Source organism: Rhea pennata, chromosome Z, assembly GCF_028389875.1.
Source record: "Rhea pennata isolate bPtePen1 chromosome Z, bPtePen1.pri, whole genome shotgun sequence".
NCBI lineage: Eukaryota > Metazoa > Chordata > Aves > Rheiformes > Rheidae > Rhea > Rhea pennata.
In genome coordinates, this window is record NC_084702.1 from 20591900 (window position 1) to 20880257 (window position 288358).

The 288358-nt window shown below is 37.1% G+C and overlaps 2 protein-coding genes across 9 annotated transcripts; one reads left to right on the forward strand and one right to left on the reverse strand.

Moving 5' to 3' along the window:
* Nucleotides 1-3189: 3189 nt before the first annotated feature.
* Nucleotides 3190-35458, reverse strand: PSIP1 (PC4 and SRSF1 interacting protein 1). Of its 3 annotated transcripts, XM_062599246.1 has the most exons (16): nt 35242-35446; nt 34078-34154; nt 29523-29661; nt 25102-25218; nt 22969-23076; nt 22332-22394; nt 20916-21036; nt 19151-19226; nt 17194-17419; nt 16381-16499; nt 13881-13936; nt 12586-12656; nt 9653-9754; nt 9238-9451; nt 6824-6935; nt 3190-3984 (listed from the first exon to the last, which is right to left on the reverse strand). In XM_062599246.1, the coding sequence occupies exons 1-16, from the start codon at nt 35311-35313 to the stop codon at nt 3921-3923; spliced, it is 1737 nt and encodes a 578-aa protein (XP_062455230.1). In that variant the 5' UTR covers nt 35314-35446; the 3' UTR covers nt 3190-3920. The 3 variants fall into 3 exon arrangements, with proteins under 3 accessions (XP_062455230.1, XP_062455231.1, XP_062455232.1); XM_062599247.1 differs by lacking the exons at nt 3190-3984; nt 6824-6935; nt 9238-9451; nt 13881-13936 and having other exon boundaries at nt 9664-9754; nt 35242-35457; XM_062599248.1 differs by lacking the exons at nt 3190-3984; nt 6824-6935; nt 9238-9451; ... (1 more) ...; nt 12586-12656; nt 13881-13936 and adding an exon at nt 15641-15935 and having other exon boundaries at nt 35242-35458.
* Nucleotides 35459-39716: 4258 nt separating this feature from the next.
* Nucleotides 39717-191826, forward strand: CCDC171 (coiled-coil domain containing 171). 6 transcript variants are annotated; one of them, XM_062600271.1, is made up of 26 exons: nt 39737-39788; nt 41050-41185; nt 42766-42944; nt 49926-50064; nt 51792-51966; nt 54470-54660; nt 59895-60041; nt 71886-71978; nt 73371-73531; nt 80085-80223; nt 85667-85769; nt 90541-90647; nt 93445-93534; nt 95381-95581; nt 97510-97677; nt 99656-99844; nt 106066-106570; nt 107324-107440; nt 112853-113079; nt 113727-113909; nt 116041-116226; nt 134019-134164; nt 137341-137395; nt 148251-148382; nt 169481-169633; nt 191536-191826. In XM_062600271.1, exons 3-26 carry the CDS (start codon nt 42898-42900, stop codon nt 191575-191577), a joined length of 3696 nt encoding a protein of 1231 aa, XP_062456255.1. In that variant the 5' UTR covers nt 39737-39788; nt 41050-41185; nt 42766-42897; the 3' UTR covers nt 191578-191826. The 6 variants fall into 6 exon arrangements, with proteins under 6 accessions (XP_062456254.1, XP_062456256.1, XP_062456259.1 ...); XM_062600270.1 differs by lacking the exon at nt 41050-41185 and having other exon boundaries at nt 39717-39788; XM_062600272.1 differs by lacking the exon at nt 41050-41185 and having other exon boundaries at nt 39717-39788; nt 59901-60041.
* Nucleotides 191827-288358: the final 96532 nt, after the last annotated feature.

Consider the following 288358-nt stretch of genomic DNA (forward strand, 5'->3'; position numbering starts at 1 on the left):
TATAGAAAGACTTTTGTGGGAGAAACATGTTCTTTTACTTTCCCAGTGTCTAAAACACGTGTGACTAGCTGTGTGAAGAAGTATGCAAATTCTATTCTGTGATAACCACATGTATTTGGAAGCTGAGAGAGATTCCTGTTGTCTGTTAATTTAGCTGTGCAGGGATGTTTGTCCCCTTAACAGAGTAGTCTGTTGTAAAACACTGCAGATGATTGCTCCACCTTAAGATTTGTGGAAGCTAAACATCACGACTGCCTGCCAAGAACTTCAGACTTGAACTGTCATTGCTGTCCTTATTCCAGGTTTGACTCAAGGTACAGTCTTCAAGAGCAGTAAGCTATTGAATTTTATTATGCTAGCACTTTCCATTTTGTTATACAAATATATATTCGTTATACCTGTGAAGAGCCTTGCCAATGATTTTAGGGTTTTGTTTTTAACTACTTGCATGTTCTTCTCCTGGGAAAGGGGGGAGAGGGAGTGCAAGGAGCTTCCTATATGCAAAATCTATCTATATTGATACAAACTAAAATTTTTTTCCATCCTGTGGTTTAACTTCCAGTAATCACATAAGTGGATTCTGCTCTGTAAATAAAGGCTTCAATATTTAAATCATTAACCTTTTTAAAGACCTGAAGCTTGAGACTTTAGTTTCTCAAGGCAGCTAGCCTTTCTCTGAAGTGCTACTATAGTTCAAGTGTATTGCTTTCATTAGTAAGGCCTGCAAGTTTATGTTTGAAAGCTTGTACAAAATAATTAGCAGAATAAAGACATGTATAGAATATTCTGCATTAACGAGTATGACATGGTGTTTCAACTCTTAGTGTTTTCTTAAGCTTAAAAACCAAATTGGTTTTACTGAGTGGTAACTGGATCAAGGTGTATGTATAGAAATAGATCAGTCCATCCTTCAATCCAACTGCCTGCTGGGATTTTCATAGTTTGTAGCACAGAAGAACTCTTTTTAAAAGCTGTTTGGATGACTGGCTATGGATATCATTAAAATTAGACTATCTAATATAGTTGTAATTTACATATCATCTTCTGTATCTGAGCCTCTTCACCCCCAAGTTGTTTTCAGGCTAAGCTTATAGAATCCATGAAACATATTAAAGAAAAGATGTTATCAGGGGCCTTGTATTTAATATGTGAGAGCATCTGCCTTTCTTGGAATATGCAAATCAGTATATGAAAACAGCAAAATGTTGCATGAGGTGTGTTTTTTATTTTTTTTATGCCACTGTATGTTTTGTACAAAAAGTAATTTATGAGCACACTTCTCTGAGCAACATGGAAACCTTCCTTGGACACTTCACAGCTCTTTCCTGCTTTGGCTAAGACAGCAGTAAATATAGAATACAGACTTTGCAATTTACGGCAGCAAGGTGTTAACAGTCAGTACAGACATACATACATGTATATATCGCCCGATACAGAACAAACAATTAAAAAGCTGTCAGTGGAGTACTATGAAAGAATAGGGATAAAAATATCTTTGCATACATGAAACCTAAACTACACAGTGTAGTGAATTAGTCTTTAGAAGGCATGCAGAGTATTGCTAATATTAAGAAAGTTGGTGTGTAAATGTGGTAAAACAGGCATCTAAATTCAACTGCTGGCAAGTAGTGCTGTTTAATGTGTAATGTAATCACCGAATGATAATCTTTCCTAATCTTAATAGTGCAGCCAGTTTACAGATTAATGAAACTTAAATGTTACAGGTTCTGGTAAGGACAACATATAAGCAATAACAGCATTCAGGTGTACCACTACACAAGTGGTTAGTTAAGAGTCAGTGAAACTACTTCAAACAGGCATTAGCAGTAATCTATTATAACTTCATGTTGCATACATGGTCACAGGAAGACTGGCATATTTAGCAGAAAAAAACTCTCACCTTCACAGATTCTGGCAAAGTTAAATGCAATAGGTTGTGCAAACTAGCAAAGGTTACTGAGTAACTAGTCTTTGTCAAAGAACAGTATTTTTAAACAGAATAAACTTAGGACTGATTGTACAGTAAATAAAAGATACTAGAGTTCTGGATTGCGGCGTTTTTATCCTTCTGTGTCTCTGGTCACTAGCGAGGGCTACTTTTGGTTGTTGTTTTGAACATTTTCTGAAGAGAAGGGGAAGTTGAATTATGACCCTGAAGTAGGATCTGTATGCAGTTTGCTTTTCTGGCTTATTATTAGAAAGAATAGCACACAGTGTTACAAAGATGTCTTCTTGTTCCTTCAGAAGTGGTAGAAAGAGAACAAGAAATTACTTTAGAATACATAGTGCTGGATTTCAGTGCTGACCTGCCTCCCCTCACTACTCCCCCCCCCCCCCCAAAAAAAAAAAAAAAAAAAAAAAAAACAAAAAATTAATCTCAAAGTAAATGTCATCTTCAGCTTCTGGAAAACAGGAAAGTTAAAGAACAGTACTGAAGGAATTAAACTTCACCTGGCCTAGTTCGTGAGATATGTAGGATTAAAACTACTTGTTTCCTATTACTGAATAGCTAATTATTGCTAACTGGCAAGTTCAGCGCTACTGTAAAAGCAGAACTACAAAAATGTAAGGATTGTACAAATATATTGTAATGGAAAAAGAAAAGAAGTATTTGATATCATCCACAGCAGTCTGTATGTCTTCTTTTATGTGTAGGTAGAAGTCCTCCTTCCTCATAATGCCATGGTAAAAAGCAGGCAGGCTTCCCGAAGAGGCTGTGGCAGTCTTAAAAGGCTTGTAAACAAAAAATAATCTCACTTTCCATTAATCTCACTTTCCATTACTTGATACCATGTTTTGCTTGTTCTAGCATACAAAAAATTGTTGTTTAGTTGGTGTGAATTAAACCATCACAAGCACCAGGGGAAGGTATAATCCTGTTTTTCCCGCTGCTACCTTGAACGTGCTATCTGTCAAATGCTCTTTTCTAATCCCATACAAATGTCTTCTAGGTCTGATGTTAAGGCAAGGTACCTGTTTTATAAGAAACTTTTCAGTATAGCTCATGCATATTTCATACTTCCCATGCCTTTTAGAAACTTCCCTAAAAATTCTTCACTACTGTTTCTGTAAAATTAACTTGGGGAACTGTAACTTCAATGTCATTGCCATGCTCTTTCAAAACTGAAGCTAAAAACAGGTAGTTACAGTCCATATGAATGTTAATTTATACAACTTATTAAGAGCCAATTTATTTACATCAGTTTAAATTCTTTAATTTTAGAAACTGTTCAAGACAGAGTTTTCCAACCAATGTGTATCAACAGGTTCAGTGAAAATACCAGAGTTCTTTCTAGTATACTTACACAAAAAGCAAACCATGAAAAGTCACATAGCAGTAATTGGCACAATGAGTTTTGCAAGAACAGAACTAAACTTCTTTAAAAAAGTATACTCATACATTAACATTTTAACAGCTATAAAAATGCTGCTTCCAACTCCTACAAACCACAATGAAAAGACATCCTGACAAGTTTTGAAAAACTATGCACAAACAGGTCAGTATTACAGAATGGGTGGAAGTTTTAAACAAATGAAGCAGTTAGGCAGTTCAAAGTATTTACACTTTTTCCTGCTGTTAACTAGACAAACATACAGTAGTCAGATAAAAATATACTACAACTCTAATTCATGTAACATATAAACATTTGTTTTCTAAATGTTTAGAAAACATTTGTTTTCTAAATGGAATTTTTTCTTCATGTTTTGAAATGTGTTACCTGTTAATACTGGATGAAACTATTGGCTACAGTGTTTAAGTACTTTTGAAACCAAGATTAAAGAGGCTTTTATTCCACAAAATTTAACATTAAAATACTATGCTTATAAAATTATTTAAAACTTTCAGCAGTCTATATATTTCAAATGCAAAACTTAACAATCTTCTTTAATCTTATTTTAAAAAAAACACTCCAGTTGTGTCATTTGTTTTCAAAGGCAGATTCTTTTGACGGTTTTTCAAGCTCTCTCTCTTCACCAGAAGTCCTAGAAACATAGTAAAGCAACATTAATAAGCATGTAAAAAAAAAAAAAAAAAAAAAAAGCTGAGAGCGAGTCTTATTGTAGTAAACTCACGTCATCTACACTAAGTGATACATTCATCAGTAGCTGAAGCAGTCAGCAATGCCAGCTGTCTACCTTTTCTCTTAAGATGACTTCCCTAAGCATTAAGGTAAGCCAGCAGTAATTGATACTGCATTAATATAACACCAACCTGTGAATGGCAGTCATTCAGAGGTTGATTTGTTTTCCATTTCAGTGTTTCTCTTCAGGCTGCTGCCAAATGTACGTTAGCTCATGTGAAAAAGCACCCTGGCTTTTTTTCATGTGAGATATGCACATTTAACATACATTACCAATTGTGACTTTTCTTAGAACCATGGGAAAATTCAGCATGTGCCCCAAACTTCTAAGAAAGTAACCCAAGGAAGCAGCATGTACCCCTATCAACACAGAACAGAAAGCAGTTCTTAAGCATCAATCACTCTGGACATACCAAGTTACACAATTCCATCATCTTTCAAAATTTCTAAATTATTACATCTTCAGAAAGGCATGAAAGTGTCTCCTCTTTATTAGAGAGGGTAAAGGTACAGTGCTGCTTATAGTTCTGAACTGAGACAGCTATGTGATTTGAGAAGAAATTTGCAAATCATTTGCTTAGGTGCAATGGGGAAACTGTTGTAATGTTTTGCATGTTCATGATGTGCTCACATTTATTTTGCCTACCACTATCTCTCCTTTGAGCAACTTAATACTGCAAATAAAAGTTTATGAAAAACAATGAATGTAAGCTTGTATGATGGACACAGATACCAGACTGGGCTTGTCTGAATTTAGAATACATATGTAGATGAGTTTCTCAACATACAAGATATTTATTAAGAGGAAGTACAAATGACTTGGCCTGAGCAAGACAGCTCTGTTTTATGTGTATTGTTTGCTAACAAATGTAAGCTAAGCCTAAAGAAACTGCTCTCAAGTAGTCATACAGAAGTCAGTATAAACTGGAGTGTTTTATGCTTAGGTAAGTCAAAGAATACGTTAGGACAGTAAGAGTTCAAGCCAGTGCAAACACCACACCCATTTAAAGAAGTAGGTGTTTATTAGCAGAACTTGACATCCCCACTAGCTCATTGAAGAAGATACACCTGCAAGTTTTTCAGATATAAGTGCAATTACTGAAATATTAGAACTATCAATTGACTTGCCTGTAAGTTGCTTTTTTGAGACACTATTAAACAACCTGTTCCATGTATGATGTGTAACTATCAGAAGTGTCTGTCTTTAGTTTGTTTTGACCACTGTCAACTGGAGTATCATGTATGCACCCAAATATCCTTATTCTTTTAACTGCAAACATAAAAGACAAACTGACTATGTCTCTTTGCCACTGCAAAATCCAACTGTTGTCAGGTTCTGCAGGAACAAAGAAAGGAGCAGGCCATAAAAAGTTTTACTTTGGAGAACCAGTTTTTAAGCAGTCATTTATTTTCAAATGTGTGACCAAATATTCTACTACTGAACTGCTCAGTTACTGATTTCAAGTAACTCAAGTGTTGTACTGCAGTAATACCGTATTGTATTTTAGCCAAGTCAGCTATTTATACGATGTTCTATATTGCCTAACTTGGGTTGAGGACCTATGCTTATCCCTTAATTATATGCCTTTAACATGCCACGCATTCAGGCAGAATGAGAATCTGACATTCTTATCACCAGCTGAAGACTCCCAGGTATCACTTCTGAAAGCTGTGTAATCAGAAAGCAGTAATTCCAAGGCTACCTCTAAGCAAAAATCAAATTTATATTCCTCTAAAACAGCAAAAAAGTAACTTGACTTTAATTGGCTCTTATTTACAAGCACCAATATTCCACTGATCTGTAGTTTTAACTTGGCAGACAGCCAAAAGAATGCTGTGCAACTGCAGGTTCTTCTGGCCTGGTTTCAGAAGCATAAGAACAGTGATGAAAGGAAAGCTTTCTTCAGCAGATACTGCTGGACGGAAAGAATCCATGATCACAAAGTGCAGAAGTGCTCAGAAGAAATGAATTAGCACTGCAACAAAACAATTCAGCTTAAGGTTGATTTTAGGTTTTTCCTTCATTTTTCACAAAAAATCTGTTCAGTATTCATTATGTTCCATATGAGAGATTGGTTTGTCTTTCTTGTTTACAAAGTACTAGCTTGTAAGGTAGAAGAGAGGGACACAGAATTGCTTCTGCAGTGGGGCTAGGTTTAAATATTTACCTCTACAAAAATCTAAAAGTTCTTATGGCTCTTTGTATGAAAACAGAAAGGTTAAACACAACAGTTCTGAAATTTCACAGGCATAAGTTCTAGCATGCCCTTTACCTGCATTTCAGCAATTCTACAACATTTCAACAATTTTATAGCTACATTACAGAAAACTAATCAGAGTTTGGCTTTGCCACTGATATGAATAAATGATTTTGCAAGACCTTCATAAATCCTGTTAGCTTAGTTAGTACAGTTTGGTTCAGATATCCTTTGCTTTCAACTTAACATCAAGTAGACTAAAATACAGAAAGTGTATACTTTGTCTCATTCCAAGCTGTTTTTCCTCCTAACAGGCCATCTCTTAAAATATCCTCTAGGTACACTATAGAAGTGAGTGCAATTTTTAAAGTTTTCATTCAAAATTTGAGCAAAATTAATATGCTGTCATTATTCTGTAAAGGTGAGAGGAAACCTTGTAAAGAAAACAGTAACTAAATGTGATTAAATAATTTAAATCTATGGATGTTTTTTTTGTATTGTTTTGCTATAGCAGAACAAGTTCTTGTTTATTAGTTAACTCACTTTTTTTTACTGCCAACTTCATGCTTATCTTTCTTTTCCTCAATGTTCTCTCCATTGTGTTGTGATTGGCTGTTGTCTTGAGTTTCAGACCCTCCGTTCAGTACCTTGGAACCTTTAAAATTAAAGAGGAGGGAAAAAATAGTACTGCAGAAAGCAAAACAGTGCTAGAAGACCAAAAGAATTTCTCTTACCATTTAAGAACTCCAACACTACAAATGTTTTTCTCTGATTTTGATACCTAGCTGCTGAAACAATATAAAAAGAACTGATACGATTTCAACTTCTGAAAATTCCTTCTGCCTAGCCTCTTCCCATGATTTTTCTTACATAAAATGAAGCAATCAGCGTATGTATTTCAGAAAATTCCTAGTTCTTTCTGTGTTTTGCCAGACTACAGATAGTAAGACTGATGCTTACTTATATGACAAGCGCTGAGAAAATAGCTCCTAGGCAGCAGTAAGTCACTCAGTAGCCCAGTCAGACATCTTTTGGAAATTCCTCATACTTTAACTGGGAGAAGTTATTAGTTGTATCTTCACTTGTTTATCTATAAAGTAGTTAAAGATTAGCATTCAACAGTAACTATGATAGCTCTCTGTAAACTAAACACATCCATCATGCAGTTGCCATAAGCATGAGAACAATATATTAGTAGCTGTATTTTGTTAACTCAAAGCAGGAATATTTATCTTTTTCTTAGGTACTGTGAGTAAGTGTTTTGCTCTGCTATTGGAAGTGAGTGAATTTTGAGTAAATTATTGTGGAATGGCATTCTAGGTTTAAATCAGAATTGACACTTCATTTTATTCAAAATTACAGGTTTACAAAAAGAAATCTCTATTAAACTACTGTGCTACTTCAGGAAATGTACAAAACACAATTTATCTCAATATTTACAGGCTAAAAAATAATAAAAAGCAGAAAGATGATGCTGTAGCAGTTGGATCTGCTTAGACTTGCTCTAAATCAGTTTAAACTTAATTGCCATGAGAAGAATTCAATGGAATAATAATAAGACTATAATCACCTTGTAACAGAGTAGAGAGATGAAGCATTAGGAATTAAAGTAGCAAATGAATTGCTATTACTTTTATTATTTTATTGTAATTGTGGTACTTGATAAGGTTAGTAAAAGTTCAGTAGAATGCAGCAATTCAATTTTTAAAAGGGCAGAGGAAGTACCAACATAAGGAACTAGGATTTCTCTTTGTAGCAAATAGAAAAATCCACTTCCATGAAATGCCCAGCTTCTCTGAATCAGCTCATTATCCCTCCATTTTACTGATAGAAAAAGTTCTATTCTAGTGTTTTCTGCTTTACTACATACAAAACACCTTCAGTAGCTCCATTAATAGATAATTCAGCTTGCAGCAAGTCTTTCAGTGCAGATTCTTCACTCAAATACCTAAACTATGTCTAGCACAGGGGTTGGGAAAAGTCTTACATGTGGAAGTTTCACTATATCATTACATTGCTTTTATCTCATCATAAAATATGGTAAATTTTAAGACCTTCTTTGTTTCCTTAGGAGTTACAAACACCACTGCAGTTAAGATGAATCCTTAACATCCTCAGTCACCTCAATTACAGCAGCTTGTTTATTCCAGCTCAAGGTCTTTAATCAATTTCACTGAATTCTTGTCTCAGGATTCAAGTTCAAAGTAAATCTAACTTCTGTCTAATGCTTGTGGAGATAAAGGATCTCAAGGATTTTAACAGAAGAGTCCAACTCCTTCAAGATCCTTCAATATTTTTACAGTACAGCTTGCCAGTGTGACCTCCTGTTCGTTCCTCTATCCGAGAGTATCTTGGTACTATGTTCCCTTCATAAAGGTGGGGTTATTTTTAACTTGTTAAAAATAGTGTTTTTACTAGAAAAGCTTTCAATATTGTGCTGCACTTTATTTCATGACAAGAGCTCATGATTAATCTTGCACAGTACTGCCAAGAGCGTGCAGACATTTTCTTCCCAGTGAGAAATATTCCTTTACTGATAGACTGCATCACTGTTATGGAGTACCTGACTATACTATTGATCACCCATCATGAAAGTGCTATGCAGATGGTTAAAAGCTACCGCTACATATAGTAGCGTGCATGATATAGAAAGAGGCTAGTAGAAGAAATTAAGCAAATAAAAGGTGGAAACATAAGCATCAAAAAGTAACTTGAAGGACAGGAGGTAGTATGTTGTTCTACTTAATATTTAATTCTTTTTTCCCCCCACAAAGTAGTGAGGTCAGAAATTACAGAATGAAGTAAAAAGTGCAACATTCTCACTTTTTACAAAAGTCCTTCCCTTGAAGCAATAAAAACAATTCATAAATTTTAATCTCTGAACTTGAAGCTTATTGTTAGCTCAACATGAACAGAGACCGACTGACAAGAAACAAAAACAACACGTAAAGACTTACCTGTTTGGTCCTTTTCCATTTTTTTGTTTGTTCCTTTCTTCCACTGTTCTTTGGTTTTGTTGGCTTCCTCATGCTGCTTCTGCTCAGCCAGTGACTTATTTAGCACTTGGGAGAGAACGGAATCTCCTTCTCCAACTAGAAACATGGTCTTGAACTTGTTATATAGCATTGTAGATTTTTCCATGATAACCTGACTAACTTTGAATTTCCGTATCTAAAACCAAAGTAGTAAAACAATCAGTTCCATTTATGTACCTATGTACTTCCATGAAGTGCTAGATGAAATTCTTATTTTACTTAAAACTGAAATGAGATTATGGACTTTTAAATACTGTACAGTAATAAATAAATAAAATTTCATTTAAGAAAATACATGTTTACTTTTTGAAATTATATTTAATATTGTAGATCTCACCTTCTTTAGAGTCAAAATCATTTCTGTATGTTTTTGAGCTTGCTGCATTGTGACTTGAAGGGATGCAAGCTCATCAAGAGCCTCGATACATCTGTTCACATCCTGTGTATAAATAAGTTGTTGATTTGAAGGGTTAGCTTAAATACTAATAATGCTTAATTGGCCACTCTAAATGCGTTTCCAAAAAACTTACTGGTACTTTCCAAGAATATCCTTAATTTGACTACGTACTTAAGTTTAGAACAACCAAACTTGCAAACAGATTACCACTGGGTGCACTTCATCTATTACCACACCAAAGATGCATGCTATTTGAATAACTATAATTAAAAAATATATATACATATATACTTTCATTATATAGCCTCAAGCTTCATGCTGCTTTTGCAGTTTCAGTACTTCAGTACCTGAATTTGATTCTCTAAATATTCAACCCTTTCTGTATGTATTTTTTCCCAACTGATCAGCCACTCATAAGCTAGCAAAGCATTTTAAGTGTACTGCAACTAGTATATATATATTTTTTAACCCGAAAGACTAGGAAGTTATAAGTGATGCACTACACAAGAAGTTAAGAAGTAACAATGTGATCTTTTGATCCATTTCTAAAAACCACTGCACTAAAGTCTTCTTAGGAGAATCTCTAACTCCTAACTATTAGTTGCCTTTTCTTCAGCTCCTCTTGCTTGTTTCATTTTCTGTTTAGAACTAAGAACAACCATTTCCAGCACAGGTCATGACAATATTCTGCATATTTATACAAAGTTTTAGCTTCTGTTCTCAAGGAATATATGAAAAGAAAAAACCCACATTAGAGCTATTCAAAAGAGAATTATTATTATTATAGTTACTAATAAATATGATTATAAATTGTTACTGCTCTAGCTCTACAACCAGTTTTCCACTTGTCCATGTTTTAAGATGTTTGTTCTATTATATCTCTGAATTTAAGTTCTCTTTTGTTCTGTTTTTAGAAATTTTTTTAAAAAATTCAGAGAAATACAGTATCTGTATCAGTCCAATAGAGTGATACACATAAGCCAAAACATTAAGTTGTGATGTAAAATTTAAATTCTAAGGTAAATTATTTCAAGTCAAAATATTTGCATTGCCTTAAATAAAATAGCTGAAGAACAGGCCATACTTAACGTTTCATGTCTAATTCTGATAGCACAACTTCCTGAATTGAGACAGCTTTCTGCTGCTTATGCTACAGTGCTTCTCTACTTAAATGGCTTTCAAGAAACGAAGATTCAGGAAATCAAAGGCTGAACCCCTTTTAATACTTTCCATGCAACTGTATTCTGAGGATATAGCCTCAGTCAAAGAGAGTGAGTATATGGAAAGAAGAAGGGAGTGGGAAGCGTACATTCTTCTACTTGTTTTATTCAGTTGTGTAAATATAAGGGGTCTTCAAAGATTTGCATCCCCTGAAAGATCTCAAATCAGGAAAGAAACTAATTAAGTATTTATAGTCTGGTCCCATGATTTGCGCTTTTAATTGCTGGAAAAAAGCAAACTAGAACAAAGATATTGATCCCTTTGAAATTTAATTACACCTTTGAACTCTAATTACACTTTCTAAAGCATCCGAAGATCTAGAAATTAAAATAGGCTTAAAAAGAAAAGGTTAGGAGGAGAAGCTATATTCCTGCCCCCTCTGCTTCCACTGTCCAAGGTTAATAACAGACTTAAGATTCCATTAAGAACTTAATATGAAATACAGAAGAGAAATTACAATGCCTATTTGCAGAATCACATAACAGTTGAAACCAGCAGGCAGCTCTGGAGATCATCTAGTCCAACATCCTTGCTCAGAGCAGGGTCAGCTATGGCAGGTTGCCAAAGACTGAGTCCATTTGGGTTTTGAAGTCTCCAATGATGGAGACTTCACAACCTTGGATCTCCAGAGGTCCACTCCAACCTTACTAATTCTATGATTCTATGAGCAACATGTTCTAGTGTTCAAAAATACTATCTCCTCTCAGTCTTCTGCTCTCCAGGCTGAAGAGCCCCAGCTCTTTCACCCTTTCCTTGTATGAGAGATGCTACAAGCCCTTAATTAATCTTCATGGCCCTTTACTGGTCTCAGCTATGTCCGCATCTCTCTTGCGGTGCAAAGCCTAGAACAAGACACAGTGCTTCAGATGTGGCCTCACCAGTGTCAAATAGAGGGGAATGACACCTCCTTCCACCTGCTGGCAACACTCTTCCTAATGAAGCTGAGGCTGCCGTTAGACTTCTCTGCCGCAAGGGCCCACTGCTAGTTCACAGTCACTTCTGTGTTCTCCAGGACACCCAAGGACTTTTCTGCAAGGTTTGTTTCTAGCCAGTTAACTCTAGCCTGTCCTGGTGCATAGGGTTATTCCTCCCCAGGTGCAGGGCTTTGCCATTCCCTTCAACGAACTTCATGATGTTCCCATTTCTCTAGCCTTTTGAGGTATCCGTGAATGGCAGTACAGCTGTCAGGTCTATCAGCTCCCAGGTTTCTACTGTCCACAGTCTTGCTGAGAATGCACTCTGTCCCATCACCCAGATCATTCATGATTTTAATTAAACAGTATTTGCCCAAGTATCAAAACTTGCTCTCTAGGTGGACTTCACAGCACTGCTCGTAACCCTCAGAGTCTGGTGCTTCAGACAGTTTTCACTCCACCTCACTGTCCACTTTTCTAGCCCATGGTTCTTCAGTTTGTTTAGGAGAATTTACAGGACACTATACATGTTTCTGGGAAGTAACTTATTATGAAGTATTTTTAAACAAAAACAAATTTCAACAATCTATCTTTTAGTATTTACAGTACCCTCATTTGAGCAGTATAGTTATCTTTCAAGCTGAAGAAATTCTTTTGCTTCTCAATGTTAAGAGAAACATTCATGCCAGCATTGCTTCCTGCCAGAATTGAATATATACAGTTAAAAAAAATACTTACAAGATTATCAATTTTCAGGGAGTTTTTAATTTCTGCATGTATCCTCTGAAGCCGAGAATCCATTGATGTTTCTAAGATTAAAAATAGTATGCATGAATATTTGTTAATCATATCACATTTGTTTTTGCAGAGCTCGTTCTACAAATCTTAACTTGACAGAGAATGAAAAAAAGATATGGACAGGCAAACCACATCAGATAACCACAACAGGTACACCGATAAATACACTGTAGGGCTTACAATCAGAATTTTTAAATGGACACTAGTAGCAATCTATATAATCTTCTCTTTAGGAGCTAGAAGTTGAAAAATCTTTTCTATTACAATATCCAGCTGTCACCCTTTATTTGTCAATCAGGTTAAAGAAGTTTCACTAAATACTAAGAGTTAAGCTGAAAAGCCTTTGATCAAAGGGTTTCTGGATATTGACACTTTTCTTTTTTCAGTAAGCTGGACAAAATCATTTAAGTCACTGTCCAACTCCATCCAATAAAATGCTTTGCAAGACATGATCTAACACTTGTGAGACAAATATGAAGATGACATCTGTAATTCAGTTGTGCTGAATTCCTATGTTGATTTTTGCCATATGCAAGTGACTAGGATCCTGAACAACACAGGCAAACGGTTTTTTTTTAATATAAGTAATCTGTCTTGGATGCTTTTAAACAGAACTGCTTCCTATGCCAACAGTAAAACTTGTTGGAATCTATGCCACTGGATCTTCATTATGTAACAGTTCACAGCCAGTGGTAGTTTGGACTGCTCTTAAAGAAAAAGATAGTTAAGTAGGGAGTATTAGAAAGGCAAAAGACTTATTCTTATGAAGATCAGGTTGTAAATTTGAGCTAGAGGACAAGACCACAGTAACCATCCTGCATCTAAGCTTCTTGTTTAGGAAAAGGTAATTTCTAAATACTTAGAAGAAGCCCTTCAGATTATTCTGCTATGAGACAACAGAAAGGAAAAAGTGAGAATGAAGAACTAAAGCGATTCAGTTCAAAGAATCAGAACTTTTGCTTCTTGTTCACCAACAGAAGTTATCATCTGGAAAGGCTTAAAAGCTCGAATGACAATAAAATGGGACTTGTGAAGACCTGTTCTAACACACTGAAGAAATAACATTGAACAAGAAGGTGCAGTTTTAGAGACCTGAAGGAAGCAGTCAGGGATCAAACATATGGGACTTGAGATCTCAACCCCCACCCTTAACAGTAAGTTGTCTTATCTAAATAGTTTATAGAAGCTAAACAGATATTTTTGGTCATCTTAAATTTTGAACAGAAATATCTAACCTCTCTTCTTCTCCATCTTCTTAACTTCTGGTTTCTTGCCTTCTTCTTTACTCTGCCTATCAAAAATGTTAAAGTGTTTTACAATGTTGTCTTTTAAAGTCTGTTCCTCAGTCTTTTTTTTTTTTTTTTTTTTTTTTTTTTTAAGAGACACAATGTTTTAGGTACTGTCTCAGCCATTAGCATGTTTAGTAAAACTAAAGCCAAACTCTGGTTTTCAAAGACTGGAATAAATTAGTGAAATTTAGTGCAATTTATTTATTCATCTAAGATACTGCAGATAATAAATCCTCCATCCTGACAGATAGTTTTTCCTACAAGCAGCAAATTATAGTATTTAAAAAACAAGGCATATCTGTAAATTGTATTATCTGTTTAGGTTGCATGTAAAGTTTGTAAAACTACATTGTATGAAACAGATCTCTTTGTCATTCTATTCAAAATATTTTAAATAAATTTAAAACTATCATTTAAATTTACACAGGGAATTACAGAAAAAGATTGATCTTTCTTGAATCAGTTCTATGTGACTTATATTTTCTCATGTAATCAACAGTTAAGCATTCTACAACTGACTAAGATATCAAGGATAATTTAAATATTCCTGAAGCAAATAATAAAGGAAAAAGGTTTAGAACATATTCAATAAACTCTTCTGGCTGTTTCTCTAATTACCTCACTAAAATAAAACCAGGATTCAGGAAAATACAAGGCTTGCTTCCATCTTAATTATAGGAGGAACATAGACATAAAAGCCTTTCAAACAAGCTTTTTAACTCTTTACTCAGAAAAGATCATGAACGCCTGTTTAGCAGCTCCTCAGTCTTGATTTACCGGGCAGTTTCAAAGCCTCGCTTTGTAATTTGTATATTTCAGCATGTTGTGATTAAATATATTGTAACTGATTTTCTTCTCATCATAAAAATATGCATCCAGAAAAGATTCAGTCCTGCATGTCTGACATCTTCCATGTTCCTTCCATTTTCCATCCAATTATAGAATCAAATATTTTCCAATACCTAAGATTTTACTTCAGTTGGCAACTGCACAGACTCATGCAAAAAAGTGAGACTTCCATGGCTTCTGCATAAAGCATCATTAGGCTTGTATAAATAAATATTAATGCTAATGAAGTAGTCACAAAGACTAGAAATGGAGATTAAATGATGAAAAAAGTAACTAAGAAAAAAAAAACAGTCTATATTCAGTATATTAATTCAGGAACTTGAAGGCAGACAGCACAAAAGGAAAAGAAGTCTTTTCTCTTTTAATTAGTATTAAGTTTTGTGCTTAATTTTAGTCATCAGCTATAATTGAAGCTGTTCCATCACTAAGATAAGCAGCTGCTTTTATTTTACTGAAACAAAGCTACCTGCTCTCCAATGCATGAAATACGAAAACCATTTAAAAGTGAAAGATTTAACTAGTATAATCAAATCAATATATGACAGTTTACTGCAGAAATCCATCACCATGTGTCAGATTTAAATAATGATACATTAAAAGCAGTGAAAAGATTAAGGACAATTTAGTCTTCAGCATTTCCTTTAACTGGAAATGCTTAGATTTGCTACAGGCAAAAAAGGGAAGTATAGTAGGTTTCCAGGGAAGGAATGAATGACAGGAGATAAGGAGAAAGGCTAGAGGATAAAAAGCCCCAAACAAACTAGATTTTTGTTAATATATGGGAAGAAGTTAGAATTTTGTTGTTACAAGTAAAGGGAACCATTATCCTCCTCCTGTTTCTCAGGACTTTTACCTTGTTCTCCCTTTCTTCTGCCCTCCCACCAACTGGAGATGGGAACATCATGCTCTCGCGCGGTGGCAGCTTCTTCACCCATTTGCAGAATAGCTCTTGAGAATGGGTCAGATTTCTTCCTATCGTCCCACCCCCCAAGTTTCTGGAAGGATCTTCTTTCCATGCTCATGCTTGATTCATTTGTGATAAATTATCTTCTGAATGCAGACTGCTCTTGATATCACTCAACTGGCCTTGCAGAGCCAGAGTAGCATAAGTCTTAATTTTTTCCTTGTTCTGTCTGACGGTGTGTGGTCCAGCTGCCAGACAGAGAAGGAAATGTTTTCCAGGGAACCCTAGGCATTCCACATCTGATCAAAAATCCATAGCTATGGACTAATAGATTCAACCAGTCTCTCTAATGTATTCCAGACTTAAGGTAAAATACATGGCTGTGCTGAAAAAATGATGCTTCTAAAGAGAACCCACCAGCTGTTTTAGTGCTAGAAACTCTAAGTCACTGAAAGACGGACATTGCTTAATTTCTAGGTTTAATTCTTCACATCCTCCCATAACAGTACATATTAAGAGGAGCTTTTTACTCTCCACTTAAAAGCAAGTCAATAGTGCTAGACCAAAAAGGGTGGGGGGAGAGAACAACAGAACAGTGCAAACTAGACAGAATTTTTTTCAGATTTTGTTTCCTTCTTTTAGTTTCAAAGTATTCTTGTAAATTGCAGACATCACATATTAAAACATACTCACGGCTCAGATTCCATCTGTTCCTCTTGCTTACGTTTTCTTTCTGCTACTTCCCTCTCATGTTGGCCTCTTATAATGTTTCTTCTGTGAGCTGCCTGAAAGCTTCTTCCTCCTTTTTTCTTCTGTTTTTATGTAGGATTTCAGGATTGAAGAGCAAAGAGAGAAGGACTTTTTAGACTACTGAAAAACAAGGCTATTAAATCATTGTCTACATAAACAGGTAAATCTATCTGTTCTAAATGTCTTTGTAGCAACTCTGGTCCATGGAACAACCTCATAAGAGTTGGCTTTCCCTGCAACTAAATACAAGACCTCTATATATACTGATAAATTCTGAATGATATTGCTACTTTCTTTCTTTTTCCTTCTCCCATGAATAAAAAAACACCCTAAACAACTGAAACACCACAAAAATCAAGAAAATCAAAGTGATTTTGATCATTTTGCTGCAGCTCTATGCAGCATTCACGGGAGGAAAAAGAAAAAAGGTCTATGCATTCAAAGAAGTGTATGTGTAAAAAAGCTTTCTGACAAAATAAATGACTCTTACATTTATATCTCTCTTACAAAAAAAGTGTCTTAGAAGAGATGTTTATCTTGGAAAATACCAAAAAAAAAAGTTACAGCGAGAACTATTTGACAGACATGAGTTCTGTAATTTTTTACTCTACACATCTGTACTAGCCATCCATAGCACTCCAGGCTGTACTACACAGAATTGAAGACCTGGCATTAGCTTCAAGAAATATCTTCAGTGAACTACTTTCCTCTAATTGATCAGTAAAAGAAAATATTGATCAGTAAAGCAAAATATACCTTGTCACCTTCTTGGTCTTCTCCATCATCTTCTGAATCAGAAGCTGACACAGAACCAACTTTCCCAGCATTTTTCCTTTTTGCTTCAGCCTCTTTCTTTCCTTCTTTTTTGTCAAATTCCTTCTTTGGTTTTTCTTCTTCCTTCTGATTCTCCTCATCTTTTTTCCCTTGCTTCTTGGGCTTTTCTTCTGGTCCTTTTTTCTTCACTTTTTCCTCCTCATTAACACTAAAGCATAAGCAGTATTTATCAATGATCACATTCTTTTAAATCAGGACTTTTTAAAAAGCCATAGAGTAGTAAGTTACAAAGTTAGTTAACCCTTAGTTTTTTAATCTATAGATTTTTCAAAAAAATTGTCTTTTTCTAAAACTATAGCCTGCTGCCATACAGAGAGACCTGGACAGGTTGGAGAGATGGACGGAGAAGAGCCTCCTGAGGTTCAACAAAGACAAGTGCAGAGTCCTGCACCTAGGGAAGAACAACCCTAGGCACCAGTACAGGTTGGGGGCTGACCTTCTGGAGAGCAGCTCTGCAGAGAAGGATCTGGGAGTGCTCGTGGATGACAAGTTGACCATGAGCCAGCAATGTGCCTTTTTGGCCAAGAAAGCCAATGGTATCCTGGGGTGCATTAGGAAGAGCATTGCCAGCAGGTCGAGGGAGGTGATCCTGCACCTCTACTCAGCCCTGGGGAGGCCTCATCTCGAGCACTGTGTCCAGTTCTGGGCTCCCCAGTCCAACAGAGACATGGAGCTACTGGAGAGAGTCCAGTGTAGGGGTACGAGGATGATCAGAGGGCTGGAGCACCTGCCCTACGAGGAACAGCTGCGAGAGCTGGGCCTCTTCAGCCTGGGGAAGAGAAGCCTGAGGGGGGATCTTATCAATGTGTATAAGTACCTGAAGGGAGGGTGTCAAGGGGACAGGGACAAACTCTTTTCAGTTGTCCCATGTGACAGGACAAGAGGCAATGGGCAGAAACTGAAGCACAGGCAGTTCTGCCTGACCGTGAGGGGGAATTTCTTCCCTGTGAGAGTGACAGAGCACTGGCACAGGTTGCCCAGAGAGGTTGTGGAGTCTCCTTCTCTGGAGGTCTTCAAGGCCCGCCTGGATGCAACCCTGTCTAACATGCTCTCGGTGACCCTGGTTGAGCAGGGAGGCTGGACTAAATGATCTCCAGAGGTCCCTTCCAACCTTACTGATTCTATGATTCTATGAAAAGAGAACTACAGTAATTACAGTATGGAGGTTCCAATGAAACAAGCATTGAGAGATATGCATAAAATCAAAGCCCCCATAGGAAGTTAATGTTCAGTTGTTCTTCACATGCTAATTGTCTGTATGACCAAGGACTATTCAGCAATGCGAGGACCATAAACTAGGTTTATGAAGTGTATTTAAGATTTATATATAGTGAAACTGCACATTTGCTAGCCTATAGAAAATGCCAATGCTCTGCTTCAGTTACTACAAACAGTAAGAACTTGTCATGAGAAGTAAATAACATAAAGACAAAATTTAGGTAGCAGATCAGTAAAAGAGCTGGAATTCACTTGGAAGAGACTTTTAAAACAAGGATTCAAGACAACTTAATAGTTTAGTTTACCATGATCTTTTCTTTCCTCTTTACAAATACTAACTTCACAGACACCTCGCTTTTATACAAATAACATAGCACTAGAGATACCTAAGGACTTTCACACATATTTTAAAAATTAGAAGGGTTAAGATCTTCCATCTCTTGTTCCAAAACTGTACTAACTTGACACTATCTACTATCCATTAGTTGCTGGAGCTATAAATAAAAATATTAAAGCAAACAGTAACTCATATTGAATACTACAAGGCAAATACATGTCAACAAATCAGGACTTATCATGCAAGCTTGCAAAAGCAATTATTTGGTTTACAATGAAGAAATTTTACATCAAAAACAAACAGACCAAAAAGCCAACAACTCACAGGTCGCCCTCTGAAGCACAAGATGGTTTCACCAATTTGGGTCTCCCTCTTGGTTTTGGAATCTTTACTTCAGAAGCTAGTATTTATATAGAAATAAGAGGTTAGTCTAAAGCCACCATTTGTTCCTTGTCCATGAGTACTGATTCTTACTCAGAAGATAAAAAAGCAATACTTGAATTTCAGTAGCTACTGTGTTACTGTAAAAAAAAATTCAAGCGTTACAACTGTGTATCAAAGTTTGAAAAATTACACTGTTATTCCATGTTTTAGTAGCTGTTAAGCCACATGCTTAAACTACTTATTCCTGTGTTTTTTTTCCTGCATCTCTGTGCATTCAGTATCATTTCAAATGCTGCATAGCCAATAAAAACAAGTTTGAAATTGGAGAACCAGAAACAAATGGAAAAAAAATAATTTATTGTGCATATTAATACTCAGCTTGTTTACTGCCAGTATTTTTAGAAATATTGTGGGGCTTCCACCACTCTTCTTCAGAGAAGTGTATGTTGCCACAGTATGGTATACAACAAAACTCTGCATGTTTTAAGCTTCATCAGTATTAAAGCAAGATAAATACTGTATCTGTCTTCTTGATATTTATACCTTTCAATTCTGTAAAATAAGAATATCAACTACACTACTTTTACAGATTCAAAATTCAAGAAAGTGCTTGTCTGATACCAGAGTGAATATTTGGTTAGGAAACATAATACAGTGTCTAAATTCCTGTTAGTGGTAGTATATAGCACTACTAAGCAAGAGATGTATCCATCATGGCAGCACTAGATAATGCTCCATCTTCCAAAAACATGTTTTATACAGAGGGAGAAAGCATTTCTTCTCATCCCTTCTTGATCTTATAGCCGGTAGTTAAGTGAATCTTGATTATGCTATAAGACATATAAAATATAAAAAATATACAATCAGTAAGTGTAGCGAAATTGTGTGGAGAACTAAACCAGTACCAATTTCCTCGCAGCTTCCAAGACAAATGTAATTAAGTAAATGTAACTATGGTTGCCCTTTCTGTAAGTTATTATACTCTGTATCTGTTGACACTGAAAAAGTAAAGTATAAATTATTTGTTTCGCAGACTAGATATTTATACAGTGCACTTAACTGCTAAAACAACCGTCTTCCCCTGCAGTAGTTAATGACCAATTCAAACATATCCACAAGCTTACCACAAAAATGCCAATAAAACAGAACACTGCAGATTAGTAAATGGTTCAAATTACATTGTTTTAAAAGATAGTTGCATTCTCTTCTCATTTGTCCAATCCACATAGACTGTTTTTTTAAAAAGAGGTTTAAATAAGCCTCTCAAACTCTTTTCTTGTTTTTCTTGTTCTCTGAGCTCCACCTACAGGAACAGTCTTCCTCAGCTCATTTTCTTATATTTTATATATATTCAAACATAATTTAACTATTTATTTCCTAGCCCATTGTTGGGTATAAACTCTAACAGAGCAACAGTGCAAAAAGACTCTTATTGCATACTCTGTAATCAGAGGCATTCTACAAAGGTTCTTCTAAAGGTGAGGTATACACAAATACAATGTATCTTACTCAGACAGCTGAGCATAAATGGCTTTAAATCTTCACTTTTATCTTAGATTCCTCAGTTTAAGATGCCAGATGTTTTATCATACAAGCAATTATCACAAAATTACTAGTAGTGTTACAAAATATTCTGTAGTAATTTAGGGTAAGTAAGGTATCTTCATGGTGAAAAAATTGTATCAATTTATACTTGCAAAGTTACCTGCTGGCCTTCCTCTTTTGGGGCTTACTTTTGGAGCCACTGCTACAGCCCCTGCTGCTGCTGCCACTGCTGCTGCTGCCGCCACTGCTGCTGCTTCCTCAGCTTCAGCTTGTTTCTCAGCCTAATTTAAAGAACGCATTTCACAGGTGAAAAACACAGGGCACTTATTTCTCAATTGCTTCCTGAAATAGCAGTTAAAACTGCTATCGAAAAGTATTATCATATTATTTTTCCAAATAATTTCCAGATTTAATAACATCATACTTAAATCTCACTCACTTCACCCTTTCATATCAACTCATACAGTAATATTTTTGTAACATTTTTAACCAGCACATTCAACTTCAGAACAATAGACTATCATGCTACAAAGCAGAACAATGGTTTATAAGCATTTTTAACATCACCCTAATAGCATGCCAAAAACATTTTTACGTATGTAAATTCACTTCTCCTATATACAAAGATTCTTCTTTCAGATGCTATTATCTCCCTATAGCTTCACTATATCATTACCAGTAGATGGAGCCATTCAAAAAAAAAAAAAAAAAAAATTCTAGCTTTATACCCAGCCATCCACAATGAAAAATTGCTATATTAATTCTAAAAAAAATCAGAATCTGCCAAACTGCACTAACTGGACAAAGTAAACTTCAAACACTCAAACACACTGTCAACTACTACACACAACATAAGAAACCTTCTGAATGCCCTTCTAATGCTAAGAATCAGAACACTTGAGTGCTGTAGAAAAATAAAAAGAGCTCTTTTCGGGAGCGTCTGAGAGGTTCTTGTCTCATTTATGAGGTGAAGTCACACACATGCACACTCACACAAATTCTTTCAATGCCTCACTGACACAGACTGGACTTTTTTTTCTTAATTTTAGGTTTATTTTTTATAGAGATTTGATTATTTTTCATAAGATATTCTTTAAGTTATAGTTTTTAAAAGTTTCTAACAATTTGGGTCATTTTTTGTTTAAAAAAAAGAGAAAGAAGCAATTACTGTGCATTTCATTTTCCTGAAACAAATAATATTCAGCATACTCTGATCTACAGCACAATGCACTACGGTTACACTTTGTCATTCATGCCTGCCATCAGCAGTAACGTACAAGTTAAAGTAGGAAATGGTTCCAAATTAAAATTATACTTTGCCCCACTTCAGTCTAGTTTTCAGTTGGATCAGTGCCCTGATGTGCCATGTGTGACCACAAGAATATTAACGTTGGAACAAGCTGAGTAAGCAATTGGGACCTCTTCTTTCATTTTGAAAAATTATGTATTATATAAATTTATAGCAGGTTGAAGAGGTCACAAAAGTGCAACCTCATGAAAAGTAAGATTATTTTAAGTGCTGGATTTAGGGCAAAGGAGATATTAATAAAGATAAAGTAATTAAGCACATTGTTACCTTTCTTTTTCTTCCTCTTCTAGCAACTTTAGGAAGAGATGTATCATTTGTTTTCATCACATCCTGTGAAGATAAAAAATAACAACAAAAAAGCTGCTAAAAATCTTAGAGTACCAAAGATATATTTTAAACAACTACTTTATTCTGGGCAATCACATAACTGATGCTTCTAGAATATATTTTAGCAAAAATTTCCTAACATTCATGAAGACACTTTCTACTAAATATCATCATTTTTAGAGAGAAATTTGATTACCAGTTAAGAAATAATACTGCTTCTTTAAAAAAGGTATGTAGTCATTTTTTAGTGAATTTGAATTTTTTAAATCCTTTGAAAAAATACATTTGCTGTACAGAATAAGTAATAAAAAAAACACTTTGCCTCACCTCTTTTAACTTAACTTACAGAGAATCCAGACTAAATTTTCCTTTCTAATGAAAGCTTTAACTCCTGTTAACTTCAATGAGATGTATAAATGTAACAATGCATATGAGAGCTTTCATTTTAAACTGCTCCTGAAACAGTCACCCTAGTAGTAACTGCAGTTTCTCAGTATTCAGAGATTAAAATTTTAATTCAACTGACATAGCATTAAAGTGTTTTTCTTTATGTGAAAGAAGATAAGCTTTCACATACTTCACTACTTGTTTTTTCTGAAGGCACATCATCTTCTTTTGTTGAATCTAACTCTTTTTCTTCTGTTTCAGCTTCCATAGGTAAGTTGTTATCCTCTTTAGGAGGAAACTGCAAATTGAAAAATCAACACAGAGTAACTAAAAAAAAAAAAGTGTAAGAAGAAAAAAAAAACTTTTTAGGGAATAAAAGTGGAAAGAGAACAAACTAATAATCATCAGCCTGTTGCCTCCTACTACTAGTCTGCTTTGCTCAAACAATTTAAGTCCAGATTTACACAGCTTTTTCAAGAACACATTAAAAGCCTAAGCCAGGACACCTTCATTCCAATATATATAATTGCAGCTGGCAGTCAGAATAGGTCAAAACACAACAGCGTGTCATGATGAAATTTCAGTTCCAATTTGTATTCATGGTAATGTAACTACGCTTTTTCTTTTTAACACCATATCACTATTTCATCAGTACTTCTAAATATTCATATTAACATTCAAGATTCATTTGGACTACTGTTTGTCCTCACATACATATGGCTAAGAGTCATGGAGCCTATTTATCAAAGAACATCACTCTACTGAACATGGACCTCATGCAGTAGATAGACCACAAACAAGATGTTTAATCATTTGTGAGCTAGGATTACATGATACCAATTAATAGTGACTAATTACTGTGCCTTTTTTCATGTTTGAGAGCATTTCAATTTGAGAATCAAGCCATATGAACATATATCAAGCTTTATGAACTATAATATCGCTCAGAAATGAACTATAATAGTTCATTTGGAGATAATCATCACAGCCTTGCAGCCAATATATGTGCATGCTTTTTAGCTACTCAGTGCATCCTTCCAGCTTTCAATACTACAGCCTTGTCCCTCTTGCAAGCACCTTCTACAAAATTCCCTTTTCAAAGTACAGTTACTGAACAAGCAATTCAGGCAGAAGGCTATCATGCAATATTCATAATTATTTGAAGATATGTAGCACCACTTTTTTTTTCTTTACAGATTATAATTAAGAGAAAATAATCACTGGTATGCTAAAACCCTGGGCAACTAGAGAGTACAATGATCAGTTTAAACGAATGTTGTAATGACATTATCATCAAAACAAAGGGAATGAGAGATTACCACTTAAATTAAGGACACTGACATCCTGTAAGGTAGTTATTTCCAGAATTGATATAGAAATAACTGAGATGCTAGAAAGGAATTAATACCATCTGTATCAAAAGCTTTGTGATTTTAGGATTCTTCTCCTTAATAAATCTGAAAAGAAATCCCAATCTTTTGCATATCATATGAAAAAAAAAAAAAGGGAAAAAAAAATCAAGGATGTAGAAAGTACAAAGATATTTTCCACACTCTGTAGTATCATCAAGTGCATAAGCTGGAAGGTTCCCTTCTCATAGTAGGAACTACATACAGCAGCAGCAAACGCAAAGACATTTCAGACAGAAATACATTTTCTTAGTGTGACTATAATATATTAAGAACAGAATCTTGTTTCAGAAGGATTTTAAAACACACATACATTTATGCAGCAAAAAAGGAAAACTTTGTCTAAATGAATTATTATATACCAATTACTGACAAAACACTTTCCTGATTTGGAGTTTGATTGAAACAACAGTGAAATCTTTTATGTGCATTCATAGTACAGACTGTGCAGTAATTCCAACCGACTCATGAAATCTGCTTAGTCAAATACACCAAAGTGCTCTTTCAGCCTAGACAGAACCTAATGAACTGTTAGGCTCTTAAGCCAAAAGGTGTTAACAATTAAAGAGAGCCACCTGTGTAGGCCGTTAAACAGCATTCAGAAAGAGAAAGGAAGTCTTAACTGTAAACCTTGGAAATCATTTCTACTTTCATCTAGTCAAGAAATACTGTATGAATTTTGTTCAAGTGTATACTGATTTAGAAAGATGTATCTGTAAAGAAATTCATTTTCAGAAGTATCTATATCACCTTTAAGAGAAACGGAGGACAAAATTACAGTGTATATGACTGAAAACAAGCAAAGAATACAATAACAAAACACCATCACTTTAAAACATTTAAATAAGGATTGTCAATACAATTTTTGCTTTAAAAAAAATCTGATAAAACAAAACATGAATTTAGTTACTTACTTTAGGGATGGTAGGTTTTCTTCTTTTAATTCCTGCTTTTTCTTCAGTCCCCTCAGCAGGCTCTGGACTAGTTTCTTGAACAGTTTCTTTGATAGGACTGTTAACAGCTGGATGAGACTTCAATATAAAAACATCACAGTTGAGATCTAAATCCCTTTCTGAACTACAGAGTAATGATAGAGAGATGTTTTGTCATCTGTAAGTTACTGAAGAAAAAAGTCTTCCTAGAGAAATCCTTTACTAGAACTGCAATATTAAAAAAAAAATCCTATTTTATTAATTGATATCTTTTGTTTTAAATTGTATTTTCATTACTTAACTTTCAAGCTCTCATGCAATAACAGTAATTTATTTTCACACTACAAATACTGCAAGATAACATTCACCCAAAGTATAAATCAAAAATAACTAAATAAATAAATTTGAGCTATGGGTCACATACAGTTTGTGAGGCTCCTTGCCCAACCCAAGAGATAAAGTCACACTAGAAATCAATTTCAGCATAAGGTACTGTCTTTAATGCAGTGAACATAAGGCAAACTTCACGTGTGTTTTTTGTTTACGCACCTACAAGAGTAATAAAGCCAATTAACAATTGTTCACCAAAAAAAATGTAAGAAACTAAAAACCAAATCCACTACTCAGAACTTTCCAGGCATTGTAGAAGGAAAAAAAGGACTGGGGGAGAGCAAACCAAAAACACCCTCACCACACTGGATTAAAAAAAAGGCAAGTCTGAGCTCCCTCCTTGCCAAGAAGTGCATTTTTAAATTAGCTATCAGTCCTAACTGAATAAGGAGAGCAACTAACTGTTCCTCAAAACATGAGCAGAATAACATAATAAAGAATTAAAGACATGGAAATAGAGGAGGGAAAGGAAAAAATACTATTTTTAATTCCATTACTTTGTAGACAGAATTTTCACTCGTAAACATTAGCTCTGTTGAACAAAGCAGGAAGAACTCCCTTGACTCTTTAACCTAAGCCACAAGCTTCCTTCTACCCTCTACCTCCTTTACTAACAGTTATAAGCAATATCTGCAAATAATAAATACTGCTTTCAAAACATTCCAGATAGTTCTGTCACTCAAACAAAATGCAGCTCTCATGATTTATCAGGACAAAATACACCCAGTAAAGAGACAGGGAAAAAAAAAAACTTTTTTTTTAAAAAAAGAAAAGTTATGAACAAATTAATCTCTTTTCATGGATGACCGACAAATTTGTCCCTGTAATACTATCTGAGTCCACCTAAAAATTCAATTTTGCCAGTATCTCAATATAATTTTCCTACTTTAACCTTGTTCTCTGTGCCCAAACACTAAGTTCTCTACTCATCCTTAGTTTGTAAGCTCTAACACCTATATTGTCTTTCTACTGTACTGTAATTATGCTTCATGTAACTTTGGAAATTTTATTTGAAAAATTTGCATGTAGATCAAATATAAAGATCAAGCAGCATCTTAAGATACATCCATTTGTGTCCAACAGTACAACAAGAAGCTTGTCAGTCTCCCCAAACCTTATTTAACAACTCCTGCAACATACTGTTTGGCTGTAATATGTTGTCCAACTTTAGCATTACTGGAAAAAAATGTTTTTCTCAATTTATTAGTTTAATTATGTTACCTTCCCTCTGAGTCTTCATTCTTCATCACCAAGTATTTGTATGGTACCACCAATATATTCTCTTTACACCAGTATCTTCACTTTCAAGATCACTCACTGCTTATGTTGACCTTCTTTTACACCCCTCTTCAGCTTTTGAGGTCCCAACTTGTCTTTGCCAATTTCAACCATTCTGCTACCCTTAAAATGGGCATAAACTTCCACATGAACTCCCATATAACTGCAACACTATATAAAAACACTCTTAAATCTTTCCTTTCCCAACTAAAGTATCTAGAAGCCTCTATCCCTCAAAAAAACCCTAACATTAATTACAACAGAAGCAGAAATTATTTCATTTCAGGCAGATGTGCATTATTTTCCTTACTGCTGGAAGGAGGAATCTGTACTCATTTCTCCAGCTTAGAGAATAAGACGCTTAGTAGCATCCTCACAAAGACAGTTACAACACCAAGGGAACTACAGAACATGCAGGTAATTCTACAGTTTTATCATTGTGAACTGAGTATTATCCTGCAAAGCATGTACAGAAATAAACTTGTTTCAGCACATAAGCTGAAAACAAGTAAAAATGCAGTAAAACAAATCTCAGTCCTTCCCCTGCCTTAGATAAAGCAGCACCTGCCTTCATCCTATCTGTGGTTTTTGAAGTTATGTAATATTCGAGGCTGAGAATTAAGCCCCAAAAATAGTGCTCCGTGAGAAAAACATGGAAGATCACACAACTGACTTGAAAACTACCAAAGTTTATCAGAGTATAGTATCCCTGAAATAGTTGATCTGAAATAAAAACTGCCAATAGGACCTAAGTTTTAACTTGTCTGTTTTATAACCTGATCCATTTTACAAAATGTCAAGTTTAGTTAGCTATTTGGAGATGTTCTCCTTCAGCACCAAGAAGAACTGCCCACAAACAAGAAGAACAGCTGGCTAACTCCTAAAGGCTTGATTTGCTGCAAGTAAATCCTTCTTTTAACAGTGCAAAGCACAGGATACAAGGAGAGGACAAGCAAAGCAAAAAGGTTTCAGCAGTTAAAGTGAAGATTTAGAAGTAAGTCTACTGTATTACTTCATTCATTCAATAAAACTGACAAACAACAGTGAATTAGGCATCAGGGCCCCATAGTCTAGTTGCTCTAACTGCTAAGCAATCACTACTAAGTAACATTCCTTCCTTCAATAAGCTTAAGGCTCACTCACAAGAGGAAAATTTTAAATATGACTTGTGGAAAGAAGCAGCTTTTTTTGGTTTTAAATGAAGAAATAGAAGGAGACTAATGACAAAGAATAACCTAATGGCTCTAGACAGAACCCAATGTGTTCACAGAAGTCTGAAAGAGCTGTCCAAGAACCTGAAGGTGTTTGAATGGAACTCAAGAGGTGGAAAACACTGTCCCCCCCACAAAAGCTGATGGACTAGAAAAACAGTATGTATCTGTTGATGGCATGTTTTATGTATTTCCCTTTGGAAATGTAAGCTATTTAGGAACGTCTGAGTTGCTATGAAAGCAACTCAAAGCACCGTTTAATTGAAATCACTGATCCTTGCTATGAGACAAAATATTAGAAGGTCTCTTTCCTATGGATTATTTAAACCCAGATTTTCAAACTGTTTGGAATGACTGGTAACACAAAACTCAGTTATGGTTCTCAACTGCCTCAGCCACCCATACAGCATCTCTCCTAAACCCTGTCACAAATAAAATAGTGAAAAGGTATGTCCTTGTATTTTTCAGTAGTAGGAGGAACTTGTCCCTTTATTAATAAAATCCTTCTGCACTGACAATGGGCTGAACATCTTCTCATATAAATAAGCAGAAAAAGATATTCCTTCAGAATAAAATATCTTATCTGCTGATTCTACTTCAGAAACACTAACCCTATACAGGGTTCTCCTTTAAACTAGGCACATAGAAACTTGAGATGTTTAACGAAGCGAGGATTAACTGGTGCAAAAATAGCACTCTGGAATTTCAGGCAAGAGCAACAAATAACATTTAGAGCAGTTTTTGTTGTTTTTGCTGCAGTGTTGTCTAGAGAGCCTAGTATGTGATCAGGCTACATTATGCATTGCAAAAAGATAACACGCTATAGGATGTTCACAGCAGGTAGGCAAAGACAAAATGAGCAGAACAATTTCTTGGACTTCAGAGTAAATTTAGGGATTCTTATGGATAGCTAGATACAGAGCTCCAGTTTAAGCCTGGAATACTTACCAAGAGGACAAGAAATGTGGAATCACTGATAGACAAAAACTGAACTGAATATGTTAAGTTATAGTTTGGGGGCAAGAGGGAAGCACTGCATTGCTTCCAAACACTAGAAGAAAAATACAGCACACAACATAATCACAGAATTAAATGTTACATAGGTATTTGTGGAGAAAAACACTTGGGCTTAGAGAATAGAATTATAGTGACTGAGGTTCCACAAAGTCATTGCTTTTGAAATATATTTGTACAGCACCTATGACATTTATAACTTGATATGTATTATTATTGAATGGGATTTTAAAAAACACATTCATTTTTTAATAATGTTAGCCCTGTACTCCAAAACAGTCAGCAATTCTTCCTGAACTTACTATAATAAACTAACATCTCCAATTGTATCAAAGAACCATCTACGTTACAAAAACATGAGAACAATTGTTAAAAAAAAAATGCCCTCCAACACAAATCCAACCTAGAATTGAATGACAGAACAATACATTGCTCTATAGCAGGGAAATCCTCACTGCTTTTTTCTGCAACAATATAGTAACAAAGATATGCAAACTCCAGTTAACTCACCTGCTGATGAGAGAACTTCACTTTGGGATTGTTGTCAATTTCCCATAACCCTTCATTGAAACCTTTTCTTTTATTTGGTTTGCCATATTTATCTTTATTTTCAGAATAAGGAAATATATCCTTTGGTCCCAAAAAAGCCCTTCAGGACAGAGAAAGGGAGAGAGAAAAGTTACCTCAAAATATGTTTTAATGGTTAGTGTTTTCATAGGAAGATAAGCACCAAACGTTAGTAAGATACAAAACTAATCACTGAGTCAATTGATTCTACTACAGAAGCATTTTAATTTTCCTAAACTTCTGCCTTCAGCAGCCTAGTCTTCCACTGCTGCTACCACCCAGGGCTCTACTCTTTCCTAGGATATTAAGTGTCTGCGCAAGAAACTGCCAACAGTATGTACCATTAGGATCGCAGCTGATAAAGCAATCAACTACTGGGAACCAGAACAATTAAAAACTAAGCAGCTCATTTATGGGCAGAAACAGTAGCTGCTTCCTTAGGAAAATAAGGCTAAAATTTGAAGAAGAATCCTTAAATTCTGACAATGGATTTTGAATTGCAAGGAAGTAATTAAAAACAGAAGATATGGCTTCAAGCCAACAAAGAAAAATCTTTCAAAGTTATTTAATCAAAAGCTCTATACTTACAAGACAAAATTAACAAAAATCTTTAGAGTATCTGAAATGAAAAAGCAATGTCAGAATACACTCAATGCCCAGGTTGTAAGAATTCTACATAATTCAGTATTATCCTGTAGTTTTTCAGTATGTGAAGGTAGGACCTTGATCATTTGATTTCCTTATTTAAGTTGCAAAATCTTTGACAATAAACATTAAAAATTGATTTTTGTTTACTCTCTTAGCAGAGGACTTGAGACTGTTTTTATATCTTTGTCTTCATCCACAGAAGCTGCCTTCCCCTAAAACAGCCACCCCCCCGCAACACAGTAATAGCCCTAGTGCTAGCTGTACAACTAAAGTTATTAGCCTTGTAGTTCTCTGTGTCAAAGCCACAGTATCCACATTATTACTTTCTCTAAGGTGCACTTCTGAAAATAAGATAGAATACTGAAGACCAGTATTCTAGTGTGCGCTCAAAAACATCAAGGCATATTTAGTTTCTGTTGTACTCCTACTTGGATTTCACAGAAGTAATCCAAATGATATTAACAGAAAAAGATGACATTTCAGTGGTTCATTCTCATTTTCACTCTGACTATACCCGGTTCTATCTGATTTTGTATAGGCTAGACTCAACTACTTGAAAAGTTGTAGCTACTTCTTTCTGTAGTGCTTCCTGGAAAAGTTAAATAGGTACCACTAAGCTCTATTTTTGTATTTTCTCCATCATCTTTACAAAGAGCTACTTGAGACTGCAAGGAAGATACAAATCATTTAGAAAGCTTAAGCATTTCCTATCCCAGCAGTAAAACAGCTTACCTATGTGCACAAAATATTAAGTAAGCCACTGTGACAGATTAGGCTGCAAATCACCCACCTCCTTGCAAGAGGTAGTTAGAAAGGATTCAGTCAGCATGGGGACCTAGCACCTGCAACATCTATCTAACCAGACCAAAAAGCTGGGGATGAAGACAAACAGAAACAGGAAGAGGCAAGGAAGGAAGGGGGGAAGGGAGAAAGAAAGAAAAAGAAAGCTATCACTATTCAGCTATCTGCTGAAGGGACGCATTTTTCCAAGGTTTGTATTTTGTAAGGCTCTGCCCACACTGTCACACTGTTCAGGCTTCAAAAAACATCGGAAATTGGCTAACCTGAAAAGGTCATGTAGCTTTTTAGGTTGATAAAGTTAACCCTACTATGCATGGAAAAGAAAAAGGACCACGAAAACTTGAAAAGGAGAGACATGACCCTAATGCATAGTCCAAGGACTACAGTTCGGAGTGTAACCTTCTGCTTGCCTCTGACTAGCTAAAATTTGCTAATTAGTGGTACAACAGATCCAAACAAAACTTACTAAAATACAAGTATCTTCTTTATTACTGATCTTCAGAAAAGGGTACTACTCCTATGTTAAGACAGCATGAAAACGAACAAAATTAACTTCAATCAAATCCCCAAAGCCTACTTCAAGAAGTATATCTATACACTGTACAGCAAGCAATGACACACTTAGTTGGGTTTGGTAAAATTTGCAGAAAGTTCAGTAATGGCAATCAATGAAAGCAAACTACAATCAACAATGTCAAACTACAAGTTTATAGTAACTTGCAGGAATGAATTAATATTTCTTCCTAGAAGTCAGGTACGAATCATTCTGGAGCAAGAGTCTGAGTTTTCTTTTCCTTCTTCAGCTCCTCTCTTTTTTTAAAAACCTTCCATACATCTGGAAAATATCATCCAGCTCACAAATGAGCTTTTTATCATGATTAAGCTCATAATCTTAATTTTCAGAATTACCTTTACTTGAAGAAAGATACGCTGCTTATGTGCAGATTAATAAAAACCTGAACATACACTGTGACTAACTTTGCCCAAGTGTATAATTCTAACTACAAAAAGTACACTGCAGAACAAGTTTACTGAATTTAACTCCTGTTAAAAAGTATGGAAAATGGTTGCCTCTACTTAATTCCAGACAGACTACACTACTCTATCACTCACCGCTACAAAGCTAAACAAAATTAACTGCCATTAAACAGCATCCTCTTTTCATTTGGTCTGCTCCTTCCTGTTGTTACACACAGCCATCTGCCTATACATGTAGCTATGCATAGAAAGCACAAGTACTACAAGATCAAGGAATATGGGAGTTTCACCTACTACCACTCTAAGGATCACAACATAAATGAGACACTTAAGAACAAAGACTACAAGACAGCTGGCTCACAGAAACATCCCCTAGTTTGTAATGTACAGGAAAAACAAGAAACAGAACTTTCTCTTATATTCTAAAGAAAATCTCCTGAAGACTCCAAAATACAGTAATCCTGAATCTACAGTCTCACCGAAACTAGATTCCAGTAAAACTTCGCTTTGTAAGAGCATTACAGTGAGGAATAGATATGTCAAATTTACCCATGTACAATTAGCCAAAAAAAAAAAAATCATGATCAAGCATGACTTAGGAACCTAAGTCATATTTAAACTGGTCATGATGCTTCCCAATCTTTTATGAAATTAAAGCTTTATATCAAGAATTATTTCTTTTTCTCTGTATTTTCCCATGTCCCTGAACTTATTTTCAGAATCTATCAAAAACAAAGTAGTGCAATCCAGAATAACATATATTACCAAAGGAAGAAACAAAACAGTATTGTGTTTTTAACTGCTAAAACATCCTGGAAAAAAGAAAAGTAACCTACTATGTACTGCTTAAAATTAGCACAAAAAAAGAAACAGGATTCAAACCCAGCAAGCTTGAATCAAATTCTAGAAGCCCCTTTTTGCCCACAAAACTACATACACAAAAAAACCTCAAGCTACTGAACAGCTCCACTGAAAGATAGGAACAATTAAAAAATGCCTAGTAAACCGTGCCAGGTACATGGTTACTATTTGACAGAGAAGTTACTTCTTACAAAAGTAGAAAGTAGAAGCATCTTCTTCTACCATGACTTACTTTTACAGATAGGTGGGAAGTACTAGATTAAAGAAATTTCAATGGCCTTTCTAGAAACTTCAAGAAACAGAGCACCTGTATAGAAAATTTCCGTTTTTGTGACTTGTCTATCTACAATTTGTTATTTCATTACGAAAAGAATCAAGAACCAAGAACTACACTGTAAGTTAAAAAAAAATCAGGTAGTAAAAGTGCACTGAATTTGAGGTCTTCACAAACTACCCTAGAACAATGAGTTGTATCATAAAAGTAGTATGATGATTTTTCACGAAACAGAGAATAGCATAAAAAGCAGCATATTTGGAAGCATGTTTAGGAGTGGAAGAAAGGTTATCTACAACAGAAACATTGTCCCTTTAAAGCAGATTTTGTATTTTATTGCAACATGCTAGCATCCAACAAGGATAAGGATTTTGCAGGATGGCAGGTACAAAACTAGCTAGGACCTGGAGCATCAATTGCACCTCCATAACTTCAGAAGAAACAAAGATGACACCTTCAAAAACCCTCAGGAAGAAAAAAGCCAAAGAAGAACTTGGTCTATTTCTCAAGTTTTGCTTATTTCATTATTTTCAGCTTACCTCAATGTATTTTTGAGAATATATTTTTGAGAATTTGGGGAATACAGAAGACTAAAATTACAAAAGAAAGAAACCTACCCATCATATCTTCAGGCAGGATTTTTCTTCTGATTAGCAAAGAGTACACAATACAGTTATAATCTATTATTCCTCTGAATAGCTTACATCAAGTGTTAAAAGAAAGCTGACTGTCTTGCTTTCAAACAAGATCAGTTTAGGAAGAGATGGTCTGCTATTGAATGCTCTAAATTCTAAGATATACTACATTCAGGCAAGCCATTACGTTACTGTAGAAGTGTTCTGCAAGGGAGAGAGGTTAAGAAAAAAAAAAGAAAAAAAGAAAGAAAAAAAGGAAAAAAAGGAAAAAAAAGCATGCCCTCTAATGTGAATGACTTACGTCTCATGGGTGCCAAAAAAGAAAATAGGCATTTTATTTGTAGGAGGTTTTACTGCTCCATCAGGAACTTCATCCACCTAGGGAAAGAAAAACTGTAATTAAAATTGAGTAACAGATAAAAACAGTCTAAAGATGAAATGTTAAAAGTGTTAAGTGTGAAAAAAAAAAGATGCTACAGAAAAACAAGAGGTTAAACAAAGCATGTCTCAAGGATTACATGCTTAAAAATGCAACCAAACCAAGGACAGTATTAGCAACAATAGGAAATGACAACTCCTTCTCTATTACAACAGCGCTTATGTTACCATTTACAACAACAAAAAGAACCCGAAGATGGGCTCACGAGTAAAAGCAGAATTCAATCTGATCCAAATATCATCTCTCCTTCATCATAAACTATAGAAACACTTATCTTTATACTGGACTGATGACTTGTCCAAGCTCAAAATGTCAAACGTTATGAAAATTAAAAGGTCATTGAACTTGTTTTTAGAAAATTCTTAACAGAAATTTAGTTAAACCTCTGGTAATGAGTCTTCTGTCTACATTTTCATAAAAATTCGGCATCACTTTTCCAACTGAGCTGGGAGAACAAAAAAGAGGACACAACAACTATCACATTATACTCTCAATTTAGGGAAAGGCTAGAGGATTGGCTCACCTCACTATTAAAAAGTAACCCTTCCATAACTTTAGGTTTCTTTTTTGTGTGAAAAAGGTACAATTACTCGGGAACAGCATCTTTTTTGTTTTTTAGGTTCTTCCTGTAGGGTTCCAGAGCTTGTTACGCTACTAAATAGTGCTCATTTCTCAAAATTGAGTTAAATGGTGCAATAATTCAAACGTTTTAGATTTTTTACCCTCAAAACACAGCTCCATCTGCAGAGAACCACGTCTTTAACGCAGAGGCATACAGAACGTTTTAAATAGATCGCATAAGCGCTTTTTCTCACCTCGAAACTCCGCCCAGAAGTTCACCTAAAACCTTTCTAAGGTTCACCAGAGAGCACTGCTCGAGATAAAACCGCCATGTACACTCCTTGTACCACACGGGGAGGCCGACGGCAGAGGCGATTCCCCCGCGCTTCCCCCCACGGGGTCTGCCCGCCCGCCGGCCCCGGCGGAGAGGAGGCGGCGGTGGCCCGCCGGGGCAGGGCGCCTTACCCGGGCCGGCCAGTGCGGGTATCCTTTCATCTTGGCGAAGATTAGGTCTCCGGGTTTGAAATCGCGGCTCATGTTTTCTCACCGGGCCGCCGCCAGGCCAGGCCAGGAGGGCCGAGGGGAGGGGGGGGCACCTCAGCCGCCGCCGCCGAGGTCCCGCTGCGGAGGGAAGCGCGCCGCGCCGGGGGAAGGGCGACGCGGGAGGCCCGTCAAGGCCGGGCGCCGCCGCCGGGCGCCCCGCGGCCGCCCCCCAACCGCGCCCGCGCGCCCGTCACGCGCTCGCGCCGCCACGCGCCCGCCCGCGGCCCGCCCGCGCCCGCCGCCGCCACCGCCCCGGCCCCCGCCGCACGGCCGCGCCGCGCCGCGCCGCCCCCCGCGCGCAGCGCGCGCCGCAGCGGAAGCAGCGCGGGCGGGCAGGAAGGCCCGGCCCGGCCCGCTATGGCGCCCCGGAGGCGCCGCCGCGGCCGGCCGGCCGGCCCGCCCGCAGCCCACCTCGGCCCGCGCCGCCGCCGCCGCGGGAGGCGCCGCCGCCGCGCTGCCTGCTCCCGCCAGGCGGGGCGATACCAAACGGCGCGCGGCCGCCGGGGGGAGGCGGCTCCGCTCGCGCGCACGGCGCTGGCGGCGCAGCGCGGGCAGGGGGCGCGCCGCCCCCCCCCCGCCCCGGGCCGAAGTGGCTCGTTCCGCGGGGCGGGGGCGGCTCCGGCGCGTCCCGCGGCGCTGCCCGCTGCCCCCCGCCCGCCCCGGCGGAGCGGCGCGGAGCGGAGCGGCGCGGCTCCCGCGGGCCGGGCGGCCCTGCCGCCCCGTTCGCCCCCCGAGGAGCCGTGAGCGGTGTTCAAGGCGCTTGGCCTGTGCAGGCTCTTCGCAGGGGCGAATTTTTCAGTCATTCACGAATTAGAAATAGCCAGATGGTCACCAGCTGCGTCTGGGGGGTGGGAGCGTGTGCCTGTCCCCACTGTTACCCTGCTCTGAGCTGTTTTTCTCTCACCCTTTAAAACCCGTCCATGACTCCCCCCTTTCTTAAACTTTTCCTCTCCATACTGCTGCATGTGCCAAAGCTGTTGATTCTCCCCAAGTACTCCTTTTCTGTCGTTTTTTAAAATTCTTTTCTCTTGATTTCTTCCTACATCCAGAAATCCCTGCACTATCTAAACTCTCTAAAACTAGTGTTCTTACCCGCCACTCAGTCGTCAGAGTTCCTTTCCTTTCCCGCGATTGCCGCTAGTTCGGACTGCCTTACTCTCCTTGCCCGATCCGCATCCCCTCTCTTTCAACCTGTGAAGCTCACTCTTCATCTAATTTCAGCGCCTGCAGCCTCCCTCTTTCTCTGCCTATCTCCCTATCGCCTTGTTGAATGCATCAGGCACCCTCAGCCTCCCCCTGCTTTCTCATGCAAATACCTTTTCCAGACAGAAGATTAAAGGTGCAGATTTTCACGCGACAGTTTCTTTGTCCCTGTCTTTGTCACTGTCAGATCCTGTTGGGTTTGGTTCTTTTTTTTCCTACACCCAAAATTAGCAGGCAATAAGCTCTCCCTGCCTGATGCTCCCACACTGCACCACTTGGAAATCACAGAACTGCATCTGCAGCGTGCCAAACCAGGAAAAAGAGCCGTGGAAAGCAGTAATGGCTCAAAATGTTATGTCTTACATCTCATTAGCTAATACTGGCATATTTAACCATTTCGTGGTTGAAGACTCACTCTCTGCACATGGCCTGATGCACGAGATTTACAGGCCACATTTCTGCCAGCAGCCTCCCTCCATGCTACCTGGGCCCAGAAGTGGAGTCCTTTGGAGATTAACAACCATACTGCTGTCAGGTTTGGATACTGAAACAGAGTCAGGCACAAAACACCCACTTGTGCAGAGAATCACCTGTTGGTGCAAAGAAAGTTCTGCTTTGTTCTAGATTCCCTTCTTCTTCATGCAAAAAGGCCATTTATAAATGTCAGCAGCTAAAATTTAAAGAGTAAAAAGTGCTCTCTGAACAAGTTGCAGTTTCTGCATGATTAGGCTCATTTATACATTAAGTAAAGGTAAGACCAAAGACAGTCATTGCTCAAGTAAAAATTAACACAGAATGGAAAAACTGTGCATTCTGAAAAGCAAGTATCATGCTTGAAAGAGAGTAAAATGCCATAATGATGCTATTTTGAGCAGTACTGTATCGCTGTTTTTTATCAAATGATTTTTGTTTTAGATGATAGAATCTTGGAGCTTCAGGTAGACCTGCCACTTGATGCAAAAGTGAAAGGTCAGTCCACTGATAAACAGAGAGTTACAAGCCCTGTTCCCACTGTTACCCTGCTCTGAGCTGTTTTTCTCTCACCCTTTAAAACCCATCCATGACTCCCCCCTTTCTTAAACTTTTCCTCTGTATACTGCTGCCATGAATGGCTGACTCTGTGGAGCTTGTCTGCTTGAAACAGTAGTTTCAACTGATTTCCTGCAGGTGTGGGTTATGTTGTGTTGCAAAGAAGCAAGCTGGTATCCTGTCTGAAAATGAAGCAGTTACTCTGCTCTGCTAAGTCAGAGCCAGACTGAGGTATCATAGTATCGTGTTCTCACTCCTTCTGTCTGAACATCAAGCACTACTTTTAGGCACATTATAAGCACGTCTCTTTGCAGAATCTACTCCATGGAGTTAGTAATAAGTTAATGTTATTGCAATGTGTAATACGGTTTTGATTTGTTTCTACTTTCTAAATATATATTTGTATATATAACATAAACATGTACATATATATGTATATGTGATATCTGTACATATATATATATATGCATATTCAGACCGAAATATTCCTTAAACTGTGCAGAACAGTCTAAGACCTTGTATACATGAGATGTACCTTTTTAATAAAGGAGGAAGTTTGATGGTTTGTTTTGAAGCATGGGTGCAGCAACGTTTTTCTGTAACTTTTGTAAATCAAAGCAAAGAAGATAGGCATGCTATTTTGGGCAGATAAACTGATCTGCTAATACAGTCAGTAGTTAGCAAGCTGTTATGATACTGAAACCTATTAGAATTTGGACATGGTGTTAAACTACGATTCCTGATTGCTTTCACATTATGCCATAACTTGTCTGACTTCAATAGCTAGTGCCATTTTCCATCTGGTTTGGTTCAATTTCTAACTACTTTTCAGACAACAGAAGTGAAGGAGACCTCTTGACTACTGTATTTTTCATCAGCAAGAAAATTTTGTGTTACTTCTAAGAGCAGTAACATGATAAAATCTTTCAATTTTGTGCACCTAGACAAAGCACTTATTGATCTGGTATACAATAAAACACTTAAAATGCCTACATTATGTACAAGTAGCAGAAACACAGATAAAAAACAATTGTACAGATGAAGTCACAAAATAAAGATTTGATACTTATTTTGGAGGTTTGAAATATTATGAAACTTTTTTGTCTCTCGCAATTAAAATTTTATCTGAATCCTGAAAAAATATCATCAGGTTATCCTTCACGTCACAGTTCTGAAAATTTCAGCCTGAAGTGACATTTTGGCAGTTACTAGTAACAGGAAACAACTTTGGTATGGAAAGCACTTGTAGACCTTTGCTGCTATGACAGAACTTGCAATCCTGAAGTATCTCATGCTGACTTAAAATCTAAAGCAAGTAGCTATACTTCAAATTCAGTATGAGTATACTGTTTTCTCAAATGTGGTTAAGCTAAGCGAATTCTAACTTCAGAAATAACTACCTTTAGTGAGCGTTATTTTTGCTCCTGTGGGGAATTCCAGCTGGAAAAAAAATGTTGATTATTATGGGGGTTGATTTTTTTAAATGTCAATTATGAACAGTAGAAATATTTCTCACTAAGTTTTCTGATGGGATATTATTGAGAGCTTCAGTTTTAAAAGTCTGAAATAAAGGTTTAGCTTTGATTCAATTCTGTTTACTTCCGAGTTGTTGCATTCAGATTTAATGCTCAGACTGAATTTGAAAAGTGGGTTACCAGCCCAAATACAGTCTCTAGGAGACTGCCTTCTCTGCTTTTCCCAGTCGTTTCAGGGAGGATTTCGCTCAGCCTCCCTCGGTGCCCGGCGCCGCACCCGTTTAGCCGTGTGGCGGGCAGCACGACGGCCCCAGAGCCCGCTCGCGGGAGATGACCCCGGCGGGGCCTCCCGCTCCTGCGCACCCGCAGCAGCTCGCCAGGCGCCCGCCATTTCGCGCCGCGCCACCCGAGCCCCGCCCGGAAGCGCAGTCCCCTCCCCCCCAGGCATTTCCGGGAGGTGACGCCCCGCCTTCCCTCCCTCCTTCCCGCCCTCCCGTCGCGCAGGCGCCCTCCGCGCCTGTGACAGGCCGAGGCGCCCGCGCCGCCGCCCAGCAGGGCGCAGGAGCAGGAGCCGCGGCTGCGCATGCGCGGCGACGCGACGCGACGCGGCGCGGCGGTCGCCGGGGCGCTTTGTGGCCGCGCGCGTTCCGGTCCCGGAAGTCGCCGTTGGAGTCTCCTCCCCGCGCGGGGCGGGGCCTGTTCGCGTCCGCGTCCCCCGGGCCCTAGCGACGGCGCGGCCTCGCGGGCGGCGGCGAGGGCGAGGTGGGCCTCTCTCGGTTGGCGGCGGCGGCCCCGGCCCCGGCCCCGGCCCCGGCCCCGGCCCCGGTCCCTGCCGTGCGGCCTGCGCGCTGCGCCGGCTCCTGGCGGCGGCGGCGGCCTCGGCAACTGTAACGGCCGGAGGCGCAGGGCTGCTGCTGGCGGTGAAGTCCCCCCAAGCAGGGAGCGGGAGTGTCGTGGGTTTTGAGACGCGAGGGTTTTCAGATGGCTTTTTGTTTGCTTGCTTCTCCCCCCGCTTTATTTTATTTTTTTTTTTTTTTTGGTGATGGCGCTCGGGTGTGGATGGTGCGGTGCTCTGAGCGTTCATTCAGCCTGACAGCTCTGCGGGCTCTTCCCTTTAGCCACAAGCGTGCCGTCGTGTTAAACTTTGCTTAGGCTCCGGATATACCCTCTGAACCGTTAATAACAACACCGGCTTAAACAAAAGATACTTCTCATGTCCTCTGTAACTGTACTGAAAGGACAGTATAACTTTGATTATAGCTTGCGTAAAAGTTAAGGTTTGCATTTGTAAAAATCCTGTGATATTTTGGGGAAAAATAACACTGGCTGTACATTTTATAACTGCTAGTGTGAAAGTGTTACTTATACTTGATTTTTACCACAGTTCAAAGCGGTGAGTTTTAAGACCATGATTAGGTTTATTTTATATTGGGAAGTCTCGCTGGTTTTAGTAAAGTATGTTAAGAACCTCATGGAAAGAGTATGTCACACCCTTTGTAGGAAGCCCAGATTAAATACCTAGTTACTTAGCAAGTGAAGACTTCTGTTACCGTTTATTTTAATTTTATAGGATTTTCACAAGCTGTTCCTTGGCATCTGAAAACCTCGTTTTCCAACAGTGGAATAGGACTCTTGTTTTGAGTGTTTGTTGCTAATAAGATAGTTATTATTACCCATTTGACAAGGAAATGTTGCAGATTGAAGACCCATTCAAAAGTAGTATTCCCACAGAATTTTCTTTAGATTTTTTTTTCTTTGCATGACTTAAGAGCAATTTCAGAAACTTTTCAAACTGTACAGTGGTGTGAATGTGAGAGTATGTTTTGGTTATGTTTTCATAAACATTTCATTTCAAAATTTTTCACTCAAGGTATTCATTGTTAGACAGAGTCAGTGGATTCTGTTCTTGAGGGGAGGCTTTCTGACCAAGGAAGTCTTACTTATAGCTATATATAGATGTACATGTATGTATGTGTGTGTGTATATATATATATATATATATATATTTTTTTTTCCCCCACAGTTCGTTATGGGTGTTGAAGTAGGATGCCGTGATTTGTGTTAGAGCCCAGTAATCAGCCTGCTTATCTTTCAGTGAACACTGATGAGCAGTTTAGGAGGGCTCCATTCACAGGGCAGTCATAGTCAACCACTTGAAGGTAACTGGTTAATGATTATAAGGCCTATCACAAATATAGTACAGAATTACCTGTAGTTGTTTGAGTTGTTTATCTAGATTGATAAAATTTCTGAACTAGTTTCCTAAGGAATATGGAGACTATGGGAAGAAGGACTATGTATTCATTAAGTATCCTTGAGAGATGCTCTATATTTCCCAGCTAAAGCTTAAAAAGTTGGTGTGTCAGGATTGTATTTCAGTCTCCGTATCTTCTAAAGCTGGATTTGTTTTCTCATTACTAAGGATTTAACAGACCTTAACATGTCTGGTAGTTGTGCCACAAACATGTCTGTACTTCCAAAATGAGATCTTTTCTCAGGTGAGATGGAAACTATGTAGCTTTTCTTTAGAACAGGAGTAATTTTGTCAGTGACAGTTGTATGGTAGTTGCATGTTTTGGGACTTACAAACATATGTATCAAGGTGAATTCTGATTGTGATTAAAATCAGAAATTTTGCATTTAGATATCCTGGGGGAACTGGAGGAAACTATTCCACTGTGCTTTTGTTCTTGTGTTACTCCACTTGATTTTGCCAATGCTTGGAGTAACTTTGAGTATTCGAGAATAAAACAGTATGATAAAAATATTTAATATAAAGCAGTATGAGAAAGAAAAGATGGACATACTTTATTATGCTTTTGTATGAAGAAAAGTTACAGAATTATTCTGGCTGCATGTTCTCAAGCATAAATGCACTTTCTGATGGGGAGCTTTTTTAAAAAAACTCTAGAATTAACAGTTTCACCTTATAGATAATATACTACACCAAGCAATTCAATGTTCAGTCAGACAGAAATAAATTTTGGCAAATGTGTAACGGCAATCTTGAGATAATAAAGATGGCCTCCAGGCTAAGTTCTTGTTTTGCTCCTTAGACTGGAAGTCCATCTGATGTGAAGTTTAAAAGCAGGGCTTCATAATTTGTTAATCTCACTGCTGAATATAATCTACTCTTCATGAGGCCTTTTTAAGGCAAATACGCTATTCATATTTATCTCTTTTTTTCAGTGATACTGAATGAGCGATTTTTTTTCTGAAAGTTCAGTTTAATACTGCTGTATATCCCCAAATATACTAAATATGGCATAAAAATATTTTCAAATAGAAGATGCCAGGTTTGTGCAACAGTCAGGAGACTTGGTATGTTAAAGGATATCATGCAGGAAGGCTTGAATATTGACCTGCTTTTTTTTAAAAAAAAATAAAAAACATAGTACATGCATATATCTCCACTTAAAATTATGGAATTTATGGAATCTATTCTCTTAGGATGGGAGTGATTTACATAGTATAATATTTTGTATTTACATTCTTCTGAAGACTCTGGCAGTGGATATTTTCAAGTTGTATTTTTTCTGTTTTCACCTACGTTGTTCAAGCCTAGAGGACTGAACCCATAAGAGCAGATTCTCTCTGTCAACTAAGACTGACACTGAATTACAGTTGATGGTCATTGTCCACATGACTTCCTAGTAACACTGTTTAGTGACTGTGAGTATTAACAGATGATTCTTTTACTTTGTTGCCAAGTAAACTAAAGCATGTCTCTGTATTGCAGGTTTCAATATGTTTTTATGATATGGAAAAGAAAAATTTTTGAAGCTTCCCAATTCCCATAAAAGTATTTATAGTAGAAGATTATGTTCATTTTCCTGAGTTTATAAACTTGAAAAGCTGCATATTGGACATCATGAGTTTGTCCTCTCCAGAGATCTACACTACCCCTGAAGTTAAATGGTGAGCTCCAATTTCTTCTTTAAAAGTCTAATAACTTGGTTAATCTTTTTCTATTTTGTTTGAGAGAGCTCTGAAATAATGTAATTCAGAATGAAGAAGAGCCAGAGAAGTAATAAATGCATAAAAGCTGTATCATGTTAGCATGATTATTTAAGAATAGCGCAGCTAACAGAGGCAGCCAACAGACGCAGCAGTTTGTGCAGCACTGTCTTGGCTCTGCCTTGAACTTATGGGGCCCGTGTTGGACAGGGTCTGCTGACCCTTGTGGAACGAGGGGACTAGAGTGTGACTCTGCTAACAGGTAAGGGGAGCTGGACAAGGACAATTGCAGGTAGCCTTAGGCTCTCCTGAAAGAAGCCTCAGCAATTATCCCCCACTGTAGCTGGGTGCAGCTACTGCTAACGAGCAGTCTGCCTTGCCCCTGAATAGAGGGAGCTGGGGTTTTTGACACAGGTAGCCCTCCTTTAGGGTGGATCAAGTACCCTCTGGGTTGGTAGTAAAATCGCCTGCTGGAGGCGAGATGTGTCTGAAAGGCTGCCAAGGCTTCTCCGTTCCTCAGACTACTACCCTCTGCTGCTCTTTCACGTGGCTGCTGACGATGCAGAGAGCAAACTAGAGACAGTCAGGGAAGACTTCAAGGCTTTTGGCGCAGTGGTCAAGGGTCTGGGAGCCCAGGTGGTCTTCTCATTGTTCCTGCCCATTAGGGAGAGGAATGGGAGGAGGAGTAGGAAGATTTTCCAAATCAACGCCTGGCTACACCACTGGTGTTGGCAACAGGGTTTTGGATTCTATGACCATGGAACATGGTTTGAAGACCAACAACTAGTGGGGAGAGATGGGATTCACCTCACAAAGTGGGGTACGTTTGCCTTTGCAAATAGGTTGTCCAGCCTAGTAAAGAGGGCTTTAAACTAGGTAGGAGGAGGGGGGGGTGTCATACAGGCAGGGTAGACAACAAAATACAAGTTGGATTGGGGGGCCTCCGACGGGTGCATGCAGCTGGGGGTATGCGTTTGGGACATGGCTATGGGCGACCCCTGTACACCCTTTCTGGGAAACCTGCAGGCATGACCACCTCTCTGAAATGCCTGTGCACCAATGCATGCGGCATGGGGAACAAACAGGAGGAGCTGGAGATCTATATGCGATCACAGGGCCATGATCTCATTGCAATCACAGAGACATGGTGTGATAGCTCACATGACTGGAACGCTGCCATGGATGGCTATGCGCTTTTTAGGAAAGACAGGCCAGGAAGGAGAGGCAGTGGAGTTGCTCTTTATGTGAGAGAGCAGCTGGAATGCATCGAGCTCTGCCTAGGTGGGGAGGAGGAGGAAGCAGTTGAGAGCTTATGGGTAAAGATCAAAAGGCAGGCTAGCATGGGGGACACTTGTGGGTGTCTACTACAGGCCACCTGACCAGGAAGAGAAAGTTGATGAGGCCTTCTATAGACAGCTGGGGGTAGCCTCACGATCACAGGTCCTGGTTCTCATGGGGGACTTCAACCACCCTGACATCTGCTGGAGGGACAACACAGCAAGGCACAAACAGTCCAGGAGGATCCTGCAATGCATTGAGGCTAACTTCTTGTCGCGGATGGTGGAGGAGCCTACAAGGAAGGGTGTCCTGCTGAACCTTGTCCTTACCAACAGAGAGGGACCAGTTAGAGATGTGAAGGTTGGGGGCAGCCTTGGCTGCAGTGATCACGAGATGGTGGAGTTGAGGAGGATAGGATTAGAGACCTTCTGGGCAGGCTAGACATCCACAAATCCATGGGTCCGGATGAGATGCTCCCTCAGTACCCGTGGGTGCTGGTGGATATTATTACCAGGCTGCTCTCCATCATCTTTGAAAGGTCCTGGAGACCTGGAGAGGTGCCTGAGGACTGGAAGAAAGCCAATATCACTCCAGTCTTCAAGAAGGGCAAGAAGGAGGACCCAGGCATCTATACGCCAGTCAGCCTCACCTCCATCCCTGGAAAGGTGATGGAACAGCTCATTCTGGATGTCATCTGCAGACATATGGAGAAAAGCAGGTGATCAAGAGTAGCCAGCGTGGATTCACCAAGAGGAAATCCTGCTTAACCAACCTGATAGCCTTCTGTGATGGAGTGACTGGCTGGGTAGATGAGGAGAGAGCAGTGGACATTGTATACCTTGACTTCAACAAGGCTTTTGACACTGTCTCCCAGAACATCCTCCTAGAGAAGCTCAGGAAGTGTGGGTTAGACGAGTGGAGAGTGAGGTGGATTGAGAACTGGCTGAAAGGCAGAGCTCAGAGGGTTGTCGTCAGTAGTGTGGAGTCTAGCTGGAGGCCTGTGGCTGGTGGAGTCCCCCAAGGACTCAGTACTGGGTCCCATCTTGTTCAACTTCTTCATCAATGACCTGAATGAGGGGACAGAGTGCCTTCTCAGCAAGTTTGCTGATGCTACCAAGCTGGGAGGAGTGGCTGATACAGCTGAGGGCTGTGCTGCCATACAGAGAGACCTGGACAGGCTGGAGAGTTGGGCGGAGAGGAACCTCCTGAGGTTCAACAAGGGCAAGTGCAGAGTCCTGCACCTAGGGAAAAATGACCCTAGGTACCAGTACAGGCTGGGAGCTGACCTTCTGGAGAGCAACTCTGCAGAGAAGGATCTGGGAGTGCTGGTGGATGACAAATTGACCATGAGCCAGCAATGTGCCTTTTTGGCCAGGAAGGCCGATGGTCTCCTGGGGTGCCTTAGGAAGAGTGTTGCCAGCAGGTCGAGGGAGGTGATTCTGCACCTCTCCTCAGCCCTGGAGAGGCCTCATCTCGAGGACTGTGTCCAGTTCTGGGCTCCCCAGTCCAACAGAGACATGGAGCTACTGGAGAGAGTCCACTGTGGGGCTACGAGAATGATCAGAGGGCTGGAGCACCTGCCCTATGAGGAACAGCTGCGAGAGCTGGGCCTCTTCAGCCTGGGGAAGAGAAGCCTGAGGTGGGATCTTGTCAATGTGTACAAGTATCTGAAGGGAGGGTGTCAAGGGGACAGGGACAAACTCTTTTCAGTTGTCCCATGTGACAGGACAAGAGGCAATGGGCAGAAATTGAAGCACAGGAAGTTCTGCCTGACCATGAGGGGGAATTTCTTCCCTGTGAGAGTGACGGAGCACTGGACCAGGTTGCCCAGAGAGGTTGTGGAGTCTCCTTCTCTGGAGATCTTCAAGGCCCACCTGGATGCAACCCTGTCTACCATGCTCTAGATGACCCTGGTTGAGCAGAGAGGTTGGACTACATAATCTCCAGAGGTCCTTTCCAACCTCACTGATTCTATGATTCTCTGATTTAAGAAGATTTACTAGAAGGCATACATAATGGCCATCAGATGTACAAGTATTCTCATATAATTGTGAAAGGCAATTGTTAAAAGATATAGTCTAGAGATAAAGGGAGTGGCTGTATACAATTAGGAAACTTACCTTGAGTTCCGGAGAGTTTTCCTACCTAAGTTGGGATGTAGAAGTCAGCTTCTCTGTATACACACATATGCACACACAGAGAATAAGTTTCTGTAGTTGTTAGAGCAAAGAAATATATACTAAAGGACTTGGAAAATATTTTCAGTGGATATTGCATGTCGAATATATGAGTGTGGAAGGGGAAGTTCAGCTCTTTTCCTCTTTTGATTTACTGCAATATACTTGTATTTCTTTTGGAACACGTAATTTAAATGAAATGCCCTGTCCCATCAGATTTGCTAATGTAGTCCAAGGAAGGTAGGATGGAAAGCTTCAGTTAAGTTTTTCTAGTCTTGCATGTGTGTTTTATTTTGTACAATTAATATGCATCAGATCTTTGGCACAATTTAAATAGACTAATTCATTCTGCTTGCCTTGTTGTGAGAGCTGTTTTTTGCTATTTAAGACTAATTATATAAAGCTCCCAGTTACTTAGGAAGGAACAGCAAAATTTCATAAATGTAAACTTTGGTTAGGACATCTCACTGCAGGCCATTTCCTCAGCTGTGGAAGTTTAGAAAACCTCACTGACAGATAATAAACAAAAGTATTACAAAATTACTTTACTTTTTCTCTCAGGTCTGGGAAAAAAAGCTGGTAAAAGCCTTTTTCTTTAATGTTCTATATCCAGTGTAATTAACCGACTTGTGAAGTAAATGCCAGTTTAAGTTTTTTGACTTACAAAATATTCATTCTGCAGCGTAGAACTTACTGGCTGTTTCACCTGCTTTTATGTTTTCCTGGACAATCTTAAAAATGCTATGAAAGATAGTTCCTTAGATAAAAGCTGTAGTAAATAAAAGATGTATATTAAAAAAAAAAAAAAAAAAAAAAAAAGATTATCGATTATTAATGTGGAAGAGCAGAAATACAAAGCTTTCTCTGAATTCCTCTTAGAGTGCAGATCATAGGTACTATGAAACTTTCCAGGGACTGTATGTAGTTTTGTATTTCAGTTATGTTTCTGTTAGCTTCAGTTATGCCTATAACACTCTTACATGTGAATATCATATGAATGCGAATGTGGAGGGAATAAGCTCCTTCAACAGGTAGTATGAAGTTTTCATAAGGTACTATATGTGCTCAAGGCCCTGCAGAGATTGAAGAAAATGTTCTCACAGAGGTAAGAAATCATAAGGCCAATCTGCACTTTAATTAAAAATATTTGAGTAGATATTTAAGTAAGTTAGATAATTTAATGGTTAATATTGAGGGATACTAATGGTTTAATATAAGGCTATGCTAAGAATAAATGTAGGTTTATTTTGTTTTACAGTTTAAATTATTAAGTAATATGAGTTCAGAAGTTTGGCAGAAAATACTATTTTAAAAAGGAGCTTTAAAAAGGAGACAGTTTTATTGTGTAGATGTCTAAATTGTGCTAGGCTTTTTTCTTTGATAATTAATAAAATGGTTGCATGGAATAGTCTTCTTCAAAGCTGTTCAATGTACGAATTCTTAATTTACCTGAAGATTTAAAAGTAACTTTATTTACTATACAAGAAGTGTTAATTTCCTGGCTTACATGCAGTGTGCTTTGCATGAAAGAAGTCTTAAATATCAGATTTACAGGAAGAATTAATAAAACCATTATTCTTTCTGTAAACCTCATTTCTTTGTCCTATCCTTCTCCCTGAAGACTTACAGTTGTTTCATTTTGTGTTCTCTCTCTCTCTCTCTCTCTTTTTTTTTTTTTTATTTTTTTTTTTTTATTATTTTTTTGCTTTAATAATATGTGCCTTGCCAACTTTGGTGCTATCTGACTTTCTTTCATTTCTTTTTAGTTGAGACAGGTTCTTCTTGCATTATATCTGAATAAGATGACTTGCCTTTCTTTCACCTCTGTTTCCTCAGACATTTTTAAAAAAAGAAGAAAGGCCTTTTATGTAGTGTCCACAAATGAGCTTTTACACAGTTCCAGCAGCTCTGGCTGTTCTGATCTTTCTTATTTCTCACTTGACCTGCCTCCCTGTCTTCTTAGTGCTTTAGTGAAGAAGTGTATAAATTAATGGTATTCAGCTTGCTTGGAAATCTTGTTGCTATTCTTTTGCCCTTAAAATCGTGATGGTTTCCTTTGGCTGTGGCTCTCACAGTAACCCTGAAAGCTAGTGATGTGGCTGTGGTTTTCTTGTGGTTCATGCAAATTTTAATGTTCATTGGCTACTACAATTAAATAAAAATAAATATGTGTTAAGTACATGACAATCTGTGGAACAATTATCAATGACATACAGTTATTCTGATCTCATATGGTGAAATTTGTCTTGTTTTTAAACTAGACAATATTTAATACATCATAATATTTTGGGACGACTACCAAAAACTTAATTTCTTCTATTGTTACTAGTAATGTCTTTAAAGGCAATACTTAAAAATGTAAATTATTATTCCCCTTCTCACAACATTCTTACCTCCCCCCCTTTTCTTTTTGCTAGTCAACTTGTATGAGAAAAATATATCATTAAGTAGAGCTCTCAATCATGGAAAAATACTAATGATGTCTGTCCACTAACCTAAGGATGAAGTCATCACTTTTGATTTATAAAAAACAAACCATTAAATCCAAATAGATTTGGTTGCTTTTCTAATTAATATTTACGGCTTCTTGTAGACCAAGATGAGCTATTAGCATTTTTAGCTTTGTATGCAATGGTGCCAATTTTATGATTAATTTAATCATGCTTCTCTTTCAAATGTATTTTTTATTTTGTTGTCCTGGCAACTTATTTTTTGTGTGGAGCAGGTAACTATTACAGCCAGCCTTTCTTATGTAAGATGCCACAAAAACTGATTTTTAGGTCTGAAAGATATAAGTTTGTTGAACTCATTTGTTTTATAGTAGTTGAATATGTATCATTTTGCATTGTGTATAAAAGTTTGTTATGAGTATTGTAATAGTTTGTAGAACTCAAGGGCTCATCCATCTAAATACTGAGTAGTATCAATTTTAAATGAAATTCTCAAGGAAATGAAGTTCTTAAGTATTTAGAGGATTAGACCTTTATTGTGCTTGTAAGCAACTGCTTCTGTTTAATTTACATGTATGTGTCTTTGGAAGAAGAAAAATTGGAAAGGTGAGGCTATTTCCAAATATATATATTTATTGCAAGACAGAGGAGGTTTTGAGATAGTAGTACATTGTAAAGTCCTACTGTAGGAGACAGTTAACAGATTTGTTTGTCCTTTTCACTTATGTCATTGGAATGATTTTTGCAGCATTCCAAAAGTTTATTGAATTAATAATAAAGACAATGGGCAGGTGGGAGGAAGACCATGATGTATTTAAGTTAACTGTGTATCTGTTTCAAGTGTATGGTGCTATGTATCTTGCACGATATGCAATTCTATAAAACCTCTTTTAAAAACAATAGTGTGATGACTGCATGGAACAATTTTACTTAAGTGAATGTTTGAATTTTTGGCTCATAATTTGAGCATTGAAATAAATGAGCATTAAACTATATAAGGAATATTTATGTTGTTTGAAAACATTTATATTTTGCAGCTTACACAGTACCAAGAGTGAGTCACGATTATTACAAAGTAGCAATGAATCAGAATTGGACATTGCTGAAGATCTGAGAAGGAAACTCCATCAAGCTAAAAAAGAAAAATTAGACATAACCATTAAACACAATCAGGACGTAAGTAGTTTTTTTGTTCTCTATAATTATTCTTGGAATAAATGTAATTTTTGTCTCATTAAAGTAATGTTTTCAGGTGGTACATTAAATATAGTTTAATGGTCTTGCGAATTCTCAACTTGGGCAAATTTGCAAATTTTCAAAATCTTATTTTTTGACTAAAATATATAGAATACAAAAATGATGATTTATTTGTTGGTAAATTTGTACTTCTAATGAGAACGTCCCTTGCAGGGAGACATAACTTGTACTTTTCCTGCATTACAAGATTTTTCTTGGTGATACAGCAACAAACTAGTACTGAATTGTGGTAATAAAAAACTAGTTTATTAATTTTTTCTTTAACAGGAATATCAGCTTTTCACTAGTGCATATATAGGGAAAGGTGGGCACTGAATAGAGAAGAAGGGGTAATCAACTTTGAATTTGTTGCTACTAGGAACACTTTCCACAACTGTTCATTACAATCTGACAGCTGATGTTCTAATTTGAACTGCATTGATGTGAAAGAATTATTACTACTAATCTGCTCCTGACAGTCTGCTGGGGGGCAGTTGATGCAAGTGCTCCTTCATCTGTTTTGGGCAAAATCGGCAAATAAACTAAGATTGTTGTTCCAAGCCCATTTATTTTTAGGGAGAAAGTCCACATTAAGATATTCCTTCGTTTACTTTTGCATTTTCATGCTGCAGTTAATTCCTTTCTCTGGTCCTGGTCAACTACCAGGCTCTTCTACAAAAAAGATACATGGAATTATCTGTATTTAAAGAAACTCTTAAATTGAGAATTTGTAAGCACAGTATGTACAGCAAAGATCACTTGCAGTGCCATGTAGGTATAGTGATTTGCACCACAAAATTAAGTTACATTTTAAGTAGCTGAATTACTTGCTACTCTGTTCCTTTCCCTCTGCACTTACTGTATAGTTCCTGATTATAGGATGTGCTCAAGTTATCAACGCTCAGTGCTATCAAAGTTAAGGGGGTACTCTGTAGTATATTGCATTCTCAAGAAATTTGTATTTTTTTATCCACCTTCCTTCTTGAAGTAACTTGAAATTGATTTTCTGGACCCATGTTGTTTTTTTTTTTTGCTGGCAGTGATGAGGCTGTTACCCTTCATTTAATCAAAGTCATTCTACAGAGCATTTTCATTATAATTTGTCTATTTTTGCCTGTAAAATTTAGTTCCATTCTGTTTATTTCCAGAATGCCTTTATTAGAGTTGTTTTTATGTTCAGTTATATGTTGGTCAGTTATTGGTCGGTTATTATGCTGGTCTGATAGTGTAGCTTCCTGACATGACTATTTTTTTTAGTGTTCAGTTTAAATAAAGCTAACAGAAAAATGCTTGTTGGACACGATGATTGAGTCACTACAGTTTTTACTTTGACATGCAAAAGAGAACAATATTATGACTATTCATATTTTTGTAAGGCAGTATGTTTTTGGAAAAAGAAGATGATTTTTAGATGAACTTGATCTAAAAATATGACTAGCTGACAAAAACAACAATAAATCACTCAGAACACACATAGATATGCATTGTCACTTTCAGGGCTCTAAATATTTTAAGTTCAAATGGAAGAAGATGACACAAAATTCAGAGTAACTTTTGAAAATATTCTGTAGTTGTATTTCTGTAATGTTACGTTTTCTTAAGGACTTTTGTTGCCGGTTCTGTGGAACAATTTCTTTTTTTTTTTTTTTTTTTTTTTTTTTTTGCAGCTGTCCAGCTATGAAAGCCAGATTGCCAAATTACGGTCTGAAGTTGAGAAAGGAGAGGCTGTTCGACAAAGCCTGGAGTATGAACTGGCGATTGCCAGAAAAGATGCTGGTCTGAAAAGATACGCTGCAGAAGAAAAATTAAGTGATGCAAACAAACGACTTCAGCAACTGCAAGGTATGTTTCCAAAGAGCGAACATGAAACAATGGCTGAGTCTATTCCAAGTCAGGAAGACAGCAGAGATACAGTGACTTAATTAAATTTTCTAGTTATTGCTGTTTTTCTTGTATTTCATTAGTCTTTCCCATGTCTGATCCATCTGTTTTGGTAAACTATTATCCGTACTGTCCCATGTGATAATTAAATTAAGCTGCTAAACCTATCAGCCTGTTTTTGTTTTGCTCCTTCCCTTTCACTGCTACTCAGCTCTTCTTTTGTACCCCCCTTCATTTTATCAAGTTTCACTCCTGTCTTTGTACAGGATGAAATCATAGTGATTGTCTCTGCATCCTGGTCATTGCTCTTTCTAGTAGTTCTTTTTACTTTTTTTTATGCCAAGAAAAAAAAATCCATTTCTGTTGATTTTGACCTGTCTGTTATTTGTTTGCACTCTAACAACTTTTTCCAGCAATTCTGATCATGCTGCTTCTCTCTCTCGTCTTTTCAAAGTTTCAAGCACCTTTCAGTGCTCATGTCCAGTTCACTTCCTTCTCATCCTCCTCCTTGTTCCTTTTCTTAAAGGTAATGGAATATTTATGTTTTGGTAACTCCACAACACACACACTCTGTGAAAGGAAACATGATGGTAGTATGTGTAAGGAGAGGTTTTTACCTAACCATCTTTTTTTCCCGAATTCAGACTTCCTTGATCCTCAACACAGAATGGACAGATTTCTGGTCCTTACAAGGAAGTGATAGGTATTCTTAATTATCTAAGCAAGTGTAATCCCTTTTTAATCCAATATAGAAAATAAATTTATGAATTTACTGACCTTCTATGTTCCATGAACATTTTAGTTATGTATACAGATCTCATTCTTTCAAGGAGAACTTGGAAGCTTTAAAATAATTAAAGTACCAGGTGTTTCTAAGATAATTAGAAAGTTGAACATTTAACTGCTTGGGAAAACTCAAAAGTGAAGTAAAACATTCTTACAAATGGCAGAAGAAAAAAAAAGATTTTTTTCCTTTGGAAATTCCTTTACTATTGCAAGTTGAAGACTTTAACTGTTCATTTAGAGGAAAGCTGTCTTTTTTGTTTGTGCATGATCATTCTGTTTGCTTGCCAGTTTCTAAATGTTCTTTGAGAGTGTCTACTTTAGAAGTGAATAGTGCCTGTTTGTGTATTTGAAAATGCCAGATACTTAAAATCTTGCTTTGTGGTTTACTTTATGATTTAGAAAACTAATTGACTGCTGAAAGTCAAATCGTTATGACATTGCTTCTTGTTTTTTGCAGTTAGTGACTTCCTGCTTTTTTTTTCTTTTTTCTTTTTATTTTTCTTTTCTCCTGGTTGTTTGGAGCCTCTTCAGCTTGTTTGGTGCTTGAATGTGACCAGTATTTGACTGCTTGGACAGAAAGGCCCATTTGTGGCTTGCTGTCCTCTTCTGTATTTCCTGTATATTTTTCTGCTCAGCTCAGCGGGGGTTGATGTTCTGCCATGTGATAGTCTTTTCCTGTTGTTCTGTCCATTGATTATCTATCACATTTTGATGTGTCTCTTGTTTTACCCTTCTTAGATTGAGATGAAATTACAGAAAGCTGCAAGAAATTGAAATAAGAGTACATTAGGAAGTGGTGATTATTTAAATATTAGTGTAGCTTGTTGTATACAGCAAAATGAGAAATATATACAGAGTAGCTTCATCTGAAAGCCAGTTTGTAGAATGAAATTACTCAGTCAATGTACATTACATAATGGCCACATATAATCAAGATTTCAGCAGTATTTGTGGCTTTCACGAAAGACTACACACTGTCTTCCCTAGCTCAGGACATTTGCTGTACTGAAGTTTTAATTTCTTTAAGCAGCAGTAATTTAACTTAGAAAAGCTCAGACTTTGCATACTAGCATAAGCTGTCTTATGATCTCCTGTAGTTCTTCTAATTGCACAGGCTACCTGTACCGTAATTTAAAACGAACTCATTGCTGTAATACATGTGAAATGTCCACACATGCTTGCAGATCTGCATGCTTATGCTTGGAAAACCTGAACTTCCTTGTTCTCCCCCAAAGTTTTGAATAGGCCAGGGTGTTTTGTTCTAAAAGTTATAATAAGAGTTTAGGGTATCTTGTGGTAGTGATCTTATTTCCTTCAGAAATCTGTATGAATGTTTTCAGGAGTTCAAATTTTAGGATGTAAGAGAATGTTTACTCACTTGACATACAGAACTTTAGAGAGCTGTGAAATACCAGGGATAGTAACAGGAGCAGAAGACAGTATGAACTGCAGTTTTAAGGAAGAACAATGGAAAATTTGGTAGAGATTTTACAATCCAGATGCATTCAGTTCAGTTCTTTCTTTTGAACAGTAAGTAACTTTCTTAATGTTAAGAAATCTTGATGTTCTATTGTACCATAGAATATCACAAAATACAGAAGAACTAACACTCACTATGCAATTTTTTGAAAAAATTGGCAGTGATGTTTGTTTCTTTCTCTTCTTCCTTAAATAATAGTATTGAATGAAAATCTTCAGCAGAAAGTGGCAGAGACTGAGAAAATGTTTCATGTTGCTCAGCAGAAATGGAAAGAACAGCAGCAAAGACTTGCAAGTGACTTAGATGAGAAGGATGATATTCTCAAGACCTGTAATAATGAATATGAATTACTGCTTAAGGAAAGAGTCAAACTAGAAGGTGTTTTGCAGGTATGATACCTTATAATTGGGAAGATGAATTGCATGAGATGATGTCTGGAACATTTTTGGTGAGAAGTATGGTGGACGGGATTTTTCTTGGTCTGAGGAAAAAATCCCCAAAATAGAGAAATGTTGCAGAATGTCTGTAAAGAGTATACTTTCATGAAGTTGTACTATTTCAGTCTTTCTTGCTTTGATGGAATGTTTTTTTGCTGTTTTTCATGATAGCAAGTTCCCAATGCACATTGGTGATGAGTTGCGTTTGCACTGCTGTGCAAAGCTGAGTTAGTAAGATCAGACAAGCAGAAAACCTAGCCTCTAAATTGCTTTTCCTCTCTTCTCCCCACTCTAACATGCTGTAGCTTCTGAAACTGAAAATCATTTATGTAATATCACATCTGTCAGGCAACCCAAACTGAGGTAATGGAATTTCCATCAATGTTGTGAGTGTTACCCACTCCATGTTCCATGTGAAAGATATAATGGCTTAAAACTTCATTGATTTCTGTTCTTTCGGTAGACTTAGTGCAGATGGAAAGAATGACTGTTACTGGAATTTCTGTTATTTAATTAGAAAAGAAACATGCTCCCTGTTAAGAGGAGACTATATAATCTATTCTATAGTTTGGGTTGTATCGCTCGCTCGCTCTCTTTCGCTCGCTTGCTCTCTTTTCCCTTTGCCCTCTCCCTTTGCCTCTTTCCTGATATTTCAGCCAGACAGAACTTCTGGGATTATGACAGTAGACTTTACTATTTTAGATGAGTTGGGGGTTACTGTTGTCTTCCTTCTAAACAGCTGTCTTCTCAGAGGCAGGGAAGGCCTAGTAGTCATGCTGATGCGGTCCTGGAAATATGCTCATTCAACAGTCATTCTGCATTCTGCCTACTTCTTAAATATTTAATTTTGGTTGCTGTTGATCTCAGCTGGATTTGAATTAACTGCTAATAGATTAATTAATTTGCACATTCAAGTTTAGTTCTAGGCTGAACAAATGAAAACTCAAGTTACTCTGTCAGTTTTACCCTCCTCCCTCTGCCCTGAACCTTGGATAATCTGGAATCCCTTTTGGGAGTGTGTAGTTCTTTTTTGTTTGTTTGTTTTTAACAGTACCAAACTGTATTTACCTAGCAAATATTTCATAAATTCACGATGTAAATACATATTTTAGTATATTTTTTTTATCTACTCGCCTTTTAAGATATGTTGAGGATGCTTGTGGGGTATTGTTTTCAGAAAATAGGATAGCTACAAAGTTGATGTGAAGAATTAATGAACAATTCTTTTTTTTAAAGAAACACCCAATATTACATAGTCCCTGTATTACATAGTCCCCTGATTTTTTTAATTAGTTATGTTGAATCTTGCCTAGATTTTTAAAACATAACAATTCTTGAAGAGGCATTTTTGTGTTTTGTACTGTGTATATACTCCCAATTCTTTTATGTTTTTGTTTGTCCAAAACAAATTGCTTTCAACTTGAATCTTGGTTAAATTCTGTGCTGTATCTTTAGCAGAATCTCTTAGAGAATAAGATCAGAGAGGGTTCCCTACTTGTCTGTATTTCCAGAGTACTCTCTCTTCAACTATTTGAAGGTAGCACCTGAAAAAAAGGTGGAATAATGAGACATAAGGTAGAAATTAGATAGCATGCTAGATACCCACATGCTTATGCTTGTACTGCAAAAGGAATTGCACTGTATTGTTATCTCCATGCCTAGGAGTCCTGGTGGTAGAGCTAGGACCCTGCTGTGCTGGGTTTTCTTCAAATCATGGGCAAAAGGGAAATCTATGTGGCAAAGGCAATCCACCTCCAAAAAAACCTCTAACCAATAAATATGAGAAAACGGGAGGATAGCCAGTAGTTTGTGTTCAGGCAAGAGTTACAAAAGAAGAAAGAATGACTTGAGATGGAGGTGCAGACTTGAGGTAAGGTTTCCTAGAATAAAGTATGTAGTGTGGTCTGTCCCTGCCAGGACTTCTTGGGGAACAAAGGTGAAATGCTATAGAAGCTCTCCCTCTGAAAGTTCATGATTATTGGCAGATACTTTGAAGGAACAGTTCTGAGAAGCATAAAAGAATAGTTTAACAAAGAAAGCAAGCCAAGGAGAATGAGAAGATTTTAAGGAAAAACTTGAGTTGATTGACAGATGACCCTCCAAAATCTTTCTCAGACTGACAGATATATGATTCAGTTTTTTTCAGTCTTATGTTCACAAAAGGTGTATTAGTTACAGGCTGTGAAGAAACCTAGCTTTAGATATGTTCTTTTTTTTTCTTCCTTTCTTTCTTTTTTCTTTTTTTTTTCTTTTTAAGGAAAGCATTGCCAGGTAATGAAGAGTGAAGTGTTGGCTCTGAGACCTGTCTAAAAGCAGACTGGGTTGGACTGAAGAGGGTTTCAAGTGGACTTACCGTCAGTTCTGTTCAGTGTTTTGAAGAAGCCATGTTCAGTGACTTTTAATGCTAGAAAGAGAGGTAGAAAAGATCAATATTAGGGAGGTACATTGTCTCAAGTGAAGTTTAGCATAAGATCATGACTAGAGGATTGTTTGAGACATTGTATTCTCTACCAGTGGGTGTATATGCAGAAGTAAAGGTCATCTGCAGACACAAATGTGAAATACATATTAAATCTTAATCTGGTTTCAGCAGGAAAAAGATTCTCTTCCCCACTTTGCTTTATTTTGTATCTGTTCCCATGCCAGTCAGTCCAGTTATAAATTATGAATGTAGCTAAAAAAAAAATCAGCAAATGCAGAATATGTAAATGTTAAAAATGCCCTTACATGCCTTAGTTGCTACTTGGAAGTTGGGTATGATAAAATTTTAAATTTTACTTGATTTAAGTTGGGCAGATAAATACCTGAAAGGTCTGTGTTTGTAAAAGACTGGAACATGTAAGTGTTCCAGTCTTTTGAGTTGTGTATTTACAGGCCTCTTTTAAATACTTTTACAGCTATTCTGACTATGAAAAGAAAGCTACATACAGTTGATTTAATTTGGTCTTAATATGTACACAAAAATGAGATTCTAAGCAAGTATGCAAATCTTAGTTAGAAAAGCTGCATTTCAGGAACTGTAATTCTGAACTTGGCTATGACAGTCCTGAATTGCATACAGAAACGAAATCAGCTTAATTTACAGTCTCTGGGAGAGAAGAAAGTAATCCTCTCAGCTTTCCAACAGGTTCTGTAGTGTGCTGTCTTGCGTGTACTTAGCATGGCATCTGCTTCATAAGCGAAGAAAGTATGAGTATAGTAAGAGCAACAGCGTCACCTTGTGGTTGGCCAAAAGATAATATTCCTTCCCAGAAATAATCCAGATCTCTTTCTTAAACTACTTGTGAAGTTCTTGTTTATGCACTTTGAAAAAAATCAGTTGTCTTTTTCATAAAGAGACATAAGGAATGAGTGTGCTTTGTGACATGCAAGTATATAACTTTTTTTGTCTTTTGCAAAGTGAAAAGTGTTTTTCTTTGTATCTTTTAAGTGCGGGTGATCACTGGAATAATACGCAGTTTTGTGTTGGATAGGAATCTGAAAAGTTCTGAGTCTCCTGTTAGATTCTGAAATTGTACAATTCCAATTGAGTTTCGTAACAAACTTGATGTGTTTAGGTCAATTTTAGTCTAGCTAATGTTATCTACATTTCCACTATAAAATATTTTTAAGTCTTGGCGAAGTGTTTTCCATCCACCTGAGTATTATTTCATCAATAAAGCTTTTTCTCACTGTACTTTTGTTAATGTCAGGAAAATGCACCCAAAGAGATAAATATCTCTGTGTTTTTAGTGTAGTGTGAATTGTTATATATTTCTGTATGAATAGTTAAATTATTTTTTTTTAGCATGATAGTGGGAAGAAACCTGAGTATTGATATTACTGGAGCAGATATTAGGGGATTAGTGTACGTTATTTTTGAAGTATTGGAATTAGCTTCAGATTCCGGTTTTTCCTTCATGTGTTTTTCACACATATCGCTTGCTTTTATTTCAGAAGATATGAATAAAATCATGCCATAATGCCTCTTTGAAAGAAAAGAGAAAATAGACTTAGATTTCTTTGATCTTCATTTATCAATATGGTACTGCTAGACTTCAGTCTTCCAAAGAATCATTCTGTATGAATAATTCATTTTCTTTTCTTCCTCCTTCCTGCTCTAGCTATGCCTAATGATTCATAATTTTGAGGAGCAAGAACATGTGACATAAGATTAATAGCAGAATTTGTAGACCAACTGAATAGTTCTGGTTTATTTTCTTGCAGTGATGGTGAATAAGAATAACTGAACAGGAGGACTTAGTGTAATCTTTCTCTTTTTTTGCACAGAAAGCCATTTTATCAAATTAGGTTTTTGAAGGTCCTTGAAATAAATCACTGGATTTATAGCTTGTTTCTGGAGCTAGTTATAGAAAAACTTATTCATGTCCACTAAACCAAAGCTATTTTTGGCACCTCTGGGATCTTCCCACTTAAGTATGTGCAAGGCTGCTGGGGATTCATTATGTGGCTACTTCCCTCTCAGTCCAGGATGGTGTTCTTATGTGTGAGCTTGTATAACTGTAACTCCACAGAACTGCTGAGTATAGCAGTGTTAACAATTATCCCAGTTGTAGCTTGGTTCAGATTTCAAACATGGAAATTGGAGATAGGGAACAGCTTCATTATTTTATGGTACTGACTTCTTCATATTTTACCTATATAATTTTCTAAAATTGGTTTCTAGACAGAATAAAGTTTATCTTAGAACAACAAAAATGAGGATTATTTAGTTTACAGCAATAACCATTTATAAAAAAGTCTGACTCAATTCCAAGTTCCAATAATTAAAACCAAAATCAAATAGAACATCCTGTCCATATTTATTCTTTCATCAGATTTACTCAACACTTTCCCTTTACATCATCGTTATTTAGCTGGGAGGAAAAAAGAGATGGGTAGAGCAGCCTGCTCTAAACTGTACAGGGGTAACAGGGTAAAGTTTTTTTGGAGAATTGACTGTTTTTTAGAAAGACTGCAGAAGATTATACTCATGGTGATTTTAAGCAAGCATATTTTATTTGATGGCAGATGAAGAGCGTGTGCGCTGTTGGGTAAATGGTTTTGGTAACAAGTGCCAGCTTGTTAGGTTCTAGTAACCTCTTCTCATGCAGTTTCTATTCAAATTGTATTCCTCATTTAATCTCCTTTAGTATAATACTCTATCTCAGTACAAATATTCTCTTCAATCTTTTTTTTTTTCCTAGGAGCAGAATAACACACTGCAAAATATGCACAAGAAAATGAAAGATATGGAACTGAAACATAATGACTGCTCTGAACTCCTGAGACGACAGGCCAGTGAGCTTGAATACTGCACTGAAAGAGAGGAACGACTTAAAAAAGAAATTGAAGTAAGATTTTTTTTTTAATAAGCTCTGAAATTCTGTGTTTGAGCAATTTCATTTCTGAAGGAAAAAGAAAAGCCTCATAGGCTGCAAGTTTGATTTACTGTATTCACTGATATTGAACATCCATTTTGTAGAATAGGCTGAGGAGGTCAATGACATTAACTTTGTGTATCTGATTTGAGGCTGGGATTTGAACAGTAAATGGGAAGAGGCTTGTGAGAGCACAAAGACAAGGCTAACCTCAGTACAACTTTTTCATTAAGAAATCCACAAATTCTTTGTAACCACTTAATTTTTCTATCTTGCTAGATTTTTGGCTTAAGAGAACATCTGAACATAACTCCGTTTTGAGCAGGTTTCTAAAATTAAAAAATTTGTCGAAGAAAATCTTTTGGAGCTGAGAAGGGTACCAAGTAGTGTGCTAGGAGGCAGAAATTAAATACTGGAAGACCACAATGGAGTTTTGCAGTCTATTCCAACCTAGACTTAAATGTTAAAGGTGGTTTTATTTTGCTTGTCTGTTAAGTGACACATGTTGTTGAGAAGTCTCAGATTTTGCAGATTAGCATCTTGTACCGAATGAATATCTTTTACAAAACTAATACATACAGTTCTCTTCTCTGTTTCAACATTTTGCTTACCTGCTAGGTAGATTTATAGTGGGATTTGTAGTAATTTTGTTACCTGAACATACAGTTTGGACTGAGGCTTTCTTGGTAGAGTATTTGTCACTGTGGGAAAGCCCAGTGACTGGATGGTTTTATCCTGATGTAACTTTTCTACCAGCAGAATCTTTAAATGTTTTCTGTAACCAATTTTGAAGAATGAGCATATGCAGGGTGTTCAGAGTCTTTAGAGGAATAAGAGACATACAATCTTCAGCTGTGTCTGCTCTCTATTGTTTTTCCTTTAAAGACAAAAAAGTGTTTAAAGCATTGATTGCTAGACTACATTAAAGGCAAGGTAGAAAAGAAAACTCCTACAGGGAAGATCAAAGCTTATCATCTGAAAAGTACCCATTTATTGACCAACAAGATAGATCTCTTTGAGGACACAAATGTCTACAGGAAATCTATTCTCAGATACTGTGAGCTGGACATACTGGCCTAGACAGAATTGCCCTCAGTTAGGAAGTACTGTGTACTGTTAAGTTCCAATAATCCTTTTAAAAACAAAGATTTTTGCTTCCAAATATTTACAAAGAGACTTTTCTTTGGGCTCCCTGGCTTTACAGATATCAACATCCATCTCTAGACTTAGAAGGGAAGAGATCGTTTCCTCAGAAACAAAAGAAACTGTTTGCCCAGGCCATGGTTTTAATCAGAGAATACTACCTTACTAAGCACAATCAGCTAAGATATTTTCATTGTTGCTTAATTTTTATTGGATTTTTTTAAAATGCTTATGGTAGTCTAGTGAGAAAACAACACACTCAAACTGCATAAAAAGGCCTTATGCTACTTGTAAATGTATCTGCTTAGGTAATGATTAAAGAAAGTTTGTAATAAAAAGCTTTGCATACAAAGTTTATACAAGTTAGCAAAAGTCCCTGTGATTTTTAAAAAAACAAAACAAGCAAGTCATCTTAAATCAAACTAGCATATGCTTTAGTCAGCTAGCATCATGCTGTACCATTGCAAAGGTTAATTGAATGCACGTAATGCCTGAAAGGGCCTTCAATGCTCACTCCTTTTGTACTTGAAGTCAGAGAAATTAATGAGCCTCTAAGAATTCCACTGTTCTTTAAGAAGCACAGGCACTAGATATTTTGAGCTTTTAGTGTTGCTTGCTCTATATTTTGGATTGAAAGTGTGAAGTGTTGTCACAGGGTTTGTAACAACAGCATTATCTGCCTGGTACAAGATACTGCTACTCTGCATGCCCATTTGTAGAGCAAAGTTTTTCTGTCTTTTCTGTGGTTATGAAAGGCTGCCCCTTCAGAATGACGTGGGTTCTGAAGTCCAAAATTCAAGTTCATAACATGCATTTTAAGCTAGGTTCTCTTGCCGGTAATCCTTACCCCAAACCCTTATTCCAAAACTTACATAGGCAGGAGCAACTTAGTATTATTAGAACTTGAAATCTAGATCACTTCCAAAACCTATCTGGGGATTAATAAATTTGTCATTTTCTTAGTATTAACAGAGCTTGAAATCTAGATCACTTCCAAAACCTATCTGGGGATTAATAAACTTGTCATTTTCTTCCTCTCTTATCTTCTGGAATTTGATCATAAAAAGGTATTGTCTGTTCTTCCTGCTAAAATGAAGTAGAAAGACCTGAAAAAGAGAGACTAGGTAACTTATTCTTCACCTCCATAGCCTGGTTGTTGAAGCTTTCTCTTGGAGACTGGAGAGGAAGGAATTGAACGCGTATGTGAGAACAGATTGATTGGATAAAGGAGAGAGTCTAATAAGTCTTCTCTTCTGGCTGTGTTTTAAAGAAAGGATTATGCGCTCAGTTTTCCAAGGGGCCTGCTGCATCCCAAGAAGACAGAAGTGCTTCTGTGAAGCCTGGAGATGGTTAGGATTTAGACACATTGTCATCAACAGAATTTCCTCCCCTCTACCTTAAGCAGTTGCCTCCTTAGCATACTAGCTTCCCCAGATCATATTCTTAGTTGCCAGATGCTTCCCACACATTGTGGAAGGAACAGTAAAGGAGGACACTAAAATCTGGGCGGTAGTTTTCAGTGTGTGGCAAGATACTGAAGTCTTCTGTGGTTCTGTCCGTACTGGGTTAGTCTCACTTAGTTCTGTGCTGTTCCAGAAAACTCTAAATGTAAAGGAACAACTATTACGAGTGTAAGAAAAGAATTATGTAAAATTCTTACAGCAACTCGGGTGTTGTAAGATGTTATGCCCATGACGTCAGATTTTGAGACAGATTTCAGATATCAGGCATCAGATTTGGAGTTATATTTCCATCCAGATATAGAAGACTTAAATTAGTAGACTCCAGAAGGAAGATGTGAGTTCATTTTTTATGAGTTAGCCCTATATTTCTTTATCATTCTTCATGGAGTATTTAGTGTATAGAATGAAATTCTTTTTTCCTAGAAAAAGGATTACATTCATTGAATGAATTAATCACAAGAGAACAACTGGTGTTAATACAAGAGTAATTTCTTATTTCAGTATCTATGTAGACTGCCTGCTTTAGGGAACTTTTAGTTAGATAGTGTGTAAGTTCTTTATGATGACAGTGATCTTCTTAAGGTGATTTGTGGGGAATGTATATAATTTTAACTAAAAAAGCAGTTACATCTTTTGCTTTATTGACAGACAATGTAGGTGAAGTTTTTTGGAGTTCACAAAGCCATTCCTTTGCTACCCTCTGCTGGACATAAGGGAGAAGTTCATGAGAAAATACTGGCATTTTAGTGATGAATAGCAAAAATAAATTTAGAATCTTTTTCTTTAGTACTTTAGCACTTCTACTATAAATTAAAGAGTTACATATAATAGATCATATTGTAAAGATATAAAGGAGGGAAAAGTCTCTTTTTTTAAATAACACTTGTTTTATACTTCAATCATTATTCTGAATGTGATTCAAAACACTCTTCTTTGTAAGGCATGGCAGAGTACGTTTTTAGTCTCTTGTATTAGAAATGAAGAGAGAATAATAGCAAGTTTGTGTACGTTCTTCAGTTGAAAGAGAACTATTGCTATAGTAACTACTCTGTTAGTTTTCTACCTTGCAGTAATGTCAGTGTGACATACCTTTACATGGGCATGGAACCCTTTTGAAGTAGAATACACTGGTAACAGAAAAAATTAAAATGGAAACCTTTTCCCTATTCTGCTTCTTTTGTGTAAGACTCAGTAGTCATACAAGTTCCTAGTATTTTTGTTTAGTAATAAACTCACTGTATGCTTTTACTTACAAACGTCATTATTTCCTGGAACTACTGTCTCTTATTTTAGTCCTGTGCTTCATTGCTGTGTAAAGATGATTTCTTGGGAAACACGAAATAGTTTGTATATTGAATTAATGTTTCTTGTGATGTGTCTGGATGCCAAAAGGCTGGATGGGAAAGCTGTTGGATGAACAGAGGAGGAGGGGGGAATGTGTTTTTAACATGAGAAACAGAATTACTAGTTCATAAATTTCAAATTCTTTGTCTTGTTTACAGATAGATGTAGTGATTTTCTATTGTTTGTTTTATGTGGTTGAGGCTGCCAAGTCTTCATAAACTGAAGCTCAAAGTCTCTGAAGATTTTTAAACCCTTCTCATAATACCTGGAAAATGTCCCCAAACTTATTCCATTATATTTCTGAGACTTTGAGCAGATTGCCATTTAAAGACCATTTCCTTAGCTTTCATGATGTTCTTTTTCTCCTCACCATTGCCTCTGAGGTACTTTTCTTGGCCTGCTAAATGTATCATCTTGCATTAACTTTGTAATGCTGCTTTCATGTGAAGAAAACTTACTGTCTTTGAATGATGGCTCGTGTCTGTGTTTAGGTTAGGTGTACGTACGTGAAATAAATTAAGGCTGTGTGTGTAATAAATTTCTCACTATATGTACATGGCAGTACATAAGGTAATGTAAATCAAAAAATTGTCAGTCCCAGACCAAAAAAAAAAAAAAAAAAAAAAAAAGAAAGAAAGAAAAAAGAAAAAAAAAAGAAAAAAAAAAAGAAAGAAAAAGAAAGGAAAAGTGACTTTCTTTTTACTTTCTTACTATTAACCTCACTACTAATTGCAGCTTCAGGTAGGTTACAACAGAAGAGTCTTATTAGAAGGGTTTGAAAAAGCGCAGAAAAGTTATGAGAGGACACATCCCTCAGCTAGCTAACAATTTCACTTGTGAAATGTTAAGCTTCTTTTTTGTCTTCTGTGAGCGCATATTCTTTGGCTTACTCTTATTTGATCCTCTGCTCTCTAGAGTCTACACCTAGGCATCACAGTTTTCTTAATGAGATCTCTAGTGACTCCAAAGTTAATGTTTCTCCAGTGACATGCTTACCAACATAAGGGATGTCATTTAGAGCCCTTTTTTCTTTATCATCTCATGTACATCATATTATTCAAGTCCAGGTTGAAGGCTGTTTACTTACTCAGTAGCAGACCAGAGTTGTTTGAATGCTGTCCCTGTAACCCTTACCAGCATATAGACAAGAATGACATGTTTTGTTACTATGTGCTTGTATAAAGTAACATTGTAAGTTCCTGCACTTAGATGGGGTTTACTAGCTATCAAACATAAGCAGAAGAGATGACCTTTTTCTCTTGGGGTACTATAGAAAGGAAGAGCTGCTCAGGTGCATTCATCAGAAGCAAGCACATTCCTCAACTTGGTTGCAAATTGGAACAGCTTTATTTCAAGGCAATCAACGTATTTCAGTTTAGCAGTCCTAGCTTTTTACTTTTTTCCTTAGGCCAAGCATATGGGTTATCTTGTAGCCCACACACCATCATATTTGCTGATCCAGTGTTGTACCCTGAGCAGGTCAAGACTGACTCCCTTGCCAAGGAGTCATGTTTTTGAAGACTCAAATATATGTGGAATGTTTGTACTGAGGATTTAGTCCACTTTGTTGAGTGGAAAGAATGTTTACATAATTGGTTAAGAATTATTTCTAGTTTAGTACCTGTATTGTTATTAACAAGTTGTTTATTATCTGGACAGGAGATGGCTCCACCTTACTGTGATCAAGAGGCATCAGTATTTCTAACACTAGGTGGAAGTGGTCAGCACATCTCCCAAAGAAGGCTCAGACCTGACATCCTGATTTAGGTTAAGAATTATAGAGATATGCTTTTATGCAGGAAAAAAAAATTAATATGAATATAGAAGCAGAGAAATAGGGTGGATGGATTATGATCCTGATGTGAGGTGAATGTGTATTTTTTTTTCAGTGTATATTTTATTTTGGCCAAATGTTTCCTGGCAGGATTGGGCCTCAGTCATGGGGAAGGGCAAGTATCCTGGCAACTTTTTGGTAGGGTAAGACTGAATCTTGCTGAACTGCTAAATACAAGCAGGGAAGAGAAAAATCACTTCTATTACTGTGTTTAAGCTTGGAAGCTTTTGTAAATATACTTTTTCTGTTTTTTTTTTTCTATTTTCTTTTTAATTTATCTGATGATGAAAAGGATTTTGATGTAGTTGCAAGTACCAGAGCATTGCATTTTCTTGGATGTGATGTTTCACAAATGCAGGACACTGAATTACACATTCAGTATTCAATGTCCTTCCAATTCAATTCCCATTTGCAGTATATGAAGAAGGGGTGAGGGGACTGAGAAAGATGGAAGCCACACAGTCTGGTTTGGAAAATGGTACTACAAAATATTAGCATACAAAAAATGTATCCTGGAAACCACATTAGCATTAGCATGCAACTGGACAGTGGAAAAAGTGACTGAATCTTAAGAGTTTAAAGTAAACATAGCATGGTTGTCCACAAGTTCTGGGGCTGTGGTGACATTTTCTTAGCAACTTTATTCACTAAAGTATTGTATGATGTTTCACAGAAGTCGTTTTTTTCTGTGCTTTAATGGAAACAGAGATCTTCATTATTTAAATTACAGCTGAAATTGATTCAGCTTGAATATCAAAGGAAACAGATTCTGTGAGTGTGTGTGGTACCTTACTTCAGGTGTCTGTCGTCAGACACCCTGCTTGTGCATATGGAAGTAATAGAGAAACATTTCGGCTACTGAATGTTGTTGGGATAACCAATGTTACACATGTTAGATAACCAAACACTTCATAACCATGGGAGAAACATAATTTTTGGATCTGTCTTTGAGATGTTTCTCTCTGACTTGGACCCAACAAGAAGTATTCCAAGTTAGAGAGGAAAGTATTCCCATGTGATGCCCAGCTGGGAGATTGTGGCCATGATATCTAGGACTCGCAACCTCTCTCTGTAACTTGTTTTCCCATGGCTTCTTCTTTCTAGGCAGATGTTGTGTAAAGCTGTTGGACACATAACATGGTTCTGTAACAAGATAAAATGATGCTTGTCTTTGGTCAGATTCAGAGAGGTTTGCTTGGCTAAAGTAATTCTGCTACTAAAGACTTTGTTTCTCAGAGAGAAGTCCAGAACTCTTCTCCCTGTTCCCACACTCTTTATGGAGTTACTAACATGTATTACAGACTAGAATCAACCCTGACTTTTCTTTTGTGTCACAGGATAGATAACGGATCATTCTTGTTGGTACAGCATGCAGCTTCTTACCATGAAGGGAAGTCCCTAAAAGTGTCAGTATAGCGTCTGTGACACATGATGAATAAAATGAATCACAGGATTGGTAAGGTTGGAAGAGACCTCAGGAGATCATCTAGTCCAACCCCCCTGCTCAAGCAAGGTCACCTACAGCATGTTAGACAGGGTTGCATCCAGGCTGGCCTTGAAGATCTCCAGAGAAGGAGACTTCACAACCTCTTTGAGCAATCTGGTCCCCTGCTCTGTCACTCTCACAGGGAAGAAATTCCCCCTCACAGTCAGGCAGAAATTCCTGCAGTTCAGTTTTTGCCCATTGCTTCTCGTCCTTTTGCATGGGGCAGCTGAAAAGAGTTTGTCTCTGTCCCCTTGACACCCTCCCTTCAGGTACTTGTACACATTGATAAGATCCCCCCTCAGTCTTCTCTTCTCCAGGCTGAAGAGGCCCAACTCTCACAGCCGTTCCTCATGGGGCAGATGCTCCAGCCCTCTGATCATCTCTGTAGCCCTACGCTGCACTCCTTATAGTGGTTCCATGTCTCTGTTGGACTGGGGAGCCTAGAACTGGACACAGTGCTCAAGGTGAGGCCTCCCCAGGGCTGAGTAGAGGCGCAGGATCACCTCCCTCGACCTGTTGGCAACACTCTTCCTACAGCATCATATCCCTCTTAAAGCTTCCCTCTTCCCCTCCAGGAATTTTCTATTTGCTTCTATCAGACTTTATTTGAATTTGCTAGATGTATGGCTGTCCATAATCTACAGCAATCAAATTGTAGAACCCAAAAAAAAAGAAAATTCATTACTCTGCCAGATACAAACAGCATCTATATTACTTTCCCAGTTCGCATACATAATTTTTATGGAAGCTTTTTTAAACATCTGAATCCCTTTCGAGTAAGACAGCCGTTCATACTAGTAAGCTAATGCTTAGGTTTACATGACTAATCTTCTGAGACATTTGAGGAAAGTGTAGTTCACTTGTCATCTTTGGCTTCTAGCAGTATAGAAAACTAGCGGTAGTTTCCATCACATCCCTAACAGTGACCTATCTTGAATGAAACTATGTCTTCATTCTCTCCCTAATTCTTTGCTTGAACTTACTTAAAAAAAAAGTTTAAAGCAAAAGCATACAAACTACTGATATGAGGCAAGGCTTTAAAGAATCAAGCTGTAGAGTTAGATGAAGGTTAGAAGCAAGAATAGGGGTTGGGACCCTAACCTTGCTACGAAATCTTGATGTTGAACAAGTCACTTACCTTGCCTGTTATTTAGGGAGACTGTTTGTAGGATGATATTTATCAGGCCCACAGATATTTTGACTACTAGTGATAATTTATTTTTCCATATGTGTATTCTATGTGTCTTGAACCTATTTGAACTGAACCTGTTTGAATGCTTTCTTTGGATACCTGTCTGGTCTATCTAGTTGTTCTTTGGTAAGAGCCTGGGCTTTATACCTCTTTGGCTGTACTGTAGACGTGGCATCTTTTCTTCCTGCTTGTAACTGGGAGCTTGTTTTTCACATTCTAGAGATCATCAGGAATCTCAACTGAAGCACTCATTTTCCCAGTTCTTTCCTTTTATAGGTGTGATAGTTCTACTGCTGAACTATTCAGTCACTTATGATAACTCAAACAAATGAACCTTCTGCAAATACATGTATATTAGAATGAAATTGTCCTACTTCAGACAGCAAGAGTGATGTGTTGACACTTCCTACAGGTATCTGCTTTTTTTTCCTACATCCTTTTTCTCGTTGTTCCAGGATTTTTTTTTTAGGACTGAAACTCGGGGGCAGATTTAGCTCAGCTGGTTAGACCATGGTACTGCCAATGCTAAGGTTGCAGGTTCAATCCCCATATGGGCTATGCTGAGGGTTGGACTAGATGATCTCTAGAGGTCCCTTCCAACCTTACCATTCTAGGATTCTATGTTTCTGGGTGTTTGGGTGTCCTTTGAACCAGTTAGCACTTGCCCGTGCAGTTAGTGTACATCAGTATTGGCAGTCGGGAAGGGTTGTGTTTGCTTGAAGGGAATAATTCCCTTTGAAATGTATTCTATTTTTAAAGTTTTATTTGTTTTCAATTTTGGAGAACGTGATTGCCCCACTTTTTTTGTTCTTGCAGATACAAAGAAGCAGGTTTTTTTTCCTTTTTTTTTTTTTTTTTTTTTCTTCCCAAGAGTAATGAAATTGATTTTTTTGGGGGCGGGGGGGAGGGGAGAATGGCACCTTATTTGAGAAGGCGCTTGAGAGGATAACCATTGTTATCCATTCTCTTGCATCAAGTAGAATTTTCCTTATGTTTACATATTCCCTTGTTTCAGCTAAATGGAGATTGAGATGAAAGTGCAGAGCAGAGTTCTCCTTTGGAGTGGTGCTCAGAAAATAAAATAAGATTTAGTAGTCAAATGCAATATATGTCATGAATTAGTTAGATGAACCTAAAAGCTTTATTTACAGAATCACTTTTTTTAATACTTTTTCAATTTCCAAGATTCACTGTGAAAACAGACAGTGGTCTGATTTGAGCAAGCCAGCCAAAAACTTTTCCCAGTCTAAAAGTTGTGATAGGTATCTTCCTTACTTTTCCCTCCATTCTTTTAATCAAACTTAAGTTGAATTATATTCAGATTTATACTTTAAACACTCTCAAAGAAACAAAATCCAAATAATTTATTTTTATAGTTCTCTTACTACTTTTACCTGACTAGGAAGGAGTATTGCTTTGTAAAACCATCATGTTAATAGACGTTGATCTGTTGGAGAATACTAAAGAAGTTCTTCTAACTTGCTGTTGTAGGTAACTCAGTAGTTCTACACTAAGGGTAAAGGGGAATGGGAGCTCTCTTAGTAGGTTATTTGGAAGAATTGAACTGTTAGAATCTTAATCAAGGTATTTTTGAGGATAGATCCTGGAAGCATGAAAGTACAAGGAGAATACTTGTGCACTCCTCTTTTTTTTTTTTTTTTTTTTTTTTTTTTTTTTTTTTTTAAAGTTTAAGTAGATAAAACTCCTGGAAACAGGTAAATTTTAAACCTCTCAACAGTTCTTTCCGTGGAGTAGGTTTGGTAAGTGCCCTAATATTGCTCGTTTTCTCTTAAAGTCACCCTTGTATGGATATCAGTTTCAAAATTACTTCCTTTGGTTCACCCCTTCCCCTTCAGCTCCCTCCAATTCTCTAATCTACAGAAACAAAAAAAGGTTAACATTTATTGCTAAGAACTCTTTTTATAATGTCTGTTAATGTTTCTTTCTCTTCACTTAATTATTCAGAATCAAGGTGCAGCCCCACATACTTGCTACTTTGTTACACGTTCCCAGAATGGATAGCTTTGAGCGTATTTATGTAATCTTGCATGTTACATAAATGTAACTGACTTTTTTATATTAATTTCTTTCTCTTGATCTTCTTGATTTAACTTGAACAGTTTAGGATATATTTTTCATTTCAATTCAGTCATCAGACAAAGTGAAAGAATGTTTGTGGTTGAAAATTATTTCGTTAAAATTGTATATGAGGTTTCCATTATCTTTAGTTACTGCTCTTGGTAAAATTATTTGTCCAGATGAAATTTTGTGTCCAGACATTTATATAGACATGCATGTCTGGTGATTTATTTTTGTGTTTAATGTAGCTTGGAATGATTTTTTTCAAATTTGAATCATTACAAACAAAAGGCGTGTTAAGTTCTTACTTAACTTTTTATTTTTTTTTTTTGGCCTGTCCACATTTCAGTGCAGACTGTTAGCATAGTTGGTGTGTGGTGTTTTTTTTGGGGGGGGTGGGGGTTATGTGTGTTTTGGGTTTTTTGTTTTTGTTTTTTCCTGAATGTTGAAAGAGTGAGACAGTCTAATTCAGACCATTTTGTATTATGTAAATGATGCATGCATGTACACATGTTCTGTTGCCTAATGAAATGAGAAAAGCAATAAAAATCAGTTAGGACGTCCTGCACATCTTGATATTTTCTAGATAAAACCACAAAAACGTAGCAGAATGGCTACAGGTCAGAGAATACGGCCATAAAATATTATCTTAGTGCTTTTAATCATTTCATTTGAATCATTTATTTGAATCAGAGGTTACAGATTTTCAATACAGTAAAACTATGACTTGTCTAGGGCTGCAGAGCAATCTATTCTTGTTACCTTACCTGTGAAAAAAAAACTAAATCCTTTCACCAAACAGCATATTTTTATCAAATCCTGTGTCTTCTTTTTTGAGCTATCTCATTACTGAAATTATAGGTACTATATTGGTATCTCAGTTGTATTTTGGAACATACAGGGTGGAGTTGTGTTGCATCTGGTGACTGTTTTGATGATAAAGTAAATAATAAGTTAATGTGCAGAATAGTCTCTTTGCTTTCTTACTCCAGGCATTGTTTCTTAATTTTAAAAATGTAGTAATAACATAATGCTGCATGTATTTCTTTAGCTAAATATAAAATAATAATACTCTAGGTCTGTAAACACTGTAAAATTTATAAACTATATATATATTTCTTGGTATGAATTCTCATGATCTTGAAGTACAAGCAGTTCAGATGCCAAAGCAGGTTTCAGTATGGAGTCCTAACAAACTGAATAGAATAACCAGCATAATCTTTTTCATATTTACCATCTTTTTCTGGACCTAAGTTTCTTCAAAATGTATTTTCAGGCAGCTACCATGAGAATAAAGAAGCTGGAAGAAAACATTGAAGCAGAGAGAGCAGCGCATTTGGAATCCAAATTCAATTCAGAAATCATTCAGGTAAACGATTGCAAAATATTTTGTGGAAGTTTACAGTGAAGCAGCCGTTGAAGTTCTAAAGATGCAATTTTCCAAAAATATGAAGACTGTTTAGTTCAGGTGAAGACACTAAATTGTTTTTGTTTGTTTGTTTGTTTTTTGTGATGAAAGCCTTGAAGTTGTAATAACTAGTACTTAAGGGAATAGAATAATAGGAGAGAGAAACAAAGTACAAAAAGCTGTTTTTTGGTGGACTTAAAAATTATTTGAATTAATATTAAAAATAAAATAAATTAATTTCCCAGCTGTCAGTTTGAGGAAGGAATTTCCTTCAGTATTTAAACACTGTGAGGAAAGGAAATTTCCACAGTAGCTAAACACTATAGAATTATTTAAATATCCTGCACTATATTTTTGAAAAGGCACTTATTAGAACTATTTAGATACTTAGTATATACATCTGACTTTTCTGGGAATGGGAGCTTAATCAATGCTCCATGAAACTGCTGCTGCAAATATGATTATTCAGAGTAGATTTCAACTTTGAACAGAATTATCATATCAGCAGTTACCAGTAAAAATTGATTATATGAAAAAACATAGCAGATATGGTTGAGTAGTAATTCTTTGAATTATTGAACTATCACATAGAGTCTCAACAGGTAAGGTGAACATGGTTTATTTTAAAAAGCAATTGCTTAGTGATCATACATTAAGTATCAGGTCTTGCGCATTTGACTTACTGGAAACTAAATTAAAAAATAAATTTTGGTATTTTTCTTTTATTTTCTGGGTAACCAAACTAATTGCTGCCATTCTTCAATTAGTAATTTTCTTGTTTGCATGATCTTCTCTATTTACAAGCATTTAGGGTTTTTTAAGTGACCATTACACTAGTAGAAAGGAAAGCTTCTGTTATTTTCATTTCCTCCTCCTTTTACGACATACCAAGGAACTGGGTGAGCAACATTCTTAGAAGTTAAAGACCTGTCTTCTATGGATGAATGACTGATAAGTTTTTCTTCCTTGTTTGATACACATGGATTTTTCAAGCTTGCCTTTTGCTAAGGAGAAGTATAGTCTTTACCGTGAATTGCACTCTTTCGTGAGTACTCTTAAAATACAGAATTCCCTTGGTAAATCATTCCCCTCACTAATAATTAAAACAAAAGAACAAACCCAGAGACCATCAAAGGAGAATAAGAGGTGCTTTTGGTCAGTGTTATTTCATCATTTGTCTCCGTTCTGTACTGACTGTGTTCATACACTTTGCATGTGTTCAGCACTCTCTCTATATATAATTTTATTGTCCTAGAATATAATTATCTTTGAAATAGAACTGAACATTGGATAACATTGAAGATCATGATATTTTTTCTAACTTATTTTAATTGCTTTCTTATCACTTGGTAGTTAAGAATTCGAGACCTTGAAGGAGCTTTGCAGGTGGAAAAAGCCAGCCAAGCAGAAGCTCTTTCGAATTTGGAAATGATCAAGAAAGAGTTCAAAGAGGTAGAAAATGCATATGAGAGAGAAAAATGTAATGCCCAAGAGAACCTGGAAAAACTCAATATGTAAGTTATCTGTTAAATTTATTGTAAGATGGCAGTAGACAGCTTATGTTCTACTTACAGTTTAAAGTCTCCATGGCTTTCAGTTTCTAGAAAATAACACAACTGTGCACTTCGCCATCCCTAGCCAAAATCTTGCACTCCATCAGTGACAGGTCCCTACCGGTAGGCATTTAGGTAGGTAAAGAAAATGGCTCATGTATTTTATTTTTTGCCAAAACAAAAATATTAAGAGGTCTAGCTGTCAGTGTCCTGTCTCCAGTAGTGTCTAGTGCCTGGGAGGGGAGTAGGAAGACATGTGGAATAGATAAAAACATTTTTTTTTCGATATACATTTGCATTATTATGAAAACATTACTACTTACCTCAGCAAGCTAGATAGGCCTCTAAGATTGCTGTTTGGAAGTGATGGATTCTTTATGGTGAATAATCTTAGTTTTGAGATTCTGGATGAATATGGAAAGTTTCTTAACTGGTAGGGAGAAGCTAGGGAAAAGTTTGAAGTGTGTGAGTTTAGACAAAATTACTTGGGCTTCTGCCTTACTCGGCCCAACCTAATATGTCTATGATAGCAGAGAAGTTTGGAAGAATGACTTTGTTTTATTTCCCAGGCAGATGAGAGGATGCATGATACTAAGCAATAAATGAAGGAGTCTTCTACTCTGGCTGAACCAAGTAGGTTCTGTGGAAAGAAAATTTCAAGGAGAAGAATAGTACTGGAAGATGGAGAACTAAGTTGTAGGTGAAGTGAAGGACAGTAGTAGATAAAGTCTAGGGGAAGAACAGCTTAAAGATTTTAGAAAGGAGGTGGTGCAGAGTTGGGGATTGAGAAGAGATTTAACCTAAGAGAATGACTTGGAAAAAGGAGTGGTATCTCCTTCAGTCTAGGATTAGGTGGATTTATTTGCACATAAACATTTGTGTTGACTTCCTCATGCAGGTACTAACATAAAGCAGTGGGAATCAATTTTCCTGCAAGTTAGGTGAGTTTGTGTGCCTTTCTGAGAGTGCTGAATTTAGCTTCCCTCTATCTGTCGTGGTAGAGATACTCTTAGTAACGTATTTGAAGCATCATAGCCTATGTTATAAACCTATTGGAGCTTTTCATGAAAATAGTACCAAAGGAGCTCTGAATGTAAGATTGTGCATTTTGGCAAACCAGAGTCACATAAAAATCTTTTTCTCTAAAGAAAATAAAATGTGTTTTTAAAAAATGTAGAAATGCATGAAATATAGCAGATGACTATCATGATATGAATGTTCACAATGATAAGTCTTCACACCTGAGAAGCTGGCTGAGTATATTTTGAGACTATCTGTGGTCCTAAAAGAACAGTAGTTAATTGATTGGTATTCTTATCTTTTCTAGTTGTTTTGAGCTTGAATTCTTTATACATCATTAAAATGATGTTTTTACGTCATTAAAATAATACCAAGTTTTTTGTCTTTGCTTGAAATGGAGAAGACGTGTATCAATGATTTGACATTTTATTTGTTTCAATAAAAAATAGCAACACCTTTGTGTTTGAAACAACCTTATCTGGAGAAATGATAGTTGGGTCAGTAGTTCTTAACAAGCAGCTTTACATTTATTTTTCTCCTGTATGTAACTTACTCTTAACTAGAATGTGGTCCTTCCCCTCTCCTCCCACCCAGGTAGTTTTCTAATTTCAGGTGATCCAGAAAAATGATTCTACAGATAAAATCTTTCTCTTCCCTTCACACCTAAGAGTTTTCTTGAACTAATGTTCTTCCAGTGCTTGTTTCTGGACTGTTTTTTCAGTTGTAATGAGGTCTATTATTCTGAAATTCAGCTTTATATTTGAGGCTCCACCAGCCAAATTCAACATAATCAAAGAGAACACAGGACTTTTTGTTTTTACTTGGCTAATGTCTATTGAATTGAAGTCTAGCACTTTCTAGTCTTTCTTGTCAACATTGCAACCATAGCATGGCTTTTGGTGATCAGTTAGGGAGCTGTTAACTTCCAAGAATCTGCACCATTTACTCTTTTTTTTTCTGGAAGTTTCTGACATTGTTCTTCAGTTGTTTTTGCTGAAGTTCAAGAACTGGCCCTTGAATCATATGTGCATTTCATGGCTGTCTTCTATCTGTTTTAATATCTCTTGCTCTTTGAAAGAAAAAAAATGCATTTGCCCTGTTGTTTTTTTTTTCTTTGAAGTACAGGGTAGTAAGATTCATGAACTGGAGATTGTGCAGACTTAAGAGTGCAGTCAGTCCATTCTGGGAATTACTAGGGTCATAGAAATTGTATTGATGACTTTTGAAAGGTTGTAACTTTTGAAGTGCAGAAATACTTTTTTTTTTTTTTTTTTTTAATCTCTATAGCTGTTTAGAAAATGAATGTGAATATAGACATGTGGTTCATATTCAGCTGTGATTTAGTCGCATAGAAACAGTTAAAGTTACTGAAGATTGCCTGTTCTGATTTTATAATTTGATGTGGCATGGAGTCATGAATTCTGTATAAGTTGATTAAAAAAAATCATATATTGCATATACACCAGAAGTGTAAAATACACATTATGTAAACATACTATGTCCTGAAAAGTGCTGTTAGAAGTGCTGTGTTTTACACTAGGACGGTAACACAATTTGAGGCACATGATTTCTACTGCACTTGATATTTTAATGCTCTTCATTGTCTATTTTCAAATTTTTTCTTTTTAACTTTCATCACAACTGTCTTCTCAGGTTGGCTTTTATCTCTGTTCAACTAGGACTTCCATTTACACTAGATAATCATTATTGTTGCAGCAAAAATTTGGAAACAACTTCAAAATTTCTATACTACTAGTTTCTCCACCCTATCCTACTTATGGGCTCTTGCTGTTAGCATGTACCGAAGTTCTCTGGTTTCTTGGAGCAGATGTCAGCAAATATATCTAGAAGATTAACCTGAAGAAGACATTGTCTGATTCTCTCAAAAACCTGAATCTTGAGAAATTCTGTGCAGATCATCAAGTAGCTTTACTTATGCATGTTTATTAAATCTATTGTATACTGTACTCCTCATTCCTTTCTTATTTTCATGTTTTTAAAAGGTGTTTTATCTTAAATGTCTGTGCTTAGTAAGTTCTTCCATTTAGACTCTTCTTGCTTTCGCAGAGAAGTTATAAAATGTGTCTGTCTCAGAGCATCTCATTTTACATTTCAACATTTATTTTAGAAGAGAAGTGAATGTTTGGTTTCAAAAGTAGACTCCCATTTCCTATTCCCCTAAACTGCATGTGCACTTATAAGAAATAAAAGTTGTCAGAGCATTCCATTTATGTTAATTGTATTATTTTCTCAGCTGATCAAAGAGCTTTTATCTCAAGAAGTGGTCTTGTATAGCCAGTAGAGCAGTGGCTATGCAAGAAATAATACTGTCCAATTGTTACCAGGTGGAGTGCAAGTATCATTTTACATGTTACTTGCTTCCTTCAACCATTATATATTTCTTCTAGATACTTCTAAAACACAAATTATATTTTCTAAGTAACTCAGTGTCAGAGTGTTAAGACTTGAATTTTTGTTATTAGTATGATATATTTTGAGAATCAAGCAATAATAAAGATAAAAACTAAAACTATTAGAATTAGAAGCATTTTTGATGGTGGCTTAAGCCTTGATTTAGGAACTTTGAAAACCATTAAAACTTTACAAGTTTTACCACAAGATCTGTTTTTATTCTTCTAATACCAAATTTGAAATTAGTAATGCTAGTTAAAAATTTTTAAAATCTACATTAAAGCATTCAAATCAATTTATAAATATTAAATTATTTTGAACTGTGTGACATTCAATAAAATTTAGTTCTATGTGAGAATCTTCATCTAGATGTACAAAACTGCTTTTGAGAAACAAAAGTTTTTTGTGTTTTTAATAATTATGGATTGAAACATTATGGACATCTTAGAAAAATGAGGAGAACTGCAAACAAACAAAAATTCAAACCTCAAAAAAGGTGTATGTTGTTTATGGAATGTAAAGTAATTCCAGATAAAGAATTTATAAAATATCTGACCATATTTTTATTGTGGCTAAGTATGTTAATTTAACACTAGGAAATATAGTTCTTACAGTTATGCTCTGCAGTTGTATTAGAGATTTTGGTGTTAGTGCTTAAAGAGAAGTAATTACTCATCTTGTTAAAATGCAACAAGACCTTTAAACAGCTGTTCCTCTACATTGTATAATTCTATCCAACGCTTCTTCCCCTGGAAAGTAGATTCACCCTATCTTTATTTTAGATTTGGTACAACAGAGAATTCATATCTACTTAAAACACCCATTCATTGGTTTTGTGTGTTAAATTGGATACCAGAATAATCTTTGTCTAATATTCAAACAGTGTTTTTCACTACTTCAAATAATCTGTTGATTTGGGCAATTACTTGTAGCAGCTTGCTTTTTGCCAACTGAATATTTTGAAAATTCTGTGCTCTCAGAGAAGGCAAATCTTCTGATTTAACTTAACAAAAACAGTTGGTCTTCTTAACAGAACTTAAAGAAACAGAAAGAGCCTATCCAAAGAACTTTGTCTATCCAAATCCTGAATTTCCAGAGCTCCATAAAGATAGGTAATGAAGGTCAGACTTCATCTCAGATGGGCCATCAGTATGCTCAGTTCCCTTGAGATGCTTTTATGTGGTGGGGCATGCACTGCCCATTTTGTTTCTTCTGTCCTTTTTATGCTTTGAAATACACAAGTACCAGTAATAGCTTTCCCAAGACCCCTTCAGAGAGAAAACCAAGAACCTTTGATCCACTTGTGTTTTAAGGCTGTGGTCCCAGGTTCCGGATGGTGTCTTTTTCTTTTAAGGCAAGGTTTGGCAGTAAAGCATATTTTCCTTCTCCTGTAGGAGTCCTAAAAGTTTATCTTTATGTTCTGCCTTGGAAACTTCCATTTGTTGGGTTAGAACACTTCTTTATCATATTAACTAGACTTGATGTAGCATAAGCGATGGCAAAGGCAGAAACTTTATAAAGCTGTAAGAATTTATTTTCTCAGAAAAAAAATAGCTGGCACCAAACAAACTGACTTTTCTGGGTTGCATAATTTATTAATTAGCTCCAAATTCAGTAGCACTATGTAAATTGGAAGCAACTGGGAATTTGGCTCTCTATATGAATTTACTTTACTTGAAGAGAGAGAGCATGCTATAAAATAAATTGGAACTCCATTCACTGTATTTCTTAGAGCTGTGAGCAACTTTTGAGGCCACGGACAAGTTTATTTTGAGGAACAGACAAATTATTTCTTTAAGAATAAGAAGTAAATGTACTACAGCTGAAATAAACTATTTTAGAGAGGTTGAAGAAGCAGCACATAGATGTTGGAAGAAGCAGCATGTAGGTATGTATTTTGAAAACTGATGAAGTACTACTTAAACTAAAAGGTATATTGAACTATAAGAAATAATCAAGATTACAACATTTGATCTTTGGCTTAAAAAGTGTAAACGTTAGAACTTCAAACACATTGGATTACTTTCAATTCTAGGGAGACAACAGTTACAGAAGAGACAAGAGAAACCTCCTATTGTTAAGAATTATGTCGTAGAGTAATTCAAGTCAGAAAGAGCTGTAGGAGGTCTGTAGTCCAATCTTTTGCTCTAGTCCAATCTTTTGACCAGAATTAGTCATGAGATCAGGTTCCTCAGGAGATGGCACAGCCTCTGTGGGATGCTGTTCCATTGCTTATCTGTTTTCATATTGAAAAAAAAAAAGCCTTATCTCTAGTCTGAACCTCTCCAGTTTCAGTTTGTAACCACTAGCTTGTAACCACTTGTCCTTTCTCCATGAAGACTGTTGCTCCATCTTCTTGGTGCAGCTTCCTCTTGGGTATTGGAGGCTGTGTTAGGTCCCTCTGAAGCCATCTCTTCACTAGGCTTGAATATGGCCTTTTTCTCAGCCTCTTCTCATATGGCCTGCACTCCAGCCCCCAACCATCTTTGTGACTCTCCCCTAGAATCACTCCAGTTTATCAAAATTTTTATCATATAAGGGTCTCAAAGCTGGCCACTATTCCAGAAGTGGTACAGTGAACAGAGGATGTTGATCACTTCCCTGGATCTACTGGCTATGCTGCCATTAATGCAGCCTAGGATGCTATTAGCCTTCTCTGCAGCTCACTTTTAGTTTGTTGTCCACCCTGATCTGAAGGTTCTTCTGAGAACCTCTCCAGCCATATTATTGTAGAAGACTCTTCCTTCCTAAATGCAAGACTTCGCGTTTTCCTTGTTGCATTTCGTAGGGTGCACATTGGCCCATTCCTCCTGCCTTTCTAGGTCCTCTATGGCAGTGACCTTTCCTTAGAGTGTATAGTCTGTTCCCCCAGTTACCAGCACTGGTAACTAAAAAAGAAAACACCACTTCTTCACAGACCTTTCTTAGAAGGAATGTAGAACTCTTTTCGTTTAAGAAATACAGCTTCCAAAGCCTTATGACATGCAAACATCACGGGTGTTGTTGATTATATTTAAAAGTATGTAGCACACTTGACAGAAGTATTTTTGATAAAAAGTGTTCTAATGCTGACATTTTTCAGATTAGAGAGAGAGCATTTTTCCACGAATAAGCAACTGAATGAGGAGATTGAGGAAAACAAGAAGGTAATTACAGACCTCTCTGAGAGACTATGGGATAATGAGAAAAGTTCCAGAGAATTACAGAATGAACTTGCAATGGTAAGACAGAAGCTCTATGGCACTTATTCTTTAGGTTTTTTTAAACACAGTGTGATTGTAAAATAAGTTTGTTGCACTGAGCAATCAAAAACCACTGCCATTGTGTTACTCTGACTATAGTCATGTTATTTTACTTCCCTGTTTTAGTTTTGATAAAAATGAATAAATAAGAAGCTGATTTGAAATAGTATACTGTGTTTTTGCCTTAATAGTTATCTGCAGAAAACAATTATTTTCAAACAATGGCTATGAGTGAGAAAGTAATTAATCTTTATGTTCCCAGAGAAGAAGGCAATGGATATAAACATGGATTTTGATTCCTTTCAGAGAATTTTTGTTTTTCCTTTTTGTACTCTGTCTTTTTCCTTCTCCAAATTTTGTTAGCTACCACTGTAGATTTATTTTAATTTCACATAACATTTTGTGTTTAATTATAAATATTTGGCTATACAGATTGCTTAAAAATTGCGTTTTTGAAAGTGATAAAGCAGATGGGTTTTTTGTTTTGGTTGGATGTATTCAATTTTACTAGATTATTTTTTGAAATCTTCTTCTTTTGCAATACAATCAGTTGGGATTGTCTATCTCTTCTCACCCCTGGTTGGAATAAGAGTTTCCTTATACTGATGCAGATCAAAAGGGATGAAACAAAGACCTTACGCATTATCTAGAAAACCTTCAAAAACCTTCTGTCCATTTGTTGTGTGGGATCAAGAATTTCAATGCTTCTGTACTTAGCCAATGTAAACTTAGCCTTGCAAAATTTTTCCTCTTTCTGTTCTCCTTTTCCACTCTCCTCATGTGCTATCTCTTGTGATACGGATTTTCCTTTTTATTTTGTGTTGCTTAGTAAAGTGTGTGTTATATCTTGACATAAAAATTTCAGGAGAAAATTCTGATTTTGGCTAAGGGTTTTGATAATGGCAGCGTCATTAAATGGGGGATACTTAGTATGAGCAGGATGTTGCTGAAGAGGACAAAAGCAGAATATATTGTCACAATTAAGAAAACAGTCTTGTTTATACAGGACTGGTAGTTTTAAGTGTTACATTGGAATGATTTTGAACCACAAGACCATCTTGAACAGGTGAAAAAAAAATACTTATTTGTTGGGCAGTTATATTATTTGTCCCTGTGGAATTAGATTTTTATCGCCTTGGATGGCTTCAGGATTTTTCCTGAAGACTTTCATGTTTACTTGGAAAGTGATAGTGACTGTGTGTGGTCTTGTTTACTCAGTCTGGAAAGCTTCTTGCTGTTTTTCTTCCCCAAATGAAAAAAGCAGAAGGCTCTAACAAAAACTAAATGTAGATAACAATATGTTATCAGGCTTCCCTACACTCACACTGAAACTATGTGAAAAATGTCAGTACCTTCTCTTCCTTTAATCTCTCCATCCTACTTTGTTGGTCTATTCATTACTTTCTTATATTTTATATTAATGTTAGCTATACTGAATTTGTCCTTGGCTCGGCAGACTGATAACCTCATGTTCAGTGGTTTCTCACTGTGCTGCAGTGATACAAGATATGTGTTTTGTTTGTAAGGTGTTACAGGGATTATTACCAAATCAGTAAAGGCTGTTTGTTTCTGGAGAAGCAGACTTACATGGGGACCAAATACATTCTTGCAAACTTCTTATACCAGAAAGAACATTTTTCATTATGGCTCTGTTCAGTATATAGTGAAGTAGTTATGCTGCTTTTAATCTTAAATATCAGCATGTTGCAGAAGTTTGCCAGAAATTTGCATGAATCAAATGTGATAGGATCTTTTAGTATCAAACACAACTGCTTATGAATATTCAGCATGGCAAGACCTCAAGATTTCCATTGTGCTTTTACTAAGGAAATTGGTCTCAGGCTTGTTGGATGATGTTTGCTAGTGGTCAATTAGGTTTCTTTTTAGTATTGATACTTGGCTGTTTAGCATTTTGCTACTTTTCTGTTACACAGAACATCTTTCGAGTAAAATGTGTTTTTTGTTAACTGTGGAACAGCCTCTTGGAGCTTATTTCTGTAAATGCTTTGTTTCCTTAAAGATCGTGCATAGTAAACATTCTGGCTCTTTTGTGAAGTACTTATTCAAGCAGTAGCTGAGCATAATGTTTTTTGGTGGCTTTGTGGCTATTTCTAACTTTGGCACTTTCTCTGGCATCTCCATAGAGGGCTTGTACTACCAACCAAGTAAGTGAAGTAGTCCAAGTGCAAAGAGAGCCATAGGAAAATAAAGAAAGAAGAAAACCCCTGTAACTGTTTCCAACGGGGCAGGCAATGCTCCTGAGAAAATTCCTCTTGCAGCTTCAGACTGCAGGACTATAACTCAGATTCACTGGGCTAGTAGGGTGGTTCACATCCATGCAGGCCTCCTGCTACCTTTGCTTCCAGCTTATCAGAGTGGCCTATTGTTGAGCTTGGAGGTGATCCTTGAAAATCATAAATAGTCCATCCCAATGAGAACAGCAATGGAAATCGAGAATAGTCAGCAAAGAGGCTGGCTTTACCAGTGTACCTTCACACCTTTCTGCTAGAATGGGCTGCTAAAGGTGCTCCCTTTAAGTAAGGACTTTAGAGCTCTGTCACCCTATTTCCCTTTTGAAGCTATCTGGGGAACACTCCCACAAGTAAATTTACAGTTGTTCTACAGGAATGGTATCCCCTAACACAACTGTAAAATTGTGAAGGAGTGCTAGAATGAAGATGATCTTGTCTCCTGGAATAGCTGATTCTGAAAGAAGACCTCTTTCAGCAGCTGCAGTTAATTATCTGATTGACTTCTACACTCCTGTGGAATCAGTTTTCCTTTTGAAAGCAGAGTTGTTATCAATAGTGTTTCTTCAGCCCGAAGAGAAGAAAGCCAAGGGAAATCTGACTACTGTTATCAACTACCAAATAAGTACTTGGAGATGAAAGAGCCACACCCTTATTAGAAGTGCACAGCAAAGGATGAGAGGAAACATAAAAGTTTTAGAAAGGGAAATTCTAGTTAACTATGTGGGGAAAAAAGATCACAGTGAGAATGGTGAGGTACTGGAATAGGTTGCCTAGAGGGACTGTAGAATTTGTGTCCATGAAGATACTAAAAACTTGACTGCACAAGGCCATGAGCAATCTAATCTGACTTTAAAGTTGTCCATGCTGTGAGTGGGGAGTGGGACTAGATGATTTCTAGAGATTGCTTAAATTATTTTGTGATTCTATGACATTATACATTCTTACTAAATACTTCTTAGTTGGAAGTATTTGTTTTAATTATATATTTTTTTTGTTTTTTTGGATTTGTAGCTGTGCTTAGATTTCCTGCACTGTAGTTTATACAATTTTTCTTAAATTTGTAACAACAGAAGAGATTGATTCAAAACAGGAGTTAGAAAGAAAGGATACTAAATTGTTTGCAGCCAAAGTGTAGAACAACTGGCTAGTCTAAGGAATTTCCTTTTGATCTTTAAAACTGTTGAGAAACATGCCCTAAGCCAATTTCAGTCTAGATACAGTCAGCAAATAGAGCACAGAGAAGTGGTAAAGACTAAATAAACTGGAATATACTGACTTAGTGGTGGTAAATTAACTAAACTGAATAAAAAAATTTGTATGGGGAGATAGAAAAATTCTCATATTTGATTTTTTTTTCTTTTTTTTTTTCTTTTTGTTTTCTTCCATGGGAGAAAGGAAAAGATTTTTCTGGGAAGACGTAGTCTGACCTTGTCTGCAATGAAGTGTTCTAAAAAATTCTATTAAAAAGGAGAGTATGTAATTTATTGTGATACTGATCATGTTATATTTTCTAATTTGTAATATGTGCATTCTTTGAGATGATATTAGACATTAGGGCAAATGTTTTTAACGTATTTGCATCCTACAAAATGTTGTTATCTGGAATTCAGGAAATACAATCTCTAGTTATATAGACAATTCTATTTAGAGAAAAAGTTATTTATTTTGGGATATATACAGAAATAGTTTCAAAATTCTTTATGAAGTGTATTGGAAATTCTCACACAAGGAAAGATGTGTAAATGCTACAGGGGACCTAACATTAAAATACACATATGAATAATATATTAGTCGATATACAGTACATATAATTAAAATTGAAAGAGTAAAGCAAATTTATAAAATATTTAAGCTGAACAGTGAAGAACACTGCAGAGAATTAGCTTTCCAGTTATATTCTACCATATTTAGCAGTTTTCTTGGGGAGAATGTTTCCCACACTTGAGAAATTGACCAGATCCTACATACACAAAGAAGCATAGTTGAAACAATAGCTTATAGGTATTATAGAAAACAGAGCAGGATACTTCCCAGTGCAAAGAGAGTAAACTTCCATAATAAAATAAAAGTGATAATGATTCAAATAGATGTTATAATTTAGAACAGAATAAAATAGAATGTATCAATAGAATTATTCTATTAATAGAATAAAATGAATTTAGAATAAAACTGAGTAATTAAGAAGAGTAATGAAACACCTTTAAACATGACCTTTGATAGAAGAAAATTATGAGGCAGTTCTTAAATTTGATTTCTGCTTGACCTTCACTTTTTTTCTTGTAGCTGCCTAGTTCTATCACTTTGTCAGTGGACTGCTAAAATTACAGGTTTCATGAACAGTGGAATCTACATATGTCATTCCACAGAAGTACTATAGCAACTTTGTTCTGCCTGGAGTCAGGGATGTATCTGTAATATAAGTCTGTAAAAGTTGCAAGTTTTAGTGTCAGGTGTAAATTGAAGTTTGATATTATGTTTTTATTTCAGTGATGAATCTCTACTCTAAGCCTTTCTGCCTTCAAAACAAAACAAATATCTTAATTTGAACTATAGGCTGCAGTCAGTGAAGTTCTTACTTTAAGAAAATCTAATTTTAGGAGCCAGAGGTCTCTGCTGCTTCAGATTCCATCTATCAAGAGAAGTTTTTGAAGCTGGAGAAATCACTACCAAGTATGGAAGACATTAACAATTGAAGTAGGCAGGTTTGCAAAGAGAATAGGTGTGGGATTTGACTGAGTGCCAAATCATGGATTTCCAGCCTGTGTGCCAGTAGTTTGGTGTCTTTTTGGATGCCCTTGTAGGATGTAACAATAGATTTCATTACTTGCATATGTAGGTAGAAATTAATTAGCATTCAAAATGGTATTTTTAAAGTAGAAGATTAAGACAACCAAAAATATTATTTATTTTGACTATTGGAAGCCTTTAATTTTATTTTAAATGTGTTTCAGGGTTCCATGAAATCTTGCATTACTTATCTGTGATGTTATGTTAGCTCTCTTGATTCAGGAAAAAGGACTGATCAGAAACCTAGCATGAGTTATTTAAAGGGGAACAAAAATATCACTGATCTGTATTTCTTCGGTTTACTATTTTAATGGGTTTCTTTTTTTTTCTTTCTTTTTTTTTTCCCCTTGTCTTGTCTTGTCTGTATCTCCTGTCAAATAAAGGCCAAGAAACACCAGGCCTTTCTAACAGAGACGTGTGAGAACAACATGAGAGAGCTGGAGTTACTCTTGGACAGCTTTGCTATGTCAGGCCAGCGGACAGCAGGTTAGTTGAAGGTATAAAATGACAGATGCATCTGTCAATGTTCCAAAGTCACTACATTGTGGGAATTCTGCAGATGCCTCTTGCATTCCCTCTTCTCAACATGCTTTGATTTGATGACATGATAAGAGCAGTTCTCACAGCAGTCAAATGGCCCTGCTAGCTGAGAAGGGGTGACGGAATGTGGACCTGCTGTTGTCAGCCCAGAGCTTGATTTACAAATGCTGAGGTCTATATGATCGGTCAGAAAAGGGCTCACTTGCTGTGCTCTAAATCCAACTGAGAAAAAAGTCCTTACAGTATACCTGCAAAGGGAACAGATGTTTTGCCTGAACTGAGCCAAATTCTGAGGCAACCTTCAGCAACTTAAAGGTCATATATTCAAAAAGGTTGTGTAGGACATATGATATAACACACTACTTTTTACTGTTGTCTGTGGAATAGTATTTTATTGTATTCATTTGATCTAAAATAGTACAAATATTTCTTTGCTCACGATTAAGTAAAACAAGTTAGTGGTTGTCACTCTGTTTTCTAGCTTTATGTGTAATTGTGGTATCAAACTCAACAAGCTGCTGTGTGCTTAAACATTTGAGATGTTGGCTGACATAAACAGACTGAATTTTAATATAAAAGCTAGTAATTTCTTTCAAGATTAAGGTAGAATATTTTTCACTGAAAATCTTCATTTAAAACTGCAAAGAAAGTTTTTTTTCTTAGAAAGTCACAAATTAGATGCAGGGTGCTTCCAACTAACTGTGAATAAACCAGAAAAAAAGTATGCTATGTAAAGCAGGTAAAAAATAGCTTAATGAACAAATGCTTTTTTTTTATGTAGGCTGTGATAATACGTTTCTACTATTTCTGTTTAACCACAGTAGACATAAGTATATGCTATAACATCTTTTAATGGACATATATGTATGTATTTTAAGATGTTTTTAGGGCCTGGTAATGTCAACATTGAATAAAGAAACTTCCTAGGTTTCCAATTCACCATAAAAGCCTAAGCTTTAGTTTAAATCTGTAATGCACTGACTTCCTCACCTGGGTTATATAGATTTTTATTTAGGAAATAGAATCAGTTTTGTTCTGCAATTATAGGTATAATTCCTGAAAGTAGGAATTGTAGGTTTACTGAAGACACATCAGCTCTTTCAAACCGTATGTTTTTCTCAATCTTGTGAAGTTTCCCATACCCAGAGGGGCTTCTGCAAGTCTGGAGGGAGCAGGATGCTGCTGCCAAAGTGCAGTTCCAAAGCAGTAATTGCCTTTTTGGTAGGTTTTCTGTTCTTCTTGGTGGTAAGCCTTTCAGAGAATAATTGTGAGCTTTTCCTATTTTATAAGGGATTCAGTAATATGTGTGTGAATTTGCTTTGTTATTCAAGGTAAGATTTGAAAGAACTTATTTAAACAGATATATTTTAAGCCTCAGCGACTCTCTAGTAGTTCAGTTGACATGTAATGTCAAAATTCTGTGTCATGTGAATGGAGTCTTCATAGCTAATGTTAAAGTAGACATTGACTAAAACATTTATTCTACATGTTCACCATGGTTCTAAGCGTGAAACTTTATTTTTTAGGCGATTGTCTTACTGTGTTGTACTTAGAGTTTTGTTAGGTAATATTATTTCTTACATGTTTACCAAATTCAGTAGTATTTGAAGTACGAAAAGCTGGGAGCAAATAAAAATCAAAACTTTTAATAAATCTTCTTAGTCAAACTAGCAGCAGAGGGAAATTGGGTTGACATGAACTGTAGTTGACTGAGCAGTTATTCCTTCTTGTTTTAATGTTTTTAACTTTTATCTAAAATGTTGAAATGTTTCACTTAGTGTTAAAGATCCTGTCCCGTCACTTAAGGGATAGTTCCTATGCTTGTTGGGCCATGCAGAAAAAAGAAAAGCTTTTATATTTGAAAAACTAAAAAATACACGTATTTAACAATTTTTTTAAATATCTCTTCTAAAATAAGAAGCACAAACCTTTATCTTCTCTCTTTTCAAGTGACCTTTAAATGTTCCTGAGCATTGTTTTTCTTGTGGGGCAATATGCATAATGTTCAGTTTGTCATATTTTATAGTTATTCAGCTGCAAGGTTTGTGCTCAAAATTAGTCTTCATTTAAGGCAAAATATTTTTATGATTGCAGAAACATGAGAAAAGTGAACTGAGTAAGTGGAACTGAATATAAACTGATAACGATACACACTTGAACTCAGCATTTCGCTGAAATTCAGCCAAAAAACTCACTTAGGTGATGCTGACAAAACACTCCATTTTATTTATTTATTTATTTATTCTTTCTCATTGCTAGAGTACACCTAGTAAGACAGCACTGTTTGGATTATTTTGCATATCTCGTGCATTGTTGTTTGGAAACAGATGGTGGCTGGGCAAAATTAGAGCAATAGGCTTAGCTGAAAACAACTTCAGATAGTGCAGGAGAATAGAATCTGGTATTTTGTTGGCAAACTGGGCTGTCTAGAAAACAACATTGCAGCCAACAAATACCAAGATGGTAAGTTTACTGGCATAGCGTGTTCTTGGCGAACTTGATAAAGATAGTTCAGAATCATGTTTCAGGGAGAGCATTTTCTCTTAAGGCTTCAGAAATTGAGATACATTATTTAACATAAGGAAGAAAGAAGGGTGGAAAGGGTGGAAAGTAACCCCTCAATTTACTTGAGGTATTATTTTAAGCTGAGTTATAGCTGAGAGTCATCACTACTTTAGATCTGGAGGAAGTAAGAAAGAAAAGTGCAGTAAGATGGCTGTGAAATATTTTTAATTGGTTAATTGATAAGTTGCTAATGTTTTGAGGAAACAGGGCTGGAGATATCTATCTTTAGCTCTGCTTAAGTGATAAAATCAGTAGTGTTGTAAGATGTTATCTTAAATCTAAATGAAATCTAGCCTTTTCTCACAGGGTCAAACTCTTAACTTTTCTCAGATTGTTTTTAGGTGTAACGTATTGTTAAATTGGACAGCTCTAGCACTCACAGGTTTGGTTTGATGTACTGGACTCGCATTAAGAAGAGGATTCTGCTACTCCTTAACTCTTGTAGGCTTTTGAATACTGTGGTAAATACTTGTTAACCAGAGAACCTCAAGTGACAGAGTGAAATTCTATCCTTAGGGCGTACATTGGTTTTAAATTGACTTGCATGTTGTACAGCAATTCTGCTCCTGTAACTGAAAACAGTCTCACAAACAGCATTGGTTTGACTCTGACTTTGACACTAACAGCTGACTGACAAGTCAAAGTGAAAAACTTGTGTTCAGTACTGAGTATTATTTGGCCATATTCTTTGCTTTCTGGTATTATCAAAATAGCTGGGAGATAAGATGGTGGTTAATTTAAAACTTAAATTTTCAGAATGGCTATTGGCAATACTTTCTGACTTGCACACTGTGAATTTTCTATTAACTGCCATTGGTACCCTTTATGGGTAGCCTATAGAGCAATCTTATTGTTTATGTATAATGCTTTGAATAGAATATCATACTTCTTAAATAACTATAGAATTCTTAAAATAGCCAGCTTGCAAGTTTGTAAGGGCATCTTTTCTAGCAGACAAAAGTTTATGGGTGGCTGTGGCTGCCCAATGAAAAGGCCTAGAGTTCAATATCTGATTTGACTTTATGAGACACCCTAGGTAAACAGCTTTGAGACATTGGCTTTTCAGAGGTGGCAAACACCTGTACACACATTTAGTTCTACTGAGAGTTATGATTGCTTAGTATCTCTGGAAATAAGATGCCTCTGATTTCACGCTTCTTCTTTTGTAAAATAAATCTGATGTTAGAATCGGTAAAGTTAATTCTGTTTGCAAAATTTATTCAAGGTAATAATAATAATCTGATACAAAATAAGTCTATAGATATTGCATAGTTTTATAAACATTGCTGAGAAGGGAGAATCTGTCAATAACCTGCTATTTTGCTCTAACACCAGAAAAAATGAAGAGGTTGCTCTTAGAAATTTAATATTAGCTGACATCTTTTGACCTCTTGATCAGTTTAGTATTGTTTTGCTTTCTTAGCACATTGTACTATTGGCTCTGGAATGCTCAAACTTGTGTTCATATGTCCCTAATTAAGTCGACTAGATCAGAAGTCTCATCTAAAGGTTTAATAAATAAGTGTAGTGTATATATAATGGACATATCAGCTTTAGGATTTATTGAAACATTAGTAGGACTCTTCAGACAGATAATAAAATTCTTTTAATTATTTCTTTTGGAGTGAAATTCAAGATCACTTAAAAGGTTTTTAAGCTCTCTCCAAGCATAACATAGTCTTGTGATCTTTGGCTCAGTAAAGCTCTGAATAAATGGAGTACTACATTATAATATGCATAGTTAGTCACAACAGCTAAATAATGGCAGGAAAAATGTAACATACTTAACTTTTAGGCAGCATGTTTTTCAAAGTGCATTTTGTGTGGTTTTAATGTTGACTGGTCAGACTGAATGATACAGACTTGACCACAGTTGAAATTATATGCAAGACTAAATATTGAATACCTTAGGTAGAAATGTATTACAAGAACTGCAAATTTTAGTTTGAAGCTTTTAAAAAAAATGTCTATTGGTTGTATTTATTATAAAAATATGGCTGTTCAGATGCATATCTTGTGGAAAATAAGGATGCTGTTCAATGTTCTTTAGTGTCACTGTAGCCCTACCTAATTTTAATACCTTTCTTCCAGTGTGAATAGTTTTCTCTCTGCAGCTTTGAGGGCTTAATTTTCATTCTGCGTTTTTCTTCAGGCACTTGTAAGGACAAAGATAAACCTCCAAGCCCCTCTGTTGTCCTTGAGACTTTGAGGTGTACCTTGACAGATTACCAGAACAAGCTGGAAGATGCATCTAATGAGGTAACACTTGCACTGTTTGGCTCTGTATGTATTGCCTTCGGCCTGCAGCAGTACATGCCTTTGCTTGTAACAAAGGTCAGAAGAGTGGGAATGTTGAGCTGACAGCTTCACATATACTAAAAGAAATAATCTCTGTCACTACTCTTTCTTTCAGCTTGCCCTACAGTAATGTTTCATTTTTATTGAGAAGTGGAGGTTGGTGTTTCATTTGTTTTTTAATCTGTTGGGCTTAATATTTTCAATAAGCATTGATGAAAGTGAGTCTTCTATAAGAATTTCAATTAAAAGATGATGGTGTAAGAATTTAATGTGCAGTGTGTACTACAGTACTATTGAATACACAATACTTGAATCTGAACAGTCATTCGTATCACATATGTAAACATGTTTGCTTATGTGCATTCAAAAAGCAGCATAATTTTCTGAGATGAGACTGTTCATGATGATATCTTTAATTTTTGTGCTATTCTGAGGTCTTCTCAGGTATAATAATGACAACTTTCATTATTGAATATCTAGACAATATTTTCTTCAAGATAACTAAGACAATAATAGAAATATTTTGATTTTGGAAGTCCTACACTCAGAAAAAAACCCTAATGTTTGTCATGCAGTCCAGTAAACTCTTAGTTCACTGACTGCAAAATCACAGTCTTGCATTTATTTTCTCATTTGTATTGCTAATGTGATTCAGTTAATCCTCTTGAGTTTAAATGTTTTATGAATTTGTGGCTTTAAAGACTGTTGAAAGAAGTTAACTACACTCTGTTCTATACAAAATTGTAACGAGTTTATTACTGAATAAAATAGGCAAATATATGAGAACAAGGTGTAGCAAGATGATAGGAATGCCAGCACTGATATTTTTTTGATTTCTAGGTTTTTGTATTTTGTTTTGACAAATGTGTAATCTACCTCATTACTCACAACATTAAAAAATGCATTAGCTTTGCTGCTTTTGTTGGAAAAAGAATGATCTCCCACAAGACCTTTCAGAGTATTCTTAGGGGCACAAAAATAAGTGACCGTAGAAAAAATTATACTTTTGTAAACAGCAAGCACTGTTAGGTCTCTCCCAGTGAGGTGAGAGAGCCAATGTGTATAGTAGTAATGAAACTCTTTTGAGACCCAAGTCTGGAAGCTACAGAGTAACTAGGAACATACTACCCACAGCGAATTGTTATTTGGGAGGAGGAATGTCACATGATCCTCAGCCCAGTTGAAAAGTCGACTCAGCAGGCTTTGGCTTAGCAGTGTGCTTTGTTGTGAAACTGTGCCAGAGACAGCAGTGGGGAGACCAAGGGGGTGGCTGCTAAGAAAGCAAAGAGAGTATTCTGACAGAAAGAAGAATGAACTGTCACGGAAAATAAATCGCAAGCAGAGCAGGACCAACTGATGACCTGCCACAAGACTTCCCAGTAGGACTGCGTGTGACTGACCCTGAAGTTGTCATACAGAGCCAGAGATACCCTGAGTACCTTCACTGTGCACAGAAAGGGCAGTGCTCTGTCCTTCTTGATTCCCCTCACCCCCGTAGGTACCACTGCTTCTGGCTTTTTGTACATTAGGTATGTTTAGTAATAACACTGTTTTCAGTAATATAGTAGAAGGGACTGTGAAAGGCAAAGTGCAATTAAAATAGGATGTCATCATGCACAACAATAAGGGTTTCATTTCGAATAATTGTTTCTTTTGTGCAGAATTTTCCAACAAGATTCTACATATTGATGGAGTTAGTAATATACATATATACCTGTATGTGTACATGAAATATGCTGGTGAACCTGTCATGCGTTACCTTTCAATTACAGTGTTAAAAATTAAGTGCTCTATTTTGCCTGTGTGATTGAAAGGTATATAAATGTTTTGGTTTTGATAGAGAAGAAACTTTCACTTTTCCGTACAATGTAGAGACTAGAGTATGTTTGGGGAGAGAAAGAAAACTAGTAAAGTAAAAAGAACCTTTTAAATGTTTCAGTTGCATTGAATAATTTACCACAAATATTTCTAAGGGTGCTCAGGTCTCCAGATCAAGAGCAAACGAAAATGTAAATTGCAAAGTAATCTGCAAATTTATAAATGAGATTTGTTACTTCTGATTCCTTCCTGAATGCTGAAGGAGTGGTAATATGTCTCTATTTAATGTCTTCTTTCATGCTAAGCTTGTCATAACTGAAGACACAATGATGTGACACAGATGTGACAAATAAAATGACCATGGAAACAAATTCGCTTTTTTTTTTTTTTTTTTTTTTTTTTTTTTTTTTTTTTAGAAGTGAAAAGTGGTGAAGCTGCTACATGTTGTGGTCATAAACTATCTTGAAAGTGGTTGCTTTTAATGCCCCAGATAGTCCATTGTGCCTTTCTCAGGGAACACTGCTGCTACTTAGGAATATGTGACTACTGTACTGCATGTATTAAAATATAGAAACTGTTCTTAGGCATTTTTGCAAAGAGCCACTGACATCAAAAACTTTCTCAAATCATAATCCAGATTTATTACATTTTATAGCATATTTCAAAATCCTACTTTTTGTCAGACATTTTGAGAGTTGATGGGAAGTTAATAATAGGCTGAGTTTTAGATTTTGACAATTACTATTTCTCTTTTAACTATTAAAAAAAAATATGTAATGCTTCTTTATGGTACATTAATCAGACTGTATAGAGTATAACCATTGTCAAAGGAATTGAGGTTTTTTGGTTTATACATTTATATATGAAATTTTGTTCTTTATAGTCAAGTGATTTTGTAGCTTTTTGGTAACAGCATGTTTGCCTTCTGTATTTTTCACAGCTTGGGAAAATCAAGGCTTTATATGAGAAGGTGTCAACAGAGCTTGAGGTATCCAAAGAGAAAATATGTTCTCTAAATCAAGACCTTAAGGTAAGAGTTTGTGAATTTAACACAGTAAGTTCTACAAAAAATAACTTCCTGGGTATATGTTATTCTTTTTGTTTTATCAAAGTCTCTATATCACTGCGTTCTATTAAACAGATAATTTTAAGCTGCAAGCTTGTGTGAAGTCATGTTGCCGTATCATAGCTACAGCCTATCTAAATTTACACAACAGAGCATTTCAATAATTGCACTTACAAAATAATAAAGTCCATTACCAATCTGCAAAGTATTGTTTCATATTGAAATCAGCCTCAAGAGTTTTTGTCTTAACTGTGTGTCTCTTTTTTTCTCAAGAAATTAAAAATGAGAAATGCATTTAATTGCTTCTGTTCATACAAGCAAAATTTTATTAAATAAGTCCTTTATTTTTCAGGTTTATGGTAGAAACCTGACAAAAACATCAAAAACATTTAAAACTCTTTACTTCTTGAGTAGGAATTGTTTTTTGTCCTCTTTTTTTTTCTTTTTTTCTTTTATTTTTTTTTGTAGACACACTAGTTTTGTTAAGTCCTTATGTCCTTTCGGTAACTGGCCTTAGCCAATGAGGAAGTCCTTAGTTCCCTGTTAATCTCCCAACTAGCACTGTATTTTATTACTGCCAAAAAAAAGGTAACAGCTCCCAAAGTTTCTCTTTTGCTGGAAATGTGCTACACTCTTGCCACATTCGTTGAATCTTAATGTTATTTTATACATGTACATGATCTCTTGTCATCTGATCTGAACTTTCTGTACTAGTTTATGTTCAGAACACTTGAGACTTCTGCTTCTGCTGTTAGACCTTTTTAAAGCACCTGAGAATTTTGCAGACCCATTGTAACAGATATGTGCACTCTCATCTGAAAGCTGAGCTTGCTCCACATTGGATGTGCTGCTTTTCATGCAGTACACTTGCTTCTGATCTCTTTAAATCTTCAGTAATAAATTTAATATATGAGTGAAAACTAGATCCAGTCTGAAATATTTCTGATAAAAATTTAAAAATGCTTTAATCTTCTAATGTTTTTGTTGATAAAAATGAAAGTTCTCATTATCTGATAAATGAGAAGTATGTTTCCTATTAGATTTCCAATATAAGCAGTTGTAATTTTATGAAAAATTAACAATGCTTTCAGTTAAACTTTCAACAAACTTTAGCAGTACTGGAAATGGAAGTTCAGTGCTTATAGGAAAGATAAGCATGTGTATCTATTCATACCATCTCAGCCAACTTTTGACTTGAAAGTGTAATTTAATAAATTTTTTGTTTCTCTCGTTAGATTTGTTATTGGCAAGGTAATGGTGATAATTGTGAGCATTTCAAATTGTTAGTTTCTTTCTACCGTTAAACCTCCAAAAGAAGTCCTATTTTTTTTTTATGCAGCTGACAGAAAATATGATGGGTAACAGTTCTTGTTGTCGACTGTTGTCAACAGCCTTCTTGCCACCTGACCGTGAGCTCTATTTATGAAAGTGATATATTCTTTCACTAGCTCTGAAAACTCTCCCCGTTTCTTGGAGGGTGACTCATGTCCATGCATTTTGCATTCTCAATTGGAGGTGATGAGCCTGATTCTGAATTCTAAAGGGAAGGTCTTTGCATCAAGGAACGTTTGACTTTAGAGATATGTTTCAAATGGTTGCTTTCAAATGGTTCTTCAGAGTTCTGTTGAAGAACCATTGTTTGATATGAAAAACTGTCATTGACAAGATGTAGTCAGCCTAATCTGCAGTCTTCTGAGCACATGTGTCAGTTTGGATGTTTTCTTCTTCAGACGCTGAGTGCTCAGTTAAGGTAACGTTTTACAGAGTAAAATTCTTAGCAGCCTTTCTGTTCTATTTTTCTATTCTACAGGAAACTCGAGATAACCTGGCTGATGCCAACGAAGAGTTAAATCATCTGCACACTAAGTGTGTAGACAGAGAGACTTTAATAGGCACTTTAAAAATGGAACTACAGAATGTATTGCAGTGCTGGGAGAAAGAGAAAGTACGTGCCACAGAATGTGAAAATGAAATCCAGAAGCTTACCAGGGCTTACCAAAAGGATATGGAGGTATTACCAGAGACAAGATGACTGTCAAAGAGAGACTTTATTTAATCTTAGTTTTATACATTTACATATATTGGATGGTTACTTTTAGTCTTAACAGATTTATCCTCAAAATATGATTTTACGATACATATTTTGAAATATGTATTTAGTATCTACAAAATCTCGGTGTGTATTGTTTCACCTTCTTTCTGTATTTGAACTAATAGCTTAACGATTCCAGTCTTGAATTTTTTAACTGAGTTATTTAAAGAGTTATGCCTGAAGAACAGGTTTTTTTTCTTTCAGATTGAAAGTAAGCACAAAGGTTTTGCAACTGAAACAAACAATATTATCATCATCACATGTTGTTAATTCTGATTCAGATGAAAGTGATAGTTAGCAAATGTGGACTTGAGATAATTTTGCCTACCTGTTAGGTAGGCAATCTATAAATTCTTGACTGTGATGTGTAAGTTGTTTGTAGTATGATATATTTTGGAGTTGCTTCTCTAAATTTTATTTTAGGACTGTCCTCTTCTTATATTTGTTTACTGATCTTAACAATATAGTTTTCTTGTTTTAAGTTTTTTTTTCCTCTTAATAAAGTAGTTCAGCGCTAGCAATATCAGTGGTGTTCTTTATCATAGTTGTCCTGCATATTGAGCTCATTAATTCTGCAGATTTGAACGTGGATGCCAGCTGAATAAAAGGGAAACATTCTTTCCACCTCTCTTGTAGTCTGGTATTTAAATAGTGTCCACATGAAGCAGTTGGAATTGTTATACACATCAGATAATGATTAAAGTGAAGGAAACTTGAAGCTTGGCTGTAGTGTAAAGTCAGCATGTCTACAGTACTGTGGTTGCGTTCAACATGTGTGAATTGATTTTGGGTCTTGGAATCTCCTTTTTTCACATCAAATGGATAATTATTATCCTTCCTTTATCACAGCCCAAGTAAAAATATCATGGTGGTGGCTGCACTGCAGTTTCTTTGCGAAATTAGAAGACTCATTAGAAGCAAAGCTAAACAAAACTAAAATAAAATATTTTTATTGCTTAAAAGAACGTGAAATAATTTACATGTACCTAAGCACAGTGCGGAAGGCTCAGAAAAAAATAACTTCTCAGCTCAGTCACCTGTAATTTCTCAATGTAAGGATTCATTCAAGGCTCATGGAAAACAGTGAGACCTTTCTACTGGTTTATTTCACTTTGAATAAAGTCTGAGAGACAAGAGAGGGTGTTTCCCGTGGCTTTTGACGAGTAGCTTTGTATTGTCTTAATCAAAGTGGCTGAGCTGCATATATATATACCAAAATGATGCAGGGTGGAATTTGCATTGCATGCTGTTCTTACTGAAGATTATTTATAACTTGCATCACTTTATTATACTACTGACTAAAATCAGTGTAAATGCATGAGACATGGCTTGTGGAATTTAACTGATGAAGCAATAAACCTGTTTTATCTAGCTGTTTGGTCATACATAGTGAATTTATGGAAAACATGGAAATACCTTTTTTGAAAGAATTTAAGGTGATAGTTGTAGAGTGTTTCAGGCTGCCATGTCAGTTAGGCTATTTTCTGTGTGCTGTGTACAGATACTGGAAGGAGTATAGTTTGATTGAAGCTTAAAGTGTTAACACAGGCAATTAAATTGTATCTATTAATAGCACTGAAATTTTTATTTATATCATGTCATGATCATGAGCACTGCAGGACTGGGCTTTCTATATTTATATGGTGTGCCTAATCAGACGAATTTTGTAAAAACAGTGGCTTTAGTATGTTTGATTAGGCTATTAACAATATTACTTCTGAAAAGGTTTGAAAATGAGCTTTAACCTTTTTCATGTCTATGCAGTTTACTTTATGGCATGTGTGATGAATCTCTTTGGATTCTAACATTGTTTATATTCAACAGTTAATTTTTCTTTTTTGTCTCAGGAGAAGCTAACCTTCCTTCATAACTTATACCAGCATTTGGTAGCAGGCTGTGTGCTTATAAAACAACCAGAAGGCATCCTAGATAGATTCTCTTGGCCTGAGCTTTGTGCAGTCTTACAGGAGAATGTTGATGCCCTGATCTTAGACCTCAGCAGGGCTAATGAGAAGGTAAGTGTCCTTAGGCACCAGCTACCTCTATTAAATTCAGTGACATTTGTCCACATCACTGTATCATTAAAAGGGACTGACATTCATCTTATTTCAAAAAGAATTTGGCTGTTAATAATTCAATACCATTAATTATGGCTTGTCTACAACTCAGTTTGATGCCATTGCTGTGGGCATGTAAATGTGACTGAAGTCTGTATGAAGTCTCTAAGCTCCACTTTCTGTGCAGGACATGCTAATACTACTAGCCAATATTAGCCACAGGGACCTAATTAAAAGAAAATAAATTAATCTTACTGATGAAGCAATTCAAAGAACTTAGTCATTTACACTAATAAAGCAACTCTTTATTTTAGCATAAAATAGAAACAAAATGCACTTATTCAAGGAACATCATCTTTAAAATATGTGCTTAAAATTCAGAGGTGTTATTTGGAAAAAATGCTGTGGTGGGTTTTTTCTTTAATTATAATTTTGATTATGACATTTATATTCAGAAATACAGTAGAAAATACTTATTTTTAAAATTTCTGTGTCTAATAAATATTTGTTCAAGGGGGAAACTGCTTTTTTGAATAATTTTAATGAAAATAAGTGGAAGTGTCCCTTCCTCTCCCTGCCTAAAGCCCTGCATTATTATTATTATTATTTAAGAACTGCTTTTTCAATAGCTTAAACTGCCTCTGCAGACTAACCTGTGCCACTCTTTAGGATTTCAGTTCATGTTCTGGCTTGATTGGTCAGGTCAGCCTGCATTTCTGTTGTCTATTACAAATATTCCAGATCTTGACTGCACTGGCATTTTGGGATAGGAAGGGGAAGACTGTTTCGTAAGTTCCTCATCGACTGGAATTATGACCACTCTTCTGGCTTGAGTGCAGGGACAGGGTTGCTTACAGTAAATCATTTTGACTCTGCCCATCTTAGTAAATATCCCAGCAGTCAGTGTTAATAACTAAAGAGGATTAGTTTAAAATGAATTGTGGATTATGCAGATTGGGTCTAGAGGCAACATTCCTATTTTCTCTTCAAAGTAGGGGAGGAGAGGGGAGTGAATATTGTTGGCAGTGTTGGGAAGGGGTTGTGTCTTATTGTCTCTTGCTTTTTAATTTAGTATAATTACAGAGATTGATTAGCTGGTCTCTAGAGCTCTCCTGTGTACTTAATAGCTTTAGAGGGTTTGGGGGGAGTGTTGTTATCTGTACCATACCTGCTTTCTGAGAACATTTTTTTTTCTCCTGAAGTTTTATGTGGTCTTGTTGAAGGGAATATTGTTGATATTCCTACATGTCAAAAAAAAAAAAAAAAAAAAAAAAAAAAATCACCAAAATGAAAATGTAGATATTTGTTTTTAGAAGTCATTCTTAGCTCGATTCATTCCTCGTTTTAGTTTGAATGGGAGTTGCAGTGTTAAATTATGGAGTGAATCCCTTCATGCTTGTTGAAATCATGAACTAATGAGCTATTTGTAAGAAATGCATTGTATATACTGAGCATCCTGAAATTGTTTTAATGCTTGATAATATATGGAATATCTTGGCTTTCTAATGAAACATAATATAAAAATAAAGAACTATTTTTTCATTATTATTTAATTTGCTAAAGGACAGCTAGACTAGAATACTAATTTAGAAGCAAAAGACTTAATGCAGTCATTTTGAAATCAGTAAGAGAAGTGTCTTCTCCAGGTTGCCAGCAGAGAAGGCAGTCTTCAAGGGGATATAGAAAGATGGCAAAATTGAAAACATAGAAAATTTATTACTCTCCAAAATAGTGTCTCAGTTTTTTTAGCAATATTCCAGGGAGTGATCTGAATGAGTTTTTTTTGTTTGTTTGTTTGTTTTTAATTTCTTCTAATAAGCATTTTGAAGCAATTGTAATTTAGATTTTATACTGAGCTTAAATTGATATGTAAAATTAATGCAAAAATATATTTTCAGGAGGTAAAATATATTTTTTTTGAAAATTCCTATAACAGATATCTCACCTAGAATATGTTTGTAAAAACAAATCTGATACTATGAAGGAGCTTCAGCAGACCCAGGAAGATACGTTTAATAAAATGGCTGAACAGATGAAAGCACAGGAAAACTGTTGGCAGAAACAGAAAAAAGATTTGGAGCAGCAGTACTCTGGTCTCCTTGGGGAAGTTCGTGCAAGGGCACAGGTATGGTATTTATCCTGGAGCTGTGAAGTTCTGATTTTTTTTTAATTGTAAATATTTAATAAATTATTTCCATAGTTTGAGTTCCTAGCAATTTGGAGTTGCTTGAGAATTTTAATATATCTTTAGAGTAAATAAATAGATAAGTCTGCTAGTATTAACCTCGCTTACTATAGAAAATGAATGGCCGCTTGTTTAAACGTTTCAGAAACATATTGCTTAATTTAGCTGTGAAATAGCCAATAACATTTTTGTTTTGATGATGTTAAAGCTGTAAGATGAAAATTGTTTCTTGTATGAATTATGTAGAGCAGCAATTACCTTTCAGTGTTATGTTTTGCAACAAGTCTGTAGAGTAACAGAAGTTCAGATTCATTTGGGGATAAATTTAGATACATACATTCTAACCCTAGAGACAAAGAGGGCCTGTTTATATAGATATGACACGAGAAACAGTTCTAAAATGTACGATCATCGTCACTGATTGTTAGAAAAGTTATTTACCATCTAAATATTTCCTGCCATTCTACAGCTAGAACTCAGTGTATCTATAGTCACATGTGTTTGGAGATACTGTGGTCAGATGTGCTGTGGAATACAGGAAACAAGTTATGGTGTGTTGTAATTGCTGTCTGAATCTTTCTGCAGCAGGAGAACGGTGTAGTTGTTTCTGATTTTAGGCTTGGAAATCTTTGTGCACTTAAAAGCATGTTTATAAAGAAAGTATATTCTTTAGACAAAATACTTCATTGTAATTTCTTAGGAAAGAGGGAAAATCTTACATACATGTTTTGCTGAGATTTACCTTTCATATTGGATGCTTGCAATGCTAAAACAGACCTATAAGTGGAATAAATAGGATCCACACTGATGCTAAGTTCCTGTAACATCCTGTAAGTTTCATTTCATGAGATCATCTTAATCAAAAGGAATAATACAATGAGGGATTTTAATTTTAAAAATTAGATTCCCTTTTTATTAAAAGAAATACGGGGTTTAGCTATTCAGACTCCTGCCTGCCATAAATACCATATGAAACAAAGGCCTATGTAAAGTCCATGAGAACTCTAATGTATGGAGGAGAATTTGAGCTGCAGAGAACTGTACTGTTCTGGAGGATGGTGCTGAACCTGCCTTTCCTCTCGAGCAAGTTTTGTGGACAGCGCACTCAGCACGTACTAAAAATGCAGCTTTGCTCAATGGACTGTGCATTAGGCATGTCTTCTGGAAACGTCTTTGTCAGTCACCTTGCTGTGAAAAAGAAGCTACTGAGTTTTTGAACAGGAAATACTTTCCATTACAAACATTTGGGTATCGTTTCTAATGCAGGTTAATGTAATGTTGGAATACAAGCTGATAGTGTTTTAATTTAGGCAACTCTGTGACTGCATGCGCTCACCTGGTTTAACAAAACTGCCTCCTATTCATGCTCATGTTCTGTCTTGACTGTGTTACTGTTTAGTGTCAGTTTAGAACAAAGACAGTCTAATTTCCTGTGGATTTTTATGTTGTGGCAGACTTTGGGCCTGCTAATTCCAGGTAAAGATTTCCCAAACTGGAGTCTGTGGATTCTATGATGTCTGATGTTAGGGCTGTTTAGTCCCGACTGCTTGCTTTTCAAAAAAAATTAACTGTCTTTTGCATATTTCATTTTTAGCCTGTAAGCTGTACCAGTCAATGCAAGTGTAATGTAGTTGGCCTGTATTCTACATTTTAATGCAGGCTTGCTGAGGATAGTGAGGAGCTCCTTTGGGATAAAGATGCAACAATTATGTTGCAGTATTTTATGTTTTATGTTGCAGTATTTTATGTTTTGCTTCATTTTTGCAGCCTCTCTCACTATTTCTCCCCTTTCTCAAACTGTGAGTTCATTTGTGTTAACACCCTAAGTTTGAAAGAAGATTTAGCTTTCAGAGTTCTGGGAAGTTCTTCATTAAGCCAAAATAAGAAGCTCTTCTTGCCTGTACTGTTAGGATGTAAAGTCATCTAAAGAAAACCGCAGAGAGTAAATTACTGTGACTGTTTTCCTAAGAGTCCAAGTGGCTGAACACCTCTTGCAATCAAGTCGTAACAGTAACTTACCCAGAGGGAAGTAAACATGGGTTAAGAGCAGGGAAGGATCAGGCTGTAGGGTTTTCACATTCCAGAGTGTGATCTACAAGTGTATTCCTGGTCTTAGGCAAAGAGGGGTATGCAGAAGAATCTGCAGAAGCAGAAATGGCTGTTTTTGGAAACATGTTTGAAAGTTTAGTAATCCTGGCTTTGTAAATATGTGTAATATGGTAAATGGTATCCATCAGTAGGTACACTTAAATTTAAGGAAAAATGCTGATCATAAAACAATGGATAGTTTTCACATAAAACTTGATCAGTGAGTATGTACTGCAGCAACCTTGGCAGTTTGTTTCTTCATCTTCAGTACTGGAGACCTAGTCAGTGTGCCACAACTCTTTCATAGCCTGTGCTTGCAAAGTTTTTGCAGTCTTGCAAAGACCAAGACACAGAAGACTACTTCTTACCTTGATCCTGCTCAGTTAATAGATCAAACACAAGTGCAGACTGCATCTATTTGCAGAGCTATGGGTCTCATCACTTTAGCATGTTTATTCCAGCACTGTAAGGCAACTGTGGCAATTAATTGCTGTATTTCCATCTAAAGATCTGAATGTTCATTACAAGCAGTTTGATGAATTAAGGCTTTTAGGTGCTAGCTGCATTGTGTAAAGGGAAACTAAGTGATTCTTGATAGGTCTGGCATCAAGTTGGTGGTACGTCATGGAACAAAGCCTGCATCCTTTTCATCCTTTTTTTTTTTTTTTTTTTTTTTCATACTTCTGTCTTCAGCTACTGTGCCATGCTTTCCTCCATGCATTTTATCCTCAAAGTTACCAGATAAAACTTCTTTAATTTTTGATATATGTACGAAGGCACACTAAAGTTCATACAGGTCTCCTAGATCTCTATGGGTGAGTTGATGAAGTTAAATGAGAGTTCTGACTGCACAGCAATGAGTGGTGTGGATGGAGTTTCTTAGAATTGCAATGGAAAAGAAGGCCTTTTCAAAATGGTGGTCTTAGTCTCCTGATTAAAATACAGCATTGCAATTTGGAAATTTTAGTAATCGTGACACCAGCCAGTCCTTCTGTCCCTAGCCAGTACTATTCAGGGTCCCTGACCTCAAATGGGTTCTCTAGGTATTACTAAATACTGTTTCACAGCAGTTGCTGCCAGTCAGCTGGATGATGTTTCACATTTTTTTTCCTGTAGGACAGAAACTCCCAAAGTGGCTTTCTTGCAGATCAGCAACAAACAAGACTCGTTATAGATACTACTGTTCTTAGTCCACGGTCTCCATACTGTTATCAGAGCTTAAAATAAAAATCCTTTTTCCTCACCCTTGGTAGGAGTGCAGTTGCCTTAATATGATAGTGCGTGTATCCATTTGTATAGTGTTACTGTGCCCATTGCTTAGTCTCACAAAAATTACATATTCAAACAGTGTACAGTCTAATAGGAATTATCCTCTGAATTTTAACTCTCAGATGTTTGTCTGTTATTTAGACATTTATTAATCCATCCCCATTTTTTGTGGCATCCACTTAAAATAGTAAGGCTTTTGTTCTGATAATGCAATAAGAAGTTGTGAGAGAAAAATCCTGTATCTGTCTTAAAAAATGTTAATTTCAACAGGAGAACAAAAGATTAGTAAGTAGGAAAGGGAAAAATCCTGTAGGGAGTAAAAAGCATCTTATATTGTTTTTTTTTTCCATTAATAAAAATGCTTTGCTTTTACAGCAAGAAAGGTGAATTAGTTACGGCTGTGGTATTTTGCAATTTTATCAAGTCGGTGTTGTAACATAAAGCAAAACAACTGAAATACAGGAAAACCTGTTGGAGTCAAAGTGTCATTAAGTTTCTAGTTTCCAATTCTATCTTTTTGGCGATATAAAGGATAAGGATCAAGTAAGAAATAGTATAGTTTCTGTTTCCTCCAGGAGCATCCAATTTTTGTTAAGTATTTCTGGAGTCCGTCAAACTCTGTAACCCACTAAGGTTGAGTTAAACCAAAAGCACAAAGTTCAAACACTTAAGGAGGTCAGCCTACCAGCATTTAGGAAGAAAATTCTATGTTGCTTTCAAAAATTGTACTTTGAAGAAGACGCTAGAAACAATATACAATAGGAGAAAAATTATTATCAACCATTGGAAACAAGCTGTATTTTCTTACCATTGTTTTTTTAATTCCTGTAGGCAGAAGGCTATATAATTTTACAGTAAGAGTGTCTTGTTCAGTTATGTTTATTACAGTATAACAGTAAGCTTTAAAACCTTAAGTTTTTTAAAAAGAATAAGCTTTTAACAGCCAGAGCACTGAATGTTACTACTGGTTCCCAACAGCAATATAAGGATCATACTTTTTTTTTTTTTTTTTTTTTTTTTTTTTAACCTGAACATGGCCTTTTATGAGTTATGACCAGAAACCGTAAGCTGTTTTCTAAATCCTTCCAGACATGCTATCAAGCTTTTTTTTCCTGCAAAAATCAAACGCTGTAAATCATGTAGTAACCTAAAATATTATATATATTCATACTTAATTTTAGAGTAGATGAGTGACATACAATGCCTGTAAATAGAATTTTGAAATTAAAACTTTTAGTTGTCCATTCCATCTCTGTGTAGCTGGAGGTATTTAAATACTAATGTTTTACACATACTCAGGTTTTATATATGCCATTCTGTCAACATCAATACTATGAAATCATCTGTAAAATTAATCTGCTGATATTTAATTTTTGTCGTAAAAAGGAAGGCTTACAAGTTTGTCTTCCTCGTCCAGTTAAAATTGTGTCTCTTTCCAAAAAATAATTAAATATTTTATTGGCCAAAAACATTCTGAAATGGTGACTAGGGTACATCTCTACAGAAGCATGGGCTGTTGTATTTCCGTTACATTCTTTGTTTGTTGAATGAAGGAGAAAGAAGAAACTAAGATCCCCTTCTTGCTTCTTCTTGCGTCTGATGATGGCTCTTGGACCTGCAGCAAAACAGATCTATGAGTCCATGGCTGCATGACATCATTTTACTTCTCCTTTGACTACTGCCTAAAGAAATAACTCCTGCTCCATTTTTAACAAAACTGTTCAGGGCTCCAGGAGAGGGAACTGAAGCTTAAAGTAATCCTGTCTTTTCTTTGTCTTAGTAACTTTTCATTCTACTCACGTTCACCTACTTATGTGCATATATTGTAATAGGAACTTAAGCAATTAACTTTAACCTGTGTGCTCCTTATGAAAAGTGCCTACAAACTGTTACTTCCTTTCATCACTGAATCCTGTTTAAATTTAATCTTAAATGATTTTTCCAGTCACAGAGGGACTGTGATACATCAGGAGGCCAGTCTAGATTCTCTGAGGTCTTAGTCTAATACCTAGATTCCTGGGTAAAAACTGCCCATCATCAGAAGGAACCAAGCTGTCTAATCTTAACTCTGGAATTCCCTAGTTTTTTAGTTTCTTCATTTTGCTACTGTAGTTTACTGTTTTAAATCTTCTTCTTTGCCTGTATAGGACACAGAGGGAGAAAAAAAATAAGTTCTGCAAGTTGAAAAATCTGTCATGACACGGGTCAAAATAAAATGTGTGTACTACACTGTTCTCTAGAAAGCATAATTCTGTATGAGACCTAATTAATCTGTGAATATATAAGTAGGGGGTTGATTACAAAGTAATTAAGAGATCACCTTTACTTCCCCTTTCCCAGCTGCTGCCAATCTGTCTAGTTCTATCTTCCAGAGTTTTCTTTTTTTTTTTTCCCCTCTCTCTCTTACACTAACTTTCCTCTCTTCTTTGAAGAACAATTGGGCCATATAACTGGTTATTGTTAAGCCAGCTCATTCTACTAGTGGACCTTCTGTATTCTATCACAGTACTGGTGGATTAGCTTGAGAAATCTGGTATCTATTCACAGATGAGCATTATGGCAAGTTTTCCTCATACCATTAATTTGACTCTATTTATCTGATTAAAAATTTTTTTGTTATGACAGTGCTTTGGCAATCATGACTAATAATCTATGTTTTTTTTTAATTCATTATCATTTCACCTGAATAAAGGAGAATGAATTTTCTGTTAGCTTTTATCTAGCTAAACACAATTTTGTTATTTTTTTAACTAATATGTTCTAGCTAATGTTTCTTCTGTTTTTATTTTCCCCTCCTCCTGCAGAAATACCAAGAAACAGCAGAAAAAAATAAGGAAAGATTTTCTGTTCTTGAAAAAAAACGAGAGAAGTTGGCCCTTGAAAATGTACATGTGAAAAATACATTAACACAGATTCAGAAAGAGCATTCATCTCTCCTGGCTGCTTGTGCGCTAATGGCAGGTGCCCTGTATCCTCTCTATGGCCGATCATGTACTTTGTCTACCCAGAGAGACCTTCTCCAGGACCAGGTCAACATTTATGAATTAGTCAATCAAGAAATTAGAACTCTGGTCCATGCTCTCTCTGATGTAGAAGAAAAGAAGCAATATGAAGCAAAGATAAAGAAAAGAAAATGCAAAGGCCTGATACGTGTATTCCGGAAAGGTGTCATTGCAGTTTTGGCAGCCAATAGACTGAAAGTCATAGGGCAGTCTTGCACTGCTCTCTTCTCCTGGGTAGATGGCTTCAAAGAAGGCGTTGGAATCCTAGTTTGTGTAGGGGACTCCAAAGGCAAGCATGATCTGTCAAGTAAGCTGATTGGTTGTTTGATAAGTGTTATGTCAAATTACACGGTTGGTATATAACAAGTAATATTTATTATTAATAGAGTGTAAAGACAGATGTAACAACTGAACATAACTGCCTGAAGTCAGAGATTATATCAGAAGCTCCCCAGAAAGAAAATATTTTTTCATATAATCCTGACAGACGTAAAGTTGTACTTACACTTGTGGGCTCGTACTGTTTGATATTCTAGACTTTCACATTACATGTTGCAGAAGTGGATGCTGCCACAACTCTGTGGTTCTTTTCAGACAGTACAACTTTGTAATCTCCATATATGACTGACCATCAGGGTATTTTTTTGTTAATGAGAATTCCTCTTCTTTCATAAGCCTCTTGCTTATTTCCTACTAGAATTGCCAAAAGTTACATTTTTATTCAGCTAAAGTAATAGTACAGGATTGCTGCATTGTTTTGTAGATTGTGTGATCCTTACTTCCTTTCTTATTACTGTAAAACCAGACCAGCTCATGCTTCTACCTAAAAAAGCAAAGGTTAACAAAGAGCTTTTGTCAGATTAGAAGATGCATTTAATTTTCTGTTTTAATAGCTAAAATTGTCCAAGTATAGCAAATATAGTCTAAAGTATCCTGAAGGAAGAATAATTTGGGGGCTTTTATACTTATTTTTGATTAATTTCTGGAAGACCTGAAGATATATTTGTGTGCCTTATCTGTATTACTTGGTTTTATTGCTAGATATGATTCTGTTTCACAGGAAACAGAAAGGAACAAGTTCACTGTGTTGAAGCACTCAGCTGGTTTTCTAGTTCTGACCTCCTTGCTGCAATAATCAGTTCTGTGGCTGAATTACAGGATGTTGTTAACAAAACAGGTAATTTAAAAAAATATATTCTTGTAGTAGAAGACAAAAAAATCAGAGTGTTTATATGACTTCCTTTGTCAGGATTTTATATAAATTATTTTGAATCAAACTTCTGGAGAGCTATGTTATTTAAGCATTCTATATTGGTGTTATGATATTTATTCTTAATAATTTCTGTACATAGAGCCAGGGAAACATAAGGGTAGAGGGTGCTTCTAAAATCATCTCTGGACATCTTTGTTGTGAGAGAGAGAAAAAAATATGTCCACACCTTGCTTATAGATACTTGTCTAACCTGTTCTTAAAAGCTTGCAATGAAATAGGATTCACAAGTTTCCAGGTCTCTAGTTCTGCTGTTAAGTTTGAAAAACATTTTACTGAATTCCAACATAGTCTTTTATGATAGAGAATGCCTACACCATTTCTCTCTGTTTGGTCTTTTGTTTTCTTTACTGTGGACCCCAAAACTGGCCATATTCACCTTGGGGCTTTACTACTGCTGATGAAAAAGAAATAATTTCCTACTGTGTTTTATATGTTAACCCATATTTAATTTGGGATTGGGCACTCTTTTTCTTTCTGTCTTACTAGAAACCTAAAATTTTTCAGTTGCTTTATTTTTTTTTTCACACTTATGTTAATAATGTTTAGCTTGTCAAAGCCAGTGAGCTAGTCATGTAACCAGGATTTTTTTGGGGGAGGTATGGTGTAAGTTCTCTCTTACTGTAGTTGAATATAGGTATTGTCACTGTGCATTTCAGTGGCTTTTAGCTGCTCTCAGACAATTTTTAATTCGTGCTGGAGTTTCAGGTCACCTTGGAGAATCTGCAGGATCAGAATACTGCAAAGGAGATCTGGGCTGCTGAAAAGTGCCCAGTTTTGCCTTACCACAGTTGCTCTCCACTCTTTGCTTTTGTTAAGTCAGTGGGGGAAGAGCAATGAAGAATAACTGTCTTGGAAACAAGGATTTCTGTATCTGTCAGTTATTTTACTGTGTGATTTGTTTGTGATAGGAGTGTGTGAGTTGGTGCAGATCAGAGGACTGTCTCATTCACTTTTCCGTCTCTTACGGTGCCTGCATCTAGTTAATTTGGACACAAAAATTTTTTTTGTGCATGATGTAAAACTCCTTTGTTGTTCTAATCTGATTATTCATGCTAATCAGATTAAAGGCTAATTATTTCTAATGCCACAGCATTTCTGGTTTCTGAAAGACCATTCTGTTTGATAGTATTTTTTTTTCATCTGTTTAAAAAAAATTTTTTACTTGCTGTTTTGTTTTTGAGAAATAAAGACCTCTCAAATTACGCACACTACAGCATTCTTATTTTATGTCTCTACCGTGTCTCCTGTCTAACTTTAACATCCCTAATCTTCTCAGTCTCTCCTCACATCTTACTGTACCTGCAGAAAATTTTAATACCATTCTCTAACAATGTCATCTTTTGATTCCTAGCTATTACATATCTTTCTTAGTCAAGCATTTCTTTGCAGTGAAGATTGATAGAAGACCTCATTTGATTCCTCTGCACTAAAGTCATCCTTAGTTGTTCTCCATTTCCTGATAATTCCAAACAATTTTGTGACAGAATAAAGAATATTGGAAGAAAGGAAGCATAATTTACATAAATAAAAGGAAATTATAGGACAAAGAGAATGTGATACAGTTCAAGCCTGAACAGTGGGCTAGTTCTAGAAGTCAGCCATTGAATCAAGAGTTTTGAATCAGTTTCAGAAACTTTTCTTGGGTCATCTAGCTTTTCAGTAGTTTAAATCTGCATCCTTACAAAACAGTGTTTGAACTGTGTTTCAAAATACTTACAGAGGAGATACTGCAAGTGTTCCTGTGTATAGGCAGCTGAACAAGAACAGCAGATTGAAAGAGAATCAAGGGTGAGAATTGTGACAGTATCATGGTACTGAAATGACTAATTTTTGTACTCCAAACCTCATGATATTTTTCCTGTATTGAAATACATGAGACTTCTGATGGACCCAAATTACTTCAAACTTCTGTATTCTATACAGTTTTGATGCTCAGAATTAGCGAGAGCCATGCTGATAAAGTTAGGGCTGCAGTTTGATAAGTCTTTCGTAGCTCCTCTCTATTTAAGTCATTTTCACAGAACCCCAAAATCTAACTGCCCATGTATTACATGGGATTCTGTTGCTCGTGGGATCGACCTTTCTTAAGAACCTCTGGTTCACCAAATTTTAATAAATATGAGTTAGAGATGAAATTCTTGGAAGTACCAAAGTAATGTGAGTTGGAAGAAATATATTTGAAGAAAGAGTTGCATAGTTAAAACTCAAAGATATGTGTTCTTTTGTGTTATGTAAATCATATTTCAAGTAGGGATTTAACTCACAAATTCACTTAAATGATTTTGAATTTTTTTTGTATGTAAATAAGCAACTGAGAGGCATCTACTCTGTTTAGATCTTGAAAGTCAGTCAGTTCTGGTTTCAGATTAAACTACAAATCACAGGAGAGAGTAGGCACAAGACAGTGCTATGATAGGATGTGGAATGGCTTAGTGTGTTAAGACAAAAGATGCACAGGTTCCCAGGAGGCATTTGAGGCAATTGAAAGGAACCAAATTCAGATCAGTCAGATAACACTGGAACTTGTGGGTTGTGCTCTGTGGTGCTTTAAGGTAAAAGGGAAGAGATTGGCACATTCCTGGCACATTTGAGAAACAATCTTTTTCATATATTTTTGACATTCATGATCATTTTCCTTTGCTCTGCTCATTAGTAGTTTGGTTTACATTCTGACATGTTGTCTTGGAATAATCTCAACTTCAGCTTGAATAGTTCTTTAAAATATGTTTTTGGTAAGCTTAGTCTTTTTTTTAACAGAAGCTGTGTTACAGTAAATCAGAGAAATAAAAGGTTAAGTTTGTTTGAATACAAATGTCATCAGCTGTAACATACACAGAATCTTTGAAGCTTAGCATGAACATTTTAGTCTTGTATAATATACGGAGTTCATTCTTGCTGAGTTTTCTATTTCACCAGAACAAAGCAAACTAGAATTCTTTTTTCATCTATCGCTGAAGTAAGATTTGTCACTTTTCATTGTCTTTTTCTTCATTTAATGTAAAATTAATTGCTTCTTGGCCTGTGACTGTATTTGTGTAATTCATTTCTTAGATCATTAAATACTTTTACTGTAATTCCCTGATTATTTGTGGGCATATACTTAAAGTGTATATGCTGAAAGTGTATATTCTCTTCTCACTGGTTGTAAATATAGTTACTTGTAGAATTGTGTTTTATTCTCATTTCACCTTTCAAAGCAGTATATGACTCCTATCAACAGATTTTTGTTTTACTCAAAACCACTGTTCATTAAAAATTAAACAGAGGTGGTGCTTTACTTTTTTTGTTTCCCATCCCAAGAAAGTTTCTTCAGCTGTGGGGAAATACTAAAAATGCAACCAGGCTGATTAACTGGAATCCTGATAGTGAGGAGGAATGATGATTTCAGAATACTAAAACACAATTTCCCAAATTGTTATTATTAAAAATTAATTTTTATTATAGGTGAAGTGAGAGTTCTACATGTACAGAAAGACCTACCATGCTAGGTACTGCACACACAAAACAAAAAGATTATGCTTTTTTGTAGACAGATTGTATCCTGTTTAGTGAGATGATAACGGGAGGAAAAATGAAGAAATAGCTCACTGGCAGTTTCCTTGCTGTAATAGTTACCAAAAATCACAGACAAGATTTGGTGGAATCTTGCATGGAAGGCAGTACAAATGTTCCAGTTTGAAATTTATGTTATTTTTCAAACTAATATTGTCATCATGATCGGAAAAAAGAGATGGCCTTTGAAACTGAAAGATAGGTAGAAAAGGGTTAAGTTGTGATATGTATTAAAATGTTGAAAAGTAGTTTGCCTTTAATGTGGTAAGTAAAGGGAAACCAACATAAGGAAGAAGCCTTGTTCAAGTGCAGAAAAAAGCATTAGAGTAGCAGTTTCTTCTGGATATGAGGAGAATAATCTTTTTTGTGTCAAAGAATGTTTGATAACTGAAGTGCAAAATGAAAATGTTGGACAAGATTTTTAGCTTTAAAGGTGAATGGAAAGAGACATATCTTAGACATGGAGAAAGGAAAGATTTACTACTAGAATGGGTTGTGGAGAGCATGAACTAAAATACGTCATTTCACAAACAGGAATGAAAGGTAGGCTGATGTTTTGAAACCGCATTGGAGGATGGCTCTGAAAAAAGAAAATTTGACTTTATCATATGCTTTTTTTTTTTTTCTTGCTTGGGGTAGATTGGGTCTCATATATATAAATGATGCATTCTTTATAATCAAAATCAGAGCTAATCTAAATATAGCAACCATCTTGGTTACTTTGAACCTTTGGCTTTATCTTTATAATGTATAAAGAGTTTTTACACTTAAAGTCACCGTGGTTGTTTTTTCTCTGTTCATAATTTTAAGTAAATATTTTAATTCACTGCAGCAACAGGAGATCTGCTTTACACTGAATGTAAATAAGCTCTTCCATGCTTGTCATCTTGCACTGATAGTATCATAAGACAAGTAATGACAGATTAAGACCTGCCTAGCAGAGGGAAAACTAAATTACAAGACTTTTATTAAGGCATAAATAAACCTATTAACTGTTATCTGGAATACCAATTAGTGGAAGGAGCACTGACAATTTTATTTATCAACATTAAACACAATTATTAATTACAGACCTGACGAATCTAGCAGTAAGCAGGACATGTTGGGTGTGCTGGGGCCTTAAGTCCATTATATGAGAAGGATGATTACCAAAATCCTATGGGGAAATAAGTAATTGTAGCTGTAAAATTTTAATTGCCTTGGAATAAGGTAAATTATATTCTCTTGTCTCAGAATATAAATAGTATGGCATTAAGGTACCAAGCCTCACTAGTTTTGAACAGCAAATGATTTAGTCTGTAAAGGGTGGGGGCTGAAAACACTCAGAAAATTTGCATTGTAAATATTACAGTAGACTGATTTACCTTTTGTGGTTACATGTGACATCTGTCACTTGGTTTGCATTTAGCTTGCCTCAGTCATACGTGTTTTGGGAATCACTAAGTTAGAACATCCAAGAAGGACTTAATGTATAGTATTGGAAGAGAATATAAAAACAACTGGGACATTATTCTTTGACAACCAAATCCAATTCTTTACAATCCTTCTTACCCTTCCTATCCAAAGATTATTAGAAATAGTTTGTTCATTATGAAGATTGTCCTAGTTTCTCTGAGGAAATCCCATGAGCTTGCTCTTCCACGCCTAGTTTAATGGAAATTTCCCACACAGTACATTCAGAGAGATGTTACTTGTTACCCCATCCTCCCAGATGAGAATAGTAATCAACTTAATGTTTCTTTCTTGTGTTGTTATTTTTTGAAGATCCAAATTCCTGGCTTTCTGGACATTTGCTTGTAAGTGCAGCCAGAAACTCTTTTTCAAAACTTATGGAGAAGCTTAATGTAATAATGGAGACTGTTCCGCTAGACAGCAGCAGAAACATTACTTATGTGGAGAAGGACTCCTTGGTACAGAGGCTGGCTCGTGGACTTCATAAAATAAATGTTCAGGCCCTAAAAGCTGGATTATATGACAGACTACCCATTATGGTATGCATATTTATAGTGATACGTCCTGGAAACAGTCGGTTGACAGCCTAAATATTATGGTAGAGCTCTCTTGATAATATAGTTAATTTTATTTTGGATTCTATATAGGTCAGTTACATTGAAGTCCTATATAGAAAACATAACTTTATTTACAACACCACGGGCACAAAAGGCCCTGAATAGATCTTATTTTTATTGTTATAGTAAAAAAATTTAGGAAAAAAGAATATGTATTTTCCATGAATTATGTTTTAAGTTCTATCAAAATTGTATATACTTTATAATAACAGATCTGTTACTCTACTTAATTTAAAGGTTAACGGTCTTTGTCTCTCTCCTGCTTACTATTCTTTCTTTAAATAAAGTTTCTGTGCCTTTCCCCAGTAATAGAAATGAAAAGATAAACTTATTTTCGCTCAGAATCTCTCTTTTATCATACAACTTCCTTGAAAATTGATACTTTCTTGAGAACAAATTTTTCAGTAACCCTCAATAGTAGATGAAGCTGGTTCACATTTGTGTATGTATTTGAGATACTGAGAGCAAATGACAACTTTCTCTCATTTGCTTAGGTATTAAATGTGATTGATTTTATTGCTAAAATAGCACATTCTGTAACACACAAAATTGTTTCCATTTACTAACAGAAAAGCATAGCATTCTTGCAGAAGCAAATATTTGAATTTACACAAAGGCTTCATACAGCAGAGGTGGAACGCCGTTCACTACGCTTAGAACTTGCAGAATTCAAACGGAATTTGAATGAGATGAAAAAAGAAGCTGACAAAGCCCAGAGCCTGCAAGAACAATTAAATATGTTCAAGCAATCTGTAAGTATATTTGATTTAGAAAAGACTGCTTATGGAAGAGACCTTCTTACACATATTTTGATTTGTGTTCTTTAGAAAAACAAGTATAAAACCAATCTACTATTAACAGAATTTTCCAGAAAACTTTCCATGTAAATGTCACTGAACTATAAGCCAGATGTATTTAAAATAGTTTTCTTTCCATGGGTATTTCTCTTTGATTTGTACAGTGAGGTATTCCGTGTAAATTACATGTCTGTTCTTCAGTAACCCAGGGTTTCTTCCATAGGTTGAAGCAGTTGGTGTGGCTTATATACTAGCAGAAGAATTATAGATGTTACTTCAAAAGAGTAGAGTCAGCTAAAATGCAGAGGTTTAATAAATACGTTCATGACAAGCTCATAAAACATAAATGTAATACTTGAACTCTGCACTGATATTCTTGAATATTACAGGAAGTCTTTTACTGTAGCTTTCAGTTTACTTGTAGGAGGGAATTTATCGAAAAAAATCTTTCTACGTTCTTAATAGCCTATATGCACCAAGTCCCTCTTATCCTTTGCTAGAGCTAAAGGGTTTACTTCAGCACTATGGGTGCAGTAACCTGTAAATAGCACCATCTGGCAGGTGTGAAGAGAGACTAGAAAAAGGTTGCTTAACCACTTAAAGCTGCAACATAGCAGGGAAAAGACAGAGTGCTTGAGGGATTTATCCTCACTGCTCTATGGCTGGATTTCTCTGTGTGCAAATGTGTTATTCTGCCAGGTTGTCAATTTGTTCCCCATCGTTGCCCAGGGAGGTTGTGGACCCTCCTTCGCTGAAGATATTCAAAGTCTGCCTGGATGCAACCCTGTCTAACACGCTCTAGGTGACCCTGCTTGAGCAGGGGGATTGGACTAGATGATCTCCAGAGGTTCCTTCCAACCTCAACCATTCTGTGATTTTATGATTTGCCTTCAGTCCCTGTAGGAGGGAAGCTACCTGCACTTTTTCAGGATGTTGGAGACCCACTGGCATCTTTCCTCCTCTTACTTTCTGTAGGGTGCATTTGGAATTGGTCACATCTGAGCAGTCTGAGAAAGTGAATGGCTAAATATTCCTATCTGTTCTTACAGGTGCCTCAGTATATCTGAAATAGCCATAGCCCAGAATGCGCAGTATTTACTGTAGCTGTGCCCTAAGTTGATCCTGAGAGCTATTTGGTAGATCTATCATTGTGACCCCATCAAAATACTTCCAAACCCAGCATAGTTAATAGATGATTTTGTATCTTTTTATACATGATATTAAAACATGTATATTCTCTTGAAAATGTGGTTCTCTTAACAAAAGAGAAAGGAGGATAAAGGAAAGAGGGGCTGAACAGAGCATATGTAGTATGTTTCAGTAAGGTCATTTTGACAATTTAAGGATGTTGGGAAAAGCAAGACTTTTAGATAGAGATTGTGTTGTTTTTCCAACTATGTTCATCAAATGTGGCAGGTTTTCAGGCATGCAAGTCTTAAAATTGAATAGAATTTTCAAAGCTAAATGTAACTTTAGAACAGTTAAATGAACTGTGAACTAAAGTAATTGCTTTTCATCCACTATTTTTTTGTGTATCCGTTCCTGATATATGTAAACTATTTTGCATCCTCTTCTATTGACTGCCATTCCAAAGCTAAGTAAGTGTTTATATCCTCTTATCAGCAGATGGAAACAGACAAAGTACTCTGTAGTTTTACTTTCTCATATAAAAAGTGTATCTATTCTCCTTCCTATTCCTAGCTGGTAGAATGGCTCTTTGACTCATGAACAAGTATGTCTAATTATCTTCAGTTTTGTTTTTAACAAGTTTTATTCCCTTACAGTTCTGCACATGCGTATTTTTTTCTTCATTAGTAATAATTCTTTACAACCTACGATGTTAGGTTTGGATAGACTAATTAATACATATTGTTTACAGTAGCCTGAGTACTTTCTTGAAAAAATATGATGAATGAAATTATTTGCCATTCGGTGCTTAGCTTGTCTTCATATTTAAAAAAATGAATATTCGTCTGAGCATGCTTTTGTACTAGAATGTTGTGTTATTAAATGGAACTCTAAAGGTCAGGCATATAAACAGATAAATACAGTTACACAATCAAACATAATTTATTTCCTTTATCAGAAATTGATCACCAGTGAGAGGTTTGAAAGTGCATGTGAAGAATTAAATCATGCATTACATCGCGAGCATCAGGCACAAATGCTTTTGAATGAACAGGCCCAACAGCTACAGGAGTTAAATAATAAACTAGAACTGCACTCCAGTGAAGAAAGGGACAAAACCCAAATCTTAAGTGAAACTGTAAAGGTAAGATGATCATCTTTCTACAATAGATACCAGCAATTTACCTTTTGGCAAATGCACCAAATCTCACAGTTCTTGTGCAAATAATACTCTAAGAGTAGGGGAATGTATACTACATCTATTGGGATTTTAAGGTACTAAGAATGTATTTTGAAGATGAAACTTTAAGATATAATTTACTTTTTTTGATATTGAGAGTGGTTTGTGTACACTACTTAGCTATCATGAGGTGTTTGGAGACCAAAGGAAAACTGATGGAAAAAATAGGGGAATAGCAGTTTTTCGATAAAGATCATTAGAATATTTTAAAATTTGAATTAGCTGTTTCCTGAATAGTTTTGAGACTATATTTGCCATTGTTTAGAATGTGCTGGACAAATAGAAAAAGATGTCCTCCTTAATCTAGTTTTAGACTTTTTTCCCAGACATGATGAATAATGAGGAAAAAGAATTTGTTATCAAAGCCTTTGGTAACACTGATATCAAGGCAGGTGAACTGCAGCAAAGAGTTAGTCTGGAGTGGTGTACAGCTTGAGAAAGCTGAAAGAATATCATAGAATTATTAATATAAAGAAGGGTTTTTTTACTAGTGTTTGTATTTACTAAATGAATGTACCTCACTAAGGGTGAAAGATTCTGAGATTTCCAATTTACCTGTTGCCTTTTTTGGTCTTTCTCCCTCTTCATCCTCCAACTGTTGGCATTATATTTTAATATAAGAATTGGTTAAACTTATCTAATGTTTAAGTAAGTATTTAGCTTGTTAATGCTACCACATCTTTGTTTCAGATTTAACTAGCGTATATATAAGTCATTAGACTTGTGCTTAAATTTCTTTAGGAAATATTTGACTCAAAATTTTTGAAGGATGTTAGGATTGTAAGGAAGAGAAGGAGTAGGAGAAAATCATTTGAAATTTTCGTTAGAGTCTGCTTTTTATATGTTGCTGCATTTTACCATATGATACTTTATACATAAACATTCCTGTGTGTTTGTTCAGTGATGATCAAACAAGAAGAAAATTGTTAATATTCAGGATGGTGTTTTAAAGAAATGTATTACATGGGTTAAAAATTACTGAATTAGATTTCATCTCTTACAAGTTTTATTAATAAAAGTCTTGATACAATTTTTTGAGAATATGAGAGTCAAAAACTCTCATATCAAAGTCCTTGTTTTTGTTGCTTTTTGGAACACTATGATTTAGTGTAAAGCACTTGCTTGAGTGTAACTAACAGAACTCTATAAAGATATGATGTGGTATAGTAATCTAGCTGCTATGGTATGAAATCTAAAAAAGGTGAATAAAATAAGCCTTAAAATTGAAACTTATTTTTACCACTTACAGATATACTAGCTTGATTTTTTCTAAATGTATCATTCCAAAGTTCTCAGTTCTTTCTGTGGAAGAGTTTTGAACGAACTGGAGATTGTAGGCTTGTTATCACATAATTGCACTATGGTAACAGCAGCAATTCAAGCTAGTAATAACTTTCATTCAAGGATGAGAACGTTGACTGCTGTCTCCGATTCGTTTGTGATGTTTACTCTCAGGATTAGCATAATATCACATATGGTTGTAAAAGTCTGTATCAGTGACCGTATCAAGGAAGGAACAAAGATCAGTTGTGGTAACACAGCAACACATGTTCATAATCTGGAGCTCCGTGATCTTTATATCAAAGATGTGTGACTTTATAATTCATAATTCCTAAATCATCATCTCTCCTTAGTTTTTCCTCGATGCATTTTACAGTATCTATATAAAACAACCCAAAAAAGAGTTTGAAATGTATACTGAACACAACCTCCTAAATCCAAATTGTAGTCTGACACAAACTACTTTGATTCCAAGGGGCAGAAGAAAGATTTTTTTTCTAATTTTAAGATCTAACACATCACATGTTTTTTAAAGTTCAATAAAAAGTCTTTATCATAAGCTTTTCTTCAGTTTACTGGAATCCCACTGTATTCATGGCTTAATGTGATAGACAGAAGTGGTCTGTGCTTCACCCTGATATTTTAACTGCCAGACACTTCCTCTTAGGTAAACCTTTTTTTGTGATTTAAAATACTTTTTTGTAGTTGTTATTTTGCAGTAATGTTAAACAACCTCATCTTCACCTAGACCTTTTTAAGACATAGTGTTCCTACAGTTTGATAAACTTTGGTAAGTCCTAAGTAGTACATAAACAGGGAGAAGAAAGATGTTGCACAGAAGGAAAATATTTCATCTTAAAATACAAAATAGCATCAGACTAAACTAAACATTTACAACCCTGCAGAGTATATGTGGTGTGGAGGTGGTGTGAAAGTGATATTTCACATGAATATCAAACTGATCAAGGAGTAAAAGCTGAATGAAGAACTTACCTTGAAGTCTGCATTCATAGTTTCTCAGTGGGGAAGAAGGGGAAATATAGAAGAAAATATTAGATGTTTTTACTTTTGATAACTTATTTTGAAACTTATCCATACTTTCATAGTAATCAGTAAGGAGATATCTTGTTATTCACATGCTTTCATAAAGTAGGCTTATTAAAGGAGTAGTGCTTAATTTCTTAGCTTTATCGGTTCAGATTTTAATCCCATTTATTTTTATCTGCTTAATGGCATATACTATAGAGACACTCAAGGTAGCCAATTACGTTTCAAGGTCAGCTAGAACTGAGCAGCCCTTCTACACCACTTTTTTTATTAGATGAGTTAAGTTGCTAAACTCTGTTTCCTCTGTCTTTGTAGAGAGATTTTTACACATATGCTAAATAAGCATCCATAGTAGATATAATTTTTGCTCTTAATACAAGCATATCATAATTCAAATAAAATCCTTTCCTTCCTGTTGGCAAGCACTATGTATATTTGTATTTATTTCCTTTTAGGGATTTTTGTTCATGTAATTAAAGCTTTAAAAGACAGTTTTTATGTATGGGAAGGTGTCTTGTAAAAAACTCTATGTGCATTTCATGTTTCAAGTACAATATATATTAAATCATGTGACTTGCTACAGATATGCCTCAAAATAGTCTTAAATACCTGTTTTAGAGGAAATACCCTGACTAGATTCTTTTCTCATTTACTCTTAATTAAGTTTTACTCTGTTGAGGTTCAAGAAGCTGCCATTGATTTATGACAGCCTAAATGAGAAAGAATCTCATCCAAATGCTTTGATAGCACTCACAAAAAATATTTTTTTCTAATAGAAAGGTTTGGAGGACTAGTTTTCACTATAGTTTTATTTAAATTATTATAAATTATATATGTATTTTGTATTCAGAAAGTGTGGAAGACTTGACTAACCAATCACATCCAGCTAAACTAGACTTTGATGGAGGGTGGGACTGTTCTGTTAGTTTTGTTAAAATTAGAAATTTTTTCCTGAGCGGGCTCTTTGGTGTGGTGAAAGTGCTGCAGAATTAGCTGCTTTTTGTTGCTTTTCCTCTTCAGACATTTATAGCCACATATTTTCCCTGGAGAATCATTTCAATTATTTATACAATTCCTTTTATTTGCACATGCTTTGCAAGTCAGTTTTATAGATAGCAGTTTCTGCAAATGATTTCAGTGTTGTAACTTACAGAAAGGTTAAATGGTTTCACTTACATGAGGAAGAGCAAGTGATTTTTATTTTCCCCAGATAGAACTGCAAGACTAAATAGAATAGGTTACAGTCACTATAAAAACAAGTTAATAGATTTGATATATTTTTTTGGTATTTTGAGTTGGAAAGATTGTCAAGATTTGGATACCCTGATCTGATTTACAGAAACTTATTTGTCACTTTTGCAAAAAAATGTATTTCTGTGTGTTGTCCTATTAACTTAAAGGTTATTCTTTAAAGAAGGTAATATGGTTGATTATTTACTAGTATGTAACTTAATAGACAATATTTATTAGGTTTAGCATATTAGAGACAAACAAGCTCCTTTCTGAATTAGAGTCTAAAATTCATAATTCGTTAATTAAATGTTTTTATAAAGTTTCCATACTCCGTAAGTTCTGAACACCTAAATAATTTGTAGTGTTGCTAAAAATTAAATATAAATTAGTATTGCCACCTGCCGTATTCTCAGTCAAAAGAGATTATGTATTTTCTTATCACAGATTACAGGTTAGAGAGTTTTGTCCTGTATTTATTTGTTTGTGCTACACTATTTATTTGCAAAATAATGGCATATGATCATTTCCTTCTCTGGTATGTAATTTCCAGTAATGATAACTTTTTAGACAGACACTTTTCAAAGGCTTCAGCCAGCTGAAGACTTGCTCTGGAGCTCACCCTTTGTGCTTTCTTTGCTTAAAGGTTGTATGGTATTTTGGTATATGAGAAGAGAGAGCCTTTCCCAGCAGCTGCTTTCTTATGTAGCAGTAGGGTCAAATATGAAGAATCCTTTTATGGATAGGACCTGTGAAATACGAAACTTCCTTTCTGCATTTCTTTCCTGTGAATAAGACTGTATTATTACTCTATCTTCTGCTATCTAAACTTAAACTTCACCTTAAAAGACCTTCTTTTTTATAGTCTGCCCATAAAAGTTTTTGTTTGTTTTATTGTCTCACTAATATTTTTTAACATCACAAACTTGTATATTACAATTATTTATCACCAAGAAACATTCCAGGCAACTCTGTCTAGCATTTTGTAAGTAGCTCTTTGTGTTCTGTTGAACTGTTCTTTGCTTCTCTGGCTAGCCAGAGAAGCATTTATTACATTGAGGATCTAAGAGTTGCTCTGCTTTTTTTCCACTGTAGAGATCACCTCATTAAGAAAATTGATCCCCTGCTTTCCCTCACTGAACTTACCTAACAATCTTACTGGAAACTATGTGTATTTTCTTTGCTGTGTGCATGGAACATTCATCAGTATCAGTGGGAGTTGCCTGGTGGGACTGAGGTCAGTATATGGCCTTTAAGAAAGTATCGGATTTGCACCACAGTTATCAATGAAGAATTCTTCCTACTGGTAACTAAGCTGTTAAAGGTCTGTGTTAAGACCTTCTTTTCTGAGTTAGTCTTTCTGGAAAATTCATAAGCAAAAAGCAGAATGAGAAAAGAAATGAATTTATAATTTTGGTTATAGTATGTGCATTATTTGCATTATTGTAAAGTTCAGTTCACCAATTCAAATTATCTAGTAAGAATTGCATAAGCACAATTCAGTTAGAATCTCTTATTTCACAATACGGACTTTACCATTTTGCTATGCTGTTTAGTTCTTCCGCAGTTGCTCTCTTGTCCAGATTTGGAGTTGGATGTGGATGTGTCAGTAATAATTCATTGTACTTTGAACACCGTAAAGATTTTACACTGGAATTTGAATACTTACACAACATTTTTTATTATTTTTTAAAGTTTTCTTACTGCAGAATTTTACTACTAAGTCTTGTTTAAGAATATTACTCGGTGTTATGCAGCCTGATTTTCTTGGGCAAATTTATACTAAACTGGCTTTATATAGTAAGAAAATAATAAAATACTGTCTAAAATTCCATCCACTTTACAGTGAAAAAATAACTAATGGAATTATGAGCTTATTACATTTGCAGTCAATCTAATCAGGTGTAGATGTTATAAAGACAACCATTTCAATTTTATGTTTAAAGAGTCATATTTTGTTTTTAGTGTGTCAAATAGTTTAAGATAACTAGTGCAGTTGGTCTCACCGTGTAATAACAATTTGAGTGTAATTGGGCTCTGAAAGGCAACATCATAGAATAAGTCATGATGACGTAAGATTACTGGAGTTAATATTTGAGAGCTAATTGTAACTAGTTGGTTTCCAGTTAATCATAGATACTCCTTTCTAATAAAATTGTGAAATTGTTTGGTCATGCTAGTCTGATTTGATGAAGTATCTTAATTTCAAGAGTCATTTTAGCGCTTGTGCACTCAAGTACCTTTGCAGTAATTTACAGAGGAAGGTTGGTAACTAAGGCAGGTACAAATCTGTCTAGGAACGTATGTGGAAACAAGAATTGCCAGTAACAATAGTTCGGACTAAATTTGTTTCTGAATAGATGGTTTAGATATTGCAGGGGGTTGGTTTAATACATTAATGACTAACACATGGTGAGATCTAGAATGCTTCATTTACATTTTTACTATGTAGTAATATCGTTCATTTAGGGAATTGCTTGTTACCTTGGAGTCTCTGCTGCACTGTGGTGTTAGAAAAAAATCTGACATTAATTTAAAAGAAGAAAAATACTTTAACAAAATAATTGAAAAAAGCAGAATTTTTTTATGGTAATTGTATCAAAAGTAACTTTTGATGCTTTCTGGGTGCTCCATTTGTAGGAACTTTTTTACTCCCTTTAGAGAGACAAAAAAAAGAAAATGAACAATATCTGGATTTAAAAGCTTAATAGTATTATTGCTGCTTTGTAATTATATTAATAAACGCCTCTATCCATGACCTTGGAATTTATAGTGCAGTGGGAAAGATTTATTGACGTGTAATTTAGAGGAAAAATTGAATTATTGTGTAATTACAGTATGTGATTATTAAGCATATGTACTTGCATGCCACTTATCCCTGTTGGTTTAAGACCTTCTACGATCTCTCAGTTTTCATTCAAGAATACTGAAAGGCTTCTTGGTAAATCCAGATTCGTGCGAGATCTTTGTTGTATTATTGAATCAACTGCAAAGAAACCATCTTGCCTTGAGATGTGCAGAGAGACTCAATAGAGCTTTAAAACTGCAAGTGTTTTTATAAATGTTTTAAATTCTATTTTTCCTAGTAATTTGGATATAAGTGTATAGGACTTTCTGATATACAGGTTCTTGATATACAAGCCTTTATATGTAGATTTGCTTCTTGCTGAACATCGCTAGGATTGCTTTATTTTTCACCTTAGTCAGACTTTCCTATGATCTCTCTTTCTGCTCCTGTATAGTTAACTCTATGACGACCTTTATATCTTCTTGTAATGAAATCGTAACTAACTCCCAACCAACCATATGAATGCAATTTAGTATGTATCTCAGTGGCACAAGGAAAGAGATGTATTCTTTCATAATTCTGCCCCCTTTCTCAACTAACTTTTGTCTATTTTGTTTTTTAAATTTCTATTTGATTCAGCTATTTTCATTAGGTGTTAGATGATTTTCAAGGACTTTTTCCAAAATTCATACCACCTTCTGCTTCCAAGTTCTGTAGCTATGTTATCTTCTTTTTATCTTGACAAAGTGTGGAAGTTCTTTGAGTGTGTAACAGAATAACATTCAGAAGACAAATGACATTTTTATATATTGCCTATTACCTTTACAACGTGTATTTATGATAAACCTGCATAAGTTCTTGAAGAGTGCCGTGTGAATCATTATACTGTCTCAAGAAGGAGTTTTTTAACAATTTCCAACTAAAGTAAGCCTATCTTAATTTGATTTTTTTTCTGTAGACTTTAACGTAAGTAATTAAGTGATTTGAAAATGATGAATTTAAGATTCGTGAACTCTAACATAAGTTTCAAGATTTTATTTGTAAATGGTAGTTCATTGCCATGCAATAAGAAAACTTCAACTGTAAGGATGAAGAAATTAATTTTTTATTCTCAAAACATTAATGATAATTCACTAAAATAATTGAGGATTTTTAGTATCACCCTATGTATTTGATAATATGCCATGTTTATTATTATTTCTTGTATATGTGAGTAAAGCAGGTAATATTCCAAGTCTTAAAACATCATACAACCATTTTACCTCATCCTATACATGCTAAAAAAAAAAATTGAAAAATGTGGATATTATTTCAGCTTAATTGTTGCAGTGATTAATTGCTGTCAGTCGTTGTAACTTACTTGCTTCGGGGTGTGTGTGTGTGTGTCATGCTCAGAAAATGTGTTCCTCTTAAGGACTGTGCTCGCTAGTAGCACTTGATATACCACGAAGCATGTCCACAAGGAAGGGAGACACTCAGCCGTTATGTCTTTATAGCCCTTTGATCTCCATGTTACATATGGGGATGTAATATATCTTTTGATGCTTTTTCAGCAGAATGATTTAAAAGTTTCCTACTATATTAGTTAAATTTTATTTCACTGTATCTATTCCTTCTGCTGAAAAGATTCTACTGTCCAGCTATTAATAAAGAAGGGATGGTAGTGACCTATGTAAGAACAAAGGTAGAGACCTTTCAGCATGAAATGACGTATTTATCAATTCTTTCTTACTTTATGGAGATTTAAAGAACAAAAGGAATAAAGAGAATCATGTATGCATGTTTCCCCCCTGCAGATACTTCATGCAGTAGGATGTGGTTGGCATAATATTAAAATAAAATATGCATACACTAAACAGCATTTGGGGCTGTCTGTGGAAACATATGTACCTGAATACAAATGTGCCGTTTGGTCAGACCTGTTCTACTGAAAGAGAACTCAGTGTGTGAATATAACCTGAATAAACTGGTAAATCTGTCTAAGCTGACATTAGTATTAGTGGCATGTTAAAAAAAAAAAAAAAAAAAAAAATCTCAAATTCATTATTAAAGAAAATGGAAAACTTCCTGAAGCAAGATCAAAACTTCAGCTGGTATAATTTGGCACACTTCGTGGTGTCTGAAACTGCTTAATGTGATGGCACACGCTAGTATACTGCTGTCTAGCAGAATTGTGTAGCAGCCTTATTCAAGAAACTACTACAGAATGAACTGTAGCAGTAACTTAACTGGGACTACCAGTATATTGAATTCATGGAACATATATATATTTCTACTCAGAATTCAATCTTGATTTCTGCATAACCAATTTACTGAAACTATTTTTAAGACTTTTAGGATTTCCATTTTTGATTTGATGTGAAGACTGATGTACTTGGTATACTGTAGTACTTGTTTCTTCATTTTATTTAGAAAATAGAATACTGCATCATTGAACCTAGCCCTGATTCCCTTTAAATCTGTGGCCTAATTCTCACTGACTTTAGATTGTATGCGTTTTAAAATAGGTGACAATGACAATGAAATTACAATAATTTAATTTGTAGGTAATATTTCTTTGTCACTGGTAGTAATTTTTGTTGTTGTTTCTCCTTTTCCCTGAATTATTTAAACTAGCTGTTGTGGTAAAGAAATATCCCAACCAAATTCAAGGTGCAGGTCCACTGGAGGAGCACTGTTGAAGAGCTTCATATAATTTGTTCTGGGGCATAGAAATGTCACCAGTAATGCGAGGTTAAGACCAAGAGGACATAACTGGAGACAGATGGTTTGAGCTCATTTCACGTATGATGAAGCAATACATTGTATTGCCATAAATATCCAATTAAATATTTATATGTGTGTATATATATACATGTGTGTGTGTATATATATATATAGTAGCTACTCTCTATATAGTATACTATATATATATAGTAGCTCATGTAAACTGTAATAAAGATAAGAGATCAGTTCTGTTTGTATCTTTTTCTTGTACACTGTGTGGTGATGTGCACAATTAAATAATGAATAGCACAATTACAGAACAACGTTGTTAATGTTTACATGGAGTGAGAGCAGTGTTATAGAGCAGCATTAAATGTTGTCTCTTTAAAACTAGGGGCCTCATATATAGGGATACAAAAGAATTATGAAAATACCTGTTTTATAGTACAAACTATAAAACATCTTTCTAAAATCTTGAATGGTAACAACTTTAAGGTTGGGGCTCTGTCAAGATAAAAAATGTAACAATAGAAAAAAAAATAGGATTCTGTCTTTTCTGTGGCACTTAAGTAACTGATTTAAGGGCATGACACTTCCAAAGTAGAGAAAAGCTGATGATGATGCAGGGCTGGATCTTGTTTAGCCTGTATCTCTGCAGCATGGGCCTTTACACAGGGAGGGGAATTTACTTTTCTAGGGAGAAAGAAACAACCTTCTCTTTCTCTCTCTCTCTCTCTCTCTTTTATGTTTAGAAAAATTCTAAGAAAGAATTAGTAGTAACAGGGCAGGTAGTATGTCACAGGTGATTGAGAAATGAATGATTCTGTAGACGTGCCATGAAGCATATGATTCCAGCAGTTTGTATTCACATAACGTGATTTTTTTTAAGCACATAAAATCCAGTCATAGAGACTAAATTTTTTATATATATTTTTGATTATGTTCCATTGAGAAAGTAGAATCCTGCTCTGCTAGTGATTATTCTTTCCAGTAGTAATAATATAGTTCACTTAGCTCAGAAGACAGTAAAACTCCTAGAGTATCAAACCCAGAAATTTTGTATTATGTACTTTAATGTTTTCCCAAACCTTCTTTAGAAATTCAGCTTAATTATTATCTCTGGCTGATTTCATGTATGTCTGGCAGGCCCAATGCATGTCAGCATTCAAAAGGATGTCCCTCCTTTAAGATGGCTTTTCAATTTGCATTCAAATGCAGCAGTATAACATCTAACACTTTTTCACTCCGGTGCTTTTGCTAGCTCATAATAACAGTCCATGAGGACCTAGCCTGTATGTGGACAGTTTATATTTTGGAATTACTTTTTCAGTAATTTCTTAAGGAATTTTAAGTAATTACTTAAGGAATTAAGTAAATATTTTAAGGAATTACTGAAAAAGCAGTTCCAAAATACAAACTTTTAAAGGTTTGTTTACTTTGAAAATGAGTGATGTGAACACCATATGTCTAATCTGAAAAGTCAGTATATAGAGTTACTCAGAAACAGCTACTGCATTTAAAATAATAAACTTTTATGATAACTTTTAAACATACACAGCTTGCTGACTTAGAAAAGCATTTTAAGTCGTGAGGTATTAAACATTTTTGGACAATGTAATTGAAAAATACATTCCGTATTGATCAGAACAGATCTTTTTCTTGTGAAATAAACTCAGGTACAGGACTAAGTCTGCATTTTATTCACTGCCTTGTAGCACAGAGTACCATACTCAGCTTTAAATCCTTGAAGCAATGTAATCCAGCCTGAGCCACTGCAGATAAAATGCTTCTGGTACTCAAACTCAGACTTGGATGTGTCAGACTTGTGCTTCAGTCCTTAAGCAGACTGTTGTCTAGACATATGTATGTAAAGTCATTCACTTTCAGAATGGGAACACCTGTAGTTTGAAGTTACTTTTGTGAGAGGATGTTTTTCAAGCTGAAGATTTCTCTGTTTTTCCCATCCACTCCAGAAAGTGACATTATTGAATAAAACTTTCTATTGAAGTATTTCTTAAAGAGTTCTAGTTGTTGAGTAACGGTGTATTGCAGGCCCTCTTTAAACCACTGGCATCATCATGCAACTTCTACTACTACTTGACTTTTTTGTAACACTAATTTGACTAAAGTTTTCTGTTGTTAGCACAATCTGTGTTTTGGTATCATGCAATATTATGAGGCGTTCTTGAAAGGAACAATCATGAACAATTGTATCTGACCACACCACATGTCAGAAATACCAAAATATGTCTGAATATTTACCTTAATTCACCAGTGTTTTACTGTTTATTCATTAGAAACATTGCAATAATTAGTGTTACCATTGCGCATACTAGTCACTCTCATGCCCTGTGATCTCATTATGCTGGGCACTTTCTAACAAGGAGCAAAAGCCTTTCTGTGCCTTTTAGATATAGTGTGATCCGTAAACTATGTTTAACCACTTCAACTACATCACATACTTCAGAGAGGACACATCAGGTGTCTTGTTCCTTACAATGTCAGACCATCAAAAGATTGCTGCTACCATGCTGAAGATTTAGCACCAAAGAGATTAAAAACATCACTGCTTTTCTGCAAAGCAGATAAAGGTCTTTCAAATGTCTTTTTGAGTACACATTTCTTATGCTAGAGAAGTTTAAAGGGCATGTGAAAGCATCTGTTGTTAAAGGGATGTCATGGGTGGTCAGCCTCAGGTTAGTTCTGCTTTCTGGGAAAAGAACATCTATATGAAGTTTATTTCAAATTGTTTTAAGACACTACTGCAGCTACTTGAAACACACATTGATTCCAGGTAGGTTGCTCTGACAAAGTTTGGTTTCCAATTGAGAAGTCTACATCCATCTTGTTTGTTGGCGTATCTGTAAATATATTGGATTTTTTTCATATCTTGAGAAGACTATTTTGTCATTTTTTTGGCCACAGAACTTTTCTCTACGAAGATTTTTAATCTTGTGTTTTGATAGAAAAAGCTTCATTTAGGTTTGTTCTAGGTGAGGAGGGATTTTTTTCAGAAAACATCTTTTGGAAAGTTTGTATAATTTGATTTGTTATAGATATGATTTGTTTATCACATATTTTCACATGCAGAAAATACACTTAACATTAGTATTGATGTAACTTTTTGTGCATTTTGGATTAGGACCTTTCAAGAATCCACAATTTCTTCAGAGTACGTGTAGACTGTTTTGCCCATAGTACTCTTACAAGGCTAAAAGCCAAAGGAATAATGGAAATTGCTATGTAAAATTGTAAATGTATAAAAATACCTTTCATTTTTGTACTTGAAAGAATGTTATTATCCTAAAGTAATATCTACATAACACTTGTTTGTGGTGGAAGAGTGAATATGTATACAGTTATTTTCTAAATGTGTCGACTTGTCACATAAAGAACAGTAACATGTCAGTGTACTAATAAGAAAGGTGAGATGTTAGTTTCTCTTGATTATGTAAAGAAAATAATGCTTTGGAAAAAAAGGCTATATAGAAAAGGTCAAGGCAGTTTAGTCAGTAATGCCTGCCTCTTGAATACCAGCACTGAGAATTGAGCAAAGCTGATTAGACTAATTTAAACTTTGTCTTACAGGCTGGCATTTTGATCTGTTGTTACTAGTAGTAGTAACTTCTCCAGGCTAGGAATTTTTATATGCTTCAGGGGGTTTTCTGACTGTTATCCTCAGTCACTACTTGAGCTCTTGGGACACTTTCACAGGTCGGGAATTGGGAATTCCGCTGCTTTTTACTTCCTTTTGTTCTCCTAAATATGTTGCATTTCTTTTGTATCTGTGTTCCAGCACTTAAATGTACTCCTTCTGCTCTTGGTGCTTCATACTTTGGATGCTCTTTGTGGTTTTAATTTTAAGGAATTAACTCCCTTCTCTGTCTCCCTTAATCACCTTTAGAGTCTACTTGCTGAGTTGGGCACCTGATCTTACAGAAAGCATTGCCAGATGCAGCCAGTGTATGTTTGTAGCTTATTTTGTAGCTTATTACACGCTGGTGCAAATATGGTGAGATTTAGAATGTTTATTTCTTTATGCATTCTGTCATCCTTCCTTTCTTGTGGCTGCAAAGCCTTTACTGCAGAAACGCTTTGCAGCCTCCAGTGGCATGATAAGGAGATGGCTTTCCTGATCTATGTTTTATGAAAAATGAGAGCAGGCATTTCAGCTGGAGGAAGAATGGATGTTGGTAGAAGATTGTATTTTTTTTTTTCTCATTCTGAGATCTTTAGTTATATGGGTAGGATGGTTTTTCACAGGGCATTCACTATACAGGTCTTCTAAAAAGTAGTAGTTTGTATCCATACAAAATGGATGGACATATCAAACTTCATCCTAAAGACAAAATCTTAAATTTCACAAATTACTTCATAATGTGTACTCTGCAGTGTATTTGCATGCCTTTTAGTGCAGTGCTGTGTCCATGTAATTTAAATGCAATTTAATAAGCCGTTTAATCTAACTTTAGCTAATCTTGGGAAATATACTTTCAGTATAAATGTCATATATGCTTTTCATAGATTTAAACTGTATGACTATCTTCATTCATCTTAAATGATTGTCCATCTATTATTTTTTGAGTAGAGTGTTTTTGGAGGTGAAGAATAACTATGTTTAATAAAAAAATATCCTTTTGTAATTGTGTCTGAAGAAAGAGTTTTCTCACTACAGATAACCTAATCTTGTTAAATAAATTATCTGTGGAAGTTCCAGTTTGTCCTACCAAATGAGATTTTTCCTCAGTGCTCTTAGTTACTTGCTGCTCTGACAAACAAATTGTTTTTCATGCTCACTTTATGGAAAAAAAAAACCCACACCTAAAAGGACCTTCCTATAAGGATTCTGATGAAAAATCAGTTTATCTATGTGATTGTGTTAGAATGTAGAGGAACAAATGGAATAATGTCTTGAATGAGCACATGAATACCTAAACTTCTAAACTAAATAGATAATTGGCTATTTACTAAATGTTAATAAATTGAAGTTTGATTTTAAGTTGGTTGAAAATCACTTATGCTCAAAAGTGAAAGCTCAGCATCTTTACAAAACTCTGTGCAGACATTGTAGGTTTTTTAAACCTTCATTCTCATTATCATATTTAGCCTTAACTTTCTAACAATTGTAATTGTCCGCAGAAACATTTCAAGATAAATGCATTATCAGGTTTTGAAATTTTCTTATTTTTGTAAATATTAAGACCCAGGGAGCAAAATAAGGGCTATATTGTGGATTAAGTGAAATATCTCAAGGCTGCGCTTTTCTGATAACTGAACCTGAAGTGACCTTTCTCAGACACAATTACAGAGCTGTATGTTTTTCCTTTAATTTCATCAGGGGTTTAATTAGTATACAAATAAAACTTCCCTTATCTTCTTTTCTACCTAATTGGCTTGTCTTCGCTTATATATGAAGTATGTGAAAATGGGCTGTAATTAGGGTGACCGTGTTAACCTTTTTTTCTCAAATGTACTGTTGCCTAAAGGCCTCAAGGCCTAAAAACAGTGCTTTGGATTATTGCTTTGCAATCACCATGACTCTCCCATAGGTTTTCTCATGAGCAGAAGGGCTTTGGGTGCTGCAGGTTCCCACTGCTTAACGGGATCTTCATTCTTCTCCCCACTAAATGTTTATTGATTATCTCACTGCTCCACACTCAACCTCCAACAACTTAATATCAGGTGACAGTCAGGAGAGTTCTCCAAGTAATTAGAGTGGAGCATTGAGGGAACAATTAGGAGCAGAGTTATTAAACTTGATTTATCCTATTCTCTCCTGAACAGTTTCTTGGATATCGGAACATCACACTTTCACAATCTACCCTGGCTGAGAAATTAGTGGCTAACCTGCTGCTTATCATTGTTGCCTTGCTGCCTTGAGGCACACCCTCTAGGTTTCAGTCACTCAGCTGGAAATATTAGAGTCCATAAAGTTTATCAAGGGTTTTAATTAGATCAATCTGAAGAAGGAAAAAAGAAGAGGCTTAGCAGCCATTACTTTAGAACATTCTAAACTGTATCAGAGCAATTTTCAAGGCTTGACTTTAAACCACAGAAGCAAGGAGCTTCAGGTGAAGGCTGAAAGTGTTTTTAGGTGGTTTGTTGTATTGTGCTTAGATGCTGCAACGTTGCTGATAAGTAAATTCTGAATTCTTTGGACATTTATGTAAGTAACTCCGAAAGTTTTGAATATAATAAAGCAGCTGCTCAGTGAGAATTCCAATTTTATCATTTCTGTATTGCTTTGTCACTACATAATGCAGATTGCTGGCTGTGCTTGTTCTAGAGTGTCTTCATGCTTTCATCACTGTTACTGCCTCATTAATAGACCTGCATGTGCAGCTGATTTGCAGGATTAGCAAGCAGCCCACACCAGATTTGGACACCTAGTGAGTTTCTTCAACATCTGCAATCAATAATGAAATCTGTGGGCTAGAACAGCTGGCTCTTTGGCCCCTCTAAAAGCATAGCCATCTAATAAAAGCAAAATAAATATGCATCCCCTCTTACTAGAGTGTTCATACAAGTCTAACCTTCTTCAGCCGTCCAGTCCACTAGAATCTTGGAGCCCAATGCTGTTCTAGCCACGTCCACCTCATGAGTTGCAATTAACCATCGTATTGCCTCAAAATAAAATTTTCAGAATTTTCCTCTTCTCTCCACGTTAGAGCGCAGTCCTGTGATTGCCCTTTTCTCAATCAGATTGAGAAAATGAGGTATAGACCCCATAGACCCTTCTCTTCATCCTGTAAATATCTCTCAAAAGACAAAAATATGGAGGAGACACAGCTTTTAAAGCTCTGATTCCTCAATGTTGACTTAGCCTAATATAAACAAACAATAAACAGAATAAATTGAAGAAGATTCAATGTTCTTAAATTATAGATGTCACCTTTATCCTTGCAAGTACAGATCTAGTTTCTTGGAAATAACTTTTCTGAAGAGCTAACAATCCATAACTTGAGCTGTTTAGTCTTTTGATAGTCGCTGAGTAGACTTTCTGAAAGCAACACTTCTGTTTTCCAGTTTCTTTTTGCTAACCATGCAATGGAACCTATGTGCTTATCTTTTTTAGGTGAAAAATGGTGTATTTAGTTGAAATTATTGAGATGATAGGCAGAATGGATCAACCTTCATTAATTTGAGCAAGATTCTAATATTAACACCTCTGGATTCTAGGGCTTTTTAAAATAAATTTCTCAGTGGTGTTTTTTAAAACAGTGATTAGTAAAGCTTGAATTTTTTGAATTGCAGAGTTCTGGTAATAGTCCTGTACCTTGAAATATGGTGTTGAAATAACTGGTCACTATTATTGTATTGAGAAATGTATTTCAGAAAACCCATTCCAGACCACTAATTTCAGTTTGTTCAGCAGGATTTTAATGTTTGATGCCATACTCACTTTCGTGTCTATTATTTTGTAGGAATTCTGCCTAGCACTTTGAGTTTTTTGGTTTTTTGAAGTGCTTTTGATTCTTGACTAGGTCTGAAGGTTTTTCAGATTAGTCAGATTTTAAGATTTCAGTCCCTTGCAAATGGGTATCAGACTTTTGTATATACTATTCTTAATACATATTCACAGCATAATGCATATCCTAGTGTTCTGCAGTCCAAATCGTGTACTCCTGAGTACAAATTGTGCAGCATTCTTAAAACTTAAGCAGAAAATATATCCATAAATTTTGAAAACCAGTGCAAGAACTCAGTCTTGCAACTGTGCTGCCTTCTGTAGTCTTTATCCTTGTATACTACTTTAGAATTTGACAGGAAATTTGCATCTTATGTTTACAGCCACCTATTATGGTCTCTTTCTAAAGAAGACAAAATGAACATGTATAAGTAAAATAAAAAATGTGGTGAAATAAGCACATCATTAGTGTTTCAATCTCTAAAACTAATGATTTATCCTAACAGAAAGAAGTAGCAACTATCCAGGTTCTGTATTAATTAGCTCTGCATGCTATTTGTCATCTATTGAATTCATCTGAATTGATTTAAAGCACGTTGTGTTAGTTCTAAGCCAGAGAGAAACATTAAGTAAAAATACGTGTACTATTTTGTGTATTGGAAAACTCATGTTGAAAGAGGGAAAGTACCATAAAGTGGTGATTTAGTCTTAACATGAATTTCAGCAAAAATATATTTAGTGCACTAGCAGAGAATGTTGGGTTCTTATTTTCTCATATCTTGAACTGTCCTGGTTAATAGTAGAGAATATTTAAATAGATACTACTTTGTTATTTTTCCTTTTTTTTACATGTTAAGTCTTTTCTTGTCATGTTCCTTTTAAGGTATGCTGTCAAAATATTTTATTTCTCTTTAATGCTGTGTTCTTGACTATTTTCATTGTACTTAGATTTGATATCTGTAAGTATAGTAACTATAACATAGAATATATACCTCTTGGGTCCACAAATTACTTTATTATTTGATTATTATAAGAAATATATTTTTAAATAGATGATATACTAAAAATAAGTTTTTTGTGAGTTTGTGATGTTACAGAATTTGTAAAACCTTAGTATGCAGTGGCCCAAGTCTGTTTCACAGTCAGTCTGTATTCCTCTTTGTTTAATAGCCTGTGGCATAAATTGAAGTTAATTATTGGGGCTGACAAGTAACTTTGCTTTCTGTCTGCTTGCAGAGTCTCTCCAAGGCAAAGATGGAGCTGAGAAGAAAAGATCAATCTCTGCGTCAGCTCAATAGACTTCTTACGCAGCTGGAGCAGGACAAGCGTCGACTAGAAGAGAGCATCCATGATGCAGAGAGTGCCCTCTGCATGGCAGCAAAGTGAGCGCTGGGACCTTGGGGAGATCACTTAAAACAGACAAAAGATCAATTCTTACTTTCATGCGCAGAGTTTTAGCCCTGGCTAATGTAAAGCTAAAAACAAAAGTACAACTGTCTTTCTTTGAAATTCAATGATAGTCTTATAAAAAGAAAACTCTTAGTTCGACATACTAAATATATATTTTTTGTAGTAAACCTATTCAAGTGCTCAAAATACTGAATCCTGAAAATAGTGTGAGCATTTTTTTTTTGCCCGTTTACGTTACTGATTTGCCAGCATCTGTTTTGCAGAGCCTTATCTCCATAATTATTTGAGAAGTAAGTTTACTTCTTTCACTTACTGCCAGGTCCTTTTATAGAGACATATGCTTTACTTAAAATGCATGTATCTCTTATACAGAAATGTCTACCTGGGGACATGTCTTGTTGCAAAAAGTATTGAAAATTGTTTTGGACCTGATCTTATCTATGGAACAGTAAAGATTTTTCAGATGGTTTCATGGGAGTTAGGCATAAAACCTATGCGTTTTTGTAACATAAAGAGTGGGAAGAAGTGTTAAAGATGAAAAGACGTCAAAAAGTGTTCCATTGATTTTTAATGAGTTAATTCCTAACCTCTTACAGTCATGTAGTCAGATAAAAAGATGAAGCTTTGTAGGCTCTGTGTGTTAGCTATTGCTGTTATTGTAGTGTGTACTTCAAATATTACTGGTCTATGACCAGATATTAACTTTTTAACTTTTTAAAATTTCTTATTATACCTAAGATCCATCTGACCTGTGAAAAACAATAGCTTAGAAATTTTAAGGCTTTTATGCACAAGTAAAATATGTTAATACAGGAGTTTCTATGAGATGCTTAACAGGGTAATTAAAATGACAAATGTTATTTACTATGAATGTATTAAAGCATATCTGACCTGAAGAAGGATTTGTGTTCCCAAAAGCTTGCCACTCTTCTCCCTGCCTTCAGGCAATTTTACTCACTCCAGTGAAGAACATTCCCTCTAGCCCTTCTTAAATTCAGAACTTTTTTTCTTTTTTTTTTTTTTTTTTTTTTTTTTTTTACATAAAATGTTTTTTAAAAGGTCATTTCTGTATATAGTAGTCAAATATTGACCAAGGAAAATCAAATACCACTTACTGTTCTAGCAACTCTTTATAGCAAGTTTCTTTTTTTCATGTTTGAATGTACCAGCAGTTGGTGAAATAGACTTAACTCTTGTCCAGAAAAATCTATTTTAATACGTCTTCCACAACCTGTGTGATTGGATGTTATTTCCATGCTCCTGGGCTTCCTTTAAGTTCTTTCCTAACCTTTTCTGCAGCCTTTAATTATAATAAGGTGATTGGCTGATTTTGAAAGACATTTGGTACTTTCTAGAGTTCTGATGTAAAAATGTGAGACATAACATGAAAAGTGGTTGGAGCTGAAATGAAAATGCTTGTCTCGAGTCTCTTGCACTGGTAGCTGGCAGTTTTGCTCTGCTTTTCTTCAAAGTAGGATGCAGTATTAATAAAAGATGATCTGTTAGCTGTGAGTCTGACAGAGATTTAAGTACAAAGTTAGTAGGCATTTGGTCATCTACCTGCTAGATAAAAATTGCCTGTCAAATCTGTTCCCCAGCCATCATGTAAAAAGTGAACCAAAACATGTTTACTGTACCTGAACTACATTGATGTGGAATAATGCTTAAGAATACTTCCATGGTTCAATTCTGACTTTCCTTAAGCTTGTAGGAGTCAATGAGTATGTAAAGAAAGACTGAATTAATTTGGATTTGGGCATGCAGGGGTGCAATAGATAATTCAAAAAAAAAAAAAAAAAAAAAAAAAAACAAAAAAAAAACCCTTTCCCTAGGTGTTATACGCAAATATCAAAAATTTTAAGATTAACTATTTCCAAAAGGCAAGATGGCCCATAGTCAGTATGTTTTCGGTTTATGAAAACAATAACCTGCAGACTACTTATTAAAGGGATCCAAAATTCCATGTGAAGATACTCTCCTTTTTATGCTGAAGAACACTTGAGAGTATACCAGAAATAGGTTGTCTTCCATATCATTGACTAACTTATGAATTAATGCTGTTGAACTGACTTTCTAGAGCTGTCTCACACAGATAAGTAGCAGTTGCTATGTAGATGAGGCAAGTAAAGAAGGTGAACAGCGTGTCCCTGTCAGTCTGATCCAGAGAAAGACAAGATCCTGAAAGACAAAAATCTGTGTGACAACCTTATTAAGAAAGTAAAAGCCAATCTTTATTTTTCTTTGCTTCTTCCTATTTTTGCCATTAGGTTAATATGAGTCAAGAAAATGAGGAGGCATTAGTCATTGCAGGTAGAATATAATGGTTCTGACTTCCATTTTAGAAAATAAAACATCTAGAACAAAATTTTCAAATAGCTGCTGAGATAGAAAGACTTGCTTTTCTGCCATAGATTGCATTTGCTTTACTATCATGTGTTGTCATTCTCCTCCTCGGCCCACTTCTTGGTAATGTTGTCTTATGCTACTTTAATTACATTTCTCTCAGAGCATCTGAAGAGATCAGTATTTCTTATGGTAGCATTACTGTTCAAAGCTAGCTATCTCATTGAATCCTTTATCTGCAAAAGGCTGTGAGTCGCAGTCTAAATTTATGTTTCATAAAGATAAGATCCTTAACTGTACTTCTGTCAGAAAAGACCAATAGAACATGAAATGAAGCGTTGCAGTTTATAAAAGAAGGTTGAGAATTCTTTGTATACAAGAATACTTCATGAAAAATATACACTCTGTCATTGTTTTTCAGAATGAAAATCTTTTCCCACTGGAGTCTGGAGACTATTCAACATGCCCTTTATTCAAGGCTACAGATTTCTTCTCTTAAAACAGAATGGTGCTAAGTGTAGTTACTTGGCTGTTCATTGATACTCCTATAAGCATAGCTGGTTTAATGCTTACCCACAAAAGAAATGTCTTTCATCTGGAAATTTGCACCAAGTAGTGGTTCATGACCTATTCTTACACAGTTTGTTTGGGATGCAAACAAAAGAGATACAAATATAATATTTTCTGAGTTGCCACAAATGATATTTAAAGACATGATGGTTATAAAGTTACCAGCAGAAAATGAATTTGTACATGAGTAGAGCTTCAGCTCTATTAAAAACACTGTTTTTTTCTCTTAAAATAGAGACAAAGAATTGATTGCCAGTCATATGAAATCTGTGGAAGCCACTCTTCAAAAGGTAAGAATTTGAATTTGTTTCATTTCTGTCTCTAATCACATCAAGCTTTTCCAGCTGCTTGTTCGCAGAGAAGCAAGAGGCAGAAATTGTTGTAAAGTGACTTCCTTTCATCAGAGTACAAGTTTTCCACCTTCAACTTCTATATGTTCAGATTTAGTGAAATAAAATACAACTTTGTGGTATACAGACTTCTTATTTTTAATACAAAAGTTAGCACAAAATTCACTTTCCTTAGTCACTGAATACCACTTCTGTTTACTAAATGAAGACTATTGATCATCCAAACACTCTGTAATTGCTGCAGAATTATCTCTGTGTACTGACTCAGGCAGAGGTCATCCAATGAGGTCACATATGTGGTGGTCATAAGGTGTTTGGCTTTGTGCATGCTACTTTGATCTTTGATACTTAAAAAAAAAAAAAAAAAAAAAAAAAAAAAAGAAGAAGAAAGAAAAGAAAAAGAAAAGATGGTAGGTTTAAACCGTAATCAAAAACCCCAATATTTTTAAAACCTTTTTTTGACTAAATAACAATCTTAAGTTGATCCATTGACTTACTGTGTTTTGCTAGGTCTAGTAAAGGCTGAATATACTTATTATTTGGAAGAAAGTGTTGTTTTTAGCTGTAGCTGTAGGGACTGATTGTTCTGTAAGTGTTTTTTGTACAGGATAACAGAGGAATAAAATATTTACTTGTGTTACTTTGGAGTGTTCATTTGCCTTATAACATCTTGAATTCACAGCAATATGTGAATCTGTATCCTTATTTTAGTGTCTGTAGCCACCAGAACTGCTGTAAATTTTCAGATAAACTTTCTCAAGCTTTTCTTTTCAATGATGTTCACAAAACCTGACAACAGTTTAACAGCTTCTCTGTTTTAGCTGCAGCATGCTGTGCTGATAGATAATGTCTTCTTGTGTTTCTCCATTTTAGTCATACATACTTCTTTTAAACTTGGGAGATCTACTTCTGTTTTTTACACTTACTGGTGCATGTAATGTCCTTGGTCTTAATAATTTGTTGTTCTGGACTAAGAGTTTAAATTTCAATGATTTAGAAAGCAGTGCTATGTGTGCACTAGGATTGGAATGTTTCAGGCAAGGTTAGAGAAAGGTTGCATAGATCTTAATTCCGCCTTGCCTAACGCTTGGAGTGGATCAAGAAAGTACCATCTTTCTTTGAGAATGTTAGTCAGTGCAACTGTTTCATATTTCCTTATGTTTGTTAGAAGTGCACATAATTGTTAGGCACAAAGAGCTAACTACTGAGGAGCAGAGTATTTTCTCTTTTCTGCTCTGTCAACCTGAAGAATGAAGAAAAGCATAGAAATGTCAGGATGCTCCTTTCGGAAAAAAATATGAAGAATTGACTGTAAATCATTCAAAATTTGATATGTCGTTTCTCCAAGAAGAACAAAGAGAAATTATTAATCTTTTGGAAATATCTGAAATGCAGACCTTATATCATAATGGTATTTAATTATCTAACATTAATGAACATGGCTTATGGGTAGACTATCATGTTTACTTTCTTGTTCTCATGATTTTTTTCCAAAACAGAATGAAAAATTAGAACATAATGAAGTAGATGAAATACTAAAGGAACCATGAGCCTATCTCTTTCCCTCATAGGAGTTCTGGGAGTTGCATTTATTTTTTAAACAAGAAGAAATCAAAAGAAAATGAATAAAGCTCTGAACCATCTGTAGCTGAAGAAGTATTACTGTTAGTTGCAAATATATTTGTGGGAGTCTGACATTGAATGTTCTAGTATTGATGTAGTCATGAACAATTATCCACAAAATTCCACTGCATCACCTGTAGGATCTATTATACATACATAATATTAACTTTCTGCTTCAGAGTTGATGGATTTTACAGCCACAGATAGTAATTGGTTAGACACAGGATAAGAGGATATACACCTATATCTGATAATATGACCTCATTCTTTTCTGAACACTCTCACTACAAGAATTCCAGAAGGGAGCAACGTGTGCACCAGATGATCTCTCTTCAGGTGTTCTTGACTGTAATGTTCAGCAAACAGGGTAGAAGGTAGCAGGATTTGGGGAGACCCAGTTGCTGCACATATTTCTACTATAGCTCTAGACAAGAGACCCTTTCCAAAATTTACTGCCCTCTGGGACTGGTTTGAAATATCTAAGTTCATACATTTGGTTTGCATGTGTCATGTATAGAGTTCCTTGTCTAGAATGATTCTTCTAAGACCTTTCTAGAGCCTTCTGCTGAGAAGGTTGATTCATCACTAATGTTTATGAAGCATGTATGTTGAAGAATTTGAGTATGTGCTATGTATATGGTAAGAGAAAATAGTCTTAGCAGCTAGTCTACTGACTTCGATAACCTGGAGCATACTCTAGAGCAGTTCCGTTGGAATCTTATACTGAATCTTGCCACGTTAACTGTTTTCTTCTGAAATATGACTTTGAAGTCAGATTATTTGCACAGAAATCTCTGCTTCCATTGAAGTAAAAGAAGCTCTTTTATTTCAGACCATTTAAGTATTGAAGAAGAATTTGAAAATACAAGTGCGACATTGCACTGAAGGGACAGAAAACTGCAAGAGCACCTCAGCTACAAAGGATCTCAAATGGATTTTATTTTGATTTTGTTTTAATCTTATAATATTTAAGAAGACCAAAATATAAGTAAAATGCTAGTAGAAAAAAATGAATTGTTTTTGGAACAATTCTTGGAAGAATTTCCATGAATTGTCTTGGAGAAGTTCAGACATGCAAATTTTTTTCTCACAAAAATAAGAAGCATTTAAAGAAATATCTTGTTGTAACACCTACCTATAGACACTTTTTAGTATATATGAAAAATAATTTCTTTTTAACATTTCCCTCTGAAAAATGTGGCAAGAAGTGATTTTTGATATAAATATAGACATTACACTTCTGGCAAAACTGTATTTCATTATTTTCTTCTATACTTCTTTAGATCAATATCACACATGCATAAAACGCACAGAAACAGGTTTAATGCTTCTTACTGTAACTAGATTCGTTAGTGTATGTTGTTAGTGCCTTACTAGTCGTGATCAGTGGAAGAAATATCCTAATTCTCTCTCTCTCTCTCTCTCTCCCCCCCCCCCAAAAATCCTAAACCATACCTTTTTATTGCTTCTCAGTTTGAGTGTTGCAACTCCCTTTTCTTCAGCTTCTCCAAATTCCTATTCTCTAGGCTTCTGCCTGTGCAAAACACTGTCATGGGAAATCATCCCAGTGAGTCAGCCTGCACAAAGCTATAAAATTGTTTGTTTTTCTCCTTGTACTCTTAACTATTAAAGTTCTGATGAGCCTTATGAGGCAAAATTTTCAGCCTGTTCCAATAGCAGTTGCTTAGGATTTGGCCTTTTTAACAGTTTAATAAAATACAATTTCTTCACAATCTTACACTGTTACCCACTATCCATCAGAAGGTTGATTAGCTGTGATAATGAGTTATTAAAAAAAATAACAAACAAACAAAAACCCTTTTTCCTAACACCATTTAACAACCCACTCATTCTGGCCCTTCCAAATGGCTCAGGGATTAAAGCACCTATCTGGTGTGCTGCTTTCCTTTTGATGCTTGAACTGGCAAATTTCTCTTCATCTCACTTCCTTAATTCACTTCCTTTGCTGCTGACTGAAAGGTTCTTAAGCCATTTGGCAGAAGTGCTTCTAGCAGACTCATCGACAGTCACTTCTTGGCATCCTTCTACTGTTGTGTTAAACTGCCACATTGCTTCTATCCTTCCATTTTCCTATTGTCTTCCCCCAAAAGTCCATTAAATGGCTGAGGTTTGGGTCTCGTAATATTATCAGCTGAAAAACAACTGAATGCTGTACAAACTGTCCTGTCAAATTTGCAAAACATGAAGACAAAATCATCTTTCTTTTTCCAGTTTATCATCCAGTAATGATGTTTCTACTACTGGACAAAGGGACAATTGGAGATAAGGTGACACTATAGAACACTTGATGTTTCAGATGTCATTCATAGCAATAAAGTGCATTTCCTTATGTTGATGTTTTTATGGCCTCTAGAAAACCCTTTTACAGTATGTGTAAGTCTACCACATCAGTAAAAACATTATTTGTAAGTGGAATTAGCTGTTCAGCAGGAAGACCATAAATTGATCAGGCCTGGAAAAAACAGAACAATTATGGGGCTAAAGTTAGGTGCCACAATCAGGCTTCAGTAGACATGAGATGTTTTTCAGTGTACCCATCAGCCCCATTTCTGAGTTGACTGGGATCTGTAAGAGTCCATCGTATTATTTAGATATCTCAATATTGATTTAGAAGTTCTTATTTTAGAAAACTTTCCCTGAGGCTAATTTCACTCCTAGAGCTCATTATTCTTTTAATTCATTTAGACATATTAAAGCCTGCTCATGTGTCTTCAAAGTCTATTTATCACTGTGGTCCTCAGTTGTTCTAAACTGGCCCTATCACCAGCCTGTTAAAATAGTGCATATGTGTATATGGAAAAAACTACAAAGATAACCAAATTAGAATAATTCTAAATGACTACTGTGAATTTATAATTGGAAACAAGCTATTATTCCACTCTGATAGAAAAAAATGCAATGAAAAGAGATTTTTCTCTTTTCCTCACCCATCTCAAATTAACACTTCTTCGTTTAAATGTTTTATAAATGACTTTTGGTTTCCTCACTAGTGATCTGACTTTCTTGATCCTTATTCCTAAAGATCAGTTGTGCAGGACATACAGGTGTTAGCACAGCTGGTTTGCTGATGACAACTTCGTCCATATAGCTGTCTAGTGTGTCATCACTCATATTGTTCAGTGTCATTCTGACCTAGCCAAGCTAAAAATGGTACTGCAGCTCAAGAGGGATTTAAAAACCTTGACAAACTAAAGATAAGACATTGCTGAATGTCATATCCATGTACTTAACTATTTTCAGTTTAGCCATATCTAGATAACTAATTTCAGAGCTCATCTCACTTCATTTTTTTTTGAAGGCTGAATACTTTTGTGTAGCTTGCCTTCAGTAACGAAAAATCCTTTTTTGGAGAACTGTGGAATTAGTTAGTGCATTAACTACAATTTTCTCCACATATAGGTGCATTTTCAGCCCAAGGTCATTGTAATCCATTCCCAGGGAATGAGTATATTAAAGTGCACATCCTGCAATTACATCAAAGTTTTGGTGCAGTGGTCAGTGCTTGCAAAAAAAACATCCCTGAATCAAATTAACATCTTTCTCTGTAGAGCATATAGAGTGTATCTGTTTGTGTGTGTTTAATAATATGTGAAAACTTGAGCTAAACTTCTAGGCAAGCTTAAGGTGGTATCCTTCTGCTCAGTAAATGAACTTCCAGATTCTTGAATGGTCTTTAAAAAGAAGAGGCTGGGGTGAGGGAGGGGAGAAGCACTCCCAAAATATCATCTTTATATGCGCCTTACCTCTTTACATATCAGCTGTTTATGCAGTAATTAACCTACCTATAAATTGCTACCTATAAAAATGTGTTGTGTTATAAATAAAGATTTGAGAGTTTGTGTATGTCAACAGTATAAAAAGAGTTATTAAATCCTGTAAATCAGAATTTTTGAATAGTTTTTCATTTAAGTGAAATATTTTGTATGTATAATTTAATAGATCAGTGTATGGCTACCTACATCAGGTATGTACAGATGCTGTTTAAAACCTCCACTTTGATAGAAATCAAACCTTTGAGTTTGGGTATGCATTTCTTTTGGTGGGAGAATATAAAAGGATCTGTTAGCCCTTAATGAGTGCTTAAAGCTAACTGTGGTGGCTACATAACAGCTGTACAGTCAACTATAGCCCGTAGTCCTTTCTCCACTTGCTTTCCTACATGTATTGTTTTTTATTACTGTCTTTAGTTCCATGGTTATTTATATCAATTCAAGAAAAATAAGTTATTAGAAACTCTTATGAACGGGCAAGTGTTTGTTTAAGTGTTTTGCACTGAAGAAGGCAGAAGACCATAGTCAGTGCATCTGCAACAGCAACTTAGATGTCTTTGTTTTGTACAGCGTGGCTTCCATTCAGCATACTCAGGAGATGTGGACATTCCTTATGCAGCTATCTAGAAACATACTTGAAAGACTGCAGTTAAGACTAAGGTGTGGGCTGAATTCTAACTGCCTCCTTCCTATTTTAAAAAGTTTCTAAAAACATTATTGTTAATTATATGTCACATGCAGAATAAATAATGTTGTGGTATAAACTGTTTTGCTGGCACTCTTTTGGAGTGATGTGTATAACCATCATAGCTTCTAATAACTCAGCAATATGATGATCTCATAGCCAAGCAGACTAAATCATTGTATACTGTTCACTAACACCAAATCACCGAGTCATTGTAGTTTTTTATTCTGATGTTTAATTGCAGATAATATGCCATTAGAAGTAGTAATAGGAAATGAAAGCAAAATGAGCTCTCAGCCTTCTACCTGCTAGGAACTATTTTTTATAAGTACCTGAAGGGAGGGTGTCAAGGGGACGGGGACAAACTCTTTTCAGTTGTCCCATGTGACAGGACAAGAGGCAATGGGCAGAAACTGAAGCACAGGCAGTTCCGCCTGACCGTGAGGGGGAATTTCTTCCCTGTGAGAGTGACGGAGCCCTGGCACAGGTTGCCCAAAGAGGCTGTGGAATCTCCTTCTCTGGAGATACTCAAGGCCTGCCTGGATGCAACCCTGTCTAACATGCTGTAGGTGATCCTGCTTGAGTGGGGGGATTGAACTAGATGATCTCCAGAGGTCCTTCCAACCTCAACCATTCTGTGATTCCGTGATTCTATGATTGGGTATGATTGGTCGACTTTGAACTTACAGAAGTTCTGTTGTGTAGCGTATGTAGTAAAGTGTTTATCCACAAATAATCTAATTTTTCTTCAGTGTAAGAAAGTAGTGAAGAATTAGTCCCAAAATGAGGGACTAGAATCTAGAGGTTTTTGTACTAGGCAGAGTATAACTGGACAAGATGTTAAAGAGAAATATGCACATCTTAATAATGCTTACAACTTGCTAGCATTTAGTACCGTGTCTCCATTGGTGTAATTGGACATACCAGCTCCAACTATGCAGACGGAAAACAAAGGATGATGACGGAAGCGGGCTGCATCCAAAATTATTTCTATCTCAGATCAGCAGAGAATTTCTACTATCATTTTTGGACATACAGAATTAGTGCATCAAGTGCTACACATTGATTTAGTCAGTAATGTAACTTTTATTTTCCAGTTTCAGCTCCAATATGAATTCATCAGTACTTTATTAATTTTGAGTGGTTACTGTGTTTTTTGTGTGTTGATCTCCTGATAATTAAAAACTTAAGTGTCATTAAATCACTATGCTGCATTGTTGTAAAATGTTTTGATTGTTATAATAGAGTGATATGGATCTATTTATGGTTTTACCCATTTTCAGACAGTAGTTACATAAATGCAGTCTTGCTATCGGCTACTGTTGGGTATAGATGTTTTTGTAAAATTTCCCTCACTACTCATTTCTGAGTAGATGTCTCTTAGACATTTTTAATCATTGCAGTAAGCATGATTAGTTATTTAGATTGTAATTTCAGGTCTGTAGCCTACAGATCATTCTCAGATATAATATTCTAACTTTGGATTTCAAATACAGGGGGAAAAAAGTGACAATAAATACAATAAAAACTCTGAAATTTGCTTCATAAAACTTAGCTGTATAGGATATTTTTTTTTCTCTGATAACCTTAGAAAAAGTTTGTCTTACAGAATTATCTTATCCTAACAGTTCTACCTTTGACTAATAGTTCTGTAGTGTAAGTGTCTGTATAAATACTCTGTTTATTTCCTTAGAGGGAGAAAATCAGCACAGTCTCCCAACTACAGACCTTTCTTTTTGGCTCTCAAAAAGCCAACAGGCAAGAAATTATGAGAACAGTTTTAAAAGGAGATTTAATCTAGACATGGCCTCTCCGATGTGATTCCATGCACATGTGGCCATAATAATTTTAAATTCTTGAGTAGGTACTGAAAGCTGAAGGACTGCTTCCATTTTTAGTGAAACAGTGGAAGGGTGTTTGCACAATATGTCCCCAGTCTTCTGTTTGTTGTATTTTTCCTTGAATCTTTGTAAGAATTTCTGAAGAGAAACCTATAACTTGATTATTTTTTAGATAGAGTTTACTCAATATACTTTTTGATAATGAAATTCACATTTTAATATCTAAATATTAAAACCAGAAAAAGGATTTTTTTTTTAAGCTGTGAATCTTCATTTCAAATGCCATATTCTTTAAGGATAAAGTATACCTTTCTGATGTTGTGGTATTAATGTTTTATGTTTATTACAGTTAAGACATTTTTAAAAATGATTTTTTTTTGTATTTTATTGTTCAGCAGGTGTCAGGCCACAGTACTGAAATGCAGAGTTTGATACTAATAGGGTTAAAAGGACCTCCACTGCCTGCATTGTGTGTGTATTATACCTACATTGCTTATACATTGTTTTTTTCCCTCTAGTATTAGCAATCTGCTTTTGTACTTTGACATAGGGATTTCCCTTGTGAATTTTGTCACAGAAAAAAGAGAATCATCAATATCGCAGTTAAACTTGACTTTCAAAGCTAATAGTATCTCATTTGGGGGCTCAAATTTAATAAATTTTCTTTGATTTTGGGTGAGTTTTTAAACATCAAACAATGAATTGGCCAGGGTGCAGTAAAATATTTAGATCTATTGACTATGGTTCAGAAGGGTAGAAGGCAAAAACACTGGTGGTTTGATGTTGATAAATTCTTAGTACCTTAATCCACATTAATGTTTTCTTTTATCTGTGTGTATACTGGCAATGAAAAGACACTGAAAAGTTGGAAGATATGAACTGTAAAAATGTAAATCAAGTATGTGTGTGCGTGCATATGTGTGTTGTGTGTGTATATCTATATATATGTATTTAAAATACGTATTTTTTAATTATATTCAGCAAGGTTAACATCTGGCCAGAATTACACATGCTGACAGAACACTCCAGAGAGTATGTTTGTTCCACAGGACTGTGTATCTTGAACCTAGTACACTATGTGTGCAAAAAATGTGTAGAGGGCCCTTCCTGTTATAAAAATTGCATCATAGTGCATATGTTTGGCGGCCACAGGTACTGGCAGGAATTCTTAAGGTCAACCTGGGAAATGTAAGGCTCCCTATTCCCACAGAACAGGGCAAAGAATAAAATAAAATCTTTTCGTCTTTATGTCAGTAGATTTACACATGCATGCTTCTTTTAATCAGAGCAGATATCAAAGGCTGTGCTAGTATTTGAAATATGTTCACTCACAATCAACATTTAAAAAAAATTAATTTTGTAAGTGGTTACAAAAAAGTAATCTGGGATTTAAAATGAATGGGCATATATTTTAATTCACGATTGATGAGTTCTTTTGAGCACGGGGAGCTCTGAGGGAGAAAATGTCGAATTTATTTAAAATAGCGTTTAGTAAGTAGTGTAGCACCTGATATATGTATATTTTAGGATATATTTGGTATATTTTACTGATGTTTTAGTATCACTGTGTATTGTTAAAGGCAGTAAATGATTACCTTTGGAATACTAGCTGTTCTTGCTCTGAATAGGTAGTCTGTCATTTGAATGTGTTTCATCTATTCATTCACAGATATGTATATTAATGTGCATGTGTATCCATCTGTATTGGAATATAATTTCACTACTGGGATCTGCTGCAAGTGGACATGATAATATTTGTATTAAATAGAAGGAAAGTGGATGTTTGGAACAATATATAGGACATAGATATAAGTGATGTGTTCATGGAAGTTATGTGTATAAAATATATCATTTCACATCTACATTGATAACATAATTACATTTTGTAGTATATGTAAGTTCTGAATTTTAAATAATGGTCAAAATACTAATCTCAAGCTGTTTAAAGAGAAATATATTGATCATTTTATAATGCTCAGAGTTACTCGGAAGGCAGGCAAGTTTCTAAATGAAAAATAATTTCTCTCTTAGTCAGCAGGTGGCACTGTGATACCAACTGCATTTAGTTATGTTTGTGGACATACGGAGAAAACATTGATAGTGTTTGCGGGTTTTGTTTTATCCTTACCTTTTGGACTGTCTGAGAAATTAAATAAATAAATATCAAATTCTTTGAATCTTCTACAATTTGTACTATTTCTGCCTCCAAATTGGTGTATTTAGAAATTGTATAAAAAGTTCATCAATACCAATACGATGCTATTTTTTACATGTGAGCCTGCAATAGGACATCTGATAGCTGTGTGATTAATAGAAAGAGAAAAAAAATTATGATTAGTTTTTTTTTGTTTTGTTTGAAGATTATTCATTTCAGTCAAGGATTTAGTTGAACTGATATTAAATGAACCTTTTTGTGAAGGACTGGTATTATCTTCATACAGTAGACAGAAGTCACTTATGAGTTTCTTCTTTGTATGATTGCACAGTACTTCTTAAATTCATAGTTGATGTCTGTTGAGTCAGAAGTAGAATTATTATTTCTTTTCTTACTAGTTTTTTTTGGGGGTAACAGGTCTATAAAATGTGTACACCAGTTGGGCTTGTGAGCCCTTAGCAGCTCTTCTTTCCTTCTCATTTCAGACCAGAGGAGGATGCTTTTTCTTCTTAACATTCTCTCTGAGCACTCTGAATTAGAGATTTATTTGCAACGAAAAATCAATTAGTCCTAAATTTATTCATGGATTTCAGGTCCAGCGATCAATGCAAGTCCACTCAGTGGGCTCAGGGGGACCCAGTTCATCCCAGTTAATGTGTCTGAAGGGGAATTACCATTGATGCTGTTTTTTTCCCTTTAGGTCAGAGATCAGACCTTGCTGTCACGGACTGCGGCAACCAGGAATGACTTCACCCTGCAGCTACCCAAACTGCACCTGGAGACCTTTGCAGTGGAAGGGCTGAAAGGCGGGCCAGAGGTTGTAGCATTTCAGGTTAGAGTCTGAAATAATTGTGCTTCTTTTTTTTTTCCTTTTTCTGCATCTGAGACAGAATAAGAAAATAGACTGCTCTGAATGTGTAGAGAACAAAAAGCTTCAAAACTATTGTAGTCAACAGTTGAAAGAGAAATAATTTCCGTGTATATCCTTGAATGTCGTATTTCAGGTGCTGTGGACTTTTAATTTTTTCATTATAATATAAAAAAACTGACAGGAATATGAGCATGGAAAAATGCAAATGTTAAATTTGAAAATTAGTATCAGGCTAACCCCCATTTGACTTAATTTAGGCATGACAAAATAAAAGTATTTGTGTGCTGCTTCTGATCAGTATCAGATATTTTTCTTGTTGCAGTTTTGGAGGTTCTAGTGATTTTAGAGGATTTCTAATTTAAAAGAACCTGCAGGCTGGAATATTCAAACACAAAAGCTATTCTGCTTATGTATGTTTAAAGACTAGTATGTTTCAAAGTTATACAGTAAGGAGGGAACAATGGGGAAAAACAGCAGTGAACTAATAATATACATACTTTCAGCTCCAAAAATGAATTCTATGCAATGTCTCATTTTCTTATTTCTATGTTGGTTGTACAAGCTATCCGTCAGTCTTCTTATAGCCATTCAGAATGACTTCATTCTTGTGTTACATTATTGCTAAAGACAGAACATTTTGTTCTCAATGAGAATGAAAGGAATAGTGACTAAATACTTCTTTCATTGTGCTCTCCTATATGGATGTGAGAGAGGAAAATCAGTCACTTCAAATGTTGCATAACGTGTGCATTTCTATAGTAATCCTTTTTAATTCAATGAAGATTGTCTGTTCTAGACGCAGTATATCATTGCAGGAACAGCATCACAAAATTAAATGTTCAAGAAACACAAGTCCCAAGCTGGACACTTCTCACCTTTGTTCTCTTGCATACATGCTTTTCTATCAGATAAAGTTTTAAATTGTGTTTATTTTCATGCTTTCATAATGATACAGTAAAACTTGAGTTTCTCGTGAACTTTAATTATGTAGAAGTTTGTCTTTGCTTTATAAGGAAATTGGCAGAGGATAGTGTTCCCGAGCACATCCCTGGTCGCTTTTATGACTATGAAAAGGTTGCTCAGGTGGCTTCTTTTCAAAGAAGCTGTCATGGAAATTACCAGTTTTTATATACTGTTTTTCTCATTGAGTGGCCTGTTCTGTGGTACCTGCCTCTTTGCACCCAAACACTCATTTCTTTTTTACTTCAGGAATATTTTAGAAGTATTTACAAGACAGTTCATTCCTTGTTCCTTCATAAGAGGATGAAGAGAAAAGGGAGCATAAGAAGTTATGCCTTACATTTGTACAGCATACTTGTGGCAGAGACGAATGCATAGCAAGTCATGCTCTGAGTGACTTATTGGTAGTGTAATACTGCAAGATACTTTATTTTCATGCAAACATTCCAGTTATGCTTGGTTACTCGCTACATATAAGCAGTGTTAGTGGTCCACAGTCTGTCTCACTTTGAGTTTTTCAATTACTTTTTCCTAATTCTAGTTCTTCAATGTCTGTTTGAAGAAATAATTGCATTAATAATTTTCTAGGTAATTTATAGGATTTTATTTTAATAGTTCCTTTTTATAGCTGGGAGCAGTTAATTTAGTTTAGTTTCACTACTGTATGCAAAACTATATTAAGGGCAATTCTGAATGAGATAAGCAGCCAGTAATCACTTTATGATCTCTTCTTATTAAAAACGCTGGAACTGTTTGCATGTTTGGTCTCTCTAACAGCTATACGTGTATTTTGTAATTAATCTGTGACAAATACCTTTCCATTAAAGGCTTTATTGTCTACAAGTGTTAGACTAAAGGAGTTTTTATTTGAGCCTAAGTTTGTTGATATTTGATGGTTTTCTTTTTTAAAAAATGCAGAAAAATAAAGATCCTTAAGTAGACAGCAGGATGGGGATGAAGCGCTAGCTATCAAAACTGATGAATAGTCATAGAGGAGAGCATTGTCATATTTTTATTTTTAAAGCTTCCAATCTGTAGCAGGTGACTGGAATTAAGAATTAATCTTCATTTTCTATCCAGTATTTCAGCTTTTCATTGTTTCAACATTTGAGAGGAAGATAAAAAACCTTACCTATTTATATGAGCACACGCGTGTACATAGATAGGAAATGCAGTCGTGTGAATGTAGAAAAAAAATTTGACAGAGCATGGGAATAGTAGGTTATATTTCTTCCAAATTTTTGTGAAAGCAAGTGATACTTAAGGGATCTGACAGGATGAAATCTTCTCTTTTTTAATGTATTTGATAGGCTCAGAGGCTTCAGGGATCTATATTCCTTGCCAGTGGGAATAGAGAGGTCTTGGAACTTTTAAATTGCTTTTATCTCTGTGTAAATGTTGTTTGGGAAAGATATGCTTTCTTTTCAGGAAACAAATGCAAAGAAGATCTTCATAATAAACTAAGTTGCTTGAATGTGAGCTAGACTAATCAGAGATTTGTTTGTTTCTGGCATACTTAATTATGTTGTGAAACCAGAAGATTTTTTTTTTCTAGAAAATGGATTCAACATTACAAAACAATGTTTTACAGTGCTGATCAAAGAAACAAACAAAACCATTTTCATTTCCAAATGAAATAGTTGTTAAACTATATAGAAGCGAAGAGCATCTAATAAAGAAAGTATATCACACTCTAATGATAGTCCTATAGATTATGAAACATCAGAGACACAAAATTGTGTCTAGTCTCCACAGTCTGCACTGTATAAAATGACTCTTCTGTTGCAAAATTACATAATAAATTGAAATGCAAGTTATTCAGCACGAATATTGCACTGTATGTCTTCTAAAAACTCATGCAAATAACAAAAAGATTACATTAAATGTAGCTAGCAATAAGTATGACTTAATTCGTGGACATTTGTCAAGTTCTTGGAAGCTGAAACAAGAATCACCGAAGTAGAGTTTGAAAGTGTCAGTTGACAGAGATAATTAAAGAAAAACTCCAATACGTCCAAGAATAAAATAATATTGGTGCTATAGCTTTGAAATACCCTCATCTGATATTTAATTTGTGTAAAGGATGTTTAGATCACGAAGTCACATTGTTTGCTACATAATTAAATTTTAAAGTTCAAAATGTTGTCTTCCTCTCAAGTTACAGAAACAGGTGACAACAGGATTTTAGGTCTGATTATGCAGAATGTTTCCACTGAAGATAAAAAATGAAAGTGTATTTGAAGCTTGCAATGAATACAGGATATAAGATACAAAAGAGAACTGAAATTACAAGAGAGTCCTAATGTTAGTAGTCTTATTTGGGAGATGACTATTTGAGTTAACCAGTAAAGATTATCAACTATTGAACAAAATACAAAATTGAATTTTTGAAATATCTGTATTAAGAGGAAGATAATGTTCTCTAACTCTCTCTTTTGGAAGAGGTTGTTGACTATTGGCTCACACGAAAAGTCATCATTCAGAAGATTCATTCTATATTGTTGCAAGTACTCTTATATCAAATACTTAATTGATATGTATGGCAAGCAATTTGATCCAAAAAAGAAAGAAAACATACAGTCACCAAATAAACCAGAAAAAGTTTAAAGGTACATGTATGTGTAGTAAAGCACTGTTACACACTCAAAATAACACTGTTCAGAGATGTAGGTGCAGAAGAATAAAAAACATCATCGAAGAAACCACGGAAACAAATTTAAGTACCTAGACTAGTTTCACAATAGCCATGTATGAGGAACCTAGCAGAGAAAAATTCACTGCCATTTTCAGTGGTATTAAGTGCTTGATTCCCAAACACGAAAAGGCTGGCAACTAATAAATCAATGGCTTTGCCCTGGGTACAGAGGTTATACAATGTGTCTACTGAGGCAGGGTAGTTTTACAGGAGATACAGCAGCTGTTTAAACAAATTAGAGGAGCATTGTCTCTGTGGAGGATGTCCCAGATGTTTTGGTACTCCAAGGTAAGACAGATTCATTCAGGCATTGACAAAGAAAAACAGTGGGAACAATGAACTAGTTGCAGTTGTCATAACTGATACTGTTTAAAATATACTGTTTAAATCATATGTATATGGTGGTGTGATTAGATAACCGCTGACTTGCAGATGTTCAATTAAAGAGTAATCATCATCTGTATTATGGGAACTAGCTTGACTTCTGCATTAAAAGTCTACATTTGCATATTATTAATTGGTTCTATTAATTTGTGATGGTTGCTTTTGGTCAGTATTTTGGTGGGAGTGGAGTCATCTTCCTCTAATCTGTGGTTATTAGAAGATATGTGAGTTGTAGATGTTGGTTTGAGAGAGAATTGTTATTTGCAGGTGAGCTGGTGTTGCTGGGTTTTTTTTTCTTTTTTCTTTTTTTTTTTTTTTTTTTTTTTTTGGACGGGATTGTATGAAGTAGAGACACCAAATGAATGAGTTTTGTGAGTGGCTTTAATGAAGATGTGAATATTTGATATCCTTATGTTGTGTGTGCAAAAGAGGTGTAGAGATGAGAATATAAACAGTCTTCCGGTGTAAAAGGAGTGCAGGTATATTAATCTGCACTTGTAAGCATTATATACCAGTGCATAGCTGTTAGGAGAAGCATTTTTCTGTGCTGACCTCTAGCTGAGTATAGGATTGCTGAAACAACTGTTTATTTTAATCTTTTGTTATGTATGAGCTGGGTAAGTATATCTGTATTTATCAATACAGTTCTCCCTTAATTTTGAAATGGCTACTATACACTTCCAGTCTGCTTTCTGTCCTCCAGGTGTGTTTGAGATGGATATTTTCACTTTTCTGCTTGTTGCTGTCTTGTGTGTATGTCCATCTGTTCATGCAGGTTTAGGACGTTCACATGGGTTTTATATATCTCTTTCAGTTTCTCAAGTGTTTTGAGATTATTTCAAATCAGAAGTGCAGTATAAATGTAAAAGCTAATACAGCTATTAAGCAGCAGTAGGAATATATTTGAGTACTGACCTATCTTCAGTGACAGCATATAATCATTATAAATTTGTAAAGGAATAGGTTCTTACCATTATTTCATGTAAATTATGTATTCATGTATGATTTAGTCATGTATAATCTGACCGTGTTGCAGGTTCATCTTTTCTAATTAATTGGACAAATGTAGTTTAAAGAATTAGGAGCTTCTCAATTCGCATTTTTTTCAACTTGTACATGTTCTAGGTGACTCTGCTGAGCGGGAAGGTTGGACTAGATGATCTCCAGAGGTCCCTTCCAACCTTACTGATTCTATGATTCTATGATTAATTGTAGATTTGTTTGATAGATTAGAAGATAAAAGGTAATACATAGTTCTGTTGTTTTTTTCTCAAAATAATAAACATTTTCTCATTCCTATGTTTACTTCTTGTCAATAAGTAAGCTCTTGCCAAATTGACCAAGCAAGTAATTTCAAAGTTAACATTGTAATTCTGTCATCAGATTTTATCATCTGCATAAAGCAAGTCATTCAAACACTAAATCAGACTCTGATATGAAGATTCAGTGGGATGAATGACTTGTGGAATAGCTGCTTGAAAACTGAATTACTAGTCTTTTAAATCAAATACTTCTGTTTGGAGGTGTTTTGCTGTATTTCTTTTTAGCATGGTTATTGAAAGAACAAATTGTTTTGATTTTTTTTGCTCTTTATACTTTAGAAAGGAGAAATCTGTTTAAGATAGTCTTGAATGTAGTGCATGAGAGTGTAATATATGTATATGTATGCACCCAATATGCACACTATATTTCTCATTTCATTTCTTGTTTCACCCACACTCTCTTTCGGAGAAGTTATCCATTCTAGTTATCTATTAGAGAGGCTTAAATGCAGCCTCCTCTGGAATCTAAATACTACTTATTGTTGGTTAAAATTGGGTCTTTATCCAAACAGGCTGCTGTCAACAGAATAGGAGTTACTCTCCTATTCTTCATTTTCCTCTCCAAAAGAGCTGTTTTCCTACCTAGTGTCAAAAAGTGCTGCTTCTAGTCTGACCACTTGCCTACTTTTGAACATCATGTTTAAAGAGACAAACGATTGTTTATTAATATGTTGATACCTTACACTTGTGCCTTGAGTGCAATGCTAATAAATAATAAATGTTTTAACTTATTAGACTGATGTGGCATTTCTGCGAGTCTAACCTTTTGCAGACTTTAAATTTACCAAATTTATCAAAAATAAGCTTGGTAAAGAAACAGTAATTAACAACTAAAGAAAATCTGATAGACCAGATTGAAGAGATTTAATACAGTGAACTCTTACATCTTTGAATGTGTTACAGCTGATGCCTGAAGTCTTAGAAAGTAGATTATATTATGATAGTAAACATATATGAACCATTTAGCATGGTTTATTAACTATAATACTTTTAAAGACAATATTCCTTGCAAGTATATATAACTGATTGTGTAGTTACATATTTTGGGCATGTTCATGTGACTGACCTGGTAGAAAGCATTCTTTCTAGAGTGTATACATATGTGGTTTATTAAAGTGGCAGTGTATTTTGTGGTATTTAGACTAAATACATGTCCCTTAGATACAAATTTCGTTAGAAGACATAGCGCCACTGGCGTAGGAATAAACCACCTTACAAGATTTCTTCTCATCTTAACATAACCACAGGTGCCCAGAATTCTACTTGAATTGTTACTAGATGACAATGGTGGAAGCTGCTGTTTAGAAAAGACTGATTTTGATGATTTTACTAGATTGAGCAAGCTTGAAAATGTGATAAATTGCAAGCCTACTTTTGATTTTTTTTAGATTACAATATTTATTACACACTTGTTAATGAAGCATAACAGTGCTATAATTAAAAATGCATCTCAGGTTGTGACTGTATTTTTTTACATATGCTAGCTATATGAACTTTGGAGATTCTGTTCAGTATTTGTGTAGACCCTCTCTGATGCAGTTTTTTATGCAGAGTGACCATTCTTGGCAGGTCAGTGAGGTTCAGACGATGCTGCAGTTGTTGGGCAGCATGCTGCTAGAAGGGGTTTGCCAGAGAGAGAGACAGTAACCTGGGGAAGAAAGTGACATTTTGAGCAACATCCTGTAGTAACTGTTCTTACTGTCATAAGGATATTGCTCTATTCTTTGTTATTTGGTAGAGGGAAGTTCATTTGTATTGCTCTGTGTGTATTTTGGACACTGTCTTTTCTGGAGAATTTCTTCTTCTGTAGTAAAGGAGGACCTCATCCTATGTGAACTGGGAACACCAGTTTTCCCTGTGAAAAGTGCCTCTAGTACCAGTTGGGAGTGAGATATTTTCAAAGTGCCAGTGCTGTTGGAAGTTTGGCTTTTATAATTTGAACTTCACACCTCTTCCCCTTTCTACTAATGAATTGTGTTCCCAGCTTCATCTCTTTGCAGCAGTTCTTTTACCAGCCTTTCCCTCCCTATCGTCTATGGGTATTTGATCCCTCCCTCCCTTTTCCCCAGTGCTTCCTCTCTTTGTTATTAGACTCTTTCCCACACTTTCTCAGCCATCTTTCACTTTTCTTTTTCTTTCCTTGCCTTTCTTCATTCTAAGACATAAATGGAGACTATAGAGATCTTTAAAGTCTTGTCAGCAGGCTTTGTATTTAGCTTGTACATTGATTGTACCCCATCCTGCTGAAATCTTTGGCATTATGGCACTGTAAATGTCAAAGTCAGTGACTGTAATCACCAATTAATGCATATACCGAAAACTGTCTATTTGTGCCTGTGAAACTCACTAAAACCACTAATGTCCGTCCCGCTTCTTTCATAAGCAGTATCAGTATTGTGAAAACCTTTGGTCAAGATCTGCTGATGATTTTCACATTTGCCAAAGCTGGTATATAATTATTAAACCATTCAGTATCTGACTGGAATGTTTTCTTTCCTGACCCTTTAAGCGATCTTTTAATGATGTGCTTTTGTTTGCTTAGAATTTTTCAAACATTTGTGTCTGTGGCATATGGGTGATTCCCCTAGTTCTGTAACAGCTACTCTTTTGTAGAAAGAATAAGGTTTGTAAGAAAATAACACTAGAGCCAGTGAAACATGAAGGAAGATAGAATTCTGGCCAACTTGCCAATAAATCAAGAGAGTGCTAAAACAAACATAAAAAGCTTAAGGTATTTTGTTCTTGTATCTCAGGTGTGGAAGCCATATGTGGGGCTCTGCAAAATCTTTCAGTTTGTTTTTTCTCCCTTATTTTTGTTCACAATGCTTTCCATTGTTAGAAAATATAACCCTTTTATATATGTATGTAGGTATTAATGACTAGTTAAACTAATGGGGTATTTTATATTAAAGAGGAAAGCTGACTCTTCTTAGCCTACTTTCGATAATGTCAGAAGACAAAACAAAGGTTAGTTTTCAAGGACTTCATTTTTTCATAGACTAGGAGAGCAGAGTGAGGTGACAGAATGATTATTACAATTTTGGCCCACCAAGTGTTCAGTCTCTGGAAATAAGTAGTTAATTATATGGAAAAATCCTTCCATTATTATCCATTTTGGAGAAAAAGGGGAAGGAATGGATCCTATTTTTTCTTTCATTTTCTCATTTTGTATGTTGACTTTCAATTTTATTTACTTTGGCTCCTAATGGTAATCCTTGTTTGTTTTCGACAGTTCACCAGGTCCTTGCACCTTTCAGCAGAAGAACAAAACAGGAAGCTTCTTTATTGTTGTTATTCTTTTATGAGAAAAATTAATGACACAATGATCTCAAAATGTGTCCAAAGCTGCCTAAGTCAATGACAGCAGACTCCTAAATGCTTTACTACAAGAGTAAAGCATTGTCCAATAGCAGAAAATAACAAATACCGTAAAAAGGTTTCCCAGCACTTCCTGACATGCTAGAAATTTTTTCCTAGTTTAGAAATTTTCTCTGAGATGCATGAGATTAATAATATGTAATACCTTCTGAAAGAGAGTCACTTTATCAGATAACCGGCTTGAATGTGACTATAATCTTTCTCTTATTGTTAAAAGCAGTGTTCAGTGTTGTGACAGATAAGCCAATTCAGAGGCATAGTTGTATGACTATTGAAAATCATAGAATAAATATTTGTGAAGTAAATACTATAAAAGGTTAGGAATTGTCTGGAGTCCTCCTTTTTTGTACTGGTTCTTTTAATTTTAAAAACTATGTAAGAAATGCTGAGCAAGTAAGTTTATGCAATAGGTATTAATAAGGCAATAGACTTTATTTACACTGATATGTTGTAGTGCAGTACAGAATCAAATAATTTTTTTATTTTTGTTTACATTAATGACAGTAAACTAAAAAAAAGCTGATTTTTTTTGTTTAGCCATTTTTCATTTAACCACTTAATATTTCATCATTATCAAACATCTTGCTATGTTTTTGGTTCATATTGATAGTTTGTAGGTCCAAAAATTATGAAGAAATGCACTATATAAGTGCAAGAATTTTGTAATGGAATCGAAGGAACATTTCTGCCCAGAGCAGACCTTGGATCTTGTAGTTAAAGACCTGGAAAAGGAAGGGTTATCTGCAACTTCAGCGAGTTTATTATGGCTTAGTGATTTGCTGATTGATTACATTTGCTGTCAGTTAAGGCTCTCTTAATGTCAGTTTTCTTTGCATAATGCTTGAAATAAAGACTGATGAAGTTTTTCAGACTGATGCCGCTTACATAAACTGACCCTGATTTGCCCTATTCTGCATGACAATATAAGTGACAGCAGTTAGAGGATAATATAGCAATGAATATGCAACTTAAGGATTTTTTAAAAATGCAGTAAACTGTTCTGAATATAAAACTCGACATAAAAAACTGGCAGTTCTGTTAATTTCAGTTGTCCTAAATTTAAGAAATAGGCTGGGTAATATCCCAAGCAGTGCACTAAGGAAGAGAAATTCAAAAAGGAAGAAGTTTGAAAGGATTAAAATTATTTTTCTTTCCCCAAATTCTATTAATTTGCCACTAATAGGTTGGGTTTTTTGGATAAATTATTATGGTTCAAAGTCACATATATTGCAACTTGAGATATTTGTCTTCTGTACTGTAATCTTGCAGAAGTCATAATGAAGTACTTTGAAACTGTTGTCTTGATTTTTTAGTTATTTAATTGATTGATGGGCTAGTGATATCTGCTGCTAGAGTTCTAAGGTCACAAGTTCTAGCACTCTTTATTAGATTGTGAAAAGCACAAATTCTTAGGGTTGATATGTTCTACTGCTGTAGGTGTTCTAGGAGAAATAGGTTTGAAATAGGGCACTATTTTTAACAAATACTTGTCCTTTACAGGACCCAGTTTCATTAAATCTTCCTTACCTCCTCACTCGTTATGGTCTCTTCCAGTTATAAGTGAAAATGTGGCAAGAAAACATGAAGGAAGCGGGAGAGAAGGGTTTAGGAAGAGTTAGAGAATGCTAGTGTAATGAAAAGAGGGTAAATGTGATATTGTCTTGTAAACTGGAATAACAGGGATACACAGCTTGTAGGTTGGCAGGTTTACCTATGAAAGATTGAGGCTTTTATGGCTTCTAAAAATACACTATGCAGCAAAACACTGCTGTTTATTTATCCTACTGGAACCTTGATACAACTTCTTCTCAGAGTCCTTCGGATTGCTTCCACATCATGATTTTTCTTGATAGAAGTACAGTTTTAAAATAAAGTTCGGGAGTAAAAAGATAACTTGTTCCATCTGTGAAGCAAACTTTGAATGCTCACTTTTAATGATTGAAGACTACAATTCAGTTCTCTTTTAATCTAATTTCTTCCTGTTCTGAGGCAAGTTGTATGATCTTTTTCACTACCAACACCCAGTTGTAGGTACCTCTTTCCTAATTTTAACACAGCTGACAAATACAAAAGGGACAGATCAGAGAGCAAAGCATCATGTCAAATTTTCTCTCCATCTTAATTCCCATTTTCAAAGGAATCATTTATTTTTTAGATGACTTCAGTATTGTGCAAGCTAAAGGTTGCAAGTTAAAGTTTAAATTCTGAAGTTTTAACAAATAATTACAAAGACCACAGGACTTGGTTTTGAGCAGTGAGTCTCCTGCATGTCAAAATTTGATCTTTGCCTGTACCTTGGCAAAGGTCATTATCCTAGATGCTTGATTTGTTCTGCATTTACTTCATGAGAGACTTTGCAAAGTTTATTCTTTTGGGAAATAGACTATGGAACTGAGTAAACATTTAATTCCTAGAAGGCATATCAAACAGCAGCGAGTATGGTTGTCTCAACTTGAAAAAGGTTGGATGGGAGGAAGTAAGCAACGGAAAGAGTATAAGAAAGAGGGCTACAGCGTCTTCCCAATCTCTTCCAGCCTCCACCATTTTGGTTAAAGGACCTCCAGAGCCAACAGTCATATTTTTGTATTTCACAGCCTCCAGTGAATTTTTTTTTCCATTTATTGTCCTATTACTTTTTGAACTCTTGTAAACTTAAGCATTCATATGGCCTGTGGAAAAACTTCTGCAGCTTATCTGCTTACTTCCTGAAAAACTACCTTCTGTGCTTGCTTTGAATATACTGTTTGCTACTTCATTTAATGCCCTTTGATTCTTGTATCGCAAGAGAAAGCGAGTAATTATTACTAATTCACCTTCTCCATGCCACTTATTCTTTGGGATAATCTGTCATAATCTCCTTCCTTTCTCTCCCATTCCATCAGCAGTTGTTTCTTTTCAGGTTACTTTCCTCATTATCAAACTGCAGAAAAGTGAGATACCCTAAAGAACGCCTACTGTTTATAGATTTGATAAGCAATGGAAGTGATTTCTCTGTGTAGTTGATTTCTGTAGGCAGAATCACTCATAGATGACCTGACTCAAGCAGAGATCCAAATCTGAATGACAGATAACAGTGTGCTACTGAGACTGTTAACTTCAGATGTATTTTTGAAGATGCTGTCCTCTAAGATGTGTTTAAGCTTGGTAGGCTGAGATTAGAGTGGATTAGAACTAGTCTTTCTTTTGGATCCTCCATTGAGTTTACCACAAAATCACATGGTGTTGTGGTGCTTGCAGTCATTACCAAATCTAATGAAAAACGAAGATTAGAAAGGGCTTTTTCTATGTAGCGGTGATTCTTTGCCCTGTGGTATTTTTCTTTGAATCACATTATTGAAGACTACTTCATGCTCTCCAAGCAATATCATCTCACCAATGCCTATTTTAGTTTTTTCCTTTGAGTGTTCATATAAGCATCCAGTTATACAAACAGCATTGAAATGCTCATTTTATCTTCACCTGTCCTGCTTCTAAAGAATTGGATGCAACTGTTGACTATTGGCCAGACATAGAAATGGATAATATAATGGCCTCTTCTTTATATGTCAGGCTCCCAACCTAGTAATTCAAATACTATTCTGCAATTGGATCTGTTTCCATTTAATGTATAGGGAAACAAAGCAGAAAATCGATCTTCTACTGTTATTTCCAAAATATTTGAAGCTCATCAGACAACACCACATCTCTGTATGGCTGGTCTGAGTGATGACAACTCTCTACCAACTGAGCTCTACCAACAGAAACGTTAGCATGTCTTCAATTTGTCTTTCATGCTGTTCCAAGTGAACAGCGTTGTCACTTAACCTATTGACTCTCTGCATGGAAGAGGCTTTATGCTCAGACTTCAGTATAGTGGGGTCTCACTTATTCACCAGTTCTTTAGCATGGTAATTAGGATTTATACTTTTCTGAAGTGAGATAATCCATCTTCTATTTGACAAATATCTGAGAAGATGGAGAGACAGAGTCAATTTCTCCAACTATTTCTTCAAGTCTGAATTCTTTGTTAGTAGAACTAGCTCTTCAGAGATCACTAGAATCATTTTATTCACCTTTCTTCTTCTGACTGTGATAATAAAAGCAAGATTTGGGAGGAAATTGTTTTCTTCATATTAAGCTTGATGATAGCATATTATGAAACTATAATAGCTTAGTATCAATATTACTTTTGGCAGAAATTGGACATGTTCTCCAACTCTTGCTTTTGAACAAAGGATGTCAATTTGCATGTTCTTTGTGAAGGCCAGTAGCAGGTGTAGTGTGCTCTTACAATTTCAGTTTCTGTCAAATCTTCAAACTCTGCAGCAGTAGCTGTTTGTGCAGTTTCTAAAAATAAATAAATAAATAAAATTTGGCTTAAATCAGGTCTTGAAATCAAGTCTAACTGAAGATCTATCTATTTGGATGTTTTAATAAGTGTTTTGATGAAATTCAAGAACGTGCTTGACTACTATCAAAGTTTAGGCAGATCCAAGGGAAAACAACTGTCCATCCAGTATGTGGCAGCAGACATTAAGAGTTTTACCATTTTCTTGAGGAGTGCAGTTTGGTTTTGAGGGGTGCAGTTTGGTTTTTCTGCATGATTACTTTCTCTTCAGAGACTGGTGCTTTTTCCTATCTTCATATAATAAATTTGTGCCCATAACTGATTTTTGATTCAGAAGCCAAATGAAAGATTGTTTTACTATTCAATCTAGTAAGAGTACTATATGAATTTTTTAATGTAAGATTATGTTGCTTTATTTTCCTTTATGTGAGATTAAATATTTTTGCTGAATTAAAATGCAGTACTAGCATAAGCGCATTGTAGGAAAAGCAAGAGAAATGCCTATATCACAAAACTGGGTGCAGTTTTCTAGCCTCTGCGCTCCATTAGACTTTGAGCATTCACCTAAAATCTGATACGAAGCAAGACTCAGTAACGATTATTTATACCTGAGCTATGTATCTACTCAACCTGCCAGTACAGATCTTTGTTGCTCCTAACAGGTGACTGCTACCTCCAAACTGTAGATTGACTTCATCTTGCTCTTGAAAAGTACAATGTAGAAAATTTTTCTTTTTCTAAGTATGTGCTAACTAATTTGGTTTGAAAATAGTTTAATTTAAAATTGAAAAGCTTCTTCCTGTGACTAGAAAGTAATAATATAGATACCTTTATAGCTAAAATATTTCATGCCCATGCTGAACCTAGATATTAGAAGGTGATCTTTTTTTTTTTTCTTTTTTTTCTATAGAAGTACTGATACAGACTTTTTCTACACTAGTTAAAAGTAAATTAGTATTTTTTCATAAGTCTATAAAAATACTCATAAAAAATCTTGGTAGCATATCTATTTGTCTATGGATGGTTTTTCTTTACTGGAAGGATTTGAAATTTGTGCTTTAACAATTAATTAAGTACCCCATACATCCAAAAAAAGAAATATCTTTAATTTTCAGTTAAAATTTGTAAATACTTTTGCAATTTTTTCTTTGAAAAAATTACTTACACTGGGTAGTTTGTGCCCAGCATTTCAAAAGAACAAAAGTTTTCCAGATCTTCATTAAAGTTGAACACCTGTTCAAGTTGACAGATCAATATGTGCTTCTCTGCTATCCTTATAATGTTCTCAGATGATAATTAATCCATGAGATTATTAATCCATGAGTCTAAACTGTTTAGACTTACATTTTAGGTAATATTTATTAATAAAAATTCTTTTTAATTGCTTATATAGGATATCCTGTCCCTATGTAGGACTCTTACAAAAACAAGTTTGGCTGTGAAAAAAGGATATTCTGTGCTTTAGCTTTTTTATTTCTTCTCTGAGATATCACTCCAGTAGACTAAAAGCAACATCATCCGGTTGTAGGCAGTTTGTACTTTCACTTGACTTTCAACTGGGATTTTGATGGTAAACTCTATTTTTTTTTGTCACTCCAAGACTGAATGTTTGATGGAGTAGAGCAATTTTGAATAAAACTGCATCTTAGTGTTTTCTTGGGTGCCTTTTTTTTCTTCCAGCAGTGGGAATATATTTTACTCCCTCTAAGGAGATTTTCATGCTTATAGTTGAAGCACTTCAGGGTGGACTCTATATTTCAATGACTGCATGTCCCTCTTTCGTTATTCCTTATTTACAATATACACTGCAGGAGAAAGTCAGAAGTTTCTTTCAGTTCTGTTTCTTTCTTGCCCAAACCATTTTCTTGAAGATTTTCTTATACCCAAGACACTAAAGTTTTTTTTTTTTTTTTTTTTTTTTTTTTTTTTTTTTTTTTTTTGTATCAGCACCATTAAGATGATGACAGGTACTGGGACACAGTATTCTGTTTGCGTTTTCCCCTCATCTTTTGCTTAAATTGCAAGTTTTTTGGACAACAATTTCTTTTCAATCATTTTTTTTTCACATCTTGCCTGCAGCTCTGCTTGCCTGTGTACAATATACAGTGAGAATAGTTTACACATGTAAACATTATTAGCGTATAAAACACCACATTTCCTTAGTTTTGCTAAGTGGCAATTTACTTGCGTAGTCAGAGAACATTTCTGAGTACTAGGGCTTCAGGTGACTCCTCTACTATAAAATTCTCAGGATCCTTTGTACCTTACTCTATCAACAAACCCATTACTTCATATCTTAAATCTATCATTTTTTAGAAGAAAAATGTTATTTTTGAAACTCTTACACTTTGTAATAATTTTCATGGCAATTGTTTTTATGCCCATCTGCTGTGGTTTCCAGAAGAAGCAGTTTTGTTTCAGTCTCTGTCAATTTCAATTCTCCCTTTTCAATTTTCTTGTAGGAAGTCATGTCATTACCTCTTGCAGAGAATCTAGCCTTTTATTTAGAGCTTTGTTCCCTCGGGCTATCTCCTCTGAGACCTTCGGGGTAAAGTAATTGTTATTGAAGCGAAGGGGATAGAGTTAGGCCCCAAGTGTGGCACTGAGTCAGCTTTGGTTGGAAGAAAAAAAGTTGTAACAGAACTGGCCTGCTTTTTGGCACGTTTAAATTGTGCATGCCACGCTTCAGTGGAATTCAACAAAAAGTTTAGGGTTGAAACAAGATACAAGGAGAATAGATCATTAAAGAAGTGCCAAACAGCTGCAAAAGTGCAATTTTGCTGAATGTTGTTTCCCTTGAGGTTTTTTTCTGATGCCTGAGAAGCTGCTATATTTACATCCTCCACTGATGTTGCCACTAGACATTTTGGACTATGGGACACAGCAGCCAGAATGGATTTTGAAATGCTAAAATTGATGGGGCAAATAAATTTTAATCCTTCCTCCCCTAAAAATAATAAATATCCTTAAATCTTGCTTCTGAAAACTACAGTTAATTAGGACATGTTTTTGTTTTTGTGATCTTGTTTTAACTAATCTAATTTATGTCAGTTTGAGGCAAGGCAGTAATAACAGGCATAGAGTAGGTTTTCCATTAAATGTGCAGAACTCCAAGCCATGGAGTTTTCACACCAGTTGCTTTTGCCCATATTGGACTTCGGCCAAAGTCTGTGCCATAAATAAAATCTGAGTCTTTTTAGATTCTCAGCTGAGCACTTTGTTGCACAAAAGTTAATCTTTCATTCTTCTGAAGTACATTTATTATTCCTTTTCTTGTTCTTTTTCGTCTCTTTGTATATATTGCCCTTAGGTAAATTTACTACCTGTGAACATTCTTTTTAGTTCAGTAATTTCCTGAAGGAAGAACCTAACAGACAATTTTGACTTCTTTTTCAAACTTGTTCTGTTTTTTTGGGCACACTGTGCAAAATACATGGTCTTACTATTTTGACTCCTGTATCTAATGTTACAAATTCAATACTTGCATTGTCAGGCTGTTACTCTATTTGATATTTCTTTATAAGCATCATTTCACACCAGGTTTCCTTCCTTTATTTTTGTTCGCTTCTAAACAGGAGATACAGTTCTATGGCAACATCAGGCCCAATAAGATCCCAAGTCAGTGGCGTGACATGGATGTAAAACTAAAGAAACTGCTTTTTAGTGATTGGGAATTTTCCATGTGATATTTTATTTGTAACTTGGAAATAGTCTAAAGCTTTAAATGGTTGCTTCCATTTACAATTATTTATAATTGATAATCCACATAAAATGGTCTGTTTTGAGTTGCATTTATTCTTGGGGGCCAAGCATTGAACAAAGGGATATTTTTTTGGTAAGAGAGAAAACATGTACGGTGTTTTAATTTGGGATTAAAAAACCTTCTATTTTATATCATATAATAAAACATTTAAACTTTCACAAGAGGTTTGTTGCTACTTTGCATATACTGATCTATATATTTATTGTAACATGTTTCTGCTTTAACTGAACTGAGAACAGGTGAAGTTTGAGTAACCTTTGATAAATTAGTTTTAAAAATAACTATTAGTTTTCTCTTTATGTTTCATTCTTGCACATTGTTGTATTATTTATGAGTACCAGCTAGTAAAATGACGTTTTTGCTTTAAATAAAATACTCCTAAAGCCTGAAGTCCAATCTGACAAAATTATAGCTAATAATGCATGCAAAAGCAGTTTTTAAAGATCGTACACACTATGCACCTTGAAATCACTGGTTCTGGAAGCAGTGGACAGCACAAGAAAATGATTGGTTATTCAAAAGTAAACAGAGGCAATATTGGAAACTACTGTTCTTGCCTGTCCTCCAAAGACTGTCTCTAATGTTAAGTGTTTCTCAGTTCTTTTTAAGATTAATGTGGAGAAAGAAATCACCACTTGAAATCACTACTGGCTATTTTGCTCCACCATTCAATAGTTTATAGCCTACAAAGAGCACTAAATTAGCTTGTCTTGTTTTTCTTAGCTTCACCAACCTGTAGCTTAAGCTAGAAATTTTCAAAAGTAACCTTGTACTACAGATGTGTCATTTATAAACAGGAAAGTAGCTAGTTCTTCCTTATACCCTCCTCATCTGTTAAATCTCGTTTGTTAATTTCGCTTAACCAAAATTAAACAACCTTTGTTTTTAGTTTTATATATGTTCTCTTTTATCTACTTCTGCACCTGTCTGCTTGTCTTCAGGTTACTGGAGTTCAGTCCAGCACCTTCAGCAGAAAAGCATTCTTTCTTCATGTCAATCTTCTGAATACGTTTTTATATTATGAGTTGGAGCCAATTATCTAAGAAGGTCAGGCTTCTGTTTTCATGAAGCTGCTTGTGTCTTGACTTAAAATGTTGAGCATGGGTCTCTTCTCATATTGAAAACATTTTTGACATTGAAAATACTTTTGACATTATAATTTGCTTCTACTATATCAGTAGCACAAGATGTAGAACACTATATACTACTGAAATCTTCTATAAAACGAGGCATTGTAGAAAGCAAAGGGAAAAGGAAGAGGTTGAATTGACAGTCCTATGTAAATTTCAACAATTATTAAATTGCATCCTTTGCTCCGTACTTAGAATGGCTTTGTTAACATCCTCCAGTCTTCAGAATTGCCCTGGCTTCCTTGGCCAGGTCTTCTCCTCACTAACATTCCTATAGTACTCTTCTATCTCAAAAAATTTTTACTTTTAAAATATGTATGTGCATACATGCCTGGGTTGCAGTAAAATTGCTTCCTATAATGTTTAGGAATCAGTACATTTGGCCTTTTTTGTAGAAATCAATTTCTGATGGTAATTTAAAAATATTTTTTATTTGTGATGAAAGAAAACTTTTATTGTTTCAGATGGCATTTTCCCAGTTTGCATGTCACACTACTACCAACATATTCAAAAATACAAGTGCTCACTAAAATGTAGTTCCTGCAAATGTGTCAGAATGTCAAATTCTGGGCTATAAAAATTAACCAGGAAGGTGCTAAAGTATCTTACATCTTAATGCTATATCTACCTAAAAAATCAAACAATCAATCAAAAAACAGCCTTCAGTGAGCAGGAGAGGAAAAAGTTTTCAGCAGGACCATGTCCTTCTTTGAATTTCTCTTAACACACACTGTTCATCACGACGGTTTCCAGAGTTTTAAATATAAATATACCAATAGTATACCAATACCAATAGTAATCTAAATGAAACTGTTGAACTCCTTTAGCGATTTGTTTAATCATTATTTGACAGATCTTAGAACATGCAAGTAACCAGATCCTATCTCCATTTCCTGTGTACCCAGCTTTCTAATGAGCGAAACTTTTGTACTCTGGAAGACAGATTTGTGATTCTGTGACATGATTTATGCAGAATCAGATATAAATAAATGTCTTGCAATGGCCCCTCTAAAAATGTATTTACCATCTTCTAGATGACATTTAAAATCAATGTTCTGCATGCTCATACAAGGATACAAGGATTCCATAGGGTGTTTCAGAAGATGAAAAAGTGTTCTCCCTAGCATGAGTACAGAGAAACCTAAGCTGATCTTGGCTATTTGCTAGGGAATTGGAATCTGCTGGAAAGAATGACTGTCTAAGGATGCAAAAATGCTACCTTCCACACTGATACTGAAGAGTTAGTTATGGAGATGTTGCTTCCTTCCATATTAAGTGTATATATATACATATACATATATATATATAGAGAGAGAGAGAGAGAAGTCTTAGAAAAAAATGTTTGCCATACTTGGAAATAAAAGCAGTAGAATTAATACATTTTGCCTATAATTGAAAATATTTTTCAACTTGTTGATTTTGAGCTTGAACAACGCAACAAATCAAATCGCTGAGTTCAGAAAGTTTTAATTTTCTGTAGAAATGGATTTGGTGAATGAAGTACAATTTGGCTAGAGTTTTTCAGCAAGGAATTGCTATTGATATTTCAGATGTCTTAATGGACTTCCTGTGGCACTAAAGATGAAGGATGAATCTGTGTAGGTTAGTGGGTTCACTGGCTTTGTGGCAGTGGAGGTGAGAGGAAGAAGATAAGGAATCCTCTCTGTGCAATCTAATTTAGAGATGCCTTTAAATTTCATATAGGAATTACCAAATAAAAGTTTTTTTTTTTTTTTTTTTTTTTTTTTGAGAATTTTGAGATGCAATTTGTTGTGAGATGGTTGGCATAATCCTTGTTTATGAGTCACAGCCTCAGTCTACTGAGGTATTTTAACGTATGTCTTAAGTTTTAATGTGTGGGCAGTTGCCATGTGAAAGATCTAATATAGCTTTATATGGGCTGTGGTATGTATCCACATTCTTGCTTTATATTGTTTGTGAAGAGCTGTGACATTTTGGTCAAGCTGAATGTAAATAAAAACATTCTGAATACAGGGTCAGACTTGGCAGAGGCAAATTTATAGACTTGTGTGGATCAGCTTTAGAGCTAGCAGTAAAGAAGGTAAGATATTTTAGATATTCTCTTTGATGAGGAAAGATACAGTGGTGGTAATTTGCCATGGCTGTTTTCGGCATTTGATGGTGAGGTAGCTTGATTGACTTCAGCTCAGCTATAATACTTTTATTTTATTCTCAGAAGCAGAAAGTCTTTGAATATAAAGAAAGGAAGACTATAACTTTGAGAATGTCAGTCTATAATACTAAGTTTATTTTTGACTATACCAAAGAATTACATTCAAAAGGCCAATTTCATATTATTTGTAATATGTTCTTACAGTAGAAAATTGCTAGCGGTCATTTCAGAAGGGAAAACTATAATCTATAAAATGTGATCAACCAGTTGTAAGGAAGTCCAATAATCTCAACAGTGTTACACTACTTAGGGTAGATATAAAGTTACCAGTACTGCCAAATCATTTGTACTCTCTTGTGCTGTTAACTTTATTATCAGTCTGATCAATATTACACGACTGGGACATTTTTCCCCTATATACATGAAAACAGTTATATTTCCCAGCTATATTGTAATCAGATTACTTATTTTCAGACGTCCATAGGTTTACTCTGTTTCTTTTGTTTCTGCCAAATTATTATTTTTTTTTAACGTGGAGTGGGAGAATTAATAACTCGACTGATTTTGAAAGTACGAACTTTTACCTGAAACTGCATGATGGTTCTTTATACATGGAAGCTGAACTTTTACTGAGTCTTGTATATAAATGCAATGAAAAGTAGTATCAGCTATTCAATGCTGTATTTCATATTAGAACAAAAACACATCAAAACATCTTCTAATTTGAGTGCACAGTCTTTAGCTTTTCTTTAATGCTATTTAGTATTTACAGTAAAAGTAGTAGTACAAAAAGCATTGTTAAACCTTCTTAAATCCAGAGACTGAAATTTAATCTGTCTTCCAACATTCATTTGATTTTTTTAGTTAATAAAAGCTAGTTGCTGTTCTGTAATGAATTTTGATATATGCTATTTGGCGTTCAAGGATAGTCTGCCTGGCACTGATTATTTATTTTACTTTTTAAAGGGTATGATTAAAAGTTTTATGGATGTCTACCAACTTGCAAGCTCCAGAGTTGGCATGTTAGAGAAAGAAATAGCATCTCATCAGCTTCACATTTCAGCCCTGAAGTCCGAGCTCCAAACAGCGTGTCTTCGTGAAAGTGAAAGCTTACAGTTGGTAAGTCTGCTTTTCAAGTCATTTTCATTGTTTTGGATATACAGTTTCCTAGCCAGTATCTCCCTTTGTGTTGCATAGTTCCTATAGGAAAATACATAATGTTTCATTATTAATATAATAGAACAATAAAACAGTAAAAATAATATCAACAAGAAGTCTTCTGAGATTTCTTCAGAAGTGAATGTGGAATGCTAGAAGTTAACGCTGGGATTAATTTTACTGCTGTATCTTGTACAAGGACATTACTACTATAGCTGAAAAAGTACTACATTGTGATTTCTTTATCTTTGGGAGTACAGCCAACAGTTGAATTTTTGACCTAGAAAATGTAACTGTCTAAAGATATAGGCACCACATTAAATTAGAATGTAATTAATAGTGTATATACCAAAAATGTTAATTAGGATACATGATTATTTTTTAGACAACTGTGCTTATGAATAATACATCTCACTAAAGAAAAATACTGTGGTTCAGTTACAAGGTTAAAATCCAATTTTAGAAATCATTTCTTGTCTAAAATGTTGCTTCCCACAAAGATACTTGGACTTTTTAAGGCTAATAAGGTGATTCCTCAGATCTGGGATCTGTCTCTAGGGGGATTATTGAAGGCAGATATATTTGTGTCACACAGGCAGGAGGCCAGACACATAAACTCTCTTAAATATGTAGCCAAGTATGTCTAGAACGAAACTGTGTAGGGTATGCAAGTTGCATATACTTGATCTATTTCTTCTCCAACTTTCTTTACTTTTCCATACAAGATAAAGAAAAAAAAGCTTTGGAATTTGCTTGTTTGTGTTTTTGTTTGTTTGTTTGTTTTCTCTTCTCCATTTCTTTTTTTCACTCTTGTGAAGCAAAAGATCATAAGGAAACTGAAGACTGTTTTTCTTTTAGAAATAGAGTATCTGTAAGAAGAGAGCAGTCACTAAAGCAAATTACAAACGCATCAGCAAACAGGTATTGAAAGACTGTGGCTGTAACTTCGGTTGTGTCCCAAAGAATTGTGTTAATTTCTTACCATGTTTCTAAATTGATCTGCACAAATACAGATTAGCACAAATTAAAAATATTTTCCTCACTGCTGAATTTCAGTTTTAAGATCTTTAGATGATAGTTGTTGGATGGAAGCATAGTTTCATTTGTGATTCTGTGCAACTTTTCTTAGAAAATTCATTGAAATTGCTTCACTGAGATTGCTTCTCATCTTCTCGACCAGCCTTCCTTTATCCTTTGTTTTCTGCTAGGTTTACATGTGTCCTGCTGAGCCTGTGCCCAGTTTAATTGGGTTGCTCCTTTGTCTACATGTTATGATTGTTTTTGTTGTTTAAATCAAGATGACCACTTGCAGACTAAGGATTGGGAAGTCTGCCAATCTTACTGCAGTGAGGTTTACTTTCATTTGGATTGATAGCACTTTTAGCAGAGATTATGCAAGTACTGACTTTGAAAGGCTATACTGTGGCTTCTTATGTCACAGTGAAAACAAACACCCCAAGCTCTTTCTGATTAAATGCAACCCTTTTGTAGACAATTTTTGTCTGCCTACGGTATCAGGTGATACAATTCATATTGTGGTAGGGTCTGTAGGCTCTGCTTTACAACCGATTTTGGGGGGAAAGGACTTCTTCCCTGGAGATGCACCTTAATTGTAACCTAAGCATAAGTATTAATAGCAAATGTTCTAAAATTTTAATGAAAAGACAAAAAAATACGATATTTTCTCAAATTTTCTCAAGTTTCTTAAAAATGACAAATGATTATGGTATATTTTGTAATATCTATATTTTCTGCAAAGTTTGTCCCTAATATTTGCAAAAGTTGCAGCAAGTGTGACTTTTAATAATGTTAGGCATTACAGCTTTCCAGAGTGGCTTTTACCTTTTAAGCTTCAATCCATATTTTTTTAATTCTATTTTTGAGGGGGAAGTTTTGCACTGAATTTCTTTCTGTATGAAAAAAAAAATAGAACTTAATTTTTCCTTGTAATGTGGGCACTTTCTTTGAATATTTTAAAAGAAAGAGAGTGAGGTCTTTTCCCAGGCATCTGTCAGATTTCAAAATTCTACATACTTTTTTGCTTTCAATCCATCGTGTTTAATCACATACAGAGTAGCACTTGTTAGGCTGGCAAAACTTTTCAGGCAAGAGGTGGGCATACCACACCTAGACTGTCTTGATTTATCCTATATGTCAGTTTACAAAACTCATATGATATGGCGTGTATTCTAGAATAATATCCTGTTACTCAGTGCAGAAAAATTTGGGGAAAATCCTTCATGTATATGCCAAGTATAATCTCTTCCCTTGTTAGGTCTAGTTTTATTGTACTCTGTCCTATTTTTCCTGATGTTTTTCCACACTAGTTGCATATGATTCCATGCCCTCCATTGCATCCAAATCAGAGCCATTCGTCAGCGTTGGTCTGTTCCTTGTTCAGAAGATACTGTTTTCCTAACTGACCTCTTTATATTTATACCTGCTAACTACATCATCTTTCTTTCTTTCTATTCACTCCACTTTAACCTCTGCTTCTGCTTAGGGTTTTGCTGATTATTGTAAAACAAAACTGATGCCATAAGGCAATATCAGTGATCCCGACTTCTCATCTTCAATCTGAGCCTCTGAAGTGACATCTCCATCCTCCAGTCTACCACTAGTCCTACGACTGACTTTCTTGTCAATAGTGTTAAATCTGAGGTTGCTGTCTGCGCTCATATTGATGCCAACAGAGAAGAACAGGAAGGGATACGATCATGACAGACAAAGGCGAGTCGAACAATGATTAGAAAGAAGAGAACAATTACATGCGGTGAAGGGGAGTCAATGGCAAAACGTATTTTATACTCTTTATTAGTGTCTAGTTTTTTGTCCTTGCCTGTCTCTGGTGATTCTTATTCTCTGCAACCCTTTACCTACCTTTCTCTAGTGTATTTTTCAAACTTGCAACTCTTTCAAATTCAGTGTAGCCAAAATACAGCTTATTGTTTTCTACCAAGACCTTGTTTTTTTTTCCATTGTTTCTTGTCATCAGGATCTCCTAGTCTGTTTTTTGATTTCTCTTCCATTTTTTGTTTTGTTTACCAAAAGGTTCTACAGCCTTCATTACATTTCTAAAATGTCCCTTTCCTTTCTTTCTGTTATGAAAACACTGGAATTTTATAGTAGTTTTTTTTCTCAACTGCAGCACTTTCCGTTCAGTGTATTTCCCTGCTTTTTAAATTTACTTCTTAAGTTCAACTGTCACAATCACAATTCTGTCCCCTGTGACTTGCTGCATTGAGGGCTGTGTCTTTAACTGGTAAAGCTCTAGTTCAGCTAATAAGATAACATTGATATGGCACTGTATAGACTTGGCTGTGAAGGTATAGGTTGCTGGAATAGGAACAGAAAAGCCAGCTGTCCATCTCATGAAGTAAAATGGAGAATTTTGTTAGCACTGGACTCAACACTGGACTGCTACTGCCATTTTATCCATGAAATTTAAGGAACTCTTTTCCATTTACAAACTTCTCTATATTCTGTGCACATCTCTGCCCTTTCTTTAGAAAAGCTTAATTCACTTGGTGGATGAGGTTAGTGAAAGAAATTCACCGACAGTAATTGTAGACACAATTTGTGAATCTATGTGAAGTACTTAACTAGCAATGATATCAGCTGAAATGTTATGATATTTCTTTTTCTCCTCCCTTATTTATTGTTTAGCAACATCTAGTAATGTAGGCATCACAAACTGGATTGTTCTTCAAGTTTCCTATTAAAGGAATACTTGTCAGTTGCTTTAACAGTACTGTGCTGTCCTGATTTGTTCCATTTTATTTACTGCGTCCAGTTCTGGGCTCCCCAGTACGAGAGAGAGATTGATCTACTGGAGAGAGTCCAGCGTAGGGCTGTGAAGATGGTCAGAGGGCTGGAGCACCTGCCCCATGAGGAACAGCTGTGAGAGCTGGGCCTCTTCAGCCTGGGGAAGAGAAGCCTGAGGGGGGATCTGATCAATGTGTACAAGTACCTGAAGGGAGGGTGTCAAGGGGATGGGGACAAACTCTTTTCAGTTGTCCCGTGTGACAGGACAAGAGGCAACGGGCAGAAATTGAAGCACAGGCAGTTCCACCTGACCGTGAGGGGGAATTTCTTCCCTGTGAGAGTGACGGAGCACTGGACCAGGTTGCCCAGAGAGGCTGTGGAGTCTCCTTCTCTGGAGATCTTCAAGGCCTGCCTGGATGCAACCCTGTCTAACATACTCTAGGTGACCCTGCTTGAGCCAGGGGGGTTGAACTAGATAATTGCCAGAGGTCCTTTCCAACCCTACCAATTCTGTGATTTGTCCTTCAAATACAGTAGCTTATTACTATACTTACACTTTTATTCAGAGTTGCAGTAACAAACTGTCTTTGAGCTGAGAGCTTTTGAGTTTCTGCTCAGCAATAATACAATCATAAGCAATTACTTTGTGGATGATTTGGGCTAACACATGGCATCATGTAATTCACGTGGCAGGCATGTGAATCCATGGTATCTACACTGCCAGAGAAAAGTCTGTTGCTGTAAGCACAGTGTTGTTTGGAGCGGATGTAGTGACACTGTATTTTCCAGTGTGATCTCTGACACGTATGAGGAAGTGACAAAATTCAATTCATTAGAATAGTTCTCCAGAAGGTGTTGTTTTCATAGCTTTCAGCCTTGAGATTTTGTGCACTGGTGTCAGCACTAGTGTCAGAATTTTAAGAACTTAAAATATCCTGGTATCACTTCTGGCAGACAAAAGAAGACATTATTTCAGGTAGTCAGGTGTTTCTCTGATCCTGAATGTGCTGTATTTTCTCTCAGTGGCCTTTTCTCTTCTTCTGCAATGTCCTTCTGCAATGTCTTCCTGTGGGCAAACCAGCATAAGAAGAGAAATGGAAAGCTGTACTTAAGTCACCCAGAAGCATTCAGCTGATCTGGTGATATTCCTTCCTCTTTAACTTCAGTGTGAAAGGAGAGTAGAAAATGAGTGGGGAAAGACAGTAATGTATAAAGATAATGAAGAAAGAAAAGCCTTGTGTGCACTGGTGAAATGGAAATATGAGGTCCCAGAAGGAAAACTGTAACTAAAAGGGAGGGAGAGAAAGTGAGTCTCAGATGGGTGAGAGAAGAATGAAGTGAAGGTCTGTAAGAAGAATTCTCAAACAAACCATGAAAACAAGAAGAACTGTTGTCTTTAGATGCTTATTCTAACTTGTGTTGAAAATCAAATCACTCATTGCTTCATGTGGCTTTGCATCAGCCTTACTTTTTGCTTCACCACATTGTGGCTGTGTCTGTCCTTTGTCTGAAAATGCCTAATGATATCATGTACAGTACTAAAAAAAACAAAGACTATAGGTTTTGGTAAGGTGAGAGAAGCAAGTGGAATGATCTAACGTGCGAGAAATCCATGCTCATTGTTGAGGTACTGGTAACTGAAATACACCTTTATACTTTTTATTGAAGAACTACATTAAGCATAATGTAAACTTTTCTTCCTACTAACAGGACAAGCAGTCAGCCCTCAGCTTTCATAATGTACGTGAACCCAGGTAATGTGGGGTAAAGGGAGAAAAGAAATGTTTCAAAATCAGAATTTGTCAGGTAACTACACCACTGACAGTTTCTTCCTACATTAGCCACACTGGACAGAGCAGTGCTTTTACATGTTTCCCTCATGCTCTTGTTTTCCTTGTTACCGGCATCAATCAGTGTATCAAGACTGTGAGACCTGCTTCTAGCTGGGCAGCATATGTGGTGTCTTACACTTAGAATTGTGAAGAAGGAACTGAAGAGAACGAAAGAAAGAATGAAAGAAACTGCCTTTTAACTCACTATCTAGGAGAAGGGCACTCACTCCGTCAGCATAAGCGTTAAATGTCAGGGAATGTCTTTCTTTCATGGGCAGGAGCCATATCTTTTGTGTTAGAACATGGAATGACTGATGTAGCTGGGAGAATTCTTCCCAGATGTTGCAAGAGCAGATAGGTCCTGGATGAAAACTCTACTTGGCTTTTCCACTACTTCATACTAGCCTGATGCACAGTTGAACTGAAAAGATTTTTTTAAAGCTTTTCAGTTGAACTATTTTTTTGAAAGATTTAAAATTGGTTCCAGGGACCAATTTGGCTGTAAGAAGTATTAATTCTTAATTTGGCCTGCAGAAAATAATCAGACTTAATATTTTAATTGTTACCTCTTTTCTTGCAGTATTTTTTGGCAGTATTCCAGGATGGAATTCTGTAAGATGTGAACTTCAATTAATTGTAGCTTTTACTCAATGCTGTTAAGTATCAGTGCATGGTATATTTACTGTGAAACATAGGAAAATTCTTAGAGTGGTAAGTAAAGAAAACTCTGACAGGTGCAAAAGGAGAATTTCCTTACTATTGACATAATAATAAACACAGAAGACACATCAGTATAGGCAAAAATAGAGAGCCATATTAGAAATATTTACTTGACTTGAATGTTCTACCAGGATAATCCAGAAAGCAGTAATATCTACTAGAGAGTTGTTTGGTTTGGTTTGATTTCCAAAAAGTTTGCATTTCTTACCTGATTGTAAGCAACTGGCCATCAGTTGCCAGCCTTACAGCATAGGCAAGGAATGCAGGTATACTAGTGTAAATACCTTGTCATGTGGTATTACTTGCATAAGTAATAGTTGTAACCAAACAGTATGAATCATGTAATTTAAACTGTTTGGTTACTAAATAGTACCAATAATAAATGTAATGATATGAGACCGTTATTATAAATCACATAATTGACTTGAGGTGAAGTGTTCAAAACCAGTTATGGTAATCCAACAATACATTTGCTTTTTTGTAAAGAATACTTCCTTTTCTATGCAGAATGTTTTTGATGTCAATGTTCTAGGTTGGTGAACTTTTAACTTGTCAGAATATTGTAACATATTTGAAAATTATAGTAATTTGATTAAAATGTTGCCTATAGGGCAAAAGGTTCAGTTAATAGAATCCATATGTAATTAAAATGCAGAACTAAATGTAATCAGACCCCAGTGGCTGGTGCCTTCATATTGATAGTTTTACAATGGCCTCTGGGGTTGAAAGTTTATGTTAAAGTTACTAATGTAGCTGTGCTCCAGAAAATGAGCAAGACAGTTTAGCCAATTCAAGTATGACAGTGTAGGAAAGTGAGAGTCAAACACAAAAAAAAAAAAACCCTCTGATCCTCTGAGTTTCAGGGGGATCTGTCACTGGCAGGTGGTAGAAATGCAAGACTGCTACAGTATGCTAGAAAGAGAAGTGCACTCAGCAGCAGCACTATTATATAAACATCACTAAATGAAGGATCACGCTGTGAGCAAGAGATGGCGTATTTTTAAAAAATACTATAGTTATTTAATTTGTGTGCATTCACATTTGAATCATCTGAAAGTTATAGACACAACACTGTGCACCAAGCCACAAAAAATTAAAAAAAAAATCTGAACTTAAAAAAAAATATATTATTTTCTCTGGACAGTTTTAAGAGTCGACATCCTGTGTTAGAGTTCTCTAATCATCACCAGCACAATTTACAATCAGAACACACAGAGAGCCAGTTCAGACCAGCTCATCTGTTGACTTTGGCAGAAGCCCTTAATCTCACTGTGTGCAGCTGCCACTTGAGAGATGGGGACTCGGCAGAGAGCCGAAGGAGGGTGGGATACAGGGTTGGTCAAGGCATGAATACATAGGCCTGCTTCATTTCAACAGTCATACACTACTTTTTTTATAGTCTTTTCATTTTACTGCCTTTTTTTCTTTCTTTTTTTTTTTAAAAAAAACTGAAATTAAATGAGGACCTCTCATGAGCCACTGCGCTCCAGGCATAAGAAATTGTAATGTCTGGCTTCCAGAAACTGTCCCGTCAAAATGTGCTTCTGATTAGGTGGCTTAATTACAGCTGTGAAAACAATGTTGATTTAGGCCTCAAGATTCCAGTGCATGTCAGCCGTTATTAGCTAGCCTTGGACTGAAGCCACCATTTTAAAACTCTGTACCACTAAAGTCACACACTGCCTGACAACTTTTTATTTAGGCAGAAATGTTGCCAGAAGCAACACATTTTATGCAAAATATTTTTCATTGCACAAATTTCAAATGTGACACTGTTGATGGACATAAAATGGATAGTAACTGTTGGATTTCATCAAATCCAAAGCCTAACTTCTGGAAAAAAAAAAAAAAAAAAAAAAAAAAAAAAGAAAGAAAGAAAAAAGAAAGAAAGAAAGAAAGAAAAAAACTGTTTAAAATAGTTTTTATAAAGTTTGACTGGCATAATGCTTAATTTTAATTCCTTTAATTCAGTTTTATTCCAAATCCAGCATGTTGGTTTAACCACCCAATTTTATTGCATCTAAATTTTCCTGACAGTTTCATTTGCTGTTGAGAAATAAAATTGCCATTTTTGCAACATGGGAAATAATGGCTAGTTTCAAAACCAGTATGTTTGAAACTTCCTTTGCCTGAAGCAGGTTAAGGCACACACTCAATTTACTTAAGGGGAAAAAGGCTCATTAAATAGTTTTTAATATTTTAATATAATTTAAGTAACTGTTTTCACAGTGGGAAAGCTTATTAGGTCGATGTATTTACACCTGCAGAGAGGTAAATGTTTGGGTAATTAGGTGGTTTCCAATACTTCAGCTTTTCAGAGTGGCTACAGAGTTAATATTATAAATACTGTATATGAACATAATACATTCATTGCATTTAAACTTTGTGTTTCCACTGACAAGAGTTTGCTTTCAAGTGCTTAAGAAAGAAGTTCAACTTTGCTTTGTCTGTTTTTAAAGTCTCCTTAATGACATGAGTTGGCCAAGGAATGTGAGTGAATGTGTGTGGGTGTTAGCTCAAGGCAGAGACTTGTGCTTTGGAAAAGCAAGATCTGCATTCTCACTTCACAGTTGCCATGAAATTCCAAATGTCCATGCTGTGTGGTTTAATGGAAACCATGAAGTTCCTAAATGACCGCAGGTTTGTTCCAATGTTAAGCACAAAACAAATCTTTCAAGTCATTGGCTGCGTTGCAAAAAAGGAGGGTCATGTTTTCAGGAAGTTAATCTCCTTTCCCTTTTTCGTTCATGGTTTGCATTTCTATGGCATTAGAAATGTGTTTCTAGTGAAGTACTGGAACTACTAGTGCACAAACAAGAGCCCTTAGTTCCCAGGACTGAAAATAAGTCTCTTGGAATCTAAAATTGTACTCTCTTACATTAAACACTTAGGCCAGTGCAATAGTTACACCTCGTAGAGTAATTGGAAATTAGTTTGGAGAGACTAATGATTTGGATAAAGGAACAAATCTAAGGTATAGATTAAGTTTGCCCTGTAGAAAAACATAATGCATTCATTCGCTGTCTGTGGTAGATTAACAAAGAAAAAGGAAGTGAATGCCTATGCTTCATTTTGTTCAGCTTTTGAAGAAGAAAGATAGGAATGAACTAACCTTTTATTTTATTTTCTTTGCAAAATGGTACTTGAAGTTTCCTGAAATTGAATGTTTCAGAAAGGGCCCAGTGGCCATGGAGAACAATCTGGAGTCAGGAGACAACTGAGTGATACTATTTTCTTTATGAGATGTCTTGCAGTAGTCTTACAAAATGTCTCATTAATACGAAACAATAAATTTTATTCACCAGCTCCAGCCTGGTAGTATGTTTGCTTATTCTTTTCCACATGTCTTCATTTATTTTTTCCTTCCTCTCATGCCTCTCAAAGTGACATTTTTAGCACACCAAAATAGAAGAAATTTTTGCATATTATTACCCGTACTGCTAATGCTTCAGTAGAAATAAGAGCACTGAGAGTGCTAGAGAGGCTGTTATTTTATAACTAAATATTATAACCAGGACATTTAACCCTAAGAAAAAGTTTTTACAAAAGAACAGAGCTAAGGACACAATTTTACTGGCTTTATAGAAGAAAAAGAATATTCTCTACAAAGGCAGCCAAATTCACTTCTTTCCAGACTCAAGGACTTTTACTCAGGCCATAAGGTGCTTCCTCTTCCCTTTTGAAGAAGTTATTTCAAGAAAGGGAGCTAGGAAGCTTCTATTATTCCCTGTTAAACAGTGGGTTAAACATAAAGAGAATGGCTGTTTGTTCTGTGACTGTGAATCTGCTGAGAAATTTTTGGAGGGGATTAAAGCATATCTGTGCTTGAATAAGTCCAGCTCAGACACTTAAATGGCATATAAATCTGTGGAATCCAGATTGTCATCTTCCTGATATTTTCTTGCCATCTTTAATTTAGATCATATAAAGTATACTGTTAGGAATAATTTTCTTGTTCTGACACCTGTTCGGTTTTGCATTTCTGTGCATTTTTAGCTAACTATAAAAAGTACTATTTATAAGGAGAAAATTCAGTGCTGATCTTCATTCATTAGCTTTGATATGTAGTGCAAGATGCATACATGCTACCTCTGCATAGTGATTAAGCTTACTGGAATAGTGTAGAGGGAAGGATTTTTGCTGTCTTTCATGATGTTTTCTTGTACTCTACATTATAGCTCACTGTCTGGTATGCAGAAGGAAAAGAAAAGACATTAAGACCTGGTGAATGTTTCTAGATGGAGCGCATGAACCTTATATGGCCTCAAAAATGCATGTATCTGCAGCATGCCCCCATTTATAATGTGGCATTGTATAACACTACATGTACCCACTAAGAAAAAAAGACCAAAAAAAAAGTAGTGCTGACATTTAACTGAATTGGGCTGAAGAAGCTACTTCAGCATAAAACCACATTTTTAAGTAATGAGGAAGTGAATTTTCCCCACAAAAGAGATATTTTTAATATTTATATAGCAAAATCTCATGTTTATGAGTATGTATTTCTCCATGGATGTCAGAGATACACTACCCCAGGACTAGAGCATTCAGTGCCAGCAGAATGGCAAATGTTTCTTCAGAGGAGATGATTCCTCTCTGCAGTGTCTCTGCTTCTCCTGTGCTTCTCTGCTTCTGATCCACCTGGCCAAACTGGAAGGAAAGGTCGTGGGAGCACAAGACCAAGTGTTATCTATAGTTGTGGTCCTGCAACAATCTTCACAGCTGTCAGACTGCCTCTCACTAATACAAGCAGAGAAAAAGGAGTGAATCCTCCTCTAGGGTAGTAGTGCTTCTTTCTCCCCAGGCCAAAGAAAGATGATGAGCGAGTAAAGAATGGTATCAGGAAAACATAGCAGTTCTTTTCTTTTCTTTTCTTTCTTTCTTTTCTTTTTTTTTTTTTTTTTTTTTTTTAAGTCAAAGGCAAGGTACCTTTTAATACACGCATTAAAAATGTAGACAGAAGAGTATGGCTGATCACCAGCAGAATTTCCCTGATGCATGTGATGATATTAGGAAAGTCTCATGTCATGGAACAAGGATTCCATTTCATCCTTTTCAAATGGTGCAAATGATTCAATTGCAGTAGCTTTCTGGAGAGAGGGTCTTGTCAAACCTTTAAAGCTATGTTGTTTTAAGATACCACTTGCTGAGTCTTGTGCAGACACAGACTGTATTTGGCCCATAAAAACATAGTTAACCCATTAAATGTCACTATAAAGCTGACATTGCAAAACTTTCCTTTTTTAAATTTGTATGTTTACCTCTATGAGAAACCTTTTGTTCTCTGTAGTTATTACAGAGAAGATTAATTTGATGAAGTAAACTCTTTTAGGCTGAAGCCACCATCATAAAAATAATTCACTAATTTTCCAGCCTTTGTTTTATACTAAAGATCTCATCTGATCACAAAGCAACCAGCTTATGCAGTGGTTATAGACAGATGGTAAGGGGTTCATATTAGTCTGTCAGACCATGTGTGACTTTAGCTTTTCTTTTATGGGGTCTTGTAAATAATTGTAATTTCTTCTGGGTGCCTGGGCATATCTTATGACTTAATCGGGACTTTACAAAGCTTCCTGACACTAAAAGTCCTCCAGTTTCATTTTAATTTGAGCATGTCAAAACATCCTATTGCTTTAAGAATTTCTAGTTGAATTTAATAACTCACAGAGGTTTGCTATGAGTAACTGACTTTTTAAAGGAATGTAATCTAATCAGGAGCTCTGAGTAACAGGAATTTAAGATATCATTCTGCAACTTAGAAGACGAACCAAATTACTGAGATGTCCTTGTATGTAAAGATTTTTAAAAGATATACTACAACTTCTATGCTAAACAAATTAAAAAGTTGAAGGAACTTCCCTCCAAGTTTTCTTCCATGTTCCTCATGAAATTTCTGATACTTTATATGCCTGGTGAATGTTTATAATGTTATATGTATTGTGATACTCTGTTTTTTAACTCTTTTGTGCTTTCAGAACACACATTTGGCATATATATACCAAAGGATGAAATTCTATTAACATTTTTTAATGTTGATTCATATAAAATATGATTGGTATGCAGGAAATATGAGTTCAATTTGCGTAGTAGACTTACTCAGACTGCATGTTCAGCCTCACAGAAAGTGATGATCTGGTACCTAACTAAGAGCAATTCTAAAAGGCTGCTTGTACTCTTGAATCTAATAAGTATACAAAGTTTTGTTGAAGTAATTAGTAGGTTTTATTTAATCTCAGTCTGAAGTATTACTGTGTATATGAATTGGGCCAAAAACAATAGAGACAGTAACCCTAGCTCACCCACACTCAAGTTGTTTATAACTGATAAGCTTGATTCCTTGCCCAGTTAATATAATTTGGATCTTGCATTTACAAAAGACCTACATGTTAGCCACCAACTGAAACTGAGCCTAAAGTATTTTTTAGGCCATTCATATATCAACTGTTATTTTTAAGTAACATTGCAGGAAGACCTTCTCTGGCTAGTTTCTGATTTAAAAATTTATAAATGGTAATGGAGTCACAGCACTAAGTGTCAGGAATTACATGTCATTACTTTGCTAGAGTAACAATGTGATTAGAATCTGAATTTGGCCCTGTCTGCTGAATATATCTTATGCTTTTGTTTGCAGTTTCAGCTGTACAGTGAGCACTTAAAAAATAATTTTTCTCTGACGCTTTAAAAAAGCTCTGCACTCTTGATTAAAATCAGATTGAATGAAATGAGCTGATGTAGTTTCCCTAAATGATTTACTAAGTAAATCTTAAAGAACTCTCTTAAAAGAACTCTTCCACTGTGTTCCCAGAATTTTGCTGTTATACAGCTACCCTTTATGGCTCTCTAACGAATACACACTTCATCAGATATAATGTACAATTGGAGGGGGGAGCAAGAGGAATTCCCTTCTAAAGTTATTTAAACTCAGTTGTACTAGACATGAATGAACATCAGAATGTTTGGTTTAGATAAGCAAACAAAAGTCTGAAAAATAACTCAAACTTATTAGGAGTCAAAAGGTACCTTCTCCTGATGAATCTTTCTGTGATCTAGCTTATGAGGGAGAGGGAGAGAGATGGAGCCCTTATCAGGATTTTGGTTTGGAGTTTTCACACATTCACATTTACACTGGATAATCCAGAAAATGCCCACTGCATTGGCAGTGGTAAAGGTGGGCCCTTTGTCTTCTTAATATATTCATGATTTTAATAGTAAATGTTCCTTTCAAGAAAATAAGGTCGACACCAACAATAGTTCAATTTTAAGCATGCAGTGTAATTGTGCCTTTTTTTGCTCTATCATCTAAGCATCTTTTTAAGTCCACTTAGTTTAATACAATTATTTTGGATGAGCTGAGTTATATGGCTGTAGCTTAATGCAAATGCAGATGTTCTTACTCTACATGCAAATGCTTGTGTTATGAATAACAGATTGCAATCAGTCCTTTTTTCAAATAGGTGCAGATAGGTTGCATTAACCATGTCTGTATACAGTTTGATCCTAATTTCCTTGGCTCCTGAGAGCTAACTTCAATCTACAATTTATTATAGGATGTTAAAAGGTATCAGTTCATGAGATCAGCATCTCCCTTCTTGCTTCAAGTTTATGGACAGTACAGGGTTGTATTTTCACAAGCAAGTGGAAAGAAATCATTCTTTGCTTATCTAAAGGTTTTTGGAGAGAACTGTGGTTATCTTCTCCACTAAAAGGCCTTGTATGTCCCTGGCACTTCAGTTTAAGTCTGAGTAATACCATTTTCCTGCTTGAAGCCTAAGTGAGATGTTTGCTGTATTTTTTTTCATTCTTGAAAACTACCCATTTTAGAATCAGTTACCTCTTCTAGAGGTGTGTGAATTCCAAGTCCTTATGACTTGCCTCTTTTCACCACATTTCATAGAGATAAGTTGGTTCTATGTCCTTGCTATAAATTCCTGTTGAGAGAGGTGTCTGCTTTACACCTCAGTCAATAAATTTCGTTTTGGGTTTCCTTCCCTCATGCTTATAGCTTCTCTCGAGCATCTGCTTTCTACAAAACTGGATGTCTGCTTCTGTTCATAAAGAACAGATTCTGTATGGAATTCTGTGTGGAAAATGCTCTTTCAGTGTTTTTTGAGAAAATTTCAATGATACTAGTCACTGTAAATATGGTGGGAAAGCAAACAGGTAACACAATCCATCTGAACTTACTGTAGTTCAGTAAACACACAGAAAGTGAAAGGAATCGATGGGTAATCTTTCAAGTCTTGCCTTTCTGGAGGTCTAATAATTGAAACATATAAGGCTACCACAAGACATTCACTGCAGCTACTTTTATAATCCCCTGATCGGATATTAGTGCTCATCTAGATTGTTCCATCTTTGGTAATATACCTCTTCATCAAAAGATACTCAAATATTATCAGTAAATATTCACCTACATATAGGTTTTCAGGGCTTTCTGAACTAATTCATATATTTAATGAAAATACATTTGAGAGAAGTAGTGAGCAAGCTGGAATATTCTCAGTGCATCTGTTTGCAAAGAACAGCACATAAGTTTCATGCTTATTCTCAGTTTAAATAAAGTGGACCCTTAAAATGTCTTTCCTGTTTTTTAAGTAATTCATTTGTTTTTTTAGCCACATAGATCTATTGTTCAGAACATTATTCCTTAAAAATACTGCATTTTTGGCAGAAATACACAGCAAAAATTAATCCTTTGAATTCCTAAAGATTTTCTAATGCAAGAAAGATGAATCATAAATATTCTTTCATTGTTTCTAGACCTTTCTCCTTTCTGCTGTAAAATATTGCTATTAGAAATAATTACTTTTTTTGTCTTTTCCCCTTATATCCATATTACTGATACAAATTATATTTCATAATTGTAAAGTGATTGAAGCATTTTACTGAATCATTGCAATTTCTTCTTTGCCAAGATATTTCTGATGATTAGCTGTAGAATTCTGCTTTAAAATTAGTCTATGGTAAAAAAAATACATTAATGCACTGCTGGCAGAGTTCAGGTTTCCTTGTCTAGTTTAGTATAGGATGACTATGTAGTTGCACCAATTCTCAGCAAACAGACAAAAAGGAAAGTAGCTAAGCATCTTGCTCTGCGTGAGTAGTTAGAGGGCAAGCAGACACCATGCACCTCGACCACCTATTATGAAGCTTTTTGCTGCAATGTCAAGTGAAAGCGAGTTAATTGGGTGAAGCTGTAGAGCATGTTAGGGGCATGGTAAAGGGTTGCTGTCTGACAGCTGAATGTCAGCAGAAGCTAGTCAAGTGTGGCTGAGAGACAGAGACCTGTCACAAAGTTCATGTGGACTATAGCACAGTTAGGGAGATGAAATGTGGTTCTGTCTCACTTTCTCCCTCATTGCATTCAAGCACCTTAAGATTTCACACTGTCTATGTCAACCCTTGTTCTCTAAGCTGTTTTCTTCTAACACTTCTGCATTCAAATGATTGGACAGAAGATGCTAATGTTTGGCAAAATGAATGTAAATACACTTTTTCCTCTTTTTCTGCTAGAATGGCAGTATATATGCAATTCAAGAAACTTTGAAGGCTTACATCGGACTTTGAAGGCTTACACCTAGGAGTTCAGCTGATGACTGGATATATTTCTCAGGAGAATATGAGGCTTGACACCTTAAACTATTAAATAGGGAATGTTTTCCCACTGTTACTGGCAGGAAAAGAGGCTAAGTGTAGAGGACTACTCCATGAGCTCATGAGCTTGTACCTCAGCATGGTATTGAAATCATATGCAATTTAGCCTCTAATTGTAGTCTTTCTCTCATCTTCTGGCTGGAAAGAAGCAAAACTGTGAAGACAACCATCACAGATGCACGTACTGGTCAGAGGCAGTGAGAATCCGTGGGAAAACTCATGTACTAGGATAGAACTTGCTAGAACTGAGAGGAGCATTGGTTGAAGATGACGACAATATCATATACTGAGGCAAAGCATGGAAAAATGGCACAACAGTTTAGTAAGAGTACAGTATACCCTTCAATGATGGTTGCAATACACAGCACAACACAGCAATAGTGATTCAAGTTTGCTAGTCAGGTTAAAAGTAAATCAATAGAAGTTGCCTTTATTCCTGAGGAAGTGGAAGGATACTGGTAAGTCCCTCGTTTTAGTGAGACTGTATTCCATTACTAAAGAATTCGGAAACTTGGATCAAAATCAAAATGTAGACTAAATATTTCACTATGAAAATAGTGCACTACAATAATTTACCTAATGTTTTGGTATTCCTAACGTGCAGTACAGAGAACTTGACCTGAAAACTGTAAACTTTCATTTGTTTTCCAAGGCAGTATTTGGAAGAGAAACATACTAAGCAGGCTGTGTAGTGAATTTTCACCAAAATATTTAGAAATTATCAAATTTACCAATGCAAGATCAAATTCTTAATCATTCATTCAACAAAACATCGAAGATAAGATGTTAATCTGTGATAATTAATCCGATCACGTGTTCTTCAAATGTGCCAATTTTAAGTATGTTTGAAACATACCAAGTTTGAATGAAGGAGAAGTTCATTTCAGAAAAATAAATCTAGTATGAAATTTCTCTTAACTGTTTTTAATTGGAGTCTCTAGAGAGTGATTCCACTGAACACTTTAAATGCTAAAGTACTATAAAAGAAGGAGAAAATTATAACTTCCAAGTATTTCAGAATCCTTTGTTTGTACAAAACTGCTGAAAATGGAAAAGGAAATTTTTTGGTAATGAAGAAAGCTGTTACTGTAGTTGACTAGCAGCACCCAAGGAAGAAAGTGTTTGTATGTCTGCCTTTGTGACTTGATACGTACTCAGCTGACAAACCATTGAATTATTTTCTTAGAGCAAATGTTTGTGGAATCCATACAGGAGTGCTGACAATTAAAATTTATGCTGGATATTACTGTGTTATTACTTTGTGCTTGTGTCAGAGCACTAGTTTAGCCCTGCTGCCTCAGCATACAAAACTGTGAAATCATTGGCATGGGAAGCAAACTCTCTTGTTTTGACTCACATACATTTTTGTTATAACAAAATTTGCTAACTAGCTTTATATTAAAATGACACCTATTTTCCATTTGAAGCTCAAGTTTTTAGCATTTTCGTCAATCTGCTGTTTTATTTGACAGAGAGTGAGAGAAGGCTTTTGACCTACTTCCAACACCAAAAGATTAAGCAGTATATTGGAAGTCGATGGTAACTGCCATTTTATGGAAAAGGCAGCTCAGTGCTGGAAACAGCAGTCTGAGAAGGAGATTCTGAGTGATCTGGAAGTTTGCATCTTTTTGTGGGGAAATGGAAGATTTTCCACAGTAACGCTGCACAATAGTTATTAAAAACGAGCATTTTCTCCAACAGTGGTACAATCCACAATGAGAGACAGGAGAAGCTGGGAAGAACATGACTGGCTATTTGGTTTGCAGTTTATTGGTATTACTGGTAGTTGGGATGAGGGAAAGAGATGAGAAGGAATCGTTATCAGAAATCAATTATGGAGAAATATATTGACCCTTACCCACTTTCCTCCATTACTCTCTGCATCTCTGCTCACTTTGTGCTTCTTTCTACTTCCTACTCTTGAGTGGCTGTGCTACAGCCTCTTCTGAGGTTTTAGGGGATGCTGGAATTCAAAAGAAAACACTGGCATGCTGCTTCTTTGTCTGTTTGCTGACAGGCGTCTTATATACCAGGTATCGTGTGGTTTTCACACTGATTTTCAGTAGGTTGTCAGCCTTTGGCCGTGCAGTTCAGCAAGTGATACAACACTGAGCTTATCAGCAGCCTCTGCTTTTGAACTGCACCCAAGGAATGTCCATAATTAAGTCTGTTATTATATTTATTGTAATTTCTGTATTACTCTTTCTGCCCTTATATTCCGTCCCTTACCGCAGTCATCGTCTGTTCTGACTCTTAAGTGTTTTTGTTTCTTACTTATCTTGGTCAAAATGACATATGCAAGTTTGTTATTCACAACTCTGAAATCTTAACTCATGAAGAACCTTACCAGTTTTTGCTTTTTTTTTTTTTTTTTTTTTTTTTTTTTTTTTTAGCATTGCATGTTTTAAGTGTGTGAATGTTAAGAAAGTGGAAGGGAAGTATAAGCTACAGTATTCTGAAACTGAATATTTGAAAGCAGTTTGAAGTGACAAAAATTAACGGTAGGAAATCCCAAAATTGGAAGGAGATACTGTTGTAACATACACATAATGGAAGAAAATGAATAAGTTGCCGTGGGTTATAATAAAGGTGATTGTTCAGTAAAATTTTCCTTGCATAAACTTTGAAGGCTGAAACCATGGTGACTGATTTGTGGTTTCAGCTCTGGTTATAGATTTTGTACTGCTACAACTGAAGATAAACAATATACTTCTTACAATGGTTTATAGTTATCTGTTTGCACCATTATCAAAACATATGTGTAGTCTTCTAATTCCAAGTGTCAAACTGTGCATATTATTCTGTATGTACTGCTGTATAAAATCAAAATGGAGTGCCTGTGATTACAACATGATGTTTTTGAAGAGGCTGATATTTCAGTAAAAAGATACATAAGGGTATAGTATGTGACAGTATTATAATATTGCCCACAATGTCATACATAGGAAAGCAGCACACTAGAAATCAGTTTTAACTTTGGTGTAACAGCTTATATTTCATGAGACAATCTGCAAACTAGTTCCTAAGTATGATCATAGCTTAGTCACCAAAGAAAAACACAGAGTATAATTGTTTTAGAAACCTTTTTCCTTGTCTATTACTAAAAAGTGGTTTAAGTTAAATCTAATTTAGAGAGCAATTATTTCATAATCTAGAGTAACCTTTCATATTTTGGTTTTTGGGAAGACATGTTTCATAAACTTAGACTTGACAGTCTTTGAAAAATAACTGTGCAACATGACCAATTACTGTGTTCCATAAACATTTTGAGAGCCTATTCTGGCTAGATATATTTTGTCCTAAATATCCATTTACCTGATGAAGTGTAACAGTTTAGACAAAATAATTTACAGTTGTTGAGAAAATAAGTGCTACAGTAAAGATGTACCTGTGTAGGGCTTATTTAAGACACATAATTCCTCTTCTAAAAATTACCAAAATGCGTATTTATATGATGGATTACCATCACAGCTCTGGCATAGTCATTTGAGTTTATCAGTTTAATACATGTTTTAGGAAGGTCTGTAAGTACAATAATGTTGAAAGGGGTCTGTTAGGGAAATTATAACTGCCTTGAAAATTCCTGCATTCAGGTAAGTGTTCAGCCAAAGTGTACTGTAACAGTGTGAAGTGTTTTGTGGGTTTTTTGTTTGTTTTTTTTGTTTGTTTGTTTTTAATTAACATATAGAATGCTATTTTTTTGTTCATCAAGTGTGTATAATAGTATGGGATCAAAACAGTTCTTATCAATAACAGCCAAGATATTTTTAGATCAATCACATTGGTGTAAGATCCTGTTTCCCTTCTGTTTGATGAATAGTATTCTGTTCTTGGTACAAAGTACAGCAGAGGGTCTGGGTAGCTAAAACAGAGCTTTTTTCCCCCCAACAATGAAGCTTTTACTGTAACATAGTCTGTTGACTTGCTGCCAATCATTAAGTTTCATACCTTTTTCCTTTTTTTTAACAACCCTCGAAGGAAATCTGATTTCTTATCTCCTTTTTAGGTTGATGCCATATTCCTCAAAAATAAAAATCACTGCACCTGGAAAAAGTGTAGTGTGAGAGTTTAATTTTAGCAGGTGATTTTTAATGATAATGATACTCAGATCAATTTGACATTGAAAGCAGTTCAAACCAATACATATAGATTAATCTTCGATAGTTGTTACCCAGAGTGAAACCAGTTTATAGCTTATGTCTTAGAGATTTCATTTACCTACACTCAGAAAAGTCTTTTAGAATTACATATTATTTGCATTTGTTAATATTATCAAATTTTTATACGAATGACTTATTTTAGAGAAAATTTTGGCTATGTGGTCAGTTAGTTAAAGCATGCAAACAGCAAACTGTTAATCAATATAATAGGTGGATGTTGTTATTGAGATCTCATTTCAAACGTGCAGATATAAATGCAGCAAGGCTTTTTTGTGCTTTTAATAGTTTCCATTCTGCATAGTGTTGAGCAGTGAAATGCTAGAGTGTTAGAGATCAGTAACTGCCACTTCTTTTGGTTGTCTCATCCTTGTAACCACCGGAATTTAGCAAATTCAGGACACTATATCATTTTAAATATCTCCCTGGAACAATCATCTAAATTTGCTGCCAAATGGTTTCTTCATAAAAGTCTAGCACAACCTATTTTTTTTTTTGAGTAGTTACAAGATAGCTTGTGGTGTTTCAGGAAATCAAAAGAATCCATACCAAAGGAAACTGTTGAAGTAGATGTTAGAGGCAACCATTGATTTTTCTCCCACAATAGTAACAGAGGAAAGGGGAATCTTGCATGAATATGTGTTTATACATCTGATTGAATCTCTAGATTAGTTGAAATATGAATACATAGACACACACTCGCTCTTACTCTCTCTGTCTCCTCTTTGGCTATATATGAATCTATACATTAGAGTCTGTGTTTATACCTGCTTGTGTATGTATGGATGTATCCTCTTGAAATGCCAAGGAGTGTTTAAAAAGTCAAATATAAGATAACAGTCTTTCAGTATCTTTTTATCTTTTTCATAGTTATGTTTTGTATGTGAATTTTTCACAATTTTATGGCCTGATGAAATAATTCATTGTAATTTCCACAGCTATATAATGCATTGATTAAAATATGCCAGTAAAAGACAGAAGAACAATATGATACTATTTTCTTTGTTTATCATTATTATGGATATTTGAGAGAATACAGAGTTTCTTTATTTAGCATTTTAGAAAATTATTGATGGGGATATACTACTATTATCTATAATCTTTAAAGGTAGGATGCACAATGTTTTTGTGCTGCTAGTTCTTTAATGTTGAATTTTAACTGGTCTAACCTTTGTAACTGTTTGACTGAATGTCTAGACTCATTGAAATATGAATCATGTTTCCAAAAAATATACGTTCAATGTATATTCTCTTACCACCTTCTAACAGAGTAACATTGAAAAGATTACTGAGCATTTCATTTTAAGTAATGGTAAAATTTATTTAAAATACCTTTCATGGGTGGCATAGCATATTCTCCCTAATGACAAAGATATAGAGTTGGTAGAATAAGTTTGTTTACTTGATCAAAAAAGCACCCTAAAAATAATAATGAGGAGAAAGAGAAGTTTTCTGTAAACATTTGAAGTACCTCAAGTAACATAGGATAATGCACTTAGTGCAGATTCCACAAGCTTATTAGCCCATCCTTTTCTGCTTCTTATCAAAGGTTAATACAGATTTTCAGTATCATGTAATTTAAATAAATATTTGCAGCAAGAAACAAGTGTTTGCAAATATTTCCGTATACATACACTTGTGTATGGTATAAAGAAATTATTTTTCCTGCTTGTTTCATACTGAGTGTAGATTCTTTTTGGTTTGTTTTTTTTATTATTTTATTTTACTCCAGGAATCAAGAGACAGTTCAAACATCACCATGGCTTCAAGCTAGGAATTCAGCTGGACCAGAATTATATCCCAGATTTTTTGCCATTACAAACTGAGCCTGACACATCCTACAGTTTTACACACAATAGAACCAGTTTGCAATCTTCAGCCTATTCCTGCAGCCTGGATGTCACATCCAGTCCCAAAAGAACAATGGAAAATGGATTTTAAGATTCTTTGTATCGATAATCTTTTAGAAGGAAAAAAATGTATTAATGTAAAATGATGCAATTAAAGTGCAATTTTGTTGCTACTTTTGAGTTGTAGTTCAGCATATGCATTTTTTGACATTAATTTTACATTTTTATGAAAATGTGTGTTCATAGGTTCACATTTCTATGCTTCTCATTCCCTGCATACCAAAACATTTTTTTTTAAGTTTTATTTATTGCAGTTGCTCATTTTTTATGTAATATATTTTTAAATGTTAAAGAATGACACATTTGGGGTAATTTTCCTCAGACTTTAAAAAAAAAAAATCAATAAGCCATTTTAGTCTCTATCTATCAAAGTTGTTTCATACTTGTCTATTTTAAAGCAGGACTGCAATACTTTAATAGGATTGAGAGAGCTATTTGAAATGTATGCCAATGATTCCTGTCATTTCATGGCAGCCCTGCCATGGTTCACTGAGCCCCCTCTTTTCTCTTGTCAGCTCAACTGAAGACAAGCATTTAGTTGCAAACTTTAAGCAGGTTGTGCAAAACAGAAATGATGTGACTGCTTCTCTTCCTGCACAATAATGTCACTGCTGGTCAATGTGAGAAGGTCAGGTTGCTCCTTGTAAAGCTACATGATACCACTTGCCTATTTGAACAAGTTAAGTTAACTGCTGAATCTGGTCCCTGCAGGCGTTGAAAACTCACCCTTTTATCAAGTCTGCATTTCATAAGAAAGAACAATTGTGCAGGGAGGATTTCTGATTATATGTTTATGTACTTTATAAGGACAGTTCCCAAACCAGTGTTGCAGGTAATGTATTTAGTTTAAGCTGAAAGGCTTTAAAGTAATGGCTGTTTTGACCTTCAAATAGACTCCTTTTTTGTTGTTGTTGGTAGGACCCAAGAGTGACGCCCATCTTTGATGCTGACAGAATTTAAAGCAAGGCCATTGCCCTGCATTTTCTGCCTTGTAGCACACAAAAGTAAAATTGTATGTCAGGCCGAGATGTCGGGGAGCTGACAAGATGCCCCAGTGACATTTCAGCTGGAAAGAGCAAGTGTCTTGCAACCAAGTGGTCAAATATCAAATAATAGGTCAAGCAGGAAGGAGCTGAGTTCTAACCACAAAGAGGTTTCTGGTAACTTACTTGACAAGCTTTTGGGCGCTTTGTGGCTTGACAAAGTGATGTTCTGTTGGGTATCGCTAGACAGACTGTTCTTTATCGCCTTCAGAAGATCAGACATTGACATTGATTAAACTCTTTAACCCTTAAAGGTTAAATCCTAGCAGTTTCATCATTGTGAATGAAGAACAAAAGAAAAATTGTAATACACCATTTGTTTTTGTATTAATCTCTAAACTCCCCAGTGTTATTAACTTTTGATGTACTATTTAGTTTTTGACAAAAAGATTGAATGCAAAATCCATATAATAGATTGGTTCTCATTATGGGCCAGTGATACATTAGAAAAATAATATTATGCATTATGGAATTTGTAATTTTTTCTGATATGTCACAAGCAGGATTTGATTTTAAGGAGTCCTGAATACTGAATTTCCATTTTTGCTGGAAAACAGTATTTACATAGATAGTAGTACTGCTTATAATGATAGAAGTCTTGCAAATATCCTTGTTTTCAGGTACTGAAGAGGCTAACACAAATCTCCAAAATAAGATGTAAGAGGTTTATTTTAAAAGATTTTCAAGTCTTTCAGGTGTTTGTCCATTTTCCTAGTCCATTATTTGTAGCCACAGTGTGTATGTATGCATATATGCTAATATAGAGCCACACAAAATAATAAATCAAATAGATCTCTCAAATGTGAAAGTTGGCTGATACAGGAAGAGCACTCCTTTTATTTATGATGATGTATTTAGTCTTCATTACTGATATGATGTCAAGGTACTAAAGAAAATCACAGGCTGCATCGTTGTTCCTTCTATCATCATTGGCACTGCATGTGATATAATGTACATACACGTAGAAGAAGAATTTCTTTCTGAAATATATTTCTGACCTGAAATCAACATTTTACCATCACCAGATCTGAGCTCTTTCTGCTACTATAGCTGCTACTTGCATGAGCTTCATAAGGTTTCACAGGGGCCAGAGCTATGTCAAAGTGACTGTAGTTAACAGGAATAATCTCGTGAGCTGTCATTCGTCATGAAAACTAGTAACTTTTTCTTTTTTAATGGAGGAGGCCTACCTCAATTACTCCATTTAAATATTGACCAACTGGGAGTTTCAGGCTATTCTTCTTAAATCCACTCACTCTGAAGAGACTTTGTAATATACGTTGTTTAAATATCAGACATCCCCTTTGAAAAGGCAAGCCTTTTTCCCATGTTATGGAGAAGTTGTTGAGTAATACATTAGATCATCATTTGTCAGATATTCTTGTGTTGCTTTTCCAGGCATCTGATAAATTGGAGTTTGTGATAATTTCCAAAGGAATAGAAGAAATCCAGCTGGATGGATCCCCTATTAGTAGTCTACAAATGCTCCCACCAGAGCATTTCTTTTGGGAGCTACACTGAAAATCATACTTGTGTAGGATATGGCAACAGTAGCTGCCAAAAGAGCATCTTAGCTGACTCGTATGGTCTGCTCTTTCTGCCTTCCTTCAAAGACTGTACAGTTTGACACCTTGAGCCTTGCTCACTTTCAAAGCTTTGCATGGTTTCGATGCAGAATGTCAAGAGGACAGCTTCGTTGTGGGAACCTCCACTCCATCGTTAGCACTGTTTCATGAGAAGAACCAAACTGTTTTCTTGGAGTGGATGTTGGTGGAGTTGCAATAGTTTCCCTGTTTTTTGGAGCCTGGCAAGACAAATAATTGATCACAGATATTTCTTCTGATAGGTCTCCAATCAAAATTCATACTAATTTATTTTCCCACTCATTTATTTTCCAACTCATTTCTGAATAACATTTTTTCCCTCTACATAGACTGCAGAGTATATGATTAACCTCCCTGGGAGAGAAAGTTTTAGAGTAGTTAGTATGAATTGTTTGTGTGTGTACTCAGCAAAGAACTTGGGTATTTAGATGACTACATTATAAGATTATTTCTCATATTGTTAGCATTTAGGACTGCAGTAGTAGCTCAGAAGAGCTTTTTAGCTCTTCCCCTCCCTTATTTGCAACTTCAGCACAAGCATAACTGTTAGTTAAGTTTGATATACAATTATGGGAGTTTTGTCCAGTGCTAGAAAATCTTGGATCTTCTTAGTAAGTTAACCCCACAAATACTCCATTGTGGGTTACTCTGTTATCTAAAGGGCTCTCAGAACTCCAAACACTCTGAAACCTCTCTGTTAAATGAAATGTATTATTTTATATTACCTGTGTGTGAATTCAGTGAGTTTGATTATTTGATCACTTACAGCAGCATCTGATCATGCTGCTGTCATCATATACTTAAAAGTTTATCCAGTTTATCCAAGGTTTTTTGTAAGTCTGCGTGTTCTGTGGTATAACTTAGCTCCTAAGAATTACTTAATCTGTCTTCTAAAATACAAAATTGCTTTAGAGTGGTGTTCTTTGTTTGTTCTTTGGTGCCTGAAAGCCAAGGAGCCTTTGGTCAGTAATCACTCCTGATTAGAAATCTGTATGTGAAGAGCATCTTTCTTCTACTGCTGCTAACAAGCACCAGGCTTACTCCTCTCCATCTTTTTTTTCAGTTGACCTTGAAATCTAACTTCACAAAAATAACCTTTCAGGAGGCCCTTTCCTGTCCTTCCAGCTTTCATCCTGCTCGGTAAAGTTATTAGAATTTCACTAATTTGGCTTTACTTCGGCCTTCGTAAGCCCTTGCTGATCCATTTTGGACAATCATTTCACACCATATCTGGCCCCAAAATGTACCTCAGTATTTTATTTGGAAAGTATTTAAGTATTTTCTTTTCCCCATGTTGAACATGAGGTTCCTATCCATCTAAAATAATGGAATCTATTATCTTTTTATAAATGAAAATTCTGTTATTTTACTGTTTTATGTGCGATGTTTTTGGATTAAAAGTGGTGTAAATGCAGACTCTGGTAAATTCTTCACCTTTAATATGACTTCAGTTTTATAAATGTAGAGTTGGATTTCAGTTTCAGGTCTGCAAATGGACCTTCCTTATGAGAGGAATATGGAAGGTGACATGGTTTTTGTCATGCTAATATGGATCTGATTGCTGTCATAGGGAGCAGCAGGTAGGGATTATACAATTTTATGTATTGTAAGCGGATGTTTAAAAAAATTGTTTCTTGTTTTATGATCCAGTCTCTCATGATCACCACGTATGAAACTAAATCTTTGTCTATCTTTTCTGGTCACTAGTAGCATAATAAAGCTGAAAAAGGACAAAGACACAAAAATGAAGAAGGGTCTTTAAAATTAAATTCTGTTTCTGAGGATTACTCAGGAAGAGGTAGGGAGATCCATGGGACAATTTTCTTTCAATTCTTTTTTTTTTACCACTTCTACCTCTACAATACTTCCTGCCTCATCATAAGGTAATAACACTAGTAATCATTACTGATATTATATCTCTTGCCTTCTCATGGCCCTGCTGTGCCCAGGCCTCAGAATTTGTTGGATTTTGTTTTACATAATTCAATAAAAGGAACTAATTTAAAAAAATAAAATACATTGAGTTTACTTTAAGCATAAGTATTACAAGCATTACTGTGAAATTACTTTCTTGAGAGTGAACAGTTTGGGGTTTTTTTTGTTTTGTTTTTTTAATCTTTGCCTAATGATAAAGAAGATTGTTTGAAGTTAAAGCAACAAGCCAATTACATTTAGTACATAATCATTAATTGCTTTACATTTCTCTCTGCATGATATATAGCTATTTAATTTTTGTTTTACTCATACAGCAGCCCCATAACTGTTGATTTGTAAGCACTTTAATGGTTTAATTCACAGTGGTGACTCTGATTCTAAAAGTCCAGGCAACAAAAATCATAGACTAGATACTTGTGAACAGTAGTTTAAGTAAGGCATACGCCTTTACCCTATACAAGGAAAATTTCTTTAGCTGTTAGAATCTGCCACATGTGCCTAGCAGTGGTGCATTCATATGAAACAGGAAGGAGTTTCAGTAACTTCCAGTGATCACTGTCAGGATTTGCCAGCCCCAGCAACACTGACCCCATCATGACTTCGTACAGAAAGTCTTTCTAATGCATTGTATTCTGCTGACAGAGGCTGAGACTTAAAGCAGTACCCCATTCTGTAATTTTCTGATAATATTTTAGATTTTTACTTATTAAAACTGTAAAAAATAATTTCAGAATCCTGTGCTCATATGGTATTTAACCAGAAAGCAGGAGAATTAGGAATTAAATATGAAATTTTTTCCTACCTCTATGTTTTGTGAAGGTTAATAAACCTTTTTCCTATAAACAGTAGCATGGGAGAAGTCCGTTTTGCAATGTGTTTGCCGTACAAGGTAGATCCTGGTTTCGGTTTTGATTCTCTTACTGATACAGGGATAAGTCAGACACTTGGGGTGGGAAGCTGTATATATTTAAGCATTGACCTTAACAAGAGTCATGCAACTAAAATCCTGCACAGTTCTTTTAAAATGTCAGGGGTTAATGTTATTTAAATGCAGTATTTGATGGTTTAATTGAGTCATGCTTCGTTGTCTTTTACTGTACATTAATGCCAGTGAAACACTGATTGTTGACAGAAAGTTCTCTTAGCAAAGTATCCACTGACGTTTTGTGCTGCTATAGAAAAGTAGTGCAGAAGACAGAACTATCTTACTTTGCTGGAGGAGGAATCCTCTGTGTCTAAATGGTGGCAACATTCATTATACATTAACAGGAAAAATGAACTCAATTTTTTTTTCTCATCTATATTTTCAGGCTGCCTTTTGATAGGACTGAGAAGATGGAATTTCTGTGTCATTAGATAAATGTATTCATTTCAAGATTTTGTGATGGGTGTGTTACATAAGTTAGTAAGTGAACCTTGAAAAGTGCAAAGCCAACTCCAGAAGGCAGGTTTGTTACAGGAGCATTTTGTGATTGCTTTTGTAAGCTTGCCTTAGGATGTGCGAATGGTTTTTCATCTTATCTTTGTCTGTTTGAAAAAAATAATTTTGTGTCCTTTCTTTATATGCTTCTCAATGTTAAGTCTCCATGCCAGTCTAAAACCTTCAAGGAGCGATAAAGACTGGCACAGCAAGTAAGATACAGAATATACACCTAGTGTTGCCTTTAAAAGCCTTTAAAGAGATACCTGGGAGGCGATATATACTGGTGAGCGTACAAGGGCTTGTATGCACAAGGTGGGGTAAGTGAGGGCATAGTATTTTATACCATGATTTTGTACAGTAGAATAACGCTTCCAAAATAACAGCCCTCATATGGACAGCTGCTCTATAGCTTCTTATTTTGGCTGAAGTAGTCAGCATGCTGTTTGTCTGTTCCCAAAGAGCTTTGTTATGCTTTTGGGCTCTGTGCTTTCCAGGACTTTTCTCATGACTGTGGGTTACTTTCTGGAAGTCATTAAAATTCTGTGTCCTGGAAATAAGTTTGTAAATGCTCGTGAGTTATGACTACTTTGATTTTTGCAAGCCAATGCCATTTTTCAAGTTGATGTCAGCCAGCCTGGCTGATGCAACTGCAAATGGACCAAATTTATATGGATCTTCTGATGTGCTATGTGAGCTTCCTGGTTCTGATACTGCCTTATTAGATGACATCAGGAACATTGTTTTTAACTTGTGGGCTCCTTAAGGTATACCTAAGTGGCTGAGTCTTTTGTTAGTGGTAAATCACATAGAAGACTGTAAGAGTCAATGCATTTTAGAAGTAGCAGCTCACTTAAAGTACCTGTCTTTGTGGGTTTAAGTAAACACGTTTGGTTTCCTCCTGGTATGTAAGATGCCATGAAAATGTTTGGAATCTAATTAGCTATTTCACAGTAGGGATTGCTAGTTTAGTTTGCAGACTTGCCTTCTTCCAAGCTCTGGGTTGAGCCTCCTATATACCGTGGAGTTCAGCAGGCGGGGCATATAGTGCTCCTACACTTGGAGTGGGACACGATTCTTCCATCTGCGACTGGCTCAAGAGAAAAAAATAAATCTTTCCAGCTTCCACAAACACAGCACTGTCCCTCAAAGAGTGCAGAGCAATACAGAGGGGTAAAATCACAAGCAAACTTGCAGGATCCTACTGTAGCTCAAAGTCTAACTGTCCATGCAGTGTGTTAGCACATGAATGTTTGAGTTGAGTGCCGGCTTTCTAAACAAGTTAATGCTTTATTTTATTTAATAAGTGTTCTTTAGCACTCTGTGGTTTATATGCTGTTATATGTTGTATACATTGTGTGGAGCTTCTTTTTTTTACCCAGAAGCAGTTATGGCAAGCAAGGAGAACCAAGTGTTGCTTGGTGAACTCTTGAACCTCTGTTCAGGCAGAATGTGTTAAATTTTTAGCAAGAGAGAGAGGGGAGCTTGATGAGTACCAGCAAGCTGAGAAGTTTACATTGTTCAGCACTGGAGATAAACCCCTTTAAAAGCCTTGTGTGCCAGATAGCACAGTTGTAGGCTAACTGCAAAACAGTTCTAGTCAGTTATTCAAAAAGCTATAAAAAGGAAGACACATAAAACTAAACAATTAGAAAAAGCGTGCTAATATTTTCCTAATGGACATCCTAATTTACAGAAACAATCTAGTTTTAATTGTGAAGGATCAGAAAGAACAGAAGAACCAGAAATCTTTGGATGTCTTCAGAGAACATCAAGTATACTGTAGCCTTGTACAGTTGCAAAATGCTTTGCTTATTTTTGAGGAAGGGTTTTGTGTAGTTTTATCACTAAATTAAGATCTGGACACCAAGTTCTGGATATGACTCCCTTTTTCAAGAAAGAGAACCCCCCACACACCCTGCATCTCAAATCCTCCTCTTAAAAAAAAAAAAAAAAAAAAAAAGTCAAGATAGAATCTCTTTGTCCAAGAGCATGAATGCTAATTCTTCTAAGTGAGAATGTCTACCTGTTTTTGTACAATACTTTTATGAAAAATGTTACTTTCTTGAAAAATGCAAAATTATCATCTGCTCTGTATTAATGTCCTGTGATCTATGAAGGTGTTCTAATTTACTGAAAATGCAAATTTTCTCCAATTGTAAACCAATCACCTTAACAACTGTAACTACATTAAGTATCTTTATTAGGTATTTGTGGAATATTCAGTTTGTTTGGATTTGCACTTCTATACCTGCATGATTGGCTGATCACTGCACTGGTAAAGCCTGGGAAATCAATAAATATTACTACAGGGATACTGGATTTTCTAGAATTTCAGACAAATTGCTTAAAACCTAAAGGAGAACACCCTGGCTGATTTGGGTTTGGACTGTCATTAATAGTACATTTAAAAGGAAGTGATAAATAAGACCTATTATGAATAGACCAGTCATATTTTCCTGTAAATTAAAGTCAGAAGCTTCCAGTTTTCTACAGAAATAAAAATAATTGTGTTAATAGATCTACTCTCTATTTTCTTTGCAGGAGAGATTTGCATCCAGTAGTCTTCTGTGGTCACGGGTCCTGACCAGGCTGCTAAAGCATTAAGATTCATACACCATAAAATGCCATTCTCTGCAAAGGAAAATTAGGTTTCTTTCCTTATCAGAAGTGTCTAGTTTTAGCGTGGACCAAGTAGAACCATAAGATTCTTCCTATTTCAGCAAAAATGTTGAAATTTTCTCACGTACACACACAGCTTGACTTCGTGAAGGGTATAGATTAAGCAGTTGGGGTTATTTGAAAAAGTGTCTGAAGTCCTCCTCCTAGCTAGAAAGAATTGCACTATAAAGATTTATAATTTGAAAGGGAGGAGTTTCCTCTTTTTGGTGCTGCACAAAAGGAGTTGGTTTCTTTTAATAACTGAAATGATTTCTACCTCTTGTCAGAGTCTGCAAGAACCTCTTACAAAGTTCATGGAGTAGTTACAGTTCACCGTGTGAACTAGTCAAATACAAACTTATTTCTCTGAGCAGCTGCTAGTGACCTTTTTTCATTAAACCAGTTGTCTAATTCACATCCAATTTAGAGACTATAATTTTATAGTCAAATCTGAAGCTCTCATGAAGATATGAATCTTGGACACAGGAAGATGAAATATGTAAGAATTATTTGGATTGACTGTAGATTGAAATCTGGGCCAGTCCTGAGGAAAGTGTTGTGATAGAAATTTCTGCATCGCTTCTGCAGGCTTTTCTTTAACTTTTCATTCTCATTTTCCTCTATATCTGCTCTGTGCCTTTCAATGACTGTACATATACTTATATTATTTGACAAGAAGAATTTTGTCTTTTCTGATCTTCTTTTTTTTTTCTTTGCCTTTTCCAAAGGGAAAGTTTTCTAAGAGAAAAATAGAAGAAAGAAAATGGTTTCAATTACTGCAATTTTAGGAGTTTCTAGTATTGCCACTATATTTGAGCAGAGTTTAAACATGGTGTGAGAAGTATAGGCTCACTAAATTAGCTTGTAAACTTGATACTCTAGCTTTCTTTTTCTTACTACCAATGTAAGTCGTTTCTAAGTGATATTTTGATTTACTTTCTTTACTGCAGTTATTCATACTGTGAAGGGTCTATCTAGAAAGGTGTCCTATCCCCAAGGACAGAATTATTTCATCATTATTACACAAACTCAACAGCTTTTATTAAAAAAAAATTAATGAATTATATTATTCACATGTTAATTAAAAATTCCAAGGTAGGTGCTTAAAGGAACATGAAGGTCATAGTTAAGGTAGTATGAATGTCATTAAAATTAATCTAATCACTTGGCAGAAACATGAAACAGCAAAGTTTGCACTGCTGTAACAACAAGACACACCAACATACAGGCATAGAGCAATCAATCTAACGATAGATTGAAGGGGGAATTCAGTCATTGTAAATATGAGGTTTGTCTCCACAGAAAAAGCGATGAGAAGCATGTCCCAAAATTCCATGGTTTGCTGTCTCTGTCTCTGGCTTATAGTCCCCAAGAATGTTTAGTTTGTCTAGGAGCCATTTCTGGTTCATGACCATTACCTCATCATTCCATGATACCGCCACAAGGATAATGTGACTAAAGTCATCAAATTTGTAAAGTCTTGCAGCAAATAAGTGCAAGCAAGCCACTGGCAGAAATTTTTACAGAGGAATGAAATGATGAAAATGAACATAGGAGGTGAACTAAATCTCCTTCTCCATTTGAAAATAAATTGTGTCAATAAAATGGAAATGAAGAGTTCAGTTGGAGTTTTTCTTCCAAATCTACTTGTAACTTGATTTCATTGATTAACAAAAGTAAAGAAAACAAACATCCAGTCATGTCCACAGCTGTCCTGTACTACATGTGACCAAAGATCAACAAAAATATGACTGTAGATATGCTGTGAACTGCCAGAACTTCAAACACTTTCATTGTGATGGATTTAATTATCACCTAAGCTTCCCTGAGTTAGTCTATATCTAAAAATAAGATATGTTTAATGGTATTTGTGGCAGGGAAAATTGCTATATTTTCCTTATCCACCTCTTAAACAAGTTTTGCAGGTATATATGGAAGTATCTGTACAGCTAAAATTTATTCTTACTTCTTTTCTCATGTCAAACGTGAGAAATTCTGAAAGTAATAAGGAAATTTTATTAAAAATTATTTCATGTGATTGTTTAATAGAAGCTCTCTGCCATCCAAAAAATGCTTCAGAAGTACACAGTGAATAAGAATGGGTAATATAACACATGGATAAAAGTGGAAATCATAGAAACTGCTGATGTTCAGAAAATGAAAGGGCTGGTAATAGTAATTAATGATTGTGAAGTCTGCTACTGTGTTCTGAGAGATGTTAAAACCACATCTGAAAGGGGGAGAAGATTAAAATACCTATTGATTGGCTGATGGGCAAAAGGTAGGGTTTAAGAGCAAAGAATTGACTAATATGCATTGTATTAATTAAGCTCTTCTCATCGTTGTGAATAAACAAGGGCTGATAACCCATATCTGTAAATTCCGGAATTGATTCCAGATTGAGTGTACTTCAAAGGTCTGGTGCCATATAAACCAGAAATCACCTTCAGAAGGTTCTTTTTCTGCAGCTCAGGGGAACTGCAAGGCACGATGTTTTCTGCTGCACAATTTGCTGTCTGAGTTTTCTTACTGATTTAATAGGGAACATGTGGTGGGTGGATTGAAAAGATAAGCCCTAAAGCTTGCAAGTTGGCCAGAAAAAACTACTTACTAGTAAATGTGTCTTCCGTGAAGATGGACAAAGAATGAAAAGCCAGTGTGTCAATTTAATCAGCTGCTGGGAACCAGATGTGACACAGTTATAAAATATTTGGGAAAAACTTGCAAGCATGGAGACAGCGCGGTGGTTCTGAGAACGGAGGGTGAGGCTGGCTCTCGGTGAGCGGGGCTGATAAACCACATAGAGACAAAAGCGAGATGCTTCCTCTGTGGAACACTGACTCTGCTGAATGAAGTCAGTTCTCTGCTTTGATTTCACCAAGACCTGTATTACACCCAAGACTGTTAGGAGAATAAAATGAATTGATTTTTTATCTACTAGGGTGCTCAGTGCTTTAAAGAATTACTGAGCCAATGTTTGCTTCTCAGTGTTTCTCCTCCCCTTCAGTGAGTAGATTTTGTAGATTTTGTATCAGAAATAATAAAACTTTGGATTTTTTTCCTTTCCTCTGAGGTTTTGAAAGCCTTTTTTACACAGTGAGTAGTATAAGCTCATTTGAAGACTGCTGAACTACAGCCCAGAGAAGTTTTAAAGGACTGGTCTAAGCTGAAACATGTCCTACTGTGGAATAAGTATACTCCAAGTATTCTGCCTCCTCATCTTCATTGCCCTTCTCTGCAGTTCTCTCATCCATTTGAATACTTCAAATAGATTTTTAAAATTAGCTCTTCTAAACTGGGTTTCTTTCTCGTATTTATGAAGAAGATAAAGGGGCAGCTGCATGACTAGATAATGTCCACAACCTGTAAAAACGGAGCATGATGCAGAGAAGGCAGGTTGTAGTCTATGTTTTCCTGTTCTCCTTTCTACTCCTTCTCTATAGTTACGTTTCACTGACATTAAAGTCTATCCTGGCATAGAGTATTGCACCACCAAAACCAAACTGGGCAGAAATAGCCAGGAAAGGCAGGTGTGGGTCCTCCTTGCTATCAGCTGAGAGCTCAGAAGGATTCCTACAGTTTAGCAAAGTCCCAACATATGTAATTGAAACTCAGCCCACATCAGTAGAGCTGACTCAACCGTGAGTACTGACTAGTTTGGTAGTTGTTTTTGGAGTTAAACAAGTTAGTTTTTCCAAAATGTTTCAGAAACTGAGTTTATGATTTTAGCTGTAGCTTGACCATCTCTGCACAGCACAGGTTCAGACTGGGCAGTGGGGGTGCAAACGCTCTCCGATGCCTCTGTTGCTGTGCCAGGCTCCTCTCCGGAAAGGCCATCTCCATGTCCCATCGTCTCTGCAGTTGAGGCGCTCACTTTCAGCATGTGTCGGCATTTGTCATGGCTGATCATCAGCTTGGTTTTCCAATCAAGCCTTGCTGCATTTGGCAATTTTCAGTGCATGCAGAGAGTTCAGGACAGGTTCAGGACAGCATCAGCCTTGGCCTGCCTGTGTCTGATGGCAATGTCTCTTCTGAAGTGCTGGCCTTCCCATACAGCGTCTTTCTGCTCTCATGCTGCTGAGGCCAGAAGGCACAGGCACCACTGCGAGTGGCTCGCCATTTCTTGCATTCCTAACACACATTCAGAGAGCAGTGCTATGTCATCTGCAATCTTCCTCACTTGCTTCCCTTCATGTGTATCCAAAGCCCTTATTAGAGCTTTCAATTGATTTCTGCTGCTGCATCACCCAGTCAATTGCAACACTGCACAGTGCAAGGTTTAAGAAAAAAATTGCTGCCTTGGTTACTCCCTGGCTTGTCTATAAGCCATTCAGGATTCCCTGCTGTTTGTTTTCACATGACATTCAACTCTGCTTTATAGACTTCTGGCAAAGCCAGTGATCTCGATAGCAAAATTGTGGTGGTAGCATCACTGTGGAGATTTCTCTGTTTCTCCTGTCCAAGCTCGGTGAAAAAGTAAGCAAGTTGATTATCAGACTGTTTTACCTGCTTAGCATTGCTCTGTATCATGTTATCACATGTATCAAAAGCGAGCTACAAGCTGTATGTTCTCTGACATGCATTTCCAAAGGCATCAATTCACAAATTAGCACCCTTACTTCATCAGAAAATGGAACAGGTTTTCTGTATTTTTATTACCAAACAATCTGAATTACCTTCATTTAAAGATCCTATGACATCATGGGAGACAGTTAAGTATTAATATCTCCATCATTTGCACATGAAAGTTCAGAGGCAGAGAGGTTAAGTGACTAGCCCTAAATGCTAACCAAGAGCAAATTTTGAAAAGAGCTATGGGATGCAGGCTCTCTACCCTCTTCCAAGACACCAAACTGTACTTGCTTTTCTGTGTTGTTATTTCACATGCTTTCCACTTGTAAATCAAAATGCACCAAATCCAGCACTAATCTATGGCTGAGACTTTCAAAGGAGTCTAAAGAAATTCAACATTTGCTTCCTAGTTAGTTTCAGTCAAAGCTGAATTGTAACTGCCATAAAGATGGAATATTTCAACCTTGGAGCTAAATGAAAGGCAAGATCTAGTCCTGGCAAGTCTGTTCATGAAAGCAGCCCCTTTTATTTCAGTGGAGCCCTGTGCAGGAAGCTGTATTCTTGGCATAACCTTGTTACAATTTGTAAATAGTCTGAATGCTCCATTCTTTGTTTGAATGTACTTGCCTAATGGAGGGAACGAGGATCATTCCTGTTGTGTCTTTTCCACTGCATCAGTTCAGTGAGTTCCTTGTGAAGGCCATCAGGAGGCATGGGTGGAAAACATGTGTAATCTGACTTTTATGATAAACTGCCTGAAAATGATGACTGGATAAATATTTTTGAAAGCGAGCAAAGTGCATTTACTTGCCCTTTAAATCCACTTACAAAATTGGCACCAATTCTCCTTTTTGTTTGGTTTCTTCATTCTGTCACGTTAAGAAGTGGCCTGTGCTGCTAGTATCTGTCAAGCTTCCCCCTCGTACTGGAAACACGCTGCAGCTTGTCCCACTGGAGATGTTTAGGCATATTGTATCCAAATCTTACTTTTGCTGAAGATATATAGCTACAGCTCATCAGGCTAATGCAATGAATAATTAGAAACAATTACAAGGAAATCTAGCAAATTACTGAAACCAGACAGGAGTTTAAAAAAAAAGAAGTCAGTGTTCACAGTTTAATTATTTATTTACTGGGCATGGTGAAGTTCAAAGGAAGAGACCCACAGGACTGAATCCTCTTGTCTGGGGAAAGGGTGAAGAGAGAAGGAGAGCGTGCACGGGATGCGGTACCTGCACCCTGGGAACCTGGTTTCCTTGGGAAGACGTAGTGCATCTGGAGACCCTCTGCCTGAAGACAGGGCTTAAGGGTCCAGGTTTGGTCTATTCTTGCTTTCCAGTGCCTCTTGCTCCAGCACCTTCCCATTTTCTAGGGAAAGTAGGAAGCTGCTCTTTCCTGCCTGGTTTGTCCACACAGGAATCTGTCACCTTAGTGGGTGTGTGAATCATGTTGCAGCAGGATGTGCAGAAGGGGAAGAAAAAGATATACCGGAGGGAAACCTGGCATTAACCTGGTACAAACATTATCACTCAATGCAGGAACAAGGTGGTGCTGTGGCAGAGAGCCACGCTTAACGGCAAGGAAAAAGGAACAGCAACGAGTTTCTGAGGTTGTGTTGAGCCAACTCAGCATGTCTTTCTGACCTGTGACAGTTGGATGTCTGAAGCGCTGAACGCCATCCAACTCCATGTTCGTGTACACAAGATGCTGACTCCCACAGTGCCTGGCAGGATTTTGCTAACAGGGTTTTTACACTCATTCCCCTTACAACGGAAAAGACAGCAGAAGATTTCAATTGTAGGACTTCTTTGCTCTCTCCCTTCTGCTCACACCCATCTAAGTCCCTGTCACTGTATTACCTCTGTGCCTTCCAACCAGTGCCTAATGAGCAGATGGTTTAACAGGGCTATTCGTGCTTTATGCTTCGTCTGGGCTTTTCTGAAGTGTTCTGATTTAATCTCTGTTCTTAGCGAGGGGAAGGAGAGCAAAAGTGCTGTTAAACTTCCCAAAGGCAATCATGAACAGAAAGGGGGGGGGGTGGAGAGAGTTTGGAAATAACACTTTTTTTTTGGGGGGGGGGGGGGAAATCTAACCCATGAAATTGGATTTTCCTCCCCCACGTTACTTCCTCACTTTCTTCTCTGTTAGGGGTGCTCTGGCTAGGAGCCACACTTCTAATAACGTATGGTATTTTCAGACCCCTCAAACTGCATCAGTAAGTGGAAGTCAAAATGAACCAAAATGCTGAGCCTTCTGTCATGAATACCTCTGTTTCCACACATGCTGGAAAAATGGCCTTCTGCAACAGTTACTCTTCCCCTGCCCAGGGGAGCTGGAAGTAACATTTCCAAGAGACAGACAGGGCTGTTCTCAGCCTCGTCAGAAAGAGAGATCATTTTGCAGTGACAGGGCTGTTTGGAGTGCTGTCAGTCCCAGCCTTTCAGAAGCAGATCCCCAAAATGCTGTTTTTGCTGCATTTTCCTCCTTTCAGAGCAAAAACATGCTCTTAGAGTATTGCAGTATTGTATGTGAGCTGTGATGATTTAACGTTCATACCTCAGTACGTTTTAGGCAGGCTGACACCAACTGTGTTAGTGTCACAGTGCCTCGCTGATAATGCTGACACCAAAGTTTTTACTATGCTTTAGGAGTTCAAGGCTTCTTTGCTGGAATGTTGCAAAACCTGAGATGAGTTAATTAATAATTAAAAAAAGAAAAAGCAGTAAAAAGGCTTTAAATTGCGAATATGGCATTGCAGGGACCTTTCAAAAAACATTTCCGACAAAAATCCCCCCATATTAAATGCTGCGAGCTGAGTATGGCTTGAACGCAGACCGACCGGCGTGCGAGGTGAGTGAGGATAAATCCCACGAATGCCCCCGCGCGGGCGGGCGACCAGCCGTGCACGGCTCCAGGTGCTGCCGCAAACCCGCGCGGCGATGGGCACGGCGCGGCCGGGCGGGCCGAGCCGGGGCAGCGCGGCGGAGCGGCGGCGGAGCGGCGGAGCGGCGGCGGCGGCGGCGGGAGCCCCGGTCGGGGCTGCAGGGCGCAGCGGGGGCGGATGGGGCGCCGCGGCCCCGCAGCTCGGCCGTCCCGCGCGGGCAGATGTCCGCGAGACGGCTCGCAAAACTGTAATTACGCACAATAAGTGCAAATGTTTAATTAATCAGGTCTCATGTCCTTGTTATCCCCTCTCTGGGTTTCGCTAATAATGACCCAGAGGAAAATTCTGCTCCTGCCTGTGAATTATATTTTATTTACAAGGGTTTCGTTTCTTAGATGATCCCCCCACCACCACCCCCTGTCTCGTTCCTGGGTAGAACTAGCAGGAAGAAAATAAAACCCCGATGTCCTTGAAAAGTGTAACTTGCAACTGGCCTAAAACTGAGAATCAGGGAGGGCTTTGTGCTGCCTCTCACGACTCCTTTCACAGAATAAATCGGAATAACTTAGCACCTAATACCTCTCTTGCCTCACATTTCACATGGTGCTCAAATATTTGGCTATAATCCTCTAAGGAAAGCTGAAAGGAAAAGAAAAGAGGGCCTGAATGAAAAGCTTTTCTTGATGAGCAAAGAAAACAAACCCTGCCAAACTGGTTTGTATCACATATGAAGGGTTAAATTGTGCCTCAAGGTCCAGAGAGCAAGGAGGGAGTTCAGGCCCACTGCCCTGGCCCCGTGTCTGCCATCCCTTGTAATTTGCTTGTCTCTGGAAAGAAAGTGTTAAAAAGGATATTGTTTGCATTAAGGGGCTGAATTTTCCACTGGGTAATCATCAGTGAAACCCAGTGAAGGGCAAATGAGGATGGCAGGCCTGATTAATTAAACATGTGCTACGGTGCTAAGAGCAAGACTTATGCTATTGGTTTTACAAGAGCCATTGATATTAATACTGCTGGTGGAAATTTTCAGTTGCTGTTTACTATTTCCATTTTTCACTGCAACACTTGTGTTCAAAGCAGAAATGAGGGGCTGCAGAGTGCTGCTGCGATATTGTAGTCTCTCCAAATGTTACTCTTTTTCTTCAGAAGAGTGTTCTTGCAGTCTGTGCAGTTTCCAGTATAAGCTTCAATTCTGAAGGCTTTCTAACTCAATTATAAAATTTTAGTTTGGGCTTATAAAGATCTCAATCCAAGATATATCTGTTTGCTTATGTATGTATAAGCGCACTCCCATTTATGCTGAGTATTATGTGGAACTTAAAAAAAAGTTGAAAGAAAAATAGCAGTGCGTGCATTCGTAAGTTACAGGAATGCACATATAAACTCATCTGCCAGTAATCTGTGAAGCTGTACATATGCTGATGCATGACATAATGTTCTGCTAAAGCCAAACGACACAGGCTGTTTGACCCTGGCAGAGGCAAGTGACATTACAAAACATGGAGCAGCACAAAATAAAATTGGCCGGGGGGTGGGTGGGGGGGAAACGAGGGCTACTGTTTGTGGACACTTCCTCCCCTAAGCAAAGAAAAGCTTTTACAAAGCTATTAAGTATTTTCATCACTTCCAAGCTGTAGGCAGCACATGCAGAAATACCTACTTCACAGGGTGTTGGTACAGCAGGAGCTAAACACCCTTGCACCATAAATGCTCTTTCAGAAGTATGTTTATAGGCAATGCTGGTTTTACTCATTAATATGCTACAGGAAATATAGCAGTAAAATCTGAAGTCTGGAGTGTGAATGTGTGTCCTGGGTGGGGGTTCCCTGTTGCAAATGAGCTTACTCTGATCACACAGCGCATGAGGAGCAGCAGCTGGGTCCGTGTCAGCTCAGCTTTTCTCTTCCTGATAATGTGGTTGTGTATTTGCTTTTGCCATTGCACTAATGCGGAGCATTTTGTTGGACTCATTCCTCTTCCTCTGGGGTAGCTTTTTTTTCTTTCTCAACAAGAAGCTCTCAATAGTCAAGTGTAGCCCTATAAATTGCATAGCTATTTCTACGAAAGACTGTAGACTTTGTAATAACTTCGCAAGGCCTCAGAATTGCAGCTTGCCAGGCTTTGTGTGGGGTCTTCTTGGCTTGCATAAGCTTTGTTTTAGTTAATGTAGCTGTGACAGCAACTTTTCTAATGACCAGGTGGCTATTGCCTAATTTGTTTTACTTTTGCTTATCTTTTTACAATCATGAAATAGCCATAGTTTCATAAGGGTAGTATAGTTATTCCATGTAGAATGAAATATTTATGATGAATATAATGATGTCGCGGTGTGATAGCAGAGGCCTTGAGAACAGGGACACAGCTGCGAGGTGGAGGAGTGCCACACGGGGTGATCCGGGAGAGGGAGCAGGATGGCGCTGGAGACCCCAGGCTTGGTACACGTGCCACAGTAGTCAACTAAAGAAGTGCAGACTGGAGCAGAGCTAGTTGTGAGGGTAAGAAATAACAAGTATGTAACGTATGTAAAGCACACCATGCCTAGTAAATTAGGATGTACGGTGGAACTGCAGAGTGATACAGGAAGAGTAAAGCACAGACGCATGTTAGAAAATGTGTAAGGTAGTCCCAAGTGGACTCTAGAGTGAAAAGGAAGAAACCAAAAGGATCATGCTCCTCCCAGAAGAGAAGAGGTATTTCTTCTACCACTGCCGGTGTCATGGTCCCACCTGCAAAGGGTGCGGGGGCAGTGGACGTGCCGCGACACCCCAGCTCTTCCCAGGCAGGATGGGTGCTGCCGGCACCATGGGGCCGTGGAGGGTGAGCAGAGCACCAGAGAAAGGGGAAGATGCTGGGGAGTTTTGTATAACAATTATTAAACTGTATTATTAATGAGATTGATTTTTCCTTATTTAGAGAATTTGGACTCCGAATGTTAGTGTTGTTCCAGCCAGATTGCTCGTAAGAACTATTTGCGGTAGCTTAGCTACACTACACGTTTTTAATTAAACTAATGTGAAATTCTTGGCTTCCCATATAAGGTGTGTTGCCCTTTTTTGCCCACAGCAAGTTTTTGAGGGTAACATCAAAGTGCTGTTGCAGATGAGAAATTGCTGTTTGTTTGTTTTGTTAAGGGTTCCCTTCTCACAGGGATGATGCTGACGATCTACGTATTACAGCCCAGATAGTGCCTGCATTGAAATGATAACTCAGTTCTTTTCTATAGCAACACCTTTCCTGTATTTATCTTTGTAAGAAAGATAGAGACTGACAGCTTTGATGGAAAATTCATTATAATATATACTTTAAAATACTGAATAAGCCAAGCCAGTCACTCAGCAAAGTGTCTCCCTTGATCTAAGCCTAGAAAGTCTTCAGACTTATGGAGACCTCAGCAAAAACTGGATCTTCAGGCAAGCTCAGCAGCTCAAGAGAACCTCTCTGATGCTGGGCCATCATTTGAATTTTCTTAAGTACTAGGAGGTCTTTTCTCTCCCCTAGACCTTTCTCTGTCCAGCTGGGACAGCCAGGACACTAACACCATACTGTCATTTTCATCTGTGAAATTCAAAAGAGATTTTGGATTTGTGGTGGTGTTGCCTGCCTTTAGATTAATCTCACGGTTCACCTGCAGCTGGGCTACACTTCTCAGTTTTTATGGTACGATGTGCCTATGTGGTGTCTTGCGCATGTCAGTTAGTTCACCATGGACGTCCTTGGCTGGAAACACGGCTCTTGGGTTCAGGTGACGGGGTGACCGGCATGGGTTCATAATTCTTCCTGTGATGGGCTTAATTACCTGAAAAGGACTCTTACAAATGGAGCTGCTCGTCGCTGCAGAGCTGTCCTCTCAGCCGTGTCGCCGCCAGCCACAGGGGAAATCCAGCACCACTGAGATCCGTCACAGGTGTGAGCTTGCTATGAGCGACGAGAGGATGTACTTGCTCTCTGTGCTTCCTGTTTAAAGGTGGTCTCCAGATGCGGTGCAAGTCAAGCAACCCTGCTAATAAATGGGTGCTAAGTACTGTTAAATCAGGTAATGCTTTTAGTGTGAAAAAGACTTTTTAGAAATATATAGCACAATGATATGGGATTAAAAATTTACAAACTCAGCTTGGAGTGTTAAGTGCAACACGAATTTGCTATTCATCCTGTAAGGGACCAGGTTCTCCTTTGGGTCTGCCATCAGCTTTGTATGACACTGTGAAGAAGGAATTTAGCCTATCTATATCTTGGTTTTCCTCATTTACTTTTTTTTTTTTTTTTTTAATCTTACATACCATTCATATGATAGCATAATTCCAATTAACCCTTTGTCAACACTTTTGGTGGTTTTAAAGGAGCCATGTTTTAAAAGAGCCTTTCACATTTGTATGGATGTGGAGGACAAGTGACAGCTAAAGCCAATACGTCTATTGTTTTCCTACTGAAAACAGTGAGCCAGTTTGAGGAAGAAGAAATTGTCTTGATTCTTTGTTCCAAGTTTGCATTGGACTCTGCTCAAGTGCTTCTAATATAATTATATTTACTATTGCAGGTTTTGTTTCCTTTGAAGTTTGTTGTGGCTCTGCGGGTCCTGTTCTGACAGATCAGAAGTCCTAAGGTACCAGAAAATCTCTGTCTAAGTGTAAATTGAAGTATGCAAACTTAAACTGCACATATCTGTTCTCATCTGTTCACCAGCTTTCCAGATTAAATTAGTTTATGAGACTATCTGGAGCTTTAACCACCCCTATACTGTGTCCAGCGGTATTTGTGTCTGAGGTTTCCTAAGCATTAAGTTGAGAAATTTTTCATATCGGATGCTTAGATTAGATGTTTGGGTTAGGAACTCAAAGTTTAGCTCACCTCGTAGCCAGCAGTGGGTGACTCTAAGCAATGTCTATCCCCAGCTTCACTCTTACTCCATAGCATGTTTTCACAGATGCTTATTTGCCTTCTTTAATCAGGGTACACAGTACCTTATTGGCATCTAAATCAGGTCAGCCATATTTTTTGAGCTCTTGGCAGCTCCTTTTAGGTATAGCACAGTGCACACTGCATTTGCAAATCAGAGTCATTTTGTTCTGAAAAATACTAGAAGTTACAAGCTAGAAAGGCTTTTTTGTCATAGTTTTCTGAATGGCTGAAGTGTGGTATGTGCCTTTGCATCTTAGAAAGGATGAATGGGTTAGTTCAGATGAATGTTGGTAAGTAGAACTTATGGAGGTATTTCAGTATCTCATTGATACTGAAAAATACAGTTGAAAAATACTCCTTTAAGAAATTTTTAATAAATTCTTGTTTCTTTTCTAATTGCATTTTATTTCACGTTGTTGCTTTTTACTCATCTTTAAAGCCCTGTTTTTTCACTGCTCTTCTGCAGATGTCAAACTAGTAAAGCCACCAGCTGCTCCGCTCACTGCTCTACCAGGTGAAAATGCACTCAGAAGGAGTAATCCATAATTTTCAATAGACAGATACCTCACGTGGGACTTTCGTCCAAGTGCCATATGAAGCCAAGCTCCCAGTGCCTGTTCTTCACATTTCTAAAAGTTATAGGTAGCAATTTTCTAACTTAAAATGTGTTATATCCAACTCAAGGGAGCTCTATGTCAGACTTCACCTTGCTAGACAAGAATAAACCGATCTCAGAACTGAAAGGAATTTTTTAGATACGCATGGTCTTCACTTGATTAAAATTGTTACATGCAAACAGAATACAATCCAGACCAATAGCACATGTATGAAAGGATGTTGGAGGGCCAATTTCACAAACTTGAAAACAATTATGAGTTGAATCGTCTGGGAAAAAGAATTCAAACCGAAAAATGTAAGTGATAATTGGGATCTGATTTAAAACATTTCATTAGCTGCCCAAAAAACTTGCATCCAAAAGGGCTATTATAATTTAGGCTTTTGACATTATTTCTGTTTATTTTATGGGCTTGGCATAGAAATGAAAGCAAACATATATTTTTTCCCAGCAATGTAAAAATTTGGAGATAAAGGGAAAACAACAAAAGTGAACATGAGTTAAAAAGCAGGAAAAACAGAAAATTGGCAAGGCAAGCAAAAGTGCACAAGTCTACTGAAAAAAAAAAGAAATCAGCAATGACCCATTACTAGCTGATACACTTTGTATTTATAGCACAGAAAGACATGAGGGTTCAGCAAATATTTTTGTTCTAGAGTCAAGAAAAATGTATTTTTCTCTTATCAGATGTAGAAACTAATGATGATAGAGAACATCACTGAAAATCAAATGTTTTAATCAGCTAACTGATTAAAATAACTCATATCGGAGAATTTTAAACGGAACGGATGAGCAATTCTCTGAAGTGTCAACACTGATGTTTTTCCCCAGCACATAATGCTGTCATCATTCCAGTAGACTGGAGTAAAGCAAATACTGGGCCAGAATATAAAGGGGCCACTATAAAGCCTGCAGTTTTGGGCATCAGTATTACGCAAACTTACGGAAAACCGGTACGGGCCTTCAATTAAGGCGTGTTAGTTCTGCTAATAACAGTCGGCATGGATTAGGGGAATAGGCTTGGGGAAACAACCGGTGACAGTAAGGAATCCTGTTCGACGAAAGCTGTGTTTAGCTCTGCGCCGCTTTGCTTCGCCCCGTCTGCTGTCTGGGAGCTGGTGCCCGCGCCGCGCGCCGGGCTCTGCCGCGCGCCGGGCTCTGCCGGGCTCTTTTTGTATATTCATAAATATACAAAAATGAGGACGGGTTTATGATTCTGACTACAGAAAAATTAGTATCTGTGACATCAGTATAAAGAAACAGAATTTCAAATGCTCTTTATGTTTCTGCGTGTAATGGTTCTCTCACTTCCTAGTTCTTACCACAAGCAGATGAACTGGTAAAGGATCTGTCTTTCCTCTGATGAGTTACAACAGTAAATCTAGCTGCAGCTGTCTTGATATATCAACTGTTGTTTACTTTTCCAAAGGAAGCAATGGGATAACACGGATTGGAAAAAAAGTTGCGTTTTCTGCTATGCTGAATTGACTTGCATATTTGTTTTCATTTTAAGACACAGTGTCTTAAAACCATCAGACCTCTGACGCTAAGATGTATTTCCAGCCATCTCTGTCTGAAGCTTTTTGTCAACCTGAAGCTTAAAAGTTGTTCATTTCATGGAAACAGTCAGAGAAATTTTCTGGTCCAGCTAAAATGTTGCTAGATTTCTTTTGTATCTTCACTTCTTCCCTGAAGCCCCTCCTCCTAAAACACTGCTATTCAGGAATAATGCTTAAACATCCGTATCAAATGACATTTTGGGTAAGTTTTAAACAAATGCTTCAAGTAAGGAGGAGAGACTGGTTGCATTTCTAGCTCAAATACCGCAACAAGTGATACATACCTTCAGTACGCTGGTAAATGGCCTCAGCTATATTCGTCCTGCTGCGGGAGCAGGCCCGCGGAGAGCAGAGCGGCAGGGACCCGTGCCTGCAGACATTTCTGCCGGAGGCGGCAGGCTGGGAGAGTGAGCGCGGGCGCTCGCGCGTCCCTGCCCTGTAGACGCTGCGGCACGCGACGGACCTGGTGTTCGCAGGGCGGCGTTCAGGCTCACTGCCGTTTTCTGAGTGTTTTTGCTAAATGACCCAGGTTGCAGACTAATCTAGCTGGAAGAGGGGACCTGCTTCAGTCATCCAGTGCAATGCCAGGGTGGCAGTAATTTTTAATGCAGAACAGCAAAGTATGTCTTTATTTAGGACATAACCCATACAGAAAGGAAACTTAAGTCATGTTCTAAGTGCACTTTTATTATTGCACACTCACATGGTGACAGCGCTACGTTGGTTTCTGTCACGTGAAGGTTTAGCCTGTCCAGGCTGTCTCTTTTCCCAGTGTTTTTTTCCCCCAATCACTCATTTTCCTGGGAATTCCATGCTTCCGAAGGAGGCTCATTCTACTTTTATTTCTGGCTTCATTTTTTGTTTAAATCTTTTATTTTAATCTAACACTTCCTTTGTAGCTTGGCAAAATGACTGAAAGGAAAACAATGCCTTCCATTTCCCAGTTCACAGCCTGTCAAAGTGAGGGATTTTTCTGAACAATGAACACTGGGTTGCTGGTTTTTAATTTTCTGCTCATATGCTTATGTATATGAGTTCCTTTCTAATGGCATGACAAAACGGACTGGTAAAAAAAACCACAGGAAAATAAAATCTGGAATGAAATACAGAAAATGAGCATGTACAGATATTTAATATGATTTTTTTTTGGTTTTCTGTGCTAGGCCTGGGAGAAATTCTCTTTAAGTGATACATCCTGTAGCAGTAGGTACGTGTAATCCCCTGACAACACACCTTAATGACTTCTTGAAAGCAAGTTTGGAGACATCTAGTGAATTTGTCAATCACTTTGTCCATCACTACATTCTGGAGTCTCCATGACTAACAGTATTATTTGCATTATTAAAAAATTATTCAGAATTTTTCCAAGCTGATTGAAGTTCATAGTTGACATTTTAGGAACCATTATCAAATACAAAAAAATAGTTTGCATCTTGGATATTAGCTCTGCTTATTGATCTGAGGAACCTTATCCTTTATATTTATCCAAATTAGATGTGGCATAAATTCCTAATTTTGAAATGCCATTCTTTTCCAGCTAATACTAATATTTGGGTACATGCGTAAAGTTGAGTATATATTTAGGTACTATATTAAGCAGGGATAAATTTAATGAGTCTACTGCTGAAAACCTGTGAAAGCCTCCCTTTCAGTCACGGGAAATTTGCTTATGAGTTAGGGGCATGAGGTCCGCTTCCCCTGGCCCCTCAGCTTCATTGTAAGAAAGACCTTCGATATCACTGGAATATCTGCTACAGAGCAAAAGCAGGGTTTTCCTCCCAGACTGGGATTATTGGTGTTGCAGCTAGCATGATGAAGAAATCGAAAGATTCTGCTGTCAGTCACGGTCAGATATGAAAGGCTCAGGGATGACTACATCATGAATGTACAGCATTTAGGTTAGGAAGACAAAAAGCACAGAGTTTTCCTTCCAGCCAGTCAAGGTGGCCATATTGATCTCAACAAGCGTTTGGTTAATGTGAAAGAAACAAACTAGGAGTAAAGATGTCAGATTTTAAAGGGGTTACAGCCACTTTCATTGTCCAGAGCATCAAGGCTTGCAGGGATCTTGGGGCTTTTCTTGGCTGAATGGAGATCTTGGGATAATTCCAAAGCGCTTGAAGGAGGCTGTATTCTGTCAACGTTGGAAGTTCATTCAGGAAAATTTTGCAGCTTGCATAACTGGAGGGGCTTGTCACCTGACACTAACGGGTAGTGATATAAAACAGGATATAAAATATATATTATATATATGATACATAAAAAATATAAAACAAAGTAGCCTACCTGAAGAATAATTTATCTTGTTTGAAGACAACCTAAAAAATACTACTATGAATTATTTCTTCACGTAACTGCTAAAGACGAAGGGGATACAGCTACAGAGCATTCAAAGCTTAATGCCATTTGGCATTATTCAAAATGGGTATGAAGAGAGGCTTTATACACATTTGAATGTAGGCTGAGTCATTTTGGGAAGAAGCAGGGAGGTAACTTTTTTTTCTGAACTGGCACATTGCCACAGCCCTCTGTTGAACTGGAGGATGTGTTAAGTGAGGTTTTCTACAAATACTGCAAGTAGGTAAAATGAGAGCAAATCTGGCACTGTTGTTCGCTAAAGGCAGGAAATGGGATACTTAAGGCAGTGAGCTGGATGTGCAGCATACGCTGGTGCTGCGCCTTTTAAGAAAGATTGAGCTGAATCAAATTTCCACTTTCAGAGAGACTGGAGTAAAGCCTTCCGTGTTGGGGAGGAACAGATGTTATCTCCAAGTGAGGTCTGTTGCAGGGAAGACCACACTCCTTTTTGATACTAAGGCTTTCAGAAGCGTTTTATAGAAAACTCGTGAATGGTTATGTTAAAAAAAATCCAGAATATAGATCAATACCTATAACAAATAAAATGGGTAGCAGCAGAAACAACAGTGAAGAAAATCCAATTAAGAAAAAGAGAGAGAACGAGCCAATGACCTTTAATATGAACTTCAGTATTCAGGTTTTCCACAGACACCATCTAACTAATGCAAATATGTTATGCCAAAAGTATGTTAGAAAAATAAATAAATAAATACCATATGGGTACTGGATTGGTCACCATGCTAGATCTGGCCTTTGAACCAAAGTACAGCTCTAAATATGGGGAAGAGGGAGGGGAAAGGAAAGAAAGAGGAGAAAAGATCTTTTGTTTTCTTTATGAAAAGGAGACAGCTCATTGCTCCTGGCAGTCCCAGGGAGAGTTTGCTGTTCTGGGACACCTTGTCATTGTGGTGGTGTTGCTGGGCTCCTGCTCTTTGTCATACTCCATTGCAGACTGGGATTTAACTTGACAACAGCAAAGGGTTTCTCTGTAAAGGATTCAACTGGTTAGCATTGCATCCACCCACCCACATGCAAAAAGTCCCAAAGTGTCAGCAGTCACAGATAATTTTCTGAAAAACACAAACTCTTTGACTCCCACAGGAACCATGACAAAAAACGTTGCTTTAGCAATGACTCAGTCATTGAAACTATGCCTTTTTCAGTGGCTATTTTATTCCTTTTTCCTCCTCAGTCAGAAAAAAAAAGGAAAATATTCAAACATGTTTTCTTCTCTAAAATGGAATGGAAATAAGATCTTTTCCACATTTGGGTATTCACATGCATCATGTTTAGGTAACTGTCTCCTTTTGACAAGAGAACTAGGAAACTAAACATAACCCATCACTCTCTATTGGGATATGCCATCTGAAACTTTGTGTATGATAGAAAGATGGATGTGTCTTCTCCACTGCCACAATAGGATTTTGACTAATCTGCCTTACACCACAATTGAACCCCTGATGTAAACCATTGCAACCACAAGCATTTCCAGTGACACTGATATTTATATTTTAATCAGTGCACTTTATGTGAGTGTCAGGTTCCATGTAAGTTGATCCAGTTGCTGATCACATTGTGGATGTAATGTGAAACCTAACTTTTCCCATAATATGATAAAAGTAATGTGAATCTCTTCCCCAGCTTTGTGGTTAGGAATTGGGAGAAGCTAGATTCCCTACTTCTTTGCCAGAGTGAGCAGTAGCGGGCAACAAAAATTAAAACTTACCTCTGATCCAGTAGAAGTCCTAAGTCAGGTGGTTGTGATCACCAAAGGAAGGGTGCAGATCATATGTATGTGTATACATATGTATACACAAAGTCATATATGTATGTAATATAGATCTAACATACATACATGTTATATACATGTACATGCATGTGTATGTATATCATATGTATATGTATGTTAATAGAGGAAATTTATTCTATACTCCTACTGAGTATACAAGAGAAAAAACTCTCTTGCTGTCACTGATATGCCTGTGTGGCCTAAAACCAGCTGAGTAAAGACATAAGAGGTATGTGGAGAAGAGGGAGTTGGGCTGTGAGAGAGAAGCAAGGACGGAGCCTGGGGACCTTCAGATAAATCAACAATTTCAAGGGATGTAGCTTCTCAGCGTGTATTAAAATTAAACCAAGAGAAAGAGCTGACTGAGGGAGGGGGAACCAATAATGCTCATAAACTACAATGAACTCATTTAAAGTGTTTGGGAATATGAGGGGACTGACTCCAAAACAAACAGAATTTTGTCTTCTTGTTTGGCGATTATTAACTTCTAATACTATTAACTTTTACTAACTTATTGGATGAGCAAGCCATATATACTCTTCCTTGGTTGAGTTTATTTAAACAGATCATGGAGAATAAAAGTTGGTGGGAACTATTGTCATATTCTAGTGGCCACCCATGAAGTTATATATCTGTGCCAATATCCGCCTTACATATATGATTGATATTCATTTCTCACTTATTTACAACACTCATTTCAGCAACAAACCAAACTGGAGGGGAGGCGGTAGATTCTTGAATTCCTCATTACTTTTTCTTGGGTAAAACTTTGACTGTTTTGAATTCAATGGATGCTTATGTTTCACTAGCTTAAGTTCATCTAAAATGTATTGTAGTAGAAGCGGCTTTATATGGAATTTGGCTCAGCTATTTGATAGTCCTATGCATTGTAACATGTGTGATATTCCTGGAATATTATTTAATCCTTGCACAGCCTGAGAACACAGTTCAGCTCTTTCCAAACCATTTACTGTTTTCATGAATATGATCAACTGCATTGGGACTGGTGTTCTACTCTTGGTGGGTTTTTGCCCATAAGGTGTTCCTACTGCATTCCAAAATACTGTTTTCTTTATAGTTGTTTATAAAGGGTTAATAAAGGCTTGCTATAGGCGAAATGGAGGCATGTACATTGGAGTAACTTGTAGTATAGAAGGTTACAAGCATGTCAGTAGAACATGTGATGCATAGCTTTTAATAATGGTTAGCAACCTATAGACTGACTGGATTTTACAATAATTGATTATTTTTTACAACATCTATTAATCTTTTATTATTATTAATCATTTATTAATTTTACATTTGCTATTTATACAAATAAAATTGATGATATAAAACTGCGTATAAAATTACAATAAAGAAAACAAAGTAAATGCAGATCATTAGAATCTGACTTATGTATGGAAAGATTGAGTTTTAATGGTTAATTTTTTTGTTCCTCTGTCCTTCTATATCACATCTGTATGCTTGATTATTTTTGACTCATGCAAATACTTACAATCTGTAAAAACATATTTCAGTCTGTCAAGTTAACAAACTTAGATTTTTCTCCAGAATTTTTTCAAGGACCCGATTTTATCAAGGAATTTATTAATTCTTAGAAGGACAAAAAACACTAGTGAAAGTCTGGACTTGGTCTTTTTGTTTTAGGTGCTAGAAGGAGTATCTCATGAGTCTGAGCAAAAATTTGGGAGAATATATTTGATTAGTATTCCAAGAGGAGGTGCTAATAAGCATAGCATGAGTACAAGCTGAAGCTGGGTCTGAGCTAATGGGAAATCGCTCCACAGTCTTTTTTTATTTCATAAAAACATTTGTTAAGAAGGACATCTAGTGGGTCATCTTGTTCAGCAGCCACAGCATGGTTGGTTGTGTCAGTAAATGGGTATCAGGGTTGCAGGACGGAAGTCTCAGAGGGCAAAGGTGCAGGGTGGAAGCTGCACTGAGCCCAGCACAGCTTGGTGGTCACTGTGTCCATCACTCAAGGCCCCCATTGCTTCAGCACATCCCCTCGTGCTCTCCATGAGGTATCAAACAAAGCCTTGTCCTGGTTTTCCACAGCATCCTTGTGACTTTACAAATGGCCTGTTTCAGTGGTTAGTATTGAACCTTCTTCTAGCCCAAGGAAATTCCCAGAGACCAAATCAACTGAACCAGATATTTCCTGTAACAGCAGGAAAAGCAGCAATTGTAGGTTGCATTGATAGGCAGAAATCCCACCACAACCACCACTATTTTAATTATTAGACAGAAGGCCTGGCCCTCAGAAACATATGTAGAGTCTTTTATTTTCCTTTCCACTGTATGTTCCAGTCACACGCTACCATTTTGCTGGATCAAGAAAAAACACTAATGTTGCTTTAATTAACAGTGCCTCCAACATCCTACTTGCCTGCTTGTAAAACAGATAGCTCAAACCTGTGGTGTTCTTAAATCAATACTACTCTCTCTGACCAGAAAGGAATTAATGCTTTCATCATGGAACTCTTCCATGGTAGCAGACGCATCCCCCTGTAAACCTTGATCCACCAAGTCATCTGTGAGGTACAGAGTGTGCTTAGCACTCTTCATATGGTTTATGCCTGATTGTAGCCTAAACTCTGCAAAACTGTGCCCTAATGTAAGGGAGAGTATGGCCCACAGGCTCAGAAAATAAACAAGTAACTTGATCGAAAAAATGTGGCAAAAAGAGGTGGCTACCTGAAAGAGGAGGGTCTGACATTTTAATAGGAAAACAACCTCCCCCTCCCCCAGTTCCCTCCTCCTACTAGGATTATAATTTAGTTGCTTGGGCCTCAGCAGCAGTTTGCCTGGATCATCCTTTCTGCTGCCCTGTTCATTTCAGTGTTGTGTCATTGCTTTCATGAAGAGAACAGGCAACTCAGAGAATTTCCTTTGCTGCTACCTGATACACCATTATTCACCTCTTATCATTTTAGCAAAGCAGTTACGCTGCTGTCAGAGGTAATGGAGACTATGCCACTATGAAAATTGGCTGTAATTTATTTATCAGTTGTTTCTACATACCACAAAAGAGACCATCTACTTTATGGCTGGGTCTAAGGTATCTGAGAGCCCTTGAAGTTCATGGTTTTCCGGTATTCTAAGTTCTGCTTATGGCTTTTCCTGTATATGACACACAACACCACCCCTGTGGTCTTGAAGGCCGATTTCTTCTTTGCTTTCTTTAGTCACAAATCATTCTGAGGCATCCCTTAAGTGCATTTGTATTGTTAAGTGCACCGGCCTGATTTGGTGTTAATTCAATTTGAGTGCCCTTAATATCTTGCGGGGGTGAGGCAATGCATGCAAGCTGTACCTTGTAAAAACAGGTTCCAGGTCTGCCTGAGAGCAAAGCACCTTTCCCACAGCAATTTACCAAAGTTGCTGATAAAATTTTCATAAGGAAACCTTTTTAGTCTGACCCTATTGTGTTATTCTACCATTAAGACTCGAGGAACTGAGACTGTCTTCTGGTGACAGTTTATCACGTTCTCCATTATTTCAGTATATACACAGCCTACTGATGGGTCACAGTCTACCTCCCCTCCTCTTGCAGTGTGGAAACAGCTTTCAGAGCCAGAGCCAGGAGGCTTGAGTCCGCCAGTTTCAGGGTGCGTGTGTCAATGTAATAGAGGTGAACTCTAGGTAAACCAGTCACCTCTGACCTTCGAATGATAGGGGATGGGGCATGTAGTGCATTTGGGGCCAAAGGGGAGAGCGAAGAGGAGAAATAAGCCATGGGAATAAATACTTAGCTCCATGAAACATGCGGAAGAAACTGAATACCAATTTTTGATTAAAGAAAAGGTAATTGATGAATAATCAAGGAGGAAAAGTCATTTTTGAAGTAATTAGGATAAGCAAATATCTTCTTCATACACACAGGGACTAATTTTGCTCTCAGCTGAACCACTGTAAATCCTAAACAGCTCCACCATTGACGGAAAAAGTTTATTTTATAAAGAATCACTCACTCAAGTCAGTGTACAGCACCACGCAAACAAATGCTTCCCTGCCTGGCGGGCTGCCTCCCTCACTGCCGTCACCTGAGTATTTCTGAGTGTCTGGAGCTGCAGCAAAGGGGTCGGCCTGGAGGGCTCGGCTATCACACACGTGAAAAACAGTGTGTACGTTTTGCCATAAATTATAAACACTTTTTTTTTTTTTCCAATTGTGTTACAGAAACTGTAGTCAAATTAGTTACTGAAAGGGTGACATCTAATGATCTGGACACATCTGTTCTGAATTCTAGCCTCACATTTTGAGGCAAAACAAGAAGACTGAGCACTCCTTAAAGGAAAAGAAGAAAAGAAGAAAGGTGGAGAGAAAGGATTAAAAGGGGAGAGGTAGAGAGAAAAAGTGAGAAAGAAAAAGGAGAGAAAGAAAGGGAGAGAAAGAAAGAGAATTAGTACAAGACGGAAAGTGAGAGAAAAAGAGAAAGAGGGAGAAAAAAGAATGAAAGAAGAGTAAGGAGGGAAGGTAGGAAGCAAAGCAGACAGAAAAAAAGCAAAAACCGAAGCAGAAAGGGAAAGCGAGAAAAGAATGAAGTTGCACCGGGGTTTTACACTGAACGTAACCCAGGCTGAAGCTGAGGTTTGGGAGCCCGGCCAGCGCGGCCCGGGGTGTTCAGCCCCCGCACGCAGGCGGTGGCCCCGGCGGCGCGGCGCTGGGCGATGCTCAGGCACTGCAGCCACCCGGCTGCGGGAGCGCTGCCCTCCCTCCGGCCGGGCTCGGCCGCCCGTGGCACCCGGGCCCCGGCCCTTTGGAAGTCGATGGGAGCACAGCCCTTGACTTCAGCGAGCGCTGGACCAGATCCCAGGCGAAAAGCAGTAACTTTGCTTCTGGTAGGGCCAAATTGATGAATAAATCAGAGTTTTGCATGTGTCGTGGAGTCAGGGCTGGTTGCGAGTGTCTCTTGCAGAGGCATTTTACAGTCCAAGTGTCTGTGACAAAGGCGATATGATTAATTATTGGATAAAGCTTGAGGCAAGCGCAGAGTTACAGATAGCAGCCGAAGAGCTGAGTTACAGAGGAATTTGTAATAACTTTGACTATCAGCCTCTAGATCTTCAGGGGTATTCAGGGAAGATGGAGATGAGGCAATTCTTTCTGTGTGTTTTCAGTAGTGGAGGAAAAAGAGGCAGTAAATACAGCTTTTTCGCTCTCTGGCACTCAGTACTATGCTTTCAAACTGTGCCCTACTTAATTATTTTCAGAAAAGCATGTAATTTCTCAGGGAAGAGAACTGAATTGCTTTCATGTTTTGTACATCCCCTCCACCAGATCGTGACGTGTGAAGGTCAGCTGGAGTTTTGCTGCTCACACTTCCCTGCTGTGTCTAAATGAGGCAAAAGTTGCCATGGGCATGGTCCTGGATTTCTGTAGCCCATACTGCTGTGTCTTCATGCAGCACTCCAATCCATAACAGGGCAAGGCCCTGTGGCCATCTGAGCAAAGCACATGCAAACTCGACTAGACCCTGGCTGTTTTGTCCTTGTCTGGGTCTGTTTTGGCCCTCAGAGGTATCCAGAGTTTTCTTACTCTTTCTCCTGCCTAATGCAATGCCATAAATTTTGGAAGGAGAGGGCTATTGTTGGACCCAGTTTGAGTATTTGAAATGCTGAGGAAATATGTGTGTGTGTGTGTATGTGTGTGTTTAAGGTGGCCAAAGAGTGTTATTGATTTGAGGAAGAGGAGCTCACCAGGGTGTTCCAGGCGATTTCCTGCCAACTGTACGTCTTTAAAGTCCAGTGAGCTGCAGCAACTGGAAAGAAAGAGAGTGGAAAAGTAAAGTGTCTGGGTGATGTCCCACAGCACTGCAAGGCTAAATCATGCAGCACATGGCCCTTCAGCGTGTGCAGGTGAATCCCACCATGGCATCTACAGCCACTGCCCCGGGAGTGCTGGGTGGGTGAGTTCTGAGGTCCTTCCCGACAGTAGTGGGTTGGAGAAAGGCACAGAGGGAGAGTAATTGTGCTAGAAGGGCTCCCAGCTGAGAGGAGTGGCACCCTCCGTGCAGTAGAGGAACCTGAGCAGGGAGAACCACACTCTAAGCCTGGAAAGGCATTTTTAGGGAATCAGAAATGTATAGTTATTGCAATAGGCTCTGAGTTCTTTTGAAAGTTAATGGGTGAAGGTTATTAGCAGGGAACTTCAGGGGAGGAAAGGCTGTGCTGGCAGGATTTATACTATCCTTGAAGAAGCAGAGAGGGAACGCTATGTGAGAGGTGGGACATGGCACCGCGCTCGGGAGCCTTCCAGCATTGTTTTCCTTCCATCTAAGGATAAGTAAATGCCTCTGTGTATGGTGCTTTGTGAGAGAAAACTCGAGCTGAATCAGGGAAAGAGTCTCTGGCTTCCTAACCTAGGGAGAAATGGAAATGCTCTTTTTCTCTCTCCCTTCCCCTTCATTAGCTTATGTACCTCAGCTCTCATCATGTTTACCTGCGAAGAAGTGGTTTCAGTATGACTGCTGTCTTTGTAGGTTTTTCTATAAACACTTAAGCCCTGTTGTATAACTTAGATGGAAGCTAAATAAGCATTCAAATGAAACAAAAAACCTCAAGAGATCTTGCTGCCAGGACATAAGCTGTGTAGTCAGGAGAAAAATAGCCCAGGTAAGAAGCTATGGGCCGTGCCTTGCGCTAACAGAGACACAGGTGTTTCCCCTGACTATTTTGAAATGAGGCCTGAGCCGAGCCCTCTCCACATGGCTTCAAGTGGGAATGCATCTTATTGCTCAAGATGCTAAAATATTGGAGTGATTTGCACACTTCTAAACCTCCTCTGCACTTCCACCCGTTAATCATACGCAACCCACAACTATGTCACTCTTTTTGTGCACCATGCTGAAAGTATCCATGTATCATATATTCAAATTACACGGTGTGCTTGAGGGAGCTCATGATCCCCTGCAAGCTTCTGTGGCAGCATGGCTTGCAGGCTCCGCACGCTACCTGTGAACCATCTATTGCGTATGTGACTGCAAGCTCGAATCCCTGCCTGGGATTATCTGAAAACTCTGGAACTTGCCAGCAGGAAAATTTACAGCTAAACAATTATATTGTTGAAACTCTGACAAATCCAGCCCAGTTTATGACTTTGAAAATAGGGCTAGGTGTGAGCAACCGAATATATTATACACTGTAGCGTGGCCTCCTAGGGGCTGCAATACAGAATCTGTTTACTTTGACTGACACTTTTCATTTTTCTTTTCTTCCAGTCATGACTGGTGCAAACGACATTTCTGCTCAATATGGATTTGTTCCTCAGAAACTATTTAGATATTTGGATAAGCATCTTCTAAACAAGATTTTTCATGATTATCATTATGATGACGATTTTTGGAAGCAATTCAGCAATAATGCAACAGGCAGGCAGCACAATGAGTAAAAGCAAAAAGACAAGTTTTATTAGTACATCACATTGCATGGAGGTGGGATTTCCAAAACTTCTCTGCAAAGTAAAATAATTCTGAAAACTCCATAATCTAGACACAAAGGAGAGCTGCTTTTTGCCCATCATTTTTTCTGTAAGTAGAATTTTAAACCCTCCAAAATAAAGAGATGACTTCTTGTCATGGGTGAAATAATTCTCACTCAAGCACAGAATGGTATTCATTTTATTCAGAGACCATAAGCGGGTGGGAGCATTCTTAGAAAATAAGCTACATAGAAAAGGGAAGGTTTGTTGCTAAAGCCAGTGACAGTACTTCCCATCAGAATTAGCAAAGGGTGATGCAGAATGACAGCATCTTTTTCTTGCTGTGTTTGTACCAGAAATTGGAAAGTAAGTATAACTCTCTAGTTCCTTCCAAAATTCCAGCCTCTCAGATGCTGAATGCAAGGACATACAGCAATGCCTCATGACCATGTTTCGCACTGGCATGCTAGCTAAAAGTGGTATTTTTCTAGTTCTGTGGGAGAAGAAGTAGAAGAGCAACGTTTCTTTTCCAGAGAATTCCCTGAATGGCAAATAAAGCACGCTTCATCTCACCGAGGCAGGACCAAAGAATAGTTTTTAGATGGAGATGGCTGAGAGAAAGGAGTTTTGTCAGTGTGTGCTTGGGTAGTAAAACGCAAAGGCGAAACACTTTTTAATATAATTTTCTGAACATGCAAAAATTATATTTCAGTCTGATGCAAGAATCTTTCGCCTACCTTAACCGTGCCGCTTTTATTTCTGGATCTTGGGAGTATCTCAATGGTCTCTGTTTCTCTGTGTCTTTCTGCAGTTTCTTTCTTTGGCAGCTGGTGCTAACATTTCTCCCAGAGAGTGAAAGTTGCTTACAGGTTTGATGTATTTTGCCCTGTACTCAGGGCAAATAGAAAGTGAGATAAAATAATACACTCACAAATATCATGCTTTCTAACGATCTTTAAGAAGAAAATTTCTCCTGGTTCAAGCTAAGGAAGGTTAATTTCCGTGCTGAGTTCTTGCAGGATGTGAGAAATGCAGAAGAGCTGCTGAAGTAACTCCAAAGCTTATGCTCAGAGGGCCAATGAAGTCTCACAATAAACTCCAATTTTTCTGGTTCTTTCATGACTACTGATAATAGTCCTTGCTGCATAGCACAAGGGGAAATAGAAAGACTGCTCAGGGAAAGTGGGACAAGCTCAACTCCCTTCAGGAGCTGCTATGCCTGTTTCTGAAGAAACTTAGAGGTGATCTTAGAGAAGTCTGTGCAAGTATGTGTTACCCTATTTCTGGACTAAGGGAGGTTTCCACTCCTGTGTTATTCTGTGTGGAACTCCTCCTGTCAGGAGGAAATCCCAAGAAATTAAATTAAGGCAGCTTTCATACAAATGCAGCACATACAAAAGCTCCCATTTCTTTATCCCCCTGGATTCATGTTGTTTATTTATGTTTAACGATGTAAAATGTGACTAGAAGTTCAGGCAATAGATTGCACCTTATAAATAAAAATAAATAATCAAGCCATGTGCGTATCACATTTTCACCTTTATTAGAGACCATAAAATCCTGAGAGGAGAGAATAAGGGGTAAGCCACTCAATGATCTTTTCATGCAGGGTCTTCAACATATTTAATGCCACGTGAGAATTTTCTAGACTGGTCATGCATTCAGAGCTGTGCCTATCAGTGATCAGTGTGAGCTAAATCTGGCTGATTCTTTGCTGAGGACTGAAAAGAAAAAGACACTAAGCAGTTCCCGTGGCAGTAGTGGCTTCCTGTTTTGGCTTAAAGCTTGAGTAAATTAAAACAAAGTCTTGCCGGTAAAGGGTGATTTCACCTGAAAATATTCTACTGCCTCAGCAGGAACTCTGCACTCCAAACACCTTTGCAAGCAGCACTGATAATTTACTTCAGAGTGGAAAGAGAGGTAAAGTTGTTGGAGAACTGAATAAATTTACGTGGTTGACAAAGGTTCGCTAGTTGATCCTGATAATCATTTACTTAGTGTTTTCCCTGATATTTTCTGTTTGGGAAAAAGTGAAGGTACTCACCTTTTTTATCTATTGCCACTTCTCCAGATTTCCTACCATTTTTTCGTATCCAAAATTCAGACGATAGGCAAAGAGAAGATGGAACCAGGAAGTCTACATACATATTTTTTACACAGACTCCTTTTTATATGTCCCACAGCATACAGAAGCTCAAGCATCATGAATGATTAGAGTCGTAGAGAGGCCCAGTCATCACTGTCCAGTGGTTTTGAACTTTGTATACGTAATTTATGGCAATGGTTAGCAGTAGACAAGGTGTGGTGATTTGCCGAGGGTGCCTGTGAATAGTGTCTTGTTCTAAATGTAACCCAGAGCAAGAGGCTATAGAGAACCTACCTAAGACCTAGACAGTATTTAGAACCTGCCATTCACCCCTGAAAGCCCCTCCTTGCTTTGACATCCCATGTCAGCTCCTTAAATCAAACTCCTCAGACTCAGGAATGAAGTAAATAAATTATAAGCTTTATTGATTGTGTCTGCTGCGTGAACGTTCTTTAGCATTGACTAAGCTGTCCAAACCGTTGTCCCAACATGGATCAGGCTCCCCATAAAACCTGAAATGGCTGCTCAGGAGGGAACAGAAATGTTTTCTTTGGTTGATCCAAGGTTCTGTCAGGGAAGGTTTTGATCTCTAGGACTTTACAACATCCATATGGTCAGGAATGAATTAGCTGGCTTCTTTCAGTGGCTTACAGGACCAGAGTTTTAGATGATTGGACAAAAGCCCACTGTGATATAGTCTTTTCTCTCTTTTTTTAGTGAATATCAGTGGATTTCTTATGACATTTGGAACCAAGGACCCAATTTGACTCTCGCTTAGTCTGTTCTCTCATCTATATAATGCTGTTGACTTCAGCTGAATTACTGGCATAAATGCACCTCAAGCTTGTGTTCCAACTAATGGAAGAAGTGCTGGTGCTGGCTCGTTTGGATTATTGGCTGGGGAGAAGGGGGGGGTGGTTTTGCTTTTTCTTTAAAGTAAGAAGGTGTGGTAAATCACAGGCATCTTTCTCGGGACGGAGATAATAAATCACTCTTCCCAGGTGAAATCTTTTATTTATGCATTGGGATTCCATTTCATTGAAGAAAGGTATGTTCTTTTGGCTTCAGCCAGTCTGCACTTTAGCAAGTGATTCAAATCAAGCTGACACTTATTAGTGAGCATGCTGAATGCTTTGCTCTCAGGCACTTCACTGGGCTGCCACCATCCACTCATCTTCACAGATGTTTGTTCTCCTCAGGTTTCATCTGGAAGCAAAATCACTGCCTGCTCCTCATGTCAGTGGGAAGTCAACTGCAAAGGGCAGCTTGATTTTAGAGACAATAGATCATTCCCGGCCGTAAGAAAACAAATAGAAAGGGAGATGAAATAATACACTCACAAATCAGCTTGAGCTCATTATTCTGCTCTGAAAGTGACCGAGCAAACCCCTTATTACCACTTATTAGGTGTTGAGTCCTGTCACTATGCTCACTGTGGCATAATACATTTGGTAGCAACAGCTCCAAGGACAGTATTGGCAAAATAGAAGGATATCAGACAGACAATAATTACTTAATTGCAAAGCACCTACTATTGAGACAAGTTGCTGCTTATTTGCTGTCCCTCCCCCAAAATCTCAAATAAACAGCCAGCCTGTAAATTCTGAGGTCTGTCCAGAAGTATTTAATATTAAACCTCCACACACCGTTCTTAAATAGTCTTCGCACTGCATCTTACCTAACTAGATTCATGCAGTTGCTTACCACCCTGAGCAAGTGCAGTTCAGAGGCACGAGCCTGCAGCTGAGAAAGTCATGCTCTGGGGAAAAATGAAGCAATGCCAAAACCTCACCTGAAGAGCCTCGTGGGTAAATCTAGGGTTAGGTGAGTCCATGAGGTATAACTTCTCAATTGGCCAGATCGTAGGTGTTTGTTGGGGAGACAACCATTTTTGCTTTTGCCACCTAATCCACAACTAAAAGAGAGGCAGCAGATACAGAGGTTTGCTTTGTAACCTAGCATATGCAGTGGAAAGGAACTGTAGATACTGGAGGCTACATAGTGCAGGGACCTGATTATTTCTTAATTCGCTTCACCGCGTGTCTGTCATGGGGTCCTTCCTACTCTAAGTAGGGGAGGCAGCTTGCTGTTTCCAAAATGTAAACTTTGGCATAACAGTCAAAAATGGACTGCCTGCAGAAAGGAAAGAAGCACTACTTGTGGTATGAGTTACTGTGTGCTGGGGTTTGAAAGCTCAAGTCATGTTTAAACACAAAGAGGGACTATGCAAAATGAATGACCTGGAAAGGTGACCCTTCCATTTAAGCAGTTACACATGGCTAATAAACAAGGAAGGAAAAAGGCCCCCCTTAAAAACACAGGATCTTTTCATGTAATGTTATAATAATCATAAAAAGGAAATCACTGCAAATTCAAGGATATGTGTGTTTCTTCTTTTCCATGTACATTTTACTGTATTTCAATATCTCCAGTGTTTGTCTAATATGCTAAATATTTTAATACATTAATATGTCCAGAAAATTTATATAAAACAATAGCTTTTAAAACCTTTTCCAATTAAACTGTCCCTGTCCTCTGCTGTGGGAGGTAAAACAGCTAGGCCTTGCTAGAATGAAGAAGAAGCAAGTTCCCCAGCCCAGAGAAGGCAGCTTGGAGAGGTACTTGTCCGCAGACTGTTTCCCCAAGAAAGCCACAGCTGAGCTGGCTGACTGCATCCGCAGAGGTGCCAGCCAAGGCTTGTGTTCATGGGAACCTCATTAGTTAATGCTTCCTAGCTGCGCAATACTGAGAACACAGAGGACACAGCTGCAAACCGATCTGAGGATTTGCTAGGAATGAAGGAAAAGAACTCACCCGTTTTCATGGACATCAGTAACCCGCTTCTGTGAGATAGCGCTAGGGAAATTGGGACAGTCCATGATCTTTGGCAAAGGCTGATGAGGATCAGTTCTGTGGGCTGTATGCAAGAATATCTTTATATACGTGAAACAGTCTATACAAAAGGATCCTAAGGCTGTGTCAGTCTTGCTAATAATTTTCCCTGCTGCATACATGGAGAACATTTCTTTTTTTTCCTGCAGAATATTATTATAATCACAAAAATTCCTTTACCACTTTCCCAGTGCCACAACAGTATATAAAATAATTTACTAGTGGCTCTTTATTCTTATCCTCTTAGCTATCTTCAGACTGACAACTTTAAGTTGAGAGCAGTGGAGATTTGGCACCGGAATAGGTGGAAAATATTGCGAGTGGGAATCTATCAACTGGAAAAGAAAATGTGTGTTGTGATTAAACTATTGAGGGGTCAGCTCCTCTGAATCTTGACGTTTGGGGTTTTGTTCATGCTTTACCATTAATAGGAATGGCTGTCTATATGATTATGTTGATAGTAGTATTATTTAAGAAAGACTTTTTATTACCAAATATAAATATAGCATGTGTTTATTTTTTTAATTATGTGTAACATTTGGTAAAGTGATACATTATTAAGAAAGGTCATTGATTGTTCCCAGGACATGGCAGTAAAATATTTACTATGTACTAAAATTAAAACTAGTTTTAGAGCTGTGTTGTGTGGGATAATGCAAAACAAAAAAAGGTGCCAAAATTAATAATAAATAAGTGAATAGAAAGCAGAAGAAAAATGATGTCCTTTTATCTGATGATAGCTTGATAAGATTCAGAATTAGAGAGGCAAACAGTTTTTATGAGGCAGCACTTGTTCTTTGTAAGATAAGGACACTTTGGTAGCCTGCAAGACATTTTTAAGTTTTTCATGACTTGATGAAAAAAAGGATTGCTGAAGTTAGGGGCCAACTAATTAGCTTCAATGAAAAATCATTGCTCCTAAGCTGCTTGCATGGTTCTGGAAATGCCTTATTAACTCTTCAAAATCCTTCCACAAAAAGTTTAAATAGATTTTTTCCCCAATAAATGACATCTGTGTCTTCCTCAAAAAGTCAGCTTCCAGTGACTCCCCCATCCTCCTTGTCACCTGAAACCTTGATCCTGCAACCACAAAGGTTATACCTACTCAGCAGCATGTGTCATAACTACCATGAATTTGATGGTCTGAAGAAAAATTTTATAGTGAGACAGCAGTCAGGCTTAAATGATATCAAAATGTCTCATAAAAAGCTAAGCTTCATAAATCAATATGATGATGGCTCTACAATACTTATAACAATATCATTCTAAACAACTTCTTAGTAAATGGGTGCTGAGTCCTTAAAAGCCATACCCAGTTTAGTAAAGGTATAATGAAAACAAAAAAACAAAAAGGAATATTTATTTAATTTTCCTTTTTTTTTTAACCTGCACTTTTAGCTTGTATGGGAAGTTCAATTTATTATTATTATTATTATTATTAATATATGAGAGATCACTGTTTAAATAGCATGTTTCATTGATTAGCTTCTTTTCTGTTCTTGAGCTAGTGAGACCCTTGCAGCAAGAACAGCATTTGCTTACATGGACAGTGGGTATTAGGAAACGCACCTTTTGCTGTTTAACACAACCAAACAGCTGGAAACAAGGAGAAAAAGCAGTTCCACGTGATCAGCCCATTATCTACAGAGCATGTGAATCACACCTGCCAACTTGCATAAAAAAATCCACCTTGTGAAGAGCAGCAGAAGGCTAGGGCAGAGACTACAGAATAACCCATGGTGCAAGAACATAAATGAAATGTTTAAAGTACAGAATAGTACAGTGACAACAAATTACCTGTTTCATCTACACTTTCATTAAAAAATGTTTTAAATAAAAAAATATTTTCAATCATTTTGAAAACAGATTTTTCAAAAAAAAGAGAAGTGATGAAAGAAAATACTCTTTTATTTGGTGGAGATTCCAATGACAGTACTGTATTGGCAACTCTCTTTTCAATTATTACTACTTCCTGTTCCAGTTTGTTTTGTTTGTTTTTCCTTCCCAGAAATGAAGACTTTGGGAAAATTCGCCTCATATTCACAGATATGCTGTCGGCACAGGAGTCCCAGAGAGACCTTTGGGGGACTGAAGGCAGCTGACACTGCGGCGGCCACCCAGGGCCCCAGCAGACCCCTGGGGCTGGCCGGGGACACACAGACAACATGTGGGGAGGAGTGGGGCTGAGGGGGTTTTCAGGGCTATGCATTGGGCTGGAGAAAATGACCTATTGCAGGTTTTATTCCTTTAATACAATATTTGGGGAGAGAGAAGGTCTTGTTTCCTCTCTCTGAAGTATGAAAGTATCTTTAGATTCAAAACTACCTGATAGCCAATGCAGTGTATCACTGAGATTAAGAGCATAACGAGCTGTATTAAAGCATTAGACAGCATAGGGAAAAAGAGAAGATCCACCCGCACTAGTCAGGCAAAACCAAATGTGTCCTATAACCCCTAATGCTTTGGAGCAAAAATTAGTAACTGAGAGGGGATTAGAAATAAATCTCATTGGAGGTCAGGTTATTTTAGGCTAGTCCATTACGCGGTTATTGCAACTTGCTCTGAGCATAGGTAATCAGTGCAGTTTGTATGGGATGGCAGATGTTTCACCAGCACTGTCAATGTTCCTGCTTTCTGCACCTGTATTGACCCTATTTACAGGCTTTCTAGGATTCCCTCGGTGAATTTTGGTCTCACTCTGAAGGAAAGCCCTTTCCTGTCTCTAATGCTGTTTGTTTTATTCCTCCATACTTTTTCATTCACTTCATCAGATATGTCTTATCCCTGGAAATCACACAAACATTTCTGTGGATCAAATATTATGCATTAAGAACTGATCATGTTGCATGAAAAAGTGAATGATTTGTGAGAAATTCAGAGGACAGTAATTCTGCACTTTCCATGAAGCCTGCTGTGCTGTGCAATTAAGACCGTGTTCCTTGAGAGAGATTACATGGAAAACTAAAACTATTTTCCCATATGGACGAACAAATTAATACAGCCTGTAAATTCATCATACACTCAGTTTGTGACCCTTGGGCTGGGAAGGCTCATGGTAATTTGGAGACACAGGAAAAGTGTCAGTGGATATTCAGATGTGACAGTGAACTTTTTAAAAAATATTGGCAGACATCTGATTCAGACCTGCAGTGCGATCTCCCTCCCATGTTCAAGACATCTGAGACCATCCTGGTAGTCAGTTCCCAAGGTTTGGTGCTGCTGACAGATTCTTTCCTTCCCCAGTTGCAGAGTGACTGACACTCCCCTAGCACATAAAATATCACACCACCATTGGAGAGGACATCATCCTCACTTCTGAAACAGCCACCAGCTCCATCCAGAAACTTGTGATCACTATAAAAGGTTTAGAGATCACCTTAAGGTTGATCCAGCCCCTCAAACCTCTCCCCAGAGATGAGTCCAGTAGCTGTAACCTTTTCAGCTCTTACACTCGCATGTTCCTCTGGTCCCAGGCCATGTCCAACCCTTTTTCTCTCTCTGTCCTCTCTCCAGGATTTGACTTGGAGGTACCTTCCTCCTGGGATTGTTGGCCATGCACAGCCCCAAACCAGCAGCGTCTCCCTCCTACACTGCATATGATATAGCACCACAAAGTACCAGTTTCATCTGTGGGGCAAGGAAGATAAGAGGAGGATAAGAAGTGGTGGACCTCTAGGCCTTTCCAGTGAGCACTGGGTAGGAACAACTGACATACATACACTGTAAAAATAAAGTACAAAGTCTCTTTATTAGTGTTCAGCACACAAATCTTTCCTGCTGTCAAGTGCATGCAGACAGTCCTGGTCTCAGAGAAAGAGTCTTCTGGCAAGGCTGAGCCCCAAAAGGCAACCGGCTGAATGGCAGTCCAGGGATCGCCCACTCATTTTGGAGACTTTAAAAAATAAGCAACAACTGTCCAAAACAAGAGAGGACATTTTCCTGCAGGTCAGCCCTCCTTACTGGGGTCAGCTCAGATGAGGTGTAATTCTCTCATGACATGAAGAAATCACCCCCTCTGCTCACAGCTGACGGGTCCAGCTGGAATCCCTCAGCGTCCGCTCAGATTAAATGCAGATAGACGACGGCCCGGGGCAGGCTACTCTGGCAAAGACAGGAAATGTAAACATACGCCAAATCTTGACCCTTGAAGGCACCTGAGAAACAAAGTATGCTGGTAACACCAGTCTGTGTTCACAGAAATGGAGTAAACAAGGAGAAAGAGCAATCCTAGGCCACAAATCCCAGTTCCAGGCTGCCCCTTGGTGAGCTTTTTTTTTTTTTTTTTTCCAGGGAGCCTTCTCTGACTACCGCTGTAAGGATGTAGACAAAGCATCTCGTTTTAAGGGTGTTAAAAACAAGAAAAAAAAATCCCTTCAAACCAGAGCACAGACTTCAGAGGTCCTTTGTTGCCTAATGAGCCCTACATCTGCCATCTCCATGTCCATCAGCTGGGCTAGCTCAGCCCTCCATGAGGTTGGCAGCATGGGCACGACTAGGTTGGTCACAGCCATCTGGAGAGCAGACAGTTGCCTTCCTGCTGCACAGTGTCCTGTGCCAGGAGTGCAGTGCAGCTAAGCCTGTTATCCCAAATGCTTTCCCACTGTTCTTCATGGAGATATCCTCTAATTTGGGGGCTTCAGCATCCTTTTTCTCCTTTGTGTGGCTGAAGGAGGTCTACTGGTCTCGCAGAGACACTCATGGGTGATGAGGCCAGGAACACCTACTCCAAAAACAGGGCTGCATTCCCACCAAGAGCTGTTGTCCTTGGCTTGGGCCTACATGTGAATAAGCTTTCCTACCCTAGTGACTCCCCATTCCTATGATCTTACAGTCCATACAGCCAGAGTGGACAAGCTTTTGAAAATTTGAAAACCTGTTGCTACTACATGGGAAAGGGTGTGCAGGAGCTTTCGCTGATCCTGTTGCTTCCCAAACCCCTTAGACAACAGGTAGGCAAAATTCACTGTGATGATAACATGGCTTTAGATAGGGGATTGCTTCCAAAATTTTATGTTGCAGGCATTCAGGGAATTTATTTCTAGACCCCATGAAGCCAAGTCTATATGTAGAGAGCACTATATGTAGAGAGACTATTAAAATTATAGCTGAGAAAAAACGGAAATTCACAAGCTATTCCCTTGCAGCAATTGTAAACTCTGCAGAAAGCCAGATAAAAGAGAACAAGACTATTGCTTAACATACTAGACAGACAGGAGACTTGTCTTTCATCAGTGGCTTTGACTTGCAGTCTCCACAGATGCTTTTGAAGAGAGCATGTCCTGCTGTTGAAGTGGGCAAGGGACACTACCTATAACATGAAGTATTAGAAATTAGATCAATATTTCCAGTATAGCAGGATAAGAAGAATAACATAATTTTAAGTGCAGTTATCTTCCCACAATTTCATGTGGTTTTGTAGATAGGAAGAAGTTATCCTGTCATATTTTTGCAGGCAGGACCATAGGATATTGCAATGCCACATGTATTTCCAATGTTTACATACACCGTGAGCTGAGAACAGGCTCCAGCTCTCCAGAGGATTTTACTGCTTGATGACATCTTCATTGTTATTATTACTTATTGCAAACAGATTTCTGGGAGTGAGGTCATTCAACGGCAAACCCATCACAAGCATTTCCCCAAAAGTGTTCTTGGAGAAATCTTTGGACACATTGTAGCCACAATGCAATGAGTTTCTGCAAACAAAAAATAAATAGAAGAAGCTGGTGTTGTTTGGGGTTTGCATAAACCTAAAGCTTTATCCTGGTCTTCTGCCACATGATGTCTCACCCCTAAAATAATCAAACATAAACACTCAAGTCTCTATGATTCCTTTTAAAAACAACAATGTATCTATTCCAGAAGTAGAACTCATCCTGAAAAAGAAAATTCTGGTTTGGAAATAACTCCTGCTTTACCTTTCGCAAGGGCTAAATAAGTAAAATAGTATCTAGAGGCGCAGCCCACTAAAATGAACCAGTGAAGACTGAATATGAACAACAGTTTTTGTAGCTCATTTCTGAACCCCCAAAGCTGCATTTTCTGAATGAGCTTTTACTAATGCAGGTGAGCTGCTTGGAGAAAGGGAGATCTTTGCCATGCCCATCCTCTGTGGACGTGGAATTATTTCTCTCTAGTTATTTTTTTTCAGGTAGGCAAATTTCCAAACTGTGTCTCCTTGTGATATTTGCGGGCTTAAAGTTCTGGCCCAGGCCCCTCTGAACATGAAGTACATTTAATCATTCATTCATGTAAAAGGAGGTTCAAAATTGATTTGACTTTGAATTTTTGTTCTTTTTTCTGCAAAATTTGATGACTCTTTATATTTTCTATTAGTAGAATGTTTCATTTTTTTTTCTAGCTCATCCATGAAAAGGTAAATAAGAGATTTTTGCATCAAACTTTGCAATGTCCCTTTAGGCATTTACTCCTGATATTGATTCTTGTCCAGCAGCAGCTATGTTATACAAAGTTCAGCATTTCTGATTAAAATAATCCTTTCATTCTGCAAGTACATAGCTGCTTTTGATCATGGAAAAAAATGCAGCAATTTCATCAGTTAACTTTATTATTTGAATGTGGAGGAGAAATCCAAATTTGCTTGGCCATATTGCTTTTTGGTGTTTTTTTGTGCTCCTATATTGCTTAAGCCTCTTGCTTTCCTTGGCCTTGTTAAGATGACCTTCTTCGTCTTCTTTTTTTTTTCTCTTGTAAGAGGAAGAGCAGCACAGGAAAACTCCTGGCAGTAGTAGTAAATCCTTTTCGAAGAACCAGCAAAAAATTAAACCATAAAGAGATACCAAAGCAGGTTGTATCTTGCAACAGATTGTATATAAACTTTGTCTAGTATGAAGTAGTATCAGGTGTAAGTTGTCTTTAATATTTGTCATCTACTTTGCTGATTGGTGAAACAGTTAATAATAAAGATTTACATAGAATCATTGTAAAAATTTGGACTTAAAACATAGTGAAGAAAATCTTTGTTCATTTAAAGATCCTGTCTTCCCAGGGGTGTTGTTTTGGGCTGTCTGCTGGCTTGGGAAGAGAAAATTGCATTGTTTTACATCTGAGTCACAAGCTGAAAGTTAACTCTGGTCTTCTAGGAACTCCAGAGTCAGGCCATTTTTTGCTAATATAAATATTTAACTCTAGGCTACTGTAGCTAGTTTATATCACTTTCTCAGCAGCTATATTTTAATCTTTAGATACATCGAGTAGCACCAGCTCCAATTACCTTGCATGGGACTGTGTGTGTATATCAGCCTTCATTTTGTGATTAATAGGTCACTGAATTTGGCTCATATTTCAGACTGAGCCAAAAAGAACAGAATACCATGGGCAGACTCTGAAGCCCACTGCACTTTCATTAGGGAAACTATGCCTTTTAGTGAGAAATTATTTAGAGAGAAACTATTTTTAAAAAGTATTTTCTAACTGAAAGATCAGTTTACACCTTATGAAATGCAGAGAAAAGAGAATTTCATCTTCAGAATGCTTGGGGTGGAGTTATTTTATGGGGTTACCTTGCTTGGCTATACTTTGCCGTTAGCTGCTCTCTACAGGGACATTTTCTGTCATTGTCTGTTCCAGCTTGTCTCTTTGCTCTTATTTCCTTCACTTTCCTGCAAATCCTGTGTCACTGCCAGTCTCCACTCACCCTTGTTTCTTGCTTTTGCTTATTCCATAAACTAGAAAGAAATCCATTTATCTCCCATTCTAATCCCACATTTTTACACTCTTTCTTACTTGGTCTTGTGGTATGTTTTCTTCCAGATAATTGGTGGAACAGCCTGTTGGGAGCACACACTTTTTTTCTCCAATGCCTCCCTCATTACTTCCACTCATCGCTGCAGACAATGCTGCCATCACTTTTGTGCTGTGGATGGAAATACTGTCTGAATTTGTTCCATTGTCTACTTTGACTACTTTTTATATACAACATAATACTATAGCAATAAGATATTAAAGGTACGCTTTAATGAGCTGTTAGTTCTGCTGAAACACTAATTGCTTTGCAGGAGTTGGTAGTGCTACCTCTGTTTTTTACATAAACACTGAAAGGCTAATCTCTGAGGTGCTGGAAGTCAAACTCTATTCTAAAACAGTAGCTTACAGCTTGGCCCATGTACATCCTACCCAATTTTAGGTATCTGAATAGAAATATCTAAGTTAGGGGCTTCATCACCTCAAGCTGCCTCTGTTATAGACCGAGGAAGGATAGCTGAGCCTTCCTCTGATCTGAACCACTCTTTGAAGTTGCCCAATTCACTTCATGGATTATAAGGAGCATGTGACCTCACATGAGCACCTCAGTGACCATGGTGCAGGAAGGCCAGACTATCAAACAGAGTGCAAAGCAGAGCAGGTCTGGCTTTGGTGCCCTGTTCTCCTCCAGCCAGCATTAGATGGAGTGTGCCTAGAGAAAGTTGCCTTGTGAATAAGTCTGGCTGTCATGTGGGGACTAGCAAAGAACAATCACGTAATTGCAAAGCGCTGTATTTACAGCATCTAAATAAGTTTGTCATTCTACAGAACCTGAACTTAACACTAAACCCTGTGTCAGTAAGGTAAACCTCACGTTCATTGCTTTATGTCTTTAAAATTGTCATTGGGATTCTACTTGGACAAATATATGGTGATGAAGTCATTTGATGGCAAACCCAACAGACATTTGTGCCAACAGGATTTTTCCTAGTGATGGTGTCAGAAAGTCAGGATTGTGCTGAAAAGAAAAGAGGATAAAGAGAAAAAGAGGTTTCGTATTTATTTAAATAAAAAGATGCTCATTCTACCTGTTGGAATCCCTCTCAAAAAATAATCATTGACTTTTTGCTAATACAGTTTTCATCCAGAGCCATGTAGACACTAGTGTTTAACACTGTGTATTTTGCGTGCAACAAGCTCTGAAACATTTGGACCTCCTTTCAGAAAAAATTCATGCCAACAAAATAAGAAATACGTACTAAAGGGTAAATGTATATATAGAAACCTCTGCCATATCTCCTGTTTTAATATCAATTAAATCAGCAAAGCCATGATGCCTGACCCACCATGATGTTGGGTTATACTCCATTTAAAATAAGAGCTTTCTAGTACAAGCATGAAAGTATCTAGGCCACTTGCTGTTCAGGGAGGGTTGTTTTTTCATGTTCTTCACTATCCATTTTAAACCTCTCATACAGCATTGCTCTGTGCCATTAAATAGTTGCCAAGTTTTACCACAGGGGAGACTGTATTTCAGTGCTGGATAAAATGATCCCTTTACACAAATATCTTAAGCAACCACTCAAGGGATCAGGAAATACATCAGTTGCTTGGACAAGGTAGTCTTCAGTATAGGCTGAATCACTGGAGATGCTATAAAGTGGTTCCTATGAAACAGCATAAGGTTACCCACTGAAAGGGCTCAACCTTGCAAGGTGCTGAATGCTCAGAGATCTCTCTTAGGTGAATGAAAAATGAGGATTTTTTGCAAGTGTCTCTTAAATACTTGACATATTCCAGGACAGCTCTGAATGCAAGGTTCACTGTAGAGTTTGTTAATCCTTTGCTAATATTTGTGCATAGGTTTCAACTGCGCCAGCAGTAATGGGGTGTTAGCCGGGGGGGGGGGGGGGATTTTCCTGAGTCCAGTTCAGTGAAATGTTCCATCAGTGAAAAGTCTCTCCGGTGGGGTGACTGCAGAAATGAGAAACCTTTTCAGCCTCTGTACTGCTGAGATTCTGCTAGGGTCTAGAGGAAGTCTGAACTTTGGCAATGCTAGTAAGTCTGAAATACATGGAAGTGCACGTAGCCCTCACTGGCTTGAAACTTCTTCCAAACTTAATACCTTCTGAGTTATTAGAAATTAAACTGTTGTGTGATCAGGAGATATATGCATTACATGCAACCCAAAATTATTATTATCATGGAGGAAATTCACAGTTGTCATACACTGAGTCATCAGCGACAGTTGCATCTCTCTAGAGATTGATTGGAAATGAAATCATGTTTTGGTTTTGCAAAAATGAAAAGTGGCCTGAAAAGTTTTTTTTTTTTTTTTTTTTTTTTTTTTTTTTATGACAAGAAAAAAGTGGGGAAGTAGTTGATTTACATGGGTGAACCCAAACAGGACAATTCCCTGCCACACTGAGGAAGGTTCACAGTGGGTTCCAGCCCACTTTGCTGCTCATCTGATCACGGGACTCACGAAACGGGGCATGACTCTTGGCATCTGACACTATTCCTCTTTTACAGAGACCACTGTTAGCCCCAAACTGCTGGAGGTCAGCACCCTCTGACTGTTACTGTTTTCAGATGTACCCCAAATCCCGCAGCAAATCCTAACTGAAGGAGGATGAAATGCTCTTGAACCCTTAGAACAGGCTTGGAAGCTGTTTTAAATTGGCTCAAAAATAGATCGAGATTCAAAACTTCACAGATGAACCTAGCTGCAGCGCTGAGCTTGAGGCGAACAAGAGCATTTTCAAATGTTATTGTCAGTAGACTTCTGCTCAGCTGTGCTAACAACCACGATATTATTCCTTTACATCAGGCACAAGACCTTTCACATACACTGGGAAATTCAGTCCTGCCACTGATCTAAATGGTGGCTGCAAGTTGCCTTTCAGCTGAAGTGGCACTTGAAAAACAGCTTATGACTTAGAGAAGTCTTTATGGTAACGATGACATGATATCCGCTACATCATGCATTTTCATCCGAGGTGTTTTCAGGAGTGTAATTTGGTTGTTTAGAATATTCACTAAAAAGCCAGGTGAAAAAACTGCGTAACTTTTCTTCTGTCATGTTGAAAACGTTTCTCTATTGCCTCTGTGATCAGCTTATTAATACACACCTTTTAAAGACCACATATTTAAGATTTCATTTTAACTAGGTACAGGACTGAGTGAGGTTTTGTGACACCCAAGGCTTGTATGGCAATATATTCTCTAAAACCTTTTCTGCTGCTGTTTCTGTTGTACATTGTAAATTCCAAATTAAAGGATCCTATTTGCAGATCATCTATGCTTTTTCTCCTCCTTAGGAGCCTCCTATATATTTCTTGGTTAGACAGAGTTTACCATATTTTATAGGCAATATACTCAGTTAGGACTGAACTTTCTGCTTTAGGGAAAAGCTAGGAACAAGCTCATTTTTGAAAAAGAAGAACAGAAAAAGAGGCTTGGTTTCTTTTACACGATCTATATACATGCTTTTCCAAGAACACACACAACTTAGGTGTTTACACCTCCCTGGAGTGCAAATTTGATGCTTGCTGTCAGCATATAGGTGCTTAGAAATTTAGGTGCCCTTTTTCTTTCCTCCTGTTGAAATAGGAATGGCTTCAAGCACTTCCCTCCGGAAGGCTGTCCACAGCCGTTGTTGCTCCTGGACGTCCGAATTCTTCGCTGAATTGTTCCATTGTGAGTTACGGTGGCAGCACTCCATAAATCGTGGGGGATGCCTCTGTTACCTCCTGCAGCAGCAACATTAGACAGAGGTTAATTTTTTCTCCTGGTGGTGGTAGGCCACATTTGTAATAAAACTTGGGTAAGTTAAGAGTCCTGGCCTATGTTGTCTATATTCTCTTGCATTTTCTAGGAAAAACATCAGTCCCAAATGAAAGTTGAGAAAGAAATTCTGCATTTTAGAAATCTTTGTAGGTTAGTGAACATCTTTTTATTCAGTTAATGATTTCATACACAACTTAAACATCCCAACCAATTCTTGTAACAGGTGTTGTGGAGATACAAAAAGGACATCATCCTCTTCTGTGAAGGTTACATTTTAAGTGACAAGACAATGGTCAGGAGGAAAGAATTACTAATATTTCAACTTTACATAGAGGGAACTGAGGAAACAGTCATGAAGTAACTTGCCCATAGTCACCATGACCAAGAAAATCAGAAGCAGATCTTTGCTTGCTACTGTCCATATAGCACAGTACATTGCATTAGTATGTTCTTGTTTTTTCCCAGACCCATCACATCATGCTAATAGTGCATTAATGTCCATGTTACTGCAATTGCTTAGAAGAACTAATTGGAAAACACGTCTTGCTGGCTTCTGGAGCACAAATAGAGAACAGAAAAAGTCTCTGGCACCACAAGTTTGCAGTTAAGACCCTCTCTAAACCTGAAGAATAATAGTATTTTCTAATAATATTTTCTGGTGCTATCTAGAATTCATTCTCATGTCATTCAGAGTTCATCAAAATCCTCAATTTTTATTCTGGTCCTTGGAAAGACAGCTTTATTCACTAAAATCACAGATCAATGCAGCAAGAAGATTTGCATATAGGCAAGTATATATATCCCACGTTGCAGTATATTTTCCTTCTCTTGCATTGTGAATGTTTGAAAAGTCTCAAGGTAGGAAGAGGCAATAGCCTGACAATACTAGAAAATGAGCTCCTTTGTCTGAAGAAAAAGTATAGCCCATGCAGAAGCAATATAAGCTTTCTCTGACTATGTCCACCCATCTGGCAGGAAGCATTTCAGGAAAAGAGAAGACAGCTCAGCCTACATGTTTGTTCAGTCTTGGCTATTTTTTCAGGAGCACAAAGTTGCCAACCCTAGGTTCAAATAGCAGGATGCAGGCCTTTTCCTATCCAAATGGTAGGATAGGGAAAAAAAAAAAAAAAAAAAAAAAAGGAAGGAAGATTCTTACAATCATCTTCTGGTTTCAGGTTTTTTGCAGCAGTGAAAATGGGAACTTTTTCATATACTGAAAGTTAAAATTACCTTCTAACTGTAGTTTTCAGAGAGACAGAGCTTTATGAGAAGCACCAAATCCACAGAAGAAAGCTGTGAAGATTATAACACTGAGGACAGCACTTCTGATTCAGCACTTCCTTCTCCCAAACTTGACCTGAGAACACACACCTATTTTGCGTAAATCACTGGAAAAAATGATTTTCTGATCTTCACAGCTAGGGCTGAAATAGGACAAGGAATGGTAAGGTCAGCACTGTACCATGCCGCTGCTAGCTCCACAAATAAGGTGTTCACTGCTATTTCCCCATCCCTAAAGGCATATTTTCTTAAAGGACATAAAAGGCAGTTCATTTTGTTTTCCCTAATCTCGTATTCTGTTGCAGACCGCAAAGCCATCACTCTATCCCTTTCTAAAGACCAGCAAAATCAGTTGTCTTGGTCAAAAATAAATGCAGTTACTTTCTAGATGCAGCCTGGCCTGAAAAGGAGTCTGGTTAATTAACATTGATTACAATCCACCAGCTGCAAGTAAAAATTGATCTCCAAGGTTCCTAATTTGAATGCTGTTCTGTCCTGATTTCACTATTTCTGTGCCTGTCCAATGACAGAGACAGGGAGGGAGAGTGAACCCACTTTTTTAAAGAACCAGTTATTCCTGGACTCCCCTGTGTAGGATGTCAGTGATCCTTCTGGTCCTGCTTTATCACCCACGGGACGGCCATTTGTTAGCACACTATCTAATTGCTGCAAATTGTCAGTGTGCACATTTGGACCCTGTTCAACACTCCATTTTTTATTGAGAGAGGAGCAATTGTATTGATTTTGGATAGCCAGGGAGAATGCCAGGGATATTAGTAAGGAGCTCAGAGAACACAGCACATAAACTTTTATGACATGATGTCAAACTGGATTGCACAGGCATAAATGAAAAGGACAACATCTTCTGTAATTACTGCAAACACACACCATACATCTATTAGCAAAAGGCTACATTGGAATGAAAAAGAGATATTTCAGAAATTTTGCCTGGCCAAAATGGAACAAGGGAAAGAGTATGGGCTACAGTTTAACTTTGAAAATGGGGCTGCAGGAGCCGAGAGCTGTATTTCTGATGCTGTTGCTATTTCTCAACAATGCATAGTTGCGTAGACTGGTGATGCACTTCTATCATCCCTTGTGGGCTGAGTAAAGCACTGAGGATCTGTCAGTGAAGCTCACGCTAGCACTGGGTGCAGCACGGCATCTGCTTAATTCTGCAGAGTGAGCCTTGTCATGGGTGAACTTCACCCTCTATCCATAATGGATCCAGTAGCCACCCGAACCACTGCAATGTAAGGAACTAGCACTAAGTTGCATGACAGGTGAGCTGGTGTAAGTTAAAGCACGGCAGACTTCCCTTATATCTGAATCTGGCTTTTTTGTAAAGTGGATGCACGAAAGCTGCCCTTAACTCATCTGCACAAATCAACGGCAGAGCCGTGAATACAGACCAGAATTGCTGATTCTGACTGTCAGTGATTCTGACTTGCTGAGAGTCAGGACCAACAAGTCTGGCACCCTTGCTGACCACCTGACCACCTCCACATGGTGCATTATATAGGCAGCATGCACAGCTGCATTTCAGCTCACCCATGAAACCAACATAGCCCAAACCAAAGAATACAGAGGGTGCTATGAGGCTGAATCAATAGAAAGCAAATAAGTATCCCTGCAGTTACTGAGTATTTCTCTTTCAATTTAAGAGTTTTTTATTTGCTTAGTTATGGCATTTATCTGAATTCTCACAGTAAAAATTTTGAAGTTACACATGGCTACTGGATGTCATCTCTACATGGGATCAGTTGGTTAGTCCAATAAGGATAAGGTGCAGGAGTTTCCAGAGGAATCCCCCTAGTGACTGATCAGATCTTCCACAAACTTTGAAATACAGCTTTAAACTCAGAACAGCATTAGATGAATGGTGAAAACTGAAATGATGTCAACAACTTATGCGGAAGCCAAAGAAAATACAAAGGGGCCCTCAATGGCTTCATCTCTGAATTTGTTGCAATGCAGCTGTGAGTAATAAGTTTTCTTTCTTTTCAGCCACAGTACAGTAATTTGAAATAGTTCCTGAACTTAGCACACAGTTTCCTGACCATCTATTATTTTCCTTGGGGATCAGCAGCCTTTCAAGCATTGCAGTGAAGAGATTGATCTGAGCATACAGTGCAGCAGGGATATGGGTAGTGGTCTGCTGGCCTGATCTCTCAGATTGCAGGACTTGGGGAAACTCATTGTTTAGATGTATAAATAAAATTTCATTGCTGACGCTATCATTTATTTTGACTTGACTGAGCAATAGCTAATTTTGTACAATTTTAAGCATATGTGCGGAGAAGCTATGGAAGTATGTTAGTTTTCTGTAGGTGTGGGTTTAGAAAACCTCAATGGGAATAAAAAGCTGCATGAAATCTCTCTTCTTCTCATAAAATATATAAAAGTACTGCATTCATAGCAATGGCTACCATTTGGGGGTGAATATGTCTAGCAGAAAAGTATCTCTTCATCCACATATGATGGATATTTTACATTTTATATAAAATTCATATTTAAAATATTTTTTATTTCATAGTCATGAAATCAAATGATATTCTAAGCATAGTACCTATTTATCTTTCTATTTACACTCTTCATTGATTTCTTAATGCCTCCTGAAGATGACTAAGTAACTAAAGTAACAACCCTCAATGTAATTTGCATGAAGCTAGTCCATAAAATAAAATCAAAAGTAAACAGCACTATGGAGATGAGACAAAGTAATGATACTATTTCATGCTGGTTTTGCTTCTGAGTTGTACTGTTGCTTCTTCTGGCAACAAATTCTCCTCAGTCTTGCCTGACCCTCAGGTTAATCTACTACCAGGTTGAGGGTCAAAGGAGACTTTTATTTCCTAGCTTAGACTGAGAGGGACATTTCCCCCCTACCTCTGCCTATCATCTATGTGAGGGGGAACATAGACCCTACCTGAAAACATCTGGGCGTTTTGCTCAGTTAATTTCCACTGCTGAAAAGACTTTGGGATGCCCCTGCTTCCCTCTGCTCTCTTCTTGGGGAACATCATGGCTTTTGGACCTTTGGTGGCTCTGAAGTGTGCTGTAAGGTGATGGGACCTGTACCAGATGTTCTGTGGGGCTTTCTGGGTGACCCCCTTCCTGCACAGCTGCAGTGGACTAGACTGGGCAGCTCAGGAGCTCCTTCCTGCTCTGCATGCCTGGTAGTCTCATTCACTCTTTCCTCCAAATACATCACTGAATTCCTAGGGTTGCCCCTTGCCTCAGCTCAGGACAAATTAGATTATGGGCTTTTCCTTACTTTTAGTCCTAAACATCTGCTGCGTAGGGATTGCAAAATCTTGGTGGCAGAGATTTGTCTTTTTCGCATGTGATGTACCTAGCTTGCAGTGTTGTCAGGCGCTGGGTGAATAATGCTGGCAATAACAATGCAGACAGATATATCTGATGTCACTCTGGAGATCAGACAGGAAGTTTATTAAATTAAGTGAAAATGCATGGGTAAAACAAAGATATGTATTCATACCTGTGATCTGAATGTGGCCCAGGATCTGCCTTCTTCTTCCTTGTCTATTGAAGTGGTGCCCACCACTGTAGGCCATGCTGCAGGTCTCCCACAGGTTTCTTCTCCTCCTGCTTCTCCAGGGGCTGTCCTAGCACAAGGAAAGAAAGGAGAGGAATGGTGGCAGCAGCAGATGGTTTGGCAGTGGTTGTGTGAGGGCTGGACAAACTACAGGGAGCTTTGCTAGGGAATGAGAAGGTGAAACAAGTTACCTGGCAGCTGCCAGCACTTCACTGGGAGAAGGTCGTCATGGCCACCGCTTCCTTTGCTCTTGCTGTGGACCAGGAAAAGAACAGTAACTTGAAATAATAGAGATTTCATTACTTACGTTTATTAATCAGCATTCAAACACTGAAGCTCTTTTACTTACTGGAATGCAAAAAATAGACTATTGAAGAAGCCTTAGGTAGATATCTGTAAACTAAAAATATTGGCCTCATTATTTTTATTATGTTTTAAAACAGAATTACTGATTTTTTTTTCTTTTCTGGTTACTGCAGTAACAGCTAGATGGTAGAAGAAGGAATTTCTCTGCCCTATGCTGGTTGTTAGTACAACTGTTAAATTAATCCAATGGTTTGGATGATTTAGTACTGATGAAGGACTGAAAGACTGCAAGGAAAAACAGTGTTTTGGGGACAAAAATAAAAGACTCATTGGGAATTTTGGTTAGAGAGGGAAACAACGACTAAAAGCACAGTGGCCAAGAAAAAACATCTGCAAAAGTAGAAGGAGGTAAGACATGCTGTCCCCTTCTGCCACTACCAATGATCCAGAAAAGGAAAGAAGCACTTCTGGCAGAGAGATTCAGATGTAGGATTTCTTAGAGAAAAGCCATAAACCTGGGATCTGAGAGGAAAAGAATAAAAGAAGCCTGGAGATACACTGAAGTGAGATGAGTAGCAGAAAGGTATGATGAGTCAGGCAAAAGCCAAGTGAGATCAAGGATAAAAGCTAAAGCTGTGAGAAATTCCCAAGATTTGGTTAGCAAGAGTGTGAGTTGTTGATAGGCTTGAAGTGTTTTGAATTCAAGGTTGTTTGATCCTTAAACCCTAGACGTACAAAATCAAGTGATTTTCATAAGAAGTGAAAGTATTCATGTCAGTCTAGTGGGTCTTCAGTTTCTGAATGGCTTCTGGGATCCAGCCACCCTTTCCCCTTGCTATCCTCACTTGCAGCTGAGCTTTGCAGTCCAGTCTCCAGACTGTTCTCACACACTGGCTAATTCCAACATCTTCAATACAACTCCAGAATGAGTGCATAGCTGGCAGAGTCTCCACAGCAGCAATATCTTACTACCTTCACCACATCTTGGGCTTGCTGGAACTTTCCAGGTCTCAGGAATATATCTTACATACTTGATTTACACTGAATTTACTGCAATTTGCCCAAGTGAGTGGCATAACAGAGAAGTTGCATATTTATTGTAAGCAATATTTAATCAAAATATTGGAAATAACTATTGATATCTACTAACATAACATGTTGGATAGCCTAAGCTGTTTATTGAATTTGAGGACTGAGTTTTAGTGAATACATATCCAGAAAAATTCCTACCTTGTAAAGCAGTTCTCTGGCTGTGTACATAAGAAGCCTTCCAATAACTATGATTATGAATTTTACATGATTATATTTCTCTGTCATTCCTTAAGTTTCTGTATTCCCTGTGCACAAAGAAGAGATAAAAGCAATGTTGTTGAATGTGAATAAAATTTACCTAGAGCGCACCTTTAGGAAGTTGTTATTTAGGTTCTTTAGAGATTTTGAAGTCTGGAATTCTAGATGAAAAGTATGAGACTTTTTGCTAAGCAGAAACCCCCTCCCCCCGCCACCTAAACCAGAACAAAGATTGTCTTCTAGAATTGGGTACATGTTTCCCTATGCATAAAGTACCAGGGAAGAAGAAATTAAAATTTTATCATAATAGTAACTACAAGATTGGAGTTGGTCAGCTGGAAAGATTATAAATGCTGAAATATCTTTAGAGATCTGGCCATAAGAGTCTTAGGCATTCACTTTCAGCATTTTTTCCGTATATGGTTTGACAAGTTTGTTTTGCTAATGAACAAACATAGTTTTATATGTTATTCTATCCCTTGGATACCAAAGTCGTGGGTCATAGGTATCTAAATAGATAGATAGCTGGCTCTGTTTTCAAAAAAGTGGGCAGTACGAACAAAGTCAAACATGTATTTTGACATACTCTGATGCAACCATTTTTATTATGATTTGGGACATCTTTATATCAAAGATAAAGATAAGTATATACAAACGACCTGATCGTTAGGCACAGTGTGTTCCTCTGGAGACCTGCCTGTAGGAAATACCTCCAGCTAGTGCAGGAGATGGTGAAACTACAGCAAGCTGATGTGGGGCTCAGGTACCTCTCCTCTGAGGAGTACAAGAAGGACTTGCCAGATCCTACCAAAAGTTTGATTCCTGACAAGGATCAGTGCCAGGTTACTCTAAGTAAAGAGTAATCTGCCTCCTGGCTTTCTGCCTTTCCTCTGGCACATTTACACAGTCTTGAGGGTGTCATTATTTTCCCAGAACACTAGAAGTTGGTCCCAGAGGTGGATTGGAAACACACCTAATGAGCCAAATGTGTCCTTTCTCCTGCTTGTAATGATTGTGGCTGGCTGGCCTGAGGGACAGATAGAAAGGGAGAAAAATTTAAGGAACAGAATAAGTGGAGAGAAACACTTAAGGACAGCTCTGGGTTTAGTGAAGCCAAAGGAGAAGACTGGACCAAACTCTCTTATATTTCCTTTAATTATTGAGTAAGCAAAGCCAAAATTCCTTGAAGGTTTGAGTTCAGACTCCATAGCATATAGGAACTGTGTTTAAAAAGCAGGATGGAAATGAAATGAATCACAAAAGATTCTAAAAATTGTGTTCTTATATCCAAAGATTGAAATATTTTTATCCCAGAAAATGTAATGACTAATATTCCCATTATGCATAAAAATGTCCTATTCTATAAGATAAATACTTTTTATCTTCTCAGTTTTTCCTCTTGTATCCACTGTCAGACTTTCTGTAATTTTGCATCTCTTTGTATCGTACTTCATAGCCTTCTCTGTGGAGCGGCTCCTGCCCCTGCTTGTTATTGAATAAGTACTTTTGCAGTGAGCACGCAGTCCTTATGCATTCCTCAAAACCCCTTGTACAGCTATAAGGAGAGTTTTCTCTGAGGGAAACCCAAGGGGGAGAAACTGAGCAGAGACCAAGCTGGGGCTTCCCTCAGAGCAGGCGTGTTTCAAAACAGATAAAGCAGATCCGACAGCATCTCTACGATCAGCAGTGTCCTCCTTCCCAGCAGATGACCTGCTCACTTCTCTGGAGTTGGGATCTCAAGATCAGATTTTAACGCTGTTAATTAATGTGATGCCAAAGAAAGTAAAGCCAAGTTGTTCAAATCCGGATGCCTGAAACATACATGTATACCTACATACCTATAGACCCAAAGATGGGATTTAAAGATTTGAGGTGACAAAAGGAACTTTTTTTTTTCAATCCTTCCTAACAGATTTGGCTGCATTTGGGAAAAAATGTGTGATTTCTTCTTTCCTGATAAAAACAAGATATTTAATTATACATGCCCACCCAGCATTGGTAAGGAAGTTAGTAGTGCAGGGTCACTATGGAACAAATAGTTTATAGTAAAATTAAGACTGGGACAACTGGTAATATTTACACCAACACTTGTCAAATCTGGACTGTGTAGCTGCAACTAGAACGTTTTTCAATTACGCTGTCACCAATTAGAAAACTCTAGGTATGTATGTGGACTGATCTGTTTCACTACTAATTTGCCAAGACTGCCTCTTTATCTTACATTTTACACAAAATCAGAGTAGATGGATTAGAAGTATGTAGCCACATTTTAATTAAAAAAAAAAAAAAAAAAAAAAAAAGGAAAACGAAAGGAAAAGATCGTCCCTGCAGCATATATGTGTCACTGTACTACTACAGGCTGCAAGTCAAGCTACTGAAATTTCTGGTTGGTGTTTTCCCTTTCCACTAGGATTTCCTGGAAGACCCTGTATAACGGATTATAAGACTTCAGCTCTATTTTTTCCTTTTCCAGTTGCACTTTTCCTGGCCAAAGACTGAGTAAAAGCTGCATAAGGACTCCAGGATTATTCTCATGCTAATGATGTCAAGCGTTTTAACCTGGCTACCCTGTATGGGGATGTTCAGAAATAGGTGATAGTTCCTCACTGAAGTAGAAAAAAGAAGACGATAACAAGCTTAGTCAAGGCAATTTATTTTTAACAAATACATGGATTCAGCACACTGGACTGGCTCCCAGATTTTGGCTGATGACGGTGATGGGGCAGGGTGTGATATCTGCACCTGACTTTCTCTCTGCTGCTTCCTGCTCAGTGCCTGCTTTGATGTCTGTCTCTCTGAAGATAATTACGAAGCCTGAATCAGAACCAGGCTCTCGTTTCTGCTGCCCCAACTTGCCCTCCTCTCTAACTCCCAAGGAAGACACTGTGATTCTCAAATACTTGCCTTTTATTTTTAGTTCAATAAAAGGGACCACCTGCAAATTCAGGTTTCTTTTTTCTTTTTATTACCTGCTTTTTATTATGTAGCCAACATACCTCAAGAGTATCGAGTAAGTACGTATAAAACATAATTAATCTTATGAAAGGAATATATCTCCTTCACCTAAAATCACTGTACCAAACCCATAGCTCACACACTGGCAGACGTCTGAAATCAGCCAAGCTACCTTCATTTTCACTGCCTGTAAATCCTTTTGCTTGCAGTGATAACTGCATACTGGTCAGGAGCTCCAAGACTCACTGGATTGGCTTGGTTATCAAGTGGCGCAAATTTGTGTATATCTGCTAAACAGAGGGAAGCTATCCTGGTTTACAATAGCTGAGCGTTGGGCCCCTGCAGATATCATTTGAAAATTCAGCATTTTAAAAAATATTTACTAAGGATAAGTATATTTACAGGGTAAATACACTTACTATAAGGCTTTACATTGACTTCAGAGATCAGAACCTTGATGTCCTGTATTCTGTGCTGCAGGTCTCCAATTTTTAAAAATATAGTAATGATTATTTGTAATAGTAATTAGTAATCATCACTATTTAATTACACTAGCTACTTCCTATCTGCCAGAAAGGGGGCAAAAATCACCAACTGAAAAGGAAGATGCATTTCTCTTAGATGCATTTCTTGAAAAAGATATGACTTAGTTCATCATTTAAATATTTTATTCAAAAAGGACTAAGAATAATAAAGAACCTAATCAGGACACATACACACACACACACACACATGCACACACATGCACACACATGTATACATATACACACACACACACACACACACGTATACATATGTGTGTGTGTGTGTGTATGTATGTGTTCTGATATATGTATATATGTGAATGTATCTGTGTGCTTGTATGTATATGTATATACATATACATACATATATGTATGCACACATATATAGGTATACATACAGATATACATATACCAGATCTCAGGCTGATCCTCCTTTTTCTAAGTTTTTCGCTAACCTAAATGCAGCATAAAAGCAACAAAAGCAAGGGAAGAATCATAATTCATACCTCTAATTTTAGAGCTTTGATTTGTAAAAAGAAATGTCAAGTTTGTGCCAGACATGTTTGTTGACAAAGAGCTTAGTGTTCATCCTTTATTAACCAGAACATTTTACTGTAGCTGATTTCACGTTACCATCACAAACAGCACACATCAACTGCTTGTGCCTAGTGACTGGTTATAAATTCTTCTGGGAGAGTTAAGGTTGTAAAACAAGAACATTAAGTGCATGCATAAAAAGCGCAAGCCAACTGTTTACAACTCCTGCATAAATGTCCTCCTTACATTTCCTTTATTTTTTATTAGAAAGTGACAAGGCAAGGTCAAGTACCCAGCAAATGCCTACCATTACTGACTATTGAACCAGAGCAAACTAAGTTTACCTAATCTCCAGCTTTTTCTATTGTTGAAAAATAGGGGAGAGGTGGAGAGAGGAGGAGGAGGAAGGGAGCAAATCAACTCACTTTTTTTTTTTCCTGTAGTTTTAGGAGAACAGTTCGGATGGTGGAAGCCTAGGCTTAACTTTAATATCAGACAGTCCACATAGCTGGGGCCTTTAATAGAGCTGCTCAGATTTCACAATGTTATAATGAAGAAAGGCTTGAGCTTGTTGTATTTATGGACAGATAGGTTTATATTTTTTAAATCACCAGGATAATCTTCCTTATAAAATAATCGTACATATTTAAAGGACTGACTCCATCCTGTTACACTCACTTTCTGCTGCTGTAGCTTCCCTGACCTTTTAAAGACAGAACTCTTCATTAAAGAGCTAAGGAGAGAGTTAAAGGGAAAGCATTTCCATCTCTTTTCTCTGAAGTGGCTAACTTTGAAGTTTTGTAGTGCAAAAGATACAGTTCACAGTGGAGTCAAATACTCACCGCAGGAACTACTGTTCTTACAATAGCAGAGGGTGTGTTACAATGGAGATTTGCTGAATATACAGCCTTTTTGAACACAGTCAATACACAGTGTTCTGTTAACAAGTTGATCTCTTCCCAGAGCCATCCTTTAGATCCTTTATTACAGGAACTAGTGCAAAAGAGTTTCACTGAAACAGGGTAATTCCTTTGACAGATGTGGTAACAATAACTATGTTTCCCTTTTTGATACATGGTTTTTGGTTTCACTTCACATTTCTGTATTAAGGGATTTTTGATGGGCATTTTATCCTACTACTAGATTTTCTCTTAAGTTTGGATCTTTTTGTAATCACTAGTGCTTCAGACTGACAGAAACACCGGGGAACATTTGAGAAGTAATAAGCCAGGTTTCTGTAAGGCATTTCATAGAATTTTCTCTAAGTGTTTCAGAACTGTTGGAATAGTATGCAAAGCACACTGAAAGACTCCTCATTTTCATACTACAAACTGTCTCCAAGGGGCTGTTAAATTTACCCAGTGAGGAGTGATGCAGAGAGTTTCTGGCTATGTTTCCATAGATGTTTCCTTAAGGAAGTGTTTCTATCCACTGAATCCGTAGGGAACCAACCACAGAAGGATTTTAATAAAACAGACTCCCCCTGCAGCACAACCCATCAGTATGTGACAGTGTGATGTGAGGGCTGTTTCTCACAGTGAAGATGTTTTTGGTTTTCTACAGAGAAGTAAATCCCCATTCCTAACTTTCCTTCAGCCCTTCCATCTCTCCTCAGAAAGTCTGTATCACCTTCACCTATCTCCCCTGCCAGGTCTCCTCTATAGTGTATCTGTGGATGTTTCTCTCTTCCTTAAAAATATTTGCAAAAATATTTGCATTTTTTTAATGTAGTTCTTGTAGTTCTTAATAGCTACAACAATACACTGATCATACAATATATAGTATAAGTGCCATTTGTATCTGGCTGTCACTTCGTTAATTTATATTGGTTAGGGAACAAGTCAGAAATTTGCCAAACCAACTTAGTTTTTTAAATACACACACACATATATATCTCTTTTTTTCCATTCATGGTTCCCTGATGAAACTTAGAACATCTGAAGAGTCAAGACAGTACAGAACCATTTGATCACGGACAGACCGAGACGTCAAGCAGCTAAACGGCTTGTCCAGGCTCACTCAGTGCACTCCACGTTCCTTCAGACCAACAGCCGCTGTATCTTTGGTTCTTTAATTAGTGACCAGGTAAACACCTTACTTTAATTTTAGTCTGCCAGGAGACAGTTTCTCTTTACCAACTAGTGCCAACAGCCACCAAAGGAAAGAGCTAACTATTCCTAATAAAGAGAAATTTTATCAGTGACAGCCACCTCTGAAGAAAATACACAGTGGCCACCCATTATTGTAATGTAGAAAAATTAGCTGTAACTACGTAATAGTATTAAGCTGCTGTAGCAACAACCAAAAATGGAAATAACCCATACTTCCCATCCATTACTCTAATAGCATCCAGTAAAATGGAAAATATTTTAAAGGGCCAGTGCTCACCACACAATGACTTTTTATGCAGGAATGTTGACTTGCACTACTGCCTGCCTTGTCCCACCAATGGTCATACTTTTTAAAGCAAAAGCAAAAGTAAAAAAAAAAACTTTGCTGTCTGCAAGGTTTCTTCCCAACCTGAGAAGAGTCAGTCACATACATCTATCCATCTGTTCAGTAGTAGATTACATCCTAGCTACTGAAATCCAGAGAAAGATTCCCAAAAATATACCCATAGGACATTATTGTCAATTAATAATAGATCAGTAGTATTTTAGAAGAATACCTGTCTAACTCCTAGACATTTATAGGACTCTATAAGTTTCATGGTTATCTTCTTTTCTGTGGAGGGGGGTATATAGATTTCACAGTGGTGACTCTGAAAGCATAGGACCTAATTGTATATCCTTTGTATGCCTCATATATCTACCAACAGGAGTTTGGGGCTTTTTTTTTTTTTTTTTTTTTTTTTTTTTTTTTTGATGAGGACAATGTAGGTTTTATTTTCATTTTTGAATGTCTCTGAAGAAAACAGTACTTATCTATGCTTACTGTGCTACATTGCTCAGTTCCTTAAAAGAATTCCTTATAGAAAAATGAATTCTTGTTGTTTTCTCTTGTGAAATGTTCTTTCTTAGACAACAGTTCCCATTGCATATTGTCTCATTAAATCTAATTTTGGGTTTCCCTTCATTCTTCATAAGTGATTTCATTTGCATCCATTTTGATTTGTGCTGGTAGAGAAAGTGAAGTTGAAGAGTCAAAGTCCATCAAACACTTTTGACAGTATCCAACATTATATTATTTTCAAATTTACATTTGTTTTTGAGAAATAGTTCCCTGCGTATTTTCTCTTTATGTGTACATACATTGTTTGCTAAAATATAATATTGCATGGTGGCAAAGAAGAGTATCTAGCCTGACACACAAACACTTGCTGGTAATACTTTTCACGCAGATAGGCACAGCCATGATCTTTACCCTTTGGTAATAAAAAAGAATGAAATACCAACTAGAAATAATCTTCAATTGAGAATGACTGCCAAAACCACTATTATTATCCTATCCTAAGTCATCATGTTGAAATGGATAGATTAGAAAAAATCACAGGACAATATTAGTCTAAATACTGACGTCCTGACGCACAATTGCTCTGCAAAATGAGATTAAGAGATTCTGTGTTCTGGCTTGAAGATACTTAATTTCTGATTAGATGACTGGAAGAAACTGTTATGTTCAGAACACTTGACTGGAAGAAACTGTCAGAGTGTTGATGTTTTCCAGGGACTGTGGCTCCACAATGCACGTTAATTCTATTTGGTGTTGTGAGAAAATAAATGTGACGTAAATCCCTCTTGGGGATTTACTTGCCACTTTGCAACTTTCCTTATAAAATTCAAGGAAGGTTGGCTTAAAGAGGCATAAATAAGGCTAGTTTCAGCTGGTGACAAAGTTGTTCAGCAGCCCTGAAAGTGAAGCTTGCTGGCCTCTGTTGTCCAGCATGGAAGTAAGACAATAGAGGAAAGCAAGACATATTGCCACTTAAAAGTGATCACTCATGTCAATTCTTACTACGCTGTCTTCTCTCTGGTGAACATTTCTGAGATCATTCTGACAGGCACCAAAGGGCTTTTCAAAACCTTTGGAATCAGTTTCTGAGGCAAACCCTGTGAAATGTCTACCACTATCCTTTAAGAAGAATGAACTGATTTTAGTGTCTGACCACAGACTGGTATAACATGGAGGTGGCTTTCATTGAACAGACTGCTGAAAAGAAGACAAAGACCAACTCAGACCTCAGGTGTAAGCAAATTCTGAACTGTAATCTAAGGCCTAATGTCAAAGCCCAGAAGATCAGGGTAAAAAATATTCAATTTTGTTGTGGTATCCAGGAACTTAGACAGTCAGCACAAAGCAGCCAACGTCTGCTGCTCCATATTCTTTAGCTGTTGCTAAAGAGAGACTGGCTGTGTGCTCGTCTGTTTCTGCTGATAGGGAGATACACACAAGCAGCACCAGCATGGTCCAGTGTCACCAGACATCAGGGATACCAGACATCAGCAAGCACCAGAGTAGCATTGCTTCTGTGAGAGTGTCTAAGCCTGGGGAAGGTTGCAACATCTGCTCCTTCCCAGTGATCCAGCAAGGAAATGCCTTAGCCAGGAGCAGAGGGGGAGAGAATGCTATCCCCTCCATCTGCCTCTCCCTAGACAGTTAAATGAAGCCAACAGAGAGAAAGGAGTCCACCATCCATCCCCAGGATGCTCACTAGCATGAATATCCTCCTTCAGTAAGGAACTTATGGCTACAGACACAATCTCTACCCAAGCACCCTCCAGCTATTGTCCATACTCCCACCATAGCGAGATGCTGTGGATTATCTAGTCCTTATGCATTAGTACCAGACAGCAAATAAGGACTTGACTCGTTGGATCTCAAGTTATGCTCTATTCTTCTCATTGTTGTCATAATTATTCACTTCCCATAGTATTTCTAATAATCACAGCTGCTGCAAGGAGTGTGCTTTCTTGCAATTATCTTGCCACCAGGAAAGCTAAGAAAATAGCAAAGGGTTTGCTCTCCACTGGACATTTTATGGTACTTGGAGTGTTTCTTATTAAAGAAAAGCTGCATGTTTTAAAATGTGTCAGCAGCTGGAAAGGCTTTCACCTTTAAAAAGTTGTTTTTAGAGTTTGATGGATTTGGTTGTAAAGGAATCACTTATAAAGAGCCTCAGTATAGCTATGAGCAAGACCAGAGGATGAGTTAACCTTATAACAACAAGACTTACAAGAGGATTTAGTATTAAATATTAAATATTTACCCATTTATATTTTGAATGGAAACTGGGGTGGGGAGGTTGGATTGTTTTAAGGAAATAGCTATTCATGTGACTATGCACAAGACCTTCATTTGAATTCTGGATTGGAAAGACACCTTGTTGCTGATGTTAGCCCTTGGAATCCAGCAGAGGTCTAGCAAGCATAGAGGTGGATGTCACCTCTCTACTGGAAGTAGCGCGCTTAGCCCTGAAGGAAGGAGGAGGTAAAGTCCTTCCTTGCAACTGGCTGTGCTTTTCTGGAAGATGCGTGGAATAGCATTTGTGAAAGTACTGAGGCGGGACCATAGCATCAGCAGCTTCTTTATTTTCTGTAAGTAAATTTTATCAAATAAGTCAAATGAAACTCTACGAGAAATTTCCAATGAAGCAGTTTTCTCAGTTGTCACTGAATTCTAAGCAATTGCTCTTGAATGATCAACTCAAACTTGGATTTTTTAAAATAAGTTGAGGTGGCAAAGGAATATTTTTTTAAAAGCAGTCGGGAACCAGGAACTCTGCTGAGAACTTCAGAGAACAAAGGCATTGGAGTCTTCATAAAGAAACTGGCACTGAGAGACCAAATGTTACTGGACTTTAATGGAGATTGGGTGCCTAGGTCACATAAATTGCTTCTGAAAGGTCCAGCCTCTGGTCATTTGTTTTCTGCAAACTATTCTGAGTCTCTTCCTTCCTAAATCCTATTAGCTCTACAGTTTTCAGGATCTATTCCACATAAATCAGTTTGAGTTGATCAACATTTCTATATTAATAGTCTCCAGACTCATGCTGTAAGAATATGAAAAATCAAACAAACTTGAGCCAGAAAATTTGTAATGAACTTGTAGGAGAGGGGAAATTGCACAAGGATTAAACTGAAAAACAACAAAGTAGGTCTCATCAGCCATATGAGCTTCCTAGCTTTTCAGTTAGCGTAAACTGAGCTGTCTCCATTGATTCTAGTGGATCTACGCATACCAAAATTAGCTAAGCTTGGAGTCCTCTTTATTGCTAAGAGGTCTTGTTCTGGTTGCTTTTTGTCTGTTCATTCTGTCATAATTGACTGCCTTCAGCTGATGCAATTCCCAGTGCTGTGAAATCCACTGTTAAATATTTCTCTTGCTCAGTTGCAGGTATCAGAGAAAAAGCTTGTGACAGTTCCCAGCAGTTTGACTGGTCTCTCCCTTTTCTTTTTTCTCAAGTACTACATAAAATATAGTTGAGTTTTGTGTCTTGTGGAGAGAAAATAACCGTGAAAATTATGCTGAATTGCTCTACAAATCTAATACAGAGAAAACTGATAGGCTGAAATTCTCTACATTGCACTGTCTGGTCAATATTTGACAGGTACCACGGCTTCTTGGGTCAGTATTTATTTCATTCTTTTCTTTTTGTCCAAAAGGTATATTTATCAATATCTAAATGTTATTACTGAAGGAATCCTCTAGGTCTTTCAGGCTTCAGTTTCCCAAAATGCTCATGCAATGTAACTGCTTACCACTGTTGACTAAGGAGGTCTCCTTTCCCTCCTCTCTTGTTTCTCCTCCAGACTTGTGGCTTGCACCAGCTCGCAGCAGGTCTCAGAAAGTGTCAGAGCTGGTCCAATGTGTGCAGCTGGTGCATGAGGGCATCCAGGGAAGGGGAAAGAGAAGGACAGCACTGCCCTTTCCTCAACAGCAAGATGTTAGATTAGCTCATCCCATCCTGTGAAATGATGCTCTCTTGAGTCCCCTTATTTCTCCCACTGCTTTATTTGTTGTAAAACAAGTGGGAAAAGGTTTCACAGACTGTGCAAAGTCTGTGCAAGGGTGTGGAAAATCAATTTATGGACAAACAGATTATGGCAGAGAGCATCAGAATTACTGTTATTTGAATACACAGCTCTGAGTGACCTGGGCTTATCTTATGGATTTTATTAGCAAACCTTTATTATTTGAACCAAGAAGCTTTTCTAGGCACTGGAATAGTGTTGTCCATGCAGTCAAACTGAGAGAATGCTGCTTGGTCCATGGTGACTGTCACTTTCTCACATTGTTATGAGAGACTGCACAAGACCTAGCCCAGGCTGAGCTCTGTCTTGGGTATTAAGAGAGTGGATCTGGACGTGGTCAGTGGGTATCAGAGAGAATATAGCACTGCTAAAATTATTTTTATATTGTAGCCTTCGTGCTTAATGTAAATCAAAATTTCAAGATATTCCATCTATCTCAGGGTTTGTTACTTGCTGTTTTCAATGCTACTGTTACTTGAGATCAAGACACATGCATCTACTACCTTTCTCCTAAGAACTGCGGGCTTGTCTGTCCCCTTTCACTCAGCCTGCCTCAGCTTGAACACAAGGTAGAGGCTGGGCTGGAACTGCTCAAAGTCTTTTCAGTTTGCCCAAAATAGCCTTGCCTGGGAGCATGTGTACCATCAGCTCCTGGAGAGGCTGATGGCTCAGCAGGACATCTTCCTTACCCCCATCCCCATACTATTTTCCAGTCAAAGGAGCTGCTGAGCTGAAAGGGTTGGAAAGTATCAGCACTTCCTTCTTGCTCAATTCAACTCCTGTTCAAATTCTGCTGCTTGTCCTCTGGTGATGGAATAAAAAGAGGAAAAATGTTAAGGAAGAGAAAGCAATTGCCTGAGGAAGACATCTCTGCTGATAAAAAAGAAAAAAGGCCGAACAGTCCCATTAGTCTTGAGTCACTAGTTCTGGCTAAAGTACATGTCAGGTGAGGTAAATTTCCTAGCTTAAAATAAGCTACACTAATATTTTGATAAAGAAAAAGAAAAGACTACTGGGTGGAAGTTCTGTGAATTTCCACTATGCAGGACCAATATGTATCTTCTATGTTGTAAAACATAGAGCAGTTGTTTAAGCAGACAAGCAGGTATCTATATGCAAAGTTTGCTGTTTGATCCTGCTGTTATCTATATTGCAAGCACTGTCAAAGAACTACTATGTTTTTAATTTGTCTATTCAGTTTGAGTTCCCCCTGAATTAACACATATCCTAGTCTTAAACATCTAAAGAATGGGGTTAAGTTACAGTGGAAATATTGATGCAAAGTTAAACAGCATAGCAAGGTCTATGCTATCAAAATAACACAAAGCGGAATACAATTCTAATAGCAGGAGTCTGCTTTTAAGCTGGGATATTGAAGAAATCTTTCACAAGCATAATTAATTTGTAAATGCTTGATTTGTCCAAGTTAGATCTGTCCAGTTATCAGGCACAGACTATTCCTCTTACCTACTTTGCTTTCATGACAATATTTATATAGAAAACAATTATATTATCAACCTACACATCTGCCCTCCAATCAGATTGTGGCTGCTGTACCAAACAAAGACAAATGGAAACCCACATTCTACATTCCTCATGGAGGGAAAGGGCTTAAGTGAATTATTCTTTGACATTAATAGGATAACATGTGTGCTTTGTAACATACAGTAACTTTGAGAGTGATACTGTGGATGGAAGGTTGAGGCAGATGGATGTTAATATCATCAGAGACCCATGCTTGCAGATAAATGTTCCTGAAGACAGAATTAGATCAGGAAAGAACTTGAATTTGTCCATCATTTTCTAAATAAAAAACATTAGAAAAGTGTTTAGATTTGCAAGCTAGGAAACCTTGAAATTTTTAAGGTCTAATGTCAACTCATTAAATCCATGGCAAAATTTTCATCCATATCAGTGGATCAGGAACAAGCTTTTACGGGTATCTGTCCTTTATTTACTTTTACTTCTATAAATTACGTTGTATCTAGGAGAATAAAAGCTGATGTTTCCAGACAATGACAAGTTTTCTTAAAAATATGGTCATATGTATAACAGGAAACTATACAATATTTTAAAATATGTAAGGGAAAATGTGTAAACTCACTAGCTTATTTTAAAAAACTTTTTTTTAGGATAGGATTTAATTCTATAAACAGAAGAAAGAACAACAGAAATCCTCCAATTTTCCAAACATTCCCTCAGAATATGTTGGACTATTGTATAAAATTATTCTCATGTATTAACTGACTGATTTTAAAATCAGTTTTAGAACCCTATTAGCCTTCTTCCTTAGGCTAATAGGGATCTAAATACTTGGAAGGTGAATTTTCTAGTCAGGTTGAGGTGAGAAACCATAGGCATGCACAAAAGACAAATGTGGTTATGGTGATGGTAACCCCATGAGAAATCACCGATACATGTCCAGATCTCTCTGGGGAACACCTATGAGGATGAAGTATGTCCTAAGAGCAAACCCAAATTTTACACAGAAACATGTCCAGCTCCAGACTGCACGACAATCTCCCAGCTGGACTCCCAGCCTTCCATGGCGAGACCTGCCAGGAGCTAGTGTGCTCATGTAGCCTCTTCTCCTTGTTCTGGCCTCTTCTCCCCATCTCTGCTCATTACATTGACTGCACAGAGGAAGGAATGCTCTTAATTATGGCTATTTATTACTGGATTTTCTATTACATGTAGATTACACTCACACTCATCCAAGAATGCTTTATCCACAGAGGCAAACTGAAAAATAGGCTGTGGACCAGGGACCTCCACAAATACCTATGCAAAGGACAAGGCAAAGTGCTCAGATTGCCTCCCCCTCCATATTTTTTAAATACTGTCCTCAGTATCTCTTACTCAAACAGTGGTTCCCAGGTACCAAGTGAGAAACTGAGCAATTGAGAGTCTCTGCTTTCTAATACAGCCAGGATTTTACTCCCTGGATGTATCTCATTTTCTTTGATCAAGAAGTTAGCCTTGAAGTATAAGCACCTCAGGAGCTTTGGTGGCCTGAAATCTTGATTCCCTAATTAAAGCCCAAGTGCCAAACCATGTATTTAAAAGAAATCCAGGAAAGACAATGTGTTTTAGAGCAGTTAGATAAAAACGTCCTTTACATAGCAAAGGGATTTCAGGGAGTTATGAAGAGGCTTGTCCATCCCAGTCTGAATTTCTTGAGTGAATGGGAGTACCACTGGGGAACTGCTCTGAGAACAGCTTTATTTATGCCATTGGTCTCCTCCTCTCCTCCTCTCCTTCTTCCTACCAAGTCTGAGTGCCTATGACTTTCAAGAACCACATCTGCTCTCTATTATTGGCCTCCCTCCCACCCTTGTGTTAATGGTGCGTGTTTGCAGCATGGTTCTTCTCACACAGAGGGGGAGAGTAGCTGCGAGGACGCCTCACCTAGGAACCAAGGCAGTTGTTTTACAGAAGGAAGCATCAGAGAATGGATTCAAGTCAAGAGTATTCCTCTACTTTGCAGGTCAACCCTGTGAAACAGCTTCAGAATATGATCCTTTTCACCGGTAGTGGTAGGAGAAGCAACCAACAGCAGAGAGTAGCAGGAATTTTTCCAACTGACAGTGCTGCCAAAATTGCTGTGCTGTGAAGTTTTGGGCTCTGATAGTTCCCTTCTTAGAGTACCAGAGCTTCCCAAGAGTGGTTTGCATGCAAAAAGGCCCATGGTGCTCCCCATCTGGGAGGAAGCAGGGGACAGGGTGAGAAGGTCTGCTACCTCTTGGAAAACTCAATGTCTCCTTTATTCTTGGTCCTGTTAAGACACAGCATGCACAACTCAGTGGCCCCTGTCCTCTCTGGAACACTGGTTGCTGTAGTCCCTAAGTCCTCACCACTCACCCTACCATCTTTTCCCATGTCATTCCTCACAGAGATCTTTTTACTCTCCACTCCTGTTAATCATCATCCTTTCCATGAACCTATGCCTCCTCCCTTTCATCCACGCATAGTCGTTTCCTTCTCTTATCAAATCTTTAGTCTTCTACCTCTGTATCTTTCCTCATCCCTTTTCCTCTATAGGTTATTTATTTTCTTTGGGGAAATAGTTCAAGCCTCCTCTGAAGTCTAAAATGTACTCAGGTTAGATCCCCCTCAGTCTTAGTCCAATTTAATTAAGAAATGGTCCTTTTGACAGGAGTACTTTTTAACAACACATCTTTCTTTTTTATTTCCAAGGACCTGCTTACTGCCAAATGCCCAGTGATACCGAGCAGGTGCATGTTCACTTCACCAGCTGAGCCAGCAGCCTCAAAGCCTTTCAGCTGCCTGGTCACTGCATGGCTAGTAAAACCCATTTGGCCTGTGACTCTGGCTCATGGGTTTTTTTAAAAGCTCAACTCTTTTAGGACTATTGGTTTTCATATTGTTTCTCCAAAGCAGAAGTGTGGAGGGGATTTTACAGCTTTAAATATTAGGTGGGAAAATGTCAAGCATATGAGGCTATTTTTAGGCACCTTGCTGGTCTGAACCCTCAAATTTGCAGTCAAAGCTCAATAGAGTAACTAGATGGTCAACCTGAAGGCCATTTCAATACTTGAGAAGGTGAGGACAGGATGTCTGAGGAAACTCTCCTTCAAATATCAACTAAAACCATAAAACACTTTTTAAAAAAGCAGTTTTAAATTAGAGAGCATGAATAAGAGAGTTCTTTACCTATAGCATAGCTGGAGCTCTACTGTAATACTGGTAGTGCTTTGTATTTTGCAGTTACTGTCATATATTTGATCACAAAATTTACATTTTGGTGCAAAATTGTGCTTGTGATATGTTATATATTGTTTTGAAAGATTAGCTTTTGAACTGTTATTTCTAAAATAAGAGTTCTGGCATGTTTAAGACAGAGCCTTCCTTTTTAAAAATAATGATAAATCTTCAGTATCAATATTGATCTCTTTTTCATTGCTGATAACTTTAGCAGAAGCATAAAACTAATATGTTTATTCTACAGTTTGAAACTCCCTTCTGCTCTTCTCTGGGTGCCAAAAGCTTCATTTGTCCCCCCAAACCCATGAAAGTGTTATGCTTTTATGATTCCAGTGCAAAATTTTGTGGTATACTGAAAACTAAAAACATAAGGTAAGTGGGATAAAATTTAATGTAAAATTAAGCATTAGAGGTGCTATAGTATGAGTTAAGCTCTTTGTTTCCACCTTAACTACAACGCAAGTTTTCCTTTTTTCTAATTGAAATTCTGATAGGATTTATGATCTGCCATACTGCAACAGAAATTAGGAGGTAGTTGCCAAGCTGGGTGCCACTTTCCACTGAGCATTTGGACCTGATCAATGAAAATGTATGCTACATTTACACATGCATGCATACTTGCAAACAGCTTGCACATATCCTTAGAAAAGCCCAGAGATGGTCTTCATTTTATCTGGCTGCTACTTAATGTGAAAATGTATGTAAAGTAAGAAAGGCACAGAAATATTTAAGTTGCACATAAGCAACCGAAACCTGTAGTACTTGAACTTATTATTCATTGATGTGGATCTGATAACTGGATGAAGCAATATTTTCTTTTCTTTTATCAGTCACTTTGATGCAGGGTATGGAGAGAGAATGAAATACAACATTATTCTTCCAAAAAGTCAAGCCCAGAAGCTGTGAAAGCCTGTATATTCACGTCAAATGGCTTATAGTTTGTGCATTTGTATACTGAGTTGGGACAATGACACACACAATGTCCATACTCTTGTGAATAAAGTTGGGCCATACAGTCTATTTGGGCTAAAACTGCTGTTTTAGGTTGTTTTCATCTTCACCCCTTTTTTCTGGATGGGTGAAGAATTCTCTCTTTTAAAAATATTATTATTCACGCACTGAAATTGAATCATGCTATTCTTACATAATTTTTCATTGGATTGTTGCAACCTATAAAGAAATCCAATTAAATTTCCCTTGCAGGCACAGAGGCTCATTCAGTATGCCTTTATAAAGCTGGCTTGTTGTATTGTATGGCATGTCTACGAATTGAGAAGCACAGAGGCCCTGTCCCACTCCTTCTCCTGTGTGACATGATGTAAAGAGAGAGAGGGTCCGCCAGCAGTGTTTCAAAGAGCTGTATTATCGGATAACGTAAAGGCTTTGCCATCATTTCTGCTACCGTGGTTTAGAATATGCATGTGCCAATGCATTTACTGAACAATTCTGAACACTGTATGGTTCACATATTACCCTCTGCATCTGTGATTTTCACCTTTGTTATACTAAGGACATACGATTTGTAATTTTATTCTGAGCTAAAGATAATGTAAAGATTCTCTGTTGAAGATAATGTTAACAAAAGCACTTTTTATACTAGGCTCACAGATTGCAAAAGTGCGCTTCACTTTTTTCCTCTCTCAAATAAGCAGGCTGCAAAATTTGCAGAATTCAGTCATAAATTAGATTAATCCATGTGATGGTGTGTTGTTTGTCCATGAGTCTTACCATAGATTTAATTACCATAGAGTGACCAGTGGGCCTGTGGGCTCACTTTGCTACCACCAGCAGGAACAGCGAAGACAACCTTTGCCCACGTGCAGAGCTGGAATCACACACAGGCACCTTCATTTGGTACCACCTTTTGCCATCACTAGTAGCAAATGCTATGTGTCCTGTGTGCAAGGGATATGCCAGCTTCTGCAATAAACCTGCCTTAGCTTAACTAGTCTGCTTGTCCTGACTGCTGAGAAAGACAGGGAATGCAGCAAGCAGTGTTTCATAAGCTGGGCACACTTTCCCCATAGGAGATCGCTGGTTGTGGTAAGGAGCAGGAGAAATGATCTTCATAATGTCATATTCCTGGCCTAAATGGGTAACAAAGCTAACAACAAATGCCTCCTTTTATGCCCTCAGACCTTCCTATCCTGCAACTAGAAGGAAGCTATAAGACCCAAATTGTAAACCCTGTGTGGAATGCAGAGATGATAAAAGTCTACCACTGTATCTCCGTGTTAATGTGGAATTGATTTCTGTGCTATATTTCCTGCTGTTCCTTCAATCTAATTTAAATGTTCCCAAGTGCTCTTTTCCCTTGAGAAATGATCCCACATTCTGAAGTTATGATGTTGGGCAAAGAGTAGAGCAGACCCAGCTTAAGAACTGAAACATATATACGAGACCTTAAGGGAAAAAAAGCAGTACCAGTCACATGTTTAAAATCACATATGTGCTTCAGTACTACAAATAGTCTCACTGCCTGGGATTTTATTCTGAAAGTCAATCTAAATTTTTCTTCTCTTAACTTCTTCTCATTACTGCTCTAGTTATACCCCTGTAACTAAGCTAAATAATTAATTGACATTTTCATTTACTTCAATGGGAGCTATTCTCACATATCAGAGGACAAATTTTAGCCTGTAATAAAGAAATGAACAATTGTTTCACCAAGCAGGTACTCAAAATGCCAGCCTACACGTGCTTACACAAAAGAATTGAGAACTGTTTACAGTGATCATTTGTCCCAAGAGTCATCTAGAAGGATCGTATTATATTGATTCCTTACAAATTCAGTCAAAAAGACTAGTTTAAAAGAAACCAAGGTAAAGTAACCCTACACCCATATTCATACAATGTTTTTTGCATTGTTTTAACCTTATTCAATCTCATTAGCAGCACAATTAGCGTGGACATGATTTTTCATTTCCCAGAACCATGCTAACCAGATGTACTCTTGACCATCTCTCACCTGACTTCCTAACACAGAAGTCACTAATCCTAATCACTCATAGAAAGTCAGGTCTGGGCTAGGAACGGCTGTCTGAAGTAAGTTTTCACAGTAGGTGAGTCTTAGAAAGATATTTTTCTCCAGAAAATTATCCAACCATCCTGCTGTTTATTTGAACCCCTTTTTGTATCTTCTCTGTCGGCAAGTTGAATGTAATTTCAGCAGATCATGAGGACCAGTGATAGCAGTTAGAGCTCTGGGGATCAGTGACAAGGCTAGAAAAAGAGATAACAGTATGCTGTTGAATAGAGTAGCACACGCTGGCTGGTAACAAGCAAAAAGAGAAAATGCTTGTCACTTATTAAATGGAAAATTTCAGGCAGTCATGTAACCAGAAATTATTTCAGGCTCAAATAGGCAATATTCTGTTTTAGTCACTATTCTGTCAGAAAAAGGCAAATAGGAACTATCTGGATTCAGTACATAACAACAGAAATAGTCCTTGAAGATGGTATAGTCATTAAACTAGTCAAATGTCACTGAGAAAGCTGTGTTTATATTTAGTATACATTTCCATGGGCAGAGGAAAACACTTCCTTGGAAGGAATATAACCAAGGACAAACATGACTCACAACAGACTTTAATAATGTCTGAGATGGAGAACTTTTTTTTTATTTTTTTTTTTATTATTTTTTTTTTTTTTTTTTATTCTCAGAGGATAAAGTAGGTATTTAATGCAAGTCCTGGGCTGCCCTGGGCTTCACTGGCCCCCGCATGACAGCAAAGGCTGTCAGACACAACCAGAGGTGTGATGCAGCACCATGGGTCTATGGTCCTGGTCCTCACAGCATGACTCACTCCACCGCTGACTCATGGCTGTGCCCTGGACCCACCTTCAGAGATAGGTCCAGACCAAGATTTTAGGCTCCAGGCTATATAGATGACACTGAGCCTTACTGATAGATGTCCCGTTCCATCTCTTTAACCAGGGGGAGGACACCACTTATTTCCAGCCTCCTGCCTGCCAGTGCCCACTGCCCAATGTCCCCTTCTTGCGGACACTGCACCATGAGTGACAAGTCTACCCCAGTTGCATGGGCAGGAGGAGAGGAGGAAACATCCCATTAAACAGAAGCTGCTGCTCAGCTTCCTCATTTAATTCAGATCTGTTGAATGGTGAAATGATACTTAGCTAAAGCTCAAGAAAGAGCTTTGCAATCTAACCTGCCTGTAGCACATAACAGTGGCTCCAGAAATTTGGGACTTAAATCTTCAGCTTTTCTCACTGATTAATGATGTGGCTGCACAGGCTTTAAGAGTTCATAAATTTTCTTTTTTAATTTTCTATGTCTGATCAGCAAACCATCTCTCACAGCTTTGATAACCACCAGAGGTCAGCAAACCACATTCCAGGGGCTACTGAAGTGGTACAATAAATTAATGGTTTTGGGGCCATGTGTTTTGTTTTGTTTATTTGAAGGGCTGCATTCAGCCCAGGCTCAGAGTTTGAGCAGGTGATCGCATTGCCAGTGGAGGGGAACAAGCTCTATGGCATTCGACGCTGGCACCTCCAGCAAGGATGGAAATGCTCTGCTTCATCTGCTGAGTGCCATGCCCCATGAGCCACATCCCTGAAGTAAAGACTTGCAAAAAAAGTGGTGCGAATCAGGAACGCCACAAAGAACACCACAAAGTAGCAGCCTAATACAAATTGCCACATTTTCAAATGTAAGGAGGTTTCCAAGCTCTCCAAAGTGCCCTACATCCCAGATCACAGTGAAATGCTGTCTCAGCGGGGTTTGGGTACCCATCATGTGGAGTCATCTGGGAAAAGGGGAGCAGACCAAGAATTTCTCCTGCATCCCCCATTCCCAAAATAAGAATCTTAAAAGAAAGAACTACATGGAGTAAGATGTCAAAACTGTTTCTTTGCTGGTTCCTGGCTCAGATCTTCCTAGATTTTTCCTATTCCAGCTGGTCCTATAGGGAGCTCTGATTAAGGGCACATCTACATCCAGGGCTTATAAATATTCCTATCTTTTGCTAGAAACTGAGCTGTGATTCAGCTGTAAGTGTAGCTTGAAAAACATACATGAGTGAAATGAACAGAACAAACATCTAGCTAAATGGATGCCTTTTTGACTCTGTAGAAAGATTTAGAGATAATATGTAGCAGTTGGAATCCAGATGGTTAAAAGATACAGAAGGCTGCAAAAGAAGAAAGAAGAAGGGGGGTAAAGATGGGATGGGAGGATTTCTCTGAAATGTATTCTGCATACTCTAAAAGAAAAATGTGTGTAATTTGGACCCCAAATGCAGGCCAAAGTGACAGCATCTAATAGGGAAACATGATTTAGTGGTCGGTTTATAAACTAAACAAATTTACTGAGTTCCATAAATGAATCTCATGGCAAGATCTGAAATTTTTTTTTAAAGGTGGATAACAAATATTGTATGTTAAGGGGGGAAATTGAGATGGTTTTTAAGCTGATGTCCTTAGAAATATATGTATATAGTCTTTTTTATAGCTCCTGGCATATAAAATAAGTCATTATTCTAAATAGAAAAATATTGATGATGTCATAGGAGCCATTGCCGGACACATCAAGCTGATCTGATGAACTGGGAAATCAATAGATATTTTCCAAACGAGATGGCATTTCTTTTAATTGGTTGTGTGAATACGATATACTGCAGAGTGCAAACATTTAAAGTTAATTTTCATTTGGCTTGGATTTCTTCGTGTGTTTTTCTATTTTTTTTATGTAGTTTTTTTTTCGCATTGTTTTAAGATTTTCCTTTTCTATCTATCCTTCCCTTTCTACAGATTTCTTATCAGGGCAGATAAAATAACATCTATGCATTTTAGACTCTCACATAGTATAGCTTTGGGAGCTATTTGAATATCTACCAAGATTAGAAAGTATTGAAGATTCGCCTGGTAATCGCCACAGTGCTTTAGACTGCTTGAAAACTGTCTGAGTCAAGCAAGTCTTTTAATTTCACCCCTACCATATATAAGTAAGGAGTTGGCTTTATGTCCCTTAGCAAGTTAGCATCAGAATTTGGAACAGGAACCCTGGCTGCTTTTACTTTAAACTAATCGCCAGGCTGTACAAATACCACATGTGGTAGATCAATACACTAATATACCGTTCAGGTGTTATTAAATAATATCATATGCCCTCTGCAGCTTCCTAGACTGAGAGTTTTCAAGGGCATATAATAACGAAACCCTTATAAAAACAGAAGTTGCTCAGAAAAGGATGAAGGGTGGGGATCTTGTTTGTACAAAGTATCTTAGTCTTCTGTTTTTACTTGTAGGCTCATAGACATGTAAAAAAATCTGACAAATATTTGCTCATTCTTTGAGCATCTAGCATTTTTTAATGAGCTTGGTCTTTCATCAGCTTCACATTTCTCCTCATGCAGGGAGGGACGGAGTTGGCATCCAATCTGTGATTGTAAGTAACATACTAGTATATAGCAAATTGTCTTTTTCTCTTTCTCTCTGCATTTTTATTAACCCGTCACAAGGATTTTAAAGAAGTTAAAGGTCTTGACTTACAGCAGGCCTTCGATTTATCCCCACAGCCAGAATGGTTGCAGATCGTGCGGTTTTGCTCTGTCAGGTACTTCAGACCCCATGCATGGTCCTGTTCTACTTCTGTGGTGAGACTGCAGGAAACTGGCAGTGACAGCAATTGGGGTGTTTGTTTAACGAAAGCCTCTGCTTCTAATGTGACCATGGTCAACTGGCCAGACCCCTTTTGCTCAAATGCTCCATACCAATTTCATGTTTGCCTGCCACAGATATCCTACATTTGGTCCTGGCCTTTCGAGCCCAGCCTCTTTCAGAGAACATAGAGCAATTGCTATAAGGAGTTCTCAGGCTGTTTTGAAAGTCTTCTGACATCATTTCATGCACAGTTTGGTCATAGCTTATCATCTCCTTATGGAGAAACATTAGTGGAGAAAAGAAAATCAGGAATCCCCTTAACATTTATCCCTCCATTTGTGATGTGTGATCCCTCCACAGCGATCACAGTGATGTGAGTTCCAATTATTTATTTCCATTATCAAAGCAGCAAATGCTTTGTGGACATTGCTTTGCTTGTTGCGAAGAACAATGCACTTCATCATGCACAAGTCCTACATAGATCTGTTATACAGAAGCCATAAAAAAATTATATTTCCATAAACAAATGACTTCTCCACAGAAGTTAATGTCAAAAGTTACACTGAGAAAGCTAGCATTTTTTTTTATTTTGATATCCAATTTTTTCTTCTGTTGATGAAGCTGATGAAGAAACTGAAAGGCAGCTACCGTTTAATCTATCCTTTCACAAAATTTCCATAGTATAAGCTTCTTGTCTTTCCTGCTTCTTCCTGAAACCATTGCCTTATTTTTCTCCATGCTTTAGCATTATGGCATTTAGCATTCTTTAGCAGTGCTCCCTGCCTACCAATCATAATTTCTGTATCTTTATTTTTTCATTAGTCTTTTGTAATCCCAAACTTTCATTTTTTTAGCCTCAGAAACATGTAGAGCTCCTTCTTGTATTTTTAAATTTTTGTTGATATCTAAATAATATATTTAAGCATCTGTAGAATACCCTTCCTCATAACATCTAAGTGTTGAGTATCTGCCAATTTCTTGCTAGAAATTGTGATGGGAGCCTATTTTTCAGCTCCTGCTTATGTAAGAACAAAACCAAACTATAAATTGTCGTCTCCAAACAGAAGAAGGAGGGCCATAGTGCAACTTCCATGGAGCCCAATTTTTTTTTCTGGAAGAATAATGTCTTTCCGTTGCTGTAATTAGAAACGCAATCGCTACAGTCACAAGCTGAATGATCGAAAGTGTGCTCCCACTTGGCACCTCTAAAATTATGCAAATGCACATTCATGTTCACAAAATATGGGCATTTTAATTTAGAGTGCAAAGCGTTCTGAGCAAACTGTTAACGTTCCATGTGCAAACATCTTGGAGGGCGAGCAGCTGTGATCCTTGCACTTACACAATTCACAGAAATAATTTTCCTTGTTGTAACTTGAAAAGCTGGATTCATATTTCATAACAAAGAAGAGATGTTGGCCAGGGTTTTGTAACTGGCAAATGCTTGGCCACCTTGATTTTACCCACATCCATGTTCCTGCATGTAATGTCAAACAGATAAATGCAAAGTTTGTTACCCTCAGCAACTTGCAAAGCTTTTATTTCTTTGTCAGCCTTAAAGGTAGTAGTTCTTTTTCAGTACTTCTTAACTATAATCCCCTGAAACAGTAATAGCTGAATTCCTCTCTTATCTCTTGTTTATTTTTAATGCACCTTGGCTGCATTTTGCTAGGCATGTTGTTCTGTATGTGGAACAGAGAGTTAATATCATTTCTTGAATCTTTAAAGCCACTCCTTTGGAAGGAAACCCATTCTCTCAACTATTTTGAAAAATGCAACAGAAGCTGAAATCCTTGAGTGGTTCTAAGTAAAACTACAGATTTCTTTTTTTCCACCAGGGAACAGATGAGGAAGGTTATATGGTATGTGAAAAAGACAGAAATTTCTTGTAGTCAATAATCGCATGGGTGAACAAGTATAGTAACTTCATAAATAGCAGTACTCATGAATGTCAACAAAAGTTGTTCAGCTTAGTTGAAAATCACATACTTAGAAAGATGACTCAGACTTATACAAACCTGCTTCTCCATAGATTTTATGGATGTTACATTTCTGGTGCAGTTTCCTAGACATGGGATGATGGGTGTGAGGCTAAGGACTATGAAAATCTTGCTCCAGCTCAAGGAATGTGGTCAGACTGCTGGTTCATGCCCTACAGCTTTGCCTCTTGCTCCTAAGAAAAGTAATCTTTGCTAGGCTTTTTGCAGGTGTACTGCTGGCTTAACTGTGCCAGCCAAGACAGAGGTGGAACTACAGCGCTCCTCACTTTGTGTCCAAGCCTGACACAGGCCTGGTGCAGCTGCTGGGTGCCCGCCACAGCTGTGCAAGAGACACGAAGGTTGCTTCTCTCTGCCCTTTAGCAATCCTTAATTCTGCTGAGGTGCCTGATCAGACGACTGACTTCTTAAGACACCCTCTGCATGTGGTGACTGGACGCTATCACATCTGCTCTCCTTGGAGTTGACAAAAACCTTTCCAGTGGGACCACAACCTGTAAATAATGAGTAAAAATAACTCAAGGGAGTGATTATCCACATAAGAATTAGTGGAGATGCACGGATTTCTCAACTTTTTGTCAGAAAACTAGTCATTGAAATAGTAGTAAACTGCAGAAAATAGAACTCTAGAATTACCAGCAGAGCAAACTTGTGACATGCTTTCATGAAATCACTTGTGAATCACTTTTTATACTTTTTTCATTGTAACTCAGGTTGACCTTTACAGCTGGAGCAACCAGATGAAGGATTCCCCCCAGTCAAAGCTGAACCTCAGTAGTGTCCATCAAAATGGGCCGTGATCAGCATGCTCCTCCAACCTCCTCTTCCTCAGGGTTTTCACTTCCTCAAGTAGAAAGTGCTCTTAAATTCATGCAGTCCTGCTGTCTGAAGCCCTGGACCCCAACTGTGCTGGGAGTCAAACAGCACTCCTTCATGTGCAACAGGCTGCACATGAGAGGATTTTAGTATAATATTGACGAGAATAGAGGGTCTTGACTGATTTTCAAACCATGTAATGGGTAAGTGTGATTTCATAAATCTCGCTACTGTATCACAAGGAAAAAATTCCTTCCTCCTTTCTTTCCTTCCTCTCTCCCTCCTTCCCTTCCTCCTTTCCTTCCTTCCTTCCTTCCTTCCTCCCTTCCTCTTCTTCTTTCTCACTTCCTTCCTTTTCACCTTCTCTCACTTTATTCCTTTGTCTTTTATTTCTCTCTCTCTCTTTCTTTCTTCTCACATGTATTTAATATTTATTCAAGATTGCCCTATCAAAAGAATTATTAATTAGACAATCATTTAGATATTGGATCTCATTTCATTTTTTCTCAAATATTTATGAGACATGCATATTTATGAAAATGCTCATTTTATAATCTGTAAACCTACTTTATGAGTTTGCAGTCAGAGTTTAATCTTGCCAGGTTTTTGCAAAATCCTATTGCTAAATCTGACCTAAATCTGTTAAATATTGACTCCAGACTTGTCAGGCAGAAATGTTATTCTGGTAATAAAACAACTCTATTAAAGATCATTGATACTATAAGTGAGATAACTTCACAACACATGTATTTAGTGTTTATTTTAATGAAAGGGATTTCCTGGCACATTGTCAGCTAAACGTTTTATATTTAGAGCTGCCTGGAAAAAAATTAAATGTATTAAAATCAGCCTGTAAAAGGGTTTTTGATTGTGTTTTTAAATCTTTGTAACTAAAGTGTGTAAATGGAACTGCATCTAGTAAAACACAATAATTTATTCTAGAAATTAGCAAGCCCACGTTTCATCCATAAAACCATTCTCTGTGATGTGCGACTGGCCTTCATTTCAGTGGCCTTGATTTATAGTAAGAGTTTGTTTTATTTTCAAGGGGTAGAGACTGGTAAGCAGCCGGACAGAGCTATTAAAGCTCTTGCGCACAGCAATTTTTCAGGGGTTTATTAATTCTTACAGAGAATAAGCCAATGAACTGAACATTTTTCAGTATGAGAACACCTTTTCTAAAAGGAGTTTTTTTGATGAATAGACAGTACAAAACAAACCATATGGGTGTTTGTTGTATGAACTTAACTATCTACATTTAGTCACATGCTCAATTGCTAAGATTTATCAGAGTGAGGGTTCAAGTTTAGCAATCATGCAGTCCCACTGGTGTTGAAGATTTTGGCCCTAGATTTTCCTTGACAATCTCATTTATGCCTGACTCATACAAAGAAAAAGCCGCAGATTGTTACAGAGAAAAAGACTATCTGAGTAACTTAATTCCAATGAATGAGTAGCACAAATATTTTCCTAAACAAAAATGCTGATATATTCAGACAAATTAAGGTGGAATTTGGCTTTTGTGGCTTATAATTTGTGGAAGTGAAGTCTAATTAAAACTATTCTAATCAAGGAGCATTTCAGTCAGTATTTCTATTAAAAACAAAATTGTGTGTCAGCTACTCCAAAATTGCAACATTTACCTGAAAACCATTTATTTCCTTTACTCTCATCCATGTTTTTTCTTAGTTGCCTGGTTTATTAACATGTCACATGCCCTTGGGTCATGTCCTTAGGTGGGCTTCAGATAATATGGGACCAGGGATGAGGATCCTTTGAGCACAAAGGTGATTCAGATCAGATCAGCCACCAAACGTGAGAAACTCTTTTTAGCCCTAAGTGAGGTGTCGAGTCCATCTACATCAAATGGTGAGAGAATTGAAGGGACAGCGATCTACTCATAGTTTGGACAGGCTTGTGATGCTGTAGGCCATGCTAGCAGCTCACTCAAATTGCAAAGGTCATAGAAAAGGCTGAATCCTCATATAAGTTACCATTAAAACCAATAAAGAGTACAGATGAGTAAGGGAAGGCTCCTAATTTGTATGGTTCAGCTCCGTATGCAAGTTCAAAATTCAGAGCAAAAATACTGTATCATAGTATACTTGTATTTGCTCAAAAGCTTAAAATTAGTAAATGAAAGATAGGCTAATTGCTCACTTCTTTGGTATTGAAAGTCTTGTGTTCATGAAACTCATCCTCATCATTGCCACAGGAAGGTATTCAGAGAGCACGGTCTAGGTCCAGCCCTGATACGTGTACAGCACATTCACCTCCCACTGCTGAGGACAGTATTTTGAAATTTCGTTGGGAGTGAAGGCACCAAGACTCACTGGAATTCGTTACTGTATAGCCATGTGAGACACATTTGGCCCAAGAGTAATGGTCCTTTTTAGACAGTCAGTTCAGGTTGCTTTTCTGCACTGATTGCTCTGTGCTGTCCCACACCTACCTCTGCGGGTGCTGCAGAAGCGGGTGAAGAGGAGACCTGAAACTACTGGTGTTATTCCTGTGTTGGAAATGAAAAAATCACTGCAAATGGTAGGATGAATAAATTATTTATCTGAACAGCCTTTCCTCTTAAGCACAGGCTATGCAATTCCATTGCTCAGGAGGCTTGATTTTACAAGCCTCTAAACATCATGTGTTAGTCTGCATGCAGCTAACGTGGCAATTTCTGAAGAGTTTGTGGGGTATGCCAGCCAGGAGTGTGACCGGTGGAGCAGTTCTCAGAAAGAAAAAAAAGAAATTGGAGACAGAGAGAAAAATATAATAATCTACTGGTTAAGAGTAATCCTGGCTGTTGGGCAGTTTAGGAGCATTTGCATGCTAGTGATGATGCAATAAGGTTAAAGGCTTCTGCAACTAGGTAAAACAACCCCCCAAATTCCCCATGTTCAGCCATTTACAGTTTTCTGGCATAGTTTCAAATTGTGTGTGTGTGAACCCTTCAGAGTTGTCAGCAAAACTCCCAGATGTCTCAAAGTTTCCTTGAGGAGTCTTCACATTGATTTGAAGAGAAGACAGGTGCAAGGATTGAAATGACTCCTTCTTTCCTTTCCGTCTGCTCACCTACGTAAGGTTTCCTCTCTGAAGCACTTAGTATTTTAGCAAGTAGTACAGCTGCGCCACATCTGCCTACCATCACCTCGAGTACCATGGTAACACCGTGCGTTGTCTTGCAGCAGAGTCCCACGCGCAGATTCGAAACTGGAGGTGCTAAAGTGCGTTGACACTTCCCTTTGGTTGGGCCAAAAGAAGAGCAAAGCTGAAAAAAGAGAAGGGAGCCAGAGGAGAGGGAAGCAAACTCGCTCACAGCACACCCTTCCTTGCTGTGCAGTCGCATCCAGGCAGGACGGGTTTCGGGAAGGTGGGATGGGGTTTTCCCTCCGGATCGTACGGAGAAGCCAGGCTGGCGAGCATGCGGACTCTCCCGGCCGGGGCGGAGGCGTTTGCTCCGCCGGTCTCGGCCCGCCCGGGCGCTAGCGGCGCGCCGGGGAAGCGGCAGCGCCGGTAACCCCCGTCGCAGCCCTCGCTGTCCGTGGGGCAGCGGCGCCGCTCTGCCCCCTCGCTCGCGCGCCGCCCCGCCGGCGGCCCCGGCTCCCCCTCCGCCGCCCGCGCTCCGCAGGGAGGCCCGGGTCTGGTAACTGAGTGTTAATTATGTCTGAGTGGGTTCCAGAGAAAAGGAAAACCATATACTCTATCAGCAGAGAAATGGTTTCACTGTGAGGAAACTAATGATGCTTTTATCAGGAACAATATAAAGATTGCTTTTTTACTAGTGTGTGTCCCACAGGGTTTGGACTATGAGATATTTCTGTATCTGGCTTTAGGTTCCTCTGAGCTTTTACATAATCAAATCAATATAGCTATGATTCACCCTCTGGCAACAACTGCTCCTTGCAAGTTGCTGCTGCTTCTTTAGTGACTAAAGAGGAAATAAATAAATAAGCAGAAAGAAACTTATTACAAATCCGTAAGCATTGATTTGTTTGGTCTTAGATTTTACTTTTTTTAATTGACAAGGAAAAAAGAAGGAGGAGGAGGAGGAGGGAGGATATATGAGTTTGTGGTCAGTGGGGCAGGCACGTGATTGCCACTCTGATATTTACAAAAAAAAAAAAAAGAGAGTGAGTTGGTAGGATTGCGTGAACCAACACAAAGTATTGTCCAGACACAGAGTGAAGGGCAGGCTGGGCAAGGAAAGGGCAGAGGCTGCAAAAACGAGGGCAGACACAGAGTCCAGAGATGGGAAAATTAGATTTTTCGCTAGCAGTATTGTTTGCATCTGCATCTTGACTTCTGTGTTGTTTAGTGCGAAATTCCAAACCTAGGTTGCCTGTCTCCAGTTTGCAGGCAAGGAAAGGAAGATTAAAAAACGAAAAATAAATGCCCAGAAAAGATGCCTTGCCCAGCTGGGTTTCTTTACATTCTTCCACCTACCTCCACTGACCCCAGCTAATTCCCTTCATTCCAGAAATTCTCTGCTGCTCCCCCTCCTCTCTCTCCTGGTATCATACTGTTGTTATCACAGATATTTCCCCCTTTCAGTTGCCAGTGCAGCACACTGCTCTGGCACAGTCACCACATGCTGGTGGAAGTGACATCTCCTGGGATCATCTTGTCTTGTTTATCCCTGGGCTGACGTCTCTGTTGTACTAAAAGGAAAGGAGAGACTGCACAGAAAGGTTGCTGTCTTTTATGCAAAATAAAATCCTGTTTTTCCACAGATCTAGTTTTGTTCTTTCTTCAGGGTGTGCGCCACCAGGCAGGGCCCCGGGGGAGGCAGCCCTGGGGGGCCGGTGCTGTTCATGCAGGAAACTCCTCTGGGCTCTGCTCTCTACCTGACCACTTGCTTGCTGTGGAGACCTGGGTCATCACTGTGCCACTTAACCTCCAAAACTCTGTTAATCCAGAGGTAGCTCCTTGTTCACGATTCTCGCTCGCAGCCAGCTGTGGCAAGTGTTTCTGCTGGTGTTTGTAAGGTGCTTTGGGATTGCTGGGCTGATGGCGCCATGGTCATTGGCTTCTTGTGTTCCCAAGAGGTTGCCATTGAGAAAAGGAAGATCATGCCTTTCCCTTTCTCCCTATCCCAGCTTCTTCTGTTTTTGTTTTTTTTTTTTTTTTTTTTTTTTTTTTTTGCTTTTTCCACCAATTATCTTTAAACAAAAGAAAGGCTATCTCCTATAATAAGACACAGAAGAAGAGTTTGATGCTTTCCAAATACAAATAAACAAAGGGAGAATACAGGAGTCTCCTCACATTACAGGTCAATTCATTTCTAATGCAAACTTTGTTTCCCTTCCCAGATCTTAATGTGGTTCCACACCACCTCCACACCCAGAGCTGGGTATTCCTCCATGGTGGGACAGTTCTGCAGTAAGAGTACTGACATCGCAAGAAAGCTCTGCAGCCCTCCAGCAATAGCAGGTCTGGCCAAGAAACTTCAAAAATTATGTTCAGAACCTTTATTGAGACTATACAAAAAATATTCCATGAATACCTTGTCCTGTACATACAGTTTGACCAGAAAAAGGAAATGGCCAAGCAGCATAACATGTTGTTCATTGAATAATTTAAGTGACAAATAGCCCTTTAGAAATTTTTGTTCAGCCAACTCTAACATCTTGTGCTGGCAAAATGGATAACCTGCAGTTATAGATAGTTCATTAGTTGCTGGGTAAATTTTAAATCCTCTTTTTTTCCCCAGGTGTCTGATGCTGACTCATTGCTCATAGCTAAGCACCTCCTTCCCTGTGTTGTGATGCACAAAGAAGACTCTTTGTGCTCCTGGTGCTATGCAGTTCCAGAGACTGCGGGACTTTGAATTACTGGAAAAATCAAATCAACTTTAAATCTATAAAGCTGGGGAGTTGTTAACTTCCTAGCTCCTGTAGAGATATCAATAAGACTCCTGTGGTCAGTTAAGCCATATCCCTTTTGTGCCCTGTCAAAACCACCTCTGCAAAAATGCCTCATTTTGGTGACATTGTTAAGGGTTTTATCCTGGTCAAAACAGAACAAAGGGGTAACACAACAGATGAGTTTTATCAGTTAGCTCTGCTTTTCTGTCTTATACCTTCTACCCTAATTCTAGCAATATGGGGTTTGTGTACATATTAAAAGATTTGACTGAATATGACAGTTCTCTGAAGCATTAACTTGGCCTCTACATTTACTGTAATGAATGAAGCATAGTGGAGACATGTTCTCAGCTAGTGCAAAATTGCCATCCCCACGCTGAAGCCAGCAGACCAACAACAATTTAAGCCAGACTGCTCCTTAGTGCATGAGGGTTTGACTTCTTCCAACACACACACATGCACAATCAGAAAATACACTTTAAAAATCTAATAATACTTACTTGAGGCTTTTAAGCTCCTCAGGGGTAGATAGATACAAGGCAGTAAACCAGCAGAGGGAAAGAAAAACAGTTAAAAAAAAACTAATAAAAATCCTATAGGAAGGAAATGACACCTCCCCTCCCCCCCACACACACACCCTTCTAAAAGGGAAAAAATTAGAAAGGGAGCTAAATTGTCATGCTTGCTGTGGTGGCTTGCCTGGAAATGAACCTATGAGTTGAAGGCATATGGTGCTTATGTTGGAATTGTTTTCTAAACAGACTTTCTGCCTGTGTGTCTTTTTCACCTCTTTCAAACATCTTGTGCCAAAAGCAGTAAAAACACTGCTGCATTAAACATAAATCAGGGCCCTGTGTCTGCAAAGGACCTCTGTTGTTGGAGGGGGGTTATTGGGCTAGGGATGAAAGGAGACCTACCACCGCATTGATCTGAGGTGATTGTGTGGAGCACATTCAGCTAGGATGCTTCCAGCTAGTTATGACAACGTGGAACATTCAAGCAATTAATGAACACATACTTCAAGTAGAAAGGCTGAGCAAGGGATTTAACTGGACATGCATGCTTCTCTAACTAAAAAGAATATATTTTTCATATACTTGTTTTGATAAGAGAACTGAGAGTATATTATCTATGCCGAATAACAAAGGGGCCATATTAATAGGCAAAAGTACACACTGGTTATTTGAAGAGCAGTGTGGAATCATTTGTTAAATAGTTTTATATAAAAGCAGCTATTCTCCAAGTTACGCAATTTCACCATAAATTTAGTGTAGGGCGAAGCTGCACTGTCTCACCAGCAAACAACCTTCAGAAGCCAAAATCTGAGAATATATTTCCAGTGTTGCTAATCTACAATCTGTTTGATAAGATTTTACTTTTCTGTACTGAAGGCATGCTTCTTAGATCTGTTATCTTTTCAGACCCTAAAATCATCAGGTGGACATATCTGTTTCCTACTTGGAGTAGAAACTGTCAATGTAAATTAAGATTTAGTAGGAAATTACGCTTACCATTTGTACATTATGACCCATTACACAGATAAAGCAATGAACAAATGTCTGGGGCTTTTATGCATACTCTGTGGTTGGGCCATTTTGGAAACTTGCTCAAAGTGAAAGTGTTTGCCCTTGAAGTCTCCAGATATCTTATGCAATTTTTTAATGAGTAGGGATGTTAATTTGGTTATCCTAACTAAACTTCACTGTGTATTCAGCCTGGTAAATTCCTCCCATGGTACCAATGAAGGATCATTCTTCCTTATCAAATCACCCTGTCAAAGGGTGGCTGAATTTCTACAGGGTGTTGTACAGTGAGCGCTGCTTATAAGGACACGGGAATTGTTTCTGCTTTTGGAGAGCAGGAGAAACCCATGTGTTATACCTCTGGGAAGGAAATGGAGAAGGTCCTGACTCTGCAGTTTCTCCATCCCTATCACTCAGTGCTGTGGAGCACTGCTGAGGGACCATCACAGCGGTTATGCTCAGTCATCTGTTGAGGCATTCGTACTCATTGAGGGACAGACTTCTGCGTGCAATCCTGTCATGCCCAACACCATCAGAGTCCCCTTGTGAAGGGGGAGTATCACAGCCTTCCTTGCCACCACGCATAATGCGTGCATGTGAGCGTGCGTGCATGTATGTGCATGCATGTCCTCAGATGAAGCAGCAGGAGGAGGCAAGAGAGGTAGCATTTGCGTGTAGCAGTATGCAGAAAAGGCAACATGGCCTCTCAGAAAGTGGCTTTGTAGTGGGTCCAGCAAGAAACAGCACTCTGCCGCTTTGCTTTTCGGCAGATCCTAGATCACCTCCTGGAACCTCATAACCCCTCTCCTTCCACCAGGAACAAAGCCCAGGTGGAAACTGTGAGCTGAAATGTATAAAGTTTCCTTTCTTCAAAGTGCTTTTATTTTTTTTGGCATAAGGGTAAATTATGCCTCAAGGGCCAGATCTGCAAGTGGATCCATATGGAGAAATCTTTACGTGTTGGGAACATCATTCAAGTCAATGGGACGCTGTGAGGGCACAGAAGCTTGCCAGATCCAAGCTGCAATTTGAAAAGTGTTTTGTGTTCCTTGAAGGTAAAAGGCATACCATAAACCTAAGCAATAATTCTTTTAATAAGAAAACTATTGTGCTTGTTCTTTCAACAGCACAATGTGAGGGAAGACCAAAACCTACATAACTGCCCTTCTTTCTTTACAACAGAAAATATTTATTTTTCTTCAACAGGTGAAAAGAATTTTATCCTGTAGTTTGTGCTACAGAGGAAAATACAATCCAGTGGATCATGTATTCATATCACAGGTATCAGAAAGACTACAAGTCCTAAGAGATCTAACCTAATTGTATAATAAAACTGAAGGCGTTCCAAGCAGTGTAATCCATGCTGTGTCTGTTCAGGGGACATGATGACAAATTCTTTAAAAAAAAAATCTCAAACCCTATAAATTGTTACGGAGTGAACTTGAAAGTACATTTAGGGAGATCTGGTTATGACTTTTGAGAGCAATGTGGGACCATAAAGATAGTATTGTATATATCACCTCCGTGTTTCATACATGCTGTTGTTGGCAGCAACATGACCTAATGAAATGAGCATAAATCAGGGAATCAGAAACTTCTGTGATTTTATTCTCTATTCTATTTATTTTCTATATTGCCTTGAGTAAGTGACTTAACCTATCTGATGGGAGTCTTATTTGTAGTTGCCTGGTAGAGAGAGTAAAGGTTTTGCAGGTCAGCTGCATAAAGCTTGAAGGTTCAGTTTGAAGGCAGAAGGCATTCCTCATCTTCAAAAAACTACCAGCACGACCAGCATAGCAGTCTTCACTGCAGGGGCCAAGGCAATTTTCTGGGCTTGCCATACAGACAGCATAATCAGCTGTTAGATCCCACTTGGCTTTCCTACCCAGTACTGAAAGATGAACCTAGACTTTACATCACCTAATTTGGGTCCTTCTGTCATGACTGCGATATAAGAGAGGGATTCTTGGCTTTTCTTCTCATTCAGGCATGAGAGGGACCATCTCTCCAGTGAAAGGATAAAAAGGTTACCACTAATCCAATAAAGGTTAGATGTCATTTTGTTAGATGCCTACCTCCATAAGAAGTCGAGGCTTTGCAAATCCACATTTCCTTGCAAAATATCTGCTCCAATTAAACATGAGCGGCAAAACACATACTGTTTGCTGACTTCAGTGAAAACAGGAAAGGGCCTCAGAGAGTTACCTAACTTACACATTATAGGATCATCCCTTGCTGGAACAGAGAGCACCAGATGGGTGGTAGCGGTTTGAAGGGAATGCATACCCTGCAGTCAGTTTTTTTCTGTTGCCTGCTCTTGACCTTCCAAGAAGTATGTTAAAATGACTACAGTCCAAGAAGGCATATTGTATATAAAATGAATGACAGCTCCTAGCGCCACCAAGAAAATCAAACCCTTTGTTTATTTAAGTTTTTTAAAAATACGTCTGGGAGTAGAAGTCACAGAGTTATAAATGAGCTCCCTGACCACCACCAAAAATAATAATTATAATAAAAATAATGGTACCATATCCCCTGATAAACCAGTGCCAGAAAAGCTCTTGGGGATCAAGTTTTTGTCAGTCCCCAGCTTTTACCAATTTAAATTCTTGGCAGCATATTAGAAAAAATGTAGAAGGTATTTGAGACTGCAATCCCTCAGGTACTAAATCTAGTGTTTCCTGGCACTAGATGAATGTTGCTGGAGTTAAAACCTAGCACCATAGCACCAGATCTCCATAGCTGTTCTTATTTATGCTTAACAGACAAATATGTCATGCTTTCAATATCCTTTTACATGGCCAATTTTTTCCTCACATTTTTTTTCTCTGATAAAAACAAAGGTGAGAAAGTTCTGAGCAGTGGCTGACATCTGCCTATTTTTGTTTGTTTTTCAAACCTTTGGGACACCCTTTTCCCAACCTGAAACTCTTGCTTTATAGTACTTTGGTGGAAGTGTACATTACCTGCCCTCTGCCAACCACATAAGTTTTCCACTCAGCACAGAAAGAAACAGGAGGCTGTTCAGCTTCTGGCCCCAGATCTTCAGGCCAGTCCATGCTGGTTTTTGCCATGGTACAGACTAAGCGAGCCAGCTCTACTCCTTCTAGGACCAGGTGTCAACTGGAATTTGCTCTCCAGCCACACTTTCCCCCCTCTGCTGTTCTCAGTCACCCAAGACCAGGGATTTGTAATCTAAGTTCAAGGGAACTCCCCACACTGAGGCCTTCCTAGCTCAGGAGAGATCAAGACTTTCTGCTCCACAGCAAGAGCGTATAGTCACATCTGAAGATGACTTTGAAGACTAAATAGGCAGTCTGATCTTGCACTGAGGGAAGGAACTCTGGTATTACAGCTGACTCCGGGGCAGGTCCATAATGCTTCCACTAAAGACCATCTCTGTTCTTTTTTTTTTCCAAGCTTTGATCTTTATCTTAGTGAAACGAGCATCTGCCATAGATATACCTGCTGATCAGATTGCACTATTCATTCTTTTAACACTTCTTTATACAAGTCACCTTTCTTAATAGCTGTAAAAAACAGCTATGAAAAAACATACATATTCCTGAATCTTCCAGGAAGTAAGGACAAAACGACTCCTAGTGTAAATGCAGAGCCTTCAGCAAGCAAAGAATTCAGTTCCTAATATTCAGCCACTGCTTTAACCTTCTGCCTTTCATCTTAAAATGGAACCACCACACCCTGACAAAAAAAAATGAACATGAAATGCCTGGCCACTGGCTAGACCAACTATTCCACAAATTCATGTTATACTTGCAAAAGTAGTGATTCAGCTGCATCGACTTTGCTATCAAAAAATAATTAAATCAACGAGCAGAGGGAGCAGCTAAAATATATGAAGTCATTTCTACATTAAAGGCACCAAATTCTGTTCTTGTTTCCACTCATTTGTATCCTCATCCTTTTTTAAAATCCATGGAGTTACCCAGAATATAAATCAAGACAGAGGGTGACCCAGATACTAGCTTAGCTCCCTTCTGTAAAAAACAGCTCTCTATACTGCTTGCATTCCCAATACTGAGTAAGTGTCCTGATCTGCTGAATCCTCCAAAGGGGAAAAAAGAGAAATTCAAGTTTCTGATGGATTGTCTTTTCTCCCCAAAAGATACTTATCTCCAGAAGTATACCCTTGGAGCCACACAGGGATTATCTCCCTGACTCTGAAGACATAATTTGGCCCTTTGCAATCTGTTCTCTTTGGGCCATTTTTTCCCCTCTGCCCTAGCGGTGTGAAAAAGACCATGCATGAGTCCAGCCTGGGAGGGAGAAGGAGAGGGAAAAGGTTGTTTAAGAGTAGGTGGCTATGTATTCTCTGTATGATATTCAGCTTCTTATTGATTTCACCCATTTGGTGGACTGAACATGAACCTAATAATCAGATCCCGCCTAAGCCTTGTGCTTCCCCGGTAATTGACTCTTGCATATTGATTAAGATGTTGATGTGTCCCAGTATTTCTCAGTGGTAATGCAGCTGAGAGTGGGCCTTCGCTCCCTGTGTTCTCAGCACTCTCTGTACTGCTGTCACCACACTCCCTTTAATGGATAAAGCTGTCATCCTAAAGCTAGAATGTCTTGCAGGCACAAAGACGAAATTAACTGTTCAATAATTTATGGGATATGGAAAAAACTTTACCCAACAACTTCAATTGATTGCTGTAAGTGTTTTGACTGCACTTGCCTGCTTTGCATAAAGTCGGCTACTTTGGAGAGCCTGATTTCCATTTACAGTAGCTTCTTGGCCCTCTCTACAATAAAAGATTTTGAAGAACTTTGGCTTGCTTAAAGGGATTTTCCTGTATTGTGCAGCCCTGACATTTTGACACTTCCCCATAGGTTCGTAAGAAATCCAGGATCTTCAGTGAAATAAGGCTAGTGAGCTCAGTAAGCAGAGGAGAATAAAACTCAACTTATTTTGATTATTTTGAGGCTGTCCAGTTTTCCAACTCAGATCCCACATAAATAGGCAACCAATGGACTGTACCATCTGTGGCCTTGATAATGTACAGGGAAATAATTTTATTGTTTCAGTTCCAGTTCAAGCCTAATAATTACTGAAATATCTTGCCATTTCGCAACTCTGAAATAAGCTGGTGGACACAGTCCAGCTTCTGGAGATATGAGTTCATATCACAAAAGCAGACCACCACTGTTTTAGCAAGATAATCCATGTATCAAATTATGCTGCTTCTCAGAAGGCTCGGTGTTGTTATATTGCTGGAAAAGTTGGCAAGGTTGCTGTATCTTGTATTAATCAGTTACAACAAGAACTTCACTCTCCAGGGTTTCCAGTTCGGCACTTTTAATTACTGCCAGAGTCTTTAAAAATAAAGCACTCTCCCCCATCTGGTTGCCTGCTAGTACAACATTTTTTAAAAATATTTGCTGTTGTTTTTTGTAATTGACATCTCCTCTTATTACATTTTTTTTTTAATGAACTTAGTGATTATGAAACTTGAGACGTGTTATGGTTGGTGAAAGCCAGGCACAACAGAAAAAAAGATGGTGCCGGTCCTTCTGAGGCAATGTTTCTAATACACTTCCATTCTGTTTTGCAATATCTCCTTCTCCGATCACACTGACATATGGTGTTTCCATGGTACAATATGAGTTCACCACCAGGAAAAAATTTTTATATTTTGGAGCAAAAACCTTAATGGATCTTTTATGAAACACAATACTCAGTCCAAAGGACTCAGTCCATTATTACCATGAGGAAGGAGCCCAAGTGTGCCATCTTCTAAAGGTAGCAGTGATTACATGGCATCAGAGAATGATGACCAGTTACTCATATTACCTGAACTTTGGGCTATTGCAGAGCCCAAACCCAATGTTTCAAGCCTTGGTGACTCAAAAGATCTTAGCTAGCTGTGGTGCAATGACCTTGATCTCCTGCTTATCCGAAGTGCAATTTTTCAGTGAAACTTTAGGATCAGCTAGGTTGTGCTTAGCATGACTTGTTAATGACTCTGCATGGCGTTGTGTCTGCAGCATTAATTTCTGCTAGATAAGATTAGATATTAGCATATCAAAGCCTTGCATTTATAATGGGTATTGGATCTCAAGCAATAGGAAAATATCTTTAGGATGCTGCAAGTTCTTGATTTGCTGCTCACACGGCTGGCCACAGTCCACAGTGAAGTAACATCTCTGAAGACCTAAGAAGCTATAAGAAAAGGATAGTTTTATTAGCTAGCATTCAAAGGGTTAACATATAGTTATCTAGGCTACATCTAGAGGAAAAGCATACATGGTAGATGCAATGTGAAGAGGAAATCAAAACAGAATGAAGCAAATAATGAAACCATAGCCAGTCATGTTTATTTGCTTTTCTCGTTTCAGGGTGTTAATCCTGGGTTACTGAGAACATTCCCAGAATGTTTCCCAGATGGAGACGCAAATGTACCAGCATTTCCTGC

Bases quoted from the DNA above. Each gene is read 5' to 3' on its own strand.
- PSIP1 (XM_062599246.1), bottom strand. From the start codon at position 35,313: ATGAGCCGCGATTTCAAACCCGGAGACCTAATCTTCGCCAAGATGAAA. The intron at 34,155-35,241 runs GTAAGGCGCCCT...TTCTTTCCCTAG, and splicing joins ACCCGCACTGGCCGGCCCGG to GTGGATGAAGTTCCTGATGG. The intron at 13,937-16,380 runs GTGAGTATGTTT...CATTTTTGATAG, and splicing joins GAACAGATGGAATCTGAGCC to GCAGAGTAAAGAAGAAGGCA.
- CCDC171 (XM_062600270.1), top strand. From the start codon at position 42,898: ATGAGTTTGTCCTCTCCAGAGATCTACACTACCCCTGAAGTTAAATG. The intron at 99,845-106,065 runs GTATGGTATTTA...CTCCTCCTGCAG, and splicing joins AAGTTCGTGCAAGGGCACAG to AAATACCAAGAAACAGCAGA. The intron at 134,165-137,340 runs GTGAGCGCTGGG...CTCTTAAAATAG, and splicing joins GCCCTCTGCATGGCAGCAAA to AGACAAAGAATTGATTGCCA.